The sequence below is a fragment of the Schistocerca gregaria genome, chromosome 2 (genome assembly GCF_023897955.1).
Source record: "Schistocerca gregaria isolate iqSchGreg1 chromosome 2, iqSchGreg1.2, whole genome shotgun sequence".
NCBI classification, from domain to species: Eukaryota; Metazoa; Arthropoda; class Insecta; order Orthoptera; family Acrididae; genus Schistocerca; species Schistocerca gregaria.
In genome coordinates, this window is record NC_064921.1 from 413,124,724 (window position 1) to 413,413,081 (window position 288,358).

Below are 288,358 nucleotides of genomic sequence, written 5' to 3' on the forward strand. Positions count from 1 at the left end.
ATCAACACACCAGAAACCAGAAATCAACAAGCGAAACTAAAAGTTTAAGGCTAAGTGACTATTAATCATTTATCAATTATAAGCGTGTAAACTGCAAAATGAGGAACGAAGAAGTCTAAAAAGGCATAGAAATAACAATTTGAATCTATGGACAACGGTGAGAATATTAACATCGTATGAGAATACACTAATGACAGAAAAGTGATCTGTAATGTTCAATATTGACAAACAGAAAGATTATTACAGGAATTGATACAATGGAAGGATATAGGACCAGAGGAGATGTTGCCTGAAACTCGAAAAGAGTGCACGAAGAAACTGAAATTACACAACGCTATTATAAAGTTATGAAGTGACAGATGATTTTACAAAACGGGAAAAAATGAAAAATTTAGGAAATATAGAAGACTATGCTACAAAAGTATTTAAACATTAGTCGAGAAGTGAATCGAAAGGAAACTGAACATGACTGCAAAAGACATAAATTGGTTTCAAAGCAGAAATAGAAGTAAGGTTAAGCCATTGAAGGCCTTAGAGATAAGAGTAGAACTTAATAATAGATCACGTGGTTTTCAATAATTTTGAAATATTGTTCGTAGGGAGAGACTGTTCAAAAATATTAACAACGCGTGACTTTGGTGTGTTGTTGAAAGCTTGTACGTGAGCGAGAAAGTAACAGCGGAAAGCAATGGAAGAACAAGTAATATACATATCAGGGGAGGGAGAGACAGTACATGTTCTTTACCGTTATACTCGTTCAATCTCTTTGGTACATTAAGCTTGAGCACCTCTTGGCCCTTATGAGTGCATTAAACTACGCCCCATCACGGAGTTCCACAGATTCTGTTCTCTCTGTCTATATTCAGTAACTGAAACTTCACATTCATGATTAGATTAGATCAGGTCAGATTCAGTTTTCGTCCCATAGACCCAAAAAAATGAGATGATTCTCGTGGGTGTGGAACATTTCAGAAAGTATAACATAAATACATAAAACATTAAACATAAAACATAAAACATTTGTATATAATTCATACTACCCTGATAATGTGTCAGGAGATTTTTTAAACAGGTGAATAGAACGCGGTAAACTGTAACAGTTAATAGATACATCAATAACACGCTGTCAGAACGAAACATTGTTATGCATTATTACCTAATCTTGACTGTTGTGACCACGTGCTGTCAAAACTGAAATCTAACTGGCTTAACAGTCTGTGTTAAGACATTCATGCATTGGGCAGAAGGAGTCGCCTATCAAAATGTCTTTCAAACTCTGTTTAAACTGTGCTTTGACCCCTTTTTGGCCAGCCGGAGTGGCCTAAAAACTTTTGCTCACCTTGATGGGTTACTCCAGAAAATGATAATGTATGACATAACACAATGAAAGTAAGCAAAGTATGCCAGTTTTATATATATATATATATATATATATATATATATATATATATATATATATATATATATATATATATATCGCCTACATCTGACATTCTCACTACAAATACAGACTTGTTTAGGCGGTTAAGCAAGTCTGTGGTTTGCCTTTCCCAACCAGATTTATAATCGAATTGTAATACCAGAAATGTAACACTGTCAACCTCTTCAATCTGCAAGTCTTCATATGTTATACACATGCTGGAAGGAAATATCTTAGAGGTTCTGAACTGCGTAAAGCGGGTGTTTTCGAAGTTTAATGACAGTGAATTAGCTTTAAATTATTTATTAATGTCAGTGAAAATTTGGTTAGCAGCTATTTCTAAATCTGTACTTGACTTGCTACTTGTTGCAATGTTTGTATTATCTGCAAACAAAACTAACTCAGCATCTGGCAATGTAACAGACGAGAGGTCATTAATGTACACCTGAAAAGCAATGGACCCTAGATGGAACCTTGAGGAACACCACTTGTAATTAATTCCCAATTAGATGAAGACTGACAGCTTACTGCACTGGTATTTTGCAACGACACCCCCATTATTTCCTGTTAGATAGATAAGGTTCAAACCATTTCACAGGATTTGCCAGTGACACCATATTATTTAAGATAAAGCTGTGGTTCACACAGTCAAAGGCTTTTGACTGGTCACAGCAAATGCCAGTAGCCTGTAGTTTATTATCTAATGAATTAAGTTCAGTCTGACTGTAAGTGTAAATAGCTTTATATACATCAGAACCCTTAAGAAATTCAAACTGTGACTTGGACAATATGTTATTTTCAATCAGATGCATAAGGAGACGCTTGAACACAACCTTTTCAAATACTTTTGAGAAAGCCGGCAAAACTGAAATTGGTCGATAGTTTGATGGTATCTCTTTATTCCCCTTCTTGTAAAGAGGCTTAACTTCAGCATATTTTATCCAGTCTGGAAATGTTCCACTGATAAGAGATTGATTACACAAATAACTTAAGATAGAACTCAACTCGCATGAGCACTCTTTGATAAACTTCATTGATTTGTTATCATGCCCACTAGAATACTTAGATTTCAAGGATTTTATGATGGATGGCACTTCTCTGGGAGACGTGAGTGTTGTTTCCATTTTACTGAAGTTAGTTTTAACGACTGGTCTCAAATACTCCATAGCACTGTTAACCGAAACTGATATCCCCAAGCTGCCAGTAACAGAAATGAAGGACTTGTTTAAGAGGTTTGCAACACTAAATGCACTTGTTACTAAAGTATCATTTATTTTTAGATCCATCTGTTTCTCTTCCTTTTTGGCCCCACCTGTCTCTGTCTTCACATATTTGAACATTTTGAAGCTCAGTGCCTCGGGTTAAAAAAATGGTTCAAATGGCTCTAAGCACTATGGGACTTAACATCTGAGGTCATCTGTCCCCTAGACTTAGAACTACTTAAACCTAACTAACCTAAGGACTTCACACACATCCATGCTCGAGGCAGGGTTCGAACCTGTGACCGCAGCAGCAGCGGGATTCCGGGCGGAATCTTCTAGAACCGCTCGGTCACAGCGGCCGGGTAGTGCCTCGGGGAGTATGGAACAGAAAGTCAACTGCACAACATCTCTAACTACAGCAAACATGTTGTGACTTGTAGAGATCCGGTTGACGTTCCCCAAGAAGAACTGAAAGCTGAGAGGTCCCAGGAAGGCATCGTTGATGTAAGGAAGATAATGAAACGGGTGGATGGCGATCTCGTGAAACCGGACTCATTTAGACTGATTTTCAGCAGCACAAAACGTCTGGAGCTCGTTAAGGCTGGTTTCCTCCGCCTCAGCGTGCGGCCTTATTTTCCTAACCCAAAGAGCTCTTTTACATGTCAGCGCTTTGGGCACATTCCCCAGCTTGTAAGGGAGCAACCATTTGTGGCAAATGTCATAAGGCCGCCCATGAAGGTGTTAGTTGTTCATCTCCTCCGAAGTGTGTAAACTGCTCTGGCGCATCACCCTGTTTGGAGTAGGGACAGCAATGTCTTTCTTGAAGAAAGGAAGATACAAGAGATCCAAACAAATAAGTGTCTCTAGTATGGTGAGACCAAAAAGATCTATAAGACCATGTAGCCCCCACAATTTGCTACCTCCTTTGTATCTTCTCTTAAACAACCAGTTCAGAAGATCGATGCTGCTACCCAAAGAGAGGTTGCTAGTTATGCACTAGTACCTTCGTTTGTCAATGCACTTGTTCTGCAGTTCCTTCCTTCAAAGTCTCCGCCTTCTCCCAGCACATCAGACAAGTCTGTCATCGCTAACTTTGCGGATCTCCCTGCTCCTCCAAAGGTTGAGTCTGGTCCACTGTCCAGCGGTGCCACTACCACTGCCGCGGCTTTGGCTCCAAAAAACCAAGGGCCCATCGTCCTCCACTGATAAGGTCTGGAAGTAAACAGTCCGCCGATTTCGACGTCATACTGTCTGACGTCTATCTTGATTCTTCGGTGGAACTAATGGACTTTAATGTTGGACTGCGGCACTAATCTCGCCCCAAGACTGGAACCCACACACATTACAGGCTCCCCTACAATGTGGAAAGACAGAGTGAAAGTGTAACCCCCGTGATAGATGGCTCCCATTTTACAGTGGTATGTAAATTGGTTCCGACAAACGTGGAGGAATTGAAACTGGTACTGCAGGCACACCCACTGTGCTCATGTTTACAAGAAACACATTTTAAAACCGCTGACACTCCCTGTGATATGTGTCTATACCCTTCACCTAAACGATGATCTGACAGGAGAGAGACTAGGGAGAGGTTGCTGTGTTCGTCAATAACGTGCATCATTCATCTGTTCTCTTACTGCCTATTGCCCTGCAAGCAGTTGTTTTCAAACTTCATGTGTGTCAAAGAATCATTATTTGCTCGCTGTATTTATCATCGCAAGATGCAGTAGACTCAGAAGCTGTCATAGATCTTGTGGAACAATTCCCGCGATCATTCCTACTACTGGCAAGCTCGGGTTTTGTAGAGCCTCATGACGTCTCACGAGCTGTGCTTCCTCAACACAGGCACTTACACTCATTTCTGTACTGCTTCTGGGTCATTCTCAGTCATCGATCTCTCTTTCTGCTCTCCATTGCACTCTCTATTCAGTGGTATGTCATTGACGACTTTCATTCCTGTAATCACTTCCCACTCCGCATTCACCTAGTGGAGCACCACCTGAAGCGAATCCAACGCCATGGATAGTCAGCAGCGCTAACTGGACGCTCTTCGGCCAGTTGGTTGTGTCTGAACTTAGCAACAGCGCCCAGGAATGGGTAGACCACAACAATCCGCTGACTTATCCATCCCAAAGTCTTGAGGTCGTCTTAGGAGGCGATGTACCTTGGTGGATAGATGAGTACCGCTCAGCCATACGGGACAGCCATGCTGCTCTTCTGCCTTACGGCAGACAACCTCATAGTCTTTCGAATCGCGAGAGCCAAGGCTCGACGCGTGGTTAAGATCATAGCAAGCGTTCCTGAATTCTACCAAACTTTCCATTTGATCTACGAAAGTATGGGAAGCCAGACATAGAATTTCTGGTAAACACAGTCTTTTGCCAATAGCAGGAGTGCTGAAACAGGAGTGTCTCCAGACAACGACTGGAAAAATCACTCGGACGCTGGCAGAGCATTTTGCAAAAATCACTATTAATTCCAGCCAGGATGAATGTTTCGCTGCAACTGTGCGACTGCAGAGAGGAGCAAGCTGGAAATCAGATCCAACAATTCTGAGTCCTACGACTCCCCTTTCTCCTTTTGGAAGCTAGAATCGACCCTGTCTGAGACTCGTTACACTGCACCTGGTCACGACCAAATCCTGTACTGCAAGCTTCGACATTTGTCAGCAGTGTCAAACGAAATCCTTCTCGAATGTTTTAATCTTATATGACAGATAGGTCACCTCCACAAATCGTGGAAAGATGCAACGTTTTTTACCTCTCCTCAAATTAGGAAAGGACCGCACATGTTCCAGTAGTTATCGGAGTATTGCCTTAACGAGCTGTGTAGGAAAGACCCTGGAGTGAATGGTTAACAATCGTCTGGTCTGGTAGTTAGAGGCAAGACAACTCATTAGCCGCTCTCAGTGCGGATTCCGAAGATTTCGGTCCACTGTCGACAACCTGACCATGCTAGAGGCAGCTATTCAGCAGGCTTTCCTACATAGGGCTTTCGTGCGTTCGCAGCTGGACTATGGGTGCACGGTGTATGGACTGACGAGGCCTACGTTTATGAAGATCATTGACGCTCTCCACCATGACGAGATTCAGCTGGCAGCGGGTGCTTATAGCACCAGACCCTACCCAGTCTGTCTGGAGAAGTGCCACTTTCCAACCAGCCGCAGTTCCTCATGGTGAATGAAGCATGTAAGTTCCTCGCAGTTCCAGATTCACCCAAGTACCATACTGTTGCTCGTCCGCTTCTGGAATGCCTTTTCCCCAACTGTCCAGGAGCCACAATGCCGTTTGGGATCTGCATGCATCTGTACTGGAGACACTCTGTGTGGAGCAAGTACGATCCTAAATGTAGGGCTTTGACTGTGTGCAGTCCTGATGACTGGAGGAGCCCAGAGTAATTTTACATTTGATACAGTACAGGAGAGATTGCACTCCGCTTTGTTTTCCATACGATGTTTTCTGAAAAATGGTTCAAATGGCTCTGAGCACATCTGAGGTCATCAGTCCCCTAGAACTTAGAACTACTTTAACCTAACTAACTAACCTAAGGACATCACACACATCCATGCCCGACGCAGGATTCGAACCTGCGACCGTAGCGGTCGCGCGGTCCCAGACTAAAGCGCCTAGAACCGCTAGACCATAGCGGCCGGCGATATTTAATGATATTTTATTTGAGCACCACAACTTTGTTGTTGTCTTTAGGGATGAGGGACTCTGCTGGTTGCCCTGTTTTTTCCCGATTTGTGTCCTCCAGGTCCGACTTCAACGCAGAATTATGTGCGATCTCGCGGCCACTGGAGCAGATGAGACGTTCTTTCAGTGCTAGATTTCTTGTCTGTTCCGATTCTCTGAATGCTCTTCATTCTCTTCAACGTTTGTACTCAGCAGGTAAAATAGTCCAGAATATCCAGAATGCCGTCCTCCAACAACAACGACTGAGGAAGGAGGTGTCTTTCCAGTGGATACCAGGGCACATGTGTATTGTAGGGAACAAAAGGGCGGTTCTAGCAGCCGAGGAAGCATGTCGTGATCCTCAGCTACTTCAGTGCGCCATTCCCCTATGCTATCACCTCGCTGTTGAGGCGTAAAGTCAATTGTCGATGGGAGGACGAGTGGCTGGTAGTGACAGAAAATTAGCTCCGTCTCGTAAAGCCAACATGCGGCCGTGGCGTACCTCCTTCCAGTCATGTCGACGGGACGGGGTTCTCCTTACTCGTTTTCGCATAGACCACAGCCCTATGACGCATGGCTTTTGGTTCCGGCGAGAGGACTCCTCCTATGTGTGGTGCTTGTCGTGTGCAGATCACTGTGCGCCACATTTTTATTGGACAGTGTTTTATTTTCGGACCAGCGGGCCTCGGCGGATTGCCGCTGGATCTGCCCTCTGTTTTAAGTAACGTCCAAACGATAGTGGTTCGGTTTTTAAAGTTTTGTGAATTGTCCAATATTTTTCCAAAGATTTTAGTGGAATGGTTTTAATGGATTAACAGGGTACTGGCTTACCTAAGTTTTTTTTGGAACTGGTCAGCCTGTTTTAATTTCACGTATACCTACTTTCCCTCTTCCCAAATTGTTTTAGCGCATGTGAGATAGAGTGACTGTATGGCCATTTCGAGTGGAAGACTTTGCAACAGTTTTACAGATAATCTCCACATTCGTTTGTTTTGATGAGTCCAAGGGTGCTGATGACGGCGCCGTTAAGCTCCCATAACATCCACACACACACACACACACACACACACACACACACACACACACACACACACACACACACACACACACATTTTCGGTGCACGCATTTGTTTCGATTTAGTGGACACACAAAATGACATTTGTTTCGACACGTCGCCATAGTGTTAGAATTTAATATTTTCAAATATCCTATGTATGCTAAGCGCATAGAAAATATATTGAAAATAATTTATATACACAATTATATTGTAACATCTACATCTACATCTACATGACTACTCTGCAATTCACATTTAAGTGCTTGGCAGAGGGTTCATCGAACCACAATCATACTATCTCTCTACTATTCCACTCCCGAACAGCGAGCGGGAAAAACGAACACCTAAACCTTTCTGTTCGAGCTTTGATTTCTCTTATTTTATTTTGATGATCATTCCTACCTATGTAGGTTGGGCTCAACAAAATATTTTCGCATTCGGAAGAGAAAGTTAGTGACTGAAATTTCGTAAAAAGGTCTCGCCGCGACGAAAAACGTTTATGCTCTAATGACTTCCATCCCAACTCGTGTATCATATCTGCCACACTCTCTCCCCTATAACGTGATAATACAAAACGAGCTGCCCTTTTTTGCACCCTTTCGATGTCCTCCGTCAATCCCACCTGGTAAGGATCCCACACCGCGCAGCAATATTCTAACAGAGGACGAACGAGTGTAGTGTAAGCTGTCTCTTTAGTGGACTTGTTGCATCTTCTAAGTGTCCTGCCAATGAAACGCAACCTTTGGCTCGCCTTCCCGACAATATTATCTATGTGGTCCTTCCAACTGAAGTTGTTCGTAATTTTAACACCCAGGTACTTAGTTGAATTGACAGCCTTGAGAATTGTACTATTTATCGAGTAATCGAATTCCAACGGATTTCTTTTGGAACTCATGTGGATCATCTCACACTTTTCGTTATTTAGCGTCAACTGCCACCTAACACACCATACAGCAATCTTTTCTAAATCGCTTTGCAACTGATACTGGTCTTCGGATGACCTTACTAGACGGTAAATTACAGCATCATCTGCGAACAGTCTAAGAGAACTGCTCAGATTGTCACCCAGGTCATTTATATAGATCAGGAACAGTAGAGGTCCCAGGACGCTTCCCTGCGGAACACCTGATATCACTTCAGTTTTACTCGATGATTTGCCGTCTATTACTACGAACTGCGACCTTCCTGACAGGAAATCACGAATCCAGTCGCACAACTGAGACGATACCCCATAGCTCCGTAGCTTGATTAGAAGTCGCTTGTGAGGAACGGTGTCAAAAGCTTTCCGGAAATCTAGAAATACGGAATCAACTTGAGATCCCCTGTCGATAGCGGCCATTACTTCGTGCGAATAAAGAGCTAGCTGCGTTGCACAAGAGCGATGTTTTATGAAGCCATGCTGATTACGTGTCAATAGATCGTTCCCTTCGAGGTGATTCATAATGTTTGAATACAGTATATGCTCCAAAACCCTACTGCAAACCGACGTCAATGATATAGGTCTGTAGTTAAATGGATTACTCCTACTAAGGAAGACTTCGAGAATTCCCGCAGATGTTCCGGCTACAAAAAGTCGGGACACAAAAAAGATTTCTTAAAGAAAAAGAATAAATAAGAGGGCAATTGTAGTCGACGCAAGGGGCTTAGTCAGTTCAGATTCCACTTGTGGTCACTGGTAAACCAGTTGCACGTCCTATCCAAATATTGAGCGATTCGCCGATTACTCAACCGGCTTGTTTGAGCCCAACTTCACGTCCTCTTTTAAATTCTGACGGCTGCGTATATTGTTTATGCGCCTGTCTGCGGGGTATAGACACTGCCCAAACTAATGCACAATCAATATCTGTAAGAATATCTACTTGTGACCTTCGTCGTTTGTCTTAGAGTGTACTACTCTGTGTGACAACTGTGTTAAAGAGGTTAATAATTGATTTACATATTAATACGAAACACTTGCTATGATTTTATCCCAACATTTTCACTAAAAATCTACCGGAGTGCACCGGAACTACACTCAGGGATTTTTTTAAAATTTGTTATCCGAAATTTTCTTTCATTTCCTTCGCCGTTTATTCTGTGTATGAGCTATGTATATGAACACGAACAGGAATTCCGTGAATCTGATGGGAGAACTACTGTGCATGAGGCTGTGAAATCTAGAGAAAACCATCGAGTGCCAGTGAAGATTTGGGTCATTCTCAGAGTCATGTTCGGACAATGTAATGACTGTACCGAAACGCAGTAAATCCAGGTTTTGGTACAGGCATAAATTTTCTTCTGTTACTTTAGACGTTAATGTATTGCAATTTGAATGGCATCCATAATTGTTAAAAATAAAGCAAATAGTGCGGCCTCAAATTCATCAAAACATCTGCTGAATTACTTTATCCACGCTACGAGAAATGGTTCAAATGGCTCTGAGCACTATGGGACTCAACTGCTGTGGTCATTAGTCCCCTAGAACTTAGAACTACTTAAACCTAACTAACCTAAGAACATCACACACATCCATGCCCGAGGCAGGATTCGAACCTGCGACCGTAGCAGTCGCACGGTTCCGGACTGCGCGTCTAGAACCGCGAGACCACCGCGGCCGGCACGCTACGAGACAATACTAGCATTTCTAAAGGCGTCGTGGGGAGCGCCACTGTTCAAATGGACAGAGATGAGATGCCATTCCCGGAGTGCTCCTTTTCTTTCGGAATTAGGGACGGACCGAGGAATGGGGCAGATCATGAAGCACGCCATCACTATACAACACTACTTTTTAAAAAATCGGAACTATGAAAATTCTGAGCCGACGGGGTAGCAGTGAGGTCAGGGGACCTTGTCATGGTTCATGCGGCTTCCCCCCGTCGGAGGTTCGAGTCCTCCCTGTAGCATAGGTGTGTGTGTTTTTCTTAGCATACGTTAGTTTAAGTTAGATTATGTAGTGTGTAAGCTTAGGAACCGATGACCTCAGCAAAAAAAAAAAATGGTTCAAATGGCTCTGAGAACATGGGACTTAACATCTGAGGTCATCAGTCCCCTAGAACTTAGAACTATTTAAACCTAACTAACCGAAGGACATCACACACTTCCATGCCCGAGGCAGGATTCGAACCTGCGACCGTAGCGGTCTCACGGTTCCAGACTGCAGCGTCTAGAACCACTCGGCCACTCTGGTCGGGTGACCTAAGCAGTTTGGTCCCATAGGAGTTACCACAAATTTAAAAAATAAATAAATTGAATACTCTGAATTCTTGTAGTATCCGAACAGACAACATACGAGGCAAGTAATAACAGTTATTAACACACTTTTTTTTTTTTTTTTTTTTTTTTTTTTAATATGTGTATCAACAACAGTCGTGCGGGAAACAGCAGTTCGACGAAAGCAACTGAGTTAAAGTTTTTTGGTTTATCACAAATATCCTTCCGATCCTGTGGACGAATAATGAAAAGGTAACAAACGCATCTTTTTTATAAGCAATAATTAACGATGTGCTCGTATTGTAGAACTCAAGAGTTTGCTGAGTGTATACTGATGTTTCTTTTAAACGAGGCTGTGTTGCTAACCACGAATCTCGTAAGTCGAACGATAACCAAACGCAACGTCGATTGGATTTTTTGTCGTTACGGTTGCGTTTTTTAAAAACATGCGAGGAAGTTGCAAGGACATAGGCGTACGACAAACAGTGACTAAATCACACAAAGGCTGTCGGTTCGTGTCATCGTCCGGCTATTGTTTCCCCTTCATCGATCCAAACGGCGAACGGAAATGCGTGTTGTCGTGTCAGGACTTAGGTTCACGTCAAATGCATGCAAATGAGGGCGAAGTGCGTGGTGTGTTGCGGCCTGGGGGTAGCGGCCGCGCTGACCTTTGAGGGCTGACCTCAGCGCGGCGCCGGCTGTCTATTAATAGCCTCCCGCGCCGGCTCGCTGGCCATTTACCGGCGTGGTGAGGGTGGCAACGGCGCTTATTTACAGCTCCCATAGCGGGCGAAACTGTTGCGATGTATTATCGAAGTGCAGCTTTAAAGATACACTACTAAGTATTACCAAGGATATAAAGTGGCATTGCAGCTGATCGCCCTGTTGTGTAACTGAGCGACAGGAAGGAAATAAAATAAAATTTAAGCACGGAAGTAGAATTAATCTAAGTACCATTCCATTTTTGTATACTGTTCTCTACCGTCTGGTGAGCAAGATGTATGAGACAGGCGAAATACCCTCAGACTTCAAGAAGAATATAATAATTCCAATCCCAATAAAGGCAGGTGTTGACAGATGTGAAAATTACCGAACTATCAGTTTAATAAGTCACAGCTGCAAAATACTAATGCGAATTCTGTACAGACGAATGGAAAAACTGGTAGAAGCCGACCTCGGGGAAGATCAGTTTGGATTCCGTAGAAATGTTGGAACACGTGGGGCAATACTGACCCTACGACTAATCTTAGAAAATAGATTAAGGAAAGGCAAACCTACGTTTCTAGCATTTGTAGACTTAGAGAAAGCTTTTGACAATGTTGACTGGAATACTCTCTTTCAAATTCTGAAGGTGGCAGGGGTAAAATAGAGGGAGCGAAAGGCTATTTACAATTTGTACAGAAACTAGATGGCAGTTATAAGAGTTGAGGGACATGAAAGGGAAGCAGTGATTCGGAAGGGAGTGAGACAGGTTTGTAGCCTCTCCCCAATGTTATTCAATCTGTATATTGAGCAAGCAATAAAGGAAACAAAATAAAAGTTCGGAGTAGGTATTAAAATCCATGGAGAAGAAATAAACACTATAAGGTTCGCCGATGACATTTTAATTCTGTCAGAGACAGTAAAAGGACTTGGAAGAGCAATTGAACGGAATGGAGAGTGTCTTGAAAGGAGGGTATAAGATGAAGATCAACAAAAGCAAAATTGAATGTAGTCGAATTAAGTCGTGTGCTGCTGAGGGAATTAGGTTAGGAAATGAGACACTTAAAGTAGTAAAGGAGTTTTGCTATTTGGGGAGCAAGATAACTTCTGATGGTAGAAGTAGAGAGGATATAAAATGTAGACAGGCAATGGCAAGGAAAGCATTTCTGAAGAAGAGAAATTTTTTACATAGAGTATAGATTTAAATGTCAGGAAGTCGTTGCTGAAAATATTTGTATGGAGTGTAGCCATGTATGGAAGTGAAACGTGGACAATAAATAGTTTAGACAAGAAGAGAATAGAAGCTTTCGAAATGTGGTGCTACAGAAGAATGCTGAAGATTAGATGGGTAGATCACATAACTAATGAGGAGATATTGAATAGAATTGGGGAGAAGAGGAGCTTGTGGCACAACTTAACTAGAAGGAGGGATCTGTTGGTAGGACATGTTGTGACCCATCAAGGGATCACCAATTTAGTATTGGAGGGCAGCGTGGAGGGTAAAAATCGTAGAGGGAGACCAAGAGATGAATACACTAAGCAGATTCAGAAGGATGTAATCTGCAGTAGGTACTGGGAGATGAAGAAGCTTGCACAGGATAGAGTAGCATGGAAAGCTGCATCAAACCAGTCTCAGGACTGAAGACCACAACAACAACTGCTTTGGTTTCAGTTATACTGACGGAAAAAAATCATAACGAAAAAAGTAATTAATGTAGAGGAATGAACTTTGGTTAACACGTTTGTCTAGGTAACATGTGTAAGTGATTACTACTACTACTACCACCACTACCACTACCACTACGACGACGACGACGACGACGACGTGATCAGGTTCAGTGTACCGCACGCATCTAGAAGTTTCCTCCTCCACTGTATTCTGTCCAATGCTGCTATACGCTGTCCGTCCACATCTATTGACAGTTGGTTTAAATCTTCGTGGAGTCCATCCCTCCAACGCTTCTTGGGTCTCCCTGTCGGTCTCTTTCCTGTAGGTGTGAAATCCAGGAGCTTCCGAGGCCATATGTGATCCTCCATCCGGGCCACATGGGCGGCCCACTGCATTCGTTTGGCTTTGACAGTTCCTGACATGTTGGGCTGCTGGAACAGTTCCTCAAGCTCTTGGTTGTATCTGATCCTCCATTCCCCTGTATCTGCATCCAGAACCGGAGCGAAGATCTTCCGCAGTACTATTCTCTCAAAAACAAGGTGCTTATGGAAGTCTGTTTCCGGATGCTCCATATCTCACAGCCATATAGAACAACAGGCTGGATCAGGGTTTTGTACAGTCGAATCTTGAACTGTCTGGAGAGGTATCTCGACCGAAGCAGTTGTGCTAGGCTGTGGTAAGATCGGTTTCCTGCTTGTATTCTGGCATTGATCTCTGCTTCACATGACGAGTTCTCAGTGAAAAGTGCCCCTAGGTAGTGATTAACACTGCAAAATCAAAAATTAATGTAAGTGTAACTAAGCCATAAAAAATGTCAAATTCTGGTACATTAATGACTGGTGCGACTGCAGGACCGTTCAATGCAAGCATACTGCAGGACCGATCAACGCAAGCATGCAGACGTGCATGGATTGTGTTGTACAGTTGTCGGATGTCAGTTAGTGTGATGAAGTTCCACGCATGTTTGTAGCGGGACTTTAAATTTCGCCGCCCTGCATTCGTTCCTTTAGATAAAAATTATACCGTCGCAGCGCTCGACGGCAGAGAAAAGACTAAAATTGTAACTTTTTTGTTTTTCTATGGTCTCTCGAGAGCGGACGCTTAATGTAGACGTGATCTGATGCTGACGTAAAAAACTTAATAGCTAGTCTTGATCTGATTTTAATGTGTAGACATATTGAGAAAGTTGTTATGAAATTTGGAGGAGGGAAGCAACGTAAAACAAACTGCATTTAATATCAAGACGGTTTTGTGTACATTAGAAATTCCTGGACAATAAAACTTTTTGCAAGATTTCGGAGCAGACTTTTCACGCAGAATTGAAGGAGATTTTTGAAGACCTGGACGCCGCACGAAAGAAGACATGTTAACCTGGTAAAGGATGAACTTTTATCTACGCCATTTCCCCCTGTCAGTTACATTTTGTTATTCTCTGTTCTTTTTCAATAATTTTTGTAGTGGAAATTGATTTAACTTTTGCTCAAAAAAAAAAAAAAAAAACGCCACAAGGACCACCCCAACAATAGCTTTTCCGAATCACGAAGTCCGATAGCTTTTCTGTAATACGAAGTCCGATTTGCATTTCATTCTTTCCTTTTTTCACGGTGATTTACGATTTTAAAACCCCCTTTTTATTCACCATTTCTCCCCCCCCCCCCCCCATTTTCAATCTTTTCTTCTCTTTTTTCTTTTTTATTAACCACTACATGTTGCACTTGGCCGGTCAATACAGGGACGGCTAATGCTATTTGTGAATGACGCTGGAGTTGTCGTCGATGATGTCCCACATGTGCTCGAATGGAGACAGATCTGGTGATCGGGCAGGCCAAGACAACACGTTGACACTTCGTAAAGCATATTGGCTTTCAACTGTTGGAAAACAGCCCCTGGAATGTTGTTCATGAATGGCAGCACAACAGGTAGAATGACCAGACTGACGTACAAATTTGCAGTCAGGGTGCGCGGGATAACCGCGAGAGCGCTCCTGCTGTCGTACGAAGGCGCACCGCAAGTCATAACTCGAAGTGTATGTCCAGTGTGTCTACCACGCAGATAGGTTGGTTGCAAACCCTGAACATCCTCCTCTTAACCAAGACACGGCCATCACTGGAACCGAGGCAGAAGTAGGTGCCATCACAAACCACGACACACCTCCACTCCGCCCTCGAACGAGCTCTCGCTTGACCCCATTAACGTCGCAAATAGCGGCGCTTTGGGGTCATTGGGATACACACCAGACTGCAGCTGGTCCCGGCGGAGGTTCGAGTCCTCCCTCGGACATGGGTGTATGTGTTTGTCCTTAGGATAACTTAGGTTCGGTAGTGTGTAAGCTTAGGGACTGATGACCTTAGCAGGTAAGTCCCATAAGATTTCATACACATTTGAACATTTTTTGGTACATACTAGAGGGCGTCTGGCTCAGAGCTGTCGTTGAAGTAATCGATTTGTAACAGTTCGTTGTGCTACTGTGGTGGCAACTGCGGCTCAAACTACTGCTGCTGCAGACGCAGTACGATGTGCCAGTGTCATACGTCGAACACAGTGGTCTTCCCTCTCTGTAGTGCCACGTGGCCGTCCGGAGCCCGGTCTTTCAATAACAGCACATTCTCATTACCACCACTATCAGCAATCATGTACCGCTACATTCCTGCCAAGTCTTTTTGCAATATCGCAGAAGGAAGATCCAGCTTCTCATAGCCCTATTATACGACCTCGTTCAAACTCAGTGAGGTGTTGAAAATGGCGTCCTATGCGACTGCCGCGAAATCTGAATAGACACCGTCTTTCGATGTAAAAACATTCCTACCAACTTTCGTTTATGTCACACAACTCCTCTTGGTTTTTTTCACGTCAGGGTGTATCTATTCCTTCTGTGCTGTCTTCTAAGACTTATTAATTTATTTTAATGCCTTTTGAGAATGACAGTAAAGCAGTTGATCAAAACTGGACGTAATATTTGTCGTTCAAACTTCCTGTCGGATTCAAACTGCGTGCCGCTTCGGGACTCGAACCTACATCCGTTGCCTTTCGCGGAGAAGTGCTCTATCGACTGAGCTATCCAAGAAAGTCCCACAGCGCACCCTTACAGCTCTATTTCCGCCAGCTCACTTTCTTCCAGGAGAGCTAGTCCTGCAAGGTGGTCAGGAGAACTTGTATGAAGTTTGAATGGTAGGAGTTGAGGTACTGGCGGATGCAGAGCTGTGAGGGCCGGCCGCCAGTAGTGTTTGGATAACTCAGTCGGTAGAGCACTTCTCGCGCAAGTCAAAGTATCCAGGTTTGAGTCCAGTTCCGGAACACAGTTTTAATCTGCCAGAAAGTTTCAAATAACGTTCTTGTAGGGCTGTGTCACGTTGACTTACTTCAAAACAAATCTACTCATGTAACTGATAGCAATCAAAGACTATACAGGGTGTTACAAAAAGGTATGGCCAAACTTTCAGGAAACATTCCTCACACACAAATAAATTATAGATGTTATGTGGACATCTGCCCGGAAATGCTTAATTTCCATGTTAGAGCTCATTTTAGTTTCGTCAGTATGTACTGTACTTCTTCGATTCAACGCCAGTTGGCCCACTGAAGGAAGGTAATGTTGACTTCGGTGCTTGTGGTGACGTGCGACTCATTGCTCTACAGTACTAGCATCAAGCACATCAGTACGTAGCGTCAAGAGGTTAGTGTTCATCACGAACGTGGTTTTGCAGTCAGTGCAATGTTTACAAATGCGGAGTTGACAGATATCCATTTGATGTATGGATTAGCACGGGGCAATAGCCGTGGCGCGGTACGTTTGTTTCGAGACAGATTTCCAGAACGAAGGTGTCCCGACAGGAAGACGTTCGAAGCAATTTATCGGCGTCTTAGGGAGCACGGAACATTCCAGCCTATGACTCGCGACTGGGAAATACCTATAACGACGAGGACACCTGCAATGGACGAGGCAATTCTTCGTGCAGTTGACGATAACCCTAATGTCAGCGTCAGAGAAGTTGCTGCTGTACAAGGTAACGTTGACCACGTCGCTGTATGGAGAGTGCTACGGGAGAACCAGTTGTTTCCGTACGAAGTACAGCGTGTGCAGGCACTATCAGCAGCTGATTGGCCTCCACGGTTACACTTGTGCGAATGGTTCATCCAACAATGTGTCAATCCTCATTTCAGTGCAAATGTTCTCTTTACTGGTGAGGCTTTATTCCAACGTGATCAAATTTTAAATTTTCACAATCAACATGTGTGGGCTGACGAGAATCCGCACGCAATTGTGCAATCATGTCATCAACAAAGATTTTCTGTGAACTTTTGGGCAGGCATTGTTGGTATGTCTTGATCGGGCCCCATGTTCTTTCACCTACGCTCAATGGAGCACGTTATCATGATTTCATACGGGATACTCTACCTGTGCTGCTAGAACATATGCCTTTACAAGTACGACACAACATGTGGTTCATACACGATGGAGCTCCGGCACATTTCAGTCGAAGTGTTCGTACGCTTCTTAACAACAGATTCGGTGACCGATGGATTGGTAGAGGCGGACCAATTCCATGGCCTCCACGCTCTCCTGACCTCAAACCTCTTGACTTTCATTTATGGGGCCATTTGAAAGCTCTTGTCTACGCAAACCCGGTACCAAATATAGAGACTCTTCGTGATCGTATTGTGGACGGCTGTGATACAATACGCCATTCTCCAGGGCTGCACCAGCGCATCAGGGATTCCATGCGACGGAGGGTGGATGCATGTATCCCCGCTAACGGAGGACATTTTGAACATTTCCTGTAACAAAGTGTTTGAAGTCAGGCTGGTACGTTCTTTTGCTGTCTGTTTCCATTCCATGATTAATGTGATTTGAAGAGAAGTAATAAAATGAGCTCTAACATGGAAAGTAAGCGTTTCCGGGCACATGTCCACATAACATATTTTCTTTCTTTGTGTGTGAGGAATGTTTCCTGAAAGTTTGGCCGTACCTTTTTGTAACACCCTGTATAAACACCGAAAGTGACACAGTGTTACAAGAACGTTAATTGTAACCTATTTCTATGCCAAAACGTAACATAAAATCTAATTAGTATGTAAAGTTAACAGCCTGGAAATTGCCTGTACGCACTGTTATCCAGATATTATGTTTTCCTTTATTCTTTGTTACTATCTCTTTGCAGATAGTCGAAAAAGGCACAAAAGACGAAACTGCAAAAGCGTGCTAGAACAGTTACAGCTACAAGCGACCATGACGTTCTTTAAAGAAAAGGCAACGTTTTGTTACATCAGACAGTAACTAATGTTATCTAAGGTAATTAATTGTTTTATAGCGATATTTCTGAAAAGGATTTAATTGGGAGAATTAACGAAATAAATTTGAAAACCGTCGCTTAACACTGCATGGTTTGAAGGTATCTTGCACTTCGCATGTACTAGCAGTATGTTTCTAAGGGAAGCAAACATTTTATCAGCAGTTTTTTTCGTAGACAAAATTTTCAGATATTAAATTAACAGCCACCCGAAAGCAGAACATAGACTAATGTGCTGAAACATGAAAAATACAGTAAAAGGTCAACAGAGATGCATATCAGTGCTAAGTATCGCAGACGACTAATCTCGTCTCCTCGATTGTGAGGTAGACTTACGAGAACAGTTGAGAACAGAATTTAGGGCAAGCGGAAACTAAACAAATACGAGAGTGACAAAGATCAATGCAAAGACAAGTGAATTTCCAAAGAGCAAAACAAGGTAAGATACAACAGAAGAACCGGAGAACGAAAATCTCCTACGTTAGAAGCCTTTACTAACCAGCATCAGACAGTCACAAGCGGAGAAGGCTTTGTTCACGAAAATACTTATTTGTAGCAACAATTTTGAAATTCGTCGATCTTACGAATGATTTGACGCTGCGCCTCACCACAACCAGCGCACTCTATAATCTGTTTTGCGCATTATAGTCTTTGTCTGCCCCACTATTTTCCCATCTGCTGCTTCTTTCACCTTCAAGGTAACTAACGTTGGATGCTGAAGCAAATGACTCGCTAATCTGTCCCAACTTCCAGCCAGGACCTTCCATAGACTTCTTTTTTCACCTATTCTTTTCAGCATTTCTTCATTTCCTACCTCATCTGCCAAAAATCGTAGCAAATATTGGAATTTAAGTGAGAAAGAAGCTACCGAAATTACCATTGTTTACAAGTACAATGTGGACACGAGAAAACAAGAGAAGGAAGCTTATTTGTCAGTAGCTGGCGTTTGCTCGTCCGCGCTTAGATGGTAAAATATGTATCATAACACCCACAAATCAGTGATTAATCAACAGTTACCAACCACTAAAGTAATTTAGTGATGCTACAAATGTTGGAAATTAAACGCACACAAAATACGAATGAAGTGTCAGGAGCAAGAATGGTCGAGAAAATTTCTGCAGGAAACTATTACTAGCAGAAGTGGCACATGATATTGCACTCAAGGAATTGACTTGACTGCATGGTATCCGGATACCCCATGTAATACGGAGTCAATCATTAGATACCACAAGATGCCGACCCGCCAGTAAAAATCAGGCGGGGGGTATTTTATTGCCAGTAGCAGCAGAATGGGTCGGCCAGAAGAGGTTGGGTTGGGTTGGGTTGGGTTGTTTGGGGAAGGAGACAAGACAGCGAGGTCATCGGTCTCATCGGATTAGGGAAGGACGGGGAAGGAAGTCGGCCGTGCCCTTTCAAAGGAACCATCCCGGCATTTGCCTGGAGCGATTTAGGGAAATCACGCTGCCGGAAGAGCTTAGTCTTCGAAAGTGGACTGGCTATTTGATGTCACCTGAGTAACAAATCTATGAGGGACATTTCACCCTTCTGTAGCTGCCAAAGTCGGCCGTCGGTGATAGGACTGTAAAGCACAGACGCGGGGAAATACAGGATCCACAGCAAGACCATGCAGGCCTCATGAACTGACGGACTGGGTGTAACGTAGTGATAGTGCACTGCGACTTGTCTAGCCGCTAATGTTAAGGTAACTAACAGTGTCAGTGTCGTCCTAGCATTTTCTGGTTAACATCATTTTCAACTCAGTTAGCTCGCCAGTCATTTTCTGTTCGCTTTCCATGAAATCACACTTTTCACGCAACAAATAAATCACCAGGTACGGATGATATCCCAATTCGGTTTTACAGAGAATACTTTACTGCATTGACTCCTTACTGACCTTGCACTTTCCGCGAATCTTCGCACAGCTCAAAGCCACAACACACACATCCATGCCCGAGGCAGGATTCGAACCTGCGACCGTAGTAGCAGCGCGGTTCCGGACTGAAGTGCCTAGAACTGCTCGGGCACAGGGGTCGGCCCAGCATTTGAAACTGACTGCAGAACGATTCAGCCGCCGGCAACATGCGTTCACGTAAGACCACGAATATGAGCAAAATTAGAGCTCACACGGAGGCTTATATTCAGTCATTTTTATCTCGCTCTCTTTGCGAGTGGAATAGGAAAGTAAACTACTAGTACTGGTACAAGACACCTCCCCACCCCCCACCCCCCGCCACGCAGTATACGGTGCCTTGCAGAGTATCTATCCAGACGTAGAACTATCGTTCACTTACATTTTCTGTCCTACTACCACAAAACAAAGTGTAAATAAAATAGCAAACAGTATGGAGTTCAAAAGATATACATATCCGGGAATATATAACACGTATTGGAGGGGTACACAGTATCATTCTGCACTACATTTCCCATGCAGGCTACACGCAATCTCGCGACGAACTTCAGACCTTAACACAACACACTTCCCCACGTCCGTTAGTCTCGGTAAGTGGTGATTCACTTTTACAGTGGCGCTACTTAAGAGGGGGTGGCAGTGACTCATACCTGATACGTCACCTGATATGTTTCAAGGGACCGTCGATCATCGAGCATTGCGAATGATGATGAAAAAAAAAACAGCAGAAAAACGTGAAATCAGTGGAATAAATAACTCGTGAGTTTCAAAGTGTCACCAGCATTCTGGCTAACACAATGACTGTGCGCAAGGGATTAAAAAAAAAAAAAAGAATATAATGCTCGAGGACTTCGTCAAATTTCTGTAGTCAATACTAAGCTACGCTTGAGGCGGCCTGGAAAGCGGATGACTGGAAACAAGTGATATTTGGAGTGATGAATCACGCTATGACAGTCCCGTAGAAGGTTGTGAGTTAGCCGAATGCCTGGCGAACTTTATCTCCTGCGATGTATAGCATCAGCAGTGAACTATGGAGGACTTGGAGTTATGGGATGGGGGCGTTTTTCGTAGTTTGCGCATGGCTTGCTTTTTACGCTGAAGGAAACGCTAAATGCGGGATGATGTGAACACATTTTACAGCATTGTCTGCTGTCTACAGGAGAGAGGAAACGACGTAAGCGATACCTGTATCAGTGTGGCAATGCGCCCTGTCATAAAGCAGCTTCTGTGAGGCAATGGTATGTGTATAATAACATTCTTACACTGAAGAGACCAGAAACTGGTACACCTGCCTAATATCATGTAGCGCCCCCGCAAGCACACAGAAATGCCGCAACAGGACGTGGCATTGACTCGACTAATATCCGAAGTGGTGCTGGAGGGAACTGACACAATGAATCTTGCAGGGCTGTCCATAAATCCCTAAGAGTACGGGTTGCCGGAGATCTCTCCAGAACAGCACGTTGCAAGGCATCCCAAATATGCTAAATAATGTTCATGTCACGGGAGTTTGGTGGTGAGCGGAAGAGTTAAAACTCAGAAGAGTGTTCCTGGAGTTATTCTCTAGCAATTCTGAACATGTGGATGTCACATTCCTGCTGGAATTGAAGTCCGTCGGAAAGCACAATGGACATAAATGGATGCAAGTTATCAGACAGGATGCTTTGTACGTATCACCTTTCAGAGTCGTGTCTAGATGTGCCAGGGGTCCCGTATCACTTCAACTGCATGCGCCCCACACCATTACAGAGCCTCCACCAACTTGAACGGTCCCCTGCTGACATGCAGGGTCCATGGGTTTATGAGGCTGTCTCCATATCTGTAACGTCCATCAGCTCGATACAATTTGAAACGAGAATCATCCGACCATGCAACATGTTTCCAGTCATCAACAGTCCAACATCAGTGACGGGCCCAGGCGAGGTGTAAAGCATTGTGTTGTGCAGGCATAAAGGGTACACGAGTGGGCCTTCGGCTCCGAAAGCCCACACCGATGATGTTTCGTTGACGCTGACACTTATTGATGGCCGAGCATTGAAATCTGCAGCAATCTGCGGAAGGGTTGCACTTCTGTCACATTGAAAGATTCCCTTGAGTCGTCGTTGGTACCGTTCTTGCAGGATGTTTTACCGGCCGCAGTGATGTCAGAGTTTTGATGTTATACCGGATTCCTAATATTCACGGTACACTCGTGAAATGATTGTTCGGGAAAATCCCCACTTCATCGTTACCTCGGATATGCTGTATCCCATCGCTTGTGCCCCGACTATAACACCACGTTGAAACTCACTTAAATCTTGATAACCTGCCATTGTAGCAGCAGTAACCAATCTAACAACTGCGTCAGACACTTATTGTCTTATATAGGCGTTGCTGGCCGCAGCGTCGTATTCTGCTTGTTTACATATCTCTCTGTATTTGAGTACGCACACCAAGAATGAACTGTCATTTCTTCACAGACATTCAGACACTTCACTGAAAATATTCCCACCAGAGTTCGAGCCGTCACAAAGGACAAAAAAAGGGACACAGGTTAATGTCAGCTAACAGGTGTTCCGGCACTTTCGATCAGACATTGTGTAATTAATTCAGTAATTACATAAGCAATCGAGTAGAATAATTGTAGGACAGACAAAGCGACGATACGTAATTCACATTATCGTTTTTGTTGGGTGTGGTTATAAGAATGAAAGTGTTGTCACAAGATTGAATTACGCGAATTAGGGCATCAAAGCAGTCTGAAATCTGAAAGCCTCAAAATGTATCATATCGTAGAATCGACAGTATGTCACTTGGAGCACGCTACGCAATAACCCCGTTATGACGTCTAACAGCCCTGTTCGTGAGCGGTGTGCTCGTGAAACGAAAGCAGTGTACAGAAAAGGGTATAGTGATCAGGAAGATATACATTTGAGGCCACAGGGAACTGCTCTGTGAGCACGCACTTGCTATCATTTTGACGTGCATTAGATAACAGATTACAGCACGGCTACACAGAATACGCTATATTCCGCCATTCTAATGGGAAAGGACAATAGAACACCACTGGAAACGTGGCGAACAATTATGAACCAAAATTTGTCTTTCACTCTGCAGCGCTGTGTGCGTTGTTTCGAAATGTTGCAAACCTAAAACTGAATATCGGACTGGGACTGGAACCCAAAAGTCTTGGCTTTCTCAGGCAATGTCCTCACCGACTGAGCTTTCCAGGCACGACTCTCGGTCGATCCTCACAGCTTCAGTTTTGCCAGTACATCTCTCCTACTTTCCACACTTCACATGAGTTCTCCTGCTTACCTTGTTGGACTAGCAGTCCTGTTAATAAGTAATATCGAGGAGAAAACCTGTTCCCAGCCTTATCCCACTGTTCCAGTTCGTATTTAAGACTAGTAAATTGAAGTTTGTTTACATAATGTCGAACCGCACAATAACCCTGGGTTGGGTGTGGGGCGGCGGTGGGGTGAGTGGACTGCCGTGGCCTGTTGTGGGGTTTTGAACCACTGAGGGTTACGGCGGGACGAAGCCTCTCCGTTGTTTCCAGGTCCCCGGTTTAATACACTGTACAATACAATACAAGTTCTTAGATTTAACTAATCATTTATTCGATAGCAGAACACACATTGCTGCAGCTTCTTCCCACGTGTAGTGAACCTTACGAAGATGAGTTTCACCACTGATTAACAGTTAATGTTACATAGAGGTCTGAATTTTAAATTAATACAAAAGCAGATCGTAGAGCAATTACAGACACTATTACTCATGTACAACTTGCAATTTAAAAGTTTCTGAATTTGCACACAGTCGCAATGAATAATGTTATCACCAAGGAGACTAAAACATCACATACAAGTTTCAAAAGAGATAGCGAGATAGTCAAGGGTGTAAAAGAGGCCATAACAATGAAGCTAAAGGTAACTCGAGTGTGGTTACAATGACAACTGATTACAACAACAAAATTCGACGACAATGGTATATTCAGAAATGATAAAGATTTAACTTAAGAGGCATTAGAAAAACTAAATGATAAGCTTCAGGTATGTAATGAAATTATTACGCTCACAGAAAAAACAACAACTAAGAGATATGAATTCACGAGCTGCAGCTTAAGGTTCATAAAGAATACTTCCCCGTGAAGCCTTTGTTGAAAGTTCTGTTGCCCCTTTAGTAAAGTCGACAGCAAATGCTTAAAACATCTGAAAACACATTACCTCTTAAGTCATATACATTCCATAAAAATAGTTACGAACTGACCATAAAAATTTGTCACATCCCTATATTTAGCACTATGAAATTTTGATCCCTAGATATACAAACTGAGAATACTATGATGATTATTCGACAAAATTTGCTAGTCCTGGAAATATTATCACAACCTGAAATTTATGAATTTCTTGATTTGCTTTCTTTAGTTCTAAATTCGATTACTGTAAATTCAGTAACCTAGTGTAGTATCAGAAAGATGGCCTAAGTAAGGAAAGTGCTATTTCAGGTTTTTTTCGCTGATGTTTCTGTTAATCATTTTGAAAATAAGTGCTTTCGAGAGAATTCCAAATTGACGAGAAAAATTGTGTATTACTTCAAATAAGTGGTCAATACCATTTTCCTAATTGATAATGACGAGGAATGGTAAATAAATGCAATGCTTTACATGAAAAAAAACTTACATGTGTACATGTGAGACTGGAATAGGTGGGTCTATTAATTCCATTGATCTAAACATCAGAAATTCATAAATTTATAAATTATAGAGCGCAGCGATCAGTCGTTCTTTTATTTGGCAAATCCAGATTTCGGCTAGTTCCTAGCCATTATCAATGGACTATTTTCCAGTCTCGATACACGTCAGTTCCAAGTTGTTCGGGCGCCAGTCACAGTTCTTTGAATATTCAAAGACTAGAAAATAGTGCACTGATAATGACTAGACGCTAGCCGAAATCTGGGTTTGCCAAATAAAATCTACAAAAAAAAAGGACGACTGATTGCTGCGCTCTATAATTTACAAATAATACCACAGTCGCTGAGTGCACCAACTTTCCTAATGGAAGGTAACCAGAGGAGAAATTTAAATGGTGAGCATAATTTTGGCGTATTTCGTAAAGAAAACTTAGACGAATTGTGTAGTAAAGTACGACTCAGATCATCCACCTCAGAAAAAAAATGCTTTGTTTCATTTTACTTTTAACAGGTTGTTCAAATTACTACATTCTCAAAGTGAGTACGAATTAGAATTTGGCATAATTACCTGTACTGAAAAAATGAATAATTACGCAGTTGTTATGTACTTTGTATTTAGAAAAAAATTCCAGAAGAGTACAACAATAATACAGAACTAAGGTAGGATTTAATTCCAGGGGATGTAGAAACAAGAGCAACAGTTCACTGACACAGTAGGTGGTCTGTAGCACAAAAATTACAGCTTTCAGAAAGTATAAAAATGGGCATTTCTTTTTCAGTTTATAATAACTTAAGGTTTTTTAGGCTAATAGTGTACATAAGAAAATATGCTACATGAATCTGGAGTATATAAAATTTTCTGTCCTGATTGCGACGCATGTCGAATCAAGGCACCTTCCCAAGGGACACGAAGCACTATCCGAGCATTGCTTGCTCCTATGAAACTGAGGATACGTCGGTGGCACCTTAGCCGCTGGTAGGGTCACCCTTACCAAACAGACCCTTGCTGAGGAGCCAGACGAAATGCGTCCTGCAAAAACCAGCCATTCACTTTCCTTTCCTTATCCGCAAGAGCCGATGGGTGAAGTAAGTAACTCAGAGTCTCTTGCTATCCTTAGTCATTTCCCATCATTTTCATAAAAAGGTCGGAAGAGCTTTGAGGCATGATGAAGCCAATCTTCCTATGGGAAGAAAACCCTGATCACTAATCCTGGTCCTCTGGGTTGGGAGTTCAGCAATGGGTCACCCCCCGTCCATAGAAATGGTTCAAATGGCTCTGAGCACTATGGAACTTAACATCTGTGGTCATCAGTCACATAGAACTTAGAACTACTTAAACCTAACTAACCTAAGGACATCACACACATCCATGCCCGAGGCAGGATTCGAACCTGCGACCGTAGCGGTCACACGGTTCCAGACTGAAGCTCCTAGAACTGCACGGCCACACCGGCCGGCCCCGTCCATAGAAGAAGACAGCCTGCTAACATGTACAATAATATGGCTCAGATTTCGGCTCATTTTAATGTAATTCGACAACTGAAAGGAAAATGAATTTTGCATTTTGGTATCTGCAATATACAGGGCATCCGTAATAAACAACAAGTGGTTCTAATGGATATAAAGACAGCACAACATTGATGTAACTGTGCTTTCCGAAATAAAAAAGAGAGGTACTGGTCGTGAATTCCTTCTGGAGTTCGCGCATTAATTTAGAGGAGTGGGCAAAAGCAGTAAGGCGAGAGCAGGAGTATCATTCTAAACAAACGGTGGTCAAAATATTCAACCTCATGGGAAGGTTGATAAAGTTCAGTCTGAGAGCTGGAGCCATGAATGTGGTGATAGTAGGAGTTTGTGCCAGTACTGAAGACTCGCCGTTGAAGGAAAAAAAGGTTTTGAACAGATGCTGTTAGAGACTGTAGAAGAGAGCCGTGCATCACGCCACACGTACCCGCCCAGACCGGGCTGCGGCCGACCGCTACGGCCTGTTGCCTGCGGAGCTCTAAGTGTACCGGCAACGGAGTGCGCAAGCCGCGATGCGCAGTTGTGACCCTCGGCTAGTTGGGGTACGCGGAAGCTTATTTCGACTTTACTGCTTTCAGCAGTCCATCTGTAAACAATCACATTTATTTATATTTTATATATCACATAATTTATAAAGCTATATTTGATGAAGTGCTCACGTCCGGATGTTGTAGATGGGCATAACGTCAACTTAGGGTAAGCTATTATTGCAGTCTCTAGTTGTTTTACGTAATTTATTCTCAATAAAGTTTTAAAATTTTTCGATGATTTGCTGTTGCACGTATTTTATAACACGTTTTTCATTATTCTGACAGTCATAGAAATTGAAGCTTGACATCTAGTTGTTTACTCAAAGATATTTATGTAGTTGTGGATGGTGTATCTATGGAAGTATTATAGACTTGTGTGTAATCTCTGGTGCCTTGTGTTACTCGTATCCTTACTTAAAATTTCAATATTTTTTTAAAAAAACTATATGTGCTTGAAATCGGTTTCTTCATTTAGTATATTGTAGGAATTTGAAATATACATAAACACCAGAGATTATTCTTACAGTATACTAAATGAACTATTATTATTAAAAATAAGGATAACGGATAACCAAAACAGGACATATTATAAACATGTCAATAGCGGTTGCATAGATACACGACCCTCAACAAAATGAATATCTTTGAGTACGCAGCTAGCTGTCAAATTTCAATTTTTATGACTGTGAAAATAATGAAAAACGTGTTATAGTACATGTGCAACAGAAAATCATCGAACAATTTTAAAACCTCACTGAAAAAAAATATTACATCAGACAACTGCAGACGGCAATAAGAGCTTTCTTTAAGTTGACACTGTCCATCTACAGCGTCCGAGCGTGAGTACAACATCAGACGTAAAATAATTTTATAAATCGTATATTATGTACATTATAAATAAATGCGATTGGTTGCAGATGTACTGCTGAAAGAATTGGAGTCTAAATAAGCTTATATATTCTAATAAAATATAAAGCAGCACACTGGCTACCAGTTGTCTGCATGATTTAGCGATTTTCCTACATTTTTCTTTGGAATAGACACCTGTATTTCTGTTATCTTTAGACTCGAGTAATTTCATCTCCTTCAATTGAAAAAAAAATTACTACAGTACTAATTTACGAATAAAGACGCAGCCATTGTGAGGCGGGTAATTTCCTTTCTCCGTGACGTCAATGGCGAAGAATGCCGAGCGACAGAACCGGCAGACGACTTTATGATTGGCGTCGCCGCCGTCTCCAGATAATGCTGGTGCAGTATTTCGGACCTGAAATACCGCCCAAGTTTCCTGTTGGAGCGCGTCTGCTCGTTACGCGGGGGTAATCGACGCGGGCTGTCCCGCTGGCGGCACGGCGGCGCGCGCCTCAGAACGCAACCGCCGCGGGATTCGTGATTCGCGGCACGCCACGCACACCGGTTATTAGCGTGTCCCTTATCTGTGACACCAATCAGCAAAAGCCAGTGTCCCACTTCCCTGCCTAAAGTACAAAACCCCTGTGGCCGTCCACAAGTATCGCTTTCCGTGCAACAGTGGAGGGCGAAACACACTCGGGGTAGACGACCAGGACACTTTCAGCACGTGTCACTGAGCTCTTGTCAAACACTCAACTTTCACGGTCCACGAAAAATGTCTCTTCATTCTTCTCTCTCACACCGTCCCTTTCCCTTCCTCTCTAGAGATTAGTTCACTTCTTGCACACACCTCTTCACATTCCTTTAAGCCCAGTCCACCTCTCTTAAACCGTATTCAAACTTCTTTACTTTTACCGAGCTTGTGAACACAGAACATTCACCGGTGTCGAGCCTGTACCTGCCACTCAATACCAGGTCAGTGGCACGAAACGTAATGTCACGGTCTTATGGCGATTTCAATTTACGAGGATTGGCACTTAAATAGTGGAAACTGTTCACAACCGATACAAAAGAGTTACTTGTTTGCGCCTGTTACTGTCCTTCAAAGTAGTCACCAGCGTTGTGTAGAACGTGCTGCCAACGATGTGGAAGGCGTAGTATACCGTTAGCAGAGCCTGTTCTGCTGATGGTTCGAATGGAGAGGTCTAAAGTTATGGTGGTTCTCGTGCACGACATTATCGTAACGCATTACGTTCCTCCACGGCAGACCGTCGGTGCAGAGTATTACTATTCCTTTTTGGAGCATCACCTGCGACCAGCTTTGCGAAAGAAGCGGCGACGCTTTCTGCGCAACCCACCCATCATTTTGCACGACAATGCGCGGGCGCATACAGCGCAAGCTGTGGCTGCTCTGTTCGGTCGATGGGACTGGGAATTACTGTACCATCCACCATACTCTCCGAACTAAAGTCCTTGTGACTTCGATTTGATTCCGAACTGATTCAGAACTGTTCTAGAGATTCGACAGGCAGTAGACCGCTCTATTCGCACCATCAACAGAGCAGGCTCTGCTAACGGTATACTACGCCTTCCACATCGATTAACGAGAAGCGCCGGTGTGCAGCCTAGCTTGGATGTGGTTTTTGGGCGGTTTCCACATGCGACTAGGTGATTATCTTGCTGTTATACACCTAGCTACATTTAGAATATGTTGTCACACTTTTAAATGGGTAACACTAGAGGCAAATAGATGTGATACACAATTTTCATCTCGGGGAGGGAAAGGGGGATGGTGTAGCGACAGGAAGAGCATCCGGCCATTCTTTAGCACTAACATGCCGATCCCGTGTACATACAGTGTAGACCTCATGTGGACGTGGAGCAAAAAGCAAAGAAAATTGAGAAGATTCTCTGGGAAGAAACCCAGCTCCTTATGAAATGCTGTAGAAGGTTAACAGATCCTGATTTTTTTTTTTTTTTTCGTGGAGACCCACAATGATCCTTAACATGCTTCGTATTATTGAAGGTGAACAAACACAGAAGTAAATACGAGGGCTATTCGGAAACTATGATCTGATGTGGCGCGAAATTGAAACCACAGTGAAAACCCGATGAAGCTATGCACAGATGTGTTGGGCAATGTCTCTAGTATGCTCGTCGATCGCTCCACATCCCTCTTTTCAGTTCTGAGCGCACAGTGAGCACGTAAAGATGCCTAGAAAATAGTGTCTTCCGCCAAGTATGAGGCCTGGAGAGAGATTTCGCTTGATGTCGTGCAGCCCAAATAACATGCCATGTGTGGTGTCCTTGGTGACAATTCTCGGCCGCACTCTGTAGGGGCAATGAAGATGCTTCTACAGCAGAAGTGTTCGATCACCCACAATACAGCCCGCAGCTGGCTCCCGCTGAGTTTCATCTTTTCTCACATGGACCGCTGGCTATGAAGGCAAGGTTTTGGCACAGACAACGAGCTGTGGAACAGCGTACAGAATTGGAAGAAAGCATAGGCGGCTGCCCGCTATGTGGTGGTATTGAAAAGTTGGTACAACGCTACGACAAATGTCTAAGTCGGAGCGGCGATTATGTAGAGAAGCAGCTGAAAGATGTGGCTATCTGTTGCAAGTAAGACATTTTTAACTTTTGGAGTGGTTTCCGTTTCGCAACCGATCGTACCTTACTTTCCGAATATCCTCCGTACGTTCCTTCAAACGAAGTACACGCGAGATAATTGTGAATGTATGGTTACGTCAGGCAACAGACTTCAGCTCGAAATACCATGTTAATTAGAAGAAATATATTTGAACTGTAAGTTTTTCGAATAGATATCCATTGAACCGGATTCAAATGTCACCCTTGGCCCACATTTTGTTGATTTGAGACGACATCTGGCGCGCAAATATGATCAAAGATGGATAAGTCGAGCGTAGCTGATTTCTTGTTACCCAAGATATCCTCAATCCTCTTGATTTTCCTGTCTGAGGTCATCTCAAACGTGAACAGTACGGCACTCCCTGTTGAAGGACTGGGACAGCGAATTGTAAACTTTTGTCATTGTTTACTAGATCATCCTCAGGCGTTTGAAAGAGTTTATAATTCACTGCAGAGAAGAGTGTAGTACTGCGACAAAAAGCGAGGGCGCCATTGAAACACATTTTTTAACAGGTGCCAGTGTACACTGAACTGACGAAGTATTGTACGAGGCGGTTTTTTTTTGTGAGTACCGTTTTGAAATGAAGAAAAGAGGTGCTAAGATATCTCAATTTTATTTTTACATGAAAACCTGTACCTTAATCTACTTTTCTACATAATTTCCATTAATACTGAGGCAGTTGTCATAACGTTCGACCAGTTTTTGAATACCATCCTCATGCAAGTCTGCCAACTGACTTGTTAACCACTACATCACCACTGTTTTGACTTCGTCATCGTCTTGAAAACGCTGGCCGCCCAGGTGTTTCTTCAAGTGCAGGAACACATGGTAGTCACTGGGCGCAAGATCGGGGCTGTACGGAGGATGATCTAGAGTTTCCCATCGAAAAGATGTGATGAGATCTTTGGTCTGATTCGCCACATGCGGACGGGCATTGTCTTGCAGCAAAACGATGCCATTGCTCAACTTCCATGGACTGTTGCTTTGATTCTGGTGTGACGTAGGCCACCTATGTTTCATCGCCCGTAACAATTTGCCTTAAGAAATCATCACCATCGTTGTGGTACCACTCAAGGAAAGTCAATGCACTGACCAAAAGTTTGGTTTTGGGAACATCCGTCAACATTTTCGGTACCCAACGTGAGCACAATTTTCAGTAATTCAAGTGCTCGATCACAATGCCATACATAACACTACGAGAAACATTAGGAAAGTCATCCCGCAAGAAGGAAATCGTAAAGCGTCTGTTTTCACTCACTTTATAGTCCATTACCTGCACCAAACTTTCATTAACGATCGAAGGACGCCCACTCTGTTGTTAATCATGCACGGCCATCTTTAAATGCTCTCACACACTTTCTTACCATTCCATCATTCATAATGTTTTCTCCGTAAACTGCACAGATCTCACGATGAATATCGATCGCTTTTAGGCCTTTAGCACTAAGAAATCTTATAGCAGCTCGTACTTCATAGTCGGCGGGACTCATGATTATCGGAGGCATCTTAAACTCTTAGTACACAACGTAAACAAAGAAGAATCAGATTGTAATGGCGTCAGTGCGTAGATTTTATGTAAAAATAAAATTATTGAGATATCTTAGCACGTCTTTTTTTAATTTCAAAACGGTACTTACTTTTTAAAAAAAGACGCCTCGTATTTCTTGTTAAGATAGCCCATGAGTGAGATTTGAGCCCAACTAAATGGGGACTTAATCAGAAAGCTTAGATTTCAAAAACATTTGTATTAAACAGGATAATATTTCGTATCAAGGGAAGGGGCCACTCGTAACCACACGTTCGCAATTACCTCGTTAGGGTTGCCACATTGCTCTTACCACCGTATATTTTCTTCTGTGCCGCTTCTCGCTGTTAACTATGATACAGGCTGTAGAGAAATCTGGAGATTGTAGAGGTCAGGGAAGAAGTGTTATCTACTTGCCATGCCATCAGTATAGGACGTTTACAGCCAACTGAGTAGACATTATAATGTAGTAAGATGGAATGCTCTGCTGGGAACTATGCTTGCGTCAGTGAATCAACAGCCCCCTTAAAACGCTTTCATAACACTTAGAAACATTTACATACACTGGGAATCCTACACCGATGAGAAACATTATGGCCGGCCGCGGTGGCCGTGCGGTTCTGGCGCTGCAGTCCGGAACCGCGGGGCTGCTACGGTCGCTGGTCCGAATCCTTCCTATGGCATGGGTGTGTGTGATGTCCTTAGGTTAGTTAGGTTTAATTAGTTCTAAGTTCTAGGGGACTTATGACCTAAGATGTTGAGTCCCATAGTGCTCAGAGCCATTTCAACCATTTTTAGAAACATTATGACCCTGCTTAATAGCGTGTTGGTCCACCTCTGTAACGCACTACAGCATTGATCCTGCGTGGAATGGGTTCGACAACTCCTTGATAGGTTTCCGGTGGTGTGTGGCACGAAATATGTATTCACATGTCACGTGATTCCTTTAAAGTACGGGCCGATTGTTTGTCGACGCGGATCTGGCTCCCAACAGCGTCTAGGTGGATTCCATTGGGTTCAGATCAGGCGAATTTGGTGGCCAAGACATGACTCATGTTCCTCAAACTACTGCAGCAAGATTCTGGTCTTGTGACACCGACAGTTATCGTGCTGGAGACGCCATCGTCGCGCGGAATACATCAAGCATAACGGGATACAGGTGGTCCGCAATAATGTTCACGTAGTATGCAGCTGCTGTGGTGGCTTCTATTACTACCACAGGCCGCATGGAAATATAAGTGACTGTCTCCCACAGCACAGTATTGCCGCTATCTTCACCATGATTGACTGTTGGAAGAAAAGACTGGATTGAGTCATCTCGCGTGATCTCCACATGCAGTAAGCGATAGTGAATAAATTGACTCTTTGGACCGTCTTAAATATTTTTTTATTTCCTTTAACCCCGGCTTTGTATTCCACGTAACACTGAAACCAGGTTTCGTAACAGCACCTCACCTCTACGAAGAACGTTTTGTTTACGCAGTTTCCCCGCGCTATTTTCGTTAACATTGTCTTCTCCAGTGTCTTATTGAATTCAGCATTCATATTCACGGTAATAACCTTATTGGTAACAATTCTCTAAAGTGCTGTATCAGCAAGTTTCAACATTTACATACACACTACATATTGGATATTAAAGAGTCGTCAGGACCATTTTATCGAGCTTTTTGTGGTAGATATTTGTGATTTACTTTCTTCATCGAAATATTGCTCATCATGTTTTTCATATGAATCCCAGTGTCGAAGGAGAACGACAGCTTGTTTCTCACAGAAAATATTTTTTTTCGCTGGAATTTTAACCTTCAAATGTTCAAATGTGTGTGAATTCCTAAGCGACCAAACTGCTGAAGTCTTCGGTCCCTAGATATACACACTACTTAAACTAACTTACGCTAAGAACAAAACACACACACACACACACACACACACACACACACACACACACACACACACACATACACACATGCCCGAGGGAGGACTCGAACCTCCGGCGGGAGCGGCCGCGCAATTCGCGACATGGCGCCTCAAACCGTGCGGCCACTCCGCGCGGCGAATTTTAATGGTCCATGAGATAGAACAGCGCTAAACAAGCCTAGGTCGATATTCAGTTTAGTGATATGTATTAAGAAGGAAGAAAAAGAGTAGTTTCCAGTAGCGACTCGAAGTGCTGCTACATGACGGTAGCGAACAGTGAGGCGCAGCCCGGCACTCGAGGCGAGGTAGGCGTGGCGAAGTTACGGTTTGTGCTACGGACCACTTCATTAAATCTATTATTGCGTTAGAATGATTAGGCCTACTATGTGAAGAGACACATTAAATTACGCTCTCAAGATACTTAGTTTATGACGAAAAACAAACTAACGCGGCAAACCGATCAGCATTTTTTTTTGCTCTGGCTCCATTTACATACCGCTAGAACGAAATTCTAAATGTGTGACTGAGCACTAGTGAAACTTGATCTGACGACTTACGACAGACGAAGTATTGACTCCACATGTCATTGTAGACTGTGTGGTGGTGAGTATTTCCTTTCAATATTATCGACTTTCTGTATCATTCTATTCGCGAATTCAGCGAAGGAAAAATAGGTAACGCGCCCTAATCTGTATTCTATTCTCATAAGAGATTTAGATCCTTTGGCGGAGATGTCACACAATCTGCCTTGATTACAGGTCCTCTTCGTTTCCCCAACAGCGTTTCGTGATAACAACGTTGCCGTTCTTCCATAGATTCCCATTTACATTCACAGAGCATCTCCGTTACACGTTATCCGTGCGTCTGCGACTGTAATAGAATACAATTATTCAGACATATCAAGCGTTAGGGCTCTACCATCGTGAGATATATACAGGATTCGATCCTTACGACTTTCCTACGTCCAATTTTTCTATCGTTCTCTTGTTCGGTTTTAGGAAACCAAACGAAGAACACGTTTGGCGGCACCGTCTGGTGCGGGTCCCTTGAATTTGCGCGCATAGCTTCCTGAATGGCTACTTCAACGATAATTAACTCGGAAATGGAGCAGCGAATCGAATATTTTTCTTAACGGTTATTTCCCAGCACAACCTACTCTGCAACAACCTTACGAGCTTTCCATACCGCGCCTTACATATACTCCTAAGAGTCGTCAGGCGAATTTGCTGCGATGTTTCGGCAGATGTTTGCAGTTTCGGTTTTGCCATGTGTAGCTGGAGTCGGTGCTGGCCCGTGCTGACTGCTACCACGATGCAGCAGCGCTGCGCAGTCGCTGCTGGAGTACTCGATATTCTTCGTGTTTTACTCTCACTGTTAACGCACATCCTCGATAAGACGAATATCGCACTAGACTAACTTAGGATTGCTGTATCGATTGGGCTCATAGAATTTTTATGTAAAAATCATTTTGTTTGTAATGGGATACAAACCGACGCTTTCCGTCGACTCTGGGGGTGGGATGACCAATGTTTGTTCGTGCTAACTCAGGGTATACAATCCAAAAACAAAATTGCAAGTGTTTGCAACTGCGCCTGATGACTCTTAGGTGTGATACCCTGTGTATACAGGGTGTCCCGTAGGAACACCAACAGGCTTTAGGGATAGGATGTTTGCACTAAAACAAGAAACAAATGTCTAGTAAACATGGGTTTTAAAATGCGTAAGTCATTCCGCTTAAGGCTGTTAAAATATTATTTAATCCACTGCAATTTCGCCACTTGGTTATTCTGAAGGTAAAGTGTGCTCGGATGGTATATGGTACGACGGATAAATTTACAGTATCACATGTGTTTGCATGTACACTGATGGGCTTTATGGTCCAGCACGTCGCAGCTTAATATTATTCTGGGGTTTACACCGTCGCACAATTCTTGAAAATTACCACTTTGTCGAAATTGCAATCGCAGTAAATGATATTTTAAGTACATTATGCGCAGCGCCATTTTTTTTTTTAAATGTTTTCTGTAATGTTTGTGAACATTAATGAGGCTTGCATACATCAAAGATTTAAAGTTTTCCCGCAACCGATAGTCCAGTGGACCAACGAACTGCATCTCTCCGACCAGTCCAGTGCCTGTTAGAACTGTGCGATGTGTTCTCGGACATTTCGGAGAAAACGGGCTGTTGCTCCATCAAGCATGAAGTAGACATCAAGCCGGGGTTGATATGGTAATCCTCTAGCAGAACAGGTAAGTCCTCTGATGAGAACTAACAATACCTTGCACAAGTGAACCGGTTTGGTAGTATGTAAGGTTCTGGTAGGCTATCATCAATCATTTTTGAGCATAAATTAACTAAAAATCAGCGCTGATGCGTTGCTTCTTCAACTGCGTGTAGATTTGTATGAAGCAACACAAGTTGGTTAAGAAAATTGGCAATTCCATCCCACGTGCAAGCATGTTCGTCTGTGAACAGTATCACTGTTGTGAACAGTGAATCGTCATCAGATCTTTGCAACAGCCACAGGCGGAACTGCTTCTGGCAGGCTGATCGTGCGGCCGAAGGGCTTCGATGCGTTGTGCATGATATGAGTGTACTAACTGTTCGTGCAGGGTTGCCGAGACTAGAGGATGATTAAACCAGATATACGCTGAAATTCTGCGTGCAGTAGTTCCAGGATCTTCTTCCACGCATTGCAATACTCGCTGTTAGAGCTAAGGAGCCAGAGCCTGCTGCGTGCTGGAAAAGACGGCTAACTCATTTTGCAGAGGGTATCCTGCTTTCTGGATATTTTTTAGCATACAGGAAACGGGCTCGACGGTTGCTTCCATTTGCCAGACTGTCAGAAGATAATGTTTGCCATTTCTCACGTGGAATAACAGGTTTCCAACGTGCTGATAAGTGCAAAAATTAAACGACGATGTCAAAGCATTTCACGATTTTATCAGAACACAAGCTGGTTCCACGAGAACTAATGTGTACGCTGCACTTAGAACTCCGGTTTACAGTATGAACACTAAAAGATTTTTACTGCACGCTGTGACCATGGACAGTAACAGAAGAATGTGGCCTTGGTCGTTCGTAACATCAAAAAGTTTTCAGTCCAAGAGATGTGTTTCATAGCAGCGACGATGAATAGCTGCCCAGAGCTCTTAACGTATTCATTTTAGAGTTTATGTTTACTAGACATTTTCGCCTTGTTTTGGCCCACCTCTCAAACTAATTTTTTTTAACACCCGCCACGTTTTTCCGTCTGAAGGCTAATCTCAGGAACTATTGTAGAGAATTTAATAGGGTTTTCACTAGGAGATGACTGATTCATGAGGAATATTTGTGGGCTCGAGAGATGGGTGTAAGGCAGCTCAACTACAGCGATAACCCGGAGAGAGCTACCGCTATCAGGTGATGGGTGGGGGGTGGGTGGAGAGGGGGGGGGGGGTACCATCCTAAATAACCTGCAGTGCAGGACATAGGACATATCAGATATTATGCTGATAAGAACAGATATCATCGTACAGAATTAATATTTAGGAGATGTGAAGGGAAATGGTGGGAAAATGTCACATACAAATCGCTGTTCGCGGTGGACAGGCGGTGGAGTTGGGGAAGTTGGCGAGTGCACGTAGCTCGAACCGAACTGGCGCTGGGGTCGGGCGTGCTGGATGGTGCGGTAGCTCACACCTTCCGCCATTGCCACGACAAGTCATTTTCTTTCGTTTATGATTAGTTCATCTCTCTTGCCACATATAGGTGGGATGTGGGCTGTTAGCGATACAATATTCTACGCTTCAGCCACATCTTTTTTAAAAAATTTAATGACAGTTAGAAACAAAATATGGGGCTGTTCTTCTGTTTTAAATTAAGAATAAAAAACAGACAGTTAAAAAAGGAAAATATATAATTATTTTAAAAATGCATTGCAAGAAGGTGAAATTCTTCTTATAAAAAAATTGAAGCACTGCGCTGCACTTTCACTTAAAATCTACAGGACCTGCACAGGGCGAGAAGGATTGTTGGAAGAGAGAGTATGTTCCATAGGGTCAAGGAGTGTGGGTAAAAAGATAGCGGTCTGTTAGGCAGGAAAATTATGGAGATGATAGGTAGGAGTTGAGGTGGATAGTGGGAAATACAGTGGGTAGGAAAGACAGAGGGTGAGGAAGGAGCGAGCTGTGTGGGTAGGGTAGTGGCTACAAAAGGAAAGGGATGGGAATAGAAGGAGAGGGAAAAGAAGAGAGGAGTCCTCATGTGAATGGAATGGCTTGGGGAAGGGTTGAAGTTGGTACGAGGGATAAATATCGGGCCGAATCTCGTTGTCTAGGGGAGGGAGTTGGTTGAAGTTGCGTTGGGATAGGATATGAAGTGTATGTAGGTATGGGGACGGAGGGATATATGTGTGAAGACACGGAAACATACCAGGCTTGGCGACCAGAGGAGAGACAATGGGGTTGTTAGAATCTAGTCTGCGGATAGAATGGGAATGTGGAGCCGTTCAGAGTGGGTGAGGAGGGATGGGAATTTGATGAGACGGTAGAGGATCCATGTGGAAGGAAAGGTAGTCATGCGGAAAGCGAGACGGAGTGTATGACGTTCGTGGAATTGGAGGGACTTATGGAACTTAAGCGGGGCAAGGATCCACGCAGCAAGTGCATACCAGAAGATGGGTCAGGTCACGTTTTTGAAGGTGTGGAAAACAGTGATGGGGTTTAATATCAAAGTTCGGCCTGTTAGTAGGTTTAGTGTATTGTGGGCTTTTTGTGGGATGTTCGATAGGTGAGTTTTCGACGTTAGCTGGCGGTCTAGGGTTACACCAAGATATTTTAGTGTAGATAGCTGGATAGGACGGTTGTAAATGGTACGCAAAATATGTCTCTCTTTTTTTCCTCTTGTTGTGTTTCAATGCGCCATCGGGAGCGGGCTGGCAACAGCATATGCGCTGCTCTTCAGCCGAAAGACAGTTATGATACACGGAAGATATTTAAAATAACAGAATGGAGAAAATATGGCGTACATAGATGCAAAAAAATGAGGAAGAATACGGAAGAGAACAGACAAAAAGGGCGACGACTGTAAAATGGAGATAAAAACAGTAAAAAAGTAGTGCACACAAAAAACCACAGAGGGGGACAATTAAAGAACAAAAAGCGAAGTTGATTGGAATAGAAGAGTATCGACGGACGCCATAGCACATAACAATGACTGATGTTATGTTAAGCGGGGACCTAGTAACGACTGAGAGGCTCCGTCCTCGCTGCAGCCGCAGTGGTCCACAACCCCACGACGACTACCGCAGTCCACTTCACCCCTCCGCCGTCCCACACCGTACCCAGGGTTATTGTGGATCCCCCCCGCCCCAGGGAACGTCTCACGCAAGACGAGGGTAGCCTCTATGTTTGCATGGTAGAGTAATGGTGGTGTACGGGTACGTGGAGAACTTGTTTGTGCAGCAATCGCCGACATAGTGTAGCTGAGGCGGAATAAGGGTAACCAGCCCGCATTCGCCGAGGCAGATTGAAAACCGCCTAAAAACCATCCACAGACTGGTTGGTCTCCGGAGCCGGAGCTCCTTCCCGCCCGGAAAGCAGTGCGTTAGGCCGCACGGCCAACCGGGCAGGCACATTAACTGATAGTAGCATTATGTACAAGACCAGCACACAATTGGAATCACAGCTGTTGACGCACGGGAGAACAGCACCAAACACAACAGTGGTTACGAAGAGCATACTGTGAGGATCTGCCAGGAGCACAGAGACGTGCAGGAGGGAGGATGGGATGGAGAGGTGCAGAAAGGGGATTTTTTTGATATATATATTTTCCGTACTCGAGAAACTTCTCTCTAAATGTCAACTAAATGTGGAACATACAACATTCGTGTCTTCTGAGAATTTTCCTGGCGTGTTCTGCTCAAACCGTGTAAGTTGTATGAAAGTTAAGATAGTTACCTACTGTTGTTCTCTGAACGTTTTTCCTTTGAGTATAAGTGGATTCTAGCTGAAACCACCATTTTATTCACTTTTTTAAATTACCAATGCCTGTTGGAGAACAGAGACATCTAGTGGTACACTGAAGTACTTCTACGAATGTGGTGCACTGTAGCAGACACTTCTAATGTTCAAAGCAACAGTCAATGGTTCAAATGGCTCTGAGCACTATGGGACTTAACTGCTGAGGTCATCAGTCCCCTAGCACTTAGAACTACTTAAACCTAACTAACCTAAGGACATCACACACATCTATGCCCGAGGCAGGATTCGAACCTGCGACCGTAGTTGTCGCACTGTAGCGCCTAGAACTGCTCGGCCACTCCGGCTGTCAAAGCAAAGTCGGGGCAGAGATTGTGCTATGTGACTGTAGGAGATTGTGACATGCCTATATATATATATATATATATATATATATATATATATATATAGAGAGAGAGAGAGAGAGAGAGAGAGAGAGAGAGAGAGAGAGAGAGAGAGAGAGAGAGGGAGGGAGAGAGAGCACATTGAGGAGATCTTCTAAAGCTAATGTAAAGCTAATTTGAGTTAGAGCTACTGCTGATAGGAGTGATTGCGAAATGAAAGTACTGGGCCAGTTGGCTGTTTTGATACAAAAATTATTAAATTCTAAGCCCATTTTTTGCTTATTATTTATGACTATAATATGTTTTAGGCTTTACGTGCTCATGGAAGTTTCAAGATGTAGAATCGTATATAGGAAAAATACGAATTTGCTTTCAAATATATCACGTTCAATGACGTGTGGTTGAAAACTGTCTCTTATATCTTAGTTGTTCCAAAGTGAAACAATCTCCTTAAAACAATTTATTGTTTTCTTTTTGCCAATCTCCTCTTGTATTCGTTGCTTACCAGGACAATAAAGTTTACTTTTGCGAAAATTTTAAAAATTATAATTTTGCATATTGTAGGAACTCAAATGGTTAGGCCATAACTCTACAAAGTGGCCCATGAACAAAATACTGCTACGCGAGACAAGTCTAGTCATAGTTACTTACAAGGGAACCTCCTCATCGCACCCCCCTCAGATTTAGTTATTAGTCGGCACAGTGGATAGTCCTTGAAAATCTGAACACAGATCAATCGAGAGAAAACAGGAAGAAGCTGTGAGGAACTATGGAAAAAAAACAAGAAAAATTTACCAACTGAGTAGCCCACGCGCAACATACGCAACATCAAGGAGAGTGTAGACTTAGGAGCGTAGTGGTCCCGTGGATAGCGTGAGCAACTGCAGAACGAGAGGTCCTTGGTTCAAGTCTTCCCTCGACAGAAAAGTTTAGTTTCTTTATTTTCGCAAAGTTATGATCTGTCCGTTCGTTCATTGACCTCTCTGTTCACTGTAATAAGTTTAGTGTCTGTGTTTTGCGACCGCACCGCAAAACCGTGCGATTAGTAAACGAAAGGACGTGCCTCTCCAATGGGAACCGAAAACATTTGATCGCAATGTCATAGGTCAACCGATTCCTCCACAGGAAAACACGTCTGATATATTCTACACGACACTGGTGACGGCATGTGCGTCACATGACAGGAATATGATGTCGATCCACCTAACCTGTACACTTGGCGAATGGGAAAAAAGATTCTTCTACCTTGCCCGATTTAGGTTTTCTTGTGGATGTGATAATCACTCCCAAAAAAGCGATGAAAACATAAGTGTTTGTCACATAAACCACAACAAATGAATGCAACAGTTTCACAGTTGCATTCTGTCAAAACTTTTTTTTGTTTCGATGTTTGTTTAGGTGTAGCGTCCCCATACTACGGCGCAGTTACCTCGCATCGGATGCACGGACGGACAGATAATAATTGTCTGAAAATAAAAAATTAAACTTTTCACTCGATGAAAGACTTGAACCAAGGATCTCTCATTCCGCAGCTACTTACGCTATCCACGGGCCACGGCGCTCCTGTGCTCACACTCTCCTTGATGTTGCCTATCTTACGCATGGACTACTCAGTTTGTATATTTTGCTTATTTTTTTCATAGTTCCACACAACTTCTTCCTGTTTTCTCGATTGATCTTTGTTCAGTTTTTCAAGGCCTATCCACTGTGCCAACTTATAACTAAATCTGAGGGGGGTGCGATGGGGAGGTTCCCTTGTTAGTGCTGCCTGCGTGAAGCTGAGGTGGATCGCTAGTTACCTATAAAATACAGGTATGTGAGAGATGAAACAAACCCTTAAGATACGTAACACGTACGTATACCGGCCGGTTAGTTAGGTTTAAGTAGCTCTACGTTCTAGGGGACTGATGACCACAGATGTTAAGTCCCATAGTGTTCAGAGCCATTTGAACCACGTTCGTATCATCATTACCTAAATACAGTGCAAATCAACTGGTAAACTGCTTTCTGCCCTGTCGGCACAAGATAAAATAGTATTAATTTAAAACACAACTTATTGAAGTTAAAATGCCGCAAGTGTTGTACTCAAGTGGGTGCTCTCGCCAGAGAAGGAATCAATACATCATCAGTCAGTGCCCCGTCAGGTAGTGCGTTAAAATTACTTCTTCTCGCCCCTGTGGCTGAAACGAGGAACTCCACGGCCAAGTAAGTCACTTGACAGCCCACAGTTCCTTGTCCCGCAACCTCAGCTTCTCTTCCTTTCACCGACGTCATAATACGGCACAACAGGGAAGCGACTGGCGCCTTGTGCGTTATTTTCCACACAGGCACCCTCGACTGAGTCGTCTGTGGCCTCGTTTCCTGAGTTCCCACACGCCTTGTTACTGACCAGAAATAAGCCCTCTTCCCGCTCTCTGGGAGTGGACAGAGGTGTGGATATGGACGTGTTTATCTGATGAGAATGGGAGTTTAAACTTAGTATCGAACAAATACCGACGTTTTTAGACACTTTTTGTTCATAGCGGTTTATTACATCCAATGCTATCAGTGGTTCTCTCTATATGTGAATGGTACAAGCAAACAATTAGACCCAAAATTTATTTTCTTGCTCATATTTAACATGTACCACTGACACAAAACGTCCCCCGTATTTAGCATTTTCACGCCCTACTGAGTCGGCCTTAATTGACTCGCGGTATACAGCAACTGATTTTAAACGTCTGTCACAGTTCCATCGACAAAAGCGACTTGGAATATAAAAATATTGAACTTACCAAGGGCTCAGTTCAATTTATCTCCTGCATACGTCTATAAATGATCTCTCAGTCATATTTAAATGTGTATGTTTAATTACTATCTCCGACAAGGGGACAGCCTCAGACACAGCCATCTGATTCGGCTCATATTTGGCAAATCGCTTGTGCACAACCTAAAATGAAAGACTCTGATAAATTTTCGCTCTATATCTACGTGTTTTTTTAAACCAAGTATTTTTCATCATCGTACTGGTTTATGGGACCTACGAACACATATTTTCCAATAAATCGACGAAAGAAACTCTTAAGGTTATCGCTTATGCACCCACAAGGCACAGTACATCGAAAGGCACAGTACATTCTCAAAGCCATTCCGCAGTTATTTTTTTTTATTTGTATTATTTTTTCGTGTCGAAATTGGTAGGCGTGTAGGGATGTCACAAAGGTAAGAACATCAATAAAGATATGACAAAATTTCGTCCAACTAGTTGTTCGAAGGAAAGTGCGAACATGTAAAAGAGTGAAAGAGAGAGCCATTGCAAAGCGAACAGAATTAAAATTCTAATTCTTTAATAATCCAAGTTGTTTGAGAAATTTAGTTGCCTATCTCGTTGTTACTCCTTTTTGACTTGCTCACCTTATAACCCTTTTATTCTAACCAATTTCGATAAGGAAGAAATAGATTTTTTTAAAAAAAGGTGGACTCTAACAGGTTCTCCGCTCCCTCTCCAGATATCTCGGTCGTTAGGCCAGGGCGCCTTCACAGAACACAGGTTACCTTAGGTGTACGAAAATGGCAGTCGTAAAAAATTTCTTTCTTTATAGAAAAATGTGCGTTTGCATACACCACATACACACTAAGACAAAAGAAGACACACGCCACGAAGGAATAATCTATATGCGGCAGAAATCGGTAGATGTGATGTAAATGTACAGACTAACAAATGATTGCAATTTCAGAAAAAATTATATGATTTATTCAACAGAAAGAGCTTCTGAAATTGAGCAAGTCGGTAACGCATTGGTCCACCTCTGGCGCTTATGCAAGCAGTTGTTCAGCTTGGAATTGACTGAATTGTTGGATGTCCTTCTGAGGGATATCGTGCCAAATTATGTCCAATTGGCGCGTTAGATCAACAAAATCCAGAAGTGGTTTGAAGGCCATATCCATAATTTTCCAAGGCAAGGTTAGGCAAGCTCTGAGACAAGGTGCATAAACTCCCACTGTGTGCGGTCGGACATTATCTTGCTGAAATGTAAGCCCATGATGGCTTGCCATGAAGGGCTACAAAATCAGGCGTAAACAATCGCCGACTTAAGTGTAAGGGTGCCGCGGATACAACCAACAGGGTCCAGTTATGAAAAGAATTGGAACCTCAGACCATCACTCTCTGTTTGGCAGTATGCCGTGGGACTATCGGATTGGTTTCCGATACTGTTCAGGCCGTCTGCAGACACGTCTTCGCTGGTCATTGGATCGGGACTCACCACTAAGACAATTCCTCTCCAGTCATTGAGATTCCATGCCGAATGTGTCCGACACCTCGGCAACAGGGTTTGTTGTTGTCCAGAGGTCAACGGTAGTCGGCGAAAGGGGCGCCGTGAGCTCAGCCCCCTTCTGTGAGCCACCTATTAATGATCTTCGTGGTCACGAGTTGCGAATGATGAATCCGGTCTCTGAAAGCCCCTTTGACGATTGCTCGGTGCTCGCGTTCTGTCGTCTCTCTAGGTCGACCGTTTCCTTCTTGACACGGTGTTCGGCCACGGTTCACCCATTCCTGCCAACGTCCTCGAATATTGACATCGCTCCTATTCACATGTCGAGCGATTCGCCGATTACTCCATCCTGCTTGTTTGAGCCCAACTACAAGTCCTCTTTCAAATGCTAACACTGGTGTATATTGTTCACGCGCCTGTCTACGAGGCATAATTACTGTCCAACTCAATGCGCAAAATGATATTCGCGAAGACTCTACATCCTGGTATCAACATGTCCTTTATTTACCATCCTTCCCGGCTCCGCGGCGAAATTATCTATCGGCTTCCAAAGACAAAATATTGCATTTTCCGTCGATACTTGTAAGAATATCAATTTGTGACAATTCCTTCGTGTTATGCCCTTTTTTTGTCTTAGAGTGTATGACGATGAAATTATCTATCGATCCCGTCAATTTTGAACTGACTCACATCATAAACTTTAAGGGTGGGTCTATCACAGACAGGGGTGTGGTGGGTGGGGGGATTGATGCAGAATATCTTAAGAGTCTTCCATTTTGGGAATGTACACAAGCGACTTGCCAAATACGAACCGAATAGGATCGGATGGCGGGGTCTGAGGCCTTTCCCTCGTGAGCAACCTGAAGTTAACTTGAATGATACTTTTAGGGATTGTTTGCTACTGTAGTGTCTTAAAATTGGCATTATGCGTGTGCTAACTGGATCTGAGGCTCACAAGTGTTCTGGCTAATTCAGAGATACAAAGACATTGAGAACTGGATAGCGTCATGAGTGCACAGCAAGCCACAGCACAGCCATAGATTTTAATGAGCACGTAATATCAAGAACATAAAAGTCAGTCTTAATTTATCATTTTTATATGATGTAACTATTTTATATTCAAGAGAAAAGTCTGCAGCAAAAAGAGAGGTAAAAGACACTCTGTCGAGTTAAGACACTGGAAGAGAAACACTCTACATTAACACGCAAGTAAGACATGTTTAACCAAAAATTTAGAGGTCAAGTTTATTCACTGAAGTTCCTGAGAACTAAACACGCAAAGCGCGAAAATGTGAAACACAAATGCCTCCTCTAATTAGCGTCTGCGAGTGTTCGTGGGAGAGCTTTCGCAGTGGAGGCAAAACTCATCCGTTACGTGTCCTTTATCGCGTAACAGCAAGTTCTGGTACTGATTATCATGTCCGTACGTGGCTGCTTTTGAGACAGCGAAAAAGCGTTAATTTATTTCTCTACATCAAGAATTAAATTACGTCAGCTATGTGTAGCATATAGAGAATTACATTAGACAGCAATTGGTTTGCTTACTTTTTAAATTACATTATGCTACAGAGCGAACAAAAACTAGTGCCACAGTCTTTAAAAGTATCTATCCACACGTGCCGCTAACTTCCTTATGCGAACATGGGATGGAAATACAAGGGGTGGGCAAATATATATAAACATCAGGAACACAACACATTACCATGCTACGGTGTAGGAAACCCATTCGCATTCAAAACATCTTCCATTCGTCTCCGAGAGAATAAGCTGTGGTCCTGTATGGTTTTCAAGGGAATCTTACGCCATTATTCCTGCAAAATAGTGGTAAGTCTAGGTAACGATGATGGTGGTGCATAGCGATTAAATACACCTGTCTCCAAAGCAGACCACAAAGGCTCAATAATATTGAGATCTGGTGAATGTGGTGGCGAGGCGTGATGCGATAACTGATCCTTGTGCTCAGAAAACCAGTCATGGACGAAGCGAGCTGTGTGAACAGGGGGTCCTGTCTTCTTGGAACATAGCGTCACCACTGGGGAACACTTTGTACCGTGAGGTGGATCTGATCAGCCAGAATGGTCACGTGATTCCTGGCAGTAATGCGTATTGGCGCCGTAATCGTGGGGCCTATGAAATACCACGATGCGGCTGCCCGTATCATAAACGACCTCCCGCCATGTTCCATTCTTGACGCGTAAACTCGGCCACAAGTTGGAAACTGTGGAATAGGACTCATGCGACCAAACGACTTTCTTCCATTGTTGCTTAGTCTAGACTATATGGTTTCGACACAAAATTCCCCGATTTGCGAGGGTTTGCATCACTGACGATGGGTTTCGGAATTCCAGCTTATGGGATTCCCACTGTGTTTTTATGGTACTTACGTGTACATGGTACGCGAGTGCGACATTTAGTTCTGGAGTTGATTGACCGTTTGTCACGATCACTCAACGCACACTTTTGTCAGCTTGTGTCTTACCGGATGATGTTTTTCCACTTACTCTGTATGCGTGTAAACCTTCGGTACGGTGGCTTCTGAAACACCAAACACTTCTGCTACCTTGGAAACTGAAGGATCCACCACAACTTGCCATTTCCGGATTCACTGACCTCGGACATTGTGCACTCACGACTACACAGAACACTGTTCTGAGCCGACTGACACTTACTAAGTGTTAAGGACTTTGTAAAGCTCAACCTGCAGGCTTGGCTAGCGTCTGTGTTTACTTGAAAGCGTGTTTCCATATTTTTCTCCATCACCTGTAGAATTGTACGAGTATCTTCAGGCTCTAGAAGTGTGTAGATCGGACAAAGAGTTAGTCACCCCCAGGGCGCATGCCGCTAACGTGGAGTAGCACCGCCTCTACGCTTGATAATGGCCTCAGTTCGCGGAGTCAGAGATTCCACATGTTTCTTCAGGCATGCAGTTTCCAGCTGAAGCCACTCATTGACGATAGTATTGCGCAGAACTACAAAACTGTGTAGATGTTGACTGCTGTGTTTCACCCGCTATTGCAATTAGTCCCAGCAATTCTCCGTGGGATTAGGATCGGATGATGTAGCTAGTAAGTCGATGTGTGATGGAATGCCTAAATGTTTGTCAGACCAGGAATATATGCACGCAGCTGTGTTCACGGCTGTTGTCATCTTAGAACTCCGGAGAGTAAATACGTGTGAAATCTTATGGGACTTAACTGCTAAGGTCATCAGTCCCTAAGCCTACGCACTACTTAACCTAAATTATCCTAAGGACAAACACACACACCCATGCCCGAGGGAGGACTCGAACCTCCGCCGGGACCAGCCGCACAGTCCATGACTCCAGCGCTCTAGACCGCTCGGCTACTCCCGCGCGGCGGGAGAGAAAAGAGCGTACTTATCATGAAGAAGTAGCGGAAAAGGCAGAACTTTGTCACCAAGAGTGCTGAAATATACATCCAAGCTCACGTTTGCAGTAACTTAAAATGACTGGGCCCATGTCATGGTACACATCACAGATCGCCAACCAGGATATTTGTTTCAACGTTCTTGGTAACAAATTGTTGACTTTTTTGCCACATCTTCATGATAAGTATACTGTGGACACTGCTGCCTAGCACCCTATCCCCGGAACAGACAATTCGGGGTGGCTCAGTTAATATACAAACGGCCACAGGAGAATGTCACGATTTAATTGCACTGGCAGCGACGTGCAGACTCCGTGCCGCGGTGGTTGACTTTGATTTTGACAGCGCAGCCGAATAGGTTTTCCACCTCCCTTTATCGATGTCTTCCGGCGCCTGTATTGCACAGCCGAAAAGCTGATTCAGGTCAATGGCCGTGTGGCGGGAGCAGCGACGATCCGGCGTTCCATAAGGCAAGTTTGCCCACTTTCGAGCTTACTCTATGCCATAAACCTGGAGCCACTCATCGGGAGTCTGACGAGCCACCTTTCTGGCCTCACTTTGCGACAGCACAGTTTTTTTAGCGTGCACCCCAAATCATCCTCCACCGATTCGATTCTTTACAACGTGTCCAATACCTCAATCAACACGTGGCGTTCAGAATGGTCCACATCGCACAGGTACTTCCGCTGCCATCAACTATTGGACGCAGCCTCCAGGCTGCTTTCGGATACTTTCTTACGGCCGGTACGCTCTCAGAGGTCCGTTGCGAAATGTTCACTGCCCCCCCCCCCCCCCCCCCCCCCGCGCGGGAGGCCTCGGCCTTGTCGATGTCCGCCATGCAGAACCAGTGGAACGGGGGCCCCTCCCTCATGTGCAGCTTCCTGGAAATTCTTTTGCCCGCGACCATAACGCCACCAGTACCAGCCGGAAACATCAAGTACCATCTGACGCACATTTCTGATTTCATCGTCGACTTCAGTTATACTCTCACACACTTACCGAACATGTGTTCTCCTCGCCCTAAAGATTTTTACACCCCACTGCTTCGTTGGATATCCAGCAACAACATCCAACTCAGACATCCATCGAAGCGGTTGTTCAGGGTTTGGTGTCATATCCCTCCAACGTCCGGGCAACATGGTACCACGTCGCATGTGGAAAATTCGCCACAAATCAACGTCTTCACCCCATCGGACTAACGGACTCTTCGCTTTTTCAATTTGCCATCTCATGGGTGACGATGTCCACCAACTGACTTATGCTGACACCAGCGATGTCTGGAAACTTTGTCGACAGTTCGTTGCCTGTTACCTCCACGTTCCGCCGGATTCGACTGACGCATGGACTTTTATCCATGCTGACGATTCTTATTTCCCGCCACCAAAAATTTTATGGGTCAAGGGGTGGACGATCACCTGCATGTATAATGATGGCGACAAATCACGCTTTGACTACCGGCAGTACTTACAAACCCCACAGTGAAGTCGAGCACCGAATGCTCTACGGCGCCTTCTTCGCCACTTACCTACACGCGATCTTTATGTCACCCCCGCTCAGCTGGATGGTGCCACACGCGGACGGCACTTCCGTCCCCCCTGCTGACATCTGAGACTCTCCGCGCTACTTTCTGTATCGTAACCCACAGTGGAGTAGGCGCTTGGAAACGCGCCTCCTTTCTTTTATGCACCATACCAGAGCTCGCTGGTCATTCCCCCAACTCTACTGTCCCCTCCTCTTTGGCTTCTACCCTCCTTTCGGGCGCTTCTTCCCGGCAGTGGTGCCGGGGACACCGTAGCCAGGCTTTGCATGCTGACCCCTGCCCAGTGTCCTTCCACGCTCCATCTGCCAGGCAGTTGCCTGCAAGTCTTCTCCTACCCCCGCACGTCCTTCTCTTTTTCTCTGTTGCCTCATACCTCTTAAATAAAAGAAAAGTGGTCAGAGCAACTGTCCAGTAAGCAGCTGACCCGGTTTCGAAATAAATAAATAAAAATGGTAAGGCGACTGCTCGCTATAAGCTGGAAATCTGGGTTCGAGTCCCAGTCCGGCATAAATTTTCGTCCACGTCATTCCATTATACAGCTGATGGTTGTCCATATTCGCAACTGCGAATACATTTCATGTATACTACTATCGATTAGGGGCCTTCCTTCTATTGTTTCGTGCACGTTGTTACCTAGCAACGAGTGCTATAGCGACCCGCTAGAGGGCGCTACCGCCTCGTCTGTCCCAGACTCAGTGCGCAGTCTCGCTCTCAGTGTATGTTCCTCGTTTAGTGGTTTTGAGTGCGACTACCAGCCATGATACAACTGTGATTGTAAGATTGACCTCAGCTAACTTTTTGCTTATAACTGCCATGATACAACGGTGCGATAGAGCCACAATTGTGGTTTTCTTATACTGGATGTGAAGCCAGATACCGTTATCTGTTTTCTGTCAACAGGAGGCACTATAGGAGCAGACGTGCTCGGTACTGCGCATCTAAGGAGATCTCAGCATGAACAAGCAGGTTCGGCTAGTGGCATACTGGGAGCAGCTGCTCGTACAACGCTAGCAGTTGTCTTCTGCATTCAGTGCACAGCGAGTAGGACACTGCAGAAAATTTAATCCGGCGAGAAACATTTTAAAACAAAAAACGTTGTGCTTTCTTTTCTGCCAAGGCAAAGTGTATGTTTCCATGAATGGTGATTGTAAGGTTGATCTCAGTTAACTTTTTATTTAAACTGCCAAGCATCATTTACTCTTTCTGGGGTCGGCAGCTGTGGCCGAGCGGTTCTAGGCGCTTCAGTCAGGAGCCGCGCAGCTGCTACGGCCGTAGGTTCGAATCCTGCCTCGGGCATGGTTGTGTGTGATGTCCTTAGGTTAGTTAGGTTTAAGCAGTTCTACGTCTAGGGGACTGATGACCTCAGATGTTAAGTCCCATAATGCCTAGAGCCATTTGAACCATTTTGAACTCTTTCTGGGTAGTTGCAGAATTGTCTGGCACTGGTTGTGTTTTCAATTGTAATGGTTACAGCTTCCCCGCCAGAACATAAAAAAAATATTTTTTGTGTTATATTATGACTGGTATTGTGGGCATTATGTACTCAACCCGTGGTTCTGTCACTGTTCATTGTCACTGGGTTTAAGAAGTGTTTCTGTTTTTCATTTTGCATTCTGAAAGTTTTTTACTATCTGTTTTCAATTTTTTATTGAATGTGTTGTATCTGCTTCCATGCTTTGTGAGAGTTTTTCAAATGTTGTAGTTACAATGTACGCCTAGTTTAATGCCTTGGAAAAATTACTTACTAGGCGATGTGCGTGTTAGACTTGGTGGGAAGACAGATGCTTATTGTAAATTGGGTGCACTAATGTACGTTTTTATAAATTCTTTTAGTGCAGGTGGAGCATATGATTAATTCTTATGTACTTGTGTTAGGCCTGGTAGCAACAAAGTTGTGAAGAATTTTGTTAAGAGCAGCACTGACCTCGAGTCAAATAGAATAAATCTGATTATTTGGGTAAATGGTTTTTTGCTGGCAACTTCTACTTCTAGATTCCCGATTTGCACCTTATCAGTGGTCGTAGATTAGGCTTACGTGGGTGCTGCAACAAAAACTATTTAAAAGAACTTGATTTTCTGTATTTTGGGAAAAATCATTTTTCTGATGCATGTTACATGCAGTATCTACTTCTGAGTTGGTTATAGGTATCTTTGTCATCAATTTTTGAGCCACGAAGACTTACTAAGGATTTCATGCAACAGGAAAAAACAAATCCACTATGAGTTTAAGATTCATTGTCAGCTGGCGGAAGGTAGCTTCGGCGATCTGCGTATGCAAATCATAATGCTCTTTCGCCATGCAGCAGCTCCAAACTGACAAGTGTGTTGAAATCTTCAGGATTGCTGCAGTCGGCGCTCGATACTGAGGCACACCCACTGTTATACTGTTTACTTAACGTTACTGTGATTTTTGCATAAGTTGTGCGCTGCAGCCATCAACTACGATCGCTTATGATTTCTCGGTCTGTTATTTTTTCTCCAAATCTTCGCATTTCCAGTCTACTATATCGCCTAACTGCCCAATTTCTATTTCAGCGTCCCTCTTTAGATAGTATCAACCATACCCAATCTCGCACATTGCATCCATCTACAACAGTTCACCAAAGATCCGCTCTATCCCCGCTACCATACCTTCTTGCTTATGTTTTAGCCATTCCCTCATTTTACCCGCTCCATTACATCGACAATACCTTCTTCCTCGCCGTCCATCCAAACTTTCAGTCATCCTACAGATCTCTTGAACACATCTTAATAATTTATCGTCATGATGCAATCTACCGTATCTGTTGTTGTTGTTGTTGTTGTTGTTGTTGTTGTCTTCAGTCCTGAGACTGGTTTGATGCACCTCTCCATGCTACTCTATCCTGTGCAAGCTGCTTCATCTCCCAGTACCTACTGCAACCTACATCCTTCTGAATCTGCTTAGTGTACTCATCTCTCGGTCTCCCTCTACGATTTTTACCCTCCACGCCTATCGTATCCAGGAATCAAATATCCCCAAAACTAAGGCAGTAGCCATCCGAGTTTTCAGCCGTCCACCTCATCACATACAACTATCCGTGTAATTTACTAAAAGACTTATATGCCTGGCATTAAATTTCTACCACAAACTAGCCTGGGAGCACAGAGGTGACGTAGTGGTTAGCACGCTTGCGTTCGGTGCGACGGCACGTTGGAAACTGGTCCAGTCATACACATTTAGTGTTTCCACGGTTTCCTTAAAAAAGCTGAACAGCTGAAGGGACGTCTAATCATTCTAACGTGGATTCCAGTAAAATGCACGCAACAGACTAAAACTACTACATCTACATCCGCATCATACTCGCCAAGCCACTTAACGGTGTGTGGAGGAGGGTACTTCTGGTACCAAAATCCAATATTCCCTTCCCTGTTCAATTGGTGAAAGACGCGTGGGAAGAAAAATTGTCGATAAGCCTCTGTGTTGGATCTAATTTCTCAAATTTTCCCGTCGTGGTCTTTCCGCGAGTTGTATGTAGGAGGAAGTAATATGTTGTCCCACTCTTCCCGGAAAGTGTTTTCTCGAAATTTCAATAGTAAGCCTCTTCGTGATGCACAACTCCTATCTTGTAACGTCTGCCACTGAAGTTCGTTGGGCAGCTCTGTAACGCTCTCGCGCAGACTAAAAGATCCCGGGAAGAAGGGCGCCGCTCTTCATCGGGTCTTCTCTTTCTCTTCTAACAGTCTACCTGGTAAGAATCGCAGACTGATGAATAGTATTTCAAAATCGGTCGAACAAGCGCCTTGTAAGCCATTTCCTTCGTGGATGAGTTACATTTCCTATGAATCTCAGTCTGGCATCTGCTTTTCCTAATGTTTGGTTTATGTTACTCCTACATACTTCAAGGTAGGTTCTATTCCCAGAAATTTCTCGTCAATAGTGTAGTTGCACAACACTGGATTTCTTTTCCCATTTGTGCGCAATGTTTTACATTTATTTACGTTCAGGGTCAGCTGCCAGAGTCTGTACCATTACCAATCCTCTGCAGCTCATTTTGCAAATTGGTAACTTCTTGTGGCATGGCTACTTTCTCACAGACAACCGCGTCATGTGCGAACAGTTCTAAAGAGCTTTCGACGCATTCTACTAGATAATTTATATACACTGGAAACAGTAACACTCCTACCACATTTCCTTGGGGTACCCGTAAATTAGTTTCACATTTGTCGTTGTTGTTCCTTAAAAGCGACGTGTTTAAGTTCTATCTGCAAGGGAGTCTCGAATCCAGTCTGAGAGTGGTCCGATATTCAGTAAGCTCGTATTTCTTTTCACTACACGGCAGTGCGGGACGACGGTGTCAAATGTCTTCCTGAGGAAGTCAAGAAACACGGCATCAACCTGAGCGACGTTGTCTGCAGCGCTGTGGATCTTGCGGAGGAACAAAGCGAGCGGAGTTTCGCCAGATCTCTCTCTATTAACCGGCCCAACATGAGGATTACACCGTTTCACCGTCTGTCAAACCCTCCTTGCCTTCGCCGACGTTGCCTGAATATCTGCTCCTCCCAACTTTCAACACTCCCTATACGTCCTTGACCTTAGAGCTTGATAACAGAATCGCATTCTGCATCTGCCTACGTTCAGCTGCACGTGTTCTTTACCGGTTAATTATTTTTCAAGTTCTCCTCAAATTCCAAAAACACTTCCGAAAATCTTACAAGTCACGTGAATTTGATCAAGGAAACCTAGCGTTCCCGCTTCTCACCCAAGCTTGGCCACTGCCGCGTCTCTGTCAACCTTCTCTTCACCTCTCCTTTTCCAAGGCAACTTTACCGACTCCCGCTTCTTGATCCAGAAAGCTGTACAGAAATCTGACCCCCCTTCCTCACCTACTCCTCCACCTCCCATTCCACATCTCCTATCACCCAGCCCGCGTATAATTTCCACAGTAGCCACATACAACTTTGCAAACTTCCGCAAAGCTCCCATGAAACTCCCATCTACCCAGTCATCCACCAATTTACTAGGATCAAGCTACTTGTTCCCATGCTAGACACAAACATTAAATGAACAATTCTTTTTATTTTAACATGTTATTGTAAACTCTTTCTAAAATCATAAATATTGCTGCAAGTTTTAAAAAGCATGTACGCTGAAGAGTTCCTTTACGGCAGTTGATAAGCCACCCCCAAGATGGAGGAACGAAATGTTTTTAGAAAAAAAGTACGTTGGATATTTGCCTGACTCCAGCAGTTACTTCCTTGGAGTAGGAAATAATTATGTTCTCCCTTTCAAGTTGAATTTCTGCATTTGCGTTGTTGTCATCGTTCTAATTTCCGCACTGATATTTTAGGTTGATGCACAACTACGTAGCGTTTTTGTTTGTATTTTAGTATACCGGTTTCTATAGGTTTATTTATCGCCTGTTTTTTTATCTGTAGTTCACTGTTGTTATTTGAGTATACAAATCATAAAAATGGTTCAAATGGCTCTGAGCACTATGGGACTTAACATCTGAGGTCATCAGTCCCCTAGAACTTAGAACTACTTAAAACTAACTAACCTAAGGACATCACACACATCCATGCCCGAGGCAAGATTCGAACCTGCGACCGTAGCGGTCGCGCGGTTCCAGACTGTAGCGCCTAGAGCCGCTCGGCCACCATCGTCGGCCACAGATCATCATTTTGTTATCTGGAGATAGTGAGTGGAGCTGTGGACGCTAGAAAATGGAGTACTAAGTGGAGAAATTGGAAATTTCTGACATATTCTTCTGTTTGAGTTCTATAGCGGGGTGACAGCATCGGAGGGAAGAGAATACTGTTTAACGTCCCATCGACAACGAGGTCATTAGAGACGGAGCACAAGCTCGGATTAGAGAAGGAAGGGGAAGGAAATCGGTCGTGCCCTTTCAAAGGAACCATCCCAGCATTTGCCTGAAGCGATTCAGGGAAATCACTGAAAACCTAAATCAGGATGCCCGGACTCCGGTTTGAACCATCGTCCTCCCGAATGCGAGTACAGTGTGCTAACCACTGCGCCACCTCGCCCGTTGACAGCAGCGGAGGCAGTCAGAAACATTTGCGCTGTATGTGGGGATAATTTCATTGGGGACAGAACACGGCAAGAAAATTGTTTTCTCGTTTTAAGGAGGATCGTTTTGTCAATACTGACTGTCCACGTTCAGGAAGACTTTCGGGGTTTGATAAACGACGTCAGTGTACTCGAGAATTGGCAAATTCCACCATCGTGCGACGTTTGCATGCAATGGGGAAGGATGAAAAATCGGGTGTATAGGTCCCGCATGCTCTACGCCAAAATCACAAAAAACGGCGGATAAAGCCATATGTGCATATTTGCTTGCTCATCATCAGTTGGTTCGTGAACAACACCGACCATTCCTCCCCGTACCGTTACTGGTGACGACAATTGGTGTCTTTTTTTAGCATAAGCAAAAGAAAGGAATGCTTGAGCTCAAACAAAGCAGCAACTCTCCGTAAAAAGACCTGCGCGCATCCGCGAATGTAAATGTCATGCATCTAGTGGAACAGCTACGGTGTGGTGTAATACGAATATACATTATAAAGGTATTGGGTTGGGAAGTTATTCCGCACCCACCTTATTCACCTGATCTTGCGTCCTCCTTCATTCAGCTTTTCCGTTCTCTGTCGAACAGTCTTCAGGGAACTTACTTTCCAAATGAAAATGTGCCCGAGGATGGTTCGACGAGTTCTTTGCTTCAAAACCACGTGAATTCTACAGTCGCATAATGGAAAGCAACCCTAGCGGTGGCAGACTGTTGCAAATAGTTAAGGAGAATATATTGTTGATCACTGAAGTCTCTATTATGTGTGGCTCTGTATCTATGTTTAAGGGGAGTATGTACGTCCTATACCCACAGTGTTAAAATTGCAATATCGATGACCCATTATCTCAGAACCTGTGACAGATGGAGATCTGAAATTTTTGTGATGTATAGTATCACTCATTTTCCGATTACTGAACCAGAATCAAAATGTATAGAGAAACAATTAGCTAGTTATGATTTTTTTTAAATGTTGTTCAATATTTTCTTTTAAAAGTCCAATTTTTCTTCCGTAAGTAAAAAGCCGTTAGAGGTAGAGATGTTTCGGGAGGTTCAGTAGCTGCAGTGGTAACATAGTATAATATCAGAGGTATGTATCTGTAATAGTTCCTGATATAATGGGTCAAATAATTTTAAAAATGTCATTTCCGGCAAATCAAGTTCAAACATTTTATTTGATTTTAACTTACATATGGAGGCATGCCAGCTTCTAGAAACAGCCAGGCCCATAATCAGCATTGTCTGGATCCTGTTCTTGACTATCCTGCAAACCTAGAAGCTTTCTTCTTTTCCTGCCTCTTGCTTCTTTAGTCATTTCCTCTGCTGCACGCTCGGCTTTCATGATCGTAAGTCGATCCATTCGCTGAAAGCCTTGCAGTGTGTTGGCACCTGGAGTGATACCAAGTTCCTCTAGTACCCCAATTCTTCCTTTTATACCATCATTAAGCGTTATCACAGCATCACAAACACCCAAGCAAAGAGTTTTCCTTCCTACAAAGGCATTTTTTGGTATGCGGGTCCAAATTGCATTATTGAACGACTCATTCGGGTTTTGTGTTCGACCATGGAGACATTTGGAAAGAAGGTCAGGATGAGCTAATTCCCTATATATTGGTTTAATAGCTTCCATTAATGCAGATGGTATGCTACTTTTGTGCCTAAATTGTTTCTCGCTACCCGCTGCCTGAGCTTTGCGGTACCTGCACCATGAATCAGCACCAGGTGGACAAAGACCATGTATAGGTTTATCATCAGTGGAAGATTTGTGGGAAAATGTAGCCCACATTGCTCGTTTCATTCCTTGTAGGTCATGTGTATTGTTTCTTATTGCCATTCCATAATAATGTTGGAGTTCATCAGTGTTTTTGTCTGTAAGTCTTCATTTACCATTTAGAGTCTTTCCATCTGATAACTTCTCTTTTCCTTGTGTTTGCTTCAATTTTCGGAAACGTGTTCCCATCCGTTTTTGAACGTGGCCTACACATTCAATCTTAACAATCTTCTTATTACCATAAGGTTGGCTTTCCACTACTGATTTGTAAGCTTTTGAATCTCCATCCCCCAAGTACTCAGTGTAACACACACATCTCTCTCCTGTTGTGAACGTCTGATCATAGAAACAACTACAGTAGCTTCCATACCCCCACTAGTTCCCTCATAATTCTTAGCACACTTTGTTTTATGGCTTTCACTTGTTTCATCAACTGATTTACACTGATGACAGTATTTAGTTAGCACTTCAATGTCTAAAACTTTACCTGTGTCAACACTAGTGACAGTTGCAACTGCATTTTTTGATGTGTGACCTCTCTTCTGCCAAGTGCCATCAACTGCCGCAGATAACTTATTTAATTCTACTGATTCTTTAGCAGCAGCTTTCATAGAAGCAACAGCAATAGATTTGGCACATTCACCAATTACTTCTGTGTACTTACTTGATCTGGTTGGTGGGTTTGGCAAGTTCAGCGTTGCACATAATACTTCAGCTGCAGTCAATCCTTCCCCAATGCACCTCATTCCATACAGGAATCTAACATTGCTCTCAAACAAGTCATTCCTGCACTTATCAGAAGTCCAAAATGATGTCGAGAACCTGCAAACTTCGCACTGGATATCAAGTTTGTTAGCCAGTCCAGTCCTTGCAGATGAGTCCTCAGAGATGCTAATTTGCTCACCACAAATCTTACATGACACAGCATCTTGCAAAACTTGTCCTAACACACTCAAATATAAAAGAACATAACATAAACTATTTTGATCTTTGCCCACAAATAAATTCCTTATGGTCTCCAAGTTTCCTCTTTGAAGCACTAGTAGGCGTGTCCTTATCAAAGGTCTGTGAAAAACCTATTTCAGGATCAACACTGCATTTAGATTTTGTGATATGCTGATTTCCATGGAAACATCGCTTCTTAAAACAACCCTTTCTTTTCGTCATGTTGAAAAGAGGTGTAACGTATAATAACATATCGAACCACTATGTTTTCAGTTCAAAACATATGAAACACGACAACCACAAAGTAAATAAACAAAATGCATGTGCTATACCACCATTTCTGTTTACACAGGGCATCCAATCTCTTAACACGAATATTAACATGATTTCAAGAAATAAATAACTGAAAACCACAGCCTTCTAAATAGAATAGTTCAAGAGATAAAGATGCTTAGGCAAGTCAGTGCAGAACGACCGGATAATTTCACACATGCTCTATTAACTTTGAAATGATAAAAACTGCAATTCCAATTGGAATTTTTCGACAAATAATGCATCAAATTATTCAGGAGAGATCAAATATTAATAAGAGACAATAATCCGAAAACGTCACTTTTTGATCAGTTCCGCCATACGTACTCCCCTTAATGAACTTGTGGAAAAACGCTACGAACACATGCACCTTTTAAATAATGTAACTGCTATCGCTACTTGTTAATTTCCAGTAAACAACAAACGTCATTATATAAGAGAATAAATAATAAACTTTCTCAAGGAGCTGTAGCGGCAAGGACGATATTCTCTTATGTCGAACCATGAATCAGATGGATGGTTGGTTGGTTGGTTGGTTTGTGGAAGGAGACCAGACAGTGTGGTCATCGGTCTCATCGGATTAGGAAGGATGTCGGACGTGCCCTTTCAGAGGAACCATCCTGGCATTTGCCTGGAGTGATTTAGGGAAATCACGGAAAACCTAAATCAGGATGGCCGGACGCGGGATTGAACCGTCGTCCTTCCGAATGCGAGTCCAGTGTCTAACCACTGCGCCACCTCGCTCGGTCATGAATCAGATGAACGACAGTAACGACTATAGTTGAATGCTGTATGAGACGCCAACCAACGAGCTTGAGAAAACTCTGAAGATCGTAAGGGGCACTTAGAGACTGTTGCCACCAAAATATTTCTTGAAGCACATCAAGCAAATATACAGGCTAATGCTAATAGTATTTGGAACTTTCTGTGTTTTCTCCCGCAAACTGCGCAATGCACGAGGAAAAAAGTAAAGCACACAGCAGACATGGTCAGCTGTCAATGTAACTTTGTACACGTACACACCATCGACAGGTATATTGGTGATTTAGCAATTGTATGTGACAGGTAAAACAGTGACCAAAGTACGTTAACATTGTTCGTGCTTAGTGTTGTTACCAAGCCTGGTAAGGTAAATAAGGAGAGTGAACACTAGGGATGTTGAATGACCGCTGTGAAGGATGGATGATGCCGCACATTCGTGTAAAACAGCGTTATCAGCACCTGACAGTTTGATGGGGATCTCATAGTAGTGTCTCCATTCATCCAGCGTGTAGAACCGTGCGATATCCAGATATTTGGCATGTGTTCGCCTGCATATGAACGTGAGGGAAGGCACACAATCCAAGGTTCCGGTTGACCACGTCTGACCACCACATGGGAGAATCTATTATTTTGCACCAAGCATATCTTAAGCAAGAAATGGATTCCCTACGGAATTGCGTGCCATCTTGCACAATCAGTCGGATACTAGCGGCAGCCAGACTAAGGAGTTACTGTTCCATGCGTAGGCTACCATTAACACCACACTGTAACAGCTGTGTTTGGAGTGGTGTCTGGGTAGCATGGACAGCTGATTAATGACACTAGATTCGGTTTAGCGATGAACTGCGGTTCTGAAGAACCACGAATGAACATCGTCAGCGAGTATGGAGTCGACTTGGAAAAACGTCCCGTTCTTCCAATGTTTTGGAGAGGCACAACCGTGTTACTTGTGGTATCATGTTGTGAGAAGCCATCGGGTATTATCGTCTTGGCTGTTAGTGATCAAAGGAACTGTGACTGCACACTAGTACGTCACAGCTATCTAGCGTCCTCATATGTTACCTCTCATACAATAGTGTCGGGATGACATTTTTCAACAGGACATTGCTCATCCACGTATGGCAAATGTCTCTCAACAGTGTATGTGATGCTCAGGTACTCTTGTGGTTAGCAAGACCCCCAGGTATGTCTCCAATAGAATGTCTGTGGAATCAGCCAGGACGTCAATTCTGTCCCAGTACCAGAGTATTGGGGCTATAGTAGTTCTGTCGCAATTTATGATCTGTAACACTCAGCAACAGGTGACTTACTAACCTTCTCCCATAACCTGTCACCCTGAACAACAGCTGTGTCGCAGTTGTTCTTTCTAGCTCATGTGAGCTTCACAGCATACTGACACTGGGACAATTATTTTAGTCACTCTGGACTAATTTTTTTTTTTTGTTATATCGTCTTTACTGTTACATAGCAGCAATTTTTAGGTTTTCTGAACTACAACATTGTTAAATCTTTATACATAACAATGTATTTTAGAATAAAAACAATCCAAACAGAGGAGATAATTTTTTGTTAGTATTCTGACTGATTTGATGTTTTTTAATCTTTTCATTTTTGATTTTGAAGTTTCAACTTCTGCTTCTGAAGTCGGCATCGTACCTAAACTGTTGTTGGCTTACTATGTGATCAAAAGTATCCGGACATCCCAAAAACACACTTTTTCATATTAGGTGCATTGTGCTACCACCTACTGTTAGGCACTCCATATCAGCGACCTCAGTAGTCATTAGACATCCTGAGAGAGCAGAATGGGGCGCTCCGCAGAAGTTACGGAATTCGAACGTGGTCAGGTGATTGGGTGTCATTTGTGTCATATGTCTACACGCGAGAATTCCACACTCCTAAACATCCTTAGGTCCACTGTTTCCGATGTGATAGTGAAGTGGAAAAGTGAAGGGACGCGTACAGTACAAAAACGTACAGGACGACCTCATCTGTTGACTGACAGAGACCTCCTATAGTTGAAGAGGGCCGTAATGTGTAATAGGCAGACATCTAGCCAGACCACTACACAGGAATTGCAAACTGCATCAGGATCCACTGCAAGTACTATGACAGTTAGGCGGGAGGTGAGAAAACTTGGCTTTCATGGTCGAGCGGCTGCTCATAAGCCACAAATCACGCCGGTAAATGCCCAACGACGCCTCGCTTGCTGTAAGAGGCGCAAACATTGGACGTCTGAACAGTGAAAAAACCTTGTGCGGAGTGGCGAATCACGGTACACAATGTTGCGATCCGATGACACGGTGTGGATATGGTGAATGCCAGGTGAGCTTCATCTGCCAGGGTGCGTAGTGCCTACAGTAAAATTCGGAAGCGGTGGTGTTATGATGTGGTCGTGTTTTTCATGAAGGGGGCTTGCAGCCATTGTTGTTTTGCGTGGCACTATCACAGCACAGGCCTACATTGATGTTTTAAGCACCTTCTTGTTACCCACTGTTGAAGAGCAATTCGGGGACGGCGATTGCATTTTTCAACACGATCGAGCACCTGTCCATAATGCACGGGGAGTGGTTACACGACTATAACATCCCTATAATGGACTAGCCTGCACAGAGTCCTGACCATAATCTTATAGAACACCTCTGGGATGTTCTGGAACTCCGACTTCGTGCCAGGCCTCATCGACCGACGTCAATACCTGTCAGTGCAGCACTCTGTGAAGAATGGGCTGCCATTCCTCAAGAGACCTTCCGGCATCTGATTGAACGTATGCCTGCGAGAGTGGAGGCTGTCATCAAGGCTAAGTGTGAGGCAACACCATATTGAATTCCAGCATTACCGATGGAGGGCGCCACGAACTTGTAAGTCATTTTCAGCTAAGTGTTCGGATACTTTTGATCAGATAGTGTAGTTGTAAAGTAAAGCTCTATGAGAAGAAAGGTGTATTATGAAAGACAATACATGGCCCCTTCTTGCTCTAATGTGAGGGACAAAATCAATTAGTTGACGGCTACATCTACTAGATCGGTTGCAAGACTGACTTTAACAACAACAAAAATGGATATAATATATCGACCTACACGAAGTAACCGCATACAATGTAGGTGCGTATCAAAACAATGAAAATTTTTGTCACAGCCTCATGATTAACCTCGAGTTCCCAATACATTTAAACACCAAGTCTAAACGGAGAAGTAAAGAGCATTGAGATAATAGAACAAAAAATTACACGGGAAACACTGATACCAAATTTCACAAGCACTCTGCTGGTATTACAAAGCAACTGAGAGACCCAACAGAACATAGACATTTGCAGCGACAAGGCAGCATTCACCCTCTAATATAGCCTGAACTGGGAAACTTTTCTATCCAAAGAGGTCATAATGCCAAGCAGAATGGGCGTGCAAACCAAAGAAAAAGAAAATTGTAGCTTAGTCTGAAGAGAGAACCAAGGACTGTAAGTACCTTCCTCAGTGCTATCTGGTGGCATTCACTATCAATAGCTGGAAACTGTTATACATTATCTCAAAAAATAGTCGTCAGGCAAATTTTCTCTGCTGTTTCGACACATATTTGTGTTTTCGTTCTTGCGTGTGTGTGTGTGTGTGTGTGTGTTTGAGGTTTACGGGCGCTAAACAGCGTGGTCATCAGCGCCCAAGCGCATAGAAACAATAACACAGGCGGTGAAGGGACGAAGACGGACGCCGAACAAGGAGAACGGCTAAAAGACACAGGCCTGATGCAGTTCCAAATGCGCACATACAGAGGCAAAACAAGAGGAGAAGAAACACACTAAAAAAGGAAAGGAAACACAAGGAAAAGAGAACAGATACCGAAGTGAAACAAGGAGGTAATCGTGACTGGCGGACCTCTTACCTAAAAACTGGGTGAGCCAGTCACCCAGCAGCACATTAAAACCTTCTCCCTAAAATCCGAGGCAACAGATTGGACAGGACACAAAACCGTAAAACCTTAACCACAGTCGCTGCGTCGTCTTGCAAAATAGAGGGCAAATCCGGTGGCAAGGAAACCACCGCCCTCTGGTCAGAGAATAAAAGACAGTCAAGTAAAATGTGGCGGACAGTAATCTGGACGCCACAAGCACTGCAGATTGGGGGGTCCTCCCGCCGGAGTAAAAAACCATGCGTGAAGGGACTGTGTCCAATGCGGAGGCGAGTGAGGAGAACCTCATCCCGCCTGTATGACTGGTAGGACGTACGCCATGGTCGCGTAGTGGCCTTTACCAGACGCAGCTTATTGTCAGAAACTGCCAACCACTCCTCTTCCCATTGATGCATAACACGAAAACGCAAAAGGGAGGTTACAGCATGGAGGGGGACGGCACATTCAACAACGTGAGGGAGGGAACATGCATCTTTGGCAGCCACATCCGCCAGTTCGTTGCCCCTAATACCCACGTGCCCCGGCACCCAGCAGAAAGAAACCTCCTTCCCCTGCCGTTGCAGGTGGAGTAGGGCATCATGGATGTTCTGGACGACCGTATCCGCTGGGTACAAGTGTTGAATGGTCTGAAGGGCACTCAGGGAGTCAGAACAGATGAGGAACTTAATACTGGGAACACATCTCATCTGCTCCAATGCCCGCAGTATTGCAAACAATTCGGCATCGAGGATGGTAAACACCGCAGGAAGCCGTAACTTGACGACTCGATCAGGGAAAACAACAGCACAACCAACAGTGTCCCCCTGTTTAGAGCCATCTGTGAATACAGGTACATGGTCCGGATGCTGGTTTAAAATATCGTAAAATAAGGAGGTAAAAACAAACGCCGGAGTGCAGTTCCTCCGGTTCTCCGACAAGTCTAAAAGGATGCTGGGCCTCTGGAGCAACCAGGGAGGGAGGCGAGTAAAACCTTGTCGTTGGGGGGCCACACGCTCCACACCAAGGGACTCAAGCAAATGCTTGGCACGAATCCCAAATGGTTTTGTTGCCCTGGGACGACTGGAAAAGAGACGTTCCATAGGCGGTCGGGCAACGGTAGGGTACGCAGGGGAGGTAGGACAGGCAAGGAAATGACACACCCGTCGCACCATGAGGAGTTTCCGCCGGATGGCGAGCGGCGGTTCCCCTGCCTCAGCACACAGGCTGGGGATGGGACTGGTACGGAAGGCACCAGTGGCCAGCCTGATACCCTCATGGTGTACTGCGTCAAGGATCTTCAGATACGAAGGCCTTGCTGACCCATACACGGTGCAAGCATAGTCAAGACGCGATCGGACGAAAGCCCTATAAAACTGCAGCAGACGCGCCCGATCTGCTCCCCAGGACCGATGGCTCAGACACTTCAAAATATTCAGTGCCTTCAGGGCCCGCACCTTGAGGTCTTTAAGGTGAGGCAACCACGACAACTTGGAATCAAAAGTGAGGCCCAGGAACCTCACAGTGTCTCTAAAAGGAAGAACGGTGTCCCTCAGACGCAATTCAGGGGAGGTAAAAAGTCGCCGAGAACGATTAAAATGAACACACACAGATTTGTCTGCAGAAAAGGTAAAACCCGTCTTTGCAGTCCATGCCTCTAAGCGCTTTATCGTAAGCTGTAACTGCCGACTAGCACTGACAAGACTGGAGGAAGAACAGAAAACAGCAAAATCGTCCACAAACAAGGAGCATTGGGCAGGACTCCGGATAGTGGACGTGATACTGTTAATAGCAACGGCAAAGAGGGTGACACTTAAAACGCTGCCCTGAGGAACACCATTCTCCTGCACGTACAAATCCGATAGCACATTACCAACCCGATACCGAAAGAGGCGGTGAGAAAGAAAGGACCGAATGAAGATGGGGAGACGGCCACGAAAGCCCCACTCATGGAGTTGATTGAGGATAAGGCGGCGCCAAGTAGTGTCATACGCCTTATTAATGTCAAAGAAGACCCCTAGACAATGCTGGTTACGTAGAAAGGCCTGCTGGATGGCGGCCTCAAGCAGGGTCAAGTTGTCTATAGTGGAACGACATCTCCGAAAGCCACACTGAGAGGGGCTAAGGAGCTGCCTGGTCTCGAGCAGCCAAACCAGGCGGCGGTTGACCATGCGTTCCAACGTCTTCCCGACACAGCTCGTCAAGGCAATACTCCGATAACTACTGGGATGCGTTCGGTCCTTCCCTGGTTTGAGGAGGGGAATCAAAATTGCCTCCCTCCACGAGTCAGGGTACGTGCCAGATAACCATATCATATTGAAACAGTTCAGGAGAACTTCCTTGGATGGCAGCGACAGGTGCCGCAGCATGCTGTACCGGATTTGATCATGACCAGGCGCAGTATCATGAGCCACAGACAGCGCAGAATCCAGTTCCCACATTGTGAAGGGGCAGTTATAGGGTTCAGAATTTAGAGACCGGAAGTCCAAATGACCCCTTTCGACGGCAGTGCGGTAGCGGCAGAAATCTGGATCACAGTTAATAGTGGCGGTAGATTCCGCAAAATGCATGGCCAGTGTCTGGGCAATGTCTCTCGGCGCCGTGAGGAGACATCCCTGATGCAGCAATGCCGTGACAGGTAGCTGGCTGAGTTTCCCGGAAATCCTCCTGATGGCTTCCCATACTTTCGTAGAACTAGTGGAGCGAGAGATGGAATTCAAGAACGATTGCCATGACCGTCGTTTGCTCTCTTTAATCACCCGCCGCGCTCTGGCCCTTGCCACTCGAAAGGCCGCAAGATTGTCAGCTGAGGGACGGCACTTGAAGCGGCGCAGTGCTGCACGGCGGGCGCGGATGGCTGAGTGGCACTCAGTGGTCCACCAAGGGACAGGACGCCTCTTGGGATGACCGGATGACCGTGGGATGGACAATTCAGCAGCATGAGAGATCACGGCTGCAACATGGTCTACCCATTCGTGGACGCTGGCACGGTGTTCCAAAACAGCCAGTTGGCTGAAAAGTGTCCAGTCAGCTCTGCAAAGGTGCCACCGGGGCGGCACTGGTAATGCCACAGCCTCATCCAGGAGGCGAATCCAGAGGGGGAAGTGGTCACTAGAATGGAGGTCAGCTGCAGCCTCCCACAGAGCAGAATCCGCGAGTGCTGGAGAGCAAAAGGAAAGGTCAATAGCCGATGGCGATCCGGAAGCAGTACAGAAATGAGTGGGAGCACCAGAGTTGAGGAGGCACAGTTCTTCAGACATCATGACGCTTTCCAGAATGCGAACCCTGGGGCAAGTAGTCGGAGAGCCCCATAAGACATTATGAGCGTTGAAGTCCCCCAGAAGAAGAAACGGGCGAAGGAGTTGGCTAAGAAGGTCCATGAGAGCCTCAGTGTCTATCGCATCCGGAGGTGGTAAATAAACAGAGCAGACTGTGAGCCTCCGACCCACAAGAATGTCAACTGCAACTGCTTGCAAGTCGGTGACGAGAGGGAGCTCAGATGAGGGGTGCACATCACGGACAAAAACTGCAACACCACCCTTTGCCCTTTGCCCCGTCAGATCATCTTTTCGATATGCGGTATAGCCGCGTAAAGAAGGAGAATCAGTGGCCCGAAAATGTGTCTCTTGGAGACATAAGCACAAGGGGCACTCTCGTATGAGGAGTTGTAATTCGGCCACATGCGTCCTGAAACCATTCAGGTTCCACTGTAATATGGGAGCCAGTGATCAGGGTGGTTGAACTTTCACCCTGCCTCTGTGCTTTGGAGGAGAGACCGTACTGGCCGGAGATTTATTCCTGGGGCGAGAAGATCGCCCCCGGTCGACATCAATGTCCATAAGATCCGATGACGACCCACGGGAGATGTCAGACAGCACGATGGCATCATCATCGGACCGACGCTGACTAGTCTCCTCAGGTGGCAGAACCTTCATCTTTTGAGGCTTTGTCTTGGGGGGCTTGGAATGCAGAGCCTTGTCAACAGTTGGAGGTTGACTCGCCTGGGCAGAAGGCGCCATATGGGGGGAGGCTGGAAGTACCTCAATGTCAGCAACCACGGCCTTGTCCGATGTAGCGGGGAGAGCCGCAGATTGCAAAACAACCGCAGCAGCACAAGTGCACTGGCAAGCGCAGGTTTTAGTGCTAACACTAGCAACCTCCGTTTGTGTAGCAACAGTGGCCAGTTGTACCGGTTTTTTGAGAGCGGAAGCGAAAGATGTTGAAAACACAGGAGGTTGCATGGCCTTAAAGATCTTCTTGGCCTCACCATAGGGGATGCGCTTAGATGTTTTAATCTCCTGTACCTTCCGCTCTTCGAGATAGATGGGGCAGATCCGGCTCCAGACAGGGTGACTCCCAGAGCAATTCACGCACTTCACAGGCGATGAACAATCGGCTCCGTCATGGGCAGGCTGACCACATTTACCACACGTGGCTATTCCATTGCACCCCAACGTAGTATGCCCAAAGCGCTGACATTTAAAACAGCGCATTGGGTTGGGGAAATATGGCCGTACGGACAAACGTAAGAACCCCGCTTTAACATGCTCCGGCAGTCTCGGGCAACTGAATGTGAGAATAAACGAGTCAGATTTGACGAGGTCCCCATTGACTCGTTTCATAATGTGCTGCACGTCAACAATTCCTTCGTCAGCCCACTCAGATTTTAGCACGTCTATGGGGATATCCACCAAGTCCCTACACGTCACAACACCCTTACTATAGTTCAAAGTGGAGTGGAGCTCGGTCTCGACAGCGTACTCTCCTAGACAATTTGCTTTCCGAAGGGCAGCGACTTGACGGGAACTAGAAGTTTCAACTAACAGAGTCCCATTGCGCAGTCGCTTTACAGATTTCAGTGTTCCTGCAATTCCCTCAAGACCCTTGTGGATGTAAAAGGGAGTAACCCTCTCAAAGCTACCCTCCTTCCTTTTAATAATCAAAAACACATTCTGATTATCAGCATGTGCTCCGTTACTACATTCTGTTAAATCTCTAGCAACACCAGGCGCTGGAGGACTCGCAGCGCGTAGCCGCTTTTTCGATTGGGTGTGTTTTCCTACCAGCGGCCCACCCAAGCCACTGGTAGGGGGAAATGTAGAGGTCGAAGGGTCCATTGTGGTCCCACGAGCAGCTAGGGAACTAAAAGTCCGCTCAGACAGAGCCCCGCGTGCCTGAGTAAGCCTTATACAACTGGGGTGCGGCAGGTGCCCCAGAGGTTGCCCGCTTGCGACTGTTCCACCCCAACAGCCATGCATCTTCTAGGCGCGGAGCACACCGAAAGATTGAGGGGTTTTTATAGAGGTTGGCCTTCCTCGCAATCCAGGCGGTCAAGCCAAGATTACCATTCCCCGCAGCACACAACATTTCACCGCCGCGCCGTACGGTGGTCGCTGAAGCATGTCCGGGGGTTACGGTGACAGGACACTGGCGGCGCAGACCAGTCCCCAGCTCAGGACCCCGGGGTCGCCAAGCCCGTACTCAGCAAGTGAATGCTGAGCCCCTGGGGGGTTTTCGTTCTTGCATTGTGTAGGTGGAGTCGACCTAGCGAAGTACTGCTCACATGTTTCATGCGACGAACAGTGTGAACAAAAAGCGTTGGTTTGTCTCCTGTTATGAAGAAGATGTTTTTAAAGCCGAATTTTACGTGCCTGTTCGATAGAGCAGTCTCGGATTAGTTTAGCGCGATATTTATTATATTTATATGTATTAACAGGGACAGTAGAACACGAAAAATAACTGGTACTCCAGCGACGACTTGCGTGGTGCCCTGCCCCGCGCTGTCTGCAGCAGCAGTAAACAGTAGCTGGTTGCTGCTGTAACGTCCCCTTGGAAAAATTATGAATGACTGCTAGTAAACCTCTTACGTTATTTGATTTTCAAACAGCTAAGCAAAACTGAACGTACTCAGACATTTCTCTCTTTACTTATTCCGATCATCAATAAACAGACACAATATTTTTAGCGCAACACGATCTGACTTTCAATAATCCCTACAAAAGAATGGCCCTGACTAACAGTAACCTATACCTTTCATGAATCACTCACCTCACAAAAATCTTCGTTACTCGAACTTCTACAATACAGCGAGCGCCATTACTGCCAGCTAAATAAAAGGTTCTAACTACTGAAGGCACTAACTTCTGATAGGCTTAATTGGCAAATGAAAGATTTTGATAGAGAACAAATAATGTATTTACCTTAATAATGTTCAAAAGTCATCATATGTATATCAATTCATGATATCCAACCTTACAAATTTCCTCTTTCTGACGGACACATGTCCATATCGTCCGCTCTCAAAACTCCGGCATCTCTGTCCCCACTGCTGGTGGCTCACCTCCAACTGCGCGACGCTATGCGCTGTTCACATCCAACTGGCCAACAGCACACTAGCGAATATTCCAACAATGAGTCCAACCAGACACAGACTGCACACAGCACAGTCAGCGATTTTCATACAGAGCACTGCGTGGCGTTACCAACTTAAAAACCTAAACAGCCTACTTACACTGTCCCTGTTAATATACACTAATAAAACAAATATAGCACTAAACTAATTTGGGACTGCTCTATAGAATACTCGCCGAAAAAGCCGTTTTAAATATCTTTTTCTTTTTAATGGGAAATAGACCAACAATTTCCGTTGCACAGGGGAGTGCATGAAACATGTTATAAGAAGCATCTATTTGGCCTGACTCAAGCTACACGTTGCAAAAACTAAGTAGCAACTATCATGCAAAACACCAGAGAAAATGCGCTTACAGCTCCTAGGAGAGACAACCTGGCCAGTATAAGATATCGAAAATTGAAATTGTTCAAGACGAGTGTGCTTTTTTGCTAACAGTCCAATGAAGGTGAAGAACCAGAATTTCATTACAGCCATATTAGGTCCTCTATGTTGTAGAACAACTGTCTGATCAGGTGTATTCTGAACATAAGTGGACACTAATATGTGGTTTGTCTATATTTCGCCTTTTTGATAGCGTAAACTCTGCTGGGGACACTTTAAATGAGATGTCTGTATATCTGTGGAGGAATGGCAGGGCATTCTCCCTCAAGAGTCAAAGCCACAGAAGGCAGTGATGTTTGACACTGGGGTCTGAAGCAAAGTCGCCATTCTAATGCATCCCACCACTGTTCCATTGAGTCCAGGTCAGAGCTCTGGGCGTGTCAACCCATCTCAGGAACGTTACTGTCATCATACCGTTCCCTAACAGAGTCTGTTTTATGTCACTGTAAATTGTAATGCTAATACAAAAATCTGTGTCTCTGAATTGTTCCTCTACAATGTCGTAAAATGTGTTCATATCCTTCCACATTTAACATTTTCTTAAGCACAATAGCCGGCCGCGGTTGCCGAGCGGTTCTAGGCGCTTCAGTCCGGAACCACGCGGCTGTTACAGTCGCAGGTTCGAATCCTGCCTCGGGCATGGATGTGTGTGATGTCCTTAAGTTATTTAGGTTTAAGTAGTTCTAAATTTAGGGGGGACTGATGACCTCAGCTGTTAAGTCCCATAGTGCTCAGAGCCACTTGAACCACAATAAGAGGACCAGGTTTGGCACCTTTCCCATCTGAATCAATACATACATCGAGGCTTCGGGGGTGCCATGTCATATTGATAAGAGGGCCCTTACTGTCAAGTCCTTTGTAAATCTGACTCGATTTTTTAATCACTGCAATAACATCACACGCACCCTCGACTTGTGAAGTTTCATTTCGTTTCCTCCTCCCTTTCAGGGTGTTTCACAGTTTGTAAGGCAGTGTAGATCTGACAATGTACCTACAGTAACCAACATGCATAATGAAACCTGTTAAAATCATTAAAGTAGTATGTAAGATAGCCAGTTCGTCTCCTAAACGTACCAAATAAATGTTTGTTCATTTGTTTGCTCAGTGACCAGACATATTGGACTGCACGTGAAGCAACTGTGGACCCACTGGTAGATGAACGCCCACCAACAATTGGCACCATTGAAGTGTGGAATCGGAACTCCCTGAAAACCATTACTTCAGACATCTATCACCTGTGTTGTGTCTGGCTGTTGACTGGCTTCGTCAACAACTGGCTTTGTGACAACAATTTTGTTGTACTGGACTAAGTCTTTTTTGTTACAACATTTTTACTGTTACACAGCAGCAACGTTTAGCTTTCTTGAATTACAAAACTGTTAAATCTATATGTGTAACAATGTATTTTAGAATAAACTCAATCCAAACGGAGGAGATAATTTTTTAATACTATTATAGCTGATCTGATATTCTTTTAATCTCTTCAATTTCTGTTTGAGAAGTCAGCAAGGTGCCTAAAATGTTGTTGGCTTATACCATTGTAAGGAGAAGAACGGTGCACTATGAGAGATACACTACTGGCCATTAAAATTGCTACACCACGAAGTTGACGTGCTACAAACGCGAAATTTAGGCGACAGGAAGAAGATGCTGTGATATGCAAATGACTAGCTTTTCAGAGCATTCACACGAGGTTGGTGCCGGTGGCGATACCTACAACGTGCTGACATGAGGAAAGTTTCCAACCGATTTCTCATACACAAACATCAGTTGACCGGCGTTGCCTGGTGAAATGTTGTTGTGATGCCTCGTGTAGGATGAGAAATGCGTACCATCACGTTTCCGCCATTGATAAAGGTCGGATTGTACCCTATCGCAATTGCGGTTGGTCGTATCGCGAAATTGCTGCTAACGTTGGTCGAGATCCAATGACTGTTAGCAGAATATGGAATTGGTGGGCTAAGGAGGGTAATAAGGAACGCCGTGCTGGATCCCAACGGCCTCGTATCATTAGCAGTCGAGATGACAGGCATCTTATCCGCATGGCTGTAACGGATCGTGCAGCCACGTCTCGATCCCTGAGTCAACAGATGGGTACGTTTGCAAGACAACAACCATCTGCACGAACAGTTCGATGACGTTTGCAGCAGCATGGACTATCAGCTCGGAGACCATGGCTGCGGTTACCCTTGACGCTGCATCACAGACAGGAGCGCCTACGATGGTGTACTCAACGACGAACCTGGGTGCACGAATGGCAAAACGTCATTTTTTCGGATTAATCCATGTTCTGTTTACAGCATCATGATGGTCGCATCCGTGTTTGGCAACATCGCGGTGAACGCACATTGGAGGCGTGTATTCGTTATCGCCATACTGGCGTATCACCCGGCGTGATGGTATGAGTTGCCATTGGTTACACGTCTCGGTCACCTCTTGTTTGCACTGACGGCACTTTGAACAGTGGACGTTACATTTCAGATGTGTTACGACCCGTGGCTCTATCCTTCATTCGATCCCTGCGAAACCCTACACTTCAGCAGGATAATGCACGACCGCATGCTGCAGGTCCTGTACGGACCTTTGAGGATACAGAGAATGTTCGACTGCTGCCCTGGCCAGCACATTCTCCAGATCTTTCACCAATTGAAAACGTCTGGTCAATGGTGGCCGAGCAACTGGCTCGTCACAATACGCCAGTCACTACTCTTGATGAACTATGGTATCGTGTTGAAGCTGCATGGGCAGCTGTACCTGTACACGCCACCCAGGCTCTGTTTGACTCAGTGCCCAGGCGTATCAAGGCCGTTATTACGGCCAGAGGTGGTTGTTCTGGGTACTGATTTCTCAGGATCTATACACCCAAATTGCGTGAAAATGTAATCACATGTCAGTTCTAGTATAATATATTTGTCCAATGAATACCCGTTTATCATTTTCATTTTTTCTTGGTGTAGCAATTTTAATGACCAGTAGTGTAATACGAGGTACAAAATGGGTTAGTCGGCATCTAGAACTGCGAGATCGGTTGCAAGGTTGCCGATGATGAGAACTGTTGCAACAGCAACAACATATATCGACCTACGTGACGTAATTATCATAATAAGTACATAACAAAACAAAGAAAACTTTCATCATAACCTCATTATTAACCCTGAGTTTCCTACACACTTAAAACACTAAGTCTGAAGTGACAAAAAGCATTGAGAAAAGAGAAAAAATACATGGAAAACTCGACACCAAATTCCACAAGCACTCTTCTCATACTACAAAGCAACTGGGAGATCAAATAGAACATAGACATTTGTAGTGACATTAGAAAAAGTGACAGCAATCACACGCTAATATATCCAAAACAGGGAAATTGTTCGATCCAAAGATGTCATAATGCCAAGGAGAATAGGCAAGCAGAACACGAGTGAAAACCAAAGTAAATGATAGTTGTAGCTTAGTCTCAAGAGACAACCAGGAACTCTAAGTACCTTCCTTAGTGCTGTTTCGTCTAAGTCTCTATCCGTAATAGGAGACTCGCATGCTGCCTTTTTTATATCGGAGACAAACTCACTAGGCGCGTAACCTGAAACGTGTGGCGAGCAGTATTTGACAGCCTACACCAGTTACATACCGTAAAAGGTAAATTGGAGATGTCGCGAGACAACAGAGAAAATGTGCACTAAGAATCTTAGGAAAGACATCCTGTCTAGTATAAGATACTGAAAATGGATTTCTTCAAACTGCGCAAGCGCCTTTGCTAACAGACCAATGAAAGCAATGAGTTGAAACTACACTGCAGCCATATTAGGTCATATATGTCACGGAATGACGCAACATATGTACACTGTCTGATCAAAAATATCCGGACACCTATTGTTGTTGTTGTGGTCTTCAGTCCTGGGACTGGTTTGATGCAGCTCTCCATGCTACTCTATCCTGTGCAAGCTTCTTCATCTCCCAGTACCTACTGCAACCTACATCCTTCTGAATCTGCTTATTGTATTCATCTCTTGGTCTCCCTCTACGATTTTTACCCTCCACACTGCCCTCCAATACTAAATTGGTGATCCCTTGATGCCTCAAAACATGTCCTACCAACCGATCCCTTCTTCTTTTCAAGTTGTGCCACAAACTCCTCTTCCCCCCAATCCTATTCAATACTTCCTCATTAGTTATGTGATCTACCCATCTAATCTTCAGCATTCTTCTGTATCACCACATTTCGAAAGATTCTATTCTCTTCTTGTCCAAACTATTTATCGTCCATGTTTCACTTCCATACATGGCTACACTCCATACAAACACTTTCCTGACACTTAAATCTATACTCGATGTTAACAAATTTCTCTTCTTCAGAAACGCTTTCCTTGCCATTCCCAGTCTGCATTTTATATCCTCTCTACTTCGACCATCATCAGTTATTTTGCTCCCCAAATATCAAAACTCATTTACTACTTTAAGTGTCTCATTTCCTAATCTAATTCCCTCAGCATCACCAGACTGAATTCGACTACATTCCATAATCCTCGTTTTGCTTGTTGATGTTCATCTTATATCCTCCTTCCAAGACACTGTCCATTCCATTCAACTGCTCTTCCAAGTCCATTGCTGTCTCTGACAGAATTCCAATGTCATCGGCGAACCTCAAAGTTCTTATTTCTTCTCCATGGATTTTAATACCTACTCCGAATTTTTCTTTTGTTTCCTTTACTGCTTGCTCAATATACAGATTGAATAACATCGGGGAGAGGCTACAACCCTGTCTTACTCCCTTCCCAATCACTGATTCTCTTTCATGTCCCTCGACTCTTATAACTGCCATGTGGTTTCTGTACAAATTGTAAATAGCCTTTCGCTCCCTGTATTTCATCCCTGCCACCTTTAGAATTTGAAAGAGAGTATTCCAGTCAACGTTGTCAAAAGCTTTCTCTAAGTCTACAAATGCTAGAAACGTAGGTTTGCCTTTCCTTAATCTTTCTTCTAAGATAAGTCGTACGGTCAGTATTGCCTCATGTGTTCCAGTATTTCTACGGAATCCAAACTGATCTTCCCCGAGGTCGACTTCTACTAGTTTTTTCCATTCGTCTGTAAAAACTTCGTGTTAGTATTTTGCAGCAGTGGCTTATTAAACTGATACTCCTGCAATTTTCACATCTGTCAACACCTGCTTTCTTTGGGATTGGAATTATTATATTCTTCTTGAAGTCTGAGGGTATTTCGCCTGTCTCATACATCTTGCTCACCATATAGTAGAGTTTTGTCATCACTGGCTCTCCCAAGGCTGTCAGTAGTTCTAATGGAATGTTGTCTACTCCCAGGGCCTTGTTTCGACTCAGGTCTTTCAGTGCACTGTCAAACTCTTCACGCAGTATCGTATCTCCCATTTCATCTTCATCTACGTCCTCTTCCATTTCCATAATATTGTCCTCAAGAACATTGCCCCTGTATAGACCCTCTATATACTCCTTCCACCTTTCTGCTTTCCCTTCTTTGGTTATCACTGGGTTCCCATCTGAGCTCTTGATATTCATACAAGTCGTTCTCTTTTCTCCAAAGGTCTCTTTAATTTTCCTGTAGGCAGTATCTATCTTACCCCTAGTGAGATAAGCCTCTACATCCTTACATTTGTCCTCTAGCCATCTCTGCTTAGCATTTTGCACTTCCTGTCGATCTCATTTTTGAGACGTTTGTATTCCTTTTTGCCTGCTTCATTCACTGCATTTTTATATTTTCTCCTTTCGGCAATTAAATTCAATATAGCTTCTGTTACTCAAGGATTTCTACTAGCCCTCGTCTTTTTACCTACTTGATCTTCTGCTGCCTTCACTACTTCGCCCCTCAAAGCTACCCATTCTTCTTCTACTGTATTTCTTTCCCACATTCCTGTCAATTGCTTCCTTATGCTCTCTCTCAAGCTCTGTACAACCACTGGTTCTTTCAGTTTATCCAGGTCCTATCTCCTTAAATTCCCATGTTTTTGCAGTTTCTTCAGTTTTAATCTACAGGTCATAACCAATAGATTGTGGTCAGAGTCCACATCGGCCCCTGGAAATGTCTTACAATTTAAAACCTGGTTCATAAATCTCTGGTCTTACCATTATATAGTTATCTGATACCTTTTAGTATCTCCAGGATTCTTCCATGTATACAACTTTCTTTTATGATTCTTGAACCAAGTGTTAGCTATGATTAAGTTGGGCTTTGTGCAAAATTCTACCAGGCGGCTTCCTCTTTCATTTCTTAGCCCCAGTCCATATTCACCTACTACGTTTCCTTCTCTCCCTTTTCCTACACTCGAATTCCAGTCACCCATGACTATTAAATTTTCGTCTCCCTTCACTATCTGAATAATTTCTTTTATTTCATCATACATTTCTTCAATTTCTTCGTCATCTGCACAGCTAGTTGGCATATAAACTTGTACTACTGTAGTAGGCGTGGGCTTCGTATCTATCTTGGCCACAATAATGCGTTCACTATGCTGTTTGTAGTAGCTTACCCGCATTCCTATTTTCCTTTTCATTATTAAAGCTACTCCTGCATTACCCCTATTTGATTTTGTGTTTATAACCCTGTAGTCACCTGACCAGAAGTCTTGTTCCTCCTGCCACCGAACTTCACTAATTCCCACTATATCTAACTTTAACCTATCCATTTCCCTTTTTAAATTTTCTAACCTACCTGCCCGATTAAGGGATCTGACATTCCACGCTCCGATCCGTAGAACGCCAGTTTTCTTTCTCCTGATAACGACATCCTCTTGAGTAGTCCCCGCCCGGAGATCCGAATGGGGGACTATTTTACCTCCGGAATATTTTACCCAAGAGGACACCATCATCATTTAATCATGCAGTAAAGCTGCATGCCCTCGGGAAAAATTACGGCCGTAATTTCCCCTTGCTTTCAGCCGTTCGCAGTACCAGCACAGCAAGGCCGTTTTGGTTATTGTTCCAAGCCAGATCAGTCAATCATCCAGACTGTTGCCCTTGCAACTACTGAAAAGACTGCTGCTCCTCTTCAGGAATCACACGTTCGTCTGGCCTCTCAACAGATACCCCTCCGTTGTGGTTGTACCTACGGTACGGCTATCTGTATCGCTGAGGCACGCAAGCCTCCCCACCAACGGCAAGGTCCATGGTTCATGGGGGGGAGGGGGACACCTATTACTGTACGTTAATATGTGGTGTGTCCATACTTCACCTTTACGATGGCTTGAAATCTGCTGGGAAGACTTTCAGTGGGGTGTTAATGTTTGTGGAGGAATTGTAAAGCATGCTCCGACAAGATCCGAAACCAGAGAAAGTAGTGCCTTCTGGAACGAAGCCGATGTTCTAACTCATCCCACTGTTGTTCCATTGAGTTCTGATGAGGACTCTGTGCAGATCATCCCATTTCAGGAGCGTTATTGGCCGTCAACCATTCCCTTACAGCGTCTGCTTTGTAAGAGGATGCATTGTTATGCTGTTTCAAGCAATAATCATCTCCTTACTGTTCCTCTTCTGTACGCTGCACGCTATGCTGTAAAATATGTTCTACTCCTTCGGCATTTAGCGTTTTTTTAAGGACGGTAGGATGTCAAACGGGCCGACTTGGAGCAGGAGAGGCACCACAGGACATTTCAATTTCCACTGTCTATACTTTTACAAATAAATTTATAGAACTTTGTCAGCATGACCAGGAAGGATTCAGAATTCACACTCTTAGCAGGGGAAGTTGTAAAACATAACGAAATAATTTTTTTACATGTGAAATTTCATCATTTTTTTCACTTACTAATGGCAGCATTTGTTTCTTCATAAATAAGAGAGATTCTTCGATGAATTTTGCGCAGCACACAAACCTTACTTAAAGGTGTATGAAACTCTACAATTTTCCAAATATATTAAAAACTGTGGTAAAAATTGAGGTAATTAACTACAAAATTTGTGTTTCTTCTAAACATTAAGTTTAAAATACAATAGCTCATTCGTTGTTTCATAAATTAAATAAATTCTAGCGTTTCATGCACCTGTAAGTATGGTATGTTTGCTGTGCAAATATCATCGAACCATCTGTCTGACTTATGAAGAAAAGTGTACCTATAGCAACAAATGCAGCCATTAGTAAGTGAAAAGAATGATGAATTTTCACACGCAAAAAAATTATTTTGTTATGTTTTCGAACTTCCACTGCAATGAGTGTGAATCCTGAATCCTTCCTGGTGATGCTGACAAAATTTTATGAATTTATTTGTAAAAGTATAGACACTGGAAATTAAACGTCCTGTAATGCCTCTACTGCTCCAAGTCGGCCCGTTTGACGTCCTATCCCCCTTTAGCACAATAAGGAAAGCACTACGCATGACGAGAGGTAACGTTCTCCAGGAATCTGCCAAACCTACGCCCTTCAAATGTTCAAATGTGTGTGAAATCATATGGGACTTAACTGCTAAGGGCATCAGTCCCTAATCTTACACAACACTTAACCTAAATTATACTAAGGACAAGTACACACACCCATGCCCGAGGGAGGACTCGATCCTCCGCCGGGATCAGCCGCACAGTCCATGATTGCAGCGCCTTAGACCTCTCGGCCCTAAGCCCTTCCACTGGATTGTCACAGGGTATCTGTCATCACTCCCGATTACTCCTTTCCAATCATCTCCTGTCCGGTGGCGTCACTCCTTGCACCACCTCAAGCTTCACGTCGCTTAGCATTGACTACAAAAACGTGTGGCTTATGAGGAGCTTCTCGAACACTGTACTCCAATCTTGCAATCTGTGCACATTAATTGTGTTCATGGTAGCGCTAGGGAACTCTCGAGTGATTACTGCCGCTGATTTCATGTGATTTTTTCCGGCCACCTTTCGCAATGTTCGACAGTCCCTGTCTGTCGGTACAAGAGTTCTGCCTGGTCTTGGTTTGGCTGTGGTCCTTCCTTCGCGTTTCGATTTTATAATCTCAACACAAACAGTCGAACGGCTGTAGAATGACTAATATGTCCCTGATGGAGCTGTTACTCCTATGACATCCAGTGGCTAGTTTACGTTCGAAGTCACTGACGACCTTTGCCGCTGTTACTGCGTCTCTCCTGGCATCGCCACACTCTCCGCCTCCTAATCTGCGTCGCCGGCCTCTCGTGACATCTAGTGGTCAATTCCGCATTCGGGATTTGACCAGATAGTGTACTTGCTGTAACATTTTTCCTGCGGAGATTTTGTATCTTGTAAAACTCACAACGGGCCAGATTCACTAATTGTGTTTAGTATGGCCGAGCGGTTTTAGGCGCTACTGTCTGGAACCGCGCGACCGCTACGGTCGCAAGTTCGAATCCTGCCTCGGGCATGTGTGATGTCCTTAGGTAAGTTGGGTTTAAGTACTTCTAAGTTCTGATGACCTCAGAAGTTAAGTCCCATAGTTCTCAGAGGCTTTTGATTTTGTGTTTAGTAGTGAAATATAGAGATCTATTTACTGATGCAAGATCCTCTGGAAATATTTCTCTGGCAAAGTACTCAGGCAAATATTTTTAGAGCAAGTCCCTCAGAGAAGAATTTTGATTTGAGATTCATGCAACTCTTCTCAAAAGGAAGAAAGTGACGGAAACAGTGGATGCACTGTTAGTAACTGTCTTGGCCTGGTTGCAGCATACACGCAAGTTGTTTACAGATGCTTCGTCTCGCAGGTGCAACGTCGAAGCCTTGGGACACCCGATAACCAACACACTGTAGCATTCCAGCATATCTCCGTTCGCCAATCTACCATTTCTCTCAAAGGTAATTAACAATTAATTCCCAGGAAAGTAATTCGGAGTTTATTATTAATAGAGTGTGGATGATTTTGTTTTTAAATCTTAGATCTTGGCATAAACAGGTTAGCTCTTTTTGTTTCAATAGATCAGATTAAAGTATTAGAAGTAGATGTAGAACTGACGTTGGAAACAGCTGAACATTTAGCAACAATCCAAAATGTATTATTAATGTGAAAATAAAATCCTTTACAGGAAAATTATGGCTTGCCACAACTATATTATACACTAGATAAACAACCAGTTCTGGTAAGAAACCTACCATCCTCAGGCATAATGTGACATCTCAGTCAAATATACAACAAATAATAACTATTAACAAGCATCATTCCATAAAGCAACATGTTAATTCAATTATAATTGTGAAGCACATACAGCCCACAGTATATCTGTGGCCGTGTGCTTCGCCATAGGTCGACTGTCTTCAGTAAGCGCTCCATAATTTTAGTTGAATTAACATGTTGCTTTATGGAATGATGCTTGTTAATAGTTATGATTTGTTATGCTTCTGATTACGATATCACATTATACCCAAGGATGGTCTGTTTCTTACCGAAACTGGTTGTTTAACGTAATGACAATACAGCTATGAGAGAACAATGATTTTCCAAAAAAATCATAGAAGCTCTAAATGATTGTTTCCTCAAAATCATGTGCAAATCAGTTACTATGTGTATCTGATGTATTCCTCCACACGACACACCTTATCCTTTAATTTCAGTTTGTTGCATATCCTACACTCAAGTGTATAATTTTAATTAGAATGTCTGATTGCAAATTTTCACACTCAATTTTTGCATTAAATGTAATTTTAACAAACATAATTAACATAAATTAACAACTCAAGAAGAATAACATAATAAATCTGCTGTCACACAAATGACCTGCAATATATACATTAATTACACAATATATTTGCATTATTGGGAATTTCCGTAAAAGTCATTTTTGTATTTATAGAAACGTCCTACAATCCTTATGTTGTGGAGTCATAATTTGTCTCACTTTGCCTTGAACACAGACGATAATTAGAGAATTAGCCGGCCGGAGTGGCCGAGCGGTTCTAGGCGCTACAGTTTGGAACCGCGCGACCGCTACGATCGCAGGTTCGAATCCTGCCTCGGGCATGGATGTGTGTGAGTTCCTTAGGTTAGTTAGGTTTAAGTAGTTCTAAGTTCTAGGGGACTGATGACCTCAGATGTTAAGTTCCATAGTGCTCAGAGCCATTTAATTAGAGAATTCACAAGATATTTTGAGCTTTTTAAGGAAGAACAGATCCTAACCCTAACTTAATTTCAGAAACATCCGTGTGTTAGGTTTTAGGGTCTTCTGCTGTGCCTTAAAGAGACTAAGGCCATAAGATACTGCTGATGTGATCCGTCCGATGAAGGCATTATGCTTGACAGCCTCCATTATGATTCTTGGCAGAAACAGCTAATGTATCGTTAAGCAACTGTCTCAGAACTTCAGTACTCATCCTTAAAAACACAACAACACACGTCAGAAACCCTGAACACAGCGGTCCAAAATGACGCAATTACTTTACTTGTTTTCTGCAAGTCGGAAAATGCGACGATAAACCATTTCATAGAGGCCTTAACAACAAAGTGAGGTGGTACTCACACGCTCCAGACCACCCCAATATACACAAGCTTTATGTCTGCCCATGTAACCTACACCTCGCAAATAAAGTTCTTCATACAATATGGACGAGAATGATAGTGTAACAACAACTGTTTTTCTAATGTGGACAAAAATGACACGATGGTTTTCAGATTCAGAGATCTTGGATGTTGAAGATGTATTATTTCATCTTTATGGATGGGGATGTTCTAATGTTCCTTATTGGCAATAAAGTTTGCGCTATAGGAAAAAATTATCATCTCAAGTAGTGTCGTATGCTTTGTTCACAGAATCCCCTAAAGATAAAACCCCTAAAGATAAAATTGTAACTCAAACATCAATAATTCTTAGCCGTTGGAATGAGGCATTTCGGACTACACTCTTCCCTTTGTATTGTTCATATATAAACAAAAGTTGATGTAGTAAAAGATGTAAAATCAGACACGTTAAATGTTTATATTTTTCGGTCGTCCATAGTCTATAGGCTATTCCTTGGACCACTGAAGTATCCTCTTTATACCCACAGGTTTGCAGACAGCAATTCCACAGTGAGTGTTTTCTTCAAGCTGTTCTGTTGCTTGTTTTCGTTGACATTCTTTTTTCTAGTCACATCAGTCACCATCATGTCAGTGATCTTACTAGAGATTACAGTCTTTAATTCTCTCCTGAACCAATAAGTAGTGTTTAGTATTTCTTTCCTGTAAAGTTCTGGTAATATTCTCCCATGAACCATGTATGCAGTAATGTCACTAGAATGTGATAATGATGATTATTGCTTTGATGGTCCACACTTCATAATCATTGATTACAAAAGGGCTTTTGTACAAAAATAATCATTGGGACTTCATTTATTAACAGTCTCGCCACAATTAAATTAATGCCAAAGGTCATCAGCTACTGGAAGATGTTTTAAACATCCAGCTGGCTAACCTAGTAAAAGTAAAATAAAGACACGTAAGTTAAAACGAAAAAAACAGTGGAGCTAAAATGAACACGCTAAAACGGTTCAAGGTGTCGTTACGTTTTTTAGCGTCACACGAGTTCAAAGTGTTACTGCTCTGTCCTAGTATTAATACTAAGAAAAGAATTCTTTGATTTGGTATCCATTTTCATAGATGCACACACAGTGTGTCATCGTTGGAGGTTGCTAAGATAGAAGCAACTATTATACACTTCCAGAGATCTTATAGTACACAAGGGAAACAAAAGACGACGACAACAACAACAAGAAACAGTAAATAACATTCGTTGTGTTAGATATTTATGTATTATTGCATCCAGTGCTTGACACAGACATAGCTTTTCGGATAATAAATGGTGGAGGCTTTTCGGATGTGTGACTACACGTTGTCGGCAGTCACAACAATATCGCCGCGTGCGCGCGGCAGCGGTACTTACTGGTGGCCGCAGCGCCCGCCGTTGTTGACAACGCGCCCCACAGCCAACACGCCGTGACTGCCGGCAACTGGCGCGCTCGCTGGCACACCTGCCTGCGCGCATGCGCACGTCGGGCGCGCGTCCGCATATTGATTACAGGTAGACTCAATTATTTACCCGGCGCCCTCCGTACGTTCCACTCCCCGTTTCATTTGCTGTAACGGACGCTCACACACATTTAACGAGCGACAACCTTTTCGTCATCCGATTTCCGATGGCTCCGCCTCGTTGGCCAGTTCTTGGAGCCAGTTACACAGCGTAGAAACAACTCCGACAGCTAACATCAGATACATGCTGAGTGATGTTTCGACATCGGAAAACTACGATTTCTGGTACTTATATCGTTCGTACAGCAATCTGCCAGTGCATGGTAATATACGAGCAAGTATAGTGTCTACACCTACATTTACATCTATACTTCTCAAATCATTACACGGTGTTTCGCGGAGAGTACTGCATGTGCCACTAACATCTCCCCCCCCCCCCCCCCGTCACCCGTCCACCCTTCTCCTCCTCTTGCTCCGTTAACGAAAGGTGCATTCGTATGAATTCGAGTATCTCTGATTTTCTCTCGTGACCATTTCACGAAGTATAGATTATATGTTGTCATTGTTGCCCGATTCTTCTCGGAACGTATGATTTAAAATTTTAACAATAAAACTGTCCGTTATTTACAGGGGCACCCTTATGCTTACTTTGTAGGGAAACGGGGAGATTAACGAAAATTACGACATGTTGAAATTAAAGACAACAGAAAATGGAAACTACTTACTACTTAGTAATTAACGGGGGTAGGACGTCAAACGGACCGACTTGGAGCAGGAGAGGCACCACAGGACATTTTATTTTCGACTGTCTATACTTTTACAAATAAATTCATAAAACTTTGTTAGCATGACCAGGAAGGATTCAGAATTCACACTCATAGCAGTGGAAGTGCAAAAACATAGCAAAATAATTTTTCTTTAGATATGAAATTTCATCATTTTTCCACTCACTGTTGGCTGCATTTATTGCTATAGGTACATTTTTCTTCACAAGCAAGAGAGATTCTTTGATGAATTTTGCACAGCATACGAACCATACTTACAGGTGTATGAAACTCTAGAATTTTCCAAATCTATTGAAAAAAACTGTGGTAAAAATTGAGATAATTAACTACAAAACTAGATTTTTTTCTAAACAAAGTTTAAAACGTAACAGCTCATTCATTTTTTCATAAATTAAATAGATTCTAGAAATTCAGACACCTGTTAGTATGGTTTGTATGCTGTGCAAAATTCATCGAACAGCCTCTCTTACTTATGAAGAAAAGTGTACCTATAGCAACAAATGCAGCCAATAGGAAGTGAAAAAATGATGAAATTTCACATTTAAAAAATTGTTTTGTTATGTTTTTGAACTTTCGCTGCTACGAGTGTGAATCCTGAATCCTTCCTGGTCATGCTGACAAAGTTTTATGAATTTACTTGTAAAAGTACAGACAGTGGAAATTAAAATGTCCTGTGGTGCCTCTCCTGCTCCAAATCGGCCCGTTTAACGTGCTACCTCCCTTAAGCAACTGTTACCATATTTTAAAATCTGCGAGCTATACCAAAACTCAAGTTTTATCTGTTCGTCACAGGTATTCAGATAGAATACAATAAATAACAAATGCTGTAGTTAATAATAAACTGGAACTTACTGTTAAATATTACATGGTACATAAGCAGTAAGCGTGCGATTAATTGACTACCACTGCGGAACTACGCTCGTTGGAGGCCCAGGGTGGCGAAACTAAATGAGGCCCCCGGTCTGCTTAGAAACCGATGTATTTGTAGTGTACATTTTGTAAAAAATTACTAACCCAGATGTAACGGTTGACAAAAAAAACAACGGTTTTTAATGCGTGAGCTCTATGCTCTAGTAATTGTATTACGAATTAGCAAAATGGTTCAAATGACTCTGAGCACTATGGGACTTAACTTCTGTGGTCATCAGTGCCCTAGAACGTAGAACTACTTAAACCTAACCAACCCAAAGACATCACACACATCCATGCCCGAGGCAGGATTCGAACCTGCGACCGTAGCAGTCGCGCGGTTCTGAACTGAGCGCCTAGAACCGCTAGACCACCGCGGTCGGCACGAATTAGCATTTAGCAAAACAACTACTGGCAGAGTGCAAAGAAATAATAAAGAATGGAATAAGAACATTACCTTTTATTTTAATATCTGGAAACAAAGCTTGTACAATTACAATATCAATTAGTTTCATACTCTTAGTATGGGATAGTAGACATTATTGATATTATTACAGTACATCTTTGCGAGACTTCGTAGTACTGAAATTTTCCATACGTCTTTTAAATAAGCTGCATTTGAAATTTTTCTTTCAGTTGATAAAATGGACAGTTTGGTTAGCGATTCTTGATTCACTATAGAGCGAACATAATTTCTTATTAGTTTCAGTTTAGAAAAACGGCTCTCGCATGATGTGTCTAAGACACAAATTATCAAGAAGTATTGTACACTCCTGGAAATGGAAAAAAGAACACATTGACACCGGTGTGTCAGACCCACCATACTTGCTCCGGACACTGCGAGAGGGCTGTACAAGCAATGATCACACGCACGGCACAGCGGACACACCAGGAACCGCGGTGTTGGCCGTCGAATGGCGCTAGCTGCGCAGCATTTGTGCACCGTCGCCGTCAGTGTCAGCCAGTTTGCCGTGGCATACGGAGCTCCATCGCACTCTTTAACACTGGTAGCATGCCGCGACAGCGTGGACGTGAACCGTATGTGCAGCTGACGGACTTTGAGCGAGGGCGTATAGTGGGCATGCGGGAGGCCGGGTGGACGTACCGCCGAATTGCTCAACACGTTGGGCGTGAGATATCCACAGTACATCCATGTTGTCGCCAGTGGTCGGCGGACCGTGCACGTGCCCGTCGTCCTGGGACCGGACCGCAGCGACGCACGGATGCACGCCAAGACCGTAGGATCCTACGCAGTGCCGTAGGGGACCGCACCGCCACTTCCCAGCAAATTAGGGACACTGTTGCTCCTGGGGTATCGGCGAGGACCATTCGCAACCGTCTCCATGAAGCTGGGCTACGGTCCCGCACACCGTTAGGCCGTCTTCCGCTCACGCCCCAACATCGTGCAGCCCGCCTCCAGTGGTGTCGCGACAGGCGTGAATGGAGGGACGAATGGAGACGTGTCGTCTTCAGCGATGAGAGTCGCTTCTGCCTTGGTGCCAATGATGGTCGTATGCGCGTTTGGCGCCGTGCAGGTGAGCGCCACAATCAGGACTGCATACGACCGAGGCACACAGGGCCAACACCCGGCATCATGGTGTGGGGAGCGATCTCCTGTACTGGCCGTACACCTCTGGTGATCGTTGAGGGGACACTGAATAGTGCACGGTACATCCAAACCGTCATCGAACCCATCGTTCTACCATTCCTAGACCGGCAAGGGAACTTGCTGTTCCAACAGGACAATGCACGTCCGCATGTATCCCGTGCCACCCAACGTGCTCTAGAAGGTGTAAGTCAACTACCCTGGCCAGCAAGATCTCCGGATCTGTCCCCCATTGAGCATGTTTGGGACTGGATGAAGCGTCGTCTCACGCGGTCTGCACGTCCAGCACGAACGCTGTTCCAACTGAGGCGCCAGGTGGAAATGGCATGGCAAGCCGTTCCACAGGACTACATCCAGCATCTCTACGATAGTCTCCATGGGAGAATAGCAGCCTGCATTGCTGCGAAAGGTGGATATACACTGTACTAGTGCCGACATTGTGCATGCTCTGTTGCCTGTGTCTATGTGCCTGTGGTTCTGTCAGTGTGATCATGTGATGTATCTGACCCCAGGAATGTGTCAATAAAGTTTCCCCTTCCTGGGACAATGAATTCACGGTGTTCTTATTTCAATTTCCAGGAGTGTATTATGAGTGATGTACAGGGTCACTGAAGTCCCATTTAATTATAAATTGAAGGATGTTTTGTGATGTCCATCTAGCAGCAACGTCCTTTTCGTATCGGTTGCACGTAGATGCCTACGACACCTTTGTAATTCTTGCAGCACCTGCTCCTTATCATCGTAAATTTCTACCATGTTCTCCTGCGCTACACCCAGGGTATCATTAGAAGCTTCAGGCTTAAACTCTCTTTCAACGATTTGGAAAATTTTTGGTGTTCTCCTTCATGGCCATGTATCTTTGCGAAGGATCTGATCGACGAACTTCTCGAATAAACGATCCAGAGTCATAAGCTATTCCCCCTATATTTATCTTTCTTCTTCCTCGTCGTTCAGTGCTGATGTTCAATCATTGTGTTTTTAGTCGCAAAAGTAACAGTATTGTCTGTAATTGTAGGTCGTTCCGACAGTAAACAATCATTCAGAGATTTTAATTTGGCGCGTCCATCCAGCCCTTTTTGGAGACTTAAGATATTTTTTCACTACATTTGCTTCCTCCATTATTGTGTGCCAAAAGTTGATGTAGGTCAAAACGATAAAATCACATTTAGCTCGAAGCAGCAAGTTTGCTGCAGATCTAGTATCAAGGTTTGCTTTGGATGGACCTGCCAAATCTTCCAAAGTGCTCACGGTTGTTTCCACGTTTTCATGTATTGCTTCAACTGAACCGTAATGAGCACTCCACCGAGTACCGGACAGTCGTTTCAAACTTTTTCTCGTCCCCCCTCCCGCCTCCCCCCCCCCCCCCCCCCGAGTAGTAATTCCCATCTAGATATAGAAGACGAGAGGAATGAATCCTAGAGGGAACACATGACTGTGCACTAGCTCCACAAAGGTTTAAGGAATGATTGGCACAGGGTCAGAACAGAGCTTTTGGACTGACATCTTGAACTTTCCGTTGTACTCCTCCATGTACAGATGACACTGACGCGGCCTTGTCATAACAATGAGCCCTGCACAACGCAGTATCCAGCCCATCTTCCTCCAGCTGTTGTTGAATATCTTTTCACATATCCTGTGCAGTCTTTCGTGACTTACAAAACCTAAGGATTCTCGAATTTCCACACTTTTGTCTTCTATATGGACTTACCTAATTCTTTCATTCATTTGGTTAGTTCTTCACTCATCGGAGGTGTTGTCAAAAATGATTCCGTAATATTTAGCTTTTTTATATCGGCAATGATTTTTTCCTTAACATGTTCACCCAAAACAAAATAAATTCATTTTTTATCCCTTTCGGCAAAACTCTCTTGGGCGTAGCAGCGGACTGTTGAAGTTTTAAACATTTTTCTTGCAATACTGGATCACATTTCGCCATTAGTTTCACTAATTATAAGAAATTTCCACTGTTTTCTGACGAAAAATATTCACGATGACCGCAGAAAACAAGATTCTGCTGAGCTGAAAATATTGAAATATCTAAAGGGTGATATAAATGCTTCTCCATTTTTTTGTATTATCATTGACAATCTTCTGATCATCTTTGTCAGTGATTTTGTTAAGCTTCAAGTCCATAGCGAGTTTTTTCCATTTTTCTAAATCTGATAGATGTTCAGACGATGGCTCACGATCTAATGTTTTGAATTCAATTTCTATCACTGACGGAAGCCAGAAATGAGTTTATATTTTTAGAATCGCTCTCAGAGGCAAATAATCGGCAGAAAGAACAGTGTTTGCCATTTAGTTCATTATAAAGTCTTGTTCAAATGTGAGTAAAACCACGACGTAGTTAAACAACGACGTGTTCCGTTGATGTGTTAACCTTGTCTTTCTGTAGATTCAAAAGGTCCCTCCTCGTTTCGATGCACCGTACTTCACTAAGCTTTTCAATAATCACAATTCTGAGATGCTCTGGGAAAGGTTTTTGTCAATCTGCAGTATCATTCGATGAAGAAGTATCGAATGTATCACAAATACGATCATTCTCAATAACTTTCTCTTCAGACTGATCTTTTGTTTCAGTGTCATTTCCGTCAAAATCTTCATTAAAATCACGCATAGCACCCTTTGCATAGCCTGTGGTCTCAATACCAATTAATATCTGTGCACCGGAGCCAGGTTAAATATTTTGATTACACTTTCATTCGCCATCTTTATTTTCTCCAGGAGCGGAGAGATATTTGGATAAAGATCCAGCGAGCGATTTAGCCTCTTCAGTCTTTGCTTTTCTTAGCTTTGCTTTCTGAGAGCCAGATGGGTGAATTTTTTCACTTACAAAAAAAAGTTGCAAAATTATTTCGCTGCCAGGCTCGTTGTGGCGAGTAGATAGATACTATCATGATCAGAAATCTATGGTAATTTTCTAATGAATGTTGTGCATAGTCTTCATACTGTGGCTGCCAATAAATCTAATTTTTTCAGTGAACAAAAAGATTATTTATGTTATTTGATAAACCATTATTTGGTTGTTAAACATCATGATTCCACTATTTATGACACATTTAGATATTACAAGAACGTGTTATTTTCTGCAAAACTTCGTTAAGAAAGAATCTAATATTTGCAAGGGATTATAAAATTTAAAGTGTCTCTGCGTTTCTGATGCTGCTAGTGTGTACTAGAAAATTTCGATATATTAATATCCTAACTATAATGTAGGTACTTACTTTTTGGTCTCTTCTTGGATACATTATAATACAGTCACCGTTGAAACTGACTTAAAACGCCACAACCAAAATCACAGAAAAAATTACATTAATGACATAGTGTTTCTAACTGAGCTTTATTGAGAATGAAATGAAATGAAATGAACACAAAACTTAAAGTTATTCTACTGCGCATGCGCGAATGGACTGAGTCTTCTTCGGTGTGATGAATATTCCCCGAGAGTTTCAAATGGAGGTCGAAAAGAAATTCCGCAGCGGCTACTATCTTTCTTCACTTTATCTTAATATTATACACTTCTTACCTTTTTTTGACTTTTCGGAAGTGCCCATACAGCCATCTCAACAGGGGTAAGTCATTTATGACGACACGATCAACACAATACCCAGATTCCAAGCAGAGAAAATCTCCGACCTGGCCGGGAATCGAACCCGGGACGTTTCTTTTATTAATCCGCAGCGCAGCCTGCATTGCTACCGAGATGGTCTCCAAACATGTTACAAGTTATGACGTATTTCATGAGAATAACGTTCAAATTGAGCTCATTACTACTCCCTAAGAGGTATGTTCTTCTTACGAAAGACATCGTCAGGTAATTGCTCTGTTGTTCAGATCTGTTATGTATTTACGTTTTATTGATTATAAATAGATAAAGTTTTACGTAAATTGAAGGTGGACGGGGGCAGAAGGAAAAGGAAGGGATTACTGATGTCAGCTTTATCGGGACATTACGCGGGACCAGCGGTGACGAGCGAAAATGTGTACCGGATCGCGCTTCGAACCCGGGCTCTCTTGTTTACGAGAGGGGGCTTCAACGACTGCGCCTTCTGCAGTGCAGTGTTATCGCCACTGCGCGGACTATCTCGGCACCCCTTACGGCCGACCTACATTCCCTATCCGCAGTCGCTGCTCACATCCTCCGTGCTCGCTGCTCAGAGATTTCCGCTGGAGGTCGGACGTACAGTACGCTGTGACACATTATATGTAAAGTGAAGGTGGAGGGGGAGAAAGAAAAGGGAAGATAAAGTATTATTGCGTGTGTCCAGCATAAAAACAAACGTTACAAAACGTTTTTCTACGCTTAGTCCCGGCGTACAAAGTCTAGATGACTCTAGAGTTGATTTTGATGTCTATAGTTGGTAAAAAACGTGGCTTAAATCAAATGACTAGTTCATGTTGAAAAATGGTCAAATGTGGGTGAATTCCTAAGGGACCAAACTGCTTAGGTCATCGGTCCCAAGACCTACACATTACTTAAATTAACGTATGCTAAGAACAACACACTCACCCATGCCCGAGTGAGGACTCGAACCTCCGGCGGGAGGGGCCGCATAATTCGTGACATGACGCACTAAACCGCGCGGCTGACTAGTTCATCTAGTTGGATTTTCATGTTCAAAAAGAAAGTTAATAATAATTATGCATAACTTTTGAAAAAGTAATTTTAGAATGCGATGCATTATTTAAAAAGTCCTGGTAATGTCTTTGCTATATTAAGCCGCGTGCGTTCTACGGATCGGAGCGTGGAATGTCAGATCCCTTAATCGGGCAGGTAGGTTAGAAAATTTAAAAAGGGAAATGGATAGGTTAAAGTTAGGTATAGAGGGAATTAGTGAAGTTCGGTGACAGGAGGAACAAGACTTCTGGTCAGGTGACTACAGGGTTATAAACACAAAATCAAATAGGGGTAATGCAGGAGTAGGTTCAATAATGAATAGGAAAATAGGAATGCGGGTAAGCTACTACAAACAGCATAGTGACCGCATTATTGTGGCCAAGATAGATACGAAGCCCACGCCTACTACAGTAGTACAAGTTTATATGCCAACTAGCTCTGCAGATGACGAGGAAATTGAAGAAATGTATGATCAAATAAAAGAAATTATTGAAATAGTGAAGGGAGACGAAAATTTAATAGTCATGGGTGACTGGAATTCGAGTGTAGGAAAAGGGAGAGAAGGAAACGTAGTAGGTGAATATGGACTGGGGCTAAGAAATGAAAGAGGAAGCCGCCTGGTAGAATTTTGCACAAAGCCCAACTTAATCATAGCTAACACTTGGTTCAAGAATCATAAAAGAAAGTTGTATACATGGAAGAATCCTGGAGATACTAAAAGGTATCAGATAACTATATAATGGTAAGACCAGAGATTTATGAACCAGGTTTTAAATTGTAAGACACTTCCAGGGGCCGATGTGGACTCTGACCACAATCTATTGGTTATGACCTGTAGATTAAAACTGAAGAAACTGCAAAAACGTGGGAATTTAAGGAGATAGGACCTGGATAAACTGAAAGAACCAGTGGTTGTACAGAGCTTGAGAGAGAGCATAAGGAAGCAATTGACAGGAATGTGGGAAAGAAATACAGTAGAAGAAGAATGGGTAGCTTTGAGGGGCGAAGTAGTGAAGGCAGCAGAAGATCAAGTAGGTAAAAAGACGAGGGCTAGTAGAAATCCTTGAGTAACAGAAGCTATATTGAATTTAATTGCCGAAAGGAGAAAATATAAAAATGCAGTGAATGAAGCAGGCAAAAAGGAATACAAACGTCTCAAAAATGAGATCGACAGGAAGTGCAAAATGCTAAGCAGAGATGGCTAGAGGACAAATGTAAGGATGTAGAGGCTTATCTCACTAGGGGTAAGATAGATACTGCCTACAGGAAAATTAAAGAGACCTTTGGAGAAAAGAGAACGACTTGTATGAATATCAAGAGCTCAGATGGGAACCCAGTTATAACCAAAGAAGGGAAAGCAGAAAGGTGGAAGGAGTATATAGAGGGTCTATACAGGGGCAATGTTCTTGAGGACACTATTATGGAAATGGAAGAGGACGTAGATGAAGATGAAATGGGAGATACGATACTGCGTGAAGAGTTTGACAGTGCACTGAAAGACCTGAGTCGAAACAAGGCCCTGGGAGTAGACAACATTCCATTAGAACTACTGACAGCCTTGGGAGAGCCAGTGATGACAAAACTCTACTATATGGTGAGCAAGATGTATGAGACAGGCGAAATACCCTCAGACTTCAAGAAGAATATAATAATTCCAATCCCAAAGAAAGCAGGTGTTGACAGATGTGAAAATTACCGAACAATCAGTTTAATAAGTCACAGTTGCAAAATACTAACGCGAATTCTTTACAGACGAATGGAAAAACTAGTAGAAGCCGACCTCGGGGAAGATCAGTTTGAATTCCGTAGAAATGTTAGAACACGTGAGGCAATGCTGACCTTACGACTTATCTTAGAAGCTAGGTTAAGGAAGGGCAAACCTACGTTTCTACCGGTTGTAGACTTAGAGAAATCTTTTGACAATGTTGACTCCAATACTCTCTTTCAAATTCTAAAGGTGGCGGGGGTAAAATACAGGGAGCGAAAGGCTATTTACAATTTGTACAGAAACCAGATGGCAGTTATAAGAGTCGAGGGACATGAAAGGGAAGCTGTGGTTGGGAAGGGAGTGAGACAGGGCTGTAGTCTCTCCTCGATGTTATTCAGTCTGTATATTGAGCAAGCAGTAAAGGAAACAAAAGAAAAATTTGGAGTAGGTATTAAAATCCATGGAGAGAAATAAAAACTTTGAGGTTCGCCGATGACATTGTAATTATGTCAGAGACAGCAAAGGACTTAGAAGAGCAGTTGAACGGAATGGATAGTGTCTTGAAAGGAGGACATAAAATGAACATCAACAAAAGCAAAACGCGGATAATGGAATGTAGTCGAATTAAGTCGGGTGATGCTGAAGGAATTGGATTAGGAAATGAGACACTTAAAGTAGTAAAGGAGTTTTGCTATTTGGGGAGCAAAATAACTGATGATGGTCGAAGTAGAGAGAATATAAAATGTACACTGGCAACGGCAAGGAAAGCGTTCCTGAAGAAGAGAAATCTGTTCACATCGAGTATAGATTTAAGTGTCAGGAAGTCATTTCTGAAAGTATTTGTATGGAGTGTAGCCATGTATGGAAGTGAAACATGGACGATAACTAGTTTGGACAAGAAGAGAATAGAAGCTTTCGAAATGTGGTGCTACAGAAGAATGCTGAAGATTAGATGGGTAGATCACATAACTAATGAGGAAGTATTGAATAGGATTGGGGAGAAGAGAAGTTTGTGGCACAACTTGACCAGAAGAAGGGATCGGTTGGTAGGACATGTTCTGAGGCATCAAGAGATCACCAATTTAGTATTGGAGGGCACCGTGTAGGCTAAAAATCGTAGAGGGAGACCAAGAGATGACTACACTAAGCAGATTCAGAAGGATGTGGATTGCAGTGGGTACTGGGAGATGAAGAAGCTTGCACAGGATAGAGTGGCATGGAGAGCTGCATCAAACAACAACAACATTTTTAAAGAGTACTTTAGGTGGCATTGATATCAATTACGTTTCATGAATGATAACAGCGTCTAGCACACAACTGGTTATCATTCTACAGTTTCACTTAACTTTTGACAAAAAAATCGAAATTCTACAAATACTGAACACAACACATTAAAATTGTTGTTGTTGTTGTCGTCCGAGGATAAAGTGCGGCTTTTTTTATGGTTGTTGTATGGTGGCACACAACGGAGGATGTTTTCTCTAAAAGCGAAAGCCCCATGATTTTGTTATTTATACACCGTAAGCGTGATTAATTTTATATTTGCCATTGTGCACATGGTGATATTGTTACTATTACGCTGTGAGCATGACTAATATTGTTTATACCCTGGTATCGAAAATTACCTTGTTATTTTGTCCTGTTCAAAAATGGCTCTGAGCACTATGGGACTTAACATCTTAGGTCATCAGTCCCCTAGAACTTAGAACTACTTAAACCTAACTAACCTAAGGACACCAAGCAACACCTAGCCATCACGAGGCAGAGAAAATCACTGACCCCGCCGGGAATCCAACTCGGGAACCTGGGCGTGGGAAGCTAGAACGCTACCGCACGACCACGAGATGCGGGCTTTTGTCCTGTAAGTTTGATCTGTTTTGAACGTCATATTCTACAAAAAATTGTAATGAGTAATTTGTGTAGGTGTTACTTAGCTACGGTGACTTGTTGGTCATGGGGGTAGTCGTAGATCTGTATTCATTTGAGTGCTAATGAGAGTACGTTTAATTAAGTCAGCGAGTTATCTTTTTGTTGTGCTGTGGTTTATGCCAGAAGCTAACTTTATTGCTATTTTGTGCCAGTGGCCAGGGACGTAATTTTTAAACTATTATTGTTGTTGGCCCGATTATGTCTGCTGTAGTGAAGTCTATTTGAATTTCGTTTTCATTGTGTTATACGTACTTTATGTTGTTATTTTCTTGTTCAACCCTTTCGTCACCAAATATACTGGGCTCTAAGTTACGTTATTTGTCGTCATTTCTCTATTGTCAAGAAGAATATTTTATGTTAAATACATTCCTTTCAAAACTGAGCCCACGTCTGCACAGTTCCCTGCTCGAACCCCACTCCACCCAAGTCGTACGCTTCACCATGACCTATCTATCTCTGGAGAAACTGGATATCCAAGTAGACTGGGTCAGATAGCCTATAACGAGGTGGGCCATAATCGTACAGAAAGGACGTTGGATATGTCCAGCAACAGGGACAGCACATCTTCGTATACCGACAACAGGTTGCTGTAAGTGTACTCTGAATGATGAGTGGCTCAACAATAAGTGAACCCCATACTCCTCACTGTACCACCGTTTATGACGTGTGATCTATCCTAGATGGATATGTCCATTAAAGGGTGACATCTGACCAATTTCTGTGATTCAGTTCGTCCATCATGTGTGCCACCTATTCGGCAAACTAAACCTAACAATAAATAAAAATAGTGCAGCAGAAGGTTTTGTGAGAGATGTTACTATTCAGTAGAGGAACTCATGGAGGACAAGCAGATAATTTGAGCTAGATGTGATTTAGTATAAGATTTTCTACAACAAAACTGCGTTATTACTAAGATATTGTTATCATCAGTTCGTACTTCGTGATGAAATTTTACTACAAATGTTTGATGTGTCTTCCATAGACGAATTGAATGATATAGATTATGAGTCTAAAAAGTCACATTTCATAATGTAGTAACTAAATTACATAGAAGAGAACATCAGTGACCAGACTTTGGTATGAACATGGTCAAAATACCAAAGAAATAATTCAGTGGGTTGCAGACAGCCTCAGGTGCAAGAGTGAGATGTGGACCATCGTTGCATTCCTGGCCATAGTTGTGGGAAACAATGGAACAGGAAACATCTTAGACTAAAAAATATCCACTAAGCTAATATTTGCCTAACTCAGTAACTTTTATGTATTACATATGTTTATGGTGTGTAATAAGCTTCATGAGTCAGCTGTTTTTACTGAATAAGCAGCAAAAAGTCACATAACCAAAACTTGTTCTGAATATCTGTCCCTAAATAATCTGTTTATGCTAAAGAAGACAAGTGAGGAAACTGCTACAGACTATTGAGAAATGTTTGACAGTGTGAAGTCTGCATACACTTCTTTTTTTCGCTCGTGACAAACACCCCATTGTTCTCTTACGTAAACAAAACAGCAGATGCACTATAGTCGAGACGGTCTAAGAGGGTGGCTGACAACTAGCAGCACTGTTGCCAGCTTTCAACTACGAAGCGCCAACGGCTGTAGGCGGAAACAGTAGCCGTTTACAGAACTGTGACAGCACTGCGACGTTGCCGAATCGACGTTTACAAAATCGCGGTTCGTTTTTAATTGAGATAGTCCCGAGAAGATATCCCACCTAGCCCACTGCAACTGCCAGGGATCAAAATGTTCAAATGTGTGTGAAATCTTATGGGACTTAACTGCTAAGGTCATCAGTCCCTAAGCTTACACACTACTGAACCTAAATCATCCTAAGGACAAACACACACACCCATGCCCGAGGGAGGACTCGAACCTCCGCTGGGATAAGCTGCACATTCGACGACTGCAGCGCCTTGGACCGCTCGGCTAATCCGGGATCAACTTAGCCGACTCAACTATAGCTCACCTTATGTAAAAAAATCACACACTTCAGTTATTTTATTTATTTAGGACGTAAATAAAGGGCACTAAATGTCTTTACAATTGCAATTAATGTTTCATAACGGTCTTTATAATTACCACAGTTTATAGTCAAGATGGCGGCTCAGTAGAGGACTTGTGTTCATTTTTACTCAGGTGTCAGAATGTTCTTAGCATAAAGTGTAACTGCCATCAGAAGGATGCAATTTATGACTAAAAAACTGCGTCTTCCCCCTCCCGCCCATTGTTACAGTGTGCTACTGCTGGCCCTTCTCCCATCCCTCGATCGCTCCCCGGTGCTAGTCTTCTCGGCATCTTGAGACAGACGATTTAGTACCTCACTTGAGCAAGAGCAGCAGCAGAAATTCAGACGGTGATCTCAAATTTGCAATAGAGTACGGTATTGGCATGGTTTTCGCAAATGTTCAGCAGAGTATCACACCCAAGGATATATGTATTGCAATATCGTATACGACGATTTCGTAGCTAATCTTACCAATTTTTAAGAAGACGCACGTATACGGGGTTTAATTGCTATTTTACTGACTTCCGGCACTTTTTAAGAAGATACATGTAAATATGGGTTTCGTTGGCATTTTCGCCGACTTTTAACGAAGATATTCGTAAATCTGTCTTCAGAGGCTAATTTTACCGATAATTCAAAAAGTCGCACATAATTACAAGTTTCGTGAATATTTTACTGATTTTTCAACAAATTATTTGTAAATATGGGTTTGTAAATACCACCATACATATCCTACAAGCAACTCAATGTATGACATTAGTTACAGTTTTGGGGTAATTTTACCTATAATTCAAGAAGGCAGAATTAAATATTTACTCTGAATGTTTAAAAAAATTCTGGAACGTATCTTTTGTAAACATACCATTGCTAAGTACGATTTTATCGATTTGTTCCCCACAAATCGCCACTTTTTTTTCCAGGAAGACACACGTAAAAGAATAGGTTTCAAACAATCACCACATCGCGTTAACATAAGATACAACCGCCAGCATAAGAATAGGAAAGACACTGTATATGTTATTTAAGAACAAAAAAAAAGGCGTCCATACGTATTCCATCACATTGCTACTGCTGCTACAGCCATTGAATGAAGACTAACCACTGCAGTGTCTGGCAGAGTCGGCTTAGCTGAGCGCTGTGCAGAGCACATGGGTAAACAGGACGTTAACGAGTACAGACCGCACCTTGCCTTGACCGAAGACTGGACTCTCCACCCACGGGCAGATATTGCTCTCTACTAGCCCTACACATTCGAGCAGACCGCACGCGCGTATTTTGCATCCTTCCTACTTGCTTGCGCCGCGATAAAAAAAAAAGAATATCCCTACACTGCACTGCTTGCACCACGCAGAGCAGTTGCCTCGATTCAGCGCGTGCATTTATCCTCACGCCATCGTAACACCCCCCCCCCCCCCCCCTCGCCTCCAACTCGGCCCTCTTGGGTTGCTGTCACGCTGTAAGTATTTTTTAATACCACGTGTCTCCTAGCGCCACGAATGAGACTTTATTAATATCCCATCATCCTGAAACATTTTTCTCCGTAGCAACAAATGTACATTAAGCTTTGTTACGTCCTCTGCATTACATTTTGTAAACGAGTACTGATTTTACTGCGGTAGTAGAGAACATTAACTTCAATAGCGCGTTGATATTCCGCTTATAACGAATACAACTTCCGTTCTACACGACACAAAGCCTTTATATGTTTCCAGAGGTATATAACTCCATATCTTTCGCGAAATTATTATTCCATTATTTATTTCCCTCACGCCAACAGAAAGTGTCAAAGTTCCAATAACGGCAGATGGCTCTCCCCTGGTTTACGCTGAGGTTACAAAAGACACGAGTTACGTCCTAGTATCGTGTCGGATCTCCTTTTTCCCTGCGGCAACTCGACGTGGCATAGACTCAGGAAGACACTGGAAATCCGCTGCAGAAATACTGAGCCGTGCTTTCTCTTAAACCGTCCATAATTGTACAAGTGTTGCCGGTGCAGGATTCTGCGCACCAACTGAGCTAATTGATACATCCCATAAATGTTTATGGGATTCTTGTTGTGCGATCTAGGCGGTCAAATCATTCGCTCGAATTGTTAGATTGTCCTTCAAACCAATCGCAAACAGTTGTGACCCACTGCCATTGTGCATTGTCATCCATAAAAATTCCATCGTTATTTGGCTGCAAATGATCTCCAGGTAGGCGAACGTAACCATTTCCAGTCAATGATCGGTTCAGTTTAACCAGAGGACCCAGTCTGTTCCATGAAAACACAGCCCATACCATTATGTAGCCACCACCAGCTTGCACAATGCCTTGTTGACAACTTGGGTCCATGGTTTCCTGACGTCTGCACTACACTCGAACCCCACAATCACCTCTTACCAACTGAAATCGAGACTCATCTGACCAGGCCACGGTTTTCCAGTAGTCTAGGATCCAACCGACATGGTCACGGGCCCATGAGAGGCGATGCAGGCGATGTCGTGTAATTAGCAAGGACACTCGCGTCGGTCGTTTGCTGCCATAGCCCATTAACGCGCTACGGTCGCAGGTTCCAATCCTGCCTCGTGCATGAATGTGTGTGATGTCCTTAGGTTAGTTAGGTTTAAGTAGTTCCTAAGTTCTAGGGGACTGATGACCTCAGATGTTAGGTCCCATAGTGCTCAGAGCCATTCGAACCATTTTTTACTGTAGCTGAAACGCCCTCTCTGACACACAGCACACGAGGAAGGGGGAGGTCCTGAGAACTTTAGCGAGAGTTACAGTGTCTTGGTGGAAATTTTCACCCTCTCATCTGTAATGCTTGTGAAGGTCACAGATTTTCTGGAATAATACCTTGAGATACCGCACATGTTAACCTCACTGCTCGTTTTTGTAGTTTGAAGACTTTTTCAACCCCTGTAGCAATTTCCTGGAAGATAATACTATAGAAGAGTACAGGATGAAAAAAAATGACAAAAGAATATATCTCTGTCAACAAGGTGAGAAATAACTCTCAGGCAAAACACGTTGTGCTGTTTCTTAACCAACTGATCAATTTTCTCTTTCCATCTTAGTTGACTGTTTGTAATATGGATGCCTAGGAATTTTGTATGTGTGGCTTCATGAAGTTTTTGGTTGTTGATCTCCATTTCAGGAACTTGGAATTTTTTATTTACTATCTGAAACTGTATAATGTTGGTTTTTGGAAAAATTTTGGATTGGTCTACTTGCCATGAACCATTTGTGTACTTGATTAGTGACTGCCAGGACTGTATCCTGAATTGCTGGGTTGGGACTCTTGATCAGAATATCCATATCATGCACAAACATGACTATTTTTGCTCTATCATTAACTGTGACTGGCACCTCATTATGTACTCAGGAAAATCAGTGGCCCAAGGATTGATCCTGTGGGATTCTGTATTTTATATTTCCTCAGTCTGAGTTTACTGCTACAGTTGCCTCAGTTAAGATAACTCTTTTCTTCCTTTTGTGTAGAAGAGACTTATGCCACGCCAAAGGTTTGTCTTTGAAGCCATAGTGTGGAAGCTATTTTAGCAATGTGTTATGATCTACACAGTCAAAAGCTTTAAAATGGATGTAATGGCTCTGAGCACTGTGGGACTTAACAGCTGAGGTCATCAGTTCCCTAGAACTTAGAACTACTTAAACCTAACTGACCTAAGAACATCACACACATCCATGCCCGAGGCAGGATTCGAAACTGCGACTGTAGCAGTCGCGTGGTTCCAGACTGAAGCGGCTAGAACAGCTCAGCCACTCCGGCTGGCTCAAAAGCTTTAGAAAGGTCACAAAAGATCCCCATTGGACACCTTCTGAGATTTAATTCACCTAGAATTTTACCTGTTAAATATAGCTCTCTCTGTGTAGAATCCCTTACGAAGTCCAAACTGTATGTATGTCAGTATGCCATTTTGTGTCATATGGCCATAAATATTATCATACATTATTCTCTAAACACCTTTGGAATACTGGCAGCAAAGAGATGGACAGATAATTGGATAGTACATTCCTTGTCCCCTTTTGTGGATGGGTATCACTATTGTATGTTTCAGTCTCTCTGGAAAGTCCAGTTTCCATTGACTGGTTACATAATGCATAATGTGTGACTGATTAAGTCTGAACATGATTTTAAAAAATTTGTTTTTAAATTCTTTAGGAGCTGTGCTTTTGAAATATCATGCTATACTTCATGTGATTTGCTCGTGATTTAGTAGCTATATGGCTTCTGTTGGAATCTGTGTATTATGGTTCCTATTCTTTTAGTTACAGTGAGAAAAAAATATTAAAATCTGAGGCTGCAACTTTTTGATTGTCCTTGTCTGAACCACTACCAGAGGACTGTGAAGTCCCTGCTGGTTCAGATTTTATGTTCCTATTTGTCTCACTTTTTATGATGTTCCATATGGTTTTCACTTTGTTGTTTGATTTGCCAGTGTTTTCTGCATAATGTATTTGTTTCCTTTATGATTAAACATATTAGAATTATGCAGTATTTTTTGTAATATAGTTTCACTACTAGGTTTATGCTTGCCCTTGGTTTTATACACATGTCTCTCTTTTTAGCATATGATATTTTGATGCCTGCTGTTATCTAATCTTTCTTTCCACAGCAGACTGATTTTTAATCTGTCTTTGGGGGAAGCAGGCTTCAAAATCGTTGAAAAATAAGTCCAGTAATGAACTGTATTTCTCATTCTTGTATCTGCCGAGTACACTTCCTCCCACTGTTTATGGTATAAACTGTTTCCAAACAAGCTAGTAGATTCTGCACTTATTATTCCAACATGTTTAACCTGGGTGTGACCACTTACCGTTTTTCTGCTGGTGAGCTTTAAGATTGCCACTTGACTGTCGTGATCAGATAAATCATTCATTATGTCCTGTGTTTTTACATCATTGTAATTTGTGGGGTGCAGAAACAGATTATCAGTCAAGGTCTTGCTGTGCCCCCTTATTTTGTTGGGAATGAGACCATATGGAATGGGTTAAATGGTTACTACGTGAAAGAAAGTTAATGGTACAGGGACAGATTATCAATCAGGATCATCCACAAACTCATAATGGGAATGAGGTCGTTGGGAGAGGGGTAGAAGGTTACTATTTGAAAGAATGTTAATGTTAAAATCGCCACATAGTACAGTCTGAATGTTATTCGTATAAAATTTTGTAAGAACTAATTCTAGCTTTGCACTCTAAAAACTTTTACTCGGTTTGATGCATTACCCAAAATAAGATCCCATATGACATAAAACAATGAAAGTAAGCAAAGTATGCAATTTTTTTTTATAAACTGGTGTCCAAAATTAAAGCAACAAACTGAAATTTTGCAAGGTTGTCTTTAGTTTGGCACATAACAGTATTTTCAGGTGACAGTAAAGTAGAAACAATAGAAAGAATACAGAATGTAAACAATTGCAACATGCATAATGGTAGATAAAAATGTTCTTCATTTTTTCTAAGTTAATGGGTTTACAAACATGGTCTGAAAATTGGTTAATTCACTCAGTATGGGGTGTGACCACCAGTAATGCAGGACTCACAAATGATGGGGCATGCTGTAAATAACGTCAGCAATTTCATGTTGATGCAGTAACACCCTTTCGTTCTGCAGTGCTGTTCACAAATGTTGGAGAGTGGTTGGTGGATGCTAATGTGGTGCATCCCATGTCCCTGGTGCATCCCAGATGTGCTCTATGGGATTCAAATCAAGACAGCGAGCAGGTTACACCATGCATCCAATGTCTTCTGTATCCAGGAAAACATCAACCATCTGTGCTCTGTGAGGATGAGTGTTATCATTCAGCAACACAGTCCGGGCCCACAGCACCTCACAACAACCACACATGAAGTGCCAAGATCTTGTCACGATATGTGACGGCAGTTATACCTTGCCGATGTAACCATGCAATTTCATGAAGAGGTCAACATAATCCTCAGTATCAGTCTCTTTGCACAATGGATGGATCCTGAGATTATGTTCCATGTTCCCTCCAGATGGGAATCTGTTGAGAAAAATTGGGACTCATCTGTGAAAAGAACACTGGCCCACTCTTTGAGCATACAGGTGGCATGTTGACAGCTCCACTCTAGATGTTCCCTTCCATGAAGATGTGTCAGAGGTACACTGATAGCAGTCTCTGATAATAAGAGTAACTCCGCCAAAGCCTTCTGTACACTGTTTGCCTCACTACAACATGCCCAGTAGATGCTGTGAGGTCAGATGCCATTTGCATGCAGTATTAAGGCACTACTGCTGTGCTTTTACAGGCAAATAACAGGTATGTCTTTCTGATGTTGCACATGGTCAGCCCTACCCTGGTCTTTGGGATACAGTTTTAACCTCTATAAACTGTCGCTACATCCGAAAAACAACAGAACGATTCACATTAAGCCATCCGGCCACATCAGTTTGTGACTGTCCTGCTTCCATTCTTCCCATGGCCCTGCACTGCAGAAAGCCTGGTAAGTCTTCTCTGTGTGCTAGTGCGCTGTGTGTGACTATGTACACAGTGATTGTGATGTGGGACTACCTGTCAAACACAATCCTCTTTGATAGGTACACTGGCATCATCATTGGCATGGTTGTACATTGATGAGAATGCCATCTTCCATGCAGGACACAATCATACAGATATGTGTTGACAGTTTGTATGATTAGATCATGAATTAGACATAGGACACAACTAGTGGTACGTTGCTTTAATTTTTGACACCAATGTATTTATATCTCTTATATCTGACATCATTTGCATTCCAAATACTTGTAATCCCAGAAATTGAGCACTATCACCCTCTTCAATCTGCATGTTTTCATATGTTATACACATGCTAGAAGGAATTCTCTTACAGGTTTTGAACTATATATAGTGGGTCTTTTCAAAATTAAATGACAATAAATTAGCTTTAAACCATTTATTAATGTCAGTGAAAAAGTGACTGGTAGCCATTTCTAAATCTGTACTTGACTTACTATTTGTTGAAATATTTGTATTGTCTGTAAACAAAACAAGCTTAGCATCTGGCAAAGTATCAGACGAGAGGTCATTAATGTACACAAGAAAAAGCAAAAGACCCAAGTTGGAACCTTGAGGTATTGTTGAAATATTTGTATTGTCTGTAAAAAAAAAAAAAAACAAGCTTAGCATCTGGCAAAGTATCAGACGAGAGGTCATTAATGTACACAAGAAAAAGCAAAAGACCCAAGTTGGAACCTTGAGGAACACCATATGTTATTAATTCCCAATCAGATGAAGACTGATTGTGTACTCCACAGGTATTTCACAATGATGTCCTTCATTTCCTGTTCATTAGGTAGAACTCGAACCATTATGCAGCACTGCCAGTGACATCATAATGTTCTAATTTACTTAAGAGAAGGCTGTGATTAACACAGTCAAAGGCTTTTGACGAGTCACAGAAAATGCCAGTAGCCTCTAGTTTGTTATCTAATGAATTAAGTACATTCTCAATGTATATGTAAATAGTCTTCTCTATATCAGCATCCTTAGGGAATTCAAACTGTGACTTGAAAAATATATTATTTGCAGTCAGATGCTTAAGAAGACTCTTGAACACAGCCTTTTCAAATAGTTTTGAAAAAGCTGGCAAAAGTGAAATTGGTTGATAGTTCAACAGTAACTCTTTATCTCCCTTCTTGTAAAGAGTATATTTCAGCGAGCTGGAAGTATTCTGCCGATTAGAGATTGATTACACAAATGACTAAAGACAGAACTCAACTCACATGAACATTCTTTGATTAACTTTACTGATAAGTTATCATAACCATTAGAACACTTTGATTTTAAGGATTTTATGATGGATACTACTTCTTTGGGTAAAGTGTCCATTTTACTGAAGTTATTTGTAGAGACTTATTTCAGTTATTCCATTGCACTGTTTACTGTCAGTAACAGAAACAAAAGTACTTTTTAAGCAGTTTGCAACAGTACATGCACTTGTTACCATTGTCTGTTTTATTTTTAGAGCTATCTCTTCTTTTCTGGCTCCCCTCTCACTGTCTTCATTTTATCCCATATAATTTAGTTGTCTGATGTAATTCTCTTTTCCTCATGACAAAGCTCCTTCAATTTCTGAATTACTTGCTTCAAAATTTTGCAGTATTCTTTGTAATGCATACAATGCTAACACCAGAGCTGTTCCTAGATGGTACACACAGCTTCCTTTTTGTCACACAGTATACCTTTTACCAAGATACCTTTATTCCTTGGTTAATTTTTTTACTTCTGCCTGATTTCAGTTACCGTTAGGGGCAAATGATTTTCAAATGAGGAAGTAACAATATTAATGAATGCTCTGTATTTTCCATTTGAGTCAGAAGTATTGTAAGCATCTATCCAGCTCATGTCTTTGAGCAATCTCCCAAAAATCTCAATTTTTGACTTATTTATTACCCTCCTTTACTCAGATTTAATAGTTTTTATATCCTGACAAGTTTCAACATTTAACATAAGATGCTGCATGTCATGATCACATATGCTGTTTACTATTGGTTCTGTGATATGATTTTTTGCCCTTGATTTGTCTACAAAGGTATTATCAGCAACAGCCTCAGAGCATTTACATACCCTATTTCCAAACTTCACAGTAGGAATTAAACTGCACGAATTCAAGTAAGAGGCTAACTTAAATCCTGTAAAATTTAACATATCTCTACCAGTTATAAATAATTTAATACCTTCAACTGCTCATGGGTGTTGATATATATCAAAGGGGACAGGTGAAAATGTGTGCCCCGACTGGGTCTCAAACCCGGGATATCCTGCTTACATGGCAGACGCTCTATCCATCTGAGCCACTGAAGGTACAGAGGATAGAGCAACTGCAGGGACTATCTTGCGCACACCACCTGTGAGACACACATTCTCACGTTGTATGTCCACACACTACATTTGTAGTGTCCCACCCCAACACACTCATTACTCGTGGAAGACATTCTTATTAAGTCCCAAAGAGTTTGGGTAATATGTGTGCATCCACACAGAAGAAGGAAGTTATGGCCGGTATTGCCAGAATTATATACTTATATGGATATGGTGTCTGTTCTTTCAAACATGTCCGAAAGAACAGACAACATTGATAACCAGCAGCCATCTAGAATGAAATTAGAATTAATTTAATACCTTCAGCTGTTGATGGACTTTGATATATGTCAACGGGGACAGGTGAAAATGTGTGCCCTGACTGGGTCTTGAAACAGAGATATTCTGCTTACATGGCAGACACTCTATCCATCTGAGTCATTGAGGGCACAGAGGATAGTGTGACTCCAGGGACTATTTCGTGCATGCCACCTGCAATACCGACATTCTCACCTAGTATCTACACACATTACATTCGTAGAGTCCCACCACAACACACTCATTACTCGTGGAAGACATTCTTACAAAGTCCCGTAAGAGTTCGGGGGATATGTGTGCTTCTGCACAGAAGAAGAACAGAACATAGGTTGTATCGACCATGATTAACACCATCTTTGGACTCTGATTGCTCTGCCGAGCCACCATGTTTGTTTTTAGTTCTGTTCTGTATCTCAAGCTGTGTACACGTTTACGACTAACTACGAAATATATCATTTAACCTATAATCGTATCCTGTTCCCATAAAGTATTGTCTTGTATTTTCTGTAATAAGCATGAAATTAATCACCTACCTGTTGTGTCTTTATAATATCACACAGTTTTCTCTTTTTCTTGCTTGATATCTTTATTCCAGTTGTTACTTAAGATTTGTTTCTATTATTAAACCTCGGTGTATGTTTCTTTATTGGGGATGCAGTTTCATAGTAGTTGCTAAATATTTCCATAAATCTGTTGCACTTCTCACATGTACTTCCATGCTCATATACTTCATTCTATATTTCCATAGCTAATAGTTGTCTGAAGGTGTCTATATTCTGTTCACTTAGGATTTGTTTTTCTTTGATTAATTCTGTTTGCATTGGGGTTTTATGTATCAGTATTGTATGAAAATCAATGTACTGTCCATTATGGTCACTAAATCCTGCTTTTATGGTTCCAGCCTGAGTGGCATTTTTTTCTGCAATTATGAATATTTGATCAATAGTGGTACATGTAGTTTATGTAATTCTAGTGGGAGAGTTTATAGTGGCCTGTAAATTATATGAATGCCGGCCGAAGTGGCCGTGCGGTTCTAGGCGCTGCAGTCTGGAACCGCGAGACCGCTATGGTCGCAGGTTCGAATCCTGCCTCAGGCATGGATGTTTGTGATGTCCTTAGTTTGGTTAGGTTTAACTAGTTCTAAGCTCTAGGGGACTAATGACCTCATAAGTTGAGTCCGATAGTGCTCAGAGGCATTTGAACTAAATTATATGTTGAAAGAATGGCCAAGAGATTTTGTTTTTTGTTTGAATTTTTCTGGAAACTTTTGTTGAAGTCACCACATACTGTTAGTTATTTCTTGTTAGCCTTACTTTTGCTGAATGCTCTGTCTAGCTTCTGTAGCAAATATCCAAGTCCCCATCTTGGCTTTTGTACAGGCAAATTATTATTGTTTTTAGCAATGTTATCTCTGTAGCTGTCCAGCCCTGGTAGCTGAGTGGTCAGCGTGACGGAATGTCAATCCTAAGGTCCCGGGTTCGATTCCCGGCTGGGTGTTGTGTTGTCCTAATCATCATCATTTCATCCCCATAGACGCACAGGTTGCCGAAGTGGCGTCAAATCGAAAGACCTGCACCAGGCGAACGGTCTACCCGACGGGAGGCCCTAGCCACACGTCATTTCATTTCTCTGTAGCTGAAATTTCAAAGTCTACAGATTTTAAGCCCGATGCTCAGTGTTACTTGTAACAAAAATGCATGTCCTGCTAAGAGCACAGGCTGTCCTACAGATTGACGAGGATAATGCTAATCCCAGCAATTTTGTGACTGCTAACATATTGCTTGTCACTCCTCAACCCATGTTCACTTAAACAGACAACAGAAGTTTCCTTTAGATCATCTGACAAGAGTATTTTGAATTCACTGATTTAATTCACAAAAGATTGAACATTCTGATGAGAGAGCATGAATTTTGTGCTTCTGTCAAATTCAGGCATATGTAACTGATCACTTACCTTCTTTTTCACCACTTGGTCTTCTTTTTCTGGTGAGGTCATAAAAAATCCTCATTCCTTGTTTGGACATTTGTATTGGCTCATTTGTTTTTTGACTGTGGATGTCTTTTTTCCTGTAGCTGTGGTTGTATTTTTTGACATTTTTGTTTTGTTGCCTGTAGGTGTGCCTTTCTTGTGCTTTTTCATAGTTGCACAAGTTTCATCACAAACAGTTCCTAAATTATATGTCTCAGATTTGCTCATCACAGTAAGGTTTTTGTAGAGACTGGTTCTATAACAGTTGATTTGCTTGTAATGATATCAACATTCTGTATTAATTTTGCTAGCATTTTACCAATCAGCGACTTCCCAGCATTGTTCTAGTGTTGTCCATGTTTTGTAAAAAGTTCTTTTGACATGGGAAGCTGGAAGAATGTTATGAAAGGCCAAATTTATAACTGAGTTATCCTGCAGGTCATATCTGTGCGGCATGCTAGTAACTATGATGTTGGACATTTTGAGATCATATAGTGTAGTTTTTAAGCACTGTGTAGATGTTTATCCACATTCTGATAAACATCATTGCTTCCACCCATGATCATCATGGCATCATTCTTAGATGACTTGTTTAGCGAGTTACCGTTTCTTATTATCTCATACAAATGTGCATTCGGTTTTGTTATTCCTGTGATATACAGTCAAAAAGTAAGTAATTAACATAGAAAATAAAATAAAAGGGAAAAAAAATGATAGTTAAAAAAACAAATTTAATAGCTTAACACACAATAACATCACAGATAACATTTAGTGCTGATTTATCTTCAAAGAGTAGTTTGTACCATCCAATAATGGAGACAAACATTTTACTTCAAAATTCAACATATTTTTTTTTATAATGGATTTCTTACAAGCATCAGTGTCTTGTATATAAGTTTGTAGATACATAAATTTAATTATTCATATCTTCCCACTTCTCATATTACTACAGATTTAAAACCAGTTGTTATAATGTTACTACTTTCATTTGTCAGTATTAAAATTATGTCAAATTTAAGGCTGTTTTGGCTTTAAAAAATGGAAAAATTGAATTGCTAATCTAGGAGATAAAGAATGTCATTACATAAACACAAGTAGTATAGACACAGAACACAACACCAAAATATCTAGTTTAAAATTAACATCACAGATATATATACTGTCACAATCCCATCTTTCATCACCGTATCAAAATAACCAAAAATACAGAGACCAACACAAAAACAGGGAATTTTTTTTGTACAACTCTCATTTTCTTAATGAATTAAATCCCAAGCTCAACTTTTTCATTATTAATACTGTGTTTTAAATAATAAGATGCTAGTTCTGGAGTAACATAGTGGAAGTATATGCTTGAAGCTGATGAAAAGATAGGGTATAATTTTTTATACTGGAGGTCAAAATGACAAATAAGTATGAAAGGGAATAACAGTGTATATAGAGTGAATGGTTGTAGTGAGATGCCCAGGTGAAAGAATATATGCATTAAAAAACTACAGACACTATATCAGAATAAAAAAATTTTAAATTCACAAAAACAAACAATGTAACAAATTAAGGAATTAAATTTTCGTTTTATATGGTAGAAATAAATTCATTATTGAGAAAGGGCCCTAATCATAAATTGTGATTATAAGTAATTTCAGTAAAAATAAATGAGAAAATTTGAGGCTGGATGATGACCAGACATATTGGTGAACAACTGGACAATGAAGACAGATGAATGTGAATGCTCATAAAAGCAAATATAAATGCTGAAAATTGCAGATAGAAATGGCGAGAGATAGCTAGTAAAAGAATAGGAAAATATGAGGTAGTGAACAGAATCACAATATATGAAGGGAGACTGGCTCTGTCCATAATGGGTCATTCAGTACCGAACAGGCGCTGTGTCATCCTCTGCCAGTGGTATCAGTTGGGTGGAGTATGGAGGAGAAAGAGGTAAGCACATCACACTTATGAAAGTTGTCTGCTTACTAGACCTTGTAGATGCTTCTTCTCACTCAGTTCACATCACAAGGCTAAATGCATCCCTTCCCTGTCCTTCCACCAAGAAAAATCCCTGATAGTACTGCGGACTGTACCTGGGTATTCTACACAACAATCAAACATGCTGGTTGCTTAGCCATGTAGGTGGACAAAGATGAGTTATGGTATCGACTGAAGGTACAAAATACCCTTCTTTTTCATCATGTATTGGAATGACAACAACGGGGTGACCTATCTCTACCGGTAGTTCCCTGTTGTCACAGTTGACATGTAACACTATATGACAAAAGTATAAAAAATGTATCTCTTTATTTAAATTAGGTGCATCTAACCTATGGATATAGGATTCTGCTTTATTGTGTATACCATCCTCCAGGTACTTAATAGAGTTCAACCAATACTTCTTCTCTAACACCCCTTTCACTAACCTTTAATTCCCCTCCACCCATCTTACAATGTGTACCACATTATCTGTTATTGCTAACATTTCATTCTTTGTGCCATTTCCATCTTTAATTTCCTTTCCTTCCCAGCTCTCAACCAATGTGTTATCTCTTGGACATCAGATATGGCTTTCTCTATCTGCTCCTCCACTCCAGCCTTTTGTTGCACTTACCTTCAATCATTAGTTTACCACCAGCCCACTCTCTTGATTTAATCCATGTAGCCTGTTCCTAAACTTTACCTATTTTTAAAATTCTTGCACAAGATCTTGAAGACAATGAAGATGACAGGTTTCTCACAAGCTAGAATTCCCTTAGGATATTCCTACTTTACAGTAGATGTAGGTAGCAGTGAAAATGATCCAAAATGTCCATAGTCCCCCCTCCCCTTTGCTGGCACATCTGAATTTTAAAAAATAACTTATGAAAGTTGTCTGCTTACTAGACCTTGTAGATGCTTCTTCTCACTCAGTTCACATCACAAGGCTAAATGCATCCCTTCCCTGTCCTTCCACCAAGAAAAATCCCTGATAGTACTGCGGACTGTACCTGGGTATTCTACACAACAATCAAACATGCTGGTTGCTTAGCCATGTAGGTGGACAAAGATGAGTTATGGTATCGACTGAAGGTACAAAATACCCTTCTTTTTCATCATGTATTGGAATGACAACAACGGGGTGACCTATCTCTACCGGTAGTTCCCTGTTGTCACAGTTGACATGTAACACTATATGACAAAAGTATAAAAAATGTATCTCTTTATTTAAATTAGGTGCATCTAACCTATGGATATAGGATTCTGCTTTATTGTGTATACCATCCTCCAGGTACTTAATAGAGTTCAACCAATACTTCTTCTCTAACACCCCTTTCACTAACCTTTAATTCCCCTCCACCCATCTTACAATGTGTACCACATTATCTGTTATTGCTAACATTTCATTCTTTGTGCCATTTCCATCTTTAATTTCCTTTCCTTCCCAGCTCTCAACCAATGTGTTATCTCTTGGACATCAGATATGGCTTTCTCTATCTGCTCCTCCACTCCAGCCTTTTGTTGCACTTACCTTCAATCATTAGTTTACCACCAGCCCACTCTCTTGATTTAATCCATGTAGCCTGTTCCTAAACTTTACCTATTTTTAAAATTCTTGCACAAGATCTTGAAGACAATGAAGATGACAGGTTTCTCACAAGCTAGAATTCCCTTAGGATATTCCTACTTTACAGTAGATGTAGGTAGCAGTGAAAATGATCCAAAATGTCCATAGTCCCCCCTCCCCTTTGCTGGCACATCTGAATTTTAAAAAATAATTAATTTGATATATAGGGAATTTGCGGAAACACAAAGCCACTTTTGTGTCAGAGAGCCATGTAGCTGAGAGGAATGATAATAAATTATAGCCATTGAGACAAACTGTCCATCCATAGCATATCTCCTTCCAACTACTGTAACAGGTGGACATCACATGGATCTCTCCTACTTGTAGGACTTAGTCCTTTCATGCTTGATTTCATATATCATTTGGAGGATCATCCCTCCTGTTTCTAGTGCATGGGCCTATGATCCACTGCACTCCACACTTTAACAGAGTGTATTTTATGTTTCAGTGTAAGAGGGACTATAAATTTAAATGGAGATGTGTTCTCTCACTTGGCAACAAAAAGTGTGTAGTCTGAGTTTTAAAATTGTGTGTGCTGTTGAATTCTTGATGAAACTAAAAACAATTAGTATTATTTTTGTTTCTCTGCTTCCCATTATTATGGACATTATTAACATAAACAGCTTTCTCTGCATTATATATACCATCATTCTCTGCAATAACAATGCCCTGCATCTTTACACACTTACCATCATTCTCTGCAATAACAATGCACTCCATCTTTACACACTCAGTATTCTTTTGACACATCACAGACTGTGATCTGTGCTATAAGAAATTGGTCCACCATTTTTACCACTATGAGATCAGAAGAAATACTGATCAGTCATTAACTAATTTATATTAACAAATTTAGTGATGTTTGATTCTGATCAAGTTCTATCACTGAATATATTTCAGTCCTTTCTCATGTTCTTCAGAGTTTCCACATTTGTTTACCTCTAATTTTGTTTTACTTTTTCCTGAAGATGCAACATCTGGACAACAAAATTTTGCTATGTGTTGCTAGACAGGTATACATATTAGAAAATATGTCTAAAGAGTGGTTCAAGTGAATGGTATTCTTCTCAAAATAAAATAAAATGTAATGGCAACATCAACAGAAGCATTATTTACATGAAATGGTAGCATAATGACTAAAATTACATGTATTTGTAATGAGAATGAAATGAAATCTTGCATTATGATATGAAAGCTACAAATGGCAAGACTGAGTAAAATTCAGTACAAATTTAATTAATGAGTAAGGTTATTTTAGTATCAGGAAGTAGTTAAAGCTTCCATTGTGATTTGGAAGTTAAGTTACCAAAGGCAAGAGTGAGTTACATTCAGAAGTGGAACTACTAAAACATTTAAAGGGGTTCCTCTACAAAAATTCTAATTAACATCATCAAAAAGGAACTGAACTGTCCATCATCTCTATGATTTTTCAGCCATTTCAACTTGTCGAATGTGGGCGGCATCTTTCTTCACTAAATCTCCCTTGGATGCTCATGATTATTGTAAGTCAAATTCACTTACGCAGCTCTGAATGATGTCAGAACAATTTTCTTGTGCACCACATTTTAGCAGTGTGCAATAGCACTATCACAGTACCTGAGCTTAGTAGCACAAATTTTTGAAAAATATTGGTTACATTAGGGCCTAAACAACTTGACACTATTTACAATCTGACTACGGTGCAATAGCTGCTCCAGAAAGCCCACAGATTTAATTTTTGATTTATATTGGAAGTAAATGAGGGAACTTCCATAATAACTGTTTTTACATATACATATCACAGATAATGCTTTTCGAAGAAAGTACTATTTAACATAAAAAAACAGAGATTCTTAATTACTTTCAGACATCAAAAAGTAAAATAATAATAATAACAATGATTATGATAATAATAATAATAATAATAATAATAATAATAATAATAAGTGCATTTTATTCTTGTGTGACATTAAGATGATACAGGACCTTATCCTTGTCAAGTCAAAGAGCAGATCATTTAGCACTAAGATTCCAAAGACATATGAACAAGATGCCCATTCTAATGAAAATACTTGTGCTCAAATAAACTCAGAAAACCAAGCTTAAAATAGTTCTCTAAGAAGCTCCACTTCACAATACAACAGCTGGAAAATATTATTCATATGTTTCTTTTTCAAAACTGGCCACTTCTCATGGCTGTGCCTTTAAGCCCACATACCAGCTTTTCCTTAAACCTCACTGAGTTATAATCTGGTAAAATTCATATGGTAGTATCTCAGTAAATGCAGAGGGCATAGCACTGCAAAATTATGTGCATTGACACCAGCCACTTTTCATTCAAACTCCTTTGAATGCCTCCTCACTCTCTTTCTTTGATGTTGAGACACAAACCTGTAAGATATTACCGTGTCGGAAATTATTCTCAATCTCTTGCAGGGAACGCCTGTATGTCTCTGGTAACAATAGGCCCACAAAAATAGTTCCTGCAAGTGAAGTTGCTGCAAAGAACAAAAAGACATCTCGTGATGTCCATTCTCCATCACCTCTGTCAGTTGTCAGGGCTGCAGCCAATGAAGGATACAGTTTGAGTGCTGCAAAGTTTGCCAGGTATGCGAGACATGTGGTGGCTCCAGCTGCAGGCCCACGTGCGTGTGCAGGAAAGACTTCACCCAGCAGTGCCCATGGTAGTGTGTGGAAACCCAGTGCACCAAACACCTGCAAAAGTAAGTGTGTAGTGGTAGGCACCACAGTAATCTCAACTTATTTACAAACTTCTTTTTTATAAATTTGTTCTTGGTTGGTGCCTTGTCGTGTAATCCTATTTATACATTAATGTCTTTCCAAGTAAATTTAACATATGATTTTTTGAGCATTTTCAAAGTGAAGAAAGTGATGTCCCAGTGTATTTGTCATTTTTTACCTTCCATGAACCATGGACTTTGCTGCTGTGAGATGGCTTGCATGTTTCAATTAAACAGATAACCATGCCATTGGTGAAGCTGTGGGATGGCCACATTGTCAGGGGTGCCATGTCACATACTGTGCAGCCCCACCCACCAGAGGTTTGAATCCTCCCTCCGGGATAGGTGTGTGCATAGTCTAGGGACCGATGACTTCAGTAGACTGGTCCCTTAGGAATTCACACACCTTTGAACCATTGGTGCAACCACATTGGAATATCTGTGGAGAGGCCAGTCTAAAATATGGCTTCTGAGAAGGGGCAGAGATCTTTTCAGCAGTTGCAGGGCAACAGTCTGGATGATTCACTGATCTGGTCTTGTTACATTAACCATAGCATTGCTATGTTGGTACTGCCTGAGGGAATATGTCTTTCTTTCGTTGAGTTGTAACTGTGGAGGAGCTGAATAACACTGTTCTTGGTAATAACTAGAGAATGTCTGTGTGCTGCTGGTAAGAGATAAAGTATTTGCTGTTACCTTGTGGCGAATATAATTGCAATAACACTGATTTTTGGAAATAATGTAGCAGAGCAGGATTGATTTTTGGAGAGGCAGACTTTCCCACATAAATGGTCTGAGGTGTGGAAGTGCCTTGTGGTCTCTCACTCTCATCCTGTATAAAGGCGTAAACAACACAATTACTCAAGTTGTTTTGAACTATGATAATAGTAATGAAGGATATTTTTTACAATGATATACCAAAATCTAGAGTGAGGAAAATGTATTAAGTAGAGATTAGATTAGATTAGATTAGATTAATACTTGTTCCATAGATCATGAATACGACACTTTGTAATGATGTGGAACGTGTCAGGTTAATGAAAGATGTCTGTACGAGATATTACATTACACAAAAACTGCATGACACTAATGCTTAAGTTAGTTTTTTTCCCTCCCTTAATTTATATCTAAAAATTCAGCCAATGAGTAGAAGGAGTTGTCATCTAGAAATTCTTTTAATTTATTTTTAAATGATGGTTGACTATCTGTCAGGCTTTTGATGCTGTTTGGTAGGTGACCAAAGACTTTTGTGGCAGCATAATTTACCCCCTTCTGTGCCAAAGTCAGATTTAATCCTGCATAGTGAAGATCATCCTTTCTCCTGGTGTTATAGCTATGCACACTGCTATTACTTTTGAACTGGGCTGGATTATTAACAACAAATATCATAGGTGAATATATATACTGTGAGGATCCCTAGATCCTTAAATAGATGTCTGCAAGATGACCGTGGGTGGGCTCCAGCAATTATTCTGATTACACGTTTTTGAGCAATGAATACTTTTCTACTCAACAATGAATTACCCCAGAATATGATACCATACGAAAGCAGTGAATGAAAGTAGGCATAGGAAGCTAATTTACTGAGATTCTTATCACCAAAATTTGCAATAACCCTAATAGCATACGTAGCCAAACTCAGACGTTTCAGCAGACCATCAATGTGTTGCTTCCAGTTTAACCTCTCATCAATGGACACACCAAAAATTTTTGAAAATTCTACCTTAGCTACAGACTTCTGTTCAAAGTCTATATTTATTACTGGAGTTGTGCCATTTACTGTACGGAACTGTATATACTGTGTTTTATCAAAATTTAAAGAGAGTCCGTTTGCTGAGAACGACTTAATAATTTTGTGAAAAACATCATTTACAATTACATCACTTAGTTCTTGGTTTTTGGATGTTATTACTATACTTGTATCATTTGCAAAAAGAACTAACTTCGCATCTTCATCAATATGAAGTAAGCATATAATCTAAACAAATCACGTAAGTAAAACAGTTACTGTGCTCATAATATGAAATACTACATAAAATAAATTTTCATTTCAAGAAAAATGTATTTGAGAAGATAAATTACCCTGTATGAAAGCACCAAGTAGGTTTAAGTGAAGTATGGTGGCAGAAGGAACAAATTTTGTAGTCAGGCAACTAAAGAATTGTCAACAAAATATCAAATAGGAGTGATGCAGGAGTAAGTCCAATAATGAACAAAAATAGGATTTTGGATGAAGTGTTTTGAACAGTATAGTGAAGATGTTACCTACCATAGCAATATTACAGCTGAGTTGACATTAAGTTGATTTCTGTCAGTTACGGTAGCCTGGGCACGATGGCTTCCCACGCCTACTACAACCAACTGTATAATGTGATTTGTAACCATCTCTACAGCAACTCTTCAGTGTTGTCACAGCTCTGCAGGTGGATACTGTTCTAACCTATAATAATTATGCCTAATAGGTCTGTAGACGATTATAAAGTAAAACAGTGTATGATCATATCAAAGAAAATATTCCGTGTAAAGGAATGATTTAATTGTGATGATGAAATGGAAGAAAAAATCAGTAGAAGTAGATGATAAGTTGCTGTTGGAATTTTGTACAGATCACAGTTAATCATTGCTAACTCAGGGTTTAAAAGTTGTGAAAGAAGGTTATACACAAGCTGCAAGACTTTTTCAACAGTATGTGGACTCAAACTATAATTTATTAATTATGAAATGACAAAGCTGAAGAAACTGCAAAATGTAGTAAACTGAAGGAAGTAAATATTGTTGAGAGTTACACAGGGAGCATTAATCAAAGAGTCACTGAAATTGGCAAAAGAAACACAATAGAATATCAATGAATAACTTTCAGGGATGAAAGAGTGGAGGCAGCAGAGAAACAATTACATAAAGAGGCTAGGTCCAGTAAGAGTCCTTAGATATCATAAGAGATAATGGATTTTATCAAAAGTAATATTCACTTGAGAAAACTATAAGGCACAGTTTCTGGACATGTATCTTCAAGAGGCATAAATTCAGTACTTCCAGTAGGCATACATAAAAGTACATACACAATCCTAGATTTTGAAATGAATAGCTCTTTGTTCAGGGATATATTGGGGAAGGTTAACAAGATGGGCAGGACACTCAAACTGCAGGATAATAGGACCCACTTATTGTGCAGATGAGGGGAGGGGATATAAAGATGAAAAGGGAAAGAGGGGGTCAAGTAGGAACTATCAGAAAGAGTAAGAGGTGAGAAATGGTGTACTGGTAAGCACTACACCAGCTTCAACCCAGAGATGAGCAGGAAAAATGAATTTAGAGAGAGAGAGTAATGAATAGTGTTATTAAGAGAGAGAGACTGCTGCGCCACAAGGGCTACATAGATCTTCTCATGCAGTACTAGTTTCTCTGGACTCCATGTGGGGTTTGCCCTCAACACATCTTCGCTATAATGACTGTAGAATATTTTTGTTATATGTCATATTATAAAGTGAAAAGAATTCTGCTGTAGTTCTTGGACAAGCAAGCATGTGCACAGTATGAGATGCCAAGACAGTGGGAGTGTATTTACAAAAAGTAAAGCATTTGGATGCATCTGCCCATCAAGTTATCAGTTGAAGGTCGACCAAGGCATCAGAATGTGGTAATGAATTCTCAGAAGGCCAAGAGATGAAGGTTTAAGGCCATGCTTATGCTGAGTGCCCTATCAATTAGATGGTAATTAAGACATCGCATGGAGACCAAATGTTCCAGTGGCCCGAAAAGATAATAAGCAGGCACTGTGTGCAATCATACCTAAGTGGAAAAATATCTTCAATAAGGGCTGATATAATCAGTACTGGCAAAGTATGCAAGCAGTAACCAGCCAGTAAAGCAGAGGCAAGAGCCAGTGATGTTAGTGCACACCAGCAGCTACTTGTGGAACAGTAGTACTTCATTCACGAGAAGACAATATTACATCGGGCAGCACCACTACAACTGAAGTGTAAGTGGCAAGCTTACAAGTGTCTGGTGTATGTTCCATTGACTAGTGCTGAACAGAGATAGTCTGTCTCTGCCTCAGATACCAATGTAGCGGATTTCATTTGCTAGTAGGAACAAGAAGCTGCATAGTATTTGTCTCCTGTGAATTAGGTCAATGGGCCAGTGAGATAATTAACAGGCCAACAGGCCACCAAGTTAATATTTAGGCCAAGGGGCCACAGATTCATTAGATGGCAGAGCAAGTGACAACAACTGCACTTGTCTGAGGTAGGCACCCCAGGGTAGTGTATTTAATAGTGACAAAAACAAGAAACAAGGTGGCTCTTGTCTCTTGATAGTGAGAAGTCCACATTTAATGGGGCAGATTCATAGTGAAAGGAGTACCAGCTGAGGTATATGTGTTAGTGGATCTGTTGGTCAGACACATAGCATAAAATATATGTAATGAGAAAAAAAAGTTATTAAGAAGTTAATTTTGTAAGATGAAAAAACTGCACAACAGCTGCTTAATCAACAATCATTTATTGTATACACAACTGGTTTTGGGACACCTGAAGTGCCATCATTTGGTGTAAAAAATAAAATCATTTCATCGTGCAAGGTCATCCTCATCCCATTATTGTCATGGAACTAGAAGTTCCATGTCAAAAGGATAAAGGGGGTGGTACATAAATTCCATAAAAACCATTCCCCTGCACTGTGACTATTACATAGTTCTCCAGTTTGTGTTCCCAGTCGCACAGCATAGGGGAATAGGTTTTATGGACTTTATGGTCCCCCTTCGTCCTTCTGAATTCTGGTTCCATGAGAACATTAGGATGAGGAAGACCTCAGATGGTTAAGTGATTTAATTTTTTACACCAGATGATGGATCTTTAGATGTTCTAGAATCAGTCATGCATACAATAAAAGACTTTTGATCAAGCAGATGTCATGCAGTTTCCCCATTTTATAAAATTGACTTTTACATTTGCAGGTGCCCCATACGAAGAACTCTTTAAAGAGTTTGTATCATCTTGCTATACTGTCAAAGATCCTTCTCCATTCCCCAGTATCGACCCTTAACAACCAAGGAGGTTCCACTCCCTCCTGTTATGAAGGTTAATTAGGGAAAAGCACAACTGAAGAATATTGTCACACCCTGATTGCACCAAGCAGGCCATATCAGCCCTATATTGGTAATTTAGCTATACGGTCGCAGGTTCGAATCCTGCCTCGGGCATGGATGTGGGTGATGTCCTTAGGTTTAAGTAGTTCTAAGTCTAGGGGACTGATGACCTAAGATGTTGAGTCCCATAGTGCTCAGAGCCATTTGAACCACACACACACACACACACACACACACACACACGAAGGCAAAAAAGACACATCATGGAAAATCCAAAATTGAAAACTTTGCTGGCTGATGTGTGATGCTGCAATGCAAGTCCACTATGCAGCTGGCACAGATGACATTGTGGCAGCAGGACATAAAGTCTTTGCAAATTTCATTCTGTGTACTCAGTTGGACAGTAACTACACCTCACAAACAAGCGTGTGAACAAAATATGTATATGTCCACATTTGTCAGGGAGCATGTAGTTGGGCTCAAAGGATCTAACTGGTGTACTCAGCGAATTGCTCAACACTTTAACAGCAGCAATGCCACTATTTGACAATGTCGGCAGGAATGGGTAAACCATGTCTGGACACAGAACCAAGAAGAAAGCGGTTGATGTCAAACATCAATACATGAGGACTGAGTCATCATCAGAGAGGCACCCACGCCCCAGATTCATCATTATCATTTATCTGATGTGCAACTGGTACTTTACTGACCTCAAGGGCTATCAATAGGCGGCTCACAGAAATGGTGCTGAGCTCACGGTGCCCCTTGCACTGACTACCACTGACCTCTACACCAATAAGCCTGTTTGCAGTGTTGTGAGGCACATTCAGGCTGGAATCTCATTGAGTGGAGTAGAATTGTCTTCATTGATGAGTCTTGCATGTAGTTGAGCCTCAGTGATCAGTGAAGACATGCCTGGAGATGTTATGGACAGAAGTGGGGTACCAACCTGCTGTTGCCCACCATGCAGCCTGACAACCAGGAGTGATGGTATGGGGTGCCCTTTCTTTTCATAGCAGAACCTGTTCAGTTGTTATCTGTGGCACCCTTATAGCACAGCAGTATGTCGATGATACTCTCTGTCCTGTTTTGTTGCCCTTCACAGCAAGCCATCTTGGGCTTACATTTCAGCAAGATAATGCCCACCCACAAACAGAGAAAGAGTTTTACTGCTTGTCTTCATGCTTGCCAAACCCTACCTTGGCCAGCAATGTCACTAGATCTTCCTCCAAATGAGCACATTTGTAGTGTTAGCAGTAGCACCCTCAAACCAGCCCCAGATTTTGATGATGTAATGCGCCAATTGGAGAGAAATTTTGCATGATATCCCCCATAACACCATCCAATAGATCTGTCAATTAATGCCAAGTGAAATAACTGCTTGCAAAGGGCCAGAGATGGACCAATGTGGAACATATAAGCCGTCCAAGAGCTGGACTGATTTAATTGATACAATCTGTGAAGCATGCAGCGAGTGTTCTGTCAGATTGGCTCTGGTTCTAATATTGTGGACTGTATCTGGCGTAGGTGGAACTCTAATTCAGCATGAGCTACACTTTGCTTTGACACATAGATTTACATTGCCTTGCACTTTCTGAGGGGCATTGTGAATATATCAATTGTTGTTAATAAACTGGGGCAAGCCCCTCTAGTTTGTTTGTTTTTTTATTATTTCTCTTTAGCCATTTTTTACTCATCATCTCAGGAAAAGCTGGCACAGTGCTTACCAGTATACTACCCTTGACCTTCCAGTCTCCCCCATAGCCCCTCCATGCTTTTCCTCTCTTTCTCCCAACATCCTCACAACAAACTGGCCCTTTAATCCTGTGGTCTGGTGCCATGCCCTTCCTTGTTAACCTTCCCAAACTTATCCTTCTCTCCTCCCCAAGGAAGAAACATCTACCTATGAAAGCTAGGGTAGTATATATACTTTTGTATGTACAGTATCTCTCACTACCCCTGAAATATTGCCTCTTGGAGGCAAGTACTTGCCAGAAATTCTGTCTCAGAAATTAAAGTGCTGAGATGGAAAACAGATGTCTGAAAACTGATAATAACGGAGAGTGCAAAATTACAAAGCAGGAATAGTTACAGGAGAATTGCGAAGCTGTACCAAAATGTGCATAACAATGGGAAAGATAGGTGCCACTTTTAGGGTATGAAGAGCTCAGATGGTTAGCTAGTACCTAACAAATAACAGAAGACTTAAAAGTGGAAAGAGTGTATAGAAGGACAGTATAAAGGAAAGAAACTTGTATATCACATTAAGAAAAGGGAATGGGAAGTAGTTGAATAGGCACCTGTAAAGGACAAAGACAGTGTTCCATCAGAATAATTAAGCTCCTCAGGAAAAACAATTATGACAAAGCTATTTTACCTAGTACACAGGTAAAATGACACAGATTTCAAAAAGAAATTTATAATCCCAAGGTGGCCACAGAATTTTTGAGCAGTACTGAACCATACATGAAACATACTTTTTGAAATTCTGAATTAATGATGGATAAAATACAGGGAGTGCAAAGCAGTCTACAATTTTGACAGAAACTGGATTGCAATAATTAAAAGTTGAACAATACAAAAGGAAAACAATAAGCGAAGAAGAATGGAGACAGGTTTGCAGCCTATACCCATGTTATTGAATTTGTTCATAGGGAAATCAACAAGAAACTTAGAAATTGAATTAAACTTCAGGGAAAGAGATAAAACTTGAATGTTGGAGAATGATAGTATAATTCTGAAGGGATGACAATGTGCTTGGAATATCAGCTGACGAGAATGGATATCATCTTATAAGCAGGCTACAAGATGAACATCAACAAAAATAATACAAACCTAATGAAGAGAAGTAGAATTAAATGAGGTGATGCTGAGGGAACAGGATTACTCAGTCAGATATTAAAAGTAAAAGATGGGTGTTACCCTAAACATGGTGAATATATCAGCAAAAACAATCAATTTTTGAAAATATAATATGATTGAGTAGACAAAGAATCTACTCACGAAGTGGTGGCAGGAGAAAAAGACATAAACCTTATAGAAATGTGCAAGCTTTTGGAGTCAGTGGCCTCTGTCTTCCAGCAGAGGGATGAAGGAAAAGGACTGGCAAGGTTTAAGGAATGGGGATAGTTACAGAAGAGTTGCCCAGAACCCTGGGTCAGGGAAAACTTACTGGATGGGATGAAAAATAAATAAACAGCATTCAAAAGCTCTTGAAAACCTGAGTACAGTGATGTAATGCTGGTTAATGTGAGCATTGAAACTTCTCTCAAAAGGGTCTAGGAAATACACTAAAATTGAAATGTAAGATGGCCATAATCAGTTATTGCAGTGTAAACAACACCAAGTACTTCTGTAGACACATGAAACAATTGAAAGGCTGGCATTACAGCTCCACTTAATTGTGTCTACATCAAAACAGCTGATTCTGGTCATCTTACCTTTTGGTTTGAACACACGCCTTCGATAGTTTGAACAGTGTTGAAAAAAGTACTAGGTCTGTTAGAAAAGTATCCAACCTTTGTTCTGGAAAACCCTTCACTTATCTGGAGCAGTGGACACCTAATCACCCTCAGAGTAGTTCCATTGGGACTCCACACACTTCTACCAGCAGTGCTGCCATTGTTGGAAGAATACCAAAAAGGCCTTTCGCAATGGATTTTAGCCTGGCTATTACCACTGACATAATGTCCTCTCTCGTCTAAAATTACATTCCTCTCAATGGCCTCTTGAGTTTGAGGAACAGCCAGAAGTCACAGGGGTCCAAATTAGGAGAATAAGGAGCCTGTTGAAGGACAGGAATATATTTTTTTGGACAAAAATGTTTGAATCAAGTGTGAGGAATGTGCTGGAGCATTGTTGTAATGGAGGTGCCAATTTTGTGTCAACCACAATTCCAGTCTCTTGTGGCACATAGCATCATATAGTTGATGGAGGGCATCCCTGTAGTACTCTTTGGTGATTGTTTGATGCTATGGTGTGTAATTGTGGTGTACTGTACTGTGGGAGTCAAAGAAAGCAGTCAGTGTCATTTTGATGCTGCTGTGCACTTGGCGAGCCTTTCTTTGGGCTCGGAGACAAGGAAAGCTTCCACTGTGACAACTGAAATTTGGTTTCTGGGTCATACATGTACACCCAGGACTCATCACCTGTGATTATGCAGTTCATGAAATTGGGGTCACTGTTTGTGGAGTCCAGCATATCTTGTGAGAGTTCAACATGAAATTTCTTTTGCTCTGATGTCAGTGGCTTTGGCACGAATTTTGCTGTCACTCTCTTTATGGCCAAAGCTATGGTCATAATGGAATGTACTGAAAAAGTGCTGATGCTCACTTCTCTTGCAGTTTCTCTAATAGTGACATGATGGTCAAGAATCACCAAATCATTCACTTTGGCAGTGACCTGGTTATTTTGGCATATTGAGATCGGAGTGTGGCTCACTCTCCACCAATGTGCAACTGTCTTTAAACTGGCTGTACCACTCCTCAATCTGTGTGATGCCCATAACATCACCAAATGTTATCTGAATCTTCAGAATGGTTTCCACCTGGCTGTCACCCAGTTTCTGGCAAAAACTGATGCAGTAGCACTGCTCCATTTGTTCTGTCATTTTGCTTCCAATGAAAAACCAATGCGAGGACTACACACTATGTCACTCAACTGCTGGTTGCCAGCAACTGATGCCAGGAAAAAAAATTCGGTATTACCTCATGCAAGCATGCTAGATTCAAGACAGAAAAGAAATAAGATTGGGTACTTTTCTAACAGACTCATATACCATTCCACTGAAAAGAATGTATTTGCTTCAGTATCTCAGTTGATACAAGTGTTAATAACGATGAAACATACAGCAGAATTATTTGGCCTTCTGTGTACTTTTATTTGCCAAAAACCTTACTTTGTTATCTCAAATTATTCAATAAATAAAAGTGTTGTTATATCTTATGTGACTCACCATGTATATGATGATGACCACAATAATAGGATGTAAAATGCAGACTGGCAATAGCAAGAAAATTTATTTGTTTATTTATTTTGATCCAACATCAACTGACTACAAAAAAAACCTTTTTTTTTTGTTCAAGTCTTCTGAAAAAGAGAAATTTAAGACTGAATAGAAAGTTAAGCACTGGAGAGTTCTTTCAGAAAGTATTTTCTGAAGTGTAGCCTTATGTGGAAGTGTAAACAATACAAACAAGAAGAGCATAGAAGCTTTTGAAATGTGGTATAACAGACAGATTCTGAAGATCAGACAGGTAGATCAAGTAACATTTAGCCATTTGCAGGGAATTGATCCAACAGGCACACAACAAGAGTGCAAAATGCCATATGCATATTTGTTTAGTTTTAATTGTTTTCCTTTCTTTTCCTTTTTTGTGTATGTATGTAGCAAGGTATTATGCATATTGGGTAGGTTGCAGATAGGTACACAGTCACGAGCATTCACATGCAACCCTGTGACACTAACCAAACTGCAGACCAACAACAAAAATCCTTACAGTCCAATCATACTTTACATAACTCACCTTGTTCAAAGTTATCTATGACATCCTAATGTTATTAGTTCAATACAGGCATATACTGTCTGGATCAATATCTTGCCTGTAAAACTTTGTTAATTCTGGTAATAGTGGTATGAATGTTTTGAGTTACATACTGTAAAAAGCTAAAACTTGGGTTTGCTGTATGACATCTCTGAAGTGGATACTTAGTAAGACATTATTTTAACACTATATTGTGGATACTTTCAAAAAGATAATGAGTAAGGAATTACCTGTTTCATCATCTTGGTTAAGTTTCAGATTCATTTATGTGCAGTATCAATGATCAGTGCTACAGTGGGAAATGACCTGTAATGTTCTTTCAGTGTGTTATTCAACTGAATGAAGCTTAAAACGTAACACTTTCTTCCTTTCTATCTGTATGTTTTTATAACTTATTGCTTAATTTGTAAACTTAATTAATCTCAATTTTATATACATACCACATAAAGGACAAGAAGTATAAGTGGTAGCATTGTAACTGCAGATTTATTAGTGGCAGACAGGTCAGCTAGTTGCAGGTAGATTGAGAGTCCCAACATGCAAAGCATCATGCCAGCACCAGAGATGATTGATAATGGCCGACGACCACATCTGGAAGACAGAGAATGGGAGTAAGCTATCTTCGAGCTGTTTAGCTTGTGAATGTATAGGCTGCAAACACACACACACAAACACACAAACACACACACACACACACACACACACACACACACACACACACACACACACACACACACACACACTCACACACACGCGCGCGCGCGCGCGCGCTTGGCATTAAGACTGTGGTACTCAACTTACCCTCTGCTACACACCATAAGGTGGGTGGCCTGCAGAGTGTAGATGCAAAAGTTGTAAATGTAGAAGTGAGTGAACGTGTGCACACACAAGACTACATATCTGAGTTTAACACTACAAGTTGGTCTATTTTAAACACATATACTGAATTTGTCCCATGGGCCATATCATATTGCTTCATGGTGAAATGGTATTGAGGACTCAAGATGAAGACACCCTGTCTTCATTCTTTCATAACCTCAACACATTCTCTCCTAAACCCATCATGCCACCTTCATAGATGTTAACCTCCTCCTCTTTGACGGCTCCATCTGCACCCCTGTCCACACTAAACCCATCAACCACCAACAGCACCTGCATTTAGATAGATGTCACCCCTTTCCCACAAAAGATCCCTCCCATACAGCCTGGCCAACCAGGGATAGTGTGTTTGCAGTGATAAGAACTTCCTTGCCCAGTATGCTGAGGACTTCACCCAGGCCTTCACAAACATGCAAAATCCCCAGATTTAGTCCACAAACAGAACTGCCTTGCCATTGCCCATCACACCCCCAACCTCTCACCAGCCCCAAGAACCAGCCTCAAAGGAATGACCCCTTTGTCACCCAATACCATCCTGGACTGGAACAACTGAACCACTTGCTTTGCCAGGGCTTTGTTACCTATGGCCTGTAATGAGGGACATCCTACTCGAGATCCTTCTCACGCTCCTAAAGTGATGTTCCATCACCCACCCAACCTTCATAACATCCTAGTCCATCCTTATGCCACTCACAATCCCAATCCCTTGCCACAAGCATCATATCCCTGTGGAAGACCCAGGTGTAAGACCTGCCCAATCCACCCACCCAGCACTTCTTATTCCAGCCCTGTCACACGTTTATCCTACCCCATCAGAGGCCAGGCCATCTGTGAAAGCAGCCATGTCAACTGCCAGCTCTGCTGCAACTGTTGCATGGCTTTTTATATTGGTGTGACCACCAAACAGCTGTCCATCAGGATAAACAGCCACTGCCAAATTGTGGCCAAGAGCAAAGTAAACCACCCTGTGGCACAAAATGCAGCAGAACATAACATGCTTGAGTTGAATGGCTGCTTCATTCCCCAAGCCATATGGATCATCCCCTCCACCACTAGCTTTTCTGAACTGGACAGATGGGAGTTATCCTTGCAACACATCCTCCAGTCCCATAATTATTCTGGCCTCAGCGTATGGTAACATACTGTCCCCACATCCTCCACTCAATGGTTTCCACCTCCTCTGTCCTATTACCTTCTCCAATACACCCGCCCATCTTTCGTCACTCCTCTCCTTTTTCCCTACCTCTCTGCCCAACAACCACCTGATGCTGCCTGTTGGCATCCTATTCCCTGCATGCTCCACCAGACAACGATCCTCTTTTGCCCCGCCGTACATTGCTATCCCTTCCCCTTCTCTCGCCACCCCCTTCCCACCCCACCCCGCATTGAGATTGCTGCTTCCATCCCACGTGATAGTTGTCGGGCCCAAGCTGCTGGAGTGCTTGCTTGTGTGAATGAATGGTGTATGTTTCTCTTTTTACAATGATGGCTGTGGCTGAAAGCTTATGTGTAAGTGTCTAAATGTGCCTGTCTGCAACTCAGTGTGTCATCTTTATGGTAAGTCTGTCTTTTCCTATGTTGTTGTATGAATCCACATGTGTTGACTGCACAAAAGTGAGCAGTAAGAATAATATGTGGTGTTCATCCATGGACATCATGTAGGCACCTCTTCAAGGAGCTAGGCATTTTAACTTCACTGTCATAATACATGCATCTGCTAGTAAAATTTGTCATTTATAATCCATCAGAATTTGGGAAGAAGAGTGATATACATACCTACAACACCAGAGAGAAATATGATCTTTATTGCCCAGGGTTAAGGCTGCCAGTGGCTCAGAGAGAATTTCAATATGCAGCAACAAAAATTTTTGATTATTTGCTCAATAACATAAAATGCCTGGCAGGTAGCGAAGTTAGTTTTAAATCTCATTTAAAATCATTTCTTCAGGACAATTCCTTTTATTCCATTGGCAAAATTCTAAAAACTGATAGCCAGTAAAAAAACATGTAACTAACTAACCAACTGGCCCAGAACCACACATTAACAGGGCACCATGTACAATGATACCAGATACAACTGCACGTATGCAGAATGGTATTGTACATATTGTCTATTTTACAGCTGCTGTATAATAATTTCACAACATGATCAAAACTTGGCTATATGAGTAGCTTGCATGTGCATGTATTAATAGCTTATAAAGATATGTGGCACAAAACTAATCACATTTCTTGGCTTCTTCGGGAAGTAAAGAATTATTTACTCAACTATGCATGTTATTTGAATTTTCTTTGATTGTGTTAATACATTATTATAAAAAAGTTATTTTATTCTCTACAATACCTGGTAACAATGTAGCTGACAACAAGGCTAGAGACAAGCTGTACACCACCAAGCATGATTGTGGCCATGTATGCATCAATAACCACTCCTGCATTAGTCACAATGTCCACAGCATAGGACACAACCACATAAACACCAGCAAGCTGCATGAAAAGGAAATACATGTTTAGTAGCAGCAAAGGCCTCCAGACAGCAGGGTCACGCAATAGTAACCACATCCTGCTCAGAAGGGTCACCAGCTTGCATCTCGATGTAGTCTCACACACTTCATCTGCTACATTACTTTCTTCATCTGATGGTGAAGCACAGCTGTGGAGTAAATTGTTTTTGTTAGTGTAATCACTGATTGCATTTACTGATGACAGTAGATGCTACATACATAATGCTAATAATGTTAAAATAAGTCTACTTTATGCAAATTTATGAATTACACCAACTCTTATGGTAAAAAAGCAATGAATAATCTCAAAATAATGAGAAAGAGGCTGAAAGCAGTGTTACATGGAAAAGCTTATTATCTAACTTCAGAAACACTGAATTAATTTCTGAATATTTAAAAAGAGAAGGCAGTTTATATGCAAAATAACATTGCAAAACCATAATAATACAGGATGAGTGTTTGAACATTTCTTTAGAAATCTATAAAGATCTATTAAACTAAAAATGGTAGTTTCAAGATTTTGTTGTTACAACCAGCTTGAGGAACATAGTAACAGCTAATCCACAATACTTTGTATAAACTGGGAAGCAAAGGAAAAACATAATAAGCATTTGACTCTTCGAGTATTATTTCCTAAAATACAAGGCAATTTCATTCCCCAGCCTGTGGACTGGCCTTTCATGTGTAAACTCAATGAATTCTTCGAACACTTCTCAAACACTGCAGACTGATAGGTCCTCTAGGCACAGAAGAGGACAGTGACCTGTACGGAGGTATTTAAGTGTACTTCATTTCACATGGTAGCAGCACCTTGTCCCTCATTTCCAGCCATTCCTCATCCTGCTGATCCCTTAGCAGTGACATTATTAAATGTAGGCAACTTGACTCTGATCTATAATAAATATTTTGCGGAGTTCCAAGGCAAAGGCAATAATCCTTAGCATGCTTCCTTGTGTGGCTGAATTCTCCATTCTAGAATGCTCTGATAGAACTTCCATGACTCATAATCTGAGTTGGTGCTCCAAATGTTCCACAATCTTTCCTACACAGCAGAGAGGGCAACACTGCAACAACAATTTTGGCAGGTACACTCCTTCCCAGATTTCATAAATGGGAACATTGTGGAATACTTCTGTGAGTTGGGAAATGATTCTGTTCCCCATATTAGGTTGAAGAGTAATTCTTTTGTGTGTCATGTGTTATGCCGCAGCCTTGTTGCGACCAAATGCTATGCCACAAGCTACATACAACATTTTTTACAGTTCCGTAGGTTCGCAGATAGGAGTTAAAGAGATGTGTGCACAATATTGCGCCCTCTCAGCTTCTGTGAGAGAAGTGGATGGTTGACCAGACCAAAAACATTTGTGAGATCTAAAAACGTGCCTAGAGTATGCTTTCCTTCATCTAGAAAGCTACAGACTTGGTGCAAAAATTCTGTGACAGGTGCAGTAGTATTGCGATTGTTTTGAAATCAGTGTTGAATTTCTGCAAGGAGATTGTTTATACTGAAAAATCCACAAAGCTGTATCAGCATTACCGATTCAAAAATCTCACTGAATGTAGGAATCTGAGGTATTGGTCTGTAGTTTTATGCTGCCTCCTTTGATACTTTTTTATGTATTGGTCTGACAATGCTCCTTGTCAATGCTTTAGGAAACATACTTTCTTTGATGCTGAATTGTTTTAACCACAACATTTGAGTATTTTTTAATTACTTTGCTGGAAAGACCATACCAACTACTTGAGTGTTAGTTCTCTAGCAATAGAATTATTTTGCTTATCTTTTGTCCTTTTATTTCCTCAAATTCAGAGTCCTTATCTGTTATGTAACAGTGCACCAGAATGTTGAGTGCATCTGTCTCTCAAGTTATGGTGCCAGTTGGGGAGATAAAGTATTTATTACGAATGTTACAAGCAGTTTTTTGGTCTCTTTATCAGTTGACCTTCATGTTTGCTATTTATTGCTTCCCATTCTGTGTTCATACATGTTTTACAATATTTCTTAGTACCATTCCAGGAGGCATGGTTTACATTAATTGACTGTGCTATTGCTTCACAGTGGACTTTTTCCCTAGGATTTAGGACCTCTAGTTTGAAGCTTTGCTTAGCACTGGTATATTTTTCTTTGAAAATGTCCAGCCCAGATGATTTGTACATTATATTGAGGTCATGGATATTCTTTCGAAGCTTAACTAACATAGCTGGTAGTTTATTTTAACTCTTTCTTCCACTGAATGAAAACTGTTTCTGTTTTAATTGGACAACAAGACTCAAAATGCTTCAACAGAATTGAATGAATCCATCTCATTTATTATTTGACCCTTCTAACTGGCAGACAGTGTCCAAATTCTCTGTAGCTAGTATGTTTTTGAATCTGGTTATGTTCATAGTGGTTATGCTTCTTTTATGCTGAATTATTTTTGCAATTTGTGGAGGATCTACATTTAAGTAATCAGTTTTCCAGCAACAATGGCCAGAGACGTGAAATTCTGTGTTACTGAACTGAACACTACCTTAATCATATTTGCTGATTATTGCATTTTCTATCCTACTGTAAGTTAAATCTATTACTCAGATTTCAAAAGCTACTACATTTACAAGGTTATATGAATTCAATGAACCTGATAATTTTAAATTATTAATATTACAATAATTTGCATCAGTATTTAAATTAACCAGTATTGTGAGGTTATTGGGTTCAACTGCCCAGTTATCTTATTTCAGCTGTTGAAGAAATGACCTAACTCCCCATTTGATGGGTGACAGACCACAACTTTGTGTTTCACTGTGTAGGTCATAAGGCCTTCATAATGTATCACAGTTCCAGCTGATTCAAGTGAACCTATTCTGACATTTATTATTTACAAATTAGTTCATCCATGAAAGTCTGCAACAAGTGCAATTTATTTCTTAATTATTGTATGTTTAAATGCATCAAACAGAATGGCCTTTTCTGTTCATTTTCACACTGTCTGCTATAGTGAGAAGACTTACTGTCATGGAATACAGACAAAGTTAGTGTTTTATTTACACCTGCATTAATTCATTTGGTGCACGAGCAACTTATTTCAGTACATGTATCTCTTGCTTTGATGCAGACACTGGGAACATATTCTGCGTAGGCCTACATGAAAGAAATGTTTGGCCTTGCTTGGACTGTTTTTCTCTCATGTGAATCACAATAGAAATGCCATGGCAAGAACGATCCAACAGGATAATTTAACTACAAGTTGTACACAGAGTTCTGTACACATGAAGCTCCAGTCAACTCGAGGTCCTCAACCTTTCTGTCCCGTTGGGAGGGGGTATGGTGGAGAGCCACAGATTTATTTTATTTGTGACTCCACAAAGAAGAAAATTTCTAGGCCATTGGGTGATGTTATTGATGAGTATCACTGTGTAGAGTCTCATTAGTGACATGTGTCACTAAAAAGACATCCCGTATTGCAATAGCACTTTCATCACATCTGCTTGAAAGCTGATGTCTAGGGAGAGAGGCAGTGGGTGGTATTTTTTGTTGATGATTTGGCCATACTCTGTTTGTCCATCTCTTCACTGAGGCCACCTTTCCAGTGGCGGCTATGACTGATCAGGATATGAATGGCAGATGCTTTGAAGTGTGTCTCCTGTAGGCACAGACACAGAGGCCTTCTTCATGCTAAGATAATCAAGTTCCTTCACATAGAATCAATTTATGTTCCACTATAATATGGCAATGTTCACACGAGTGTCTTTCTTTCTCTTTTCACTTATTTGAGAATGTCATGACACAGAGGATCTTTTCCTTGCTTCATATGTACTTTCAGTTCTATGTTTTCAACAAACAGTTTCTCATTGGATAAGTGAGTAAGGAGGTGTTTTCTTGACTTCTGCTTCCTTAGGGACGTTTCTGTTTTAATGGTGGAGTTGATACCCTCTGATACATGCTCTCCTTTGTTGTGTGTTTGGCTACTGTTGTAACGTGGATTCTGAAGTATCACTTTTTCCATGTTATTTCTCGCTGAGCTGGTGATGGTTAGTGGATGAGCAAGTGTAGCTTTGCTTGTACTTTTGCAAGTACATGTGTCTGTTAACTATTTTAAATGGAATTTCAGCTCTTGACAAGCCTACAACGTTGGGAAGCCTAAAGTGACTGAGGTGTGATGGGCACTCCATTTGTGGGCTGTTAATGACCATTGCTCCTCAACAGCAACCCTTCTAATCAACTCTTAATCCACCTGTTGGTTGAGATTTTTTCTCCTAATGGTGGTTACTGAAGTGTTACGATATGTGTGTGTGTGTGTGTGTGTGTGTGTGTGTGTGTGTGTGTGTGTGTGTGTGTGTGTGTGTGTGTGTGTGTGTGTGTGTGTGGGAGGGTGCGTGGGTGGGTGGGTGGGTGTGGTAGGGGAGGGCAGTGTTGCTCATGAATTTAAAACATTTATCTTTGCTGACAATAGTTTTTTAATTGTGTCTTGATATAGACATAGGTTTCAATCTTAAGTTCCTTAAAAAAAGTGATATGAGTGGCTGTCAATTTAATTTCAGTGATCACTTCTGTTCTTTTCTGTCATCAGGCCCCGGATAGTTGAATGGTCAGTGTGATGGACTGTCAATCCTCTGGGCCCGGGTTTGATTCCCGGCTGGGTTGGGGAATTTTCTCCACCCAGCGACTGGGTGTTGTGCTGTCATCATCATCATCCTATCATCCTCATCGAGTGTGCTGGCATAAGGTGGTACCAGCACTCCTGGTGGCAAAATGGTTGTGAGAAAATTGATAGAGGCAAAAGACAGATTTGCAAGAAACACACTCCCAACGCCCTCTGGGACTGCCACTATTTAGATCACCGCCACAGACTGGAGGGCCAGTCAGTCCCAGTCAGTCACCCAGTGAGTCAATGAGACGAGTCATTAGTCACAGCACAGTGGGAGTCACAGCTGCAGTTAGCTCAGCCTCTCGCTCAGAGTCAGTAAGTAGCGACCAGACGAGTGTGCATAGCAGGACTTATATTTCACCAGCAGTGAGGCTAACGTGGACTATTACAGACTATCTTAGGTTAAATAGCTCTTTGTTTATAAGGATAAAGAACCCGGTTATTAATGCGTGCAGTTTTGTTATAGAAAGAGGGTACTGACCACCAAACAACTTCCTCTTCTTGCTTCCCATGGTACAAGCCTACAGTGATAATGAGACAACACAAAAATGTGAACTGTCATAGTCCACATATTCAGCAGAATATTAGTACTCAATATATAATGTAAAATTTGAAATATGGTATGTGGCTGCAGACAATAATTAAATTTCCAGTGTTTCAGTGGTAATCAGCAGGTGTCAATGGCCTATAGGAGGATAGCTGTGGAACTGCATGCACATGTAGTAAAGTTCAGGACGAGTTTCACCTGATGACTAATAGCTAGGAATCTAAGGAGAAAAGAAAATGTGCATGCACTGAGACAGTGGTTCATATTAGAGTGCTTCCCAGCCTGGAAAAGTTATAGTGTTATACAGCACTGTCACTTGAGTTATTCAATAAATTTCCAGAGTACTTTTATTCCCATGAGATATCCATCTCTAGTAATCTTTGTTTCCGTCTGGTTTCATAAGAATCAGGGTGTAAATTATCTTGCAATTTGTTTGTACTTGAGTGATTTTCAATAAAACTTGAGTTGTTGAAAATGCAGATACACAACAGTAGTACTTAAATAAAAAGATTTTTTCTCTTCATGTTTCAGATTGCCAAAGAACAAAGTATGAGGGTTGTTCAATAAGTAACGCCGCACATTTTTTTCAAAAAAGCCATTAATACACATAGACAAATGTCCTTGTTGGGCTTCACATTTGATGTTTGTTCTGTGCATCAGTGAAGTTTTGAACCATTCTGGCAGAAGGCGGAACCATAGTAAAGTGTCAAAATAGTGTCTACATATGGCTCACATTACAAGCAGCGTACTGTTATTGAATTCTTGTGTGCAGAAAAAGAAACCATGGTAAACATCCATAAACATTTGTGTGTAGTGAATGGCAATGCTGCAGTTCATAGGAGCACAGTTTGGTGATAGGTAAAGAAAGTTACAGCCTCAGGAAATGCAGAAACAGAGCTCCATGATCAGCCATACTAGGGACATCCTGTCACAGCCACTGCTCCAGACATGCTGAATCATGCGGATGCCATTATTTGTGCCGACCAGTGTATTACAACTCGACAATTGGCTCTACAGTTGTTGGTCAGCATTGGAAGTGTGTCTGCAACGACTGAGACTCTCGGATATTCGAAGAGGTGCTCACGATGACTTCCAAGAATGCTCACAGTGGACCACAAGATTCAAGGAAAGGCATTTCATCTGAATTGTTGGAGCATTTTGAGATTGACACAGAGGCCTTTCTGTCATGGATCATTATGGGGAACAAAAGCTGGTGCACCACTTTGCAACGGAAACAAAAAGTTAGTCCATGGAGTGGCATCATCCCCATTCACCACAAAAGAAGAAATTAAAGACAACCCTCTCTGCCAGAAAAGTCATGGTGACAGTCTTCGGGGATTTTGGTGATGTCATTCTCTCGGATGTGACGCCTGAGGGTCAACCATCAGTTCAGAGGCATGCGTGAAGACTCTGAATAAACTCGAGAATCATTTCCAACATGTTTGACCGGACAAGAATCCAGCATAAACCTTGCTTCAACATGATAAGTCTGAGAAGCCGAGAACACACCGCTAAATTGGGTTGGACATCGTTGCCTCATCCACCCAAGAGTCCAGACCTAGCACCCTTGGACTTCAATCTCTCTGGGCCACTTAAAGATTCTCTATGGAAAACACACTTTGAAGATGATGGGAGTGTCAGCCATGCAGTGAAAACGTGGCTGAGCCTACAGAACAAGAGCTTTTATTAGCAGGGAATACATGCTCTTCCACAATGTTGGTGTACGGCCATAGAATGTGATGGAGACTACAAAGGAAAATAGGACACGGACAAGACATGTTTATGTATATTGTCACCAAATTCTGACTCTTAACAATAAACATGTTCTGAGAAAAAATGTAGGGCGTTACTTATTGAATGACACTTATACAAATCCAGCAAGGAAAACAATAGAATCTACCCAATACAATGACTCCAGATTACCCTGCTGAAGTCCCCGTAAGGTAATAATGACACTGATTTAAACTTTGAAACTTTTAGTAATGACTAAATTCTTTTAACATAACACAGCCACAGAGAATGTAACAAGAATTGAAAGCAGACTACAAGTGCAGTGACAACACGCCAGAATAATGCTGAATGGTGTTATATCTCCATGATGAAAGCTATCCACAGATTTCATAACTGATGAGGAATGTGCCACCTGGTAAAGTAAAAAGTATGTAATAGATTTCATTGTATGAGAAGAAGGCTGATATGAAACTTCTTGGCAGATTGAAACTGTGTACCAGACCGACACTCAAACTCACGAACTTTGCATTTGCGGGCACATGCTCTACAACCTGAGGTACCCAAGCATGGCTCACAACCTGTCCTCGCAGCTTTAGTTCCGCCAGTATCATATCTCCTACCTTCCAAAAATCACACAAGCTCTTCTGCAAAACTTGCAACACTAGCACTACTGGAAGAATGGATACTGTGGAGATATGGCTTAGCGACAGCCAGAGGAATGTTTCTGTAATGAAATTTTCACTCTGCAGTAAGGTGAGAGATGAGGTTCTGATGGAAGTAAAGCTATGAGAATGGGTTGTGAGTCATGTGTGGGTGCTCGCTTTGTAGAGCACTTGCTAGTGAAAGGCAAAGGTCTTAAGTTCAGGTCTTGGTCCAGTACACAATTTTAATTTGCCAGGAAGTTTCATATCAGCACACACTACACCACAGAGTGAAAATTTCATTAAAGAAGGCTGATAATCTCTCCCTACAAGGACCATCTTTATGCATGAGTAGCATGCACTTTTGTACAAGATAAAATATAAGTGAGAGAAAATATTAAAATATGTCTGATTCTGGAAGTAACTAGTATGCATTACCAGTACAACTTTTGGTAGAGGCATGAATCATTGATGCAAAAACTATTAGGAAATACAAGGTTGCAATGCAGAGATGAATGTTGGTATTATTAGAAACATTAGGACAAAAAACAAATTGATGAGGAAAGACACTTGACAGGAAGAAATTATTATGACTGTAGTGAAAATGAAATATATGTGGGCAGGACATGTTTCCAGGAGTATGGATGGCAGGTAAACTGAAGAAGATCTCTTCTGGATTCTAGGAAATAAAAGACTGAGGTAATAATCTAATGGAGGACTGATACCAAAGTGGATGGGAAGTGCCTGGAACGGACATGCGCCATGGCCCTTGGTCTTCATGTCACAACCACGAGGGTCAGATAAATGCAAATGGAGGAGGCATGTATGCATTTATGGTGTTAATCTTCAGTTGGTATTGTGTAAATGGATCTTTCCACACACTTTCATTGTGCCTTGGGCATGCTTAAGGCTGGGTCACAAGCCTTACTTACTTGGAAAGCTCTGTCTTTCATATATCAGTTCCTTTACTAGAATCTCTAAAGATTCTTTTCACACATGGTCCAATGCATCTTATACTTTTTTAAGAACTTGGTGCCATCATTGTTCATGCTAAGTCCTTTGGAGATGCAATGCTCTGTGACAGCTGACTCTCTTAATCATTCTTTATTTTTCTGATACTAATGCTTTGTGCACCTTGCCTGCACCATCTGGATAATCTCGCCTCTATACATTTTCCCGCACTAGCAAGGGATGCGGTAGACTCCTAGTTTCTAGAGCCCTGAACCTTGCAGTGCTTAGACAAAAATATGGAAACATCACAAAAAATGTGTTTTTGAACATAAATGCAGGTTGTAGCCCAGCCTGCAGGTTTTGCTATTGTTTTTGACCACAAACAGCACCTGTGCAATGGTCTCAAGACATTGCAAGTGTCATCTGTGGTCACAATAGTGTTGCATGTAATTGTGAATGCATTATGTCAGAACTAAGTGAAGTCAAACATGGGCAAGTTGCTGGTGGACATACGGTGGGTGCTTCTGTACCCAAGGAAGCCGAAATGTTTGGAGTTTCAAGAGGTACAACATTGAAGGTTTTCTGACATAGAGGGAAAGTGGATAAACATTGTTGGCTGTCTCACAATGCAGATGAAACCATGTGTTGAGTGGTCATGATGGATGGTGTTTTTAGAGGATTGTGACGAAAATTAAGAGGATGACAGCTACAAAACTCACTAGGGAAGGAAATGTTTCCCTCACAAACAACATGAAGAGAACTCAAAAATCTGGGAATTGCAATCTGAGCTGGAATTCCAAAGTGTGCATCAGTGATGCAAATGCCCAAAACAAGAAAATCAGTGATGATTGGGGCAGCCATGTCCTGGTATTCCAAGGGCCCATGGCTATTCTGCAAGGACATGTTACTGCCAGAACCCCTGTTCAAACAACACACATCGTCCAGGATTGGTTTTGTGAGCAAGAGGATGAATTGTAACATCTCCCCTGGTCATCACAGTCACCAGATATCAATATTATTGACCCTCCGTGGTCTGCCTTGGAGAGAAGGGTGCATGATTGCTATCCATCTCCATCGTTGTTACCTAGACTTGCCACTATTTTGTAGGGAGAATGGTACAAGATTCTCTTGAAAAATCATACAGAAATAGTCCAAGATGACTGGAAGCTGTTCTGAATGTCAGCAGTTTCCCTGCACCATATTAGGCATATTAAGGTATTGCATTTTTAGTGTTTCCATATTTTTGTGCACATCCTGTAGGTCATCCTTAATGGCCCATAAAAAGGATTTCATCTCTTGTGGCAGGAGAAATACACACTTAACTCTACATTTCCGAACCATTCTTCCTCTTTTCGTTGACATGTTACTGAAGTAAGGGATAAAAGGCATCGTAAAAGTTTTGTCTTCTTCCTTTACAACTGCAGGTTAGAAGCTTCGGCTTTATGACACGCTGTATCTGTTGGCAGCTGTAACTGTTCTTCCAGGAAAGTGTCTGCAGGATGTGCAACTTTGATGCTAGATTCTCTTGGTTGGATATTTTGAGAGCCCTCTGCACTTTGCACTAGTGTGCTGAGACCCTCATTGCGAGGAGACATGACATCTGCAGACATGCAAGTATAAATCTGTATGTGTTGGTTTACAGTTCTCATTTTGTCCTAGTACTCCATCCCATCTTCATCTGACTAGCACAACAAGGATCTAAAGGTGGTTGTTCTCTTCTAGTTTTAACCTGATGCTTTAATGCTATTGGTTCAGATGCTGCAAAAAGTCTTGTAAAATGTGCCATCTAAGTTCCCAGATTACGAACATATCAACTCCATATCGTAAGAAGTGCAAGGGTTGTGGACTGCTGACTCAAGACTTCCTTCAAATGATTTCGCAAACATAAAACATGGTGCCCTATCGCCATTCCGCCAATCTGTTCATAGCAACTTCTGCAAGACAGAGTTGATGTAAGAACTAATTCAAAGAGTTTCGTTAGATGTTGTTCCTAACATCTCTCCTGTGAATTAGAGAGTCTTTTAGAGATGTGCTAGTAAATGGAGAAAAGACATTGATGCTCACCATGAGGTTTCTTGCCTAAATGGAAATTCTGAAACTGATGGGTGAAATTCGCTGATTTACCTATGTGTGCTAATGAAAGGGCTGCCCATTGCAGAGAAATGTTTTACTGGATATTATGTTGGTACACCAAAGTTTCCTATGATGGGACAGGGCCGAATCCCTTCTTTATGGACTTTTTGTGAGCAGTGGAGTCTTGGAGGAACAAATGTTCTTTTCATAGTCTTGTCTTGAAAAGGATTGAGCAGAAGTTGGACAGTCTTTCTTATCACATGGTTTTTAGGATCTTCTTCTACTGCCATAGGCGTCATCCTCTAGTATGTTATACATTCTCTGCTTTTATACCTGAAGTGGTGGCAGGATTGTAGAATTTCCTTTGCCTGCTGACAGGATGACTGTCTCAGAATGTACTTGAAGATGTTCAAGCACTTTCCTCTGCCTGTTGGAGAAGTTTGGCTTCTGTGAAATGGACCTAGACAGATTGTGGCATGTTTTACCCTGTATGTCCTCTATTGCATCCCTTTACAAAGCAAGGGCAACCTATTCCACTGCACTGGTAAAGTCACTCATTGGTAGCATCGGAGTCAGTGTGAAATTTATCCCTTTTCCAAGTACGAATAAGGTTGCAGTCATCAACTGTATTCTCTGTATAACTGATTACAGTTCTCTCTGGTTCTTGCACTGATCTAACCTCAATACATATTTTGCAGCTTGTCATGTTTGTGATTGCACAACTCTTTTGGCTTCAAACCAGTTGACTGTGTCTATCCACAACCAGCATAGTGTTAATACCACCTACAGGTGGAGTACTTGCCATTTGCTTATACTTCTGGCTCTACTTCCCGAATAACAGAATGCATTCACTTGTATTACTATCAAATTTTCTATCTTAGTGTTTGCCCTTATTTGTCTGATCTACTTATCTGTTCCCATTATTTTAGTTTTGTTAGTGTTTATTTTCAGTTTGTAGGTGCCCAAAACACCAGACAAAATTAACAATTAGTTCTTTCCCTTTTCTGAGTCTGGTAGACTAGTATATTATCAGCAAATTGAATACAATGTACTTATTCACCATTCATTTTAATACTTTTGGCATTGCTTCTCATTTTTTGTATTGCACTCCCTGTAATAAATTAAATGAACATGGAGAGTAAGGTCGGCCTGGGTTCAACGACAGAAAATGCATAAATATGTATATACTAGTGAGATAAATATATCAATAGTGGCGGTGGTAACTTTAGTTTTAGGTAATGAGTTTTCAGAAACGTATTATATCTTAAATAATTTTTCACAGAAAGGAGTGTGACTACAGATAACCATGTGTAATGTAAATGAAAAGGGTAGTGGTCATGCTGTATAGGTTCAGATAAATAAGCAGAACACTCAAGTGACGGCACTGAAACATACGCATCTTACATGGAAAATAGATATGGATTCCTGTCATATTCCCTAAGCACAATTGCTTGATTATCTAAACAGAGTGAACATCAGTAAAATCTTCTCGGTGTCCAGACTGCTTCAAATCGGAGGAGTTTAAAATTGTGCTTTCGAAGATTAACATATTCTCCTTTGTCAGGAGATGACTGTCTGCTGAAAGTGAATTCTGCCTCCTTTACAGTGGCGCCAAAGCATGCGATTAGTCTAGCGACATCGCTTGGAGTTTTAAAGTGTATTGACAGGGACGTCACCTGGAGAGCCACTTCACATGCAGAAATGCAGGAAATCTGTAACTGCACCCCAGCCTCTCTAAACACTAAGAAGATTCCATACAAGGATGCGACCACAAAACAAAAAATCTGATTTGAGAGTGAAACTGCATTTCAAACACAACTGGACAGCATTGCCAAATAGTTGATTAGGCTATCACAGTGAAAAGATACAAGCTTAGAACTTGAAAGGCTTGAAAAGAGAACATAACAGTCACATTAGCCAAACATAACAATTCAAAAACAGAAACAGTTCTCACTGTTATTAGAAAGTATACAAGTCAATACGAATGAAATAATTACTGTCACATGAAAGTTTTCTTGAGCTTATCAGTTCTTTTTTTAAAAAAAAGAGCAATATTAAACATTGTCACAAAGTCACAGCCTCCCACCCTCTCTCTGTCTATCTATCTTTCACACACACACACACACACACACACACACACACACACACACACACACAGGGAGAGAGAGAGAGAGAGAGAGAGAGAGAGAGAGAGAGAGAGAGAGAGAGATGGGGTGAGATAAAGACAGAAGAAAGAGAAGAAAAAATGCAAACCTTTTTTGATGTAATGAGAAATGGCCATTGGTCTGCAGATGAGAGGCAGCAGTGCTCACAGGTGGATGCTTCCCTGTGACATCCATACTGCCACAGGAATGAGTCGGTTTATCTTCACTTTTATTGCCTGTCCACTGAACTGTTTGTAGATCACCATCTTGACTCCGATCTGCTACACGAATGGGGGAGTGCAGTCCGTGATCGAATACTGGGCTTGCGACAGCATCTTCTTCAAAGGCGAGGTTAGAATGCCCGTGTAAAGAATGCTGTGCCGAGTGGTTGCTTCTGATACTCGTACGTGCTGAGACGTCGAGGTGGTTCGAGTCGTCAGGTTTCTGCTGGACCGATGGACGGTATTCGGCGCCGCTACCGTCTCTTAGCTCACAATTGCTCCAATTTTCTTCTTTTTCGCCTGTCTGACTGTTTGTCGAGTGACGGCCACTGTCTTCAGCATCCACTAGGTGTTTACCTGGTGGCGTGTTAATGGAACCGTCTGTTGTCACTGGAGCTGCAGCTGCAGCTGCCGCCAGTTCTTTTGCCAGGCCCCCCTTTCCGAGGCTCGGCGGCGGCGCGCTGTGGGCAGGTGCCAGTACAGGCTCCAGCGCCCGCAGGAGGGCCAGCTCTGCCGCAACGGCAGGAGACAGCGGCCCGGTCGGAGGCTGGGCGCGCAGCCTCCGCAAAGCCGCCTCCGCCTCGGCGCTCCGCCCCCGGCGCGCCAGCCACGCAGGCGACTCCGGCAGCAGCAGCCACGTCAGCAGCAGCGCAGCCCCCGGCAGCGCCGCCCACGCGCCGGCCGCCGCCCTCCAGGGCAGCGCCGCCCCCAGCGCGTACGCCAGCAGGATGCCCGCGGAGATGGACAGCGACGTCCACGTCACGAACGTGGAGCGCAGCCGCGGCGGGGCCGTCTCTCCCAGGTACACCGTCGCCGGCACGCTCGCAAGGCCTGCGGGACATTCAGGTACACACCGGCGTGTACTATACAGGCGCCAGGAGAACACAGAATGGTCGGCTTGTACCCAGCGGCAGCGTGTTTTTAGTACAACGTCGGTGACGGTATCAACACCGACTCAAAGGAAGGCCTCGGCGCTTGTTCGTGACGTCACGTCAGCTAGGCACGGCGAACGCCAGGTCTGTTGCAGGCATACTCATAATGGTGGTGTCTCCCGCTCTGACACAGGAAAATGTGAAATTATTGGCGGTAGTTGACCAACACACACTGTTCTGAGAGATTTCTGCAATCACTTAATTGTGCAATTCATTACACTTCTTAACAAATAGTGTACTCCTGAACTTAAATTTTCACCTGTTTTAGGGATTGACATACAAAAACAACTTCATGGTCCAGCAGCAACAGAATTCGTGCTTCTTTACCTTATTTGTAAATCTGAGGAAGTACGTTTGTACTGAGTTGCTTTTACAAGAAACTGTGAGTGTATTGGTGCTCTTCTTTAGGTATCTTGGTTGACTGTGGGGTGAGGAGCACTGAATGTTAATGAAATATCTTGCGATTGTACACGTTGGGGGAGGGGGTGGGGGACAGAAGAAGAGGCAAAAGAGAGATACTTGTTTTATCAAATAAAAATATTTTATCTTATAAAGTTTTTCCTTTCAGTTGCAAGAGGGGAATATTTATCTTTTCTAATGTGCATGTTTAAAAAAAGTTTAACCTCAGCAGTATTTTCGATGTATGAAGCTGTTTTGTTTCCTGTTTAGAATACCTTTCGTTGAAAACGACTGTAATCTAATGACTGGCAAGAGTTGGACATTTACACATGTAAATTAGTTCACATTTCCAGCGACGATGTCAAACGAAAATAAATAAATAAAAGAAACGAGTTAATTGTAAGGGGGTTGGGGTAAGTATCGATAACAAAATGGATCAAGTAAATATAGTTACTTGAATGTAAAATTTCCGAAGATTGCAATGGGGCAAAGCATCTTCTCATATTGATCTACGTTTGTTTCGAGAAGATTCAGTAATACAGAACTATGATCTTCATTTGTAGCTTTACGATAGTAAGAAAATCTGTCATCTAAATAAAACTGCTGAATCCAAAACAATACCAAACAGTTTGTCCAAAAATAAGAGATTCATAGTGATAAGCAGGCCCAGGCGTTTCTGCCTGCAACAGACCTGGCGTTCGCCGTGCCTAGCAGACGTGACGTCACCAACAAGCGCCGAGGCCTTCCTCTGAGTCGGTGTTGGCGGTATGCAGTTCCCTCGCGTCCGCTTGTTTACGGATTGTGGAGCTGCTGTCTGGCAAACACATCTACATCTACATCTACATCTACATCTACATACATACTCCGCAGTCCACCATACGGTGCATGGCGGAGGGTACCTCGTACCACAACTAGCATCTTCTCTCCCTGTTCCACTCACAAACAGAACATGGGAAAAATGACTGCCTATATGCCTCTGTACGAGCCCTAATCTCTCATATCTTTTCTTTGTGGTCTTTCTGCGAAATGTAAGTTGGCGGCAGTAAAACTGTACTGCAGTCAGCCTCAAATGCTGGTTCTCTAAATGTCCTCAGATGCGATTCACGGGAAGAACGCCTCCTTTCCTCTAGAGACTCCCACCCGAGTTCCTGAAGCATTCCCGAAACACTCGCGTGATGATCAAACGTACCAGTAACAAATCTAGCAGCCAGCCTCAATTGCTTCTATGTCCTCCCTCAATCCGACCGGATAGGGATCCCAAACGCTCGAGCAGTACTCAAAACTAGGTCGTATTAGTGTTTTATAAGCGGTCTCCTTTACAGATGAACCACATCTTCCCAAAATTCTACTAATGAACCGAAGACGACTATCCGCCTTCCCCACAACTGCCATTACATGCTTGTCCCACTTCATATCGCCCTGCAATGTTACGCCCAAATATTTAGTCGACGTGACTGTTTCAAGCGCTACACTACTAATGGAGTATCCAAGCATTACAGAATTGTTTTTCCTATTCATCTGCATTAATTTACATTTATCTATATTTGGGTGGGTCGTCAGCATGTTACGCATTGTGGACACAAGAGAACTGCCGTGCGCAATAGACTTCTTTATTAAGGATAATGCTGCCACTAGGTTCAAAGTTCAAATGGCTCTGAGCACTATTGGACTTAACTGCTAAGGTCATCAGTCCCCTAGAACTTAGAAGTACTTAAACCTAACTAACCTAAGGACATCACATACATCCATGCCCGAGGCAGGATTCGAACCTTGCGACCGTAGCAGTCGCGCGGTTCCGGACTGAGCGCCTTAACCGCTAGACCACCGCGGCCGGCTCCCAATAAGTACTAGCTGGAAACTAGCTCTTTGCTGCCAATCACCTATTAGAATAGCATCAGTAAACCCGCCCCTGATTCTTTAAAGAATCGAACTACCTTGTAGTAAAACAGCTTCAGAAGTCTTATACTTTGTAAATGATTTAATAAGTTAAATATTTGGCTTTAAGCATATGAAACATTTATTATAGGCGACGTAAAACCCCAATTATGATGGTTTCATTAATTTAGGATTATTCATCCACTGACTAATGAAAAGGAAAATAGCCAAAACCGGATGATTATAGTCTGGGCAGTTTGTACAGTTTTAAGAAAAACTAGTTTTTCAGGCATCTGAATATTTATTCCCTGAACTATGTGGATTAATTTTGCAGTTACTTTCTGAGGTATATGTCGATACTGTCTACAAAATGTGTTGCAAATAAAGTTGGCACTAAAAAAGAAATAAATTGAATCCTCATGCCTGATCCTGAAGTTTTACTGCATGAGTACGAAACTGTAGTAGGCGATAATTCCTTTTCCTGCCATTATTTTGTGCGGCCGTCAGTGCGGAAAAGTTTCGAAATTGTTTGAAATTATGAGTAAAGAATGCTGGAAGTCGCTAAGTGCTCTGATTCTCAAATACTGGATTAATACAATTTAGATAATTTGCGCGCCGCAGTTTCTAATTTTAATACTTATTGCGTTAAACTTTTAATATAAGGTTGTACCTCTTAAGGAGTAGATTACGAAAGTATTTAAAATTTTTACATTCGGACAGTGAATATGTGAAATACTGAAAATGTACACCGCGTTAGCCATTTAGACTACAGATAGGCCCCCCCCCCTCCTTCCCAAAGGCCTCTTCATGCCGGACTGTCCACTTATAGAACACAATGTGACGCCGGCTGTCACCTGACAACCAGGAAAAAGATGGCATATGTATGGAACACCATACCCAGAATCCAGCAGTTTCGTCACTCTGAAGAGGACCGTTGAAAAGACGGTCGAAACATCGGTTTTATAATGATTTCATTATTTTACAATGATGCAATCTAACATCCAAAATTGTTTTATTCTGTCACTGGCCGTGGAAGGCTAGCTTAAAGGGTTTTCTACTGTTTGAAGTTCTCGATTCTGTCCACCGTCTAGGAAATAACTGTTCCTGATTTCGGGGTATGGGGATCCCAAGAGTCCGCACGGTTGTTCAGGTATGCCGTATCCAGCTGATGCTACTAATTGATGATTGGATATCGTTGAGTTCGCAGATTGTGAGAGTGCTCACTGCTCTGTTTCACTTGCTGTTCCAATGAAACCCCGGCATTTTTATGAAATTAAAATCGGGTGATTAATTGGGCTAGTCAGTAAGCGACATGGTGCTTCAATGTTGGTCAAACCACAAATGTATGTGTGGAACTCTGTGAACACGACTGTGGTCCTTTTGGAGGATGGAAGTGACCACGACATACCTATCGTGAATATGCAGCTGAAAGGGAGGCACTTGGTACTTGAGAAAGTTGAAAAACCATGCTGATTTTCATTCGTGGTCATTTGAATGCATGGGTGCAAGTCAAGGTGCAAAAAACACGATCAAAACGTCACATTATCACATCTGATCTAAATTACACTCTTTAGGCGCGTTAGATTAAATTCCTCATTGAGCCGTCGGCGCACACTAGAGATCAGAAATGTGTCCGGTATACTCGCTTCGAACTCGCCAGCGAATCCTGTCACGTCATATCCGAATCTTGAGTCTCCGCCGCTGCCCACTAGTCACACGAGTGTCTTGTTGAGTACAGGTGGACTCGACTCGCTCAGGAAGGAGAACGAGTACACAATTCCCAAGTATAACCGCGGACTCGTGGCATTACACAACCGTTTTGAAAGAAATTTCGGCCATTGAATTGTAAATTATTATTAATTTATTTCACAGAGTCATTATTTCGACTTTGTAGCCGTTTTCAAGTATAAGGTGAAACGTCACAAAATTTCTGACCTACCTAAAAGACAGAAGCAAGTTATACAGGATGTTCGGAAATTCCCGGTAGAAACTTCTAGGCTTGTAGAGGGGAGTGAGTACACAATATTCTGAATAGGAAGCCATATCTGGAAACGAACCGTTTCCATGCTACAGCCGTTTTGGAAACTTGTTTTTTAGGTAGATATGCAACAGCGTGGTCATGTCCAGGGATGATTACGTTGAACTGACGTCTGTCCTACCTCTCTGATCTGGTCCGAGCCTCATTTACGTGTCTGTGAGTGTTAGAGCAACATGGTTGAGCACACGTTAGCAGAATACACCGGCATGTTCCTTCTGAGTGGCGAAGCTCACGGTAATGTAAGAGCTGCTCGTTGCCTTTATTGAGATCGTTCTTCATAATGTCCGACTTCATCGAATACCCTTTTCGCGACAATTAGGCAACGAGAAAGGCAATGGGCGTGATTGTTGTGCGCCAAGGAGACGCCGCACAGCCGAATTGGAAGAGACCGTACTGTGTCACGTTGAAGAGAAACCGTCAGTGAGCACACAAACAATTTTTTTGGTTGTTAATGAGTTTGACTGTAAAACAAGTGATGTACTGTGTCATGCCAAATCAATTACCTGTACAAGTGGTCGCATTACCAACATATTTTCAAATGGTACCGTTTCCGAACATGGGTTTCATTGAAAATATTGTCCACTCACTTCCACCTACAAGTCCTATAAGTTTGTAACGGGAATTTCCGAAGATTCTGTATGCCAATATAACGACTGATCGATTATCAGCGAATATTGTCTTTTCATACACGTTCATAAATTTATATTGAACTTCGAAAACTGCTGTAAATTATCTAATATTAAATTTCAATACACAAAATGTCTAACAATTATGTTGACATACACACTTTCCATGCGTTATCGAGTTGATAACTACAGAACCTGAAAACATGACATGAGGATGAAGTGTAATATTTAAATGGCCATTAATTATTGAAATAAATTACGGAAGTGAATTATAAGCTATGCAACTCGCCGTTAGCCTATGAACGAAAGTTGCCGTGTCCAAACTGTTACAGACATAGAACGATTTTTTGTCGCATTGATATAAAAGTGATGTTGATCTGTGCACAGTTTTCGTTTGACGCAGCACATTTGTTTTCTCATTGTGGAGGTGGAATAAAGAAGAATACAGCCATTTTGTTTGCATTGGACGAAATTTGTATGTTTTTCGTCGCAGGAGTGGCCTATAGAGTGAAACTTATTCCAGATATCATTCCTCTGCTATTTGAAAACATTTGCAATTTCGTCTTACACCCACCACAATCTCACAAAATGCGCTTCGTTGAAGGCCATCTGATCCGACAATCGGTAATTTCGCTTTCTCAGTGCTACTATACAGCAGCAAGATCGCGTACTCACCTTCCGTACTAACAATAAGTCACGACTAACCTTACATTCCTGCATGCTTCAATAATAGAGAAATAATCGAAGGGTATGAAGCGGCTGCAGCGCCACCGTTCTCATACACGTCATACCTGCGGAACTACAGTGGAAGGTGCTACTCGCCGCTTAGTCCGACCATCCCGTGACCGGTGTCTGTCTGTGTAATGGCCGCTACAGGAATTTTCGATGACTCATCATATGCGAGCCGGATCAGTAGGCATCTGACTGTTGCTAGGTGCCGTAGTTCGTTCAGTTGTAGTATGAAATAACTTGTTTCTAACTCGATCAACAGGTGTTAGTGTGTAAACATTTATTTTATAAATTAGTGATAATGTTCTTCTTACATATTAAAGTGTGCAAAACTAAATTATGGCACCAACTAAAAGTAAAAATGTGACACCATCCTTACAACCGGACGATAAGCCCATTGATGTTAGTGAGTGGGTCAGTTCGGTTGATGTTGACTGCACAACAGAAGAAGGATTAGATGACAAAGAAACCATTGACGCTTTAACTCGAACAACCGGTAAGAACGAGAAAAATGGTAAAGACGACGAAGACAATGAACCAACGGCTCAATTGTCACATACATACGCTAAAAATGCATTTGATACAGCCGTTCGATGAATCGAACAAAGCTCTTCGTCTACCCCATTACACATTTTGTGGATTAGGTAAATGGGGGAACACCGCGGCAAAATCAAGGTTGTCGTCTGCTAAGCAAAAAAAAAAAGACATTAAAGACTTTTTTCGTCCTGCTTACGAACAGAACTTTTTTACATGTAATTTCTCTTGCTTCAAACAGTTTAGTGAAAATCAGTTGTATGTAATAGCAAGACTGTAATTAGGTATGAACAGAAGTTAAACTTTTACTCACAGTAACAATATTTTACTGTACGTTACATATTTTACAGTATAGGCACTACTGTACATTACACTTTCGCGTAAGATGTTTTAGTGTGGCAACGTTTCTTTTTTCGTTTTGATACTTTTTAACGTGGGACAATGTTTCAGACAGTATTTCCAGTTGGAAATTAAATTCTGATGTTATGATGTTATGTGTTAGTTATGATGTTATGTGTTAGTAAAAGTCTTTCTCTGATAATCCTACCCTTTTTGCGTTCCGTTCTCGCTCCAGATCGCGCAGGGGACGAATTAGCGAAGGTCTACTGTAGAACGAACGAAGGAAGCCCATTACCTCTGATACGACAGCGTAGCCTTGATTTGTGAAGTATTCAAACCACTAATACGACAGCGTAGCCTTGATTTGTGAAGTATTCAAACTGAATATTAGAGTCGTATTCGCTCCAGTTCTGATCTCTAATGCATACGACACTTTGCGTCATTTGAAAAGAAGCGAAATTGTGAGTCTTTGGATCACACTACAATCTTCGACTTAGCTACTGGCGATTGTTGTCCGGCCCATTGAAGACGTGCAGTTTCTTGTGCCGCTGTGAACAGTACGCTTTTGTGAGGTCTTCGACTCCAAATTTTCATTGCATTAAGTTCCCTCCGCAAAAGCCCCTCGGATATCGCTTGAGATAGATCTGGATTCACTGACAGTATCAATTCATGACGTTTGAAACAGAGTAACGCTATCAGAGCGCTCTTTTGAGGAGGTGACGAACACACTGACAAAAAATAAAAACACTCTGGCGAAAAATAAAAAAAGCGAAGCACCAAGAAAGAAAAGAAAAAACGAAATGAAACTTCACATATTGGAGGGTATGTGATGTTCTTTCAATGATTACAAAATTGAATCAACTTGACAAGGAACTTGGAAGCACGATCCCAATTATCATTATTATTTTGTACCCTTCTGGCCTACATGCATGCACTGATTTGGTTCGTAAGGACGTGATGATACAGGCTGTATCTTCTTTTGAGGCAAACTGGATCATAACTTTTGCAACTGGTCCTTGATATCCGTGGTACTACCGTGGGTGGAGAGTTGATGTCCGAGCTTGTCTCCCAAATGTTCTGTCACGGACTGACTTCGAGGTCTTGGTGGCCATGAAAGTACCTCAGCTATACGCTAATAGCTCATAGAGAGACGTGCCATGTGTGGCTCAGCATTGTCGAATTGAAAAATGGCACCACGATACTGTTGCATGAGAGGCAACAAAAGAGGACGAAGGTTGTCCATGAAGTACCGCTGTACTGTCAAGAGTTCTATTAGTACCAGTTGTGAGGTCATACTTGATGGTTTCCAACATCGTGACGCAGGAGTAACATTGCTGTGTCCCTCCACAGCGTTGGAAGGATGGAACCTCTAACAGGTCGCAGCCATACTGCCGACGATGGTCATCCGGGGTATTGCAGGTCTACAATTCATTGCTGAGCTTAGTATGCAGTAGTTCAACAGGAGTTCATGCTTCCCGGTCATGGCACCACTCCAAATGCAGTCGTCTGTGTTGTGACGGGGTAACAGTAGTCTGCGCAGGGGTAACTGCTTGGTCGGGCTGCTGATAGTCTCTGACCAATGATCCGGGATGACACGGAATGAAGCAGGGAATCTATTACTTGTTCCGACGGGCACAAATGCGAAGTGGTTACGGTGTGCTTGGTGCACAATATGGTGATGGTCAGACGAGTATGGCTGCCCTCAACGTTCCCATGCAGTCCAACATCAGGGCACTGTCACATCCAAATTCCCCACAAATCTGGATAATACACAATTCGACCAGTTGGCCAAATGGACCTGCCACAGTGAGAGCCCTTTCCAACTCTTTCAGATGTTGATAACGCTATCTGACACGAGTACTCGGTGTCTCCTTGTCGTTTGGGGATTTGACTCAACGTCTGACGCTGTTCGTGCCCCTTATGTCCCCTACCAGGCCCAGTGACAACACTGCACACGAACATCCGTCAGCTGGCCTTGCTACCTGTGGCACAGTATTGCAATTGTACGCTTATGCTCATAAATTAAGGATAATTGCAGAATGTGGTGCCACACAACGTGGCACTACACAAAACTGGCTCTAACAGCATAGGAACATAGGAGACACACTCGACACAGATCTGTAAGTCCACGGTATTGGTGATGAATTGAGAAAACCGTCCCGAAACATATGTGCTACAAAACGCCATTGTTTCCTGCGCATGTACCCCGACATCGATATGGGATATGATCACCTTGTACATGTACACAGGCCGCACAACGGGTTGGCATACTCTGGATCAAGTGGTCGAGCAGCTGCTGGGATATAGCCTCTCATTCTTGCACCAGTGCCTGTCGGAGCTCCTGAAGTGTCCTAGCGGTGTGAAGACGTGCAACGATACATCGACCAAGAGCATCCCAGACGTGCTCGATGGGGTTTAGGTCTGGAGAACAGGCAGACCACTCCATTCGCCTGATATCTTCTGTTTCAAGGTACTCCTCCACGATGGCAGCTCGGTGGGGCCGTGCGTTATCATCCATCAGGAGGAAGGTGGCACCCACTGCATGCCTGAAAAGGCGGACATACTGGTGCAAAATGACGTCCCGATACACCTGACCTGTTACAGGTCCTTTGTTAAAGACATGCACGGGTTTACGTGCACCAGTCATAATCGCACCCACACCATCAAACCACGACCTCCATACAGGTCCCTTTCAAGGACATTAAGGGGTTGGTATCTGGTTCCTGGTTCACTCCAGATGCAAACCCGGCGACAATCACTGTTCAGACTATACCTGGTCTCGCCCGTGAACATAATACTTGAGTATTGCTCATGTCAGACAGCGTTATCAGCATCTGACAGAGTTGGAAAGGGTCTTCACTGAGGAAGGTCCATTTGTCTAGCTGGTCGAATTGTGTATTACCCACATTTGCGGCGTATTCCGATGTCAATACTTGAGTATTGCTCATCACTGTGGGATCTGTACCAGATCCGGTTGACGGAGGAGATAGAGGAGATTCAAAGAAGAGCGGCGCGGTTCGTCACAGGGTTATTTGGTAAGCGTGATAGCGCTACGGAGATGTTTTGCAAACTCAAGTGGCAGACTCTGCAAGAGAGGCGCTCTGCATCGCGGTGTAGCTTGCTCGCCAGGTTTCGAGAGGGTGCGTTTCTGGATGAGGTATCGAATATATTGCTTCCCCCTACTTATACCTCCCGAGGACATCACGAATGTAAAATTAGAGAGATTCGAGCTCGTACGGAGGCTTTCCGGCAGTCGTTCATCCCGCGAACCATACGCGACTGGAACAGGAAAGGGAGGTAATGACAGTGGCACGTAAAGTGCCCTCCGCCACACACCGTTGGGTGGCTTGCGGAGTATAAATGTAGATGCAGATGTAGAACCAGGGACCACTGTTCCAATGACATGTACTGTGTTCTTGGCACCAGGCTTTACGGGCTCTCCTGTGACCAGGGGTCAGTGGAATGCACCGCGGAGGTCTCCTGGCGAATAAACTGTGTCTGCTCAGTCGTCTGTAGAACGTGTGTCTGGAGACAACTGTTCCAGTAGCTGCGGTAAGGTTCCGAGCAAGGCTACCTGCAGTACTCCGTGGCTGTCTGCGGGCACTGATGGTGAGATATCGGTCTTCTTGGGTGTTTTACACTGTGAACGTCTGATGCTGTAGCGCCTGGACACGTTTCTTGTCTGCTGGAACCTTGAGATCACAGTTTGTGACACACGGAGGGCCCGTGCTACGACCTGCTGTGTTTGACCAGCCTCCAGTCGCCCTAGTATTCTACCCCTCATAACGTCATCGACATGTGTTCTCTGAGTCATTTTAAATACACAGTCACCATTAGCACGTCTGAAAACGTCTGCACACTAACTCGCTGCACAGTACTCTGACATGCACCAACATACCTCTGAGTATGTGGACTGCTGCCATACCCCGAGGTGATTTAAACCAGCAGTCCGCCCACAGAGCGTTGTTTCAACATGTATCAGCATTATCCTTAATTTATGAGCATTAGTGTAGTTACCCTGACATACGACTACGTCATTTGGGCCGGCCGCGGTGGTCTCGCGGTTCTAGGCGCGCAGTCCGGAACCGTGCGACTGCTACTGTCGCAGGTTCGAATCCTGCCTCGGGCATGGATGTGTGTGATGTCCTTAGGTTAGTTAGGTTTAAGTAGTTCTAAGTTCTAATGACCACAGCAGTTGAGTCCCGTAGTGCTCAGAGCCATTTTGAACGTCATCTGGATGCTGTACTTTCTGTGTCAGACAGTATTTTTTGGCTAGAGAGTTTAGGTAAACATGTGCAGTTCCGCAGAGCTCTCCAAGAAATGACAATGTGGCAGTGCAGGTAGCGTGTAGACAGCGCGGTGCTGAGCTGGGCTGACCTGTGGCGAGCCCGGTGAGCAGGCGGCCGGCGTAGAGCTGTGCGGCGTGGTCGGTGGCGGGCTGCGGGCAGAGGGCGAGCAGCAGCCAGCCGGCCAGGAAGGGCGCGTCCAGCAGCAGCAGCAGCCTTCGCCGGCCCAGCCGGTCCAGCAGCAGCCCGCACACCACGCAGCCCACCGGCGTGCACATCGACGACAGGCTCGCTGCGGGCCGCACACCGACACACATTACATGACGGATTAGCACAGTCGATCGGGACGTTCCGTCTCGTATGCAAGACTATGACAGAGGCAGAGAACCGTCAGACTTCAGGAACAATGAAACTTCCTGGCAGATTAAAACTGTGTGCCCGACCGAGACTCGAACTCGGTACCTTTGCCTTTCGCGGGCAAGTGCTCTACCAACTGAGCTACCAGGAAGAATGTTTATAATAATCATAATTCCAACGAAAGCAGGTCTGACATGTCTGAATACTACTGAACTACCAGTTTACTCGTGGTTGCAACATACTGACTCGAATTATTTACAGAAGAGTGGACAAAACTGATAAAGCCGAACTTTGATTTTATCCATACTGGATCAGAGGTCGTAGTTGTCAATTTGAATGTTAGAAAATATATCGGCTCAACCACTTGCTTATAGTGTAAAACACTAAGATTGATGCGTTTCGGAAGTCAAGCTTCCGTCATCAGAATAATAAAAAGTAAAAGAACATGTTAAAACCCGCTAAAATGGAACATGCACCAGGCACAATAAAATTGATAATGAAATTTTAACATCGTGGCTACTTCCCTTGTTGCAGCCGTGTCTTCCAAGGTGCATCTCCACATAGTCGTCAAAATATAAAAACTCTAAAATGGTGTCGCCTATGGTGTTCAACATCTAACCACCTGGCTCTCTCCTCTATCGTCGTAACCCGCCCGTGTGTCTTCGTTGATACCACCCACCACGTAGCCAAGCCAGTGTCGTGTTTGGCTATGTGGTGTGTGGTATCAACGAAGACGCACGGGGGTGGGGGTTTACGAAGATAGAGGAGAGAGCCATGTCGTTAGATGTTGAACACCATAGGCGACACCATTTCAGAGTTTTTTATATTTTGACGACTATGTGCAGATGCACCTTGGAAGACACGGCTGCAACAAGGGAAGTAGCCACGATGTTTTAATATTATTAGCAGTTTTATTGTGCTGGTGCATGTTCCATTTTAGCGAGTTTTAACAAGTTCTTTTACTTTTTATTAATCTGATGGTGGAAGCTAGACTTCCGAAACGCGTCAATCTTAGTGTTTTACACTATAAGCAAGTGGTTGAGCCGGTATATTTTTTAACGTTGATAAAGCCGACCTTGAGGAAGATAGATTTTTGGATCGTGTCTGTGTGCGTTTGGTGCTTACGGGCGATCAACGGCGAGGTTATCAGTTATAATAAATTATCACTGCGCCCACCGATAGCGTACATAAGTGAATGAATACTTTTTATTAAAAAAAACCATCACGGTAGATAAGGATAAGGAAAGGAACTTTATTTAATTTCTGTAATAGTGAGTTAGATCACCAACAACATTAATCTTGTAACAGTTGAGTGCTCTTTTCACCCATACACAGACAGATTGTGACTGATTTAATTAGCGATGACTCCTCGTCCTAAGAAAAAAAAATGTGTGTGAAATCTTGTGGGACTTAACTGCTAAGGTCATCAGTCCCTAAGCTTACACGCTACTTAACACACACACACACACACACACACCCATGCCCGAGGGAGGACTCGAACCTCCGCCGGGACCAGCCGCATAGTCTTTGACTGCAGGCCCCAGACCACTCGGCTAATCCAGCGCGGCCCTCGTCCTAAGCACCAATGGCATGGTAGACATGTAATACGATTTTCCGATGTCTCTGTTGTACACTTCACATATTTGAAAGGTTTGATAGGCAATAATACCTCTATCATTGAAGCTCTCAAGTCCTACAACTTTAGACACTTTCCAGACTGAGATTTTCACTCTGCAGCGGAGTGTGCGCTGATATGAAACTTCCTGGTAGATTAAAACCGTGTGCCGGTCCGAGACTCGAACTCGGGACCTTAGCCTTTCGCGGGCAAGTGCTCTACCAACTGAGCTACCCAAGCACGACTCACGCCCCGTCCTCGCAGCTTTACTTCCGCCAGTACCTCGTCTCCTACCTTCCTGACTTTACAGAAGCTCTCCTGCGAACCAGGTTCGAGTTCGAGTCTCCACCCGGCACACAGTTTTAATCTGCCAGGAAGTTTCATTTTAGACACTTTGTCCCCTGGGTACCTTACTATAGCTACAGTAACCCATCAATTCCCTAGTGTATTATCATCATTATTACTCAAAGTAAAATTCAGTACACATCCACAAAACAGTGAAGGACCGTGCAAAAACACTTATCTATTCACACCATTGTCAGTGCTCATCTCGTTCGCTGTTATCTACAGCTTTATACCCTGTAAGACGCGAACGTCTTCTTCTCCTGTAGCAACGCGGCATCTCTGCAAGTAAGTCGTCCACCGCAGCTGCACGTGCTGCTGCTCGGCGACTGGCGCCGTCTTCTGACAAACATTATTTATATAGTACCACGTGATGTAACCGCAACTTCCGGTCTGAGCTGCGAGCGCAGTGCCTTAATACTTCCGGTCTCGTACTTTTAGCCCGGGCCGGGCCTAGAGACCCGGCCGCCGGCCCGACCCGCCTTCCCCAGGGGACAAAATGTCTAAAGTTGGGGGACTTGAGAGAGCTTCAATGATAGAGACATTATTGCCTGTCGCACCTTTCAAATATGTGAGGTGTACAACAGAGGCATTGAAAAATCGTATTACGAGTCTACCATGCCATTGGTGCTTAGGACGATGAATCGTCGCAAAATAAATGAGTCACAATCTGTCTGTGTATGAGTGAAAGGAGTACTCAACTGTTATAATAAATACTTTATTAATTATGTACATATTTTATAATAATCCCAATTCCAACGAAAGCAGGTCTGACATGTCTGAATGTTACTGAACTACCAGTTTACTCGTGATTGCAAAATACCGACTCGAATTATTTACAGAAGAATGGAAATACTGATAAAGTCCACCGTGAGGAAGATTGATTTGCGTTTGTGTACGTGTGTGTGTTTGGTGCTTACAGGCGCTCAACGACGAGGTTAACGGCCCCCTTTCTCATACTAAAAGTAACGAGTGCGGAGAAAAGTAGGAAAAACGTAACCATACACGTTAAGACAGCGCGAAAGAATAAATGACGCTACACTGGAGACTAAAACACAAGTGAAACGTCAAGGGAGCTGAAATGAAGACTCAGGAAAATGACACTGGCTGGCCACTTTCTAAAATACGAGCGAACCAGTCGCCCCGTGAACCATATCCCTAACATCTTGGTAAGAACGTCGGGCAATTCACAAAATTTAAAACTCGAACCACATTCGTTTCTCCATTACCTAAAATAGACTGCAGATCCGTCGGTAAATCAGAAGAGGCTGCTGGCCAGAAAATAAACCGCAATCCAATAAAATGTGGCGCACAGTTATCTATACACCACAAGAAACACTCACTGGAAGTTGGAAGTCCCCCCCCCCCCCCCCCCTTTGCGGGGCCGCCTGCATTGCCACGCTGTCACCCACGCCGCCCCTGCCAGTCATCCCGCACGCTATTCGTTCGTTTCTTTCGTCAGTCGACTCGACTGAATCGAGTTATCGATTTGTTGTACTTCCCTAAGTAGCACGCGAGTCCGCGTCATCGTATTTTATGCGCTCTGTCCGGCACATAGATATCCAACACATACCTACGAGCAAAGTCGGAGCCATTCTAGTGATCTCGATGCGTTATCCTGTCTGGTATTTGTTCGAGAAAAGTCGCGAATATTCTACTGTTTGGTTGTACTGACAATCTTCGATACGTAGCGTTATAAATACTGGCTATTGGGCGAATAGGAAGCTAGTTGATATTCAGAAGCATAGTATTAAGACTGAAAAATGAATAAATAAAAAGTCCAAGTTGTGGCAAGTGCAAGTCTGAAGATTAGTCAAGAGTGAGAGTGATCAGTTGATTGTGGAGGAATGTTACGAGACTCGCAACAATATTATTACTAATAACGTAACAATAGTTTCCCACACCTAACTAGTGATACGAGATTGGTATGGGAAACTATTGATGCGTATATCTCCGATAATAGTGAATTTCGAGAAGATTCCTAAAAACGGATTATTACTGTATAGGCCGTCTATCGAATGCACTAGAAAGGAACGGAATCGACAATAAAAGTTTCACACACACAAAATGCCGCAAACCCCGCATATTAAACGTCGTAAGGTACATATTGGCTCGTCGCTTTCACAGTAGTAGCGTAAACCCCCTTAATGATCGTGATTCTGTTATGGAAGCGTTCTCTGTTTGTCCTAGATCTGACTATCCTACTTCGCACACGCTGTACAAAATATTTGCTTCTTTACCTGCATCAGTTGCTACAGTAGAAAGAAGTTTTTCAACACTGCGGCGTACAAAGACATGGCTAAGATCGACACTGAAGTACTTAATGGCTTAGCTCTGTTGAACACTCAGCCTGACATTGACGATATAATTAACCAATTTGCCAGGAAAAATAGGCGCATAGAATTCATCATTTAAGGAGGAGAACTACAATTGTAATTTTTTTTATATCGTAATATGACATTGTCTTGTATATGTGTATAATCAGTTTAAATAAAACTTTCTTAAACTTTGCATATGACTTCATTATTTTTTGTTACAGTAAAAGTAAAGGTAGCTCAAGATATCTTTGGCGCCCCCTCCTTTAGGTTTTTTTGTATTCGCCGCTGCGAACAAGTGAATGACATCACAAGAGTTCGACGTCTTGCGATAACTTCCCCTATTCACTAGATCAGGAAGCTCAAAATCCCTCAATATTTACTGTCTCAATAGGCGATATTTCTGTACAGAAGGTAAATTTAAGAGCACACACTACAAAAATTGCAAGGAGATAAGTTTAGATTTACTTTCATTCCAATTGATCCAAAGTGAGGAGGTCCTCCAGGATGTAGAACATGTCAGAAAAACAACAATACATGACAAATATTTAAAACTCAAACAAATAAGCTAATGTACCATTCCACAGGTCCCAAGTGGCACGGTCATCGTTTTTTAATGAACTCTATATGAAAGAATCATTTTACAAATACTAATGCAATGAATTTAAAATATTTTTTTTTATTTATTTATAAGGTAATAAACGTGTAATACAACTACTAAATACTTATTTACAATGAACACATTATTGCACTGAACTGGTGCAGAAGTTAGATTGTACTTACACACACACACACACACTTATTTACAATGAACACATTACTGCACTGAAATTGTGCAGAAGTTATATTGTACTTATATATATCTACACAAAAATCTGTTGGTTCTACTGAGAAATTCATCAATGGAGTAGAAGGAGCTGGCCACCAATAAATCCTTTAGGCTTCTCTTAAACTGAATTTCATTGGTTGTTAAGCTTCTTATAGCTGCTGGCAAGTTATTGAAAATGTGTGTTCCTGAATAATGCACACCTTTTTGTACAAGACTAAGTGACTTTAAATTCTTGTGAAGATTATTCTTATTTCTAGTATTGATTCCATGAATTGAACTATTGGTTTGAAAAAGTGATATATTTTTAATGACAAATTTCATTAAGGAATAAATATATCGGGAAGCAGTAGTTAGTATCCCTAATTCCCTAAACAGGCTTCTCCAAGATGTTCTTGAGTTCACACCACATATAACTCTTACTGCACGTTTTTGTGCCCGAAAAACTTTAGCTTGGCTTGATGAACTGCCCCAAAAAATAATCCTATATGACATTATGGAATGAAAGTAAGCATAGTACGCCAGCTTTTTCGTTTTTATATCCCCTATGTCTGACACAATTCGCATTGCAAATATAGATTTGTTAAGACACTTCAGCAGTTCTGTGGTGTGCTCCTCCCAGTTGAATTTATTATCAAGCTGTAATCCCAAGAATTTAACACTTTCCCCTTCTTCTATCTGCTTGTCATCGTATGTTAGGCATATACTCGTGGGACACCCCTTACAAGTTCTGAACTGCATGTATTGTGTTTTTTCAAAGTTTAGTGACAAAGAATTGGCTAGGAACCAGTGATTAATGTCCACAAATATTTTATTAGCTGACATTTCTACGACTACACTTGATTTGCTATTTATTGCAATGTTCGTATCATTGGCAAACAAAATGAACTTGGCTTCTGGTAATGTTACTGATGAAAGGTCATTGATATACACAAGAAAAAGTAAGGGCCCTAAAATGGAACCTTGTGGGACCCCACATGTAATTAGGTCCCAGTTGGATGATGCCTGATAGATTGATACATGTCTCTCTCCTAATAACACCCTTTGTTTCCTGCCAGAGATGTAAGATTTGAACCATTTTGCATCATTTCCTGTTACACTATAATATTCTAATTTACTTAAAAGGATATTGTGATTTACACAGTCAAATGCCATTGACAGATCGCAAAATATACCAGTTGCCTGCAATTTTTTGTCTAATGAACTAAGCACATTTTCACTGTAAGTGTAGATAGCCTTCTCAATATCAGAACGCTTTAGAAATCCGAACTGTGACTTTGACAGATTGTTATTTGAGATAAGATGGTTATAAAGCCGATTGTACATTACTTTTTCTAAAATTTTTGAGAATGCTGGCTAAAGTGAAATTGGACGGAAATTTGATGCTATTTCTTTATCTCCCTTCTTAAAGAGTGGCTTAACTTCAGCAAATTTCAACCATTCAGAAAATATTCCACTGATAAATGACTGTTTACACAGATAGCTTAATATGTTACTTAACTCAGAATCATATTCATTAATTAACTTTGTTGATATTTCATCATACCCACTAGATGTTTTTGATTTTAATGATTTTATGATGGACATTATTTCTGCTGGGATAGTGAGGGTCAAACTCATATTATGGAAGTTACTTGAAATGTCTGGTCTGAGGTATTCCATAGCAGCATCTACAGAACCTGACAACCCCATCTTGTCAGTAACAGTTATAAAATGTTTGTTAAAAAGATCTGCAACACTATACACGTCTGTCACCAATGTGTCATTTACTCTTAATGCTATTTGTCCCTCTTCATGTCAGGTTCTACCGGTATCCTCCTTCACTATATCCCATATAGTCTTTATTTTATTATCTGATATGACTATCTTTTCCTAGCAATATATTTGCTTTGATGTCCGTATTACAGTTTTCATATTTTGCAGTATTTCTTGAAATGTGCTATAGCATCAACATCGGAAATGTTGCGGATTGACAGATACAGTTTTCTTTTTGTTTTACAAGATACCTCTATTCCTTGAGTAATCCATGGCTTCTTTGTAGACTTTGCTCTGACCATGGTAAGTTTTAGGGGAAAACAGTGTTCGAAGAATTTTGAATAATGGGTGTGCAAAGGATCTGTCTATAGGATTACATTTTGAAATTTAGGTGCAGCTTACCACACGCGTCTCCCCTTATCCCCAAGCTACGCCGTTTCTCTTCAGTAATTCTGTGGGCTAACAACCCCAAGACAATGGATACCGTGCACAGTCTGACTCCACCATAGCCTCAGAGCAGTAACTGACGGTGCTTGCATGACAGACTTTTAGGAGGACCAGTTTCAAACTGCAGTAAGATTTTCAATTTGTCAGACACACTCTAGAAAGGTGAGCTGTCGAGAAGGACCAACCATGAAGTAATATAGTACGTGTATCAAAGGAAAAGTGGATTCAGGAGTAATTATTTCGTGCTCTATGGACTGTCTTGCGACTGCCAGTCTGAATGAAAACATTACAATTTATGCTTCAGGCACTATATTTGTGTATTTGACGATTAAATTATGATCAAGCGGAATGAATTTTTTACGTGACTATTCCTTCTGGAAAACATTGGCGTTTTCGTGCATCATACTGGTTGCCAGGAAGTTCTGTTACATTTTGCAGGTTCAAGGACCACCGCATATTGTTGTATTCTGACGTGGGGCATGACGTAATACTTTCATAGTGAATCAACTGATACAATTTCATTAATTTAGTTTGCAGCACAGCCTTGGGCTGCTGTCCTTGCACTTGCAAGACGCATCGTATGCTCATGGCCTCTTCACACATCACCAGAAGAAAGCGCCAATGATTTTAAACTACCTGCGTCATGTAAAAATGCCTTTCACGTGATAATGACACAGTAAATGTCTACAGCCGAAGTGGATTAATAAAAATCTTCCACTGACACAGATAGTGTAACATTTTCGTTTACCTTTTAATTTTATCTATAATGACCTTCAGGTTGATGACAGCATCACCTTACCACGAGGAATGTAACGAGCTTCTTTCGCTATCAATCTTTCTTTCGTGGGCGTTATTTTTGCCATAGTGCCTTATAACATATCTGTCCAAAAGCCACTGGGTTATGTGTAGATTTCGTATCTTACTCGGAATTATGTCTCCTTATAAATTCTCAGTGGAGAGCATCTTGTCTCTGTATGCATTTCTTACGAAAGACGAGACAACGATAAGCGTCGAGACGGATTTCTCCCTAAGCCCTCCCGCCAAATCTCTGCAGATTTCTATTCAAAATCCCTTATCTTTGCCAATCCCGCTGCCAACAGCCGGGCACGTTGTCGCCGTCTTATCTGCATTTTTTGCGCAGGACTCCTCCGCGTGCTCAGATCAGGGGAAAAAGACGGCCGCTCTCATTTATATCTCAAACAAATGCGTGCGTACGTGTGAATAATCTTCATTGTCGAATAATCCCATTTGACGCGATAATTACGATTGTGTTGTCGGCTCAGATAAGAATCGCTTTCTTTCAAGGAGAAAGAAAATAGTAATCAGACTGATGAACTCTGTTCTGAGGATTTCAGGTCGACAGTAGTGCTAATAAGTCGTGGCGATTTGACAGGTGTCACAGCTGTCAATCATCTTCTGGGGAAGAACGTCAGTTCGATATTTGTCAAACTGTAGAAACTCATCAACGATGCTTCTCGACTGGAATCCAAAGAGGAAAATGAGAGCTAGCACTCAATCCAAAGATTGGTTTTAACGTCAAATAGTGATTTCCTAAGAACGGTCCCATTGTAGATGATTCGCTCTTAACTCTTTACAATTGAGAGCCGGCTCACTCATTCAGTTACAGGGGAACACACAGTGTGACGATGGGGAAAAAACCTTGTAGGTAACCAAGACATTACCGTAAGTTGAAACCTAGATTTTTTTTCTGGATCATTACACATCAAGTCTTTCTGATTTTTGTACCCGTAGCTATGCAGTAGACATTTCAGTTGTTACTTCTAGACGCCCGTGCCGCTTGCTATCCATACGATCTTTGGTTGAGAGCATTTTACTCATTATTCCATACATATCGCGCACCGTAATAACGCACGCAATTAGCCACTCTGAAAAAAGTTGACGGATCGTTATACACAAGATAGGTTTCGGACACTTGTTTTATAAAATATCTTTCCCTGATTAAGTATGTTCCAGTTCGGCAGTCGCTGATATGCGGATGTCATCGCAAAACCTTAGTACAGTTTCGAAAATTTGAGAGATACTAAATGTACTGAGCAGAGATTAGAATGGCTAAATGGACAGCCGCTTAGCCCATAACTGAACACAACGAGCATCACATGATCCAAAATGGTTCAAATGGCTCTGAGCACTATGGGACTTAACATCTGAGGTCATCAGTCCCCTAGAACTTAGAATTACTTAAACCTAACTAACCTAAGGACATCACACTCATTCATGCCCGAGGCAGGATTCGAACCTGCGACCGTAGCGGTCACGCGGTTCCGGACTGAAGCGCCTAGAACCGCTCGGCCACAGAGGCCGGCATCACATGATCCAATCCTGTCGAGCTGCTCTATCCCTAGTCACTTCAAATCTCCAGGTCAGGTCAGCCGTCGAACGAATGAGGCACTAAAGACGACTCCGCGGTTCGTAAGGCACAGGGTGGTTTAAAACAACTTCATCGCCATCAAGGATTAGAGCATTTCTGCTTTGTTACAACCTCAATTACTTTGCCCATCTTTTCTTTGAGCGGTCACCATTTCTTCTTCCACGTTTGGGCTTCAGCGGTGACTTTGGAGTTCTGGTTTCTTGCTCTCTCGCAGGCTCTCTCCATATGTTCCTTTACTTCACTGTTTATTCATTCAGATTAAATATGTTTATTTCTCTCTTCATATCATCATTTCTCTTCCTGTCAAGTGATGCATGCTAAGATACTGTTCCCAGAAATATCACTTTTGAGCTATTGAGTAACTGTCCAACATACACATCCATTGAGCAACGTTGCCATTACTTTATAAGCTTTAAGCTACGTATGTCTTCCCCTGTGTTTAACATCCCTTATGTTAGATACTACGATTTCTGTTTCTTTCTACTCACATCTTCGTTTAGTATGTATGAAATATCACGCCCAAGATAGAAACATAAGCTGACTTCAACGCTTCGTTATTAATGACTATCTCGGCTCTAACTCGCCCATGTCCACTAAACGCCACCACTTTTGTTTAAATTATACTCATTTGTTAATTTCATAAGCAGGTAATTCTGTTCCAGGTAAAGTCTTTTTAATACTTTTTAACTTTTATATATAACATCCTGAATAATTCTTTCACTTTGGAGCAGAGCGTGTTCAGCTTCCAAACTTCCTGGCAGATTAAAAATGTGAACCAGATCAGGATGCGAAACCAAAAGTTTGTCTTCTTGAGCAATGTTCAAATGTGGGTGAATTCCTAAGGGACCAAACTGCTGAGGCCATCGGTCCCTAGTCTTACACACTACTTAAACTAAGTTAAATTAACTTACGCTAAGGACAACACACACACCCATGCCCGAAGGAGGACTCGAACCTCAGGCGGGAGGGGCCATGCAATACGTGACATGGCGCCTCAAACCGCGCTTCGACTCCGCGCGGCTGTTGAGCAATGCTCTTGCCGAGTTTTTATATTAAAAATTTATTTTTATGTACACAACAACATGATAAAAATTTGCAATATATAAACCTCCCAAAATGCTTGTACAGCACTGTTCAGTGTTGCAGTTACAAAAACTGTATGAAATTAAAAATAGTGCACAACGGAACTTCAGTCCACTTTAGTATAAGATCAGCCGGCTGTGATCATGGATACAACATTTCTTAGTGATTTGGTCGGTACATAGGATGTGAAACTGGGCTGTATCCTTCAGGAAAATAAGCAATATCTTCCGGTCCTTCTCCTCTGTCCATGTACATTACACGAATACCTCTATCCAGAGCTGAGCTAAGGGCTACGACGTTGTGTGATCACTCTCCTTATATGTAAGTTCCACTTCCTGATGCCAAAAATCAGCAGCTGAACGATCACCTTCCATAAGATGTTGGTAGGATACTGAATACTTCTGAAGCTGTCCAGAAGGTACTACGTGGAGGGAAATAGTTATATAAATCCTGTTGTTAAAATATATCACTGACTTTTCCGATACTATCCAATTAATCTACGGAAGTATTATGAAAATCATCAACTGTGAATTCCGGAAAACCCACAGTAACTGAGCTATCCTTGCTTTTGAGTGCTCAGGCACGAAACCTTTCGTATTCTTCGCGGTACCCGAGCAGACGCTCAGGTTAGGCATAAGTAATGGGACGCAAAAAAGGTACTTCTGTCACGTCACGTTCGCCACATACACTTATACATGGTCCAGTCACATTAATGTGACCACCGTCTACATTCGACTTCAACTTACAATAACCACTCAAAGACGGCAGATGCCACCACTAGCAACGGCGGGTATAAAAATAGTGTCCGGGAGAAGCGGAAAAACAGTGCAGTCGTTGTTGTAATGCGAAGTTTGTGCGTGTGTGTTTGGTGCTTATGGGCTCTCAACGTCGAGGCTATCAGCGCCCTTACACACATTAAAAGAAACGAATGTTAATAAAATTACAAATACTAGAATGTTATCATACATGCTAAGACAACGGCAAAGAACAACAAATGTTATACAGGAAACTAAAACACACGTAAAACGACGAAGAAGCTAAAAGGAGGGCACAGGAAAATATCGATGGCTGACCAATATCGATGGCCCAGTCACCCTGTAAACACATTAAAACGATCTCCCTAAAACCTTGGAAAAAATGCTGTACAATTCACAAAACTTTAAAATTATAATCACTTTCATTTGAATGTTACCTAAAGTAGCGGGCAGATCCGTAGGCATATCAGTCGAGGCCCGCTGGTCAGAAAGTAAAACGTAATCCAACAAAATGTAGCGCACAGTGATGTGTACGCTACAAGAACCATACATTGGAGGGTGCCCTCGCCGGAGCAAGAAGCCATGCGACGCAGGGCTGTGGCCTATGCGAAGACAAGTAAAGAGGGCCTCGTCCCTTGTACTTGGCTGGAAGGAAGTACATCAGGGCTGCGTTGTGGGCTATAGACAGAGTTTATTGTGTGGCACTTCCAGCCTTTCATTCTTCCATCGACGCAAGACTCTGGACCTCAACAACGAGACTAGGCATGCAGGGGGATGGTACACTGAAGTAACTGAGGAACATGACACGCCTCCCGGGTTGCTAGATGCAACCTTTCGTTTTCCCCACAATAACTTTTTGCCCTAGTACTCAGCAGAAAGACACCTCCTGCCCCAGTCGTTGTAGTTGGAACAGGGCATCCTATATGTTCTGGACGACTTTATCTGCTGGGCACAAGCCCTGTAGACACAGAAAGGCGCTCAGAGAATCGGAACAGACAAGAAATTTAGTTTTGGAAAAACATCAAATCTGCTCCAGTGCCTGCAAGATCGCATGCAGTTCTGCGTCGAAGACAGTAGAGTCCTGAGGCAGTCGGACCTCAAGCACACAACCCTGGAAAGCAACAGAGCAACCAGCGGAGTCCCCTTGTTTAGACCCATCCATAAAGACAGCTACATAGGTTGTGGTGCTCATATAAAATGTCAGAAATTAGCGCATTAAACACCGAAACAGGGGTTTATTGTCACCTGTACTGCATTAAATCTGATTTTGGGCCTCAGAAGCAACCAGGGTGGCAGACGATTAAAACCCTGGATTTGAGGTTGGACCTACTCCACTCCAAGTGACTCCAGCAAATGACGCACACGGATCCCATACAGCCTTGTTGCTCGTGGACAGTTGGAGAAAAGGCGTTCCAGAGGCAGATGAGCAACAGTATAGTATGCGGGCGAAGTCGGAGCTGCGAGGAACTTACATGCCTGACGCCCCATGTGGAGCTGCCGTTGGATGGTGAGTGGCGGTTCTCAGACCTCAGCACAAAAGCTGGCTATGGGACTGGTCCTATAAGCACCCGCTGCCAGCCGGCGGATAGTGTCAAAGATCTCCAAATAAGAAGGCCTCACCGATCCGTACATCGTTCACCCACAGCCCAGCCGCAAATTCACGAAAGCGCCCTGTCCGCTTCCCAAGACCTGTGGCTAAGACACTTTATGATGTTCAGTGCATGAGGGTTCTGGCTTTCAGGTCTCTCAGGTGTGGCAACCACGACAATTTGGAGTCAAAAATGAGGCTCAGAAACCTCACTGAGTCTCTAAAATGTAAGATGGTGTCCCATATATAATACGACGACAACGATTATAATGAACAAACATGCACTTATCTGCACAAAACTGAGACCTGTCTTTCCAGCCCACGCCTCTAACCTCCGCACTGTAAGTTGCATCTGACGGCTTCTACGGCAATGCTGGAGGAGAAACACAAAATAGCAAAATCGTCCACAAATAAGGAGCACTTACAAGGACTCCTTAACATAGACGTGATACTGTTTGCGGCTGTGACAAACAGGGTAACCCTTAAAATACCGACTCCTCACAACGATCTGACAGCGAGTCACCTACTCGGGTCCTAAAAAAACCCGCTGAGACAGAAAAGACCGTAAGAATATGGCAAGATGGCCGCGAAAGTCCCATTGGTGCACTTGTGCGAGAGTACTATGTCTCCAAATAGTGTGGTAAGCCTTACTTATGTCAAAGAAGATGCCACTACAGTGATGATTACGTAGGAAAGCCTGCTGAATAGCCACCTCTAACAGGGTCATGTTGTCGACAGTGGACCGAAATCTCCGGAATCCACGTTGCGAGCAGCTAAGCAGTTGCCTGGTCTCTAACCACCACACCAGGCGACGGTTAACCTTTCGCTCCAAGGTCTTTCCTACACAGCTCGTCAAGGCGATACTCCGATAACTACAGAGATATGTGCGATCCTTTCCTGGTTTGAGGAGAGGTATGAACTATGCCTCTGTCCACGGGTTGGGGAAGTTGCAGTACTTGCTGCCATATAAAATGAAAACATGCAAGGAGGATTTCCTTTGACGTTGTTGGCTAATGTCGAAGCATGCAGTACCGGACTTGGTCGTGACCAGGTGCAGTATCACGAGTCTCAGACAGAGCCGACTCCAGTTCCACATGGAGAAAGGGTAGTTGTCTCACAATTGTTGGATCTGAGGTCCAATGTTCCCCTCTCTACAGTCGCAAGGTTGCGACGAAACGCCGGAAACGTGGGTTGTTCAAAATTATCTGCCATCGTCTGGGAGCTTTTTGGAGCATCCCTGCTTCAGTTCTGTTGCTATTGTTAAATGACTGAGTTTACCAGCAATCCTCCTGATGGCTTAACATACTTTCGTAAAACAAGTGGAACGGTTGATACAGTCCAAGAACGCTTGCCATGACCTTTTCTTGCTTTCCTTGATTACGCGTCGAGTCTTGGCTCTCGTGGCTCGAAAGGCTATGAGGTTGTCTGCTGTAGGGCGGCAGTTAAATCGTCGAAGAGCCGCACGTCTGATTTGTCCATCAAGGTACAGGTCGCCTGCTACGATGACCTGATGACTTTGGGATAGATAACTCAGTGGCGTGATGGATCACGCTAATGACTTCCACCTCAACAGTCATGCATCTCGTCAGCACGCAGCACACCTTGAAAGTGAGTGTTTTTTTTCTTTTTTTTTTTAAGGCTTATTCCATGCTTGCGATCCGAGCAGTCAAGCCAAAATACCCATTCCCTGTGACACACAACATTGCACTACCGCACAGCACGGTGCTCGCTGAAGCATGCCCAGGGCTCACAGTGACAGTCCCCAGCTCAGGAACCCCAGGGTCGCCAAGTCTGTACTCAGAAAACGAATGCTGAGCCACTGCAGAGTCGTAATGAGGAAACGGATCGATTTATCAGCCGTCCAAAAGGGCATGATCATTGGCTTTCAGGCCACGGGTGGAAGTATTTGCGAAATGGCTGAACTGTTCACTTGCCGCCATGATTAAAGAACATAGTGCATGGCAAAATAGACGCTGAGGCAACTGTGGCGCACCAAGGGCTATAAATGACAGGGGTAAACGACGGTTGCAGATATGTAACGGCGAATACACGTGCAATTTTTCAGCAACTGACCGCCTAAAGGATTCAAGAGGATACCAACAGTGCCTCGTCAACGACCTTTCAGTGACCGTTGCTACGTGTGGGCAGGGCCTGATTGATGCACCCATTCCGACTGTTCATCGGTGACGATAGCTGGAGTTTGCACTCCGATACCGCAACTGGACGTCCACTGTTGGCGACAGGTGGCCTTTTCACGTGGATTATGTTTTGTGCTCATCGTACAGGTTGCTGTTGACATGTACAGCTTGAAACGCAAACACTCTTGCAACAATCGTCGTAAGGGTCCAGACCGTAGGGCATTCTCTGATTGATAGTCATTCTGGAAGGTACAGTGGATCAACAAACACATCTATCTATGGCCATGGAGATGGCATGGCTCCACATCCCTGTAGGTATCTTCCAGGGCCTCGCTGACTCTCTTCCTGCATGTCTCGCAACAGTCTGCGCGGCAAAAGGTGGTTATTCAGGCTTTTAACAGGTGATCATATTAATGTGACTGGACGATATATTTTTTGGCTAAATCCAGCATTTTTCTCATATATATACCGTTCGTCGAGCATTCGCTTTCCAACGAAGAAATTCTTTGGATAACATCCTCGTTGTGTTTTCTCTGAAATTTCTCTTTCTGTTATTCTTTGCTGTTGCAAGATCAGCTCATTTTGGATGGCACAGGGATAGAATTTATTATTATGCAGTACATTACCATCCTCCATCGTACACTAGTTAAAATAGTGAAACAATTACTCAGATACAGTAGTCTGCAATAAATCAAGAGCATTCAATAATTTTGAACGCCCCCCCCCCCCCCCCCCCCCCCGCCCCACCGCAGTAAAATCTTCTAGCGACACATTCCGCCCTCACAGTTTCTCTCCTGTCAGTATCTCTCATCTCTCCTCTTACGAACGTGGGAAAGAGATACTGTCAGAATGGAAGCTACCTGTATGACTGCAAATCGTGAATCCCGTCTGGATAGGTAAGTGCAGTGTCCTTCTTTCTATTTGTCTTCATTTTGTTGACACGATGCTCGCTGTAAAACCAAAGATAATTTTTCTACAGGTCTTGCACACTTTTAATTTGTTTGTGAGGAGGAAAGTTTAAGTTCACAAGGTGAATACTGTGAGCACTCTATCGCCAGTAACCGCACCTACTTGTTTACCTACCTAATGCTGTAAGCTCCAAAAGCTGAAACGCGTACCTGTTGGTTGGTGTTCCACAGAGTTCGCTTTTCGGCTGCACGTTGGTGTTATGGGGGTCTGCTCAAAATTTGCAATTAATTTCACCTCGCATCCTGAGGGCACCGTACCCTATTCTGATGGCAAAGAAATGATCGTGATGGTGGATTTACGGCGTTCAACATCATGGTCATCAGGGCTCTAACTGGATATATCAACATACATAATTTGCGGCTTCAATGATTTCAGTCTTCATACCCCTAACTGCTCCCACGACTCCTCAGAAACACATGTTAGCAGTTTTCTTCAGATACCACGCTATGTCGAAACAAATTTTGTGGTTCGTAGCCACAAATCGTTTGGAGAATCGTCTAAATGACATCATGGCTGTTATATGGATGACTGACTTCTTAAACAGAAAGCAAGGGCCGCATATCTGTTCAGAGCTCACTGCCTTTCTTTCCCCAGCTCTTCAGGTAGGAGACGTGACATTTCATAAAATTTTAAAATGCGTAGGTGTTGTCCGCTTGAATATCAAGAAGTCTTCTGCCAAGCACAGGGTTGCCTTTATGTCAGCAAATAAAATGCATTTGTTAAAATATGAAAGTGGTATTCCGCAGGCGTCTCATATTGGTAGACCATCCAGCGAGAGAATAAATCTCTGTATCATTGGACACTGTGCTTTCCTTAAACTGGTGAGCACCACTTTCTTCCACTGGTGTGGCCGCGCGGGGTAGTCATGCGGTCTTAGGGCGCCTTAACCCGGTTCGTGGGGCTCCCCCCGTCGGAGGTTCGAGTCCTCCCGCGGGCATGGGTGTGTGTGCTGTCGATAGTGTAACTTATAGTAGTGTGCAAGTCTAGGGAACCATGACCTCAGCAGTTTGGTACAACAGGAACTTACCACGATCACCACCATTGTTGTAGCTAGCATGAAGTTCACCACGCGTGGGTGGCCTATCTGATTAACTACAGCTTGTTATTTATTGCCCCCAACCACTCGTCTTCCCACTGACGTATGATCCATCTGTTTGATAATGAAATGCTACCGTGCAAGGAGAAGACACACCGAATCACAAAGTCTCCTCTAGTCCCTTCTTTGCCTGTTTCGACAGCTGTAACATTTCTCCGTATTCCATTGTGTCCCAGTACCCAGTAATATATCATCTCTTTGTCTTTGTTTTTAATTTTCTGCAAGTCATGCTGGACAGTCTGAAACGTTACTCTATCGGATACATTTGCTGCACAGATTGAAAGGCACTGAGAGATTCGGAGTGGATGAGAAACTTTCTGTGCGATTACATTTCCTCCAGTCCCTAAAGACGCCGTGTCGCTTTGTTTCCGGAAAGCATTCGATATAGGTCCGAAATGCCGCCTAATGAAGAAAGTACGAGCGTACGGAATGTACTTGTGACTGGATTGAAGAGTTCCTACCAAACACAACCCAGAAAGTCATTCTGAACGGAGAGAAGTGTTCAGGTGTAAAAGTAACTATAGGCGTGCTCCAAGGAGGCTTATAGGACTATTACTTTTTACAAAATATATATGCGAAATAGCAGATAATGTCGGAAATTGCATGACGCATTTCGCAAATGACACTGTTGTATACGGAAAAGTGTCGACGCTAGAAAAGTGTAGCAAAATGCAGGAAGATTTGCAGAGGGTCAACGCTTGGTGCATTGGCAACTGACCCTGAACGTAATCAAACGTAAGAAGTTGTAAATCTATAGACAGAAAGACCATTTACTGTACTATTACAAAATTTGAGAACAATGGCTGGAAGCATTTGCTTCCATAAAATATCTAGGACTATGGGTACTGAGTGATCTGAAGTGGAACGACCACATAAAACTGATCGTGAGTAAGGCAGATACCAGACTGAGATTGATCGGAAGAATCGTCAGGAAATGTAATGCTTCCACAACGAAGCTAGCTTAGAAAACATTTGTTCGGCCAGTACTTGAATATTGCTCGTCAGTAAGGGATCCGCACTACTGAGGACTAATAGAGGAAATCGAGAAGATCCAAATAAGAGCAGCACGTTCCATTACAGGTTAATTTGGTAAGCGTTAAAGTGTCATGGAGATACTCAGCGCCGGTCATTGTTGCCGAGCGGTTCTAGGCACTTCAGTCTGGAACCGCGCGACCACTACGGTCGCAGGTTCGAATTCTGCCTCGGGCATGGAAGTGTGTGATGCCCTTAGGTTAGTTAGGTTTAAGTAGTTCTAAGTTCTAGGAGACTGCTGACCTTTGATGTTAAGTCCCATAGTGCTCACAGCCATTTGAACCATTTGAAGATCCTCAGCCAACTGCAGTGGCCGACGCTGCAAGAGACGCGTTCTGCATCACGGCGTGGTTTACTGTTGAACTTCGGAGGGAGTACATTCCTTGAAGAATCAACCAATATATTGCTTCGTCCTATGTATATCTCGCGAAATGATCATGGAGATAAAATTAGAGAGATTCGAGCCCACATGGAGCTTTAACGGTAACCTTTCTTTCCATTAACCATAGGCTACCGGAACATCAAAAGTTGTGACATTGGTAAAAAAGTACCATATGCCATACACCGTAAGGTGGCTTGCGTTGTATACGTGCAGAAAAACGTAGTTATTTACAGAAGGTCTCCGTATACCTCGGCACCATAACTTGTAAAACGAGAAACCAAACTATCATAGCTTTTGCAAAAACGGCATTGCTCAGTCTATTCGTTAATGTTAGTAAATAGTGAGGTTGTAGCCTAGAGTCGTAGTTCAGCAGTGTCACAAACTGCATTTGGCTGGCAAGACTCATTTGGACAGCCGCTGTTGGGGTTGAGCGACTTACCGAACCACGAGGCCTGGTCGGCGTCCAGCTGGTCCTGGTCACCCTGCAGCTGCGGCAGCGCCACCGCGGAGAAGGCCAGGGAGCCCCCAGAGCAGACGGCGCCCATCACCGCCACCACTCCCACCAACACCTGCACAAACATCAACGAAGGCCCATCATGGTAGACACCAGTGTTAGTTGTTGCTCCACAAGCAGCTGTAACTACGCCACGCGGTCACCAGACGAATTACAGAAGTCTACAGAAAGCGGTGGAGCCCCTTAACTCTCAGCCATCGAAGTGCTACAAGCTACGCTTTTACGTTCGAAATCGGATGGTTGAAACCGCTACCCCTTCGCATCGGTACACCACAATCGACACAACATTCATCGATAGTGTCATCGCCACATCGACGCCGTGAGGTTACCTTCTCCAGCCACGCACGGACGCTACCTCCGTAGCCGCATCGCACTACGACGACCAGACCGTCTGGATGAGGACATCTCCTGGAACTGGTGCTACGACAACAGCCGCAATCTACACGACACTAGCTGCTACCTGGACAACAGCATGGGCAACGATTACCTGCCCGACGTTCGCTGGACCACTCGACAACTCTCCAGCACCACCCACGGCGCCACCGACCGACCAGGCAACAGTATCAACATCACCAGCAATCGCATATCAACCACAACACCGCCAACAGCATCATCTGCCGCAACATCGTCAGCTGGGTCACAACCACATTGCTAGCAGCGTCATCAACCGCAACATCTTCATCAACAGCCACAACAACATCAGTTACAGCAACGGTACCTGCAGATAAACATTCCCTATCCCCAGACATCCCACAATTTTTCTTCCTCGCCCAACCTAAACCTAATACAAAAGCCAAGAGAAGGTCAATTACAAATGAGTGCCGGAGGACTGAATTAACAGTATCAGATTCTGATGACATGCATGCCGAAATCACTTCAGGACCTCATAAACCAGTAGCTTCCTCTTCCTTTTTATTAACCAGATCCGACCCCGAATTCCTAAACCTCAAAACACTCCTCAGTCACATTCAATGATATTTACTAGCATTGCAAATCCAGAAACTCGTTCCCAGGCCGGACTCCATCATCATTAAAACCAACCATACCTATTCAGCTTTGCTCATAATTATAACTTTTGGAGGAAATGAATTGCTAGCATCTTTCACTAAGCGTTCACAGCAACGATTAAAGTCAACAATTCAGAATACACCACCAAGAAACTGAAAATGATTTGAACTATCATCAAGGCATTCGAAATGATAACGGTCCTCATTACTTACTGTGTCCGGTACTACAGGGTGATTTTTTTTTTCACCATGTACAAACTCTAGGGATTGACCGATGAGAGGATACGGAACAAAGAAGATCTAATGAACTTATGTCGAGAAGCCCGTGATTCCTATGCTAGACACCATTTATTCAGACATACTTTGTTACAGAGACTGCGGTCTAATAGGCGCTGTACCATGGTTCAAATGGCTCTGAGGACTATGGGACTTAACATCTGAAGTCATCAGTCCCCTAGAACTTAGAACTACTTAAACGTCACACACATCCATGCCCGAGCCAGGATTCGAACCTGCGACCATAGCGGTCGCGCGGTTCCAGACTAAAGCCCCTAGAACACCGGCCGGCGCGCTGTACCATGCAACTACAGTTGCAATATGCATGGTTTCCTCCTAAAGCGTGGTACTGTTTCTCATCCGTCATGCCCAAGCGCCCTCTCCTGCCACTGTAATTGGTAATGTGTTCGATTCACTTCTCTTCCTGACTCACCTTGTAGTGCATGTGACACAGCGTTGTACACAATGGTTCCATATTCGAATCGAGAGCTTGCCAACATGGTGTTTCCTTACGGAAGGCAAATGGCAACGGGTGGTGGGCAGCAAGGTTGTATCAGGAGACCTATCCCAGCCGACACAAACATAGCATTCAGTGTTTGCAACAGTGTTTCACCGTTTGTCCGAGACAGGGTCGTTTCAGGAAGCAGGAAATGATAAAGGACGTACCCGAAATGTTCGGACACCAGACCTGGAGAAAAATTTGATTAACGCTGTGGAAGGCGATCGCCGTGTCAGTACCAGGCAGCTGGCCTGCCAGTACAGGGTGAGCCAGACGACAGTGTGGAACAATCTCCATGACAATTGCTACTACCCGTATCACTTACAGCGTGCAAAAGGCTTACTAGCGACAGACTTCACACATCGGAAGCTGTCCTGTCAGCTTTCTGTTCTGGCATAACGACAAACGCCGCCACGACGATGAAGAACGGAAGAGTAGAGAGGGCTGTGAGATGACGTCAGCCAATAGTACCCTGACTTGGACGACACCGCGACTCGAGCGGCATCTACGCGAAGAGAATATAAGCGCCGCGCAGCCTGGCCGCAGCGGAATGGAAGAAGAGCCATTCTAAAACCGCTACAGCATAGACTTATGAACTGAACTGTTTTGCTAGCATTGAACTTGTATATACGCAAGGACGTTGATTATTTGCATGTCGCCATCTGACTGTGACTCAGCTTTGTGAATACACAAAGTTAAGTATTGTCAATTTAGTTTACTGTAATAAACCCCATTAATATGATTTGCTTGAACTGTTATATAGCGATCCGAGAAAACAGCTTCCTAGGCACCCTATATTAGACGAGTGGGTAGGATACTACACTTTCTTCACCAGGCAACCACGATTCCGGGATTTCGTGTCTTTCATTCTGTTCACAGGCCACCTTTAAGCGGAGTGGTATCTTCAACTTTCATAGCAGTCTTCTGTGGAACAGTACGCAGAACCCTCATGGTATTGCGACAGCGAATCATCGGCATCGGTGAAGCCGGAATGTGTGGGCCAGGATAATTGGTTAGCCCGTTCCAGATGCGGAGACACTGGAGCAGCGTATTCATGCTGCCTTTGACGCTGTTCGTATGCAATCTGGTCGATGTGAATGTGTGAGACAGAACAAGCTACTAAGCGTATACGCATGCGTTGAGGCACATGGAAAGCATTTTCAGCACTTACTGCGACTGCGGCTGCATGGTACAGCGCGCATTAGACCGCAGTCTCTATAACAATGTATGATTGAATACATGGTCTCTAGCATGGAAACCATGCATTTCCGGACATAAGTTCATTAGACCTTTTTCCTTGCTTGTCCTCTCATCGATCGATCCCTAGACTTTGTACATAGTGGACAAAATCATCATGTTTAGAGAAACTTGATTTTCTGCAGGAAGCATCGTATAGAAAATTCTAGAACAAAGACACAAGAACACAGATATCAGCAATGCCTCGAATACAAGCATCACCTGAACTAAAGTTGCAAAATCTCACCGACCTGTACTCACTGGGAGCAACACCAGCTTCACAAACAATGCCAGAACCTAGAACTGCCACCTTTTGGCAACATCTGAAGCCTGTCTCATCCGACCTACATCCATACTTGTAACTCCAAAGCCCTCCAAAGAAATCTGAACTCACTGTCCACACACCCACACTGTTGTTAAGCTACTCCACACAAACAACCCTTCCGTCATCCACTGAGCACTGATGACAATAGCCATTCCGAACCTTAGTCTTCCAAAATGTGCACGTGCTTCGATGTACAGGGGGACGGGGAGGGTCAGGTGGACAGAGGGAGGGGGAAGGAGTAGATAGATAATGGGGGGAGGGGCAGATGGACAGAAGGAGGGGGAGGGGCAGATGAACAGAGAGAGGGGGATGAAGCAAAGAGGATGGGGGTGGAGACGGACTACCTGATTTTGAATAAATTCATGTCCGGACAATGCCGGGTAGTGTGCTAGTATAACAACAAAATAATAAGAAGTAATGAGAAGCAGCAGATGAGAACAGCGCGAAATTTAATATCAGGGTTGATGGTCACAAAGTAGATGAAGTTAAGAAATTCTACCACCCAGGCGGCAAAATAGCCAATAACGGAAGGAGTGAGGAGGACATCAAAAGCAGAATAGCACTGGCAAAAAGGGCATTCCTGGACAAGAGAAGTCTACTAATATCAAACATAGGCCTTAATTTGAGGAAGAAATTCTCGAGAATGTATGTCTGTTGCGCAGCATTGTATGATAGTGAAACGTGGACTGTGAGAAAACTGCAACAGAAGAGAATCGAAGGATTTGAGATGTGGTGCTACAGAGGAATGTTTAAAATTAGGTTCTAGGAGCTACAGTCTGGAACCGCGCAACCGCTACGGTCGCAGGTTCGAATCCTGCCTCGGGCATGGATGTGTGTGATGTCCTTAGGTTCGTTAGGTTTAAGTAGTTCTAAGTTCTAGTGGACTGATGACCTCAGAAGTTAAGTCCCATAGTCCTTAGAGCCATTTAAAATTAGGTGGACTGATAAGGAATGAGGAGGTTCTGCGCAGAATCGGAGACGAAAGGAACGTCTGGAAAACAGTGATAAGGAGACGGGATAGGATGGTAGGACACCTGTTAAGACAGCAGGGAATGACTTCTATGGAGCTGTAGAGCTTCTAGGGAGCTGTAGAGCGCAAAAACTTAGAGGAAGACAGAGATTGGAATGCTCCAGCAAATAGTTGAGGACGTAGGTTTCAAGTGCTACTCTGAGATGGAGAGGTTGGCACAAGAGAGGAATTCTTGGCGGGCTGCATAAAACCAGTCAGAAGACTGTTGACTCAAAAGACATTAAAGTACTTCGCTCGTGTTTTCCCACATATTGGAAATGGAAATGCCGTGTGGCTAGGGCCTCCCGTCAGGTAGTCTTTCGAGTTGACGCTACTTCGGCGACTTGCGTGGCTATGGGGATGGAATGACGATGATAGAGACAACACAACACCCACTCCCTGAGCGGAGAAAATCTCCGACGCAGCCGGGAATCGAACCCGGGCCATTAGGTATGGCATTCCGTCGCGCTGACCACTGAGCTACCAGGGGCGGACTGTACACATATTTCTCCTACATCTTTAGAGGATTTCACCCTGCATTTTCGTTTTAGCAGCACGTTGTACGTGTCGTATAATTGTGCAGGTACATCCAGTGGTAGACGTCACTACTGCCTACGAAATGCGTTGAACAGAGTTAGTAGAAAAGAAGTAGCAAATTAAAACTCCACACATGTAGAAGTAGTTTTTCGCGCATCTCACTGTTTCTGACATCCTATTACCTGAGCTACGTGTCGTGCAATGATATAATTTTGCATATACATTCATTGGTATATGTGATAATGTATGAGAAATGTGTTGCCAATACCGTTTGTAGAAAAGAAGTAATACGTAAATTAATGCTTCACGCGGCAGTTTTACTACATGAAAAGTGGAAATGTTAGTGAGCGGTAAACGTTTTTTCTTCCACCACTGTGTGCGGGTTGTCAGCTAGGAAAAGATTCATTAAGGTTTCAAATTGTGTGTAAATTTTGTTCTAAGTCACTAACAGCTCCAATTCTCAAATATTGGATGAATAAAGTATCGGTATTTGCACGTCGTCCGCTACATTGCCTTTTCACCCCTGTGGGATACATACATACCTACATACGTAGGTCCATTTTTATAATATGTATTGGCATAATTGCACGAGACAGTTTCGCCTGATGTAGTCAGACATATTTGTCGTCGTCAATTGAACTCGTTTCGTTGGTGCGGAAACTTTATTATTTAGTGGTATGACTGTTTCTCTTTAGGGTACCGATAAGCAGCAGCAGGAGCTCTCCTCAGTATTACACTGTAAATGTGTTTTGTGTTTATTGGAAACATACATACGAGTGTAAGGAGCAGTCAATGAAAAAGTGACCGATGGAAAAAAAATATTTTTTTGTACTCCCCATAATTTTAGTACATTTACCATAATGTGAGACATGCAGTTCAGTGCCTTCATGGAAAAATGTTTGCGGCTGCCTACGCTACCCAAGGTGTGTACCTCTTCACTCGAAGCAAATCGACGGGTATTTGGCAACAGAGATACACGAAGCGGCGAAAGTTGTTAAGACGGCCGTAACAAGCACGCAGGCACAAATGTTTTCTTCAGCGCTTCAAAATTATGGCGCATTTTGCCAAGGTTATTTCGACTATGCTGCAGAAGTTTCGCCGGGAAGTCCTTACTCATCTCCCATACAGTCCCTATTTCGTCCCATGCCATTTCCGTATTTTGTAGCCCTGGTGAAAGACATCCGTGGTTGTCGATTTGCTTCGGACACAGACGTACACGCCTTGGTACAATCATGGTTACGCAGGTAACAGCAAACATTTTTTCATGAAGGCATTGACAATCCTGTAGCACAGTGGGATAAATGTTTTAATAATTATGGCGATTTCTTTTGAAATAATGACAGTTTATGTCGTTTTATCGTCTGCCCCGTATACGATGATATTTGTTTCAAATATCCAGAACTAACGACACTGTTTTTTATGAATGTAGCATCAGTATCTTCAGGAATACTAAAGGTGTAGAATGAATAGAACATGCATATAAGTGTCTCACTTTTTTTAAAATGCAAATGTGTTATCTCCATGGAAAAACACAGCTTTTAAACGTTGATGTGGGAGCGCCCACAACAAAGCTGCAACTGTTAAAAAACTGCCTATGTCTGTCAAAGAGGTAATTGCCATGTTTCACAGTTATTAAAGCGAATCTGCAACATGAGGAAGCACATTTGATGAAACCGGCCGCTTTTTATGCAGAAAGCTCTGAACAGGAATAGTAGAGCTATTTAGACTATGTGAGATGTGTGATGGATTACATAAACACGAACTATATTCATATACCAAAATGTTACAAACTGTTGTATAAATATATTGTGAAAATTAGTGAAGATTTCCATTCATTTTACGTATATTCGTGTTTATTATTTGGGAAATTGCTAGGATGGGATTTAGATGCTAATTATTGTGCCATATTACTTTAGTCATCATTGGTAGACGTTAGGAGAGTGATTGCTTTATCTGAAAGTCTTTAGGTGAGTAGTTTTAATTTAAGTAAATCAGAGTAATTTCACACGCTTCAAGTAAATATTCTTTGTCGATTAACAGCTTATTCAACGAAATATGAATAAACTGGTACTGGTTGATCTGCATGATGAGTTATTTCCGTTACATAAAAACATAGTTACATAATTTTGTGTTGCAATACTGTGTAACTTATCTGAAGGACTGAGGACAAAAATTGTTTATGCAAAAACGGATAGTAGTAATTGTGATACACCTGTACACTGCATCCATTATCTGATACTCCTTAGATTATGTGCTAGAAACAACACTGTTATAATTTTCTGCTAATAGAACAAGTATTGTACTGTTACCTGAAACACTACACGTGGGCTGCATTGGTATTACACGGGGCATTACGTGTGGTAGGAGCTGATGGACATTTCTTCAAGCCCTTGGTTTGCCCTACTGCTCCCGCTGCTCCTTATCCATTTGCGGTGTTCTCTTAAAGCCTACGCTGGACTCCCATTCGGGAGGACTATGGTTCAAATCCGTGTCCGGCAATCGAGATTTAGGTTGGTTGGATTGGGTTGGGTTGTTTTCGGAGGAGGAGACCAGACAGCGAGGTCATCGGTCTCATCGGATTAGGGAAGGAAGAGGAAGGAAGTCGGTCGTGCCCTTTCACAGGAATCATCCCAACATTTGCCCGGAGCGATTTAAGGAAATCACGGAAAACCTAAATCAGGATGGCCGGACGTGGGATTGAACCGTCTTCCTCCCGAATGCGAGTCCAGTGCGCTAGCCACTGCGCCATCTCGCTCGGTCCAGATTTAGGTTTTCCGTGTTTTCCTTAAATAGCTTCTGGCAAATAGCGGGACGTTTCCTTTGAAAGGGCATGGCAGATTTCCTCCCCCGTCCTTGACCCTATACGAGCTAGTGCTCTGTCTCTAATGACCTCAGTGTTGACGGTACGTTAAACCGTAATCTTCCTACCATTTTGTCTGCTATCCGATTCGCAGCTAGTACATTGCCACCTGCTTTCTGATTTAAGGATCAACGGCGTACAGCCCAAGAAACAAGGAGAAACGCTGCCACTGTGTTGGTTCAGCAGGTCCCTGTTAGTGATGAACGCTCGCTGTTACATGGTCAGCTACCTGCTCCAAGCGAGACTATAGCCGGTACATGGCACTGCATCGTTAAGGAAGAGTGAATATCCAAATGGCTGTAGTGACAGTAATATTCGTAATGTGCGTTCCCTTTCCCACGCACTTAGATGGTGTGAGTTTTGATTGACAGACTCTCCTCTCAGTATAAGAGACCTGTTGCGATCTTGTGCTTGTTTAGTGCAGACTCGTATCACAACTTACAGCTTGGAGTATTGGCTGTAACGGTTTAGCGTTCTCAACACTATTTGTTAAGGTAACACTGTAATAGCTCAACTGACTGTCATATGAGAAAAATCGCAAACACAGAAATAACTCAATGAAACACAAAAACGCTGACACGCAGGTTGTGCATCACTGTAATGTTGCACGAGACAGCCACACTCAAAGCAGCGAGGCTGTAATCGGCTGGCATCTTCTGGTTTGTATCAGACGAATATGGAAGAGCGGTTGCTGAGTTGGCTTATTTTTCTGTTTTCTGTGATTTATTGGAATAAGAGTATCTAAAATCGGATCTTTGGGTGCTTGATACGTGTTAAATTTCGTCTGGCTCATGCGGGAAGGGGCTATAACTGAACGAGTTTGTAATATCACAGCAACTCAGTGATAGGACTAAACTTAGTTTCTGAGGCGTTGGTGATTAAAACACACACACACACACACACATTTAAAAAAACAATACCTCTGGGGTTAAGGAAACAAAACTGACAGCCTACAAAACGGAGCAACGGGTAGACGCCCAACCTCATCGTTATCTGAAACAAGGAACGCGTGATTTGATATTTGTTCTCTTCCCAGGTGATAAAACATCGAAAACAATAACACATGTCCAGGAGCTCACTTTGGTGTGCGCTTCAAATGAAAAACAAGTGCGTCACTCGGACGTAAGTTATCAATCCGTAGCAAACCAAAGCTGATTAAACGGACAGGTAGCTTCAGAAATGATTAAATAATGTAATATTTGGATTTGAAACACATTACAAACGTTGCAACCACGGAGAAAAGTGTAGTACGGCTCTGCGTTTATAATACTGGGAATATTCAAGTCTGATTCGCCTTCAAATCTGTAAATCAGGGTGAGTAACGTGTGCTTAGATCATTTCCGTAAATAAAAATCTGTTACAGACAGATAAAATGCAGAGACAAAACCGTCTAGGTATGCATGCGTGCTAAGTTGACAAATGGGACACCCAGAGTCCTGGTCTGGCGGGTGCCAAATCTGCAGGATTTTCCTCTCACAATCCCTTATCTTTAGCTGAGCAGCAATTAAGTTCCTTTGTTCTAAAAAAACTGGTTGTATCCGGTTCGTCATCGCGACACTGTACTTGAGCACTGGATTGCTGTCTAACCCAGCTTATGCGCTTCATACTTTATTTTATGACTCCTTTGATGCTTAATATCTCACGCGTTGGGAAAGTGATACACACTTGCGCTTTACTGATTTAGGTAAAAATATAGCTACCTCGTGGTAGAAAAATACAGCTACCTCGTGGTAGCTATCGCCCCTGTGATGGGGCTTCCGTAACCTACCCTTTATCAAATATCGATAAATAATCTGGAAGACGGAGGAGTCAGCTATATAAAGAGAAGCGTTTGGAAAAGGTATAACTGCTGTGCTGCGGAGCGGAGAGAGAGTCATTTGGCTTATGCTCTGAGCTGTGTTACGTGGATGGGATGTCGTCAGGCTCTGTAACTGTTCGTCAGCATGACAGACAGGTTCACAGATGTATCCGTACAGAGAATCTGTACACCAAAAGAGTCACTGCGCAGACTTCAAAGTAGAAAAAGACACTGTGCTACATGAAAACTTTTACTGTAGTGAACATGTAGGTAGTGCGATCCCAAGTGACAGCGGTTAATGAAGCAGCACAAGGTAGCTACTGCGACTCTTGAATTGGCATGTGGAAGACAGGTAAGCAAAAGGCCCAAACTACAGTAAAGAAACAGGTAAGCAAAAGGCCCAAGCTACAGTAAAGAACACATGTGAAAGTTTCACATCGTCAAATCTCTGTGAGACCCAATAAATTAATCCTACTCTCCAGACCGACTGGTTTTCTTTCTTTTCATCAGTTTTCTGACTAGTTTGCTGCGGCCCGCCACGAATTACTGTCCTATGCCAGCCTCTTCACCTCAGAGCAGTACTTACACTTTAAGTCCTCAGTTATTTGCTGGATGTATTCCATTTTTACCCTCTACAGCTACCTCTAGTGCCACCGAAGTTATGCCGTGATGTCATAACAGATATTCTACTATCCTGTCCCTTCTTCTTCTTAGTGTTTTCCATATATTCTTTTTCTCGCCGCTTCTGCGGAGAACCTCCTCATTCCTCGACTTATAAATCCAAATAATTTTCGACATTCTTCTGGAACACCACACCTCAAACGCTTACATTCTCTTAGGTTCCTCTTTTCCCACTGTCCATGATTCATTACCATACAACGCAGTGCTCCGAACGTACATTCTTAAAAATTTCTTCCTCAAATTATTTCCTATGTTTGATACCAGTACGCGTCTCTTGGCTAGGAATGCCCAGTCTGCCAATGCTATTCTGCTTTTTATGTCTTACTTCATCCATCGTGGGTTATTTTGCTTCCAAGGTAGCAGAATTCGTTAACGTCATCTAATTCGTAATCACCAGTTTTGATGTTATGCTTCTCGCTGATCTGATTTATGCTCTCCTCATTGCCTTGGTCTTTCTCTGGTTTACTGTCATCCATACTCTATACTCGTTAGACTGTTCATTCCATTCAGCAGATCCTATAATTATTCTTCGCCTTTACTGAGGGCACCGATGTCAACAGGCAATCTTATCACTGCTAACCATTCACCCTGAATTTTAAATACACTCTTGAACCTTTATTTTATTTCCGTCATTGCTTCTTCTGTGTAGAGATTGAACAGTAGGGGTCAAATAGCGCATCCCTGTATTATACCCGTTTTAATCTGAACATTTCGTTATTGGTCTTCCAGTCTTGTTGTCCACTCTTCGTTCCTGTATTTAATGTATATCACCCAGCTTTTCCCTGTAGCTTATTACTCTTTTTCTCAGAATTTCGAACGTCTTGCACCGTGTTACGTTGACGAACGTCTTTTCCAGGTCGACATATTCTAAGAAGGTGTCTTAATTTTTCTTCGTTCTTGTTTCCATTATCAGAAGCAACGTCAGAACCGCTTCTGTGGCGTCTTTAATTTTCCTAAAACCAAACTGATCGTCACCTAACAGATCCTTACGAAAATACACTTGACGTCTTAGCAACAATTAATCGTAAGGAAACAGGGGCCATCATGACGGATACAGGAATTAATGACTAGAAGGCTGTTGTAGAAAGACTGAATGCCATAACATCCTGTTTCAAAAACCGGATAAAAATTCGCTTAACACCTTCCTAAGAGACAGTTGCCACTCCTTCCCTTCTGGCTGTGTAAGCGTAGAGCAGATGTAGCTTGGATTCAAAAAAAATGTATCGACGGCGATTGAGATATATGTACCTAACAAATTATTAAGAAGTGGTATTGATCCCACATGGTACACAAAACAAGCGCAGCTCGTTCTGTATTATGGCGAAATGAGTGAGAAGTGACACGGATATGGATACGCGAGGTGTTTTTCGTTGAGGCACGATCTTTTTAAGAAATTTCTATTACCAACTTTCTCCTCCGACCGAGCGGTTCTAGGCGCTACAGTTTGGAACCGCGCGACCGCTACGCTCGCAGGTTCGAATCCTGCCTCGGGCATGGATGTGTGTGATGTCCTTAGGTTAGTTAGGTTTAAGTAGTTCTAAGTTGTAGGGGACTGATGACCTCAGCAGTTAAGTCCCATAGTGCTCAGAGCCATTTGAGCCATTTTTTTTTCTCCTCCTAATGCGAAAATACTCTTTTGGTGCCGACCAACGTAGGGAGAAACGATCATTGTAATAAACTAAGAAAAATCGGAGCTTGTGTGGAAAAATTTAAGTGTTCATTTATCCCGCACGCTATTCGAGATTGCAACGGTAGAGAAATAGATTGAAGATGGTTTGGTGAACTCTCTGCCAGGCACTTAAATGTGTATTGCAGAGTAGTCGTGTAGATGTAGATCTGAAGTTTCTTTTTCCATTATTTTGTATACCAATACAAACATGAAAGAACTGGCAGGCTACATCGATGAGATGGTTTTTCAACGCCTAACGCCACGATATAAAGCAAGTGAAACAGGGAACTAATAGTGCAGTGGAAGCCCACCAAGACTACCCATCTTGCGTTTCACAGCTTTCTGGCTTGTGGTTGAAGTCATTTTCTCTTGAAATGATGAAAATGGGGTAGTTCGTAAATTATAGTAATTCGATTCCATCCAGTTCCCTAAAAGGGTTATTCGCTGTTTACTTCTTGTGTACAATATCTATGAGGATTTTTTGCTCTTCTCTTCTGGTAACTGATAACGCTAAAAGCAACTAAATTGAAATTCATTTACTTTCTTTGTATCCTGCGATTAACTTTATTTTAAAGAAGTAAAAGTACAGAATTCTTGGCGTGAATTATTGCATTCTTTTAATTACTTGATTACCTGGCATCAGAAATCTTTTTTTCTCTTTCGTTTTTAATAAAGATCAGTAGCATCAACTGTGTGTTACCAGTAAAACTAAAGAACCACAAGTATGTTGGATAAGGATTTTTTTCATTTTATGTACATGGTTGTGGCAAGTAACTGATAATTGTGTCAACAGCAAGAATTTCACAATTTTGGTGCTTGTAGCTTGCAAAATAAAGTAAAATAGTCATTGTTTGGCTGTATTTTTACAATCACATTATGAATTAGTTTACGTGCAAGATTTTTAGAGAAACGTAGCGCCCTTTACAGGACCCGTAGGTGCAGAGCAAACGCAAAGGTTTTAATAGAAACAAATGGTTAGCTGCAAGTTTGTATGTAATATACGCATATAACAACTTCAGCCCTAAAATGTGTATGGAGATGGTCAAACTTTATTTTGATAAATAAATAAATAAAAGCAAAATGCTGTGGCCAGAGTATATAGCGTCGCAGCCTACTTAAACAGACGGTGAGTTGAGTGACAGACAGGAAAACAACAAACATAACAGCGACCATGAACTAAGGACTAAAATAAAAAGCAAAAAAAAATTATGTACTTGTAAATCTGTGTTTCGGTGAGTAGAAACGATAGAGTATACCGAGTATGGGAGCAGCTGTGTTTTCGAAGCTGAATTGCTATCGAACATTGTACAAGATCTCTTGAATTCAATAGTCGATGTTTCTGAAAGGGTATCAAGCTCTGTGTTAGACATTAGAGCTCAATGATAATGACCATGACAAAAAAGGATCTTTACTAATAGACGAATAAAAGAGATTTTTTTTTGGAGGTGAACTAGAAATTGGCTTGGAGGAGATGGGATAAGTCTGTGCTCGTAAGGCTCAAGCGCCGAAGTGTCATTGTACGAAGAGACGAGAAATAATTGCTGAGGACTGTAGTAGCACGTACAGGAACACTGAGACGCAGTACTCGGAAATGGGCAAAGTTCAGCAGAGTATGAAAGTTTCTTGTTGTTGCGGTCTTCAGTCTGAAGATTGATTTGATGCAGCTCTCTATGCCAGTCCATCTAGTGCGAGCCTCTTCACCTCTCCTAAACTACCGCAACCTACATCCATTTGAACCTGCCACCTTGGTCCCTCTCTACAGTTTTAATCCTCCATTCCATTTCTTAACCAAATTGACAATGACCCCATGCCTCAGGGTGTGTTCTGTCGACCGATCCCTTTTTTTTTAGTCACGTTGTGCCACAAATTTATTTTTTCCGCTGTTCGATTGAGTAGCTGTTCATTTATTGATTGGCGACTCCATGGAGTGCTGTGTGCACCGACCATTTATATTAAATTATAAGGAAGGTCAGCGTTGGTCGCAATATTGATATTTTATTGATAGCAGAATCGATTTGCGATCATCTTCGGTGCCGTACACATTAAACTCAGACACTGGTATCAAGTTATCAATAACCAAAACTGAGGAGCGATCACAATAACTCTGCTTCTGCTATCAATAAAACATCGATATTACGACCAACGCTGACCTTCCTTATAAGCTGTTCATTTGTTACGTGATCTACCCAAGGAATCACTAGCATTGTCATGAAGGTCTAAAAGGTAAATGTACTGAATGGCTGAAGGAAAGAGATAAACGGAGCAGCATGTCACTGTGTTCAAGTCCGGATTAGGAACTGGTGAGAGCTTGACCATGGCAACTGTACTTGTTAAATATACGAATTTTTCCAAATTCGTTGTGGCAGAATAAACTCATCGTGCAGATTTTTGAGACGTTTTACCCAACTATTGAAATCAAAGGCAGTAGACATCGTTTATCGAGAGCCATCTGAGTGGTGAAACGTTAACATTGTATGAGAAGGGGGCAGGGACAGTATCTACAGCAGAAGGCTGAAGTGCAAGGGTCAATTTTAAAGTATGAATAGATATTAATGGAGTAAGAGCAACTTTATTTAGAACGTAAATTGTATCACAAACTACAATATACACATTTGTTTTCACTTTTTGCAATATAGTCACCGTGAACATTTTAATATTTGTCACGTTGTTGCACCAGCTTTTGGATCCCAGGACCAATGAACTCTGCCGACCGACTGCCAAACCAGATAGTAACAATTTCTTCCAACATGTCATCATTGCCAAGCGCTTTCCATCAAGAAATTGCTCCAGTTTTCGAGACAGATGAAAGTCTGACGGTGCTAAGTCAGGGCTGTGTGGTGATGATCCAGTAATACTCGAAGAAACTTGTCCAGTTGCGTCTTTGTTCTTGTCACACCATGAGGCTGAGCACTGCCGTAAAGCAGAATGACGCAGTCAGCGTGCAGTCCCCGCCGGTGATTCCGAGTAGCGCTCTTAAGCTTTAATAATGTACAACAGTATCTCTCAGTATTCACTCTCATTCCTCTCGGCAGAGTCATTCCCCTCGGCAAAAATTTTGACAGATTATCTTTTCGGTCGGAACAACTGTGGCCATACTTTCCCGTGTTGAAGATTGTTATTTGAATTTTCGTGGTTTCGTCTGGGAGTTTGAATGATGCCACTCACTAGACTGACGTTTATTCTCTGGACTGTAGTGGGCAATCCACGATTTATCACAGGTCACAATGTGGCGCAAGAACTCGTCACCATCCTTGCGACAGTGCACCAAAACGGACAAAAAATGTGCCATTAACTTTGTTCTCTTCTGTCAACGTTTTCGGCACGCATCTCGCACCCATTTTTTGTAATGAAGTTTGTCAGTAACAACGTGATAAACAACTGATCTTGAAACTTGTGTAAATTTCTGATGCAGCTCGTCAATAGTGAAGCGTCTGTTTTGGCGAAATGCCTCATCAACTTTCTGTGTCAAGTCTTCATTCATGACAGTATGCATTCCAGATCGTTCTTCGTCATGAAAATTTGCCCTTCCTTCATTAAACAGCCTGTAGGCTGTTACTCCATTAATTTACGCTCATTTTCATGATTCATTGCACCTGCACCCTGAACTACAACAGACTGCCGGTGAATTTCAGCAGGACGAACATGTTTTGCATTTAAGAACCGAATTACGAAGCGCACTTCACAATCGGCTGGACTATTGATTGACTTGGCGACAAACGAAGCTGTATAACCATACAAACAACACCGGCAGAGATGCTAAACGTAACGGCGGCGTAATTAGAGATTGGCCAAGAGTGGCCGTCCGTGAACTGGCGTCACGTGACAGGATACGCAGACACGACGCTCTGTCCGTTCTTACTTTAAAAATGACCCTCTTATATTCTGACACTAGGAATCTCGCATATGTGTTGTTCTTATAACATTTAAGCATTTAAGGAGTTTTTGAAAATGGGTAACACACATCTGGCTGGGATTTCTGTGTTCTTTTCGCAGGGTAATATTAGTGTGAGACTAATGAAAGAACTAAACCGTTAACGCAGACGTATTCGTAATGCCTTTCGAGGTCGAAAATTCCATATCGATTCACCCTTCTCCTCCTGAGCCTTTCTAGGACATCTGTTTAAAACACTTGTTTGATAGTTTGTCCTGGAGAAACAAATGCTTTATGCACAATACCCTTACTGTCAAAAAAGGGAATCAGTATTGTTTTGATCTTTGATTTGTTATTCGAGCTTCTTTCTGTCGAAGAGATGTCTCACGTGTACCATTCCTCACTGTGCGACCCTGTCTCACGATCATGCTGAAAAATTCAGGATTCATCACACGTGATCACCCAACTGAATCATTTGTGGTCACTAGCAATCTCCGGCCTTTGTGGCTGAGCGGTTCTACGCGCTTCAGTATGGAACCGCGTGACGGTTACTGTCGCAGGTTCTAATCCTGCCTCCGGCATGGATGTGTGTGATGTCCTTAGGTTAGTTAGGTTTAAGTAGTTCTAATTTCTAGGGGACTGATGACCTCAGATGTTAAGTCCCATAGTGATCAGAGCCATTTGAACCATTTTTTGAACTAGCAATCCTCTCAAGAAGAGCAACGCACACGTTTCGTCTGCTCAGTTGCGGGGTTTTTCGGCACCATTCTGGCACAAACCTTTTGTACGGTGGAAATGTTTGAGTTTTACAGGTCACCCATCATTCTTACTGTTAAACATCGGTCTGATTTCACAACAACACGCACACGTTTGACGTTTTCATCGGTTCTTAAAGCTGCAAGTCTTCCCGCGTGAGGTTCATCTTCAATGTGTTCTTGGACTTTCAAAAATGATTTGTGCCAGTGAAAATTTTGTTCTCTTGAAAAGGAATATACCCCATAGGTCACACCCAAGTTTAAAATACAAAACTTGCTTTCCTAACGTAGCTCTAAAAACTTGTAAGAGGTTTCCCACCAGTATATGTCTCAAAAATTACGACAAATAGATAGAGGAAGCTAAAAGTGTTAAATTCTTAGGATTACCGTTTGATAACAAATTCAACTTGGAGGAAGCCTAAAGTTACATACTGGACGTACTTAGTTAAGCAATTGACATGAAATTGGTTATAGTACATACCTCGATTTCTCTTGAATCAAAAGTATCGTTTTATACACTTATTTATTACGATTAAATAGTTATTAACGTTATTCTCTAAATTGGTTCAAAAAGACACATGGAGGACATTAGTTCATTATCAGAGAAAGTAGTTGAACTTTCGGATCAGCTAAATAATTTATCTACGAAGGTAGATGATAATCTGAATGATACAAAACCGGTAGTCTTTAATGACACAGAAGAGACACAACGTAACAATGACCGATATGCTACCCGCCGACAAGATGATTTTGACTATAAGCTGTTCATTACTGCACGTAAATTCAAAACATTTAAGAATTCTGGCAATGACATTCATCCACAAGCGTGGCTCCATCAATTCTCTCATTGTTTTCCTCCCAACTGGTCATTAGAGCACAGATTAGATTTTATGTGTGGCTACTCGGAGAATGAACCAGCTATAAGAATGCGATCGGTCATTCACGATTGTCACAATGAAGGAGAATTTTATCATGCCTTCCTCTCAGAATATTGGTCTCAAGCTACACAAGACCGAGTAAAACATAGCATCATGATGATGAAACACTTTGAACAATCAGAATTTTCCAGTCTCGTCAAATATTTTGAAGACATGTTGCATAAGAATCAATATCTTTCAAACCCATATAGCCCTTCAGAACTCATCCGCATTTGCATAATGAAATTGCCTGAACATTTAAGGAATATTATTTTGGCAGGACGCTGCAAAGATGACATTGAAGCTTTTCAGGGACTGTTACAAGAATTGGAAATTGTCACTGAAAATCGCGGAACGCGAAAACAGGGACACTACAATTACAGGTCACATCCGTCACAATTCCGCGATGACAGAAATAATAACAGGACACGACAAGGCTATCCTTACAACGCAAACCGTGAACAAAACAGACACCACCCATATGACAACCACTGGCAGAGTAATAGTTACAGAGAAAGATCGCATTTCCGTAGTAATGAATATAACAGAGAGAATCATAGAAACAGACAATATGGCAACCAGAACTATTACTATCAGGGGAGGCAGAATAATTTCAAACGCAAGGGTCCACCGCGCAGTGATGATTCAGGGAGAAATTCTCCACCACTTTACCGACAAGAAAGAAATTACAGGAACTACCGACAAAACGACAGACCGGAATTTCGTCAGAACTGGCGGGATTCAAACAGAGCTGGGCCCTCTCGGCAAAGTGAATTTGTAGAAGTTAGGTCTCCAAATCCCAATAACGGCGCGCGCCAACAAAGAGATAGCAGACGATGACTCGCACCGCAGGCAGCCGCGTGCGCCCGCTGGCTTAGAGAAAAATAACATAAGCTAACCTTGAGAAAAATTCCAGTATTCTTTACCGACGTATACAACATGATAATCGCGTTCAAGTTAACTCTGAGCACTAGTAAGAGTAAAGGATTGTACTACATTTCACATGTAAAACCGTTTATTGAAATATAATCTGCTTTTTAACTTTGTCTTTGCCATAAAACTTTTCACTTCACATTTCTAGTATGCTTTGTCACACTGAGAAACTGTTAACATGCAACAATGTTTTGAAGTTAACTATACAGTGTAGAACCTAGGGAACATTTTTAAACAGAAATTACGAATGCATTGTTACAGTGAACAGACGACACAGTGTTGTTATTTGTACATTCTTGCTTGTTAGTTGCACGATTACGTAACGACTATAAGGCTTACATACTTAGAACATATACTGTTAATGAGGTTTTAATGCAACATTTTGGTTCAGTTGAAAAGACATTCTTTATTTGAAGTACTTTCTGTGAGATTAAAGATGACTTAGCGTTTGGTTTCTTTGATAGCTACACGATTATATCACGACGCTACTAATGTGTGACACAATTTACAATGTGCTTTTGCGGTGTATCTGTTTTATATCTGCACAGTTTTTCTGAATTATTCTGGAAAGTAAAACATGTTTTAGTGGTAACTTTTGTGGTATAGCTACAATTAGACAGCCTTTTCCATAGCACAGCAATACGTTACAGCACAGTACTTTCTTCATCACGACGCTACTAATGTGTGACACAATTTACAATGTGCTTTTGCGGTGTATCTGTTTTTTATCTGCACAGTTTTTCTGAATTATTCTGGAAAGTAAAACATGTTTTAGTGGTAACTTTTGTGGTATAGCTACAATTAGACAGCCTTTTCCATAGCACAACAATACGTTACAGCACAGTACTTTCTTCATCACGGCAATAAGCGTAATAACTACGATATATATACGCAAAGCAATTCACTTCGTTTATTACGAGGTAAGTACATTGACTTCAGCAGAACTTTGCTTACAGAGGACGATAACTACGACACTTCCACATAATTATCTTACAACAAGACGCACAGTTTATCGCTACAGTACACGTATTTGAGTGATTATTTTGTACTTAAAAGATTTATTTTTAAAGATATTTGAAGTACAATGATACAAAGGTTTTCCGTGATACATTTCATTCCATTGCTGTAATCTGTAACACCTGAGGATATAATTACATTAATCCTCAGGGGGGCTTACTTTGTGTACCATGTGTTTGGCAAGCTCAAGGAGCCCTAGCTAATATGGTATTTGCTTATACAACTTTACACACCGGTACCATATTTCTCTAACACATAATTAGCCAGCTATCTGATCATTTAACTGAGAGACAAACATTTTTTTACTACATCAGTGACACATGTTTACGCAATTACACAATTGGATAATTTCATACTTATGAAATTGTATTTTGTCTGTACTTTGTGAACTGTTCATATTTTTCGGAACCATTGTGATACTATGAGAGCTTTGAATGACATATTTGGTATGGGATCATGATTTTTTAAAGTACGTTTGAGGCAGGTGACACTTTTGATATGAGCAGAGAATTTTTTTTAGGTTTTGAAATTATTGGAGGAAACTACGACGATTTTGAGATTTGACTGAGGTGTTATTATGTTATTATTACGACGACGATGTGAATTATGCTGCTGAGGTATGTTTAAGCTGATGCTATATGACTTATTTGGTTATGCTACGTATCTGTTATGATGAAATATTGAAGAAGTGTCGACGAATAAGGTAAGGAATAATGAGTAGTGGTTAGGAACTCTGGTTTGTGAAAAAGGTTGTTGGAAACCAAGAATCGTAGTTTAAGAGTTATGAAATGTGTGTACATGCGTGAATGTGTTACAATGCCGACGAAATTTTTTTTAGCACTGTTATATCAATAGGATTTTGTTTCTACAGATGTGTAACACAATTTCTTGACCTGTGAAATTTTTTATATGAGACTGCCACTGTAGCGGAAACTGGTGCCGTAAATATTTCGGTAAGAAAGGTAAGTGACCGTGACGTAATGCGTTGTGAGCGGCCAGGTGTGCCAGCCGCCTTGAGAGAAAGTCATTAGTGTGTGCCTTTCAGAGACACAGGTAAAAAAAAAGGGGGAGGCCATTATCCTCGCTATTGACATTCATTCCTTTGTAGAAAGCTCAAACTTGAAAACATATGATTATACTGTGGCGCTCTTAATTGATGATATTCATTAAAATGCCCAATAAAACGACGAGAAACATTTCACGTCTATTGTCTTGCTAGTTGAAAGGTTGTTTACTGCATTATGAAACGCCATATGGCTAGTGAATGACGTTTCACGCCTTGCTTTGCCTATTTTGTTTAATACCTAGTTTCTAGCTGCACTGAAGCATTGGTTACTATAAAATTTAATGGATGTACTAATATAAATATTTTATGCCTACAGATCCAGTAAATAATAACTTTATTATGATGTTAAAAAAATGAAGGAGCTCAAAAAGACATTTCCCTTCACAGGAATTGCATAGAGAATTTTCTTTTCAAGTACATGGGAATATTTCTTTTACAATAAATTTTTGTGGTGCACCACTTTAATTTCATAGAAATTAAGATGTGAATAGACATTGTCCTTTTCTGCATTGTTGTCTTTACTGTAATATTTTTTCTGCTTGAGCTTTGTCATGTTTAGTTATAAGCTATTGCATTTGCTGCTGCTGTGTGCCAGGCGTAATGTTACTGAATTTGACTTTGTATTACTCTGTTAAGCCAGTTTTACTAGGGATTTGTTTTTCTTGTTTGCTGCACAGCGCCTTATATTAATTGTAATATTGCAATTGCTTTACCAATTTCCATTTTTTTTGGGACATTGCTGTTTGTATTAATTTGTTTTGTGCTGCTGCTTTGCCTCGTCCCTTAGTTTAGCAACTGAGCTCAGTAGATTTAAGTTAGCTTAAGAGGGGGTAGACTATATAAGAATCTAACTATGATGAATTGGAAGAAAAGCATTGAGAAGCTATAAGAAAATGGTTTGGCCAAAAAAAGGTAGTGTACAGTGGAGAAAAACTATTTTTGAAAGAGGATGTGAACAGAATACAGAAAGCATGCTTGGATAGGATTTTTTTTTGGAGGAAACAAATGTTGAGATACGACGAAAGATCTACAGAATGAAGTTTTGGGTTGAACTGCAGTACCAACTGTTACCCTGAAAACAAACCCTGTCCTTTCCTTTTGTGTTATCCCACTATGTGTTTGTGTACCCTTGTGTATTTATTTTCTTCCTGTCTCTGTGTACTGTTTCATAGAATTTTTTTCTGTTCTAATACCAAGCTACATTCACTATGATGAGGAATACTGTTATCCTCAAATATAATTTGCATCAATAATATGTTATTTACTTTGTAAAGATGTTTAGACATTATTTATTCTATTTTGTTTTAATGCTCATGTGTGAAGTTTATGTTTCAAAAGTTATTCTGATCTTTATGTATTTACTTATGCCATAATTCCTGTAACACTGATGTATATGTTATTTCGATTCTTTTGTAAAGCCTGTATTACTGCAAATGTTATCTGTACTATTATGTTCTTTAATGATATATTTTGTACCTTTGTTATTGTATTCTCATGTTATAAAATTGTAATTGACACCTGTTCATCAAATTAAGTAACTTGTAAATTAGATTTCACTGCACACGTTTCTGTTTGTCATAGTATATGGACAATATGTGAGAAGTAGGGACTGATAGTGTTTGCACGTGTGTTAATAATTCAGCAAGGGACTGGATAACAGCATTGCTCGTTCTAAGGACATTTCAAAGAAATTCTTTGTGAGTGGACAAGTGGTGGTTTATGGACTTGCTATATTGTCCACAAGACTCTTCGATGGTGATTGTGCACCTGCACAGTCGCAACAGATGGCTGCTGGCCGTCTCTACAAGGATTACAGTGGGTCAGCACGTTTGATGACCCACCAACTTCATTATTGCTGCAGTGGGTCTGCACCTTTCATGACCAACCAATACCATTATTTCTACAAGGACCGCAGTGGGTCTGCACCTCTGGTGGCCCACCAATACCATAATCTCTACCAGGACTACAATGTGTCTGCTCTGTGACGACCTACCTACCAATATTCTTTAAAACTTCGACTGACTCTGCTGTGGGTTTGCTCTGTTGTGGTCCATTACCTGTCTGCATGTCAAGAGTCAGCACTGTCTTTTCGTTGGAAGGACAACACTACTTCTTCAAGACTGCATGGAAATCCACTACTTCCATGTGCATTTTCTTTTACTTCTCAGACTTTGAGAAAAACACTGCAATTTTACTTTGATGAATGATCAGGACTGTCTTTATGGACTGTGAGTAAATTTTAGCTTTTGACCAACATTGTATCGATAAGTGTGTGCATTTCATTTCTTTGTCATTGTAATTATGAAAAAATGTTTCAAATCTGTATTGGCCACTTCCCAAAACAATTTGTAAATTTTTTTGTGGGGAGCATGAGGGCTATGTAAGTAGGCTGTTTAGATTTTTTTTATTGGTAACGCCGCCGCCACGTAGCGCTCTGTATAAAAATCACTGGCTGTGCCGTGTGCAGTCTGTGGCTGGTTTGCATTGTTGTCTGCCATTGTAGTGTTGGGCAGCGGCAGCTGGATGCTAACAGCGCGTAGCGTTGCGCAGTTGGAGGTGAGCCGCCAGCAGTGGTGGACGTGGGGAGAGAGATGGCGGAGTTTTGAAATTTGTAAGAATTGGTGTCATGAACTGATATATATATTATGACTATTAAGGTAAATACATTGTTTGTTCTCTATTAAAATCTTTCATTTGCTAACTGTGCCTCAGTAGTTAGTGACTTCCGTAGTTTGAATCTTTTAGTTAGCTGGCGGTAGTGGCGCTCGCTGTATTGCAGTAGTTCGAGTAACGAAGATTTTTGTGAGGTAAGTGATTTGTGAAACATATAGGTTAATGTTAGTCAGGGCCATTCTTTCGTAGGGATTTTTGGAAGTCAGATTGCGTTGCGCTAAAAATATTGTGTGTCAGTTTAAGCACATTCGTGTATAATTGTTCAAAGAGGACGTTTCACATACACCAGTCTTGTATAATTTTTCTAAGGGTACGTTTCACCCTGGCCTGCAAGATCTCCGGATCTGTCCCCCATTGAGCATGTTTGGGACTGGATGAAGCGTCGTCTCACGCGGTCTGCACGTCCAGCACGAACGCTGGTCCAACTGAGGTGCCAGGTGGAAATGGCATGGCAAGCCGTTCCACAGGACTACATCCAGCATCTCTACGATCGTCTCCATGGGAGAATAGCAGCCTGCATTGTTGCGAAAGGTGGATATACACTGTACTAGTGCCGACATTGTGCATGCTCTGTTGCCTGTGTCTATGTGCCTGTGGTTCTGTCAGTGTGATCATGTGATGTATCTGACCCCAGGAATGTGTCAATAAAGTTTCTCCTTCCTGGGACAATGAATTCACGGTGTTCTTATTTCAATTTCCAGGAGTGTATTTGGGGAGCAAAGTAACTGATGATGGTCGAAGTAGAGAGGATGTAAAATGTAGACTGGCATTGACAAGGAAAGCGTTTGTGCAGAAGAGAAATTTGTTAACATCGAGTATACATTTAAGTGTTAGGAAGTCATTTTTGAAAGTATTTGTATAGAGTGTAGTCATGTATGGAAGTGAAACATGGACGATAAATAGTTTGGACTAGAAGAGAATAGCCAGCCGTTGTGTCCGAGCGGTTCTAGGCGCTTCAGTCTGGAACCGCGCGATCGGTACAGTCGCAGGTTCGAATCCTGCCTCGGGCATGGATGTGTGTGATGTCCTTAGGTTAGTTAGGTTTAAGTAGTTTTAAGTTCTAGGGGACTGATGACCTTAGATGTTAAGTCCCATAGTGCTAAGAGCCAAGAAGAGAATATAAGCTTTTGAAATGTGGTGCTACAGAAGAATGCTGAAGATTAGATGGGAATATCACATAACTAACGGGGAAGTATTGAGTAGGATTGGAGAGAAGAGAAGTTTGTGGCACAACTTGACCACAAGAAGGGATCGGTTGGTAGGACATGTTCTGAGGCATCAAGGGATCACCAATTTAGTATTGGATGTCAGCGGGGAGGGTAAAAATCGTAGAGGGAGACCAAGAGATGAATACACTAAGCATATACAGAAGGATGTAGGTTGCGGTAGGTACTGGGAGATGAAGAAGCTTGCACGGGATAGAGTAGCATGGAGAGCTGCATCAAACCAGTCTCAGGACTGAAGACCACAACAACAACAACATATGTAACATGAAATGAACAGTAGCATGAAAGGTGGAGGAAACCGACACAGAAATACTAAGAAAAACCAGTACATGAGAAACAAAAATTCCCCCCCCCCCCCAAAAAAAATATTGGAATTGATAACTGGAATTAAGCAATATCAGGTAGTTCTAATTACCGACTCCAACAATTCCATGGTTCATTATTTACACTGTTTTCCCAGCAAATGTATAATGATTTTTGCATTTGTATCAGCCATTGGATGGTTCAGTATTTAGAACGTTTTTCCCGCAGGTGTGCACACTGAAACGTAATACTATTTCTGCATTTGCAACTGCTCTCTAAACATTGCGAAAAAAACGACAAATATTGGAAGAGGTAATCAGAATCAAACTATATAAGAGATCAACTCTAGTTACCGATTCAAACCATTACATAGTTCATTATTTAGATCGTTTTTGCAGCAGGCGTGTGCACTGAAATGTAATTTCTCTATGAAATACTGTGAAAAATTAACCAATGTTGGAATTCATTAACTGGAATTAACGTATATAGATAAATTCTAGTTATACCGCGGTATTCCGGTTAGATTCAATAATTATTATTACAAATTAACGCTATTTTATAATATTACGACTTCACCACGCGCTATACCATCATTGAATTTAAAGGTTCTCTGTGCTTTTCTTATTTGTGTGAATTACAATAATAATTTATTTCACACATATACAGTATATTTGTCTTTTATTTTGTTCTTATTTATTTAGGTTATCTTCAATGCCTTTCAAAATAACTCATGGCTAAGGAAACACTCAAGTAAATTATGATTGTAACTTTATCGTATGCTATCTTCCATATCACGAATATCATCCAATGCTTTCAAAGATTGTCTCTGTACAGGACCCATAAGACATGGAGGTAAAAAAAGAAGGGTGGTGGCACTACAAACTTACGCTGTACGTTGCTTTGAAGCCAGAGCGGGCAGGGATGACGGGGACCGCCGCCATTTTCAGTAGCCCAAAACATTAGCGGAATAGGTACTGTTTAAGATTGCTTCTAGTTCATTATTTCTGTCGTGTGCGCACGACAACTCTGTTAAATACTAAAAATTATAGAGCTTACATGAATAACATAGTATCAGGCAGGCAATTTCGAATGTTTTTCCGTTCTTGAATGCGTATTTGCTCTATTGATACGACACATTTAGCATCATTAACATCACAGTTTTTTGCTGCTCTATTTCGGATAACCAGGAACTGATGTGAAAAGCATGCTTCCGTTATCCATTTAATTTCATTTTTGCTGTATTTGAATGATAGCAGATGACATTAAACTCCGAAACCAATGCTTGTTTGCTTCCTTGTATCGGTACTCCTTCTTGTTCGTTACATTTTAAAGCTTTCAACTCGTGTGCATAATTTATAGTGAGGAAAGAAGCGAGGCAATGCTATCGTATCTTGTGCAGTCAACAGAGTGAATGATTATTTATATGTCAAAGAAACAGATTTTCATAGAAGTATTTCTCCATGCAGAATAGAGTCCTTGTGTTATTAGTCTATCAGTCCATTAGTCTCATTGTAGATTAACCACTTTCTCAATTTGAAATCGTATCTATGATGCGTCATTCGGTGTGTGGCCAATAATAGCATCTTTCAGGGTAAATAGACGATATCATTTTTTAAGCATCTTCCAGCATAAATGTAATTATGGGAATGGTCTCAAACGCATAAGATCCGTTAAAATGGATATTTTGCTTTAACATGTTTGTAACTTTTTATTAATGATAGCTTAACCTGTGTAAGATGTAGGCCTACCTTTTGAATAGTAGCATGTCTGTTTCTTTACAAGGAATGTTTATCGCCAGTAACTGTCAGTCTTTCAGGAATTATCAGACACAGCACAATTGGCATGTATGTCTACTTAGAACTTCTGCTTGATTTTACTTTTTGATTTCATTTTGGGGTTTTCAAAGTATATAAGTGTATACCATGCTTTGTGATATACCAATAGTTACTTAGTTTCATGCTCCACGGATCTTCTACACGATAAATCGGAATGATATGGAACGCCTCATTACATACTGACATCAATTTTTTGTTGTTGTAAATATGTCTCCAAGCTGATCATTTATTAGTTTTTACGTTTTTTTAATTAAAGACAGACTGATGTTAGTCAGTAATTCCTACCCATAACCATTTACACTTTACAGTAATAGATAATCTTCTGAGGAATAGAGGAGTTATCAAAGAAAAATGTTTTCAGTTTAGTTTCAAATTTTCCTTTGCTGTGTGTCAGGCATATACAGACAACCTTAATATGGCGTAATGAACGTCATTTATGTTTCTTCTGGTATTGTATTTATGTACATAATTGTTCCTGTTAAAGTGCAGTGGATTATTTACAGCAAACATCATGAGGAAATAACTGTACTGTGAAACGTAGAGATTGCTACACACAATCCAAGCAAAAGGCAAGCACGACGAAAAGAATGTTCACATAAATTTTCAGGCAAAGCCATCTTCAGAAAGGATGCGCAGCACACATACACATTCATACAATCATACACACAAGACTCTGGCACACTTGACCGCTGTCTCCGTCTTTTGTAACCAGAATCTTTTTTAAAGGGGGAGGAAATTTGAATAACGAATAATAACTACCGGTCAGATGAGTTCAGGGCATCAGATGCTTCCCCAACAATCAGAGCTGTCACATAGCCGTGTGTTGCGCGCGGAAGAGACTGTTGATACAGTGTGGCTCGGAAGTCGGAGCGTTTGCGACTTGGAAGGCAATGGAAAATACAGGAAAGAAGAGAAAAAAGGACACTGAGTAAAGTAAGTCATGTGTAAAGTCAAATGACAGAAATAAAACCGTTACAATAAAAGTAAAAAGTACAACAATAACTCATGTATACAAAAGTAAGTACTGCTTGAATTGCTCCACTTACGAATGAAATGTAACTCCATTAAACTTTTGATTATGATCGGGTCGATTAGTACACCCGTAAACAACACAAGATGGCATATCTGATGATACAGCTACGCCTCCACACATCAAAGCACCCAACAGGGGCAAATCAGGGTGGCGTCACGGGGAAGTATCACCGCGGTGAACCATGGAGACATGAATGCGGTGAACCTAAAGTTTTGGGCTAGTTAAGACATTGGACATAGGCTTCAAGTTTGTAACGTAAGGACGCCTCCCTTTTTTACCTCCACGCATGGAGGTAAAAAGATGTAGCGTCCTTGCCTCTGGTACGATGTTAGTTCTCAAAGCAGACAACTGGAATCGGACACTAGAATTTATTAGAAAATTTTATGAAATCTTAACTTACAATAAAGGGTACACAGTGACATAACAAACGCACTTTGCAGTCAAAGATAAAATTAACAGGAAACATCAAATAGTTAATCAATTAACTTCGTAAACTACATTAAGCAACTTAGTTAACCATATAGCATCGTTGGTACCTCTGTCAAACGTGCTATCAAAAATTCGTTACCATACATACACAAACTGAAATACGATGGACAGCCTCGACTGATGTGGAAAAGGACCAAAAAGCAGCACAAGTTTGCTAAAAATACGTAGATAACAAAATCACAGACAACAATTTAATAAGCGATAGTATCCGCCGATGTGAAATGGGAGTCAAAAATAACTAGATGTAAGTACCAATGTATACGCACACCATATAGCCGTAACAAATAAATAAAAAAATATTTAGGTACATAATGATAAATTTCTATGTATTATTCGCAGATAGCTTGACAATGGCAATTATAGCGGAAACAAGCCTGTCACAATAAAGAAATTCAATTGAAGCTATGGACTTGGATTCATACGTATGATGTAATTACAAGACAAGAAGAACATGAATTATGAAGCCAAGCTAAAGTTTTCTCGGTCCAAAAACATTTAATATGCATTATTTCTTTCGGTGTGAACTCAAGAATAATTTGCAGAGGCCTGTTTGCGGAACTAGGGCTAGTAACTACTGCCTCTGAATATAGTTACACGTTACCGAATTTTTTCATTAAAAATAGATCTTTCTTTCAAACCAGCGGCTCAGTTGATGGAATCTAGAAATAAGAATAACCTTCACAAAGATTTAAGGTTATTTAATTTGGTCCAGAAAGGTGTCCATTATTCAGGAACGTTCATTACCAGTACCTTTTCCAGGAACTATAAGAAGTTTAACTGCTTAATAAAGTTCAATTTAGAGGGGCCTAAGGAATTTATTGGTGGCCAACTCCTCCTAATTCAAGGATTAATTTCTTAGTATAACCAATTTATGCGCATATGTTGCTAATAATATCAAATGAAGCGAATATTAGTACAATCTGACTTCTGTACAAATTCAGTGCATTAATGCGATCATTGTTACTAAGCGTTGCAAAATGACTGTACTATTCGATTATCATATGCACCTCAATGTTTCGAACATTTATATGATTTGTGGCAAGTTTAAGATCATTTTAACGCATTCCACATCCGTGAAGTCCATTTTACTTGGGGTCTCTGGCATTTACTTTAGTGTATTTGTTTTTATTTGTAAATATTTATTATATATTTTAGTTGGATGTTCCACATCCTGGAGTATCTCCTCACTATGGATACATAGGAAACTAAGGTAGCAACATTATTACAATTCACATGGGTCATTGTGTCATTCAGTTAGAACTGACTGGAGTGAGAAGTAATCAGAAACTTTGACTTCTGCGTGTAATGTTTTCGCCATTTGCTTTTTTATTACAATAAAATGGAAGATTTCATCTCCATATGAATGGTAATAACAGTTCAGAGAAGCTATGAACTTAAGAGGTATTGCGTTTTGTTGGTAGCTATTTGGCTTGCTGGTAATCTACCAATGGTGACAATTTCGTTCCGCTTAAGACCGAAATAAAGAAACAATGTCCTGTTAGATAGCTCTGTATCAAGTTCTTCCACAGTTAATGCCCTCATTAGATAAGGATGACCATTCTTCTTTAGCCTTAGTAGCAAGCTGGCGGTAGTAATCACAATGCAGAAGGAATATTTCAGTGGCACGGAGTTGCGGAAACCTTCGCTCACAGTTCCAGGCGATGTTGGCTTTGGACAGACGGCTTGAGGCCGTTGCGATGGGAATCACATTGGGGTGCCAGATGTGGGAATTCCAGGGATGTCCAGCAAGTGGACTACTGAGGCTGCCCCGAGTACTGCCCGCACTGAGGTTGACACCTCACCTGTGGTCGATTGGGAGGGCGTTGCAAGGTAGGCAGGCAGCCAAAGACTTTCCAGGGGGCCGATTGGAAGGCCTCCCCGGTTCGTGTGACGAAGAGGTTTCAGGCGCTGTCTGTGTCTGATAAACATACTTACCATAAGCAGTTGCCTGCCTCTCAACCTGCATGATCAGTGGAGTCACAGAGGATGGGGTTGCTGGTAGTTGGGGGATCCAACGTTAGGCACGTCATAAGGCCCGTTAGGGATGCAGCTGCCAAGGAGGGCAAGGAATCCGGTGTGTATACCTGGAGAAGTCGTTCCAGATGTGGAACGGGTGCTGCCAAATGTCATGAAGAGCACAAGGTGCAGCGTACTAACGATGTGCGTCGCTTTGGATTGGGAGATTCTCTCTCGTTTTGGGCGGCTAGCAGACTTGGTAAAGACTGCCAGTCTTACTTGGAAGATGAAGATGGAGATCAGCAACTACGAGTACAAGCATTGTACACAGGACCCACTGTGGCCCTTTGGTAGAGAGCCGAGTGCAGGGTCTGATTCAGAGGCAAAGGCAGTTCTGCGACCGTGTAGGCTACAGATTCCTCAACTTACACAATATGGTGATGGGTTTTCGGGTTCTGCTTAATAGGTCAGGTATCCACACAAACAGGTAGCGGGGGTTGTGAGGAGGGAACTGGGCGGTATTTTAGGTTAGAGGGTCTCGGGAAACAATAGAAAGGATATCAGTCTAAAACGGTACTATGCAAACACAGGACGGGGGTAGATCTAGCAACAGTCGGTATTATAGTTGTAAACTGTCGTATTTGTGTTGGGAAAATACCTGAGCTCCAAGCGCTAATACATAGAAAGCACTAACGCTAAAGTCGTTATAGGTACAAAAGGTGGCTAAATCCGGAAATAAGTTCAAGCGACATTTTTATAAAGGCTCTAATTGTGTTCAGAAAGAATAGATTAGATGCAGTTGGTGGTGGTGTGTTTATTGCTGTCAGAAGTAGTTTTCCTTGTGGTAAAGCTGCAGTAGATAGGTTCCATGCGTAGAGGTTACGCTTGACAACAGGAATAAATTAATAATTGGTCCCTTTCCCCTGAGTCCTCCCTTGCCCCCCCCCCCCCCCTACTTAGATGATTCAGTTGCTGTACTGTTCAAAGAAAACTTAAGTCTCATTTCAAATAGGTACGGCACCCATAGAACGACAGCTTGCGAAGACTTCAATCTACTCTTGATATGTTGGCGAAAATACATGCTTAAACTCAATGGTAGGCATAAAACGCCGTCCGAAATCGCACTGAATCCTTTCTCAGAAAATTATTTTGAACAATTAGGTCAGAAGCCCGCTGGAAGAGCGTAAATGGTTCCGGAAACATAATTGACCTCTTAGCAACAAATAATCCTGACCAAGTAGGGAGCATCATGACGGATACAGGGATTAGTGACCACAAGATCGTAGCACAAAGACTAAATACCGTAACATCCAAATTTGGCACAAATAAACCAAAAAACATATGTTTCAAAAAGCAGATAAAAATTTGCTGGACGCCTTCCTGAGCGACAGCCTCCACTCGTTCCCATCTATGTAATCGTCGACCACACGCGGTTTCAGTTCAAAGAAATAGTATCAACATCAGTTGAGAGACATATACCAAATAAATTAATAAGAAGTGTACTAATGCCCCATGATACACAAAACAGCTAAGAACACTGTTGCAGAAGCAACGAAAAAAGAAGTCGAAATAAATACTCCAGGATTCTAATCAAGAAAAGCTGTCAACACGAATAAGTCAGTTGTAGATTCCTCGGTGTAGTGAAGCAGCTTAAATCACTTAATACAGGCACCTCTGCGGTCTAGATTGTATATCTTTAGTTTCCTTTGAGAACATGCTGATACAATAACTACATACTCTAGAAACATATGCAAGATCTGTATCTAAAGATTAGAAAATTGCAAAGGTTACACCAACACTCATGAAAGGAAATAGGAGTTATCCGCTCAATTACGACTTATATCACTAAAGTCGATTTGCAGTAGGATTTTGGAACGTGTACTGTGTTGGAACATTATGAATTACCTCGAAGGAACCAAGTTATTGACAAATCGCCATCACGGATACAAAAAATAACTTTCTCGTGAGACACGACGAGCGTTTTCTCACGAAGTAATGAGTGTTGTCAACAGGGTATCTCAAATTGATTCCATATTTTAAGATTCACAGAAGGCTTTTGACACCGTTCCTCACAAACGACAAATTACGTGCTACGGCGTATCCTCTCACGTGCGGGACTGGGTTTATGATATCCTGTCAGAAAGGTCACAGTTCGTAGTAACTGACGGCAAGTCGTCGAGTAAAACAGAAGTCATATCTGGCGTTCCTCTGCTGTTCCTGATCTATATAAACGACAAAGGTAGGAACTTGAAGAGCCCTTTTACAATGTTTGCAGTTTATGTCGTCATTTCCGGTCGCCGGCCGCGGTGGTCTCGCGGTTCTAGGCGCGGAGTCCTGAACCGTGCGCCTGCTACGGTCGCAGGTTCGAATCCTGCCTCGGACATGGATGTGTGTGATGTCCTTAGGCTAGTTAGGTTTAAGTAGTTCTAAGTTCTAGGGGACTAATGACCACAGAAGTTGAGTCCCATAGTGCTCAGAGCCATTTGAACCATTTCCGGTCTTATAAAGACATCTGATGAGCAATAGCGATGGCAAAATGTTCTAGATAAGATATATGTACAACGAAAAATGGCAACTAAATAATGAAAAATGTGAAGTCATCCACATGAGCACTAAAAAGATATTTACACGTGTAAATATACTAAATCTAAAGGCTGTGAGTTCAAGTGAATACTTAAGGATTACAGTTACGAATAACTTAAATTGAATTGATCACATAGATAATTATGTGGGGAAAGCGAACCAGATTGCGATTTATTGGCAGAACACTGAAGAAAGGCAACAGGCCTGCGAAAGAGACTGCCTACACAACGCTTGTCTGCTCTCTACTAGAGTATAGCTGCAAGGTCAGAATCTGCATTAGGTAAGACTGAGGGACATCGAGAAAGTTAAAAGAAGAGCAGCTCGTTTTGTATTATTGCGAAATAGGGGAGAGAGGGCTACGGGTATGGTACGAGAGTTGGAGTAGCGATCTTTACAACAAAGGCGTTTTTTCATTGTGCATGAAATTTCATTGACCAACTTTCTCCTCCGAATGCGAAAATATTTTGTTGGCGCCCACCTACATCTAGTGCTGAAAGATTTAACTGTTCATTTTTCCGTCGCGCTATTCGAAAGAGGAACTAGAGAGAAATAGCTAAGTGGTTCAATGAACGCTATGCGGAGCATTTAATTTTGAATTGTAGAGTTATCTTGTAGATGTACTTGTATGCAGATATAGAATCATAATTTAATATTGCATGTACTTGGAAGTATAGGCCACTACCAAAAACGAATTCAAACAAAATAAATAAATAAGCGTGAAAAATAAAAATTATAATAACAGGCGCACTGAGAGGGATAATGGATTATTTCCATGTACGATCGATACCAACCAAAAACAACATAGAAAAATATATTTCAGAATGTTATCGAACAGAGGATTCCTACACTCAGGTGCATGTTTCACTCTAGGGTCAATATTAGCTATACACCAACGAAAGACCGAAGTAGACGTGTTATCATTATACGTCAAATAGCAGGTCGTAACCCAATTAGATCAACAGAAAGTGACCGTAGTACGACATCTATTTTTATGCATCCAGCTTACAAGTGGAACATTAGAGAACCAGCCTGCTGCAATTAAAAGATTAAGTTTGTGGAGCAGGTAGATAGTTTTCCATAATGTGATTGATGAAACGGTGATTATCCAGGAAAATCTTCTGCGAAGTAACGACTTAAAACTAAACAGATCTCAGCCGAAAACGAAGAAATTTTCAGAAACATTAAGAAATTTATATGGACAAAATTCTGGCTATAAATATTACCATCTCATCTACCTGGCAATGTGTGAGAGAGCAAGCCGAACCCAGTAGAGTAATTGAAATACTACACACCTTCTTATCAAATTAGTTGATGTCAGTTTGATATTTCTGCCAGGCAACATGCTGTCTCCTTTATCGCAACAGAATTGGAGCGAACGAGTTGATTGTTCCAAACGAAAGATATCGAGAATAGTATTGATAAGACAACACAGTACAATACACGATGCAATACGCTACCTTCTATATCGTAGAAAAATTAGGAACATCGAGCTGACAGTTACGAACGGAAATCAGCGCGAATAGTGCCAATAACACAACACACATTAAATTACAGAAGGACGTTATCTCCCAAAGACCAATAAATTTAATCACCTGTGTTCGGTGACGCTGCGAAGGAATTTGAAACAGGGGATGGATGCTAAAGTGATGCTATAAGCAATACAACCTTTTCTCAGACGCTACACTTGGATTTAGAACAGAGTGTGGTTCGAAGGAAACATCAAACAAAATTAATGACCAACTGAGGCCCGAACTTTAATGTATAAGTGGCTGCATTTACTAACATAAAAATTACGACGTCCTCACCTCTAACCGTACTGGTGAAGCAATGAAAAGCAGAATATTTTCTAAGGGTTTGTGAAGACGATCGTATTGATTACAGGTAGTACAGTGGATACACGATAGTTTTTGGTGTCAAGCAAAGGTCTGTCCCAAGGATCTGGCGTGTTTTGTCTCCTTCAATACATTTATTTTGGACTTACACGGCACTTTACCGTAGTGTGTAATAATTTTACTGTACGACCGCGCTATACGTATTTATTCAACAGTGTAACGAGATATTCCTTCTTTAATAGCTTTCATTTTGCAGTGAAACCTGGCACTAGGGACGTTCCAGTTTCACTAAATGCGAAATTGTGGGTAACTTGGTTTCGATATCAATTGTTCAAACAGGACGTACTCAACGTTGTGTGCATAAAACTTGCCCACTGCACAGTCTTTGCGCTACGCGCCAGTTGACGACTGTCAGGAACGAGTAATACTGTAGCAGTTTTGTGCTAAGCGCCAGCTGATGTCTGTCGGGAACGAATAATACTGTAGCAGCTTATGAGTTTGCTGCAATAGATCAATTGTGGGCAGTTGATCTGACACCCGGCGAGAATTTATTTATAGACCGGTCGGTAGAAGCTATAATGAATAAAATTATCATAAATGTTTCAGAAACTGCTAAAAATCGGATTTACGTTGCGCCTTACATAGATTATAGCATTGCGGAACTGTTGCGAACACTGAGACACGATTAGCCAACGTGCACTAATGCGTGAAAATACTTTATTATTCAAATTACAGTAGTTCAAAAGAAAAACATCTTTTGCATGGTACATATTAAGTTTCTTTTTATTTATCTTGTGCACTCAGGCGCGTTTCGCCTTAGTTACTAGGTATCTTCAGTAGGTGCCAGATCGGGTCTGATTCATTATTGTTAAACCAAACAACTTTCTCGTGCGTGGCATACTGTTTGGAAGGTGGAAGTTTTGCTTTTGGTCATTGTTTTAAACATACAGCACTTAAACTGCCATTTTCTGTGTGTAGTGGTGACCAAAAGGAAAACTGCAAATTTTCAACCACTTTGCTACCTAAGAGAAAGCTGTTTGTCTTAAAAATAATGAATTAGACGCTGATCTGACATCTACTGAAGATGTCTTGTAAATAAGGCGAAACGCGTCTGGGTGTACAAGATAAATAAAAAAACTTAATGTGCCGCATGCAAAAGGCGTTTTTATTTTGAACTATTGTAATTTATATACAGCTACTGCGAAAATGGCCAGCACAAGAAACTTCTTACGTTACTATTCACACTGTACATGGTTTTGTTGAGGACCAACTGTAGACAGAACAAAACTGTAATAACAGTTAATAAAACCTTGCTATGATGGTTTTTTGGCCAGAGTGAGTGAGAGAAAATTTACATCTACGAACGTACGTGTAACGCATACAAATACACAGCTCTTAAAAATTAACTACGTAGCTCCCTATTACAATACTTTTACTAAAATAGTCGCAGTTTGTAAATATCAGATATGATATATTCTATAGCATTTGAGCTACACGTGTAGATATATGTTGAGATGTAAATAAATGATTTAAGAAGGAAATATTACAGTATCTAATATCATTACACAAATGAAATACACGAAACAGACATTTTAGAAATCCAAGGCCTTTTTCTGAAACGAAGGTGTAGTTTTGTATTTTATGTGTTGCTTGGTAGAAGGTTGACATAATAATTTAAATGTAAATGAGAGATTATTTGCTTACTTTATAGAATAAATCATAATTCTGAGAGTTCAATAAAAGTAATACGCTATTATATACTCGACTGTTTGCTGTAATATAACTCCATAAATTTTGCATAAAAATGATTTCTTCAGAAAAAACTGAATTTTTAAATAAGTAATCTTATGTCGGCAAGTGATAAAGCTGAATACAAATTGTATATGAAAGAAATGTAATGCATGGCTGATGTAAAAAGTCATATATTTGTGGCCAAAGAATATGAAACCTGTATGACAGAGTGAAGTATTAAAAGGCTCGACAAAAAGTAGCCTGCGTTTGCTGCGAAACACATGGAAATTAGTCACGCCATCACCACAAGCCTACCTGCAAAAAATATTTCCTAATACGGAACATATGCAGGATTAGTCCTGCTCTTTGTCTACAGATATTCAGATGATTGCTTTTCGTAGTAGAAACTCAGAAATTACGGCACATCTGCATGACGTCTCCAAGGAAGACTACAGATTATTTATTCAGCTCTTCCCAAGGAAGAATGGTACTCTACTGGCCAAAAGGAAGTCACAGATACGAAGGAATGGTGTCTGGCTCCACTTGCGGCTCTTCAGCAGGTCTAGAAACTACCTGGACAATCACATCGCCCTTTCTGACTCCAGAGTGTGTTACAATTATTATTACTTATTATTGCGAGGGACACATGAATTTTAATCTTAAAAGATCAAAACTAATAATCTGAATAGTATAATGTTCTGGATAGAAGTTTTCTATGGACATTTATCCAGGATATGAAACAACTGACTTGCTAACTAGAGCAAACTTTTAATTCTTATTAGGGAAGAAATGTGACGGCTCTACTGGGATATTGAGGATGAGCATGCCCTTTATTACAGTTTATATCGTCTAAAATTGGTTATTACAGTTCTAATTTAATTTTTATGTCTTATCTTCGATATACACATTACACATTTTATATGTTTCAATACTAGCTGTTACAATTATGATTTACAGTTCGCTCCCTGGGATGGTCAGTTGTAATGTTTCTCAACTACACAGAAAAATATTTAATTAAAGTTGATATTATTGTTATATACAAATGGAATTCAGTATGAATGGTTTGTTGGTTTGGAGGTTAGAGGGACTAAACTGCATGGTTTCTCAGTCTCTTTTTCCTTAGTCACACAGATCTGGGATTAAAACTACGCACCAAAAGAATCCTGCAGATTTACATCCGGGGAAGGTACAAAATACGTAAAATTAAGCTTGTAACCACACTGAAGGAGAAAACGAAAGTACCAAGCCAAAATTGAAAATTTTACTAAAAGGGAAAAAAGCGGTAGAAGGTGTTAAAGCAATACAGCAGACGGCTTGGGCTGGCTGATCGCAAGAATAAAAGAGGATGAGTCAGCCACTCTGCAAAAAACTAAAATCTCCATTCTAAAGAAAACTGGCAAGAGAAACACAGTTGGTGAAATGACGAACACCAAGTTGAATAGGTAGCACTAGATGGAGCGAAGAAGAGTTGAAATGCAGTTAGGGTGAAGGCCTGGAAGAGAAGGTTGCACGCCCACCCTTAGACAGAGTGAAGAAAACCCCCCTGTCGAATAAAACTTAAAACTAGATCAGCCATTGAGGCACTGTCACCTAAAACCACATGTAGTGCGTCAGAAAGGTTGAAAGTTCTCCTCAGGGCGGCTAGATTTGGGCAGTCCAACAAGATGTCAAGCATGAACCACAGCGACACTGAGATGGGTCCTCGCGATGCAGGAGGTGACTGTGATTCAGCAAAGTATGGCCGACGCGGATTCACAAAGCACAATGGAGCCCTTACGAGAGGCTCGCATGGAGGACTTCCACACATTCGTCGTCTCTTTTACCATATGTAACTTATTCGGCGAAGTCAGGGGGGCGCCATTTTGTATGCCAGAGCCCAAAAACGTTGCAGCGTAATACCGACCGAAGATCAGATTCCGGTATGCCAATCTCGATTTACGGGTAGCCTCTGTGACTAGCCTCTCGGCAAGTTCCTGGGATTATGACGTGTCCCGGAGTCCATACGATGACCACTGACCATCCACGTTGTTCAAGGACGTAAACCAGCTCTTGGATGGCCATTACCAAAGGACGGCGAGGATGTAACTGATCGAGAGCTTGTAAGGCGCTGAAGGAGTCGCTACAAATGAGGATGGCCTCCCAACGCAGGAATGGATATGCTCAAGAGCGCGAGAGATGGCTACCAGCTCTGTAGTGAAAATTCTGCAGCCATCTGGCAAGGAGAGCTGTTCAGTATATCCTGCATGAGCAAAAGCGAACCCAACGTGACCATCAATCATCAAGCCATTCGTGCAAACTACCTCTGAACCCGGGGAAGCGTCAAGAATAGAGACAAACAGGTGGTGGAAGGCTGCAAGATAAACTGAGTCTTTTGGGACTTGTAATAGGTACAGACGAAACTGTGGTCGAGATATACGCTATATACACCATGGAGATGTACGTCAGTGAAACTAGAGGAGAGATCTTAGAGGGAAAGATTCTAGTTCCGAGTTCAGTGAGAAGGAACTCGAGTTCAGTAAGAAGGGCCTGGACATGGACTGCATTTGTAATCCCCAATCAGGGCCGCCGCTAAGTGAGATGGATAGCTGTGTCAGGGAAAAGGAGACAGTAATTTGGACGTTTAGGCGAGCCGCCGATACGCGCGGTGCAATTGGCTAGCAGTCGATGTCACCTGATGTGCAATGGAGTAATCCTGGCTTCCACAGGTATGCTGTTCACTGGGTTCATATGAAAAGCCCCTGTCGCAAGTCGAACTCCACAGTGGTGTATAGGGTCCAGCATCCGCAATGCTGAAGGCAATGTTAAGCCATACGCCAGGCTCACACAGTCAAAACCGCAAAAGGGCTTTGTACAGCTGCAACAGAGTAGGGCGATTTGCATCAAAGTCAGTGTGACTAAGGCAACGAAGAAAAACAAGATGCTGACAACACCTTATGCCGACGAAGTTGGGGAAGTCAAGTTAAGCAGGCGTCCAAAACCAGTCCCCAAAAGTGATACGAGTTCACTACATTAAGGAGACGGTGATCAAGATAAAGCTGGGGGTGTAGTGAACTGTACGACAGCGATAGAAGTGCATGATGCAAATCTTGGCGGCTAAAACTGAAAGTCGTGGTTGAGGGATCATGACTGCACTTTTCGTATGACACCCTGCAGTCGACGTTCAGCCACAGCAATAGTAGATGAGCAGAAGGAATGCAAAAGTCATCGGCATCTAAGAAGAGTGATACTGAGGACACCACAGCTGCTGTGACACCATTAATGGCCATTAAAAGAGTGCAATACACAGTACAGAGCCTTGCAGGACCATATTCTCTCGAGTATGGGGGGGGGGGGGGGGAGGGGAACTGTGTGAAGAACTGACCCGAACTCTGAAAGTGTGGAGCAACAAAAAGTTCTGTAAAACCACCGGCTCACCACACATTCCAGTATCCTGCACAGAACATTGGTGACGCTGATAGGACATCTAGCGGGTTCTTACCAGGCTTTAGCACTTCTGTAACGTAGCGAGGTTGTGGTGTTGCCGAGAGGTGTCATATGCTTTCGTCAGGTCAAAAAAAGGCAATAAAGTGATGATGGAGGCAAAAGGCCGTTCGGATGCCAGACTCAAGATATACCAAGTTGTCAGTGGTGGAGCGATGTTCGCGAAAACTGCCCCAGGGTGGAGCCAGAAGGCTCCGAGACTCTAAGGCCAACGCAACCACCGGCTCACCACACATTCGAGTATCCTGCCCAGAACTTTGGTGAGGCTGATAGGACTTTTAGCGGGTTCTTACCAGGCTTTAGCACTGGAACGATGACACTTTGCAACTGGGAATTCGCCATAGCTCCATAGCTTGCAGGTAGATGGCGCCAGACTCAAACGCCCTCTGCCGGTAAATTTTTGCGCACGCATGGTTCGCGCGCCTGCGCAATTTTCACGCGCGTGCTCTATATACAGCGGCGTCGACATGCGGATCTTGTCAGTCGTACCTAGCCACCAGCGAGGTTCAACCACCTGATGATGTCGGACGGTTGCTCCGAGAAAATATTGTGGGATTTGCACATCATCCGGCAGCACACCCGTGAAGACTATTTACAACATATGCGCCGTGAAAGCCTGAAGAGTCACATCTGATACCTTTACGGGGAGGAGATGGCAAAAAACGTATGTGAATTTGGCAAGTTACGTCTCAAGAGAGGTAGACTGCTAAGCAACCTCGGATTTTTACTGAGATACCGTGACAAGCAAACCATCCCTGCGTTTGCTAAATTTAAACACCATATAAACCCTGAGTCTGCCGTTAGAATCGAACGACGGGCGAGTGCAGCACTTGTGAGAGAAAGGGTAGGCTATACATGTCAGGAATTGTGCTTGGTGTACAGAAGATCACTATCACTCCATCTGAAAATCTCAGCGAACCTTTCAGCGGTATCCTGGAACTGGGTAGATAGCGCCACTTGGGCGTTAGCTGATTGGACTGAACAGCAAGCCAAGGTTCGTCAAATGGCGAAATACGATCGACTCGAAGCCCGAACGCAAGAAAACATGCCAAGAAGACGCACCGTATTTAATCACACGGAAAAGACGCTGGACGACGCTGCAGTTTCGGTGCTAGGGAAAGGTCTGAATTTTGCTCCTACTCCTGGGACCATTCCCATCCGACATGTGATTAGTGGAATAGAACAGGCTGTTTTGAAACTTCCTAAGGAAGCTGCCGAAGAGATTAGGCGTGATTCATGCCGCATCCTAACTCGGGCGCAACATAAGAAGACCAGCTTTAACATTACCGCAGCTGAAAACTGCACTACAAGATCTGAGAAGAGACCAAAACATCGTGATCTTACCTGCTGACAAAGGAAACGCTACTGTTCTCCTCTCACGAACAGAAAATAACAGCAAGATGCACAAACTGCTCGATGATACTGCATACAGTAAATTAAAAAGTGATCCGACGGGTAGGATCCAGAGGAAGACTCTGGAACTCATCAAGAAGAGCTCGATCCCAGCGCAAGTCGCTAAGGGTTTACGTCAACAAGCTGCAGTTCCTCCTAGACTCTATGGCCTACCCAAGATACATAAGAATGGAGTGCCTCTGCGCCCTATCGTGAGCAACATTGAGGCACCTACTTATTTTGTTGCCAAATATCTGACGTCTCTATTGGGACCTCTCGTAGGGAAGTGCGACCGTCATATTCGCAACTCTGAGGATTTCATAGGTCGCTTGAAAACTCTTAGACAGCAATCATCGGATCTCTTAGTAAGTTTCAATGTTGTATTATAAGAGGTCCATAATTAAAGAATTTGTTGCTAGCGCACTCGAGCTGATGTAATTTCGATGTATTGCTCACGTGCTGCCTGCGATATGTAAGCTGTAAGAGAATCTGAGACCAAAGAGCAGTGTTGACTGCATTAAGAACTGTGTGTTAGTAGGAGTAAGTTGTTGCTAGCGAGCAGTCTGGTGTATCGTGTTGGCTGGGTCGGTAGTGTGCAGCGATGGCGGAGCCTGAGCGTTGTAGGATAAGGTAAAAACAGCCTCGCGCATATGTAGTATTGTGATATCAAGTCTCATGAAATGTTTTAAAAAAATCTGTTAATAATAATCTTTCTTATAAAAAGTAACTTTTGACATTCATCTCAATTTAAAGAATTTACTAATTTCTCCAATCCTTGGCCATCCCGATTACTGAAAAGAAAAAACAGTTCTTTCCTTTTATATAAGACAAACCTATCGGCCAGCATTGCACTTAGCTGCGCCAGGAACATTTTTTATAGGAGCAGATATATACGCGTTATCCGGCGATCTAATTAAGGTAAGATTTTTCAGTTTATTCAGAATGATGTATCAGGGCCATGACGCAGCATTGCTGACGTCCAAAATTTACCAGGTTAAATTGACTGTCAATTATTGAAAGGTTATAAGTGACCCACATTTTTTTATTGAGAGATTAGTCACATTTTGTTATTGACACGTTACACAATTTTCCTGTTGGTAGGTTATACTGAATGTGAACGACATAATTATGTTTTTTACTGTTGAGAGGTTTAGGAATTTTTCTGTTTTGAGGTTACACTAAATGAGAATATTATTCATATTATTTTATTTTTGTGGGGAGGTTACAGTGTCTTTATTTACAAAGGTGCCCTTGCAGGACTCTTTAGAGCTCATTAGTAACAAGGTTGAGGAGAACATAGAGGCACTATTTAAACATGCGCTTACTTCAACATACTTCTTATTTCAAGACTAATATTATGAACAAGTGGGCGGTGTCGCCATGGGGAGCTCTCGTTCTCCTGTGGTGCCCAATTATTTTATGGAGGGCTTTGAAGATACAGTCAGCCACTCTCAAACCCTCTTGTTTTCTGCGGTATGCTGACGATACGTTTGTAGTGTGGCCACATGAATTAGATACTGTACCTACGTTTCTTTAACATTTAAATCCCCTCCATCCGAATATTAAATTCACTATGGAAGTGGAAAAAGATGGCACTTTACCTTTTCTTGATGTTTTGGTGCGAAGGAAAGGAGATGGAACCTTGGGAGGCAGCGTATACCGCAAGCCAACGCATACAGATCTATATTTGCAGGCCACAGCCTGCCATCATCCAGCACAATGGGGTAGTGCATTACGTACGCTAGTTCATAGAGCGCGTGTGGTATCTGAATCTGAGAGCCTGCCGAATGAGATGCAACATTTGAAGACAGTCTTTCGTCAAAACGGTTATTCTGACAGGCAGATACGTAATGCATTCAGGCCCAAGCGAGTTGAATCTATGGAGCAGAATGAAGATACGAAGACATCCACCACCTTGGCCTTCTTGTCGTACTTTGGTGCCATGTTGTCAACAATCGGAAGAGTCCTCGAAAGATATGACATCAAGTGTGTTTTCCGACCATCTGCAAAACTGAGGAACCTGTTAGGTTCGGTTAAGGATGATCTCGGTCTGAGGAAACGTGGTGTGTACAAGATTCCTTGTCAGTGTGGGGCGACATATATAGGTCAGACATGTCGCACAGTACAAGAACATTGCGATGAACATCAGCGTCATACACGCCTACGCCAACCGGAGAAGGCGGCAATTGTAGAACACAGGACATCACATGATTTATGACAAGACGGAAGTTTTATTCCCAGCATCCTCTTTCTGGGATTGCGTCACGTAACGAGAAAGTACTGAAAGAACTAGGGAGAGAAGAAATTTGTGGGACAATCTGACAAGAAAAGGGACAGGTTGGTAGGACACATTCTGAGACATCAAGGGATCACGAGTTTAGTACTGGAAGGAAGCGTGGGTGGTAAAAACCGTAGAGGGAGGTCAAAAGATGAATACAGTAAGCAGAATCAGAAGGATGTAGGTTGCAGCGTTTGTTCGGAGATGAAGGGGCTTGCTTAGAATAGAGTAGCATGAAGATCTGCATCAAACCAGTCTTCGGACTGCAGACCACAACAATGATGTCGATTACTTGTCATTTTGAATAAACCAGAAATTGTATATATCCAAATATTTTAACTAAATTTACTTTATGGAGGCACAAACATAACATTAGTGACACAACTATAAGAAAATGTAAAATGTGGCATCACTAACATGATATCTAGGTATTGCAATATACTTTCGTAGTTATAGCAGATTTTCGAATGCAATTTAATTTTCTCGGTCACAAACTGCAGACCTATTTTTTGTCAGTGACTGCCAAAACGTTTATATGTATTTGATACATGTCATAAGTATTACAATTCAACATCACAGTTAACTATCGCTATAAAGTCGGGATATTTCGTCGCAATATCTCCTCGTTATTTTCAGCCGATGGTGACGTCTGCTCGTGGAAGGCCTCAACAGGGTGCTAAGTGTTGCAGCTAACAGTGTTAATTTATGCTCCTCTGGGTTCTCCCAGCACGGAGAAGACGAGCACTTCCTTCGTAGAAATATACCGGTTTTTTTGCGACCACAACCGAAGAAACACACTGGAGATTTACTTTCTCTAAAAACTTCGTGATGAGTGAGCATAAAACATGTTGTCTCAGAACATTCTCGTTGCTTCCTAAAGCGGAGACCACGATTTCGATTCCCGCGTCACCGATGGTCGTCGGTTTTAAACTACCATTTCTGCATATGTCTTACACATGTAGGATTTATTAGTAACAAATACGAACATATTATGTGTAATGAGAGTAAACGAAGTTTACTAGATTACAACGCTGATATGATGGTTGGGAACCGGTAGGCAAATAGAGAAAAGTATTTTCCCGTTTCTGTACGAAACATTCAATTCATTTTCAAAAGTGCACACCTCCTCCGCATCACCAATGCTAAAGAGCGATACTACAAGTTCAATTTGTAATTGTGTTTTATATTGGAAAAAATCACACAGTTTCAGCTGCTATTTTTAAATGATGTTTGTAGTTGGCAACGGATAATTTCTTATCAGGCAAATTAATAAGGGGATTACAGGTCATATTAATGGAAGAACAAGATATAAATTCCTCTTTTGAACCTAAACTTTTTTGTGAAAGACAGTCATCATAATGTCCCCTCCTTTTTCTGAAACCCTCCTTGAACTGATGGCCTAAATAATATTGGCGGAGATTTCTGAATGGTCCAGGACTGGGAGTTCTGGGTGGAGATTTTAATATGCCGGATATATAGACTGGCAGACCCAAACGTTCATAACTGGTGGCAAGGAAAAAGAATCCAGTGAATTTTTTTTAAAGTGCTTTATCTGAAAACTACCTTGAGCAGTTAAACAGAGAACCGACTCGTGGCGATAACATATTAGATCTTCTGGTGACAAACAGACCCGAACTATCTGAAACAATTAACGAAGAACAGGGAATCAGCGATCATAAAGCAGTTACTGCATCGATGATTTCAGCCGTAAATAGAAATATTAAAAAAGGCAGGAAGATTTTTCTGTTTAGCAAAAGTGACAAAAAGCAGATTTCAGAGTACCTGATCGCTCAACACTAGAGTTTTGTCTCACGTACATATAGTGTTGAGGATCAGTGGACAAAGTTCAAAACCATCGTACAATATACGTTAGATGAGTATGTGCCAAGCAAGATCGTAAGTGATCGAAAAGAGCCACCGTAGTTTAACAACCGAGTTGGGAAACTGCTGAGGAAGCAAAGGGAACTTCACAGCAAACATAAACATAGCGAAAGCCTTGCAGATAAACAAAAATTACGCGAAGCGAAATGAAGTGTGAAGAGGGCTATGCGAGAGGCGTTCAATGAATTCGAAAGTAAAGTTCCATGTACTGACTTGGCAGAAAGTCCTAAGAAATTTTGGTCTTACGTCGAAGCGGTAGGTGGAGCAAAACAAAATGTCCAGACACTCTGTGACCAAAATGGTACTGAAAAAGACGATGACAGACTAAAGGCCGAAATACTAAATGTCTTTTTCCAAAGCTATTTCACAGAGGAAGACTGCACTGTAGTTCCTTCTCTAGATTGTCGCAAAGATGACAAAATGGTAGATATCGAAATAGACGACAGAGGGGTAGAGAAACAATTAAAATCGCTCAAAAGAGGGAAGGCCGCTGGACCTGATAGGATATCAGTTCGATTTTACACAGAGTACGCGAAGGAACTCGCCCCCTCCTTGCAGCGGTGTACCGCAGGGCTCTATAAGAGCATGGCGTTCCAAAGGATTGGAAAGGGGCACAGGTCATTCCCGTTTTCAAGAAGGGGCGTCGAACAGATGTGCAGAACTCTAGGCCTATATCTCTAACGTCGATCAGTTGTAGAATTTTGGAACACGTATTATGCTCGAGTATAATGACTTTTCTGGAGACTAGAAATCTACTCTGTAGGAACCAGCACGGGTTTCGAAAAAGACGATCGTGTGAAACCCAGCTCACGCTATTCGTCCTCGAGAGTCAGAGGGCCATACACACTGGTTCCCAGGTAGATCCCGTGTTTCTTGACTTCCGCAAGGCGTTCGATACAGTTCCCCACAGTCGTTTAATGAACATAGTAAGAGCATATGGACTATCAGACCAATTGTGTGATTGGATTGAAGAGTTCCTAGATAATAGGACGCAGCATGTCATTCTCAATGGAGAGAAGTCTTCCGAAGTAAGCAGGGGGGTGTTGTAGGGCCATTGCTATTCACAATATACATAAATGACCTTGTGGATGACATTGGAAGTTCACTGAGGCTTTTTGCAGATGATGCTGTGGTATATCGAGAGGTTGTAACAATGGAAAATTGTACTGAAATGCACGAGGATCTGCAGATAATTGACGCATGGTGCAGGGAATGGCAATTGAATCTCACTGTAGACAAGTGTAATGTGCTGCGAATACACAGAAAGAAAGATCCCTTATCATTTAGCTACAATACAGCAGGTCAGCAACTGGAAGCAGTTAATTCCATAAATTATCTGGGAGCACGCATTAGGAGTGATTTAAAATGGAATCATCATATAAAGTTGATCGTCGGTAAAGCAGATGCCAGACTGAGATTTATTGGAAGAATCCTAAGGAAATGCAATCCGAAAACAAAGGAAGTAGATTACAGTACGCTTGTTCGGCCACTGCTTGAATACTGCTCAGCAGTGTGGGATCAGTACCAGATAGGGTTGATAGAAGAGATAAAGAAGATCCAACGGAGAGCAGCGCGCTTCGTTACAGGATCATTTAGTAATCGCGAAAGCGTTACAGTTATGATAGATAAACTCCAGTGGAAGACTCTACAGGAGAGACGCTCAGTAGCTCGGTGAAGTTTCGAGAACATACTTTCACCGAGGAGTCACGCACTATATTGCTCCCTGCTACGTATATCTCGCGAAGAGACCATTAGGATAAAATCAGAGAGATTAGAGCCCACACAGAGGCATACCGACAATTCTTCTTTCCACGAACAATACGAGACTGGAATAGAAGGGAGAACCCATAGAGGTACTCAGGGTACCCTCCGCCACACACCGTCAGGTGGCTTGTGGAGTATGGATGTAGATGTAGATTGGCCCCTCTTCTGAATAAGCCGTATTTTAAATACTTTTCCTCCTCTGTTTGCGTCAGCGATTTATTTCTTTTAGGGTGATCTTTACAAGAAAATAAAGTTTCTATTTCGTCTTCTGTCTTAAAAAATTCATAATCAACAACTAAATGGTTCCAATGACAGTGATCTTTAGTGGAACATGTGGGTCAGCCGAACTGAACACCCCCATTGTCAGGGTATTTCATTTCAGCAAGATTATACAACTTTTAACAGGAATAAATTTCAAACCCGTGGTTACCCGAGGTGTAACGCGTTACGTCTGGCGAAGTCATGTTTCCAGACCATTCGAGTTGGCATAGTATTTGCCTTCAGTTTAAAAATTTGTGCATACAACAGCTCGAAACCGGCTCTTTGCCACAGTAAAAATACCTCTCTCGCAGTTCTCGTGTTATCTGAATCTTGAAAGAAGCTACTGGCGGCATCTCTGCTACGTACCGCTGATGTGTTTACGAAAGTGCTATCACTTTGATTGCAATTTAAGCAGGCAGATAATATTGATGATGAAGAGATTTATAGATAGATACTACTTAACCGAAACTTGACAGTTACTATACGGATAGCGAGCTCAAAATGTTGAATAAAAAACTTTGCTATATCTATTATAATTTATGACTCATGGATAAACTTTTCTAATGACTACGCCCTTAGTGAAACATTTACTCTTTACCATATCTGTACACCAGCCTCGTTGTCAGTGCTAAGTTTCCAATCTAGGAATTTTAAGCAGTTTTGAAAATCTGAAAAACGTGCACACGTTACAAATGATAGTGCTGCTTCATGCAAATATTCATATTGTTTGCATAGTAACGATATCCGTGCTCATACTCCATTCAGTATAAATATAAATACATACGACCTTCAAAAGTGTTTATTTGTTGTTTAGGATCACATTCCATAAACGTAACAAAGTAACCGAGTTCTAGACTTTTTTATAGTACATAACGATTTTCGTTAGGTTTTTTCAGCTTAAAGCATGTATTCTTTCTCGCTGTTCGAGGATTAATCCTTTATCAGGGCCCCAAACAAGGCTTAAACGGATAAATATGTAGAAACAGTCTGAAGGCGGATTTAGGAAGTTAAAAAATTTAATAATGTTTGATCCTACGAAAAGGCAGTGGTGGGTCAAAGTAGCCTGTACAGATCGTTATTGAGCATGATGGCACTGAAACGGAATATAATAAAGTCAGAAGCACTCAAGTCTATCTTCCGAAATTGTACTTCTAAAAAGAACACAAGACAGCTACTTCACAAAAATGGCTCTGAGCACTATAGGACTTAACAGCTGTGGTCATCAGTCCCCTAGAACTTAGAACTACTTAAACCTAACTAACCTAAGAACATCACACACATCCACGCCCGAGGCAGGATTCGAACCTGCGACCTTAGCAGTCGCGCGGTTCCGGACTGCGCACCTACAACCGCGAGACCACTGCGGCCGGCACAGTTACTTCGTGTGACCGTCAGATTATGTCAACAATCACGGTGCAGAATTAAGAACACTTTGAATGGGATAACAATCGATGATACTCGACAGAAAAGACACTGCTAGACCTAATTGGTCTAACGGAAATCAGAACAAACTGAACTCTACCCTGGCACAAGCTTTCACAAGGTTGCTAAAACAACAGACTCCTCGCGTTATCGTGAAAAGGTAAGGTTCTTTATTAACTGTTGCAGGACATATGCCCAGAGCTGCAGCCGCATCTTCGTGACGTCAATTGGCTGTTGAGTTACTTTGTACACATTGTGCTCTCGTAGGAAGACTTTTTCGTCCAGCGAACACCTCTTCTGTAGGAACTAACACGGATTCCGTAGGCACCGACTGTGTGAAAACTCTGCTTGCTGTTTTCATTCCCACATTCAAGAAGGCTGTAGATACTAGAGTTCCAGTCGACACATTTCCGCATCGTCGCCCGGTAAACAAAATTCGTCCTTACGGAGCACAGAAACAAATACTTGTTTAGTAAACATAAGCGAGTACGTCACTATTAACGGGGAAACATCGCCAGAAACGATAGGAGGCACCTGAAGAAAGTGTGAAAGGAACTTGAAAAACGATTAACACAAGACACAGGGGGCCGCAACACTTTTTCGTGTTGAAAGGCTAAAAATACTACATTTTTAATCTAGTCAAATTTTATTACAATACACTAATTATATTATCTTCTAAATTCTAGAATTTGTAGGCGCGCAGTGTACTTTCAATGTTTGTATACAATCTGTTATTCTTTTTTGAAATCACTAATTGTATTGTACCACGTTTTATCAGCATTGGATGTTCGATATGGCCCATCGTTTTACGTACTTCATTTGAAAGCGTATCTAAATAACTATGGATACATTTAATGATGTTCTGCGATTCTGTTGGATAGAGGCTATGAACTACAACGTTGCTTTTAGTGTCGAACGCAACAAAATATTCCAGTAATATTTCAAAACAATACATTAACGTAAAACTTCCCCATTTTTCTGCTACAGCTCATAAAAATAAATTTTTAGTACGTCTATAGAAGACAAAAAAAATGACAAAACGATTTTGGCGGAAAATTCACTGACTTCGGCACATCATTCATCGACGTCGACACAACCATCACCGAATTCGAAAACCAACTAACGTGTTTAGGACAATGACAATTTCCAAAAGGCAAGCGGTAACAAAGCAGCAGCAGACAATTATGCAAATTTGTTCCTTTTAAAGAAACAAAGAATATACCAGTATATTTGGGTGACTAGATCTGTTTGTCCGAGAGTTGAAATCTTTTCGTGTCAAACGGTTTTTGTTTGATGTTAAAATAAAAAAACGAGCATGGAATCATATTTTTCTTTGTAAGACAGTGTTACTTTGTGCAAACTTATTTTTCGTATTAAGGGTTTTTGTGTTAACAGTTTTTCACAGCAAGTATAAAACGTTTTCAGCCACGTAAATGTTGCTGATGAAGCAGTTAAAAAAAAAGAAAAAAACGAGATGACGTCGTTAGGTAAATGTTAGGAAATACGGGAATATTTGACATGATCTATGGTTGGCGCATTAGATAGAATATGCCATTGTACGCACATAATTGCTCAGACCGCACACCAAGACTCTCTGTATTCTTCTTTGCCTACACTACTGGCGATCAGGCACACTCCTCAAAACAGGCACACTCCTCAAAATGCTAGGAGTAGCTGTGCAGGTGAATCAAAGTGTAACTGCTGCATAAAACAGCCTGTTGGTCGAGCAGCGGCGCGCATGTCCGGAAACCGAGAGGTCGCGTGATGGAATTCCCGTCGGAACACGGATTTTTCAGTTTGCGTTTTAGGGCTAACCGAAAACGTGAAGAGCTACCAGGAACGACACGTGGCTCAAATTCCGCGTTAAACTGTAGGTCCTGTTTCCCCGCTTGGATAACTGGGGTGGGTTAGGGACAAGAGAGTCGACGAAGTGGCATCGGAGCATTGAGGCACTCGAAATTATCATTATTAGAAGAAAGTGCCCAAAAATAGACTCCTCTCCCCATCCCCCACCCCCCTCCCCCACGCAACTAAAGCGGATCCCCTGGTCTCTTGGCTTTGTATTCTCCTGAGCTCTAGCCGATCCAAGTGTACTCGTAAACAGTAGTTTATGCTACTGTCACTAGTGGAGTGCACAAGTCGCCGGCTTCGCTTGTTCCTTATCAGTTCGACATTAAATGTTTTGACAATGGAAAAAAATTTGCAATGTGCTACATTTATCATTATTTCTTTTAGACATTAAGGTTTGAGGCTAATGTTTTTGACTAAACAGTTTCATTTAGATGTCTGATTAAAATGTATTCAGGTAACTAAATGTAGGCTGCATTTGCGTAAAATGGGCTCTTTACTTTTTTGTTTTTTAAGTTTGCTAGTATTAATGTAGATTCTTATTGTCCTGGTATTCTACTTCAGATTCGAACGGGATAGTGGGGAATGCCGAGCAAAGAAAGGGTAGTTCTCCTAAAATGACTAAAGCTTTTGATGCAGCTTAATTAAGCTGATGGGGTAGAAGACAGCCAGTAAAGATTTTAGTGTTCCAGAACTTATGAGGCTGTCTAATTTGTAGTAACCTACACCAGAGGAGCCAGCAAACACAAAATAAGAAGGCCTGCAATTCTGGGTAAGGATCTTCAAGGAGAGCTGGTTTAATATTGTCTTGGTAAGGAAGTTTCGTTCTTTGGTCTTACTCGTAACGTGTATTGCAAAATCACAATAAAACTGCCAGAGATAAATAACATTGAACAACCTTTCAAAGGCGAAACTGTTGGTGAAAACGAGGTTAGTCTTTTTCTTAAACCCAGACTGTCGCAAAAAAGGCTTACGAGAATATCCTGCTCTTGGACTCAGCAAAAAAAAAAAAACACAGAGAAATTGTATAACATTCTGGAAGATGTTATATTCTACCTACTTTGAGGCTACATTTTGTTTTCACTAATTTAATACCTTTTTCCAATTTTGTTTGCAGCTATTTTGCTTTTTTTTAGAAGAGGTCCGCTATTGGAAACCATTTTTCAGAATTGTTACGTGTAAGGTTCCAGAATATAATTTTTTGCCTAATAACTTTTAATGTTATCTCGTGGAAGGAATAGTTAATGGTGCATAACATTATAACATAAGCAGTTATAAATTATTATAAAGTAAGTAATACAGCAGTAAAATTGCGGTCTAACGCACGACTTTCCGGGTGGGAAGGAGCGCCTGGTCCCCGGCACGAATCCGCCCAGTCTGTGGATGGTTTTTAGGCGGTTTTCCATCTGCCTCGGCGAATGCGGGCTGGTTCCCCTTATTCCGCTTCAGTTACACTATGTCGCCGATTGCTGCGCAAACAAGTTCTCCACATACGCGTACACCACCATTACTCTACCAAGCAAACATAGGGGTTACACTCGTCTGGTGTAGGTTGTGGACGACTGCGGCTGCGGCGAGAACGGAGCCTCTCCGTCGTTTCTAGGTCCCCGGTTAACATACAATACAATACAATACATACAAAGTATATAATAATAAAAATAATAATAATAATAATAATAATAATAAAAGTATGTAATACGCAAATAATAATAATAAAGTAAGTTTGTAAGACATAATTTTTTGTATTTTCTATTTTTAAACAAAACAAAACAAAATGGTGACGCTTTTGGGTAGTTAAATATTATCCGTGTGGAAGGAAAAGTCAGACAGATTTAACAGAAAATTCCAAAGGAGTGTAATTCAGCGAAGAATGTTGTTGCTTACAAAACCCTCATTTGGTCTATTATTTTCATTCGTCGGTCCAGTACCCTCCGGAAAATAATAAACTTTGTCGTGGAATTGTTTCGTAAGAGTCAGGAATGACGAAAACAACGAACCTCAATGGCGGACTCTACAACGAGGGTTGTGTGCACCGCTTAGACTTCAGATCCTCCTCCTCCTCGGAATTCCGAGCGCCAGAAAGCTGCAAGAAAAATTCACTTCCTTCGACTTATACCGAGAGAGGTGACGCAGTGGTTAAGACTCTGGATTTGCCCTCGTGAGGTCCTTGTTCCACATCACCATCTAGCCATCCAGGTTAAGGTTGTCCGTGGTACGTGACAAATGCAGAGAGGCTTCTTGAGAAGGACATGGCGAATTATCTTCCACGGTCTTCCGCAATCTGAGCTCTGTTCCTCGTCCTCCTTCCTCGACTTACACCTCGCACAGTGACAGAAAAAAAGTTTGGAAGGGGGAAGATTCTCGAGCCACATCCGCGAATGTACAGGGTAGTTCAACGGGGGGTGGGGGGAAGGAGGGAGGGAGGGGGGAGGGGGAGGATGCTAGCACATTGTGCACAATACGCCAAACATTCTAGGAAACATGTTAGCGTATGTAGAAAGCTGCCATAATGCACAAGTAAATAAAGGTGCGGAATGTTGCTGTTTCGAAGGGCAAATTTTGTTGTACTGGGTGTTTGTCTTAACTTGAGACAACTAAGTTTCTTGACAACGATGATCGTACAGGACAAAAGTTCTAGGTGAAAAGTTGTTATTAATGAGGGGGACATCTGTCTGCACTACAACTGGCCGCTGCCTCCTAACTACCCCTCCTGCGTTGGCTGAGTTAAACGTGTATTTTGAAATTGGACGCCCTCCATTTTTAATGTGTATTTGGATTCTACGCCTTAAAATACATACGGTTTACTAAAACCATTGTTCCGCATTCATGGTAGATGACGCTGTAATCGACAAATATCAAATGTGCCTATTTTTGCAATTAACAACAGACGCATTTATTCTGGATTTCATTTACGATGTATACGTAAACCTTTTTCTTCTGACGATTAATATTTATCGACAAAATTTACTTTAGTGTTGCAAATTTGATTGTACAGTACAATAAGGTTAACTAGCCATTTCACTGTGCGGTTAGAAGCTACGTTTAGTGTGATCCAGGAACAACGAAGTGGATGCTTGATTTCGGCGAGTCCTATGACTCTCACACCATTGGGGTGGTAGATTTCGGTGAGTCCCTTTGCCTCGCACCATTGGGAGTGTTTGGTTTCGGTGAGTATCCTTGGCACGTATGGCTGTCACTACTACTTCATGGATATTTTACCTTATTACAATTGTTGTGGTTCGGATTCTACCGGTAGCCGCTTAGCGGCCAGCGCGAGAGTTACAGGGGTTACATGAAAACACACATCGAAATCAGTCAGTCTGGTGGCGGGGTTCGAGGGCAGCCGCCGAAATCAAGTATTCCGATGGTTTTGGGGCCTCACCACAATCAACCCCGTAGGGAACAGAAAACTACTATGCCATACAAGTAGTTTCATTGCCAGAAATGTAAATGTCTTCGCACTTTTTGTACTATACAATCACACTTGCAATACTCAAGTAACATTTGAACATCAATATCGACTGAGATTTTCACTCTGCAGTGGAGTTTCATCAATATCGACTGTTAGATCGCAAAGGTTTACGTTTACACCGTAAATGAAATATAGAATCACATGCGTCATTTCTTAATTCCAAAAAGAGGCACACTTGAAATTTACATGAAATGTATTCACAGTTGAGAATACTGACAACCATTAGCCGTACGATGGAATGACAACAATGAAAATTTATGCGGGACCGGGACTCGAACGCGGATTTCCCATTATCGCGAGAGGTTGCCTTACAATTGGACTATCTGAGCGTTCTTCAAGGCCAGACCCAAACTTTCATTGTGTGCTAAACCACGTCTGATTCATGCATGTCCAAAGAAACACTCCACCGTACTTCGGAACAACAACAAAAAAACGTTCAAATGTGTGTGAAATCTTATGGGACTTAGCTGCTAAGGTCATTAGTCCCTAAGCTTACACACTACTTAACCCAAATTATCCTAAGGACAAACACACACAGCCATGCCCGAGGGAGAACTCGTACCTCCGCCGGGACCAGCCGCACAGTCCATAACTGCAGCGCCTTTTAGACCGCTCGGACTTCGGAACAGAGGCAATGCAATATCGTAAATATCATCACTTCATATTTGGGCGATGACAGCGCCATCTACTAAGGATAAGAAACAATGGGTTGGTTAATAATCGTACGTAATATTTGCCGTAAAATCTGAATATGTCCCAATTTCACCTAAGAATTTCTTTCGTACGGTGCATGTTTTCCAGATGTTTAGTCAACTCAAGTTAAACACTCTGCATATTACATTCGCAACCAAGCTTCTCAGCGTATCTTTGTAAGAAGATTGGAACCGATGTCACGTAACTGATTACCAGATGTTCCGTTCAACATCTAATACACTGTTACAAATTACACAGGTAATTCGCAAAGGTGAGAGTTGTTGGTGGCCGTGCCGCGCCGCCCTCGTACCTGCTTGGCCACGACAGCGGCGCCGAGTTTACCCTCCATCTGCTGGCTGTGTACAGCTCGTAGTGAGTAACGCGCCTCGCAAGTGAGGTGTGCAGACTGAGCGGCGTTCGCCAGCGCCTGTCGCTACTATCTAGCCGCTGTCTCCCCTCCATTAGACGCTGACACGCGAGATTAACAAGCCCGCGTCACTGCTCCACCGCTTGGCATCTAGACGTGGTTATGTAGTTAGCCGCCTAATACGGGACACCTATCAATGTTTCAAGTGTCTAGATTCCACAGTATATTCGCACCATGTCTTTCTTTATAGTTCTTCCGTCTCTGAGCGCCTGGCTGTGCAGAGTAGGGTTAGATACTGCCAACTGAAAACGCTCTGTGACGAGTGTGTTCTTTCTCCAGTTTCCCGAGCTTGACTAACATTTCCCTCATCTTCTAATTTCAAACTTTCGGTACCATTAAAATCTAACAATTTTATCTGCATACTTTTTTCTTCATGATAAAGCAGAGTACAGGACTTCAATTTATAGGGTTTTCCCTTCGCGGCATGACTGAAACTGAATCCATAAATGACAAATGATAAACTGGAACGTACGCTCTTTGACATAAAACTCGACCGGCGGCCAGCCGGTGCAGATGCTAAGTCCGCGCCGATAGCGAAATGGGACAAATAAACTGACCAACTCGCTAATTCTCTAAGTCCGGTTATCTGTACAATCTGGCAATACTATAGACTGCGGCACTTCCTGGAGAAGTCTTGTCCCATGTTAGAGAAACCGTATAGAACTGTAAAATTTTTGTGGCCGAGCGGTTCTAGGCGCTTCAATCTGGAACCCCGCGACCTCTACGGTCGCAGGTTCGAATCCTGTCTCGGGCATGGATGTTTGTGATGTCCTTACGTTGTTAGGTTTAAATAGTTCTAAGTTCTAGGGGACTGATGACCTCAGATGAAAGTCCCATAGTGCTCAGAGCCATTTGAAGTGTAAAATTTTGCCAGCACGGTAGCTCAGCGTGTTCGCTCAGAGGGTTAGTTGCCCTCTGTAATAAAAAACTGAGCTAACGGATCAACGATGAACATTAACAGGTATCATGCGACGTCCGCCCCGAACATATCCAATGGACAATTACGGACAAAATGAGATAAGAAAAAAAAGAAAGAAAGAAAGAAAGTGGTAGCGTGCGTTGTTTCTGTCTACAATGTCTGCGGATCAAGAAGAGCTGGCGCAAAAATTTTTATAGCGTCTTCTCTCTGGATACTGAAGACGTAAACGTAATGGTAGCGCAGATTCGATCTATTTCACTTCCTGACACACCCATAGCAGAATTTTATCTAGTAGCCATTTCGCGGCAGACATCTTGCAGACTGTCGTCCTCTGGACGCCGTATGCGGCAAAGCTCCAGGGTCCATTTGCTGGCTACCACTCATCGCTTTTGATCATTTAAAATGCTTTATTATTATTACATGTTGTTCCACAGAAAATTTATACGATTTCTATTCACGCTCGAAAGCAACGGACACAGACGCCCTGATTAGTAGATGCGTACTGTATTACATTAATCGGCAAGGGCCGAGTATGGTCCGACATTAATTTTATAGACTGGGGCGAAATTAAACCACCTCACTACTTTCGATAAATTTATAAATGCTTCATACCTCGTTTCTTTTCCTTTCAAAGTCAATTATTTGTGCTACTTTTGGCCAATATTCGGATGTTTTCGTCAAGCCAGAGTGAGCGTCTGTGGTGTAAAGTGTATTACAGTTTTTGTTTAATTCCTTATGGTAAGTCTATGGGATATACTGTCTGAATACGTTACAACGCATGCTCTGTAGCAGTGCTGGAACACTGCACATTTGGAGTCCCATGTATCGATTCATGAAGTATTTATTTTATTTTATTTCTTTATTGTTCCGTGGGACCAAATTAAGGAGAAGTCTCCATGGTCATGGAGCGAGTCAATACATGAAATTATAACACGATATTAGAAACATATACAATGAAATATAAAAAACATATTCAGGTGACAAGTCGTAAGTTTAAATAAAGACAATCAAAAATGTAACACTGGAATTTGCTTAATTTTTTAGCTCTTCGAGGAGCTCCTCGACAGAATAGGAGTGAGCCATGAGGAAACTCTTCACTTTAGACTTAAAAGAGTTTGGGCTACTGCTAAGATTTTTGAGTTCTTGTGGTAGCTTATTGAAAATGGATGCAGTAGAATACTGCACTCCTTTCTGCACAAGAGTCAAGGAAGTGCATTCCACATGCAGATTGGATTTCTGCATAGTATTAACTGAGTGAAAGCTGCTAACTCTTGGGAATAGGCTAATACTGCTAACAACAAACGACATTAAAGAAAATATATACTGTGACGGCAATGTCAGAATTCCCAACCTATTGAATAGGGGTCGACAAGAGGTTCTCGAACTTACACCACATATAGCTCGAACAGCCCGTTTTTGAGCCAAAAATACCCTTTTTGAATCAGAAGAATTACCCCAAAAAAATAATACCATACGACATAAGCGTATGAAAATATGCGAAGTAGACTACTTTTCGTGTTGAACTGTCACTTATTTCAGATACTGTTCTAATGGCAAATAAAGCAGCATTTAGTTTCTGAACAAGATCCTGGAAATGGGCTTTCTACAACAGCTTACTATCTATCCGAACGCCTAGGAACTTGAACTGTTCCGTCTCGCTTATAATATGCCCATTCTGTCTGACCAAAATATCGGTTCTTGTTGAATTGTGAGTTAGAAACTGTAAAAACTGAGTCTTACTGTGACTTAGCTTCAAATTATTTTCCGCAAGCCACGAACTTATTTCATGAACTACATTATTTGTTACTGTTTCAATATTACACACAAGATCCTTCACTATCAAGCTGGTGTCACCAGCAAACAGAAATATTTTTGAATCACCTGTAATACTAGAAGGCATATCATTTATATAAATAAGAAACAGCAGTGGCCCCAGCACCGACCCTTGGGGAACGCCCCACTTAACAGTGCCCCATTAGGACTCAACATCACTAACGCTCTCAATATTGCGGAGAATTACCTTCTGCTTTCTGTTCTTAAAGTAAGAGGCGAACCAATTGTAAGCTACTCCCCTTATTCCATAATGGTCCAACTTCTGCAGTAATACACTCCTGGAAATGGAAAAAAACACACATTGACACCGGTGTGTCAGACCCACCATACTTGCTCCGGACACTGCGAGAGGGCTGTACAAGCAATGATCACACGCACGGCACAGCGGACACACCAGGAACCGCGGTGTTGGCCGTCGAATGGCGCTAGCTGCGCAGCATTTGTGCACCGCCGCCGTCAGTGTCAGCCAGTTTGCCGTGGCATACGGAGCTCCATCCATCGCAGTCTTTAACACTGGTAGCATGCCGCGACAGCGTGGACGTGAACCGTATGTGCAGTTGAAGGACTTTGAGCGAGGGCGTATAGTGGGCATGCAGGAGGCCGGGTGGACGTACCGCCGAATTGCTCAACACGTGGGGCGTGAGGTCTCCACAGTACATCGATGTTGTCGCCAGTGGTCGGCGGAAGGTGCACGTGCCCGTCGACCTGGGACCGGACCGCAGCGACGCACGTATGCACGCCAAGACCGTAGGATCCCACGCAGTGCCGTAGGGGACCGCACCGCCACTTCCCAGCTAATTAGGGACACTGTTGCTCCTGGGGTATCGGCGAGGACCATTCGCAACCGTCTCCATGAAGCTGTGCTACGGTCCTGCACACCGTTAGGCCGTCTTCCGCTCACGCCCCAACATCGTGCAGCCCGCCTCCAGTGGTGTCGCGACAGGCGTGAATGGAGGGACGAATGGATACGTGTCGCCTTCAGCGATGAGAGTCGCTTCTGCCTTGGTGCCAATGATGGTCGTATGCATGTTTGGCGCCGTGCAGGTGAGCGCCACAATCAGGACTACATACGACCGAGGCACACAGGGCCAACACCCGGCATCATGGTGTGGGGAGCCATCTCCTACACTGGCCGTACACCTCTGGTGATCGTCGAGGGGACACTGAATAGTGCACGGTACATCCAAACCGTCATCGAACCCATAGTTCTACCATTCCTAGACCAGGAAGGGAACTTGCTGTTCCAACAGGACAATGCACGTCCGCATGTATCCCGTGCCACCCAACGTGCTCTAGAAGATGTAAGTCAACTACCCTGGCCAGCAAGATCTCCGGATGTGTCCCCCACTGAGCATGTTTGGGACTGGATGAAGCGTCGTCTCACGCGGTCTGCACGTCCAGCACGAACGCTGGTCCAACTGAGGCGCCAGGTGGAAATGGCATGGCAAGCCGTTCCACAGGACTACATCCAGCATCTCTACGCTCGTCTCCATGGGAGAATAGCAGCCTGCATTGCTGTGAAAGGTGGATATACACTGTACTAGTGCCGACATTGTGCATGCTCTGTTGCCTGTGTCTATGTGCCTGTGGTTCTGTCAGTGTAATCATGTGATGTATCTGACCCCAGGAATGTGTCATTAAAGTATCCCCTTCCTGGGACAATGAATTCACGGTGTTCTTATTTCAATTTCCAGGAGTGTATAATGCTTTTCTCAAAACTTTTCTCGTGCTCTTTGAATGTTGCTTTTCGTTAGAAAGTTCAAAATAGGGTACTAGCACAAACAGGCAGCCTGAGTGGCTGACTAGACGGATAAGAATATCTTGTAGAACAAAGTGGCAATTATATCAAAACGTTAGAAAGTTAGAATCTAAATGCAGCAGCCCATTACAAACAGTATTGTAAGGTGCTTAAAATGTTATTAGGAAGGTTCACGTCCACGCTGTCGCGGCATGCTACCAGTGTTAAAGACCGTTACGGTCGCAGGTTCGAATCCTGCCTCGGTTATAGCTGTGTGTGATGTCCTTAGGTTAGTTTGGTTTACGTAGTGTTAAGTTCTAGGGGACTGATGAACTCAGAAGTTAAGTCCCATACTGCTCAGAGCCATTTGAACCATCCATGATATTAAAATAATTTACTAAGTCGAAATTGCAAGAAAGGTTTTGTGTAAAGGCATTCTTCAGATTTTGTATAAGGAATTTTTGCTGACAGTTTGCATCCCAATTAATTCAAATGGAAAATAAAAAGTTGTGTTTAGCAGCTTTCATCGAGATCTCATATAGCACTAGCATCGCAATGCATAAGGAAACCACTGAGCTAACGACACACTGGCGGGAACAGGCGGGCTATAATCATTGCGATATTGCCTGAGCCTCAAAACGCAACATTAAACGCACAAACAGGTGTTACTTATGTGGAGAACGTCGTGGAGTCCATTAATGAAATATTCTTTCTAAATTTCTCATCTTACAGTGGATTATATAGCATGTGTCTTCGATGTGAAAAACGAATGCCAAGTGAATTTAGCGAGATAATGCCGGGCTGCACCCGGAAGTGACGGCACTAACAAAGTGTTGACAAATACTTTGCTACGACACTGCCAATTCTCAACTCTCTTAGGAGACAGCTCTTTGCGAAATGCTTGCCTTGATTTCCGATACGGTTCTTCAGAGTGGGGACGGGCGTGCACGTTTGGTTTTTATGCGGCGTTCTGTCCTGGTAGTATCTGACGTCGCCTTGTGAGCTATGTATACACCTGAAGCATTCAATTATCATTAATGCAGAATGATACAAGTTTCAGCTTCCGGCGTGGAAGAAGGCTGTTGACGCCGACATTAGATCATTTCAACTTAGGGAAAGCAAAACGGATAATTCAGTGTTCCTCATTCAGCATAAAGCATGTGGGATAATTTTCCGCAACGTTCATAATCATCTCAAAATACAAACGAAGTAAATATACATGGAAAGTTTATTTGAATCGAATATAAAAGGCTTTGCACCTCGATGTCGAGTGTGTCCACGTGCAATCGTTTGCAGTATACAAATAGAACACATAGAAGGTCATGATTACCACGAGAATGAAGAAATATGTTGGTAGGTATGGAAGCAAGAAGAGACTCACTCAACAAATATTCGATTCCTCATGGCATTCATTTCATTTGATATTTAAGAAGAGGTAAAGCGGGTTATTACTTTTGTTAACACGAAAGATATGCCGCGTTAAGAATAACGAGGAAGTCTCCGTCTTCATACGTTATCTCCTTGAAACCTGTATGCTCTGTTATATCCTAAGTAGCCTGATGATTGTTTCCGTACTGGTACTCTCTTGTTTGGCCCCTAAACGACGAACAGATTCCAAATGCATGTCTCTGCATGAAAGTAGTTGTTCGAACCCTTCCTGCGTTGGTTCAAATGGCTCTGAGCACTATGGGACTTAACTTCAGAGGTCATCAGTCTCCTAGAACTTAGAACTACCTAAACCTAACTAACCTAAGGACATCACAAACATCCATGCCCGAGGCAGGATTCGAACCTGCGACCGTAGCGGACGCGTGGATCCAGACTGTAGCGCCTAGAACCGCTCGGCCACTTCGGCCGGCCCTTTCTGCGTTGTTTTTGTGTTTTTTATCCAACGGCATACCTTATTCAGAAAGCATCAGCACAAGACTATCAAACAAAGCCTTTCATTTACGGCTGCAACACTCTAACCAGCAACTGACACAGGATAATCCACAGTCAGTGTTCGAAATTAGCAGCGCTGTGCTACTGTGGCAATGTCCGTACTATATTTTGATTCCGCAGTACCAGTTCATCTGGTAACACTGTGTTACATCAACAGGAGTAGTTGCAAAGTTGTGCCAGCACATCCGTCCTACCATTGTCAACTTTATGTATCACACTTCTTTTATAACTTTGATCAGGAGATGCCGAAGTCAATGAGTATATTCTGCATGACTTAACATTCAGTATTTCCTTCTTTCACAGCCACTCTTCATGTGCATCGATATCAAATAGGCATGTGAAAAATCTTGCGATTGAGAGAATGACAATAATAATCGTAATAAGAACAAGCAAGTAATGGATGAAGTTTATTGTAATGCAGAACGAGAATGGCTGTGAAAATAGAAATCTATAAAAATCGGTTGATCGTTGAGTTGGCACAATGCAAATATCTTCTTAGCATTTTGTTACTGAATTTAGTTCTGGACGTTCGCAGAGAAAAAGGAAAATTCGGCACTTCTCGCTAGTGTAATATAATGTGAACCAGCAACTACCCTTTCCTTAGAACACGACTCAAGCAGGTCCTCAAGTAGCTACCAAGGCACTGCTGCATTCTGTTCCCTGACATTGCATATAGTTCCGATTATGAAATACAAAATGTGGTGTCACCGCCAGGCACCATACTTGCTAGGTGGCAGCATTGGTATACGTCGGACCCGCGTGTCGCCACTATCAGTGATTGCAGACCGAGCGCCGCCACACGGCAGGTCTAGTCTAGAGAGACTTCCTAGCACTCGCCCCAATTGTACAGCCGTCTTTGCTAGCGATGGTTCACTGCCTACATACGCTCTCATTTGCAGAGACGACAGTTTAGCATAACCTTCAGCTGCAAAGCGATTTAGAAAAGATTGCTGTATGGTGTGTCAGGTGGCAGTTGACGCTAAATAACGAAAAGTGTGAGATGATCCACATGAGTTCCAAAAGAAATCCGTTGGAATTCGATTACTCGATAAATAGTACAATTCTCAAGGCTGTCAATTCAACTAAGTACCTGTGTGTTAAAATTACGAACAACTTCAGTTGGAAGGACCACATAGATAATATTGTGGGGAAGGCGAGCCAAAGGTTGCGTTTCATTGGCAGGACACTTAGCAGATGCAACAAGTCCACTAAAGAGACAGCTTACACTACACTCGTTCGCCCTCTGTTAGAATATTGCTGCGCGGTGTGGGATCCTTACCAGGTGGGATTGACGGAGGACATCGAAAGGGTGCAAAAAAGGGCAGCTCGTTTTGTATTATCGCGTTATAGGGGAAAGAGTGTGGCAGATATGGTAAGCGAGTTGGGATGGAAGTCATTACAGCATAGACGTTTTTCGTCGCGGCGAGACCTTCTTACGAAATTTCAGTCACCAACTTTCTCTTCCGAATGCGAAAATATTTTGTTGAGCCCAACCTACATAGGTAGGAATGATCATCAAAATAAAATAAGAGAAATCAGAGCTCGAACACAAAGGTTTAGGTGTTCGTTTTTCCCGCTCGCTGTTCGGGAGTGGAATAGTAGAGAGATAGTATGATTGTGGTTCGATGAACCCTCTGCCAAGCACTTAAATGTGAATTGCAGAGTAGTCATGTAGATGTACGTCATTTGCTACGACCTAGCAAGGCGCCATATTCAGGTACTATAATTACTATCTTCAAGAAAATATTCTGAACAGATAATATTGTGAATTATTTACCTTCAAGAGCGAAGTTCATCATTAACGGATTAAAGTTAAGTATCAAACTAATTATTTCCGCTTTCTGAATTCTCATTCCTTGTCATATTCCAGACCTCACGTCAGTTTAGTTCTTCCCTCCCTCCTCACGCCAGCCTGCGTGAGGTAAAACGCGTGCATTTCGGCCTCCACTCGTAACAAGGTGTTGGCTCTTCTGTTAACGCAAAATTGGCGACGAGGAGTAAAAACGATGTTCTTCACTACACTGCCATTTGTCGTTGAGACTGTCCTGATTTCATTGTGTAATGGCTTCGCCACAATCTCCAGATGTACTGTCCGAATTTTATCGCTTACAGAATCAGCAGACGCAGGCATTACTGGATGCCCTTGGACAGCTCGTCCAGGGTCAACGTGCAATGCAAAACGAGAGGCAGCCGCCGCTCCACCGCTAACGCAGCCACAACACGCAGTTGCACCGACCTCCAGACCTTTTGATGCTGCACTGGAAAGCTGGACGGAGTGGTCACACCAATTTGGATTCCATCTCGCCGCCTACAGAATTCAAGGTAACTTGCAGCAGCCTTTTGTTTTGTCGTCCGTTGGTGTGAAGACCTTCCGTGTGATAGTCAAATTAATTTCCCGACGCGACGTGCATCTCTGTCCTACGAAGAAATTTTGTCTGCATTAGATGCATATTTCAAACAATCAGTCAATGTAGTTGCGAAAAGGTATACCTTCAATTGTACAAAACTTAGGCAGGTCAGAGGAATCGGGAGTAGGTTGCAACCTTGCAAGGCCTTACTAGGGATTGTGCTTTTGAGTGTCAATGTGGACTCCCACATTCAGATTGCACAAAACGTTTCTGATGTTCGTATAAGGGAACAGATTTTGAAACTACTCAATCCCTCCCTTCAAAAAGTAATGGACATATTGGATCGGCAGGACACACTTGACTTTGCTCAGGAATCATTTGAAACTTCGCCAACCGTGTGTCAGGTTAACCGGCCCACCGGGCGGGCTGCACACAACAGTAAAAAGCCGTCGCGCATGGCCGCGCCGCTGCCGCCAGGCTTTCAGCCACGTGTGCCGCGCCGGCAAGCAAATGCAATGTTCAAATAATGCCCGCAGTGCGCTACTAAACATCCGCGTGAGAACTGCCCGTCACGCCAAGCTATTTGCTTTTAATGTAATAAAAAAGGACATTTTCAGAATGTTTGCCAGAAAAAGCTCAGATCGAAAACTCAAAACCATTCCAGGCCCTTTGCTTCGCGCCGGAATCGGAATCGAACCAAGGATACTCAGGCTCGTGAAACTTCGCCCATGGAAATTCATGTCATTCATTCCACTCCGCCCAGTGCCACTCTCTGTAACAGTGACTGTGTTCGTTTCACAAATAGTGTGCGTCGACATCGCCGGAACTCCCGTCAAGTCGCAAGTGATTTTGTACCAGTGTCAGTTAACGTTGCACGAGACAGTCGCTCTTGTTGTCAGCAGGACAATAAGCGTTTTGTAGACTTGGACATTAACGGCGAAGTGATACCATTCCAGCTCGATACTGGAGCTGCAGTTTCACTGATCAATCAAGACACAAACTGCTGGGCACACCTCTGTTGCGAGCCGCAAACGCTACGTTAACTAGCTATTCAGGTCAAGAGGTCCCTGTGTTAGGACAGTGCAGCCTTCTGGAGAAACAAAACTTGTGTCATTTTACGTCCTTGGTTCTTCTTCTGCAGTGAACTTGTTTGGTTTCGATTCAATTCAGTTGTTTAACTTGTCTATAGTAAATCAGGTCCTATCAGTGAACCAGACTGTGCCTTCAGACAATGTGAAGAATTTGCAGACATTTTTGCACCGGACCTCGGTTGCGCTAAGAACTATAAAGCCTATGTGGAACTGAAAGTAAACGCGCAACCGAAATTTTTCAGAGCGCACCATGTTCCCCACGCACAGCGTGATGAGGTCGCAAAAACATTGCACGATTTGGAATCACAAGGTGTAATTGAACGTGTGCAGGCTTCTCTCTGGGCATCACCCTTAGTAATTTTGCCAAACCCTTCGGGAAAATTGAGACGTTGTGTGGACTTCAAGGCAACAGTGAATCCACAGCTAGTGATTGCAACTTTTCCTTTACCCCGCCCGGAAGATCTTTTTGACAAACTGTGCCCAGGAACATACTTTTCGAAGTTGGACCTCGCAGATGCGTACTTGCAAATACCGGTGGACGAAGAATCCCAGCACGTTTTGGTGGTTAACACGCATCTTGGGTTGTATCAATTCAAACGACTGCCATTCGGGTGCGCATCCTCTCCTGCATTGTTTCAGCAATATTTACAAACTGTTTGTGCGTCAGTCCCTACTTCAGCAAACTATCTGGACGATATTGTGATATCCGGAAAGACGGAAGAAGAACATTTAGCCCATCTCAGAATATTACTTCAGGTTTTGCGACAAAATGGTCTTCGCTTACGGAAAGACAAATGTATGTTTTTTGCTAGTGACTTGCCATACCTGGGACATGTACTCAATGCCCAAGGCATGCATCCCAGTCCCACGCACCTCTGTGCCATACAAGACGTGCCTTCGCCGCAGAATTTGAAGCAGCTACAGAGTGTGCTGGGAAAAATCAACTATTATCACAGATGTGCCGCAAGCCTCTTCCATTTCAGCTCCGCTTCATCGCTTGCGCCGTAAAGGTGTTCTGTTCGTCTGGACGACGGATTGTGAACGCGCCTTTCGCCGGTTGAAGGTTGGTTGGTTGGTTTGGGGGATTAAAGGGACCAGACTGCTATGGTCATCGGTCCCTTGTTCCAAGACTTGAAAACACCAACACAGTAAAAACGAAAAATGGAAAAGATGACAAACGACACAGGACACGAGAACCTAAGATAAAGACCAGACAAATGAAATTAAAGTCACACAGAGTGTGACGGTGGTTGGCCGACCACAGAGAAAGAAAAAGGAAAAGCCAACCACCGAGGACACATTAAAAACTCAGTCTAAAATCGTAGGCCAAAGCCAGAATAAAAAAGAAGGACATAACAAACACTCAGATTAAATGAAAAAAAAAAAAACCCTGCCCGAATAAAACGCAAAACTAAGTCCACCAGGGCAGAGTCATCTGTTAAAAGGGCAGGGAGCGTGTCAGGCAGTGCGAACGTCTGCCTGTGCACAGCTAAAAGTGGACACTCCAGTAAGACAATAGGTGGCCGTGCGTCATCCATGTGTGCTGAATGCGCAGCCGGCAGAATACAACAGACTCCTATCGAGAGACCCGCAAGGAGGAGCACCACACATCGATAGCCTCCTTGATGGCCCTAATTTGTGTCGTGAATTCCGCCGGTTGAAATCGGCGTTGCTTTCCAATATTTCCTTACGCCATTCGATCCCCAGAAGCCCCTTTTGTTGATGGCGGATGCATCGGATTTCGGGATCGGTGCTGTGCTTGCGCACAAAGATGGCTCGCACGATCGCCCTATTGCCTTTGCGTCCAAATTGATCTCGTCTGCGCAAAGAAATTATTCACAGATCGAGAAACAAGCATTGGATCTCCTACTTGGTGTTACAAAGTTTCATGACTTCTTGTATGGTCGTCACTTTACCATAATCACAGACCACAAACCTTTGACATCGCTTTTTCATCCGAACAAGCCTGTACCTCCACGTACAGCGCAGAAGTTCGTTCGCTGGTCTATTTTCCTCTCGCAGTACCGCTAAGCACAGAAACGCCGATGCGTTGTCCCGTTTGCCTGTTGCTGAGGATAGGGCATTCGATTCCTCCGAACTTGCTTGCACGTTCGTTGTTTCGGAACCGATGACGTGGTTGAATCGTTTCCGATTGAGTTTCGTCGTGTAGCTACAGCCACAACTGCAGACCCTGTCCTTTCTACCGTTCTGTGTTTTGTTGCTACGCAATGGCCCTTGTCAAAGTCACGGATCGGGGACCCGTTGGTTCGCTGATTTTTTGCTCACAAGGAGAGACTTTTTGTTCGACGTGTTTTGGTTGGTTGGTTGGTTTGTGGATTAAAGGGACCAGACTGCTATGGTCATCAGTCCCTTTTTCCAAACACTAAAAACATCCACAGAGAATAAAACGATTAACAGAAAAGATCACAGACGACACAGAACAAGAGAAACTTAAATAAAGCCCACACAAGACAAACTAAAATCACACAGAGTGTAACGGTGGTTAGCCGACCATAGAAACAAAAAAGGAACAGCCAACCACCGAGTAACACATTAAAAACTCAGATTAAAATCATAGGCTAAAGGCCAGAATCAACACAAAAGAACATAACAAACACTCAGATTAAACGATAAAAAACCCCTGCCTGAATAAAACGTAAAACTAAGCCAGCCATAGCAGGGCCATCAGATAAAATGGCAGCGAGCGTATCAGGCAGAGCAAACATCTGCCTGACCACACCTAAAACGGGGCAGGCCAACAAAATGTGGGCCACCGTCAAAGCCGCCCCGCACCGACATACAGGAGGGTCCTCCCGGCGCAGTAAATAACTGTGTGTCAGCTGGGAGAGGCCAATGCAAAGCCGGCAAAGGACTACTGAGTTCCTGCGAGTGGCTCGCAGGGATGACCGCCACACAGCTGTCGTCTCCTTTACAGCACGGAGTTTATTACACGTGATCAGTTCGCGTCATTCATCGTCCCATAGCGCAAAAACTTTGCGGCGTAAGACTGCCCTCAAATCTGTCTCTGGTAGGCCAACATGCAGAGATGGTTTACTGGTGGCCTCTTTCGACAGGCGGTCAACATGTTCATTGCCTGGGATACCGACATGACCGGGGTTCCACACAAACACCACAGAGCGGCCGCAACGTGCAAGAGTATGCAGGGACTCCTAGATACTCATCACCAGACGGGAACCAGGGAAACACTGGTGGAGAGCTCGTAAACCGCTCAGGGAATCGCTACAGATAACGAAGGACTCACCTGAGCAGGAGCGGATATACACTAGAGAACGTAAGATGGCGACCAGCTCAGCAGTGTAAATACTACAGCCAGATGGCAATGAACGTTGTTCGGAATGGTCCCCTAGAGTTAGAGCATAACCGACATGACCGGCAACCAACAAGCCGTCAGTGTAAACAATGCCAGAACACTGATACGTGGCTGAGATGGAATAAAAGCCGTGGCGGAAGGCCTCCAGAAGGACTGAGTCCTTCGGGCCCTGTGCCAGTTCCAGCTCAAGGCGAGGGCGAGGCACACACCACGGGAGTGCACGCAGAGGGTGCCCGGAAAGGAGGCGCAAGAGGTAAAGCCCCAAGCCCTGAAAGAAGCTCTTTGACACGGACCGCGATCGTACAACCTAACCGGGGCCGACGTACAGGCAGATGGACGACCGATTGCGGGAACAGGAGACGATAGTTTGGATGCCCGGGCAAGCTAAAAACATGGGCAGCATTAGGAGCCAGTAAATTTTGGCCCCTTAGCCGCAATGGAGGGACACCAATGGCAAGTCGTATCCCGCTGTGTAGTATTAGATCCAGCACCCGCAACGCAGATGGGGATGCTGAGCTATAAGCCAGAGTCCCATAGTCCAGACAGGACTGGATTAACGCCTGGTACAGCAGTAACAGGGTAGATCGGTCGGCGCCCCAGCTGGTGTGGCTCAAGCATCGCATAGCATTTAGATGCCGCCAACACGCCTGTTTAAGTTGTCGACTATGAGGCAGCCAAGTCAACCGGGCATCAAAAACTACACCCTAAAACCTGTGGGTCTCCACCACAGCAAGAAGTTCGTTATCACGATAAAGCCGCGGCTCAGGATGGACTGTTCGGCACCAGCAGAAATGCATAACGCGGGTCTTGGCTGCCGAAAACTGAAAACCATGCACTACAGCCCAAGACTGCGCCTTGCGGATTGCGCCCTGTAGCTGACGTTCAGCAGCTGCAATGCCAATAGAGCTGTAGTAAAGGCAGAAGTCGTCAGCATACAGGGAAGCGGAGACAGAATTTCCCACGGCCGCAGTGAGCCCGTTAATGGCTATTAAAAACAGGCAGACATTTAAAACAGAACCCTGTAGCACACCGTTCTCCTGGACTTGGGAGGAACTATATGAGGCCGCAACGTGCACGCGGAAGGTACGATACGACAGAAAATTGCAGATATAGATCGGCAGAGGGCCCCGAAGACCCCATCCATGAAGCGTAGAAAGGATGTGATGACGCCATATCGTATCCTACGCCTTCCGCATGTCGAAAAAGACAGCGACCAGATGCTGACGGCGGGCAAAGGCAGTACGGATGGCCGACTCCAGGCTCAGCAGATTGTCAGCGACAGAGCGGCCTTTACGGAACCCACCCTGAGACAGAGCCAGAAGGCCCCGAGACTCCAGTACCCAATTCAAGCGCCGGCTCACCATCTGTTCAAGCAACTTGCAAAGAACGTTGGTGAGGCTAATGGGACGGTAGCTGTCCACCTCCAAAGGGTTCTTCCCTGGTTTCAGAATGGGGACAACTATACTTACCCTCGACCCAAATACGGTTGTAAAGGTCGAGGAGCCGTCGCTGGCAGTCCACTGAAAGGTGTTTCAGTATCTGACAGAGGATGCTATCCGGCCCAGGAGCGGTATCAGGGCAAGCGGCTAGGGCACTGCGAAATTCCCACTCACTGAATGGAACATTGTACGATTCTGGATGGTGGGTGTGAAACGAAAGGCTCCGACGTTCCGTCCGCTCTTTAATGGAGCGGAAGGCCAGGGGGTAATTCGCATAAGTGGAATTCATTGCAAAATGCTCTGCCAAGCGGTTTGCAATGACTTCGGAGTCAGTACAAACTGCTCCATTCAGTGAGAGCGCAGGGATGCTGACAGGGGTCCTATAGCTGTAGACGCGACGAATCTTGGCCCAGACCTGAGGTGGAGTGACATGGAGGCCAATGGTGGACACAGTGGAGGAAAACAAGTCCCAATCAGCCTTATTCATAGCCCATCTGCTAGGACGCCCATAAGAGTGACGCTGTGGCAGTGACAGAAAGATGGGAAAGTGGTCACTACCACACAGGTCTTCATGCACTTTCCATTGGACAGACGGTAAGGGACTAGGGCTGCAGATCGAAAGGTCAATGGCGGTGTATGTGCCATGCGCCACACTGAAGTGTGTGAAGGAACCATCGTTGAAAAGTGAAAGATCGAGCTGTGTTAATAAATGCTCAATGCTGCAGACGGTAACAGTCTGCGGCGTCCACACCCAAACAGCGACAGCCTCTAAAGCTGTTTGTAGAGGGACAGACTTGCTGTGAAGAGAGTTCAGGACATATATGCAGACGCCACCAGACGCCCTTTCATAAGCTGCCTGGTTCTTAAAATAACCCCGATACCCACGGAGGGCAGGGGTTCGCAGTGCTGGAAACCAAGTTTCCTGCAGAGCAATGCAGAGGAAAGGATGAAGGCTGATAATTTTGCGGAGCTCAGCTAGATGGTGGAAGAAACCGCTGCAGTTCCACTGGAGGATGGTGTTGTCCATGGCTGAGAAAGGCGTGAAGAGACTGGGAAGGCAGATTACGCTGCTGGGTCACCTGCTGCCTCCGACTGAGCACCTGGGATAGTGCTTTCCATGGCATCTGAGGGACCGGCGAGATCGAGGTCCTCAGCGGACGCCAGAATCTCCTCCCCGTCCTCAGATGCAGAGCTTGTAGGAAGCCACCGCTATGTCGTTAGTCTTGGGGACTTTCTTCTTCTTCTGTTTCGCTCGCTGTGCCTTCGGTGGTTCAGGCTGGGAGGGCTTCACTCGGTCAGTCTCAGGGACAGACGACGATCCTGAGGCCCTACGACCAGGGTGCGGTGGTTGTTTGAGCCACTTGCGGCTGTCTGCTTTTGTACCGGTCGGAACTTGCGAATGGAGGTCCCCAAGGGTTCCCTTCCTGGTGAGAGGAGCCGAAGAAGACTTACGCTTCTCCAGCTGGGAAGGGGGAACTGATGTCCCCGATGGTTGGTGGGGTGTTGCTCCTGAAGTAGATGGAGCAGGAGCAACAGGAAGTTTCGTGCCCCCCCCCCCCCCACCACCATCAAGGGGGACAGATGTGGGCCTTCGACTCTGAGAGCTGACTGGAGTTGACGGAACTGTAGCAGGAGTGACAGTTGCGGCATAATCAGATGCCATACGCAATGGATGAAGCCGGTCATATTTCCGCTTCGCCTCAGTGCACGTCAGTCGGTTGAGGGTCTTGATTTCCATGATTTTCCGCTCCTTCTGCAAAATTGGACAGTCCGGCGAGCAAGGCGGATGTTGCTCTCCAGAGTTCACACAGATGGGAGGCGGGGCACAGGGATTATCAGGATGGGATGGTCGGCCACAATCGCGACATACGAGGCCAGAAGCACAGCGTGAAGACATATGGCCGAACTTCCAACACTTGAAGCACCGCATCGGGGGAGGGATATATGGCTTGACATCACAACGGTACACCATCACCTTGACCTTCTCAGGTAATGTGTCACCCTCAAAGGCCAAGATGAAGGCACCGGTGGCAACTTGATGATCCCTCGGACCCCGGTGGACGCGCCGGACGAAATGGACACCTCGTCACTCCAAGATGGCGCGCAGCTCGTCATCGGACTGTAAAAGGAGATCCCTGTGGAAGATCACACCCTGGACCATATTCAAACTTTTATGGGGCGCGTTAGTAACGGAGACATCCCCCAGCTTATTACAAGCGAGCAAGGCTTGTGACTGGGCGGAGGATGCCGTTTTTATCAACACCGATCCGGACCACATTGTGGACAAGCCCTCCACCTCCCCAAACTTGTCCTCTAAATGCTGTACAAAGAACTGAGGCTTCACGGATATAAAGGATTCCCCATCAGCTCTGGTACAGACAAGATATCTGGGCGAATAGGTCTCACTTTCAGTCAATGCCTTTCATTCCTCCCATTGTGTGGCGGGGGAGGGGAACGATTTGGGGTCATAAACGTTACCTTTAAAATGGGCCCTCGAACGCTTAGAGACTGCTGGTGGTTGGCCACCAGCAAGAGAAGATGTGCCACGCTTCATTGCGTGTCATCCACCCTGATGCCACCTACTCCGACCAAGGTCCCTCCCCACGGGCTCCACCCAGCCACAGCAAAGGCCACTTGGCCGTTGCCGGGAGTCCCGATACCCCAGGAGGATAGGCATTTACTCCTTTGCAGACGTGGAGAGTTAACGGCGCAGGCATCAGTAGAGCGATCCCTGTGTTGTGAGGGGGCTACAACCAACAAGGTACATGGCGGCTCCACCACAACGGACTGGCTACCGTGCTGGGTCTTAGGTGCAAAAAAAGTATAAGGTCGTCGTCGCTGCTAAAAGCAACACTGCACAGTGCAGCGTGGTAATCGCACCCAGGGACGTATCCTCGCCCACGAGATGAAAAACGAGCGGGACTCCATTGCAACGACGAGAAAGCCGGCTAAAGGTCTCAATGCACGACAGATACAGTGCATCATGTAAGGCGCCCTTCCCCAATCGGTTCGCTCTTCGGAAAAATTTTGAAATATGGAGGTCAAACCCGACAGGGGACCATCACATAAGGCCGAAACGTTTGAGACTCCTTTTAACCGCCTCTTACGACAGGCAGGAATACCACGGGCCTATTCTTACCCCCGAACCCGCAGGGGAAAAAAAAAAACAGTATTATGGGAATTGTGCATGGTCCCGTGGCACCAATACTGAAAGAGAGTGAATGACCACAGAAGTGCCAAACACTTTCAAAAAGTCTGCCAAGTACCAAAACCAATAGCAATATGAAGAAAGCATTGGACAGATCAGAAAGGCCTCACTGCTATCCACAGCCTATTTCTGTCAGCCTTAATGGAGCTGCGCTGCCAGACGCCAACCCGATAGCACATTGCGCCTCTGAAATCTACGAATGAATTGTTTACTTATATTGATGAGCTTCAACGAAATTTGTTATACATGACATATCAGGTGTTATTATGGATAATAGTCCATCACATCGGACTCATATGGTGGATTGACAAAGAAAAATGTAATGTGAGACTACTTTAGAAGAAAGGAAACAATGGGAAAATGCGCTGATGGTCATTTTCATTCGTTTTTATCTTCATAGCTGCCATAGTCGATACTTCAATAATAACCTCGTTTATTGCTTCAGTAACCGTTACCGTCTTGTTTGACACCGAGATGATGTAAACAACACAAATTCGTGTCACTGACAGTTAACTCTAGCCTCTTCAGGGACTTTGTCCTGTTTTGTTGTTGATGTAAATTGGTATTCGCGAAGAATACTACTGTCGCAAATCCTTAGAGGTTTCCATAACACATATGATACGGAGGGTTAAAATGGTCTCTTAGTTGTGACCTTTTAAATAGCAGTTGCCGAGCGGTCTAAGGGCGCCGTGTCAGATTTCGCCGCCGCTTCCGCCGGAGGTTCTAGTCCTCCCCGGGGCGTGGATGTGTGTGCACTCCTTCTGTGGTAATTATTCACAATATTTGAGCGAGATAGGAAAATATTAATTGGATGTAGCAGATACAACACAGCCTCACAGCCGCAAATTATTCTCATAACAACACAGTTGCCAAATAAGGCGTACGTCGTTGTGAGTCCTTGTCTACCTTAGTGGCAAGAAGATTCCGTTTTCTCAGCAGGAATTCTTCACGAACGGATGCGAATACAATGCAATCTGAATGACAGATACGGCGGTATGCCTAAATGTCTAAAAAGAGCAGAAAACCTAAATGTTAACCCTTTGAGTAATATTCCCACGTCTGCGACTCGTATCATGGTTAAAGCCCATTTATTACCACTGTTCATGCTTAACGACTATTACCTACATCATTAAATAATACTTTCGGACTAGACGCCTTGATATTTAACCCTTCACTGCGTTGCTTTGCAGATGTGCAAAGCGAAGTTTCAACTCTCTTTTCGCCGTTGTTCTTGAAGTTTAACGCTTGAAACTGCTCTTCTGGTGTGCTATGTTGTATTATGACAGTAACTGATAAGATTCTGCCACTAGAATGCGCTACTGAGTGTATGACACGACAATGTGTGTTGCTCTGAGTAGCATTGTAAGTCAGGCTGACAGTGCTCTCTTTCGGCGGTGATTGTTAGTAGTTGAATGGAAGAACCCGTGAATGCAAAACATTTGTAGTCCTTCTGCAACCTTTGGAGAGTATTCTGATCCTTTCTTCTTGTATTTCTGCTAATAAATATTTGAGTAGTATACAAATCAATTTCGTTTGCATATGTGCAGTAGTGCGTAATAATACTTCTATCCACAATCGAAAGAAGAGAAAGTAGTGTTTCCTTCTTTCTGATTTTTTCTAGTTTATCGTGATAGTTCGAGTGCTGTAATGGAGTCATTCCCGTATTTCGACAATGGACGACGTAAAGTGATGACGTATGAAGAATTCATGGCCCTAGAATGCCCTTCTGGCAGTGAAGATGAGTTAGATTTTGACGATTCAGATGGAGACCCGACAATAAACGTAAATGATCTGGATTCTGCAGATAGTGATAGGGAGCCTGAGGCTACTGCAGTTAATACACATAATTCAAATAATTATTGTTTGAAGGATGATGAGAATGAAGCTGTTTCTGACGCAAAGGTACCACAAGCTTCTAAAAAACACCAAAACGTTAAGAAAAATCGAATCATCTGGAAAAAACAAAGTGCTTCATTTGGAAATGATAAATTTATATTCAAAGGAAAGTCCTCATTGCCACAGTCAGTTCTAGAGTTGTCCATGCCATATCAGTTTTTAAAATATTTTTTTAATGAATTAATGGCAAAAATTATTGATGGTTCAAATGGTTCAAATGGCTCTGAGCACTATGGGACTCAACTGCTGTGGTCATTAGTCCCCTAGAACTTAGAACTACTTAAACCCAACTAACCTAAGGACATCACACACATCCATGCTCGAGGCAGGATTCGAACCTGCGACCGTAGCAGTCGCACGGTTCCGAACTGCGCGCCTAGAACCGCGAGACAACCACGGCCGGCTCAATTGTTGATGAAACTAATCTTCACAGCACACGAAAAACCCAAACAAACCATTTAATTGCAATGTTCATGCCATTCATAAACTTATAGCCATAGGTATTATTAGTTCTTTGGCGCCACCTACTGCTGTTCGTGATCTCTGGAATGATGTTATTGATGTTGAGGTAGTAAAATAGACAATGTCTCAGAGATACTTTGAGAGTCTGATGGGCACTTTGCATTTCAATGACAATACAAAGCGGCCAGACCCTGAGACTCAAGATCATGACAAATTGTACAAAATCAGACCTATAATTTATCATGTGAATAAAAAATGTCTTTTGCTTCCAATGAGTGAGCGTTTGTCAGTTGATGAACAAATCTGCACAACCAAAGCAAGGCATCACATGAAGGTTTATATGAAAGACAAATCACATAAATGGGGGTATAAACTATTTGTTTTGTGTGGGGATATGGGATTTGCACACAAAATTGAAATCTACAGTGGGCAAGAAAATAATCCAAAATTCAGGTTAGATAATGAACCACATATTGGAGCATCTGGCAACGTTGTGATTCGCCTCATAAGGGAAGTTCCAAGGTATCAGAATTACAAGTTCTACTTTGACAGATATTATACCTCTATGGATCTAGTTGTATACCTTTTCAAATTTGGGATCCAGAGTGTAGGTATAATACAAAGGAATAGGATAACAAATTGCAAATTTCAAAGTGAAAATGAACTGAAGAAAGAAGAATATGGCTATTTTGGGGAATACATCACTTCTGTTGACAATGTGGACGTTTCCTCCGTTTTGTATGAAGATAATAATATTGTATGTTTCCTGTCCACATTTGTTGGTGAGCTGCCAAAATCTGAAGTGACAAGATTTGACAGAAAGAAGAGAGAGCACAGAATGGTGCAGTGTCCAGCTGTTGTTTCTGTTTACAACTCACATATGGGAAATGTAGATTTGTTGGATAGCATCATTGGAAGATGTCATATAAAGATTAGACCCAAATGCTGATATTTACGTTTGTTTTTCCATCTGATTGGTATAATTGTAATAAATTCGTGGATTCTGTACAGAAGGGTACTATTAAAAAAAACGGCAGCAAACATGCCAATGAATCAGAAGAAATTTAGAACTGAGTTGGCTCACACTCTTTGCCAGATTGGTCCTGGAAAAAAAAAAACCCACGAGGTAGACCAGCTAGCACAGATCCAATAGAGATAAACAGGGTGAGATATAAGGGATCATCATTACCTCCAAAGGAAGTAGGGTTGGATACTTATGATCACTGGCCAGTGTGGAATAAGAAGAGAACAACATGCAAACGCCCTTACTGCAAAGGCTATACCTTTATCATGTGTGAAAAGTGCAAAGTGAATTTGTGTTTAAATAAAGACAAAAACTGCTTTCTTGCATTCCATAGTGCTTAAGACATGTGTCTTTCATTAATTTTCGAATATGTCATTAATTCTTTCATATCTGTTGTTAATTTGACATGAAAAAATATTTTTTATAGTTAATAACCTTTTTGTGTGAAAAACTTCACACGGTTTTGCATGTGTGCAAAGTGTCACTTACGAGTGTAGATGATAAGTTCCCCACAGTTTTGCATAAATGCAAACTGAATAAAAATATTTTTTTTCTGAATTAAAAACATCTTATTTTTTTCAACATTTTTCCTGACATCCTTGAACAATTTGAAATACAAAAAAATATTTTAACTTCTAAAAAAAGTGTGTAATGAAGGGTCAAATTCATTTTCGGATGTAGCAGGTTTTCTTTTTCAATAAAGCTAGGGATACCACACCCACGACTACCATTGTCTTATTTCCTGACCTAATACCATCTGAATAGCCTTGCTTAATTCTACTACTGCTCATAAAATTGTGCTTATAAAAACGCTCAGAACCGCTGAACGAGCCTTTCAATTTGCAGCACACTCCAGACCGAATGAAACCAAATAATATTAAGAGGAGCAAGTTGACCATAGCGAGCGTGGGGAGGGTTTGATGTAGTGCCGTGAAGTTGAACCAGTTTCCGTCGTATTTAGTTCCTAATAGACCAAAATGTGATCTTGATACAAAAGCGTCAGTGTACTCATTCGGGAACTACTTCCAACGTGTGTTAGAATACCTGGTCAAGTTAGGTAGTGTTTCGCTTACGGCCATTACTAATTTTAATTTCAGCCCCTTCCTTGATGACGCACTGAAACATTTTCGAACTTTTCTCATTGTTTCCTGCCTCATTTCCTAAAGCGTTATATCGTGTGTTAGTCACACCATACGTTAGACACCCGTAAAGCTCTGACTTGCTGTAGAGCAAATCATTTGAGCAGCGATTCAAAAATACAAAGACCATTTCTGAAGAAGGGCCTGTTGGTAGCAAGTCTTGGAATACAACACTGTGGGCAGTAACAATGCCCATGTTGTATGTCACAAGCTGCAGAAATGATTTATATGCTTTTCGAAACATTCATTTCATGAATGCTTTCGAGACTGGTAGCGTATGGGAAGGGTATCTTTGTGACGATAAAAAGTTGGGTAACACAGATTTCACTAGTTCAGTTGGATTTGAGAATGAGAGTCAGTTTCCGGCTAGCCGAGTGATGTGATCATGGTCAAGACAGACTGCTATTTCTACATCACAGTAGCTGCCGCAGCGTTCCTGTTTCGTCATCACAAACACCACGCGACTGGGAACACTGCTCACCACGTCACATGCAGCGAGTTGCAGTGTCAAGATGGCGCAGTGTTTTCTGATCATGTTACTCAAGTAATAAGTCAAATGCATTACATGGATATTTGTAAGTAGGACAGAAACCTTAATTTACCTTTTATTGCTTATCTGTGGCCTGACTTTAATGAAACACGGCATCGTTTAATATTTTGCTAATGATTCTCGTTTCTTTCTTAATAGTGATTCTTGACAAAGCATTTTAACGAAGTTTACATTTTTGTGTGTCAGATAACTAAAAAAAAGATATTCTTTTATTTTGTCAATCTTCGTTTCTCCACTGAGTTGTAAATGGTTCTCTTTATAAAACGCGTTGTAACGTCCTAAGGGCGACAGTCGCAGTGGAATCGAGAGAATAGGGTGCGTGTGGTTGCACTGATTGAGCATGGCAACTACTCGGCATCAGCAAGTGGAGAAAAGTGTGGAGTACCGGCAAGAACAGCTAGACGCTGGTGGAAAGAATGCCAGGAAAGGGGCTATATAGGGCGGAAAAGAGGGAGTGTGTCTACTGCAGTACATGTTTTGGAGAATATACGTTCTAATCCATTGCTCATCTGCCGTTCCCTGAAAGAGGTATCTCAGTTTCCCGACAGCGGGAAGACTGTTACGAGGAATGACGCCGGATTATATTGTCGGAGAGCTGTTATGAAGCAGCCATTGATCGACTATCAGAGGATTGACCGCATGGCTTTTAGTGCAGAATATATCGACTTTGACTGGAGTAGAGTAATCTTTTCGGATGAAAAAAATATTTTCTTCTTGTAGCGACGCCCCTGTTCAGGTGAGACACGAAATTTTCTCCATAAAGTTATGAGTTTATGCTGTTAGTGACTTTACATTTGTAGTAGTCACAAAATATTAAATATAAACAGTTCCCTATATCATGTTTTTTACTAGTTCATTCCTCATCTGATAAATAAATGTGACCACTGAATTTCTGAATGTTTGCATTAACACGCAAATGTTTTTTGCGTTAGGTATACCGCCCACGAGGACAACGCTTCCAGCCAATGTATCTTAACGAAAGACAAAGAAGTGGACGGTTCTCTGTAGCTGTGTGGAGCTGTATCTCGGCTCATGGTGCATGTCCTCTCTGGAGAATAGAGGGATTTCTGAACGGAGAGGCCTACATTAACATACTGAACTCCATTTTGAAGCCGAGTGGTGAAATGCTGTACCCAGACGGTGAAATATATCTTCTGCAGGTATGAACAGTGGACTTGTGGAACAATTAAGAGTATTTCCGGTTTTTCCTACGATTTATTCATTACTTTGATAAGCTCTACTTCTTATCGAAGCGACTACCCTTCTTTGTCAGTCTTATAATTTTGATTTCTACACGTTGCTTTGATATTATTTATTTATTTATTATTTACTTATTTCATTAATAGAACAGAGTAACCCACCGCCTTGAAATGTAAAGTGGGTCGGATGCTTTGATATTGATGGCCGCGAAATATAGCTTTCCCGAGCATCATCTTGGTTTCTTCCTTAGCGCCTCGTTCCATAACTGTATGTGTAAGGAAGACGCCGTGTATAAATAACTGATATATATAAATTTCATGAGTTAAAAATTCTGAATGCCGCCAGCATGAACCACTATCAAAACAAACACAATTTGTCTAACTGAATTGCAAATTATTAATTTCCCTCAGATATAGTGCATTCGCATTTATGATTCAGATTTCTTTTCTCAGTACATACCTACAGTGACATTACCCATAAAGAGTGGTCATATGTGGGAGATCAGGGTAAAAACTAAACAGTTCGTGCCATTGATCAGGTACTTTAATCTAAAATAGGGCGTAAGAGGTTTCCTTTGTTTAAAGATGATGAGGCGTTGAACGTCGAAAAAGAAAAGTGAATGGAGCGGAACCTGTAATTAGTTACTGAAAAAGCAGAAAGTAATTTTCGGAAGCAAGGTAAGAAGAGCAGTTGAAAGGGTGGTTAATGTCAGCAGGCAGATCTTAGGGCTAATTATTGCGCACGTTGTAAGGTGTTTGATATTTTATATGTTGGGAGAAGTGAAGTTCTAGAGCAAACAAAGTGCGATGTGTATAAAACTCGAGAGATGCGAGGCTTTCATCATTGGTGCAGTAATATTCTGCCACTACAGTAAACTGTAAACATGATCTAATTATGCTTATGAAAGACATTTAGTTCACTCGAAAATTGTCCAGATAATGATGATGGATGTAACCAAAATGTACAGATATTTAAAAAAAATGTTATAACTAAAGTAGAGTCTGATACTTTCGACGGCATACTTCGAAATCATACGTTTTTACTGTTAGTGTATGGCTAGTTTATGCACATGTCTGGATTTGATCGGTCTTGTAGGGCGGCTTTTTAGAGCGTATCCGGCCAAATATTTACAAGTCCGGGATTTTCGCCCATGGTTAAATTAACAATAAGGTTATTTGCTGTTGTGTCTTAGAGTATGCAGATAAGCATGTTTAACGTTAATCTCGCAAAACACTGACTGTAATTGTTTATTAATAAATTATTAAAATCCTAACTGTCTCAGTTTCTATTTTAGGAAGGTAGTCTAGATATTAGGGAAAAATGCCAGGCTAAACATGACGTCGAGTCCGGCTTTCCTGATTTTGGATCTGTCAACCATTGTAATAAATAAATAAATGTACTGTTCCATTCTCGTTGGAAGTAATACCTTCAGCTGTCATTAGTTACACACCGAAAACTCTGGCTAATATAGTGGTGACATGCACAGGCAATAAAAATATCTCACAAAAATAATATGGTCAAGACAGCTTTCAGTCTGGTCATCTGTGCAATGGTATGAAGAAATTGCCACAGATGACGAAATTGAAAGCGGAGGCTGATAAATCATATTATCCAATGCACATGTTGTTCTCTGCTGATTGCTGCCAGTAAAGTTGCAAGGTAGTAAACCTAGAAACGTACAAAATTTGATAAAAAACAGACTGTCGGTGAACGAACGCAAGTAAAGTCAACCAATCAGCCGGGCATAAACATCTAGCGGCTCCGATAGCTTGTAGTGGGAGAGAATCTGGCACCGTAAAGTACAATCCCTAAGACGCTGTACTAAAAAGATAAAAACACCATAAGATAATTTTCTCTAAGAGTTTAAAACCGACTTCGAGCTGTAAAAGCACATGTTCACTCAACACTGCTTACAATTAAAATTCAGCACGTCTCACGCCATTCAGTTCTCACATAAAAACTTCCGTATTCACGTAAACAGAATAAAATTAGCATTTTTCTTACTTTGATATGCATCTGTTAATTATGTTAATGCTGATACAACCCGAAGCTGGTAAAGAATAAAGAGTTTTAAACTGGCAAATAAAAGCATCTGGCGGTGTTTATTTTCATAAAATTATAGCAATAAACAGATATTAGTGACGCAACGGTGCAAGTAATGAAGAAGGAAACCAAAATGTCATTTGTACCGCGCAACGGGGCAATTTTGGGTCTTCCGGTTTGAAATTTACGAAAATACAGACCAGGCGGTTCAGGGCAGTTTGTAAAGTCCATTTTCAAAATTTCAAAACTGAGGCCTGTAGCGAGAATGCGGTCATGTTCGCGAACAGGTATTTGGATATCTCACTATCGCCCTATAGCCGTTACAATCTGTACTCCATGTTTCATGTTTTTCACAAGTATATCTTCATAGACCAAAAATGTAGTAGCAATCATGCTCGTGACTACATTTATAATCACCGCTTGTGAGACAGCAAATCGTGGGTTGGATGGTTGGTTGGTTTGTGGGAGTAAAGGGACCAGACTACTATGGTCATCGGTCCCTTTTTCCATAAAAGACTAAAACCACCCAAAGAGAATAAAAAACGAACAACAGGAAAGACAGCAGACGAAACAGGACAGGAAATACTCTGACAGAGACCAGTCAAAACAAATTAAAACACACAGTGTGACGGTGGTTGGCCGACCATGGAGAAAAAAGAGGAAAAGCCAACCACCAAGAACATATTAAAAACTCAGTTTAAAATCAGAGGCTAAAAGCCAGAATCAACACTAAAAAACAAACACTCAGATTAAAGGATAAAAAACCCTGCCCGAATAAAACGCAAAACCAAGTCCACCATGGCAGAGTCATCTAATAAAAGAGCAGAGAGCGTGTCAGGCAGCGCAAACGTCTGCCTGAGCACAGATAAAAGTGGACAGTCCAACAAAACGTGGGCCACTGTCAATGCCAAGCCGCAGCGGCATAGAGGGGGGTCCACACGGCGCAATCAATAAGTGGCCGTGGGTCATCCGTGTGTGTCCAATGCGCAGTCGGCAGAGGACGACAGACTCCTTGCGAGAGACTCGCAGGGAGGAGTGCCACACAGTCGTCGTGTCCTTAACGGCACGGAGTTTGTTAGGGGTGGTCAGACCGCGCCATTCAGCATCCCAAAGCGAGATAACTTTGCGGCGCAAGACTGCCCGCAAATCAGTCGCCTGGAGGCCAATCTCGAGAGATGGTTGACTGGTGGCCTCTTTCGCCAGGCAGTCAACAGTTTCATTGCCGGGTATCCCAACATGGCCCGGGGTCCAAACAAATTCCACAGATCTGCCGCTACAGGCAAGAGTATGCAGGGACTCCTGGATAGCCATCACCAGACGAGAACGAGGGAAACACTGGTCGAGAGCTCGTAAACCGCTCAGGGAATCGCTACAGATAACGAAGGATTCACCTGAGCAGGAGCAGATATACTCTAGGGCACGAAAGATGGCGACCAGCTCAGCAGTGTAAAGACTGCAGTCAGCTGGCAACGATGTTCAGAATGGTCCCCTAGAGTCAGTGCATAACCGACACGACCAGCAACCATCGAACCGTCGGTGTAGACAATGCCAGAGCCCTGATACGTGGCCAGGATGGAATAAAATCGGCGTCGGAAGGTCTCCAGAGGGACTGAGTCCTTCGGGCCCTGTGCCAAGTCGAGCCGAAGGTAAAGGCGAGGCACACACCACGGGGTGTACGCAGAGGTGCCCGGAAAGGAGGTGGAACAGGGAAACACCCAAGCCCGTAGAGAAGCTGTATGACGCGAACGGCAATCGGATAATCCGACCAGGGCCGACGTTCTGGAAGATGGACCACTGACTGCGGGAACAGGACACGATAATTTGGATGCCCGGGCAAGCTAAAAACATGGGCAGCATAAGCAGGCAGTAATTGTTGGCGTCGTAACCGCAGTGAAGGGACACCTACCTCCACAAGTATGCTGTCCACAGGGCTGGTCCGGAAGGCACCAGTGGCAAGGCATATCCTGCTGTGGAGGATTGGGTCTAGCAGCCGCAACGCAGATGGGGATGTTGAGCCATAAGCCAGACTCCCATAGTCCAGACGGGACTGGATTATCGCCTGGTAAAGCCGTAGGAGAGTAGATTGGTCGGCGCCCCACCTGGTGTGGCTCAGGCATCGCAGAGCATTTAGATGCCGCCAACACGCCTGTTTAGGCTGCCGAATATGAGGCAGCCAAGTCAACCGGGCATCAAAAACCACCCCTCAAAAACCTATGTAACTCCACCACTGTAAGAAGCTCGCCGTCAAGATACAGCAGCGGCTCCGGGTGAACAGTGCGTCGCCGGCAGCCGGCAGCCAAGTCAACCGGGCATCAAAAACTACACCCTAAAACCTGTGGGTCTCCACCACAGCAAGAAGTTCGTTATCACGATAAAGCCGCGGCTCAGGATGGACTGTTCGGCACCGGCAGAAATGCATAACGCGGGTCTTGGCTGCCGAAAACTGAAAACCATGCACTACAGCCCAAGACTGCGCCTTGCGGATTGCGCCCTGTAGCTGACGTTCAGCAGCTGCAATGCCAATAGAGCTGTAATAAAGGCAGAAGTCGTCAGCATACAGGGAAGCGGAGACAGAATTTCCCACGGCCGCAGCGAGCCCGTTAATGACTATTAAAAGCAGACAGACACTTAGAACAGAACCATGTGGCACACCGTTCTCCTGGACTTGGGAGGAACTATATGAGGCCTCGACGTGCACGCAGAAGGTACGATACGACAGAAAATTGCGGATATAGATCGGCAGAGGGCCCCGAAGACCCCATCCATGAAGCGTAGAAAGGATGTGATGACGCCGTGTCGTATCATACGCCTTCCGCATGTCGAAAAAGACAGCAACCAGATGCTGACGGCGGGCAAAGGCAGTACGGATGGCCAACTCCAGGCTCACCAGATTGTCGGCGGCGGAGCGGCCTTTACGGAACCCACCCTGAGACGGAGCCAGAAGGCCACGAGACTCCAGTACCCAATTCAAGCGCCGACTCACCATCCGTTCAAGCAACTTTTAAAGAACGTTGGTGAGGCTAATGGGACGGTAGCTGTCCACCTCCAAAGGGTTCTTCCCTGGTTTCAGAATGGGGACAACAAGACTTTCCCGCCATTGCAATGGAAACTCGCGCTCGACCCAAATGCGGTTGTAAAGGTCGAGGAGGCGTCGCTGTCAGTCCACTGAAATGTGTGTCAGCATCTGAGAGTGGATGCCATCTGGCCCAGGAGCGGTATCAGGACAAACGGCGAGGACACTGCGAAATTCCCACTCACTGAATGGAACATTGTACAATTCAGAATGGTGGGTGCGAAAAGAAAGACTCCAACGTTCTATCCGCTCTTTAATGGAGCGGAAGCCCAAGGGGTAGTTGACAGAAGCGGAATTCAGAGCAAAGTGCTCTGCCAAGCGGTTTGCAATGACGTCGGAGTCAGTACAAACTGCTTCATTCAGTGAGAGTGCAGGGACGCTGACAGGGGTCCGATAGCCATAGAGGCATCGAATCTTGGCCCAGACCTGCGATGGAGTGACATGGAGGCCAATGGTGGACACGTACCGCTCCCAGCACTCCTGCTTGCGTTGGTGGATAATGCGGCGGGCTCGCGCTTGCAGCCGTTTGAAGGCGATAAGATGTTCGATTGAGGGATGTCGCTTGTGACGCTGGAGCGCCCGCCGGCGAGCTTTAATCGCTTCAGAGATCTCAGGCGACCACCAAGGCACAGTCCGCCGCCGAGGGGACCCAGAAGAACGGGAAATGGCAGATTCGGCGGCAGTAACGATGCCGGTGGTGACCGATTGAACCACTGCATCAATGTCATCGTTAGAGAGAGGCTCAATAGCGGCAGTGGAGGAGAACAAGTCCCAGTCAGCCTTATTCAGAGCCCATCTGCTAGGGCACTCAGAAGACTGACGCCGTGGCAGTGACAGAAAGATCGGAAAGTGGTCACTACCACACAGGTCGCCATTCACTCTCCATTGGACAGACGGTAAGAGCCTAGGGCTGCAGATCTAAAGGTCAATGGTGGAGTATGTGCCATGCGCCACACTGAAGTGTGTGAAGGCACCATCATTTAAGATCGAGAGATCGAGCTGCGCCAATAAATGCGCAATGATGGCACTTCGACCTGTTGCCACTGACCCACCCCACAGATGGTTATGGGCGTTAAAGTCGCCCAGTAACAAGAAAGGTGGCGGCAATTGGGCTATCAGAGCAGCCAGGACATGCTGCGTGACATCATCATCCGGTGGAAGGTAAAGACTGCAGACGGTAACAGCCTGTGGCGTCCACACCCAAACAGCGACAGCCTCTAAAGGTGTTTGGAGAGGGACAGACTCACTGTGAAGAGAGTTCAAGACATATATGCAGACGCCACCAGACACCCTGTCATAAGCTGCACAGTTCTTAAAATAACCCCGATAGCCACGGAGGGTGGGGGTTCGCATTGCCAGAAATCAAGTTTCCTGCAGAGCAATGCAGAGGAAAGGGTGAAGGCTGATAAGTTCGTGGAGCTCAGCTAGATGGTGGAAGAAACCGCTGCAGTTACACTGGAGGATGGTGTTGTGCATGGCTGAGAAAGACGTGACGGGACTGGGAAGGAAGATTATGCCACTGGGTCACCTGCTGCCTCCGATTGAGCACCGGGAATAGTGCTTTCCATGGCGACTGACGGACCGGCGAGATCGAGGTCCTCAGTGGACGTCAGAATCTCCACCTCATCCTCAGACGCAGAGCTGGAAGGTTGCTGGGGGATGGCTGCCACCCCGAGTTCCTTGGGCTGAGAGCTCTTCTTCTTGGGTTTCTCACGTCATTCCTTGGGTTGCACTGGCTGGGAGGGCTTCACCGATTCAGTCTCCGGGACGGAGGAGGATCGTGAAGCCCTATGACCATCTGATTGTGGGCACTTACACCACTGTCGGTCGTCAGCCTTCTCGCTGGCGGAAACCTGGGAAGGGAGGGACCCAAGGGACCCCTTGCGAGTGTGAGAAGCCGAAGAAGTTGGACACTTCTCCGGCTTAGAAGTGGGGACAGACGTCCCCGATGGGTGGGATGGTTTTGCTCCTGAGGTAGGTGGCCAGGAGCAACTCGGCGGGTAGAGCCCCCCACTGCCGAGGGGGCAGGAGGAGTTGTACTACTCGTCGATCCGGCCACAATTTGAGAAACAGACAGGGCTAGCACAGGTGTTGTAGCAGCAGCGTAGGAAGATGTCATTCTCACAGGATGGAGTCAGTCTATTTCCTTTTGGCCTCAGTATAGGTCAGTCGGTCCAGGGTCTTGTATTCCATGATTTTACGCTCTTTCTGGAAAATTCGGCAGTCTGGCGAGCAAGGTGAATGGTGCTCCCCGCAGTTGACACAGATGGGAGGCGGGCACATGGAGTATTGGGATGTGATGGGCGTCCACAATCTCGACATGTGAGGCTGGAAGTGCAGCGAGAAGACATATGGCCGAACTACCAGCACTTAAAGCACCGCATCCGGGGAGGGATATAGGGCTTAACGTCACATCGGTAGACCATCACCTTGACCTTTTCCGGTAATGCATCCCCTTCGAAGGCCCAGATGAAGGCACCGGTAGCAATCTGATTTTCCTTCAGACCCCAATGAACGCGCCGGACAAAATGTACACCTCAGCGCTCTAAATTAGCGCGCAGCTCTTCATCAGACTGCAAAAGAATATCCCTATGGTAAATAACTCCCTGCACCATATTTAAACTCTTATGGGGTGTGATCGTAATGGCAACATCCCCCAACTTGTCACAAGCGAGTAACCATCGTGACTGGGCAGAGGATGCCGTTTGTATCAGGACTGACCCAGAGCGCATTTTTGACAAGCCCTCCACCTCCCCAAACTTGTCCTCTAAATGCTCGACGAAGAACTGAGGCTTTGTGGAGAGAAAAGACTCACCATCAGCCCTCGTACAAACTAAGAATCGGGGCGAATAACTGGTACTGCCATCCTGAGACTTACGTTCCTCCCATGATGTGGCCAGGGAGGGGAACGTTTTCGGATCATACTTCTGAGCGTTAAACTGAGCCCGAGAACGCTTAGAGACTGCTGGCGGCTGGCCACCAGCGTGAGACGATGTACCACGCTTCATTGCGGGTCATCCGCCCTGATGCCACCTACTCCGACCAAGGGCCCTCCCCACGGGTGCCACCCAGCCACGGCAAGAGCCCCCTGGCAGGATGGCAGTTGCCGGGAGTCCCGATACCCCAGGACGATAGGCATCTACTCCTTGGTATATGTGGGGAGTTAACGGCGCAGGAATCGGCAGAGCGATCCCTGTGTTGTCAGGGGGGTGCAACCAACAGGGTACATGGTGGCCACACCACAACGGACTGGCTACTGTGCTGGATGTTAGGTAACATGTGGTCCATGGTCGCCATCGGTGCAGAAAGAGGCACTGCACAGTGCAAGGTGTAATCTGCACGCAGAAACAGAGTCATGCCCAAGAGATGGAGAGCGGACAGGATTGCAGTTCAACGGTGTATAACCTGGCGAAAGGTCTGATCGCAAGATGGACACAATGCACCAAGTAAGGCGCCCTTCCCCAATCAGTTCGCTCTTCAGAAAATTTTGAGATATGGATGCCAAACCCAAAAGCGGACCATCACATAAGGCCGAAAAGTTTGAGACTCCTTTTAGTCGCCTCTTACGACAGACAGGAATACCGCGGGCCTATTCTAACCCCCGAACCTGCAGGGGGTGTGGGTTGGTTATCTGAGCATCTGCGCAGACGCGAAAGAGAGAATGACGTTGAATGTTATCCCAGTTCTTTCGTCACAGCTCGGTTTACGCAAACTGTCAACTCGGTTTGACATCAGCCCGAGTTGGCCCATCGCTGCTGACGACTGCAGCTGAGCTTAACATGATCGGTGAAATTTCGACAGTCAAAGATGACTCTACTTCACGGTGATACAATCTGAGATTAACTTTCATATAACGCACATTTTCAAGTTGATTTTGACTGGATTGCATTGTTTGGGGGAAGAGACCAAACAGCGAGGTCATCAGTCTCATTGGATTAGGGAAGGACGGGGAAGGAAGTCTGTCGTGCCCTTTCAAAGGAACCATCCCGGCATTTGCTTGGAGTGATTTAGGGAAATCACGGAAAATCTAAATCAGGATGGCCGGACGCCGGATTGAACCATCGTCCTCCCGAAAGCGAATCCAGTGTGCTAAGCACTTCGCCACCTAGCTCGGTGGTTGATCTTGACCACAGACCATTTTCTGTGTCAGTCTCAGATCAAGCGCTTTTGTGTAATCTGAACAATCTGTTCAGTTTTCCGCTCTATATTCCGTAACAGAAGAGGGTATACTGAAATACTCGTGTGAGAATCGTTGGCAGTAGCAGAATTTTTGTCAAGGGATGTCATGGTTCCGTACTTCACAAGTAGAGTGGCACACCATTGTAAGACGCCACAACCGGGCCAGGTGGTGCATTGGTTAGGACACTGAATTCGCATTCAGGAGGACAACGGTTCAAACTCGCGTCTGACCTGATTTAGGTTTTCCGTGATTTCCCTAAATCACTTCAGGCAAATACTGGGATGGTTCCTTTGAAAGGGCACGCCTGATTTCCTTCCCCATCCTTCCCTAATCCTAGCTTCTGCTCCAGCTCTAATGACCTCGTTGACGACGGGACGTTAAACACTAATCTCCTCCCTCCTCCTTGATGCGGTAATGAAAGCGCTGGATGATATAGGTTTAACATCGGGAAACTTGCGGATCCCGAGTTTACTCGCGTGTCGTGCGCCATCCGTTGTGGACGGATCACGAGGTAAGTCACGTTTACGACACGCTACGTGTAAACTTCAGCTAGTGTTTGCACCTATAGGAAACGCAGCAAACGTGATGGCCTTCATGTATCTTTTGCTTATTTAGCAGTGTGAATTTATTTTGATATCCCAAATAGTTACTGTTTCCATCTTAAAGTTCCTTCTGCTTTAGAGATAGCCCTATTCAGAAAACGGAACGAAATGAACTATTCTGAAATATGTTCAGCAGTTTCAGCCAATGCGTATTTAAATGTAGCTAGTGCGAATGAAGATCCGCATGACTGAACGAATGGATTTATGATTCTGAGGCCAATTCCAATGACAGCAGACTTGTAAAGAAGCATAAGGTGGCAGTGTTGTCAAATGATTCCAACAATAAGTATGAAGGCGATTCTGATCTTGAGAATGATTCGTTTTGTCACAATGATAACTATGGCTGGCGTGAGTCTTATATTCAATCACACTTGCAACCGTTTGAAGGTCATTCTCGGGTATTAAATCTGAAACTCAATGTGACGCTGTGATTAACGATGATGTTTGGTGACGGTTTGTTTTGCAAGGAGTTCTGCGTCTATCATGACCAGTCCTCAGTGAAATGTAAAATGTCGGCTAAAGCACTGAAGTGGCGTTCTGTTATACAAAGACATGGAGAAATTCGTTGCCCTAATTTTTCTAATGAGACAAATAATAAATAGTACATGGAAAAACTATTGGTGAAAAGACTCTCTAATAACTAATCCAATATTTTCACAGACTATAAGTCGCAACGGATTTGAATAATTTCTTACATTATGGCACTTCAATGACAACACGAAAATAAACAATAGTTCTGGGACTTTGTCCAGACTTCAACCTGCGAGGGATTTTTTCCTCACTGCACAAACAAAAGCACCAGTTGTCTTTCGATGAGGGGCTGATTCCATGGAGAGCGCCGTCTACGGTTTCGAATGTACAAACCTCACAGATTACCAAGTACGGGTTACTTCTTCCGATGGTGTGCGAGTTGGGGGGGTTGTTTGGGGAAGGAGACCAGACAGCGAGGTCATCGGTCTCATCGGATTAGGGAAGGATGGGGAAGGAAGTCGGCCGTGCCCTTTCAGAGGAACCATCCCGGTATTTGCCTGGAGTGATTTAGGGAAATCACGGAAAACCTAGATCAGGATGGCTGGACGCGGGATTGAACTGCCGTCCTCGCGAATGCGAGTCCAGTGTCTAACCACTGCGCCACCTCGCTCGGTATGTGTGCGAGTTGACACGGCATATACAGAGATAGGGTTTATTGCTACAGTACAGGGGAGAAGCTGGAAAAATATGTTCTCTATGTTCTCTTCCCTTATATCGGTATGTGGCAGCACATCTACTTTCATAATTATTATAATAGCACTTCTTCTGCAGAGTTCCTATTGAAAAGCAAAACCAGAGTCTGTGCTGCTATCGGGGGAAGAGAGGTTTTCTCCAAACTCTAAAAGCCAAGGTATCAAGAATAAAAAGAAGTGACAGTTTTCTGTGGAAAACGTGAGATTCTTCTCCCTGTATGGAAACACATGTAGGAAGTCGGCAATTTATCACACTTCTGTCTCAAATACAGGAAAAAAAACCACAGAAACCTGGAAAGTACATATTGAAACGAATGTTTGGAAATCAGTACAATGCCCACATGAAAGGAGTTGATCGTACGGATCGGTCACTTTCTTACTGTCTGAGCCGTATTGGCTTGTGGTATGTTTTTACAATGTTGCCCTTTGGCGTGATCTCTGTCTAGTCGCCAGATGGCGCTTCCGTCGCCTGTTAGTAGAGTACTTGGTTGTAGTCCCTTGTGCTTCCTGCCGGGAGTGAGTGTGTCTTTATATATATATATATATATATATATATATATATATATATATATATATATATATATATATATATATACAGGGTGAAAGATATAGAAGACAACGCAGTCTGTGGGTGCGCCATTCTGTACGTCGTTTTTCTGCTGTTCACAACGTGCAAGTTTGCTGTGGACAACTCAGTTTATTCCTTAGAACAGAGGATTTTTCTGGTGTTGGAATTCCACCGCCTAGAACACAGTGTTGTTGCAACAAGACAAAGTTTTCAACGGAGGTTTAATGTAACCAAAGGACCGAAAAGCGATACAATAAAGGATCTGTTTGAAAAATTTCAACGGACTGGGAACGTGACGGATGAACGTGCTGGAAAGGTAGGGCGACCGCGTACGGCAACCACAGAGGGCAACGCGCAGCTAGTGCAGCAGGTGATCCAACAGCGGCCTCGGGTTTCCGTTCGCTGTGTTGCAGCTGCGGTCCAAATGACGCCGATGTCCACGTATTGTCTCATGCGCCAGAGTTTACACCTCTATCCATACAAAATTCAAACGCGGCGACCCCTCAGCGCCGCTACCATTGCTGCACGAGAGACATTCGCTAACGATATAGTGCACAGGATTGATGACGGCGATATGCATGTGGGCATCATTTGGTTTACCGACGAAGCTTATTTTTACCTGGACGGCTTTGTCAATAAACAGAACTGGCGCATATGGGGAACCGAAAAGCCCCATGTTGCAGTCCCATCGTCCCTGCATCCTCAAAAAGTACTGGTCTGGGCCGCCATTTCTTCCAAAGGAATCATTGGCCCATTTTTCAGATCCGAAACGATTACTGCATCACGCTATCTGGACACTTGAAAGACCAGGTGTACCGCCAGAATCCAGAAACAATTGAACAGCTGAAGCAGTACATCTCATCTGCATGTGAAGCCATTCCGCCAGACACGTTGTCAAAGGTTTCGGGTAATTTCATTCAGAGACTAAGCCATATTATTGCTCCGCATGGTGGATATGTGGAAAATATCGTACTATAGAGTTCCCCAGACCGCAGCGCCATCTGTTGTTGACAATTGTAACTACTGTAATTTCGAAAGTTTGTCTGCCTGAAAATGTACTGTTGTCCCAAGCATATTGCAACAAACGGTGTATTTCTATCGCTGCTCGTTTAGTTTGTATTGCCGTTTCAAATATACCGGTCATTTTTGAAACACCCTGTATATGCATATGTGACGAACGGCGGGCTGTGCACAGAGCTCACAGGCGCATGGCTAAGCGGCCGGTCGTCGCTAAATACTTGGGCCTAATGTCGACGCAGCATCTCCGGCGGTATTCTGCAAGGTTACCGCCCTTCGATTGTGCAATTTCCGCATTAATCGAAACGCTAGAGTTTCAGGTGCCAGCCAGCCAATCCAGCCAGCCGAGCAGCAGCGGTCCAGCCGTGCAATAGCAGTCCAGCCGTGCAGCAGCAGCAGCAGCGCTCCCGGCCAGCAGCAGCCAGCCAGCCCTCCAGCAGTGGCGGTCCAGCCAGCCAGCCCTCCAGCAGCAGCGGCAGCAGCAGCAGCAGCAGCAGCGACCCCAGTCCCGGCCCTGTCTGCGGCAGCAGCAGCAGCTGCGGCGGCATTCCTGCCAGCCATCGTCGGCGTCAGCATCAGCGCCAGCAGCTTGGGACTCTGGTCATCATCCGTCTTTGTATACATCCATCTTCGTCTTCATCCATCTTCGTCTTCATCTGTCTTCGTCTTCTTCCGTCTACATCTCCGTCTGTTCCCTGTTTTTTTTGTCCTTGTCGTCATGTCAGCCCTACCACCACTACTACCACTACCACCACAGCCGTAGTTTACACTTCCCCCTCTGCCGCCACCACCACCATTACATGGTGTGCCCAGTCACAAGCCCCCTCTATCCGTACCTCCTCTTCTTACTCTCCCTTCTCCCTCGCTCTTTGTCGCCCCCTCTCCAGCTTCTTCCTCCCGCTCCTCTCCCTCTGGTCCTTTCCCCCCACTCCTCCAGCCTGTCACTGCAGCTCCAGCTAGGGTGGTGGCCCGTCGGGCCACTGCCCATGCCCCGCTCCCCCATCGCCTTCGCCATCACTGCTGCCACCATCGCCTTCGCCTTCACCGTCACCGTCACCATCTCCGGCGCCAACTGCTGCGTCCACGCCGGGACCTGCCCCTTCCCGCCACCTCCCTATAGCTCTTGTCCCTCATATCACCACCCACCCTTCTGCCGCCGTTAAGCGCCCTAGTGGCACCACCAACTCCTCCGCTCCCAAAAAGGCCACGCCCCTTCCTCCTTCCCCCCCCTCAGGATGCCATGGATGTCTCCCCACCTGGCCCTGCTCCCTCCGCCTCCTCCTCCACCTCCCCCCTCTCTTTATACAAATACCTCCTCTCCCGTCCCGATCCTTCCCTTCTTGAGGCCCGGAATCTCTCCCTCCTCTTCCGCCAACACTTCCCTGGTGCTCCCATCTCTCTCCTCACTCCCAGACGGGATGCCGTCCTCATTTCCTCCCCCAGCGCTACCCTCCATACTGACATCCTCTCCCGCCTCCCCATCACCCATTTTGGCTCCCATGCTTCCTTCACCCCTGCTCCTTCTCCATCTCCAAACCGCCAACCTCAACCCCCGTGTCGACCGCCGACCCTCACTGCCGTGATCACTCCACTCAGTCTGTCGATCACGGGGGACGAGGTGTTGGCGGAGCTCAAGGCCCATCCTATGCTGGAGGTGCAGGCGGTCCGCTGCATTTTCAACTCGGCCAGCCCCACCCGCCTCATGCGGGTTTTCTCCGAGGACGCCCCCTCCATTGACCGTCTCCTGAAGGAGGTCAATCCCTGCGCTGCCAGAGGTGTCTGCACTATAATGCACACCCAACAGCCGAGTGCCGCAAGGACCCCACCTGCCCGCATTGTAGACAAGCGCAGTGCCTAACCTCCAATCCCCTCCCTCCTGCAATACCTGCAATCTCCCCCATCCCACCTACTCCCAGAAGTGTAAAGCCCAACCCCCTCCGACCACTCCTGAACTCACCGTACCTGTCCGTCCTCTGGACGCCACCACCATGACTGGCAATTCCCTTCGTCCCCCCCTCACCACTGAGGACATCATCAGGTTCCTCACCATTGTCCTACAAAATGTCCACCCTTTCCAGCGCCCTCACACCCTCCAACAGGTCTCCCTCGCCGCCCGTTCCACTGTGCACTTGAAAATGTATCCACCTACTCCAACAACCAGGCCCATTTCACCTTCTCCCGTCTTGACACCCTTGTCTAAATCCCTGTCATGGCGCGACAGCACCGTATCCTTTTCACCAACATCCGCTCCCTTCCCGCCAACAAGAACCTCTTCCTGCACACCCTTGCCACCCACCGTGTGGATGCCTTCCTCCTCAATGAAACTTTCCTCCAACCCCACCACACCGTCCACACATCGCGCTACCTCCTTCACCGCTCCAATAATCTCCTCCCAATTGCGCGTGGCGGACTTGCCATTGGTCACCACCGCCAGATCCCAGTTCGGCTCCAACCTCTCCTTCCCGACCCCACCGAACACCTGATACACTTCTTCCTCGGTCTTACCATCAACTGCGCCACCATCTACGTCCGCCCTAACGTCCCCATTCCCTTCGACTTCCTCTCCCACATTGACCGTACCTTCTCCTCCTACGTGATAGCCGCCGTCCTCAACATCCATAGTCGTTCCGCTGCCCAGTTACGGCGGTGGAAACGGTTCCTCTCTTCCCTTCAAGGCGACCTCATTCCCATCCCCCAGCACACCCGTCCTGAATCCAACTCCACTCCCAATGTTATCCTTATCTCCCCTAACCTCCTTGGCCGCATAATGGTGGATGACCTGGAGCCTATTGGTAGCGACCATCTCCCTGTCCTCCTCACCATTTCAGACGGTCGTCACCCCCGCCCCGACCCTCGTAATGACCCTCCCCAAAGCATGTCCATGACTATTCCCATGCCGACTGGAATGCCTACCGGGATACCCTTTCTACCCAGGTCGATAGCCATCCCTTCACCTACAACCACCCTGATGATGTAACCCATGCCGCAGCAGACCTTGTCTGAGGCCATAGAGACCCACATCCCTACTGTCGCCATCCACCCCCAGCGTCCTACCTTAACCCCATGGGCTCTCCTCCTCCTCCATGAATCCCACCGTCTCTACTGTGCCTTCCTCCATACACGTGACCCGGACACACACCGACGCCACCGGCAACTCCAGCGACACATTCGAAATTTGCTCGCGGCTAAGAAACCCCGGGAATGGCGACAGACATACACCCGTTTAAATGCTACCCTGCCTATAAACTCGTCCAAGTTCTGGTCAGCTTTCCGTCGCCTTACCGGAACTAAACCCACCCCCTCCTATCCTCTTCTCCATGATGATCACCCATTCCCTGACACCCTTAGTAACGCCAATCACTTTGCCTCTCCAATGTCTTTTCCATCCCTGATGATCCCCTGTGCGATTCCTCTCTCTTCCCAGATGTCCGCGATTGAACTGACACCTCTGTCCCTCCACTCGCACCTAGTTTCCAGTACTTGGACAACATTGCACACAAGGAACTCAATGCCCCTATTACTACACTGGATCTCATTGCTACACTCCACACGAAACACAGCACCGCTCCTGGTCACGATCGTGTCACCTACCGTCACCTTTGTGTAGCTCCTGTCTCTTTCCTCTCCACCCTGGCCAGGCTCTACAATGTAGTCCTGTCCACCGGTTACTACCCCGACCTGTGGAAAACCTCCCTTATCCTGATGTTCCTTAAACCTGGTAAATAGCCATCCGCTGTCTCCTCCTACTGTCCCATCAGCCTTACTTCGGTCTTCAGCAAGGTCCTGGAATCTATCCTTACCCGCCGCATCCACCAGCATCTCCGCCAGCACCGCCTCCTTCCCATTACCCAGTGTGGCTTTCGGCCATCCTTCTCTTCTGACGACCTTCTCCTTCACCTCACTCATCTCCTTTCCGAACAGCTTAATTCCCGTCACTCCGCAATCTTCCTCTCGCTGGACCTCAAACGAGCTTATGACTGCGTATGGCATTCCGGTCTCCTCTTCAAGTTCCATACCTTCGCCCTTCCCATTAACTACGTCCGTCTGATCGGCTCCTTTCTCTCCCATCGTCCTTCCTACGTCACCATCCACAACACCTTTTTTCCCTCTGCCGGTGTACCACAAGGCTCCGTCCTCTCCCCCCTTCTGTACCTTTTGCATACGGCATCACCCCCGTCCACCTTCTCCAGTTAGCCAAGGACACCGCCTTCCTTGCCCTTGCCCCCACCCTGCAGCGCTCCTAACACCTTCTCCAATCCCATCTTGACCGGTTCACCGCTTGGTGCAACCAGTGGTTGCTCAAGGTCAATCCCTCCAAAACTCAGGCGATCATTGTAGGCAACACCACCCCTTCCTTCCGCCTCTTTGATTTCTATCTCACTGTCTATGGCCGTCCTATCGCCCTCACCCCACCCTCAAATACCTTGGCGTCACCCTCGACCGTCGCCTCTCCTGGACCCCCCATATCCAGACAATCCAAGCCAAGGCACACTCCCTACTCTGTCTCCTCAAGCACCTTTCGGGCCGTACGTGGGGTCTAGACCGATCCACCATCCTCCGCAGCTATAAGTCCCTCATCTGCCCTATCCTTTGTTACGCCCATCTGGCCTGGATCTCCGCCCCTCCTACCTTTTATAAATCCCTTCAAATCCTTGAACGCCATGCTCTCCACCTCACCTTTCGCATCCATCTCCCCTCCCCCATGCGGATCCTGTACAATCTCATTCCGTTCCCCCACCTCCTCCTTTTCCTTGAAAGGATAGGGATCCTGTACACCTCCTGCAAACTCGACCCTCCTCACCTGCTTGTCTCGCCCATCCTCTCCCACCCCCGCCCACTGCCGCACCTGTATTCCCACGTCCCACCTGGTCTCCACGTCTCCACCCTCCTTACCCTCTCCCAAGGTGGCTTCCACCAGCTCCCTGATGATATCCTCCTCCCCTCCATCTATCCCTCCTATCAACTTTGATCCTTTCCGCCCCCACTTCCTGTGTCCTTTCCTTTCGCACCCTCCCTCCCTTCTCTTTCCATTTCCCCCATTCCCATTCCCCTTCCTCTGCCCCTCTTCCCCTGGGATTCCCCTCCCAATTCCTCCCTCCCCTATCTCCCCTGCCCACGGCATCTCTGCTCTCCCCCCTCCCTCTCCCCTTCCCCTTCCTCCTCCTCCCTTGGCAGGTCCCCAGACTCGTACACAGTTAGTGAACATTCGCGCGCCGGAGATCGAGGCCTCGTGTTCCTATGTGTGCCATCGTTTTGTGCTTCAGTGCTATTCGTTTTGTGCACCTACGTTCACGTGTGACTATTTTTCGTCTATGTCTGTGTCCAAGTGTCTGAACAACTTTTATCTTGGACTGTACGCCTGTAAACGGCTCCATGTATTTTAAAAAGTGTTTGTCTCCGTTTATATGTCCACCATCTTTTTATCTCACATTGTCATCATTTCTGTCTTGTATGTTTCTCTGCAGCCGAAGAGCGGCGTAGTATGCTGCTACAGGCCTGCCTGTAAACAGGTTTAAAATAACAATAAAGGAAAAAAATGTCGACGCAGCCGATTTAACCTGCAATAAGGAGGCATAGCTGATGATATTGGAGTGCTGTTCATTTTCTAATGCTGTCTATTCTGCCCTTGCGGTTAAGGTACTCATTAATTGATTGTCGCTTGTGCTCCCGTGTTGAAGTCGTTCTCGCTACACTGGATTTCCTGTGGTTCCCCATCACTCTCTTTCAAGGACTAAATTTACTTTAGTGCCTCTTTTTGATATTATTTGAGTGCTACATTTGTGTATTTCAAAATTTATTTAATAATAACTTGTTCAATGGCTGCTTATTTGTCAACTGCACCTGAAAAATATACGTTTGAGGCCGCAACGTGTTATTGACCACTGAGGTCGAAACTGAATCTGCTTTGTGTTGGAAGGTGTTGCTTCCCTGACTGATGTAGGGATTATAAAATTGCGTACAGCTGTGTTAAGCAAACGTCAGCGGCCCAGTGAATCTTGGCTCTTTTGTGTAACTGAGTTCCATAACTCTGTTGAGGTTTGGCCCTTGCAGGAAAATTATTTATTGTTTTATCTATGATTGCGATTGTACGTGTTTGGAGTGGTAGCCCTCGAGATCTGCCTGTTACCTTATGAGATACTTAACTTACTGTGTCTGAAGGCTGTGTGTGATTATTAAATCAAACTGTTATATTTTGTTGTAAGATTAACCGGTTAATCCTTAGTAATTGTTATTGTAAAATTCTTGTCACACGTGAGGTTTGGTTGGGGCCTTGCTCGGATTGAGCTTCATGACTTGGTCAGAGCATTTTCATATTCTCCATTACTATGATGCTTGTTTTATACGTTTGCTTGTTTTCTCTCGGACTTTCGAGCTGTTCATAGCGTTTGGAGGCACTGCTCTGGGATGTTATTTGTTTCCCGCCGGTCCACCAGGCGTAGCCTGTCCGCTTCGGTTGTGTATGTGCACGTGGGCGGCGCGCCCCTTCCCGTCTAACCGTAGCCTCTGAGACGTTACGGCCTCCCTTATAAACTGATTGGCTGGTTGGTTGGTTGGTTGGTTTGGGGGATTTAAAGGGACCAGACTGCTATGGTCATCAGTCCCTTGTTCCAAAATTTCAAACACCTACACAGAATAAAAAGGAACACTGGAGAAGACGACAGACGACACACGACAAGAAAGACTTAAAACAGATAACAGACAAAAGGAATTAAAATCACACAGAGAGTGAGAGTGGTTGGCCGACCATAGAGATAAAAAAGGAAAAGCCAACCACCGAGAGAGACACTAAAAAATCAGACTAAAATCTTAGGCCATAGGCCAGAATCAACACAAAAAGACACACTTACATTAAGCGATAAAAGCCCCCTGCCCGAATAAAACGCAAAACTAAGCCCGCCCTAGCAGGGTCATCTGTTAAAAGGGTAGGGAGCGTGTCAGGCAGCGCAAACGTCTGCCTCAGCACGCTTAAAAGTGGACAGTCCAACAAAATATGGATCACCGTCAAAGCCGACCCGCATCGACATAGAGGCGGGACCTCATGCCGCAGTAAATGGCTGTGTGTCAAGCGGGTGTGGCCAATGCGGAGCCGGCAAAGGACTACTGAGTCCCTGCGAGTGGCTCCCAGGAGTGACAGCCACACATCCATTGTCTCCTTGACAGCACGGAGTTTGTTAGGGGTGGTCAGAGCGCGCCATTCAGTGTCTGAAAGCGAGAAAACAGTGCGGCATAAGACTGCCCGCAAATCAGTCTCCGGGAGGCCTACCTCTAGAGTTGGTTCACTGGTCGAGTGTTTGGCCAGGCTGTCACATGTTCATTGCCGGGTATCCCAACATGGCCTGGGGTCCACCCAAAGACCACACAGCGGCAGCAACGGGAAAGAGCATGGAGGAATTCCTGGACAGCCAACACCAGACGAGAGTGAGGGAAACACTGGTGGATAGCTCGTAAATCGCTCAGGGAGTCGCTACAGATAACATAGGACTCATCTGAGCACAAACGGATATACTCTAGGGCACGAAAGATGGCGACCAGTTCAGCAGTAAAAACGCTGCAGCCAGCTGGCAAGGATGATTGTTCGTAATGGTCCCCTAGAGTTAGAGCATAACTGACGACCAGCAAACATCGAACCGTCAGTGTATACAACGCCATATCCCTGATACATGGCTAGGATGGAATAAAAGCGGCGGTGGAAGGCCTTTGGAGGGACTGATTCTTTCGGGCCCTGTGTCAAGTCGACCTGAAGGCAAGGGCGGGGAACACACCATGGGGGTGTAGGCAAAGGGGCCCCGGAAAGGAAGTGGAACAGGTAAAACCCCAATCCCAGAGAGAAGCTCTTTGATGCAGACCGCGATTGTACAGCCTGACCGGGGCCGACGTTCTGGCAGAGAGACGACCGATTGCAGGAACAGAAGACCATGCCGGGGCAGCTAAATACATGGGCAGCATAAGCGGCCAGTAAACGGTGGCGCCGTAACTGCAATGGAGGGATACCTGCCTCTACAAGTAAGCTGTTCACAGGGCTGGTCCAGAAAGCACCAAGGCGTATCCCTTTGTGAAGGATTGGGCCCAGCACCCACAACGCCGAAGGGAATGCTGAACCATAAGCCAGGCTCCCATGCTCCAGATGAGACTAGATTAACGCCTGGTAGAGCTGTAAGAGGATAGATCGGTCGGCGCCCCGCCTGGTGTGGCTGAAGCATCGCAGAGCATTAAGATGCCGCCAACACGCCTGTTTAAGCTGCCGAATATGAGGCAGCCAAGTCAATCAGGCATCAAAAACCACACCCAAAAAACGATGGGTCTCCACCACAGCAAGAAGTTCACCGGCAAGATAAAGCCGCGGCTCAAGGTGAACTGTTTGTAGCTGGCAGAAATGCATAAAGCGGATCTTGGCAGCCGAAAACTTGAAGCCATGCCACCACAGCGAGCCCGTTAATGGCTATTAAAAACAGGCAGACACTTAAAACAGACTCCTGTGGTACCCCGTTCTCCTGGACTCGGGAGGAACTATGGGAGGCCGCGAATTCCACGCGGAAGGTACGATGCGACTGAAAATTTCGGATGAAAATCGGCAGTGGACCCCGAAGACCCCATCCATGAAGCGTAGAAAGTATGTTATGACGCCATGTCGTATCTACGCCTTCCGCATGTTGAAAAAGTCAGCGACCAGATGCTGACGGCGGGTAAACGCAGTACGGATGGCTGGCTCCAGGCTCACCAGATTGTTAGCAACGGAGCGGCCTTGACGGAACCCATCCTGAGACGGAGCCAGAAGGCCCCGAGACTCCAGTACCCAATTCAACCGCCGGCTCACCATCCGGTCGAGCAACTTGCAAAGAACGTTGGTGAGGCTAATGGGACGGTAGCTGTCCACCTCCAAAGGGTTCTTGCCAGGTTTCAAAACGGGGATAACGATACTTTCCCGCCATTGCAACGGAAACTCACTGTGGTGTGGGTACTGTAAGACCCTCGGTACACACACCATCAGATTATTTGACTTGTCGCTCTAGCGAAGTAGGCGAGTGTCAGCAATATGTCTCGTGGTCTTATCATGGCGTGTTTATCTTCTGCCGTTAGGGCAGACGATAGAAATGCCACTTGCACGCTTAGAGTAGCAGATTGACAGTGACCAACTTTAAACAGAACTTGATTAATTTTCATACACATTTATTAAAATAATAACAAGCATAAAAATAACTTAACTTGGTTCTGGATGATATTTACAATTGACAATCTGAAGTTTGCTTGGTTTTGGTATTTTAATCTTATTCTCACATATATCTGATACTGGACAAAAGTGTCTATACATTTATCTTCATGGCTGTGTATAGGAAGATGGTAATCTTATTAGGCATAGACTGAAACTTGACTATAGACTAATGCAGAATGGTGCAGACTAATGCACACTGACTCACCGGAGGTCTGTACACTCGTTATAATACCTCGAGGGTTCATGTACCACTGCTCAAGTGTGATCCGCGAGGAGAAAAGGTTCTACGTTAGCAGCAATCTCATTGGCTGCGTTACATATTAATACGCGGATCGGCGGAAGCAGAATTCGGTCCATCTTCATGGCAGTGCCATGTCGTAGAGTGGAGACGGATGAGCGCTGTGCCTGCGCTGTTGTGCTTAGCGTGGCGCGCTCTATTGGGAAAATTGTGTACGCGCTGACTACGCAGAACTATGTACACAGCACTCAGCCTCGACCCAAATATGGTTGTAAAGGTCGAGGAGGCATCGCTGGCAGTCCACTGAAAGGTGTTTCAGCACCTGACAGTGGATGCAATCCGGCCCGGGAGATGTATCAGGCAAGCAGCTAGGGAACTGTGGAGTTCCTACTCAATGAATGGAGCATTGTAGGATTCAGGATGGCGGGTGTGAAATGAAAGGCTCCGACGTTCCACCCGTTCTTTAATGGAGCGGAAAGCCAGTGGGTAATTCACAGATGCGGAACTCAGAGCAAAATGGTCTCCTAAGCAGTTGGCAATTATGTCGGAGTCAGTACAAATTGCCCCATTCAGTGACAGCGCAGGTACGCCAACAGAGGTCCGATAGAGGCGCCTAATCTCTGCCCAGACCTGTGATGGAGAGATGTGGACGCCAATGATGGAAACATACCATTCCCAGCACTTCTGCTTGCATTGGCGGATAAGGCGGTGGGCCCCCACACGCAGCCGGTTGAAGGAGATAAGGTGTTCTATGGAGGGATGTCGTTTGTGACGCTGGACGCGCGCAGGCGATCTTTAATCGCCTCAGCGATCTCAGGAGACCACCAAGGCACAGTCCTCCGCTGAGGGGACCCAGAAGAAGGGGGAATGGCAGATTCTGCGGCAGTAATGATGCCGGTAGTGACCGAGTGAGCCATCGCATCAACAGCTTCATTAGAAAGAGGCGCAATAGCAGCTATGGAGGAGAACAAGTCCCAGTCAGCCTTATTCATAGCCCATCTGCAAGGGCGCCCAGAAGAGTGACGTTGAGGCAGTGACAAAAAGATCGGAAAGTGGTCACTGCCACACAGGTTGTCATGAACACTCCATTGAACAAAAGGTAAGAGGCTACAGCTGCAGCAGCTATCATTTTATGTCTGGTGCATATTGCATAATATGTTACTGTGTATGAAATTTAGCTAACATATTGAACTTTCCTTTAGGCTAGGTTGGAGGTCTCTATCGGTCACCAACTTCGAGAAAATTGATCTGATGTAATGCAGTCATTTGCCATTGCACCGCTCTAGCAATACTCTATCGTAAACGGTTTGAGATACCAAAATGAGATTTTGGTAAACGATAGCACACAAAAACGGTGTATTTTGCCTTATGGTTACTATGCAAAACTTCATTTCTACCGTATGATTCCACTAACTACAGATGTTTCCGATGAAAGAATGTAATTTTTAAGGGCGATTTACAGCTTGTGAAAAGAGGAATGGTATTATGGGTATTGGAACAACAGAAGTGAAGTCATTACACGTTTATTTTGAACCGAGGATATGCTTTTTCATATGATGCTGACCTTACTTTTCCTTACTTAATAAACTTAAAAAACCACCGTTTCAGAATTCTCTCGCAACTGCCTATGCATAAAGTGTTAATGAGGTGAGACCGTGTAAAAGTCGACGAGTTTTGGCAAAAGAAGCAAATTTCAACATGGCAGCAAGAGAAATGTTTAGATTTTACTCAACATTAACAACTCGTGATATTTCTGAAAGTCACAAATGATTAACAAAGCAGGCGAAAATAAATAGCTGCATTTTCGGCGAAAATCTTTTTAGATACTAATCAAGGAAGAGTGTGACAGATCTTTTTGAACTGTCACCATGCAAGTGCGGGTGTGGAGGGACCCTGCTTAATATTTGCCAGAAATGTGCAGTTTAGAACGGCATTTCCCCTACAGCGCTCTGAGCAGCGACAACCCCTCCCCCCCCCCCCCCTCCACCCTCCACTGCCGCTCTCCCAACACTTCCCCAGCCGACTGCGTATCTAGCGGCCAAAGCAGTCATCTAAATGTGAAAATTCATATCGTGCACACGTATTGTTTCATCACTGAGCCACCGATTTGTGTCCATTGGATTTCTATGTAAGTAACTTACTTTCGGCCTTGAACTTGGGACCTCCTGGACCCAAAGCAGGAATCATCAGTGTGGTTGGTACGTACCAGGACCAGCTACATGTCTCACTCAATGCTAGATTTTGTAAATGGACAAAAGAGAGGAACCGTTTGTCGACAGATTCAACGAAAGGAATTTTACTGGTCAAGTACAGTTTTATGGATATATGAAATTTCACAGCTGTATACTTCAAGACAGTAGCTGAGCTCTTCTCTTAACACTACATTCTATTGAAAAATACACTTTCATGATACACTACTGAAAAACACTTCGAGATGATTGTACCATATTAGCAACAATTAAATACCATTATTTAATACTATTTTCAATGTATTATTTTCTGCTCATATTGAGTTCAGAACATGTTTATTACCCCACTGTGTAAAATATAAGCAATTTATTGATTCTAAAATGAACAGTCAGGCTTTTTGTGAAGCTCCATCCTGCTTTCGAAAATCTGGAGTTGGTATCCCCAAGCGTGTAATAAGTGACTATCTTATTCACTCAACAGTTACAAACACTTACCAGAAAACCATTATTTCTCATATAAAAGATGCATTGAAACTTTCAGAACAGGGGAGGCGCATGTAGAGGAACTCTGGCTTGAATTTAAAAGAATAGCTGACCATGCACTGCATTGAATGTACCCTAGAGAACAGTTCATAATGGAAGGGAACCTCCATGGTATAAAGTCACTGTAAAGAAATTTCTAAATAAACAGAGATTACTGCAAAATGTGTTTAGAACAATGCATGGGGCTAAAGATAAAGAGATACTGACAAACAGATCTGGCTATCAAGAGAGCAATGCATGATGCCTTCGATGACTATCATAGCAGAATGCTGTCAAATGCTATTTCACAAAATCCAAGAAACTCTGGTCGTATGTAAAGACTATTAGGGCACCAAAATTAAGTGTCCAATATCTAGCAAATAAGACAGAACTGAAACTGAGGGTAGCACAGTAAAAGCTAAAATGCTTAACTCCCATTTTGAAATGTTACTTTATGAAGGAAAATCGATGAGAATTGCCCCATTTCAAACTTCATACCACTAAAAAGATGAATGAAAAAAGTATGTTTCAAAAATTATGTCAGTGGTGTTGAGAAACATGACATCATTAAAACTTAAAGCTCCAGACCCTGATGGAATCCTCGTCAGACTGTATGATGAATTTACAGCTGAGTTAGCCCCTCTTCTAACTATAATCTATTGTAGATCCCGCAGACAAAACCACATGCCCTCTTTTTGGAAAGCGACACGTCATGCCCGTCTACAAGAATGGTAGGAGAAGTGACCCACAGAACAACCCTCCAACAGCATTGACATGAATTTGTTGTAGAACCATAGAACACATGCTGAGCTCAAATGCAATGACATAACTTGAATAGAATGACCACTTCAATGCCAACCAGCATGGATTGCACTTTTCTCACATGACATACTGGAAGCTTTATATTGGAGCAACCAGGTAGATGTAGATTCTTGATTTCCAAAAAACATTTGACTCAATACCGCACCTATGCTAACTGTCAAAAGTATGGTCATATGGGGTGAAATTTGTGACTGGGTTAAGGACTTTTTGGTAGGGAGGCACAGCATGTTATCTTAGATGGAGAGTTACTGTCAGATGTAGAAGTACCTTTGGGTGTGCCCCAGGGAAGTATGTTGGGATCCTTACTGTTCTTGTTGTATGTTAATAACCACACAGAAAATATTAATAGTAACATCAGGCTTTTTGCAGGTGATGTTATCTATAATGCAGTACTATCTGAATAAAGCTGCATAAATATTCTGTCTGCTCTTGGTAAGATTTCAATATGGTTCAGAGATTGGCGACTTGCTCTAAATGTCCAGGAATGTAAAATTTTGCACTTCATAAAACAAAACAATGTAGTATCCCATTACAATAATATCAATGAATCACTGTTGGAATTGGCAAACTTGTACAAATACCTGGGTGGAATACTTCTGTAGGAATATGAAATGGAATGATCACATAGATTCAGCTGTGGGTAAAGAAGCTGGTAGACTTCAGTTTATTGGTAGAATACTGGGGAAGTGCAATCAGTTTACAAAAAAAAAGATTGCTTACAAATCACAGTCCAAGAATATTACCCAAGGTTGTGGGACCTGTACAAGATATGACTAACAAGGGATATTGAACGTATACAAAGGAGGTCAGCATTAATGGGTCACAAGTTTGTTTGATCTGTGGGAGGGTGTCACAGAGATACTGAACTGGAAAGCTCTTGAAGACAGATGTAAACCATTCCGAGAAAGTGTATTAACAAAGTTTTAAGAACCGGCTTTAGATGATTTCTCTAGGAATATTCTACAAGCCCCTCCATATTGCTCACATAGCTATCCTAAGGATAAGATTAGAATAATTACTGCAAGCACAGATACATTCAAGCAACCATTATTCCCATGCTCCACATATGAATGGAACAGGGAGGAAGCCTAATAACTGGTACAACGGGACATATACTCCGCCATGCACCTCACAGTGCACCTTGCAGAGTACAGATGCAGATGCAGAGCATTGACAAGCTTATGAAAAAACTGACCATACTTCACATGGAGCATCATCTGAATATAAGAAACAGAAAATTAAAAAAAAAATGTATTAATGTTGTGCCACATATGCATAGGAAAATGAAGTACACCTGAACCCATGTACCAGTGATGGAATAGAATGTGAAATAAGGCAGGAAGCTTAAAATATGAGCTTGAAAATGATGCACAGTTTAAATTGCCCAAGTGCACAGACAACTTGGACCATGGTTTCATTCCCAAAATTAAAAAAAAAAATGTGATACTTTCTGAGGACTTTAGAATTGAAGCTGTGTAGAATTTGTTTGCCACTAGCCAAGGGAAGAGTGCAAGATCAGTTTTTGGCAGGGAGGGGGGGGGGGGGCAGTAGAAAGACTGGCTGCCAGAAGTCTTTGGGAACTTCACCAACCAATCCTCACTGTACAAGCAGCGTTTGAAATTGCATCACAAGAGATATGGAGTATTCAGTTCTTCTACAGGTCTTCAGAAGACACTGAAAACAACAATGCAGTGATACTGAATGAAAGGTTTGGTCAGTGCACAATAATTCCAAACACCAGACAATACCCCAGCTGGAAAGGATGTAGTCAAGATGTACTGAACTACTTCCTTCATGAAATATGATCTGGGGTATCTTTTACACAATGCAGAGATACAACAATCTCCAGAACAATACCAAGCAGTATCACTGCAGAACATCTGAGTGTCTTCTTGAATTACTTGTGTCTATGACTGAATGGACTTTGCCTTTGTCATCTGGAACCGTTTTTAATGGACAAAGTCAGCTGGTGGATCCCTCATGTTAAAACAAAACGTTATGCCAAACACTATAACAGGCAGACAGTTCATGCGGAACAGGGCAATTGAAATTTAGTTGCTAGAATTGTTTAACAACCCTTAACACTCCAAAATCAGGAAAGGAATCAACCTTCAAGGAATGTGCTCCTGATATGACTTTTTCTGCATAATTATTGACATTTTTGAAATGTGAAACATATTGTTTCAACTAATTCAGATTAAATATGTTGCAGATTAATGTACCTTTTGTAAAATTCTATGGCTTTCGCAATACTATCCTTTCCAAATATGCACACTGGCAGAGTACAGTAAAGAAGTTATGCACTGGAATAACAAAGATATTTGGGGTAATTAGACTTTGATACAAGCTACGCAGTGAGACTATTGCAGCCCATTGTAACCCTGCACACACACACTGCCCCCCCCCCCCCCCCCCCCACTTTTCCAAGGAGTGATTTATGATGGTCAATTTTCAAAATCCAAAAAGTGTATATGTGTGTGCAAGTAATACAATCAAGTTTGTTCAGTGAATTCGACCTCATCACCTTTCTATAATACCCACCAAATTTTTCTTTTCAGTATTGTCACTCACATTTGAGATGAAAAATATTGCAAATTTGCAAAATGTTGTGACTTGTGCTGAAACACATTATTACTGTTTTCTCCTACAAGGGAGAGGTTATTTTCAAACACGACCAGCCTCTTGGATGTATCTGTTTACAGGGGCTATGCCATAATACATAGTTACTTTTTTTAAAGCCAAACTATAACTTCTGGGAGGGGGGGAGGGGCAGCAGGTAGCTCAGCTGCCTCAGGGGGGTTACACATTTCTATATCTGGGATAAGAACTAACTTTAGTACTGGAATTAATTAAAATCTGTACCCATGACACTACCCCAATCTAATGGTGTCCAGTGGAATGACTCACAAATGTTTTGATTTTATCCACGATGTGTTGCAACCACAAACATGGACAGGAACGAAAATATAGAAAAAAAACAGTCTATTTATACTGTTCTGTATTGAAACTTCATGAGGCACAGATTCTTTTGGTCACTTGTCACACATGCATTGTAAACTGAGTATAAAATCACTAGCCATTCTAATCATGGTGTGTGATATGGTATTCAGACCAAAGCCATAAATGCAATAATTCTCCACCAGGAATGGAAATCCAAAGGTGAAGAGCTTTTCTGGAAGAACTATCATTGTGGCTACTCTTAAGCACAGCCTTTGCACAATGATCTGTGAAGTACTAGATGGGCCTTTAACAAAACAGGGAAAAGACAAGAAGCAGACACAAAGAAAAGAAGATGCTGTTATGCTATGACTGTGACAAGAAACCAAAGAACAGCTGCACTTTATGACAGAAAAACATGTGTGGTGAAATGGGAATACAATTATGCTATGAGTGCACCATACGAAAATCAGTGATACAAAATCATATGGCTAGGACAAAAGTCTTAAATTGCTGAAAGATTGTAGCATGTCTATATTGTGTTAATCAGTAAAGCCAGCATCTCTTGTGTATAATGGGATTGTGTTTTAATCTTACCAATCCAAGAAGCTGACAACTGTTTTCTACCTGTTCATCCTTAAATTAATCCTAAGTACTTTAGAAACAAATATGTACTGTATTTGTGTTTTACACAAGCCCGATCAATAACATTTGTGCAGAGATTTCATTAAGGCACACAAGGCAATTGGCAGCGTTAAGAGAGCTGTCGGCATATCAGCTGGAAGTGCAGTATTGATACACAGTCAGTGATAAGTAGTCATACACTTTGCTTTTTGTTATGTGATGAATTCCATTTTTCATTATAAAATACTAAGCCACAGCACTGGAGACATGGTACTTCAAAGTCGAAATTTTCTTGTGCATATTAGGGATTCCAACGCCCATTGTTTCTATACTGACGATCCAGGTGATGTCAAAAGCACAGACTGCAATATAACTTCACAAATTGCCAGCAGCTACGATACTTACCAATGGGACATGACTAGAAATCAGTTGTGATAGTTTTGCTCCAAGAAAATATGGTGGTGCTGTTTTTTCATTTTGAAGAATGAGAAAATTTAACAGCTGCTGGACGGGCAGATACATTATTCTGTATTCTAAAAAGCAGTTAGGAGCTACATCAGTGATGCCTCCAAATCAGATAATATCACAAAATTCATATACAATTGGGATAAATTTTATTGCATCCACTTCAAGTGGAAACAATTACGATACACAATATTGTGACAATGCTGCTCTCACCACAAACTTTGCACACACACTGTGGCAGAAAGCGGCCAAGTGTCGTTTCAGTTGCTGTATTTGTGTTTGTCACCTGCACTACAGGCTATGAAAAATTCAAAATTTGGACTTATAGTTAAGCTACTACAAACAACATAGTGAACGCATTATTGTGGCCCACACCTACTACAGTAGTACAAGTTTATATGCCAACTAGCTCTGCAAATGACGAAGAAATTGATGAAATGTATGATGAGATAAAAGAAATTATTCAGATTGTGAAGGGTGACAAAAATTTAATAGTCATGGGTGACTGGAATTCGGTAGTAGGAAAAGGGAGAGAAGGAAACATAGTAGGTGAATATGGACTGGGGCAAAGAAATGAAAGAGGAAGCCGCCTGGTAGAATTTTGCACAGAGCACAACTTAATCGTAGCTAACACTTGGTTCAAGAATCATAAAAGAAGGCTGTATACATGGAAGAAGCCTGGAGATACTGACAGGTTTCAGATAGATTATATAATGGTACGACAGAGATTTAGGAACCAGGTTTTAAATTGTAAGACATTTCCAGGGACAGATGTGGACTGACCACAATCTATTGGTTATGACCTGTAGATTAAAACTGAAGAAACTGCAAAAAGGTGGGAATTTAAGGAGATGTGACCTGGATACACTAAAAGAACCAGAGGTTGTACGGAGTTTCAAGGAGAGCATAAGGGAGCAATTGACAGGAATGGGGGAAAGAAACACAATAGAAAAAGAATGGGTAGCTTTGAGGGATGAAGTAGTGAAGGCAGCAGAGGATCAAGTAGGTAAAAAGACAAGGGTTAATAGAAATCCTTGGGTAACAGAAGAGATATTGAATTTAACTGATGAAAGGAAAAAATATAAAAAATGCAGTAAATGAAGCAGGCAACAAGGAATACAAACGTCTCAAAAATGACATCGACAGGAAGTGCAAAATGGCTAAGCAGGGATGGCTAGAGGATAAATGTAAGGATGTAGAGGCTTATCTCACTAGGGGTAAAATAGATACTGCCTACAGGAAAATTAAAGAGACCTTTGGAAAAAAGAGGACCAGTTATAACCAAAGAAGGGAAAGCAGAAAGGTGGAAGGAGTATATAGAGCGTCTATACAAGGGCGATGTACTTGAGGACAATATTATGGACATGGAAGAGGATGTAGATGAAGATGAAATGGGAGATACGATACTGCATGAAGAGTTTGACAGAGCACTGAAAGACCTGAGTCGAAACAAGGCCCCCGGAGTAGACAACATTCTATTAGAACTACTGACGGCCTTGGGAGAGCCAGTCCTAACAAAACTCTACCATCTGGTAAGCAAGATGTATGAGACAAGCGAAATACCCTCAGACTTCAAAAAGAATATAATAATTCCAATCCCAAAGAAAGTAGGTGTTGACAGATGTGAAAATTACCGAACTATCAGTTTAATAAGTCACAGCTGCAAAATACTAACGCGAGTTCTTTACAGACAAATGGAATAACTAGTAGAAGCCGACCTTGGAGAAGATCAGTTTGGATTCTGTAGAAATGCTGGAACACGTGAGGCCATACTGACCCTATGACTTATCTTAGAAGCAAGATTAAGGAAGGGAAAATCTACGTTTCTAGCATTTGTAGACTTAGAGAATGCTTTTGACAATGTTGACTGGAATACCTTCTTTCAGATTCTGAAGGTGGCCGGGGTAAAATACAGGGAGCGAAAGGCTATTTACAATTTGTACAGAAACCAGATGGCAGTTATTAGAGTCGAGGGACATGAAAGGGAAGCAGTGGTTGGGAAGGGAGTGAGACAGGGCTGTAGTCTCTCCCCGATGTTATTCAATCTGTATATTGAGCAAGCAGTGAAGGAAACAAAAGAAAAATTCAGAGTAGGTATTAATGTCCATAGAGAAGACATAAAAACTTTGAGGTTTGCCGATGACATCGTAACCCTGTCAGAGACAGCAAAGGACTTGGAAGAGCAGTTGAACGGAATGGACAGTGTCTTGAAAGGAGGATATAAGATGAACATCAACAAAATCAAAACGAGGATAATGGAATGTAGTGAAATTAAGTCGAGTGCTGCTGAGAGAATTAGATTAGGAAATGAGACACTTAAAGTAGTAAAGGAGTTTAGCTATTTGGGGAGCAAAATAACTGATGATGGTCGAAGTAGAGAGGATATAAAATGTAGACTGGCAATGGCAAGGAAAGAGTTTCTGAAGAAGAGAAATTTGTTAACATCGAGTATAGATTTAAATGTCAGGAAGTCGTTTCTGAAAGTATTTGTATGGAGTGTAGCCATGTATGGAAGTGGAACGTGGACTATAAATAGTTTGACAAGAAGAGAATAGAAGCTTTCGAAATGTGGTGCTACAGAGGAATGCTGAAGATTAGATGGGTAGATCACATAACTAATGAGGAAGTATTGAATAGGATTGGGGAGAAGAGAAATTTGTGGCACAACTTGACTAGAAGAAGGGATCGGTTGGTAGGACATGTTCTGAGGCATCAAGGGTTCACCAATTTAGTATTGGAGGGCAGCGTGGAGGGTAAAAATCGTGGAGGGAGACCAAGAGATGACTACACTAAGCAGATTCAGAAGGATGTAGGTTGCAGTAGGTACTGGGAGATGAAGAAGCTTGCACAGGATAGAGTAGCATGGAGAGCTGCATCAAACCAGTCTCAGGACTGAAGACCACAACAACAACAACAACAACAGTTAAAAATTACACAATTGACAACCACAGTAGCGTTATGTACAGTAACCGTACAACATTGTTGATATAAACATTTACAAAATTTGCGTCACGGATTCATGTACAACAGTATGATACTACACACTTGGAAATTCAATGCTATATGTATCTAGGTAAAATTACGATTTCGACACAATGTAGTAACGTAATTATTACAGATATTAGCATAACTTAAAGAAATTATGAGAAAAATGTCATTTCAAAATTAGACTCCACAGCTCGAAGTACCATAACATTTTGCTATGGCGTGACTTTGACAGATTTTTTTAAATTCGTACTCTGCAATATTGTTATGTAGCATTTCTAACAGATTTACATCTACATAGCACTGCAAAAAGCTAGTAGGAAGGAATACAAATTTCTTGCAAAGAAAAAGTACTGAAACTATTTCTTGTATAGCTTACACCGGAATAAATGACAATAAATTTCATGACTATTTCAAAATGTGTAAAAAATTAACAAGCTTGTCTGTGAGGCAAAGAAACTGTAAAACTGACAGTTATATTCTACTCTAGGAATAAATATGAAGCTCTGTGGGGAGTTAAAACGACAAAACACGGTATGCTGCCAGTCTACAATTTAGCATAGAATGGCATTCTATAAATTTAAGACGTAAACGCAAATTAAGAAATAACTTCAGGTCTACAGTAAGTAAGAGACACGTGCCTTATGATCGAAAAACACTTTCTGTAAAATTCTGCTACACCTGTCGTTATATTCGAAACAAAATATTTAATTCAAAACTACTGACAAAATTTGCCTACTTCAACTAAATGTTTACGTATGGTCGTACATAAGAGATCTTACATTGTCATAAAAGGAACAGGACATCAGAGACTACTCCGGCAGCATCGGAATTTCATAAACCATACTAAAATACTTCATCCGCTCTAATTGCACATTTCTATGTCCAGATGCACTCTGAAGTTCCTGGTATTCAGCTTTTCATTTGGTTTTCGTGATATCAGTTTTCTTGGAGGTCCAGTACTGTATTCTCATGTTTGGTTCTTTATTAAAGTATAATGTCATTCGTCCCAGAAAATGAAAATTTGCACTTGAAACTGAACGAAGTTGAAAGTAGCCAATTGGGGGGAATGAAACACTTCGTTTCAAATAAACTAACTTCCTCAGAGAAAAAAAAATACTAGAAGCAAATTTCTCTACAAAACAGACAGAAATAGCTTCATTAAGACATTAATGGTTGATTGCTAATAACGAGGAAATAATATAAAATCAGAAAAATTAAACTACTAACTTATTTTGGTCTTTCATGGTTACGAGAATGTATATTAATTCACTTAATGGCTCCCGGCCACAGAAATCTGTTTTGATTTCATTTGACGTGGGAGCTGTAAATGAAGAGACCAGCAATGTTACGAAGACACGAAACATATACACGGGTCATGTGGGGAAGGACACCCCACCCCCTCCCATAACTCTGCTTGTTCTGTGCATGTGCAGACTGGTAGCTTGGGCGAGCCGGAAAAATTCTTCAGGGTAGTATCTGGCTGCTTGCTGCTCAAACAGCAAACAGTCACACTTTATGTAGCCAGAAGCGGAGGAAGGCACTGCTCATATGCGAATTCATGTCTGCGCATGCGCACGAGCCTGCTGGCAGCTGCTCATACGAACCGGCCAGCCCTCAAACTACGGATTTTATCGTTAAGCTTTGGTACTTCCGGATACAGTGATGTACACACAAGTCGGTGTGATGGTTTCGATTACTCGCTTCACAGCGTCTAATTCCGCATTATTTTGAAGTATAAAAATATTGAATATTTTTTTTGTAATTAATACGCAATTTTTCTTAACTGCCAAGTGAAAACCAATTCAGTTCGAGCATTTCAACAACAAGCAATATAATTCTTGGTCAAACGGACTTATCACACACTACAAACATTTACTATATTTCATCAGTCCTTAAGAATTTGCGTAGAGTTGATGCTGTTATTAACATTTTAAACTTTTAAATCTTATTACATAGCACTACATACCACAGGTCGAATTATTTTTGTATACATACAGCAAACTCGCATCAACGGATAAAGGCCGTCACACTGTCCGTCACGTCAAGTCAATTCAAGTCACGTAATGTCAGCTTGCATGGCTGGCATCAGGTGTTTTTTCTTCCCCCGGGGGGATTGTGATCATTGCAAGATGATTTTCAACTATTTTTACGTGCGAAGTATACACATTTCACATAACAACGTGGTAGCTTATGGTGTGTTCACGTGGTGCCCCTTTCCACATGCGCAATCGCAGACGCATGGAAACAAAGGGACATGTGCATAAATGAGATGTTAACCTCAGACTACAAAGCATCAGCGATAGTTAAACCAAATACACATTTTGAAGATGTTGTGAAGGAAGCAACTGAACTCACTGGTGACTTCACAATGAATGATTCAGTAATTGTTGTAGCAGGCGCTAATGACATTAACCAACAAAGAAGAAACTTCAGTGCTGCTGTTCAGCAGCTAATCTCGGTGATGAACCATACACAGCTGATACTATGTACAATACCATACCGATATGACAAGCCATACTTGAGCAATTCTATATTTAATCTCAATAGCATTCTAATGGATGTTATGAGTGACAAAGTCTGAGCAGTGAATATCAACTACCTTTTACAGAGGTATGATTACACAAAACATGGGTTACATCTCGGTGCAAGAGGGAAACTTAATTTGTGCAGAAGCCTTGCTGTTTCAGTTAAATGCACATGGAATAGAACAGAGGTAATGAAAACAGTTCCCAATTCAGAAAATGGGTTTAAATCGGATCTGAGGCACGGTACTCAGTTGATGGAATGCAGTAGGACTGCTACCCAGCCCCCTGGTTCATTACAGAACTCCCAACAGAAAAGGATGTCTGCAAAAGCCAACACGCAACCTGCAAATGTTAACGGTGATACATCTTTATTCTCTGCAGAGGTGGTGCAAAAAGCAAGCAGCCAGACCATGTGTAGCATGAAACAAACTGTAGTATGGGTGTCCTCTAGGGCAAGAAAGCTACCAAAGAGAAGCAACGACTTTTTATGGTTAGCTCCAGGGAATCTGCATCACCAGCGCCTGGATCTAGCATAAACAAGGAGTTAGCAGCATGTGTGAGTAAGTCAACTCCAAGTAACAGAAGACTTCACAAGGCAAGTTCACAAACTGATGTACAATTGCAGAACAACTTAGACCCACCATCATGTAACAATGAATCCCTTTTATTCCTGGATATAAATGTCATATCTTTAAGAAATAAAGTTAATGATTTGAGTATTCTCTTAGGAAAGAACAAAACCACCATACTATGTGTTAATGAACATTGGCTAAGTGAAGGTCAATTGGATTTGTATGTACCACCACACTTTGATTTAGTTACAGGATTCTGTAGAAAAACGCAACAGCGTGATGGAGTTTCAATTTATATTAATAACGATCTAGATTTGCAGTGTAGTGTCTTTAACATTGCTGAATATTGTATAGACAATGTGCTTGAAGCTGCTGCAATGCTACTTCCAACACTAAAAATCATAATAGTGTCAGTATACCATACTCCAGATAGTGACAGTGAATTATTTACACAGGTCTTAAAAAAATGATCTTACACTTTGAAAAGGTAAGCAAATATAGAATATTAATATGTGGTGACATAAAAATTGATATAAGGCTAAAGACATCAAAGCAGTTTTACCTACAGAATATGTTAAGATCACATGATCTATATTGAATTAATAGCAATCCAACAAGGCAGTTATCTTGTCTTGATAATGTTATCACCAATGCTGAAAAAGACCTGTATGAGCTAGCGTTGTTCAGTACTTATTTTCTTTCAGACCATGGGGGGATATGGTTAAAATTAAAAATCAATAAACGTATATCTAACTGCCCTGAAGCAAAGCATATCAGGCTACTGTATGATCAAAATATTGACAACTACAGAACACAGTTGCAGATGGTTAGATGGAATGACATCCTACTTGATAGTGAAAGTGTCGAGGATGCATTTACAATTTTTATCAATATACTCGCAGACATTTTTAAGACCTGTTGTCCAAACGTTCTGCAAAGAAATATGGCAACAACCAGAAAACATGACTCTACACCCAAGTGGTTCACACCCACGCTGCAGAGGCTTAGAGCATTGGTTATGATTTATTATGATAAATATAAAAATCATGATGCAGACAACGCTAGTTATATTAAGTTAAAGAGTAAATACAGATCAGAAATCAGGTTAGCAAAGTTTGAGGCAAATGACAATTACATTAATAATGCAGACAACAAATGTAAATCTGCATGGAATGTTGTAAAGACTGAACTGTGGAGAAGTAAGAACCGTAAAAGTGATGACTGTAATGTGAATATCACACCAGATGAATTCAATGCCTATTTCGTTAGTGCTTGTGACATAAGTTCCTCTGCTGCAGCTGAGTCAAATAATAAACGTCAACAGGACCTAAAGGAAGCTGTATCTTTCCTACAACATTTGGAAACATTTCTCCTACATGTGAATGGAAAGTGGTCCAGTTTAGTGATATCATGAGA

General features: G+C 42.9%; 3 protein-coding genes across 5 annotated transcripts in view; 1 reads left to right on the forward strand and 2 right to left on the reverse strand.

The window, feature by feature from the left end:
- Positions 1-83,112, reverse strand: part of LOC126323281 (uncharacterized) — a 398,774-nt gene extending 315,662 nt beyond the window's left edge. Inside the window, exon 1 of one of the 2 annotated variants that reach the window (XM_049994670.1) lies at positions 82,602-82,670. The gene's annotated coding sequence lies outside the window, so the exon portion shown is untranslated. Of the gene's footprint in view, positions 1-82,601 lie in introns of both variants that reach the window. The other variant, XM_049994672.1, reaches the window with a different exon arrangement.
- A 28,073-nt stretch (positions 83,113-111,185) lies between these two features.
- LOC126323403 (facilitated trehalose transporter Tret1-like) lies at positions 111,186-227,003 on the reverse strand. Of its 2 annotated transcripts, XM_049994679.1 has the most exons (7): positions 226,908-227,003; positions 171,915-172,044; positions 152,478-152,678; positions 140,517-141,459; positions 127,530-127,838; positions 124,747-124,897; positions 111,186-113,651 (listed from the first exon to the last, which is right to left on the reverse strand). In XM_049994679.1, the coding sequence occupies exons 1-7, from the start codon at positions 226,944-226,946 to the stop codon at positions 113,274-113,276; spliced, it is 2,151 nt and encodes a 716-aa protein (XP_049850636.1). In that variant the 5' UTR covers positions 226,947-227,003; the 3' UTR covers positions 111,186-113,273. The 2 variants fall into 2 exon arrangements, with proteins under 2 accessions (XP_049850636.1, XP_049850637.1); XM_049994680.1 differs by lacking the exon at positions 152,478-152,678 and having other exon boundaries at positions 112,870-113,651; positions 226,908-226,999.
- Positions 227,004-246,561: 19,558 nt separating this feature from the next.
- LOC126335804 (piggyBac transposable element-derived protein 3-like) lies at positions 246,562-248,179 on the forward strand. Its single transcript, XM_049999267.1, has 2 exons — positions 246,562-246,774; positions 247,361-248,179. The coding sequence occupies exons 1-2, from the start codon at positions 246,562-246,564 to the stop codon at positions 248,177-248,179; spliced, it is 1,032 nt and encodes a 343-aa protein (XP_049855224.1).
- The last annotated feature ends 40,179 nt before the right edge of the window (positions 248,180-288,358 follow it).

Coding starts and splice junctions, on each gene's coding strand:
- LOC126323403 (XM_049994679.1), bottom strand. CDS start 226,946: ATGGAGGGTAAACTCGGCGCCGCTGTCGTGGCCAAGCAG. Junction 141,460..152,477: donor GCTCACCGGGCTCGCCACAG/GTCAGCCCAGCT, acceptor AATGTCCCGCAG/GCCTTGCGAGCGTGCCGGCG. Junction 124,898..127,529: donor GTCAGCTACATTGTTACCAG/GTATTGTAGAGA, acceptor TCTGTCTTCCAG/ATGTGGTCGTCGGCCATTAT.
- LOC126335804 (XM_049999267.1), top strand. CDS start 246,562: ATGACGTATGAAGAATTCATGGCCCTAGAATGCCCTTCTGGCAGTGAA. Junction 246,775..247,360: donor AAGCTGTTTCTGACGCAAAG/GTACCACAAGCT, acceptor ACAATGTCTCAG/AGATACTTTGAGAGTCTGAT.